The sequence below is a fragment of the Armigeres subalbatus genome, chromosome 2 (genome assembly GCF_024139115.2).
Source record: "Armigeres subalbatus isolate Guangzhou_Male chromosome 2, GZ_Asu_2, whole genome shotgun sequence".
Lineage (NCBI taxonomy): Eukaryota > Metazoa > Arthropoda > Insecta > Diptera > Culicidae > Armigeres > Armigeres subalbatus.
Genome location: NC_085140.1, coordinates 88,482,696 through 88,771,053, shown reverse-complemented (window position 1 = coordinate 88,771,053; position 288,358 = coordinate 88,482,696). Strand labels below are relative to the sequence as shown.

At 40.6% G+C, this 288,358-nt stretch overlaps 3 protein-coding genes across 5 annotated transcripts; 1 reads left to right on the top strand and 2 right to left on the bottom strand.

Annotated features, from left to right (window-relative positions):
• The first annotated feature begins 69,648 nt into the window (after positions 1 to 69,648).
• LOC134214689 (uncharacterized) lies at positions 69,649 to 70,822 on the top strand. 2 transcript variants are annotated; one of them, XM_062694009.1, is made up of 2 exons: positions 69,649 to 69,756; positions 69,818 to 70,822. In XM_062694009.1, the coding sequence occupies exon 2, from the start codon at positions 69,850 to 69,852 to the stop codon at positions 70,798 to 70,800; it is 951 nt and encodes a 316-aa protein (XP_062549993.1). In that variant the 5' UTR covers positions 69,649 to 69,756; positions 69,818 to 69,849; the 3' UTR covers positions 70,801 to 70,822. The 2 variants fall into 2 exon arrangements, with proteins under 2 accessions (XP_062549993.1, XP_062549994.1); XM_062694010.1 differs by having other exon boundaries at positions 69,659 to 70,159; positions 70,259 to 70,815.
• A 32,741-nt stretch (positions 70,823 to 103,563) lies between these two features.
• On the bottom strand, positions 103,564 to 121,811 carry LOC134209797 (zinc finger CCHC domain-containing protein 8 homolog). The gene is made up of 4 exons (XM_062685828.1): positions 121,704 to 121,811; positions 120,668 to 121,642; positions 119,757 to 120,454; positions 103,564 to 104,430 (listed from the first exon to the last, which is right to left on the bottom strand). The coding sequence occupies exons 2-4, from the start codon at positions 121,608 to 121,610 to the stop codon at positions 103,816 to 103,818; spliced, it is 2,256 nt and encodes a 751-aa protein (XP_062541812.1). The 5' UTR covers positions 121,611 to 121,642; positions 121,704 to 121,811; the 3' UTR covers positions 103,564 to 103,815.
• Positions 121,812 to 127,038: 5,227 nt separating this feature from the next.
• Positions 127,039 to 250,445, bottom strand: LOC134209794 (calcium release-activated calcium channel protein 1). 2 transcript variants are annotated; one of them, XM_062685824.1, is made up of 4 exons: positions 249,633 to 250,445; positions 179,570 to 180,011; positions 142,819 to 142,962; positions 127,039 to 127,967 (listed from the first exon to the last, which is right to left on the bottom strand). In XM_062685824.1, exons 1-4 carry the CDS (start codon positions 249,662 to 249,664, stop codon positions 127,443 to 127,445), a joined length of 1,143 nt encoding a protein of 380 aa, XP_062541808.1. In that variant the 5' UTR covers positions 249,665 to 250,445; the 3' UTR covers positions 127,039 to 127,442. The 2 variants fall into 2 exon arrangements, with proteins under 2 accessions (XP_062541808.1, XP_062541807.1); XM_062685823.1 differs by lacking the exon at positions 249,633 to 250,445 and adding an exon at positions 249,462 to 249,593.
• Positions 250,446 to 288,358: the final 37,913 nt, after the last annotated feature.

Here is a 288,358-nt window from a genome sequence, read left to right as displayed (position 1 = left end):
GGACCGAAACATGGACGAATCGCAAGCTGTTGCAGGCAGAGTCAACAGTTCTGGACGCGCGGGGTAGCGTTGCGTCGCAAGAAACTTGGACTCGACCCAATGGAACGTGACTAATCATTCCGAACAAGGAAGTGAAGCGAACCATTTATGCTTTGGCCGTTGAACGGTGTAGGACGACCCGTCGGCGATTGGTGACTGCGGATCGGTCCGTATATGGAAGGAAAACCAGTTAAGACTATTCTCCGGGAAGTGTGGACGAAAAGCTTTCAAAAGATTAGTCCATTTAAGTTAGTGATCGATCGGGAATGAACGACATTGGACCGAACAGTTGCCAAAAGTTTAGAAATCAACTGCACGCAGAGAGTACTTACAAGGAGAGGGTACGATGGAGTGCTCTTTGTCCGATTCGATGATTTGCTTTGGTCAGCAACACGTGAACCGGCAACGTAACGAAATCTAGAAACGAACTTAATCATCTGTCTTGTTTGGAATGGGTCGACTTTTGAATAGTACCGCTCTGCGATGATAGCTGCTCAGTTGAAGTGATTTGGTATTGTTGGCCAAGCAATATCTGATGGTGCGATATTTCGACTTCTGGCGAAATGCTTTTAATACATTAATCATTAATTTACGCGATGCGATTATTACCCGAATCGACCAACAATTGTGCAAAATGTAATCATGCTAGCGGTGCTTCACTGTCGGTGTTCCAAATTTGTGTTCATGGCGTCTCCAAGAGGATATTGTGTTTTTTTTAAGTTAGCATCTCTGAAAAATCCATCAAGCAAAAGTTTATTCACTTCTCTTTCTTGTCTTGATTAGAAAGTAGTATACTCTGGAAAACTGATGATTTTCGGATTTTATTTTAAAATATTGTTTGAATTATTATATTGTTGTTTATTACCATTTTTTTGCCTACTATCGGCGGACATTATAAAGGCCGCACGTAGGATCTTGAAGGAAAAAGATAATTTTCCCATAATCTTCAATGAATTTCTTGTCTTCCTACTTAGGACTTTTTGATTATGTCCAAATGAAAAATAGACACTGTTTTGAAATATAAGCCAGGTTTTCGAAAGCAAGAAATGAACATAAAAATTTGCACCGAAGAGCCATTTCCAAAGAAAAAAAAATCCTACGTACGATGACAGAATTAATTATGTTGAGCTTAAACCTTTAAACAGTGTTCAAAAAGGACGAACCGTTTTTGATTTATGATGTCCGCTAACTTTGTAAACATGGTGTCGATATACTGTGCAAAATCGTACTCCGGTAAGTATAACGTAGGTCGTCCCTTGCCTTTGAACTACATGTTTGGTATGGCTGAAAAGTGACCAGGAATCAATTCGTGAAAATGTGCGGTTTTTGATTGATTCAAACTTCGGACAGCAGCTAACATAGGTTTCATGATATAGAAATGCTAATAATATCTTCCAAAGTTAGACGTACTGTTCATGATAGAATTGGAGACAAAAGAACAGATTTGATAGTTCCGTTAGGAAACGGCAGACATGATTTTTTTATATACACTGACTCCACATTCCACAATCATGGGTCATGGGTTGCTTAATTATCGATCTACGCAGTTTAAATTCTGAACACCTTGGTCGAATTCGACCAAATTTGGAACACAAATTCCTTATCTTAAAAAGGGGACGATGGTTAACATGCGGGATTAATCATGCTCTTTGGAAAAGGGGGAGGGTGTGGGGGAGGAGTATTGCTTAGTTATCGATCAACTCCGTGTAAATTCTGAACCCCTTGACCGATTTCAACCAAATTTGGAACACAAATTCTTTATCTTAAGGAGGGGACGATAGGGGGGTTGAGCATGCTCTTTGGAAAAGGGGGAGGGTATGGGGGAGGCTTATTGCTTAGTTATCGATCAACGTAGTTTAAATTCTGAACCCCTTGGCCGATTTCGACCAAATTCGGAACACAATTACCTTATCTTAAGAAGGGAACGATAGGGGTTTAAGCATGCTCTTTAGAAAAGGAGGAGGGTGTGGGGGAGGGGTATTGCTTAGTTATCTATCAACTCAGTGTAAATTCTGAACCCCTTAGCCGATTTCAACCGAATTTGAAACACAAATTCTTTATCTTACAGAGGGAACGATAGGGGGGTTAAGCATGCTTTTTGGAAAAGGAGGAGGGTATGGGGGGAGGGGTATTGCTTAACTATCGATCAACCCAGTTTAAATTCTGAACCCCTTGGCCGATTTCGACCAAATTTGGAACACAATTTCCTTCTCTTAAGAAGGGAACGATAGGGGGTTAAGCATGCTCTTTGGAAAAAGGGGAGGGTGTGGGGGGAGGGGTATTGCTTAGTTATCGGTCAACTCAGTGTAAATTCTGAACCCCTTGGCCGATTTCGACCAAATTTGGAACACAAATTCCTTATCTTAAGAAGGGGACGATAGGGGGTTAAGCATGCTCTTTGGAAAAGGGGGAGGGGTATTGCTTAGTTATCGATCAACTCAGTGTAAATTCTAAACCCCTTGGCCGATTTCAAACAAATTCGGAACACAAATTCTTTGTCATAAGGAGACGACGATAGGAGATTAGGGATGCTCTTTACAAAAGAGGGGGGGTATGGGGCAGGGGTATTGTTTAGCAATCGATCAACTCAATGTAAATCCTGAGCCTCATGACCGATTTGAACCAAATTTGTATCAAATATTGTCTGTCCTAAGGAAGCAATTTTAGTGGATGTGGTTAAATAATTTTGAAAGGGGGAGGATGTGGGAGAGGGAGTATTGTTTAGTTATCGACCAATTCAGCATGACTTCTGAACCCATTTATCGATGTCCACCAAATTTGGAACCCATATTATCTGTCTAAGGAAGACTATATCAGATTGGGTATGAGTGCCATAGCTAAATGAGAGAGAGGGTATATTCATTAAACGAACAGTTTAGTATACCTTTTTATCGCATAGGTCAATTCAAACCAAACACGTAAACACATAATCTCTACCCAAAGGAAACTATTATAGAGAGGCTGGAAGGAACTTTTGGAATGGGAGGGGGGGTGGATATTGGGATTGGGTATTGTTGTTCATCGGAATAATGGTATGCCCAGTGAAAAGCAATGATCAATGTGTTTCCTTCTGAATGGTGCATGTGATTGCTTGATGTGATAAGGCAATGGTGGGTGGATCCCTTCTTTAAAAATATGCGTTGCCCGGAATATGGCATCGATGAATGGTTTTCCTTCTTTAGAATAGACGTTTACCCGGAATAAGACCTTTCAAACCCACGATCCCTTCTTCAAAATCAGTTCATGTTTCCAAATGCCTTCTTTTAATCAAATGATAAAGTATGAATAAGTAAACACAATTAGCCTGTTGACCAATTGGTTTTATCATTTCACGATTGTATAAAAATAAGGCAAACCAAACTGACAATTCCGAGCAAGGCCGGGTACATAAAGCTAGTTGAGAAATTATTCTACGAAAACATTGATTGTGGGGGGAGAAAATAGTAAAAGTATGTGCTGTCGTCTACTTGGTCGTGGCTGCTGCTGCGGCTGCCGTGGTTTTGTTTTTTTTCGACTGTATGGTAGGATGAATGGTACGGTAAAATAAAATGTCAACCATTCTCCACCCTGCCAACAGAAGCTTGCATAATCTTTTCTTTTTTTTTGGTTGATTTGATTAATTCGACAAACCGCAATAACCTGGGAGCTGCGGACTCGATCGATTTTAATTTTCAAGATATTTTGCTTGAAACCCGAAAATTTCCTCTCAGTATTCAATGTACACGCTACGATTTTTTCACATCGAATTATCATTATGTTTATCTTTTAAAAAATAATTTCAAAGATTTCGTCGTTTTACTGCATTGCATAAATTATTATACCGATCGTTAAATTAAATCATGCCGTTCACTTATTAAAATTCCTTGATAGGTTGGAAATGACACCAAATAATTGCGTTTTGTTAGAAATGAACTATAATTAGTATGAGTTGATTTACACGTGTACTCTCTCGGCTGCGCTCAGAATGCTCACAAACTCTCTCGATGCGATGGATACTTTTTGACAGCTTGCTTTGGAGATTTTTTGACAATCGTTTCGACTCTATCCGCAGCTCCCAGGTAATAACTATTTGAATAAATAAATCTGGCAACGATGAAATGATGATTCTTTTCTTGTATATGCATAAAGTTGTTTGCGTGTCGACTAGCATATTCGATGTATTGTTTTGATATTTCTAAGTTGCTTTGCCGAGATTTTAAGCGCACTATTTCACCTAATGCGGTAGTGAATTTGGGTGTTCCGAATTTTGCAACATTCACAATACGGCCGTCAAATTTGTCTCTCACTTCAAATTTTTTAAACCAGTTTTCGTTGGTTTTTCGACATGAAGTGCAGAAATTGGTGTTCAACATCAAAGACAAAAGTGAATGTTAGGTAGTGAATTATGTTAATTTGTGATAAAATCAAGAAAACGACGAGAAAAGAACAAGAGAAAAACTGAGTGCATGTTCAAAATAAGCGTATGGGTGTGTTTCGATCGTTCGGAGTTGGTGTGTGTACAATTAGTATACGAAAATTTGTCTAGGAAAAAAGCAGTTTTAGGCGCTTTTCGGTCAATTAATTAATAATTAATTAGCTAGGTGAGTGAAAAATTCATATGAAAATACCATGAATATACGTTGACAGAGGTAAGTTGGTGAATAGCAGTGAAATATTGAATTTTGGCTAAAATTGCATTAGTATTAGTGCGAATGAGAACAAAATCATCTTCATCATCAAATTGATTACGGTTTATAGAGCCTTAACGATTAAATTCATTTTTGACAATGATTAACGATTATGAATAATAAAAAAAAACGTTGGAGTATGATTAACGATTACCGATTACCGATCGTGAGTAAATATTGACACACTATGTGTATAATTAATGATTAACGACCGATATGATTAATGATTAATGATTATGAATGATCAAATTGAATTATTTGCATAGTGATCATTAATCGAGTAACCTTTATTCCAAATTTCAAAAGGTATAAAAATTATATGATTATGATTAAAGATTAATGAATAACAGCAAAGTATGCAATGGTCCAATGTTCCAGTATAACTTCCGATTTCAACTAAAATTTGAATCAAAAATTCTTTTTCTTATGAAGGCGAAGATGATAGGGATGATATTTAGAAAACGGGAAGGTTGTGGAGGGACTGGCATTGTTCAGCTCTCAATCACCTCAGATCCAACCAACTTCTGATCTCCCCTTAGCCGATTTCAGTCAAATTTGGAACACACATTCTTCATATTAAGGAGACAACGATAGTGGGTTAAGGATGGAAAAGGTGAGGGTGTTAGGGAGTTGTATTGTTTAGTTATCGATCAACTCAATACTTCATCGAAATCATGGTTTGCCCAGTGAAAAGCAATGATTAATGTGTTTCCTTCTGGATGGTGAATGTGATCCTTTCTTTAAAAATAGACGTTTTCTCGGAATAAGGCATCGGTGGATGTTTTTCCTTCTTTAGAAATAGACGTTTGCCCGGAATAAGGCGATTATGGGTTTGATCCCTTTTTTAAAACCAGTCAGTGTTTTCAGATGAAATCTGCCTTCTTTCAATCAAATGATAAAGTATCAATAAGAAAAACAATTATCCTTTTGACCCATTGTTTTATTCATTTTTTGATTGTGAAAAAACTGCGAATCAAATTCCTTGCAATTCCGAGCAAGGCCGGGTACATACAGCTAGTTTATAATAAATTTATCACCTTTATGTAGAAAAGAAATGATGATGATGATGATGATGATGATGGTCCCGCCACATACCCCTACAAAGGTTTGAGCTGGACGAGTTATCTTTAAGATAATTAATTAAGATCAATTTAATCAGATTTGCAAACAAATAAAAAACGATCCGATTATTTCTACAGATATAAATTTGCATGTAACTTTCCATTACTATACAGCAAAAACATAAATTTAAAAATTAACTGCTGATATCAACTTTAAACTTTTGCAAGCATCAGTAGTGATACTTCGAGCTCTACAAAGGCAATACTTGTGATACATCTCGCACAGATTTCAAAAGTTTCACCAAAATCGTATTCATGTCATTTTATAAGACCGCAATCTACAACTCGTAAGCATCATACATGTCTATGGAGTTCAAACATCACAAAGTCCAAAACTTGTGGTCCTCTCCGTCGGTATCAAAAGTTCTGAGTTCAGTCGCGAGTTAAATAATCTACCAGATGGCTAACTACCAATCTAAAGAATCCTTCAAACAGCTCGAAACTTGCACAATTGTAAATAAATGTGAAAAAATCATCTATATCTGTAATACGCGCGCGAGGCTCAAACTTTTGTAGACTACACAAAAAAGTCAAATTAAAATTACGTCAACTATATAAAAATCCATCATCATCATCGAGGCGAACTAATAGATCATTAAAGCCCCAATAATTAGGTAAATAAATTTGTTCATACAAAAATATCCGTTTAAAAACAACTTCGTCAAGATACAAAATTAGTCAATAATAAAAAGTTGATCGAGTAGCTGTTCAAAAGGCAGCTTTAACGTGTGAAATACATTGTCACTTAAACTGTGTTAGTGTCGCTGCACGTTTGATGTGCGTAGGCATTGAAATGAAAACATTTATTCCTTTGAAAAATAACGAATTTTGCGAAGCGCTATTCAAGAAATATGGTGTTCGTACATCATTCGCGGATCTAGTATTATGTCTATGGACGTCACTTCCTCTTTCAATTCGATCACACAAATATCGAGGCAGCAAACCATTAATTACTTTAAAAATAAACACCATTGTTAGATATACAATCCGTTGCTTCACTGACAACCACTGTAAGGCGTCCAACAAAAAAATTGAGGAAGTGAATCTGTTGCACCTTAAAACTAAACGCATTATTTTATTCTGCAAACGCTGTAATCTCGATATTTGTGTCGCGTTCGACAAAAATAAAATGGAAGGGCAAAAGTCTAGATGAGGAGAGATGATTGATTTATACAATTGTATCTTACTTGCAATAGTTAAGTCGTTTTTCAGCCGGCAGAGAATTCCATACTTCTTGGCTATTTTCTTGATAACATTGTCAATGTGCTTGTCAAACTTTAGCTTGTCATCAAATGGATTCGAAAGCGAACGGAGGACAATTTTTGTGACGGTATCATAACTCACGACCTTCCTTCTGCCAAGCTACCGTATGGAAGGGAAGGGAAGCACTTCTCCCTTAACACATGAGATGTAGGACAGAAATAATCAAGAATGCAGCAGAAGGAGGAATAAAGAAGAAGAGACAAGAAGGAAGAAGGGAGGAAAAGAAAGGAAAAAGATGCTGGAAGGAATGAAGACTTATTTCACAATTTTTAATTCTCACATCTCACTTCCAATTCTCACTCCTCCGTCCTCACCTCTCACTTTTATTTTCATTTCTTAATTCTCACGTCTTATTTTTCACTTTTCACCTTTCACTTCTTACTTCTCACTTCCCACTGCTCACTACTCACTTCACCTTTCACTTCTCACTTCTTACTTTTCACGTCTCACTTTTCACTTTTACTTCTCACTCCTCACTTTTCACTGTACACTTTGCACTTTTCACTTCTTAATTTTAATTTATTTTCATTTTTTACTTTTCACTTTTCACTTCTCACTTTTCATTTCTCACTTCTAACTTTTCATTTCTTATTTTTGACTTCTCGCTTATCCCTTTCCGCGTTTCATTTTTTAAATTTCTCTTCTCAGTTTTTTACATCTCACTTTAGATGTCTCACCTATAACTTCTCGTTTCTCACTTTTTATTTCTAACTTCTGACGTTTCACTTCTCACTTCCTACTTTGAATTTCTCACTTCTAACTTTTCATTCTTTTTGCCTTTCGCGTATACTAAGTATACGAAAAGGCTATAGGATCACTCCATAACCGAACTTTTGATAGAAGGCTCGGAGACCCACAGTGTTGTACAGGCCCGACTCGATTATCCGGAGTGTTGAAACAAATTTCACTGAATTTTTTTTTCGGGCAATTTGGCCGAAAATGTAATTCGGCTAATCGGATTATACGGCGAAAAACGACAACCCGTTCAGCCAACCAAACGCCATTTTCGAACAAATGAGCTCTCGAAGCAAACGTTTTTTTCGGCCAAATTATCAGTTCGGCCGTATGACCTTCACCCGTACGTCGCAAACCGTTTTCGACCTTATGTCACCTCGTCCGGCCAAGCATCATTTTCGGTCAAACGATTTTTTTTTCGTGTGGGTTTTTTGTAGATACTAGGGCTGACGTTGTGCTGACGAACCAAATGGTGGGACGAACCGGATCTATGCAGACTCCCCGACTTCAGTAGCTCCGCTTGCTGTCGTCCGGCTTTGCGGATCTCGGGGACATTCAATAAAAATCAAAGGCGTGGAGGGGGGCCAGTCAACATTTTGATACGTATTGCCAATGATATAGGTTACCATATGCCTACAATGAATCATGTATATAATGCACAAAACCGCCATATACCTACTAAAGTGGAGGCCATATACATACTGAACAATGACTTGCTTGAGTTTTCGTAAGCATTAATACGATCTGGTGAACAGTAAACATAAAAAAAATATAACAAGCCCCGTCTCGAACATTCGACCTCTGGATCTAAAGGCCGATACCCTAGCATCGGTGTTACTAAGCAACTCTTGAAAAGCAGAACTATTTTGACAATCACAATGTAGATGAAAGTTTAGTACTGACAAGAGCTTCGATATTACAAATTACGATACATATTGCATTTATACGTTTCAAGTACGTCGTTGTTACATGTATAAACGTGACTTCAATCGCATATAAAAACTGTATACAATTATTCCGATAATGTTCATGCATAACAACGATTACGCAGCATTCCAAATGATTATGCGCACATATTTACGATGTTGAAACGTCAACAACAGCAAAGTTTTATTTCACCGTGTTTACCTCCGAAATTGTTTTATTTAGTTGTATTTCAAGTTCTTGCACGCATTTTTGGCGTTGAAACAGAACGGTAATCAGCAGCGCATTAGCACTTTATGGATAGATCGGCGTTTAAGCATATCGAAAAGAATGAAGTAAGTGAAAATGAATTAATTTGTCGATAAGATTCAGTGGGCTTCGGTAGGCGTACAGGAGTAAGTAGCTATATACGTGAAACGCTCATCAATATACGATTTGTATAACAATGCGCGTCCGTATAAACGATATTACCGATTCAATCCGATCAAACCGATATTGTTTATTTTGATTTATGACTTTCTCGAAATGAATCGTAAATATTCCAAATTCAGGTATTAGATACGATAGTTATAATATATTGGCCACCTTTATTAGTGCTTATATACGATTTTGATACTAAATAGCATCATATGCGATGAAATATGTCTTTTCATATACGATCTGTGGTTGGCTGGGGGGGGTCAGATGGTCCTCGATCCCACTGGTATGATGGTTCACTGGATGCTCGCCATGACAGGTATGCTCAACACCAAAAATTACACGCGGGTACCGTTGCCGGCAATTACGTCCGTACGACGAGAGTATCACTCGTTCACTCTCGAATATTCCTCCGATCAGCAGCCAGGTTCTTCTTTATTCGGCTTTCCTCGCTTGTTGGTATCCGCCTAGCCATTGCGGATAACTTCAGGCTTGCTTTCGGCTTGGTAGCTACCATCACACAGGCCCTGCTGTTGGTGCTATCGTTCGTTCATTTAAATTGAACGTTACCGCGATTCGAATAAAAACATCCTTTTTCACGAACCATAAATCTGCTACAACGTTACCGTTTTGTTCGGTAACAAGATCGACCTCATCATCGGTGCTGAATTGTTCTTCTCTTTAGTCACGTTTGCACAGACGACCTTCTCGACAAACAACTCGAACGTTTTTGGGAAATCGACAACTTCGACGTCGGGAAAAACCTACACTTCCGACGAGAAACACTGTGAAGATCACTTTCAACAAACCATTGGACGAGACTCAGACGAGAGAAACATCGTCCGTCTTCCGCTGCGAGAGGTTCTTCTTCTTCTTCTTCTTCTTCTTCTTATTGGCATTACATCCCCACACTGGGACAGAGCCGCCTCGCAGCTTAGTGTTCATTAAGCACTTCCACAGTTATTAACTGCGAGGTTTCTAAGCCAGGTTACCATTTTTGCATTCGTATATCATGAGGCTAGCACGATGATACTTTTATGCCCAAGGAAATCGAGACAATTTCCAATCCGAAAATTGCCTAGACCGGCACCGGGAATCGAACCCAGCCACCCTCAGCATGGTCTTGCTTTGTAGCCGCGCGTCTTACCGCACGGCTAAGGAGAACCCATGACACGAAGACATTCATCAAGAGTAAACTTTTTCTCCACAGACTGGAGGTGATGAAGTGCGAGTTGGTAGGAATCGGCAGCATTACCTCTCCCGCTGCGAGAGGAAATGCGGCTGATTCCTACCAGCTCCCACTTTATCGTCTCCAGTCCATGGAGAAAAAGTTTACTCTTGATGAATGTCTTCGTGTAGCATATCACGAGCAGTTAATTCCTCTACTTGAACTGTGCACCGCTCTGCCCGGTAGCCAGTTGTACGGGTTGACACTCTTCCGAGGAAGCCGATTTCGTCGCACCACCAACGTTTTGGGTGAACTCTCTCATTGTTTTGCACTGGTTAAAATTCCAGTCGAATGTTCGGAAGGTTTTCGTATCGAATCGAATCGCAGAGATCCAGCGCCTAACCAATGACTCCAAGTGGAGCCATGTCCCGTCGGAACTGAATGCAGCATATCGTATTTCTCGAGGAATTATGGCAAGTCAGATCTCGACGGACGATTTGTAGTGACATGGACCAAGTTTTCTTAAGAACCCCGTCAATAATTGGCCCTAGTGTGTGGTAGTAGCACGGGCAGTAGAAAGGTGCTATCAATTCTTTAACAACGCTAAACTCCCTCGAAGTGATCGCATCGGTGGTTCACTGAACCCTGAAGTAGGTAAACATGCACTCAAGATCCTCGTACGACAAGGCCAACAGGAGAATTTCCTTATGGAAGTTCGCTATTACAATCGCATGCAAGGTGCACAAGCTGCTACTGTTTTGTCAACGTCGAAGTCACCACTAAAAGACCTGAAGTTGCTCATGGATCAGCTTGGATTGCTCAGGCTTTGCAGAAGACTTGTCCTCCGTTGCCTGCATAAACGCCGTCAAACGTGGCAACAACGTGACTGCTTTCATCGGAGCCGACCAAGAACTTTGCACAATGCGAGACGAGTTTCGTCGTCAATTTCGGTTCACGGACAGGGCAAACTTCTGCTTGGAAAGAGGAATCCAATTTCGCTTCACCCCGGCTCGTTCGCCACAATTTGGTGGAATCTGGGAATAAAATCCTTCAAGCACCACTTTCGACTCATCATGGGCAACCGCTCATTCCTTGTGGGCCTGCTCCAAACCGTCGTTTCCCAGATGGAATCGGTGCTCAATTTCCGTCCTCTATCTCCGCTTACAGATTCTCCTGACGATTGCTCCGCTATAACTCCTGGCCACTTCCTGATTGCTCGAAGCTCGGCCTGATCGACATCAATCCGAATCGTTCGTCTCGTCTGCAGGATTTTATCCAAAATCTCTGGCGTTGCTGGCAATTGAACTACGTCAGTCAGCTTTAGCAACTATTGAAGTGGAAACAGCCACAGTCTGATGTCCGTGCTGCTCAGCTAGTGCTTGTCAAGCAAGCGAACGTATCCCCGCTCCAATGACCATTGGGGCGGATTGTCGACACTGTAGCAGGCAAGGATGGAAGAGTTCGGGTAGTCATTGTCAAGACTGCATTCGGACAATACAAACGAGCGTCCTTTTTCCTTCCGAAGACTTTCGTTGTGATCATATCACAGACAGTGGAAAAGAATTCGTCGCGAGTGAATCACTACACGCACTGCAATCGTGAACAGAAGAAAAAAGGAAGAAGAAAGAATGGAGAAAGAAGAAGGAATGAAAAAGGAAGAAGTAAGATAGAAGAAGGAAAAATGAATACAGAAGATTTATGAAGAGATGGAAGAAGCAAGAAAGAGAAGGAAGAAGAGATAGAAGGAAGAAGGAGAAAGGGAGAAGGAAGAACGAAGAATAAATAAAGAAGAAGGAAGGAAGAAGAAAGAAGGAAGAAGGAAGCAATAGGAAGGAAGAAGGAAGAAGTGTGAAGAAAAAAGGACGAGGAAAACATAAAGAAGACAAAAGAAAGAAGAAGAAAGAAGGAAGGAAGTGGAGCGAAGAAGCAAGAAGAATCAGCAAAGAACAAAGACCGGAGAAGAAATAAGGTAGAAGTAAGAATAAATAAGGAAGAAACAAGGAAAAACTTTTCATTTCTTACGTTTTACTTCCTACTTTTCATTAGGCCTAATGGTCATTCAGTCTAATGACGAAGAAGGAAGAAGAAAGAAAAGAAGGAAGAAGGAAGACAGAAGAAGGCTGAAGGAAGAAGTAAGAAGGAAAAAAAAAGAAGAAAGAATTAAGAAGGAAGAAGGTAGAAGAAAGAAGGAACAAGAATGAAGAAAGAAGAAGGAAGCAGGAAAAAGAAAGACGAAGGAAGGAAAAAGTAAGAAGATAGAAGGAAGACGCCAAAAGGAAAAAAGTAAGAAAAAGGGAGAAGAAATAAGGAAGGAAGTGAAGCGAAGAAGAAAGAAGAATCAGCGAAAAACAATGAAGGGAGAAGAAATGAAGAAAAAGCAAGAATGAAGAAGGAAGAAAAAAGGGAAAACTTATCATTTCTTACCTTTCGCTTCTTACTCATTCGGCCTAATGGCCATTCGGTCTAATAACCGTTCGACCTAATTACCCATTACGCCAATCGAAGCGCTAATCGATTAGTAAGATATGCTGCCGTTAAATCTGAAAAGGTAACGCATGCGCCAAATTACAACATGCATGTTTTTCATTTTTTCTGTTAAAGAGCTCGATGAGTACTACCCGTTTATACCATTTTTAGAAAATGGCGTATACGTCACTTTTTTAGGTTACGGCAGTATGTAATGGTTATATTTATGTCAACCATTTACACAAAATTCAATTCGGCTTTTTTGCGTAAAAAATTTCTTTAAAGCTTAATTCAACATGCTTCGAAATTAGAAAATTTCCGCAACAATTTTGAATAATGAATTGGATTTGATTGGTTCACCCTCGAAAATATAGAAAAAAATTTTTGGTCTTATTTTCGTCGTCTTGCATCCGATTTCGGATATTGTTAGCTCAGTACAAAGAATATGAGTAGACATCGTAGGTATTTTAAACTAAAAATTTTCATTTTTTTATGTTTTAAAATATTACATTAAGATACACATTTTTCCTAAATTTATATGGTAAAAATATGTTGATTTTTCTCAAAATTGATCACACAAAATTTCGAAATGGAAAGTGGAACAGAAGCCAATTTTAATCATCTTTGAGGTAAAAAGTAAAAAAAAAAGATAATTCAATTCAATTCATCTTTGAGATGCATTGATGAAATTTTGGCGAAAAAATCTTGTTTTATTTTGTAAAATCAAAATGTTTACTCAAGTGCATGTTATGCATCGGCCAAAAGTTTGGGTTCACCCAAATATACATATAGGCTAAATATACATTAAATAAAGTGAGTTTCCAAACAAAACGTCAAGAACTGTACTTCAGACAATATTAGGCTAAAATTGAATTAAATTGCATATTCGGAGAGTAAACCCAAACTTATGACCATATAGTGGATGAACATAAACTTTTGGCCGATGCATACCATGCACTTGAGTAAAAATTTTAATTTTTAAAAATAAAACAAGATTTTTTCATTTTTTTTTTTTGTTAGATGTCTTGGCTGTGCATATGCACAGCACATGTTTTGAAAATAGACAAATTGATATGAAATTTGCAAAAAAGAATCCACGTGTCTTGGAGGGACTTGAACAACCTCCTACTCTCTAGATAGGCGTGATAACCCCTACACAACAAGACCACTTAAAAGTTCACGTTTGCGGAAAAGCCATCAGAATCCGAGTATCTTAATATAATATTTTGGCAGACAAAAAAAAAATTATTAGTTTAAAATACCTAAGATGCAAGATCTACTTATATTCTTTGTATTGAGCTAAAAATACCCGAAATCGGATGTAAAGCAGCGAAGATGCGGAAAAAAAACTTTTGCCTATATTTTTCGAGGGTGAAATTTTTGGCGGGAGTGTACATACTACAATACTATTACAATCCTCACAATCGTTACTAAATCTATTTTCGCTACTTCAACTAATGGATTTTCTTAATATATTGCCAGAAACCTCATAGTTCGTTATCTCTCCTCACTTGTGCTACATGGTCTGGAGTTCCCCACGAGTCTTAATTGCATGGCAACAACCACACCTAAGCCGTACATGAAGGTCTATCGTCTGTGATGTAACACGATGTGTGCTGATCTGCCTGCAAAGACAGTTTAGCTTACTGACTGTGAAAACATCAAATGACACGTGGATCCTAGTCAAATCAACATAACCACAAACTTTACACATTACTTCCCGTACCGCGGTGGAAGCGTACATATTTCCATGATGATACAAATGCGAATATGAGTTACATCACAGGAAGGGATTCCAACTTTCTTGTATCCATCGTTACAGCAGCGCACCACACGATTCGTAAGCTTTTCCTCGCCGGATTACCACGCTAGTGAGTGCCAATCAAGCAGCAATGGCAACAACACGACTGCCTGTGCTTATCTCGGCTCTTTGGCAAACATAGTTGGTAGAATCTGTTAACACATACCAGCGATTAAACAATCTGGAAGGTGTCAGCGTCAACTGTGCAAGTCGCTCCAGCAGCCAGCCGTTGAATTGTTTTCATTGCTCTGGGAAAATCATCCTCATGGTTGCCTTGAAATTCATTACTTGTAGGCGATGTGCTGCCAATGATGAAGACCTCTCAATAGTTGGTTGATATCAACTCACAGTGGTTTACTCTGGGACAAATGGCCAGAAAACGGATTTTGCGATTTTGTTAATTTGTGCTTTTTATAGAATTTTATCACATTACATACATCAAGTTTTTTATTTTGCCCACGCAGCCATGTTATTGCATTCACATTGTTTGTTTACAAGGAAGGTTATGATAGAATTGCATTAAAAACACTAGCCTTGTACTTGAAACTTATCATTTTTGAAGCATTCTATACTAAAGCAATCTCAATATTTTTCTTCCTAAATTGCTTTTATAAAGTAAAACCGATCAAATATCTTACAAATACACTGGAGTCGGTTTTTACGCGGGGGATACGTTTCGCGTAAATTCCAAAAACCGCGTAAAAAACGACTTCACTAGAAATCTATTTTTTGTGGTTTTCACGTGTTTCCTAACCTTTTTAAAAAACCGCGTAAAAACCTTTAGAAAAAATCTGCGTAAAAAAACGCTTAAATCCCGAAAACCGCGTAAAAAACGACTTTTAATAAAAAATCATTTTTTGGTTTTTTTGCGCGTAACCAAAGGTCTATCGACCTGTTTCAAATATGGTGCATGCTCCTTGTGCTACATAGAATAGAATATGTACAAAGCATAACTTCTCGGCCATCCACGAAATTCCTGCAGTAAGGCCCTTAGATCTACACGCGTAACCAACGGTCTGTGGACCTATTTCAAATATGGTGCATGCTCTTTGTGGTACATAGAATATAATGTGTGTGAAGAAAAACTTCTTGGCCATCCAAGGAATTTCTGATGTAAGGCTTCTTGATCTACACGCGCAATCAAAGGTCTGTCGACCTGTTTAAAATATGGTGCATGCTTCTTGTGCGACATAGAATAGAATGTATAGAAAGCACAACTTCTTGGCCATCCAAGACATTTCTTGAGTAAGGCCTTTTGATCTACACGCGTAACCAAAGGTCTGGTGACCTGTCTCAAATATGGTGTATGCTCTTTGTGGTACATAGAATAGAATGTGTATGCAGAATAACTTCTTGGCCATCCAAGAAATTCATGGTGTAATGCCTTTTTATCTACACGCATTACCAAAGGTCTGTTGCCCTATTTCAAAATGTGGTGTATGCTCCTTATAGAATGTGTACACAACATAACTTCTTGGCTTTCAAAAAAAAACCTTGAGTAAGGCTTTTAGATCTACACGCGTAAGCAAAGGTCTGTTGACCTGTTTCAAATATATTGCTTGCTCCTTGTGGTACATGGAATAAATTCCGAGATGCGCGTGATTACGTGGTTAAGATTCAACTGTGTAGCTTGCATGGCTTCTTCTTGTTTTCTTCTCCGATGGGACACGGAGGTCCACCCATAACGTGATTACATGCTTGCTTTTTGCTGGCGCAGATGGACACTTTGGTGCCTTATCGCATTCCTGCGCCTTGTGCCCTTCCACAATGACGACACAGGTTGGTACGGCCTGGGCCCTTAAAGTCGTAGGACTTATGTCCCGACTCTAAGCACCAATAGTACCTGTCCACTAAAGGTGGCTGAACTTTGCTTATTGGGCTTACTGACCAGCCGATTTCAACATCCCTCGCTCCATGAACTAGGGTAGGCTAGCTGAGTGCCAAATAGACGATCTTTGTACCGCACTGCTCTCTGACGGCAGACACGACTTCATCCGCGCTCGTGACCTCGTCCAGTTGCTTGCACTGGAAGGTCACTTCCGTCTCCAACGACCTCACCTCGGCGCCGTCACCCAAGATCTCTTCCCGAGCAGCACAAGTCAGACAAAAATAGTTGCATCAACTTGAATGTGTCTAAATCTGGTCACATATGAGTTGCAGCAACCTATGTGAAGCATGTGTGCTGCTAGCGTTGGCCAAGTCTCGGTGCGTCTGACGCTTCGCGTGTCCTGTTCCAGCGCCAAAAACTTTTCGGTTGATTTCCGCCAGGGATTTTTGGTCGCTTGTGTCGATGGCACTGGCCGGCAGGTACCCTCTTGCGGCCCGGCGACTTGCGTCTGGTTTGTGCCTTTCGCTTTTTGGGCTGAGAAGTCGCCTTCTCGGGTCAACGCCCTTCGGGCTCCGCTACAGCCCGATGTGCTCCGTAAAGACGGGTGGCTAATAAAAGCGTGTTTCAGTTCCTTACTGATGTTCTACCATCCGCTTACGAACTCGATAATGTTATCGAGTTACTCGACGACCACCCACATCCCGGGTAGTTGTCTAAATATTGTAATTGTAAGTCGAGTCAAGTACGAGACACTGAAGACGGCCTTACTGTTGAGGTCGAAATACGTATCTGTCAAGATACAATTAAGTGGTGGAATTCAATGGGATTGTATAAACTCGTCTTATGACAGGTAAATATTGTACCCAAATCGAAAAGTAGATTAGATTATAGACACTGTAGGTTCCATAGACGAGCTGAGACGAAGCTGAGTGTAGCTAAACAAACTCTCAATTAGTGTAGCCAAACGAGCATGACGTCACGATTGCAATGGAACGTGTGACGTCAAATTCGCGTGGTACACTTCTCACATCTCACATCTCCCATCTTTACCTATTTTTTTCACTTTTTACATCTCACTTCTCACTATTCACTTCTCGCCTCTCATTTCTCACTTCTCATTTCTCAATTCTTTGCTTCTCACTTTTCACATCACACACCTTACTTTTTCCTTCTAACTTCTCTCTTTTTGCATCTCGCTTCTGACATCTCACATATTGGTTTTTATTTCTCACTCCTCACTTCTTATATCTTATTTCTCACAACTCACTTCTCTCCATTCACTTCTCAGCTTTCACTTACCACTTCTCGTTTCTCACTTCTCATTTCTCACATCTTATATCTCACTTCTCGTATAAAATTTCTCTTTTCTCACTTATAGCTTCTCATTTCTCGGCTCTCACTTATCACTTCTCGTTTCTCACCTTTCACATGTAACATCTTTATCTCACTACTCATTTCTCACTATTCACTTTTCGCCTCTCACTTCTTGCTCTTCACTTCTCACTTCTTACTTTCCACTTCTCGCTTCTCACTTCTCACTTCACACTCTCCACTTCTATCTTCTAACTTCACCCTTCTTGCCTCCACTTCTCACATCTTACTACTTTTCATTTCTCACTCCTCACTTCTCACATCTCACTTCTCACAACTCAGTTCTCTCCATTCAATTCTGGCTTCTTACTTCTCACTTCTCACATCTTACATCTCACTTCTCGTATTGCATTTCTCACTTCTCATTTGTCGCTTCCAACCCACTTCTCAGCCTCCACTTATCACTTCTCGTTTCTCACTTCTTACATCTTACATCTCACTTCTCGTATTGAATTTCTCACTTCTCAATCTCACTTTGAATTTGTCGCTTCCATCCCTGTTCTCGGCTCTCACTTATCACTTCTCGTTTCTCACTTCTCGCTTCTAACATCTTACATCTCACTTCTCGTATCGAATTTCTCACTTCTAAATCTCACTTCCATTTCTCGGCTCTCACTTATCACTTCTCGTTTCTCACTTGTCATTTTTCAAATTTCACATATTTATCTCATTTCTAAATTCTCACTATTAACTTATCGCCTCTCACTTCTGACTTCCCGCTTCTTACTTCTAATTTCTTCTACCTTCTCAATTCTCCCTTCTTGTTTCTCACTTCTTACAACTCACATCTTACATATTACTTCTCACTTCTCATTTCTCGCTTTTGATTTCTCACATCTCACTTCTCACTTTTCACTTTTCAAAAATCGCTTTCCACTGCTCACCTTTTACTTCTCACTACTCGCATATTATTCCTTACTTCACACTTCCCAAATCTCACATTTCACTTCTCGCTACCGTTTTCTTACTTCTCATTTCTCCCTTCTCACTTTTCATTTCTCACTTCGCACATCTTCTCATCCACTTTTTACTTCTTCCTTCTCGGTTCTCATTTTTTGCTTCTCGTTTCACACCACTCGTTTCTCACTTCTCAGTTCTTACCTCTCACTATTCACTTCTTACTCCTTACTCCTCACTTTACACTAGTTACTTCAAACTTCTCATGTTTCTCTTTGTATTTCCTACTTCTCTCTTCTCGCTTCTCACTTCTTTCATCTTAATATCACTTATCGTATCTAATTTCTCATTTGTCACTTCTCACTTATCGCTTCTCACTTCTCACTTTTCGCTTTTCACTTAAAACTTCTCGCTTCTCACTTCTCCCTTCACACATCTCACATGTTTATCTCATTACTCACTTCTCACTAGTCACTTCTCAGCTCTCACTTGTCACTTCTCATTTCTCCCTTCCCCATTTCTACTTCACACTCCTCACTTCTCACTTCTCATAAATTACTTATCATTTCTCACTTGGGACTAACCGCCTTCGCTCTAATGACCCAGCATCGAACCTCCATTAAATACTCCAACTGTTTTCCCATGAAAAAGAATATTTTTTTAAAACCGCGTAAAATCCGAAATCCGCGTAGAAAAAGTCGCGTAAAAAGCGACCCGCGTAAAAAGCGACCCCAGTGTAAATAGTTGGACGGAAGCTTGGTACGATATCTACAACTAGTAACACATCTTGAATGGAATATTCAATTAATCTAAGAATCAAGTTTAATACCCAGTAAGATATTTTTCTAATGTTTTGTGTAAACTACTAACATGTTAGGTAATAAATAATTACCTGAAGCAATTTCGAGAGAACAACGCAGAACATTTTGTGGACAACTCATTCCCTTCAATCACAATAAACGATTCTAACCTTTATAAGGTTAAGCAAAGCATCAAGCTTAGGGCTACGCTGCCACATTTTAAGTAGTACAGTTCTTCCAGAAGACCTGAAACGAACCATTACGCTATCATGTTCCCAGATTCTCCGACACGGTTGTATCGGTGTCCTCCATCAACCTCTTCATCACCAATATGGACAGTAACATCACCCAGCCGTTGGAATACCAAAAACTCAGCTTAGACCTCTATCTGTCATTGTCTGGTAGGTAGTATCTGATAGTGACTAAAGCTAGCTCTTCTGTCAATCTGCATAAGGTACACCGGGGCAAGTTGAAATGCGGGGTAATGGAAGCCGTAATGGGGCCCTCCTTAGCCGTGCGATAAGACGCGCGGCTACAAAGCAAGACCATGCTGAGGGTGGCTGGGTTCGATTCCCGGTGCCGGTCTAGGCAATTTTCGGATTGGAAATTGTCTCGACTTCCCTGGGCATAAAAGTATTATCGTGTTAGCAACCCATCCGGGCAAATAGAAATGCGTGGAGCGGGGCAAGTTGAAACAACGATTCAAAACGTTACCCTCAAAATCTATATACATAAAAATGAATTTCTGTCTGTCTGAACCTTATAGACTCGGAAACTGCTGAACCGATCAGCATGAAAATTTGTATGCAAAGGTTTTTGGGGCCGAGGAAGGTTCTTAAGATGATTCGAGACTCCTCCCCCTTTTGGAAAGGAGGGCTCTCATACAAATAAAACAGAAATTTCTGAATAACTCGAGAACTAATCAAATAATAAATTAATTGCAGGCGAAACGAAGTTCGTCGGGTCCGCCAGTAAAAAAAAAATTCCAGGATTTCAACATAGTTTACAAAAACAAACGGAAAACATAAATTCATTGAAAGGCCCACATTTACGATTTTTTTAAATTAGACGTAATATAGTTTGTGTATCTTTATCAAGCCGACTGGGGCCGTTTCCAAAGACGACAACATCGACTACCAGCGTCATCCGGCCAGCAGGCCCGCCTGCTACTGGCGCCGCCATACATTCGAGCAAATTTATTGCACCTTCTCCCTCCGACGCGCGCTTGTGATTCTGCTTGTCGGAACCTTGCATTAAAATTTCACTTTGTGCTGCTATTATTCGACGGCCATTCGCTAATTTTTCGCTAAAAGGCTACCATTTGGAATAAATTTTCAGCATCGCAACTGGTGGCGGGGGATCGCAACAAACGCCATTTTTTTAATCAACACGTTTTTCACATAAAATGCCTGTTTTTTGAAGAACCATTTTTTTCACAATGCGCCGTCCTAATCATTAACAACAACAAAACGTTTGCTCGAACCCTGCGTTGGAATTTCTTCTTGGGTTGCTGCTGTCGGCGACAGCCACTTTATATTCTCTCATACTTATGACGCTACCAAATACTCCTGCATTCTTGTTCAGCTTCTAGCGGTTCTGTTCAGCTAACCATTAAACTGCCACACGTTGGATATTGGAACAAATCTTTAAGTATTCAGTTTATTAAATTCATAGAACCCGATTTTTCGCAACATTAAAGTAAAGATCCAACTCAATGTTCTGGCATCAGAACGACCACATGCTACATCCGAGAAATGCCGCATGTTTCCTGGAATGCTGTCACATTCTCGCTGACATTCTGTAGCGGGAATGACTTCAATATGAATGACTTTCTATCAAAACATTAATGCTATCAGAGAAATATTACCCCATGTGAATGAATCCTTAGAATATTCAGAAAATTGTTGCAAACACACTTTCAATCCAATGTGTTCCATTGTGCATGTCAAAACAGGAATTACTACGGCGCGCGATGTTCAATTCTTTCATAAGATGCATAATTTTAAGCGTGAAATTGTTTCGAAAACTGTCATAGGATCTTTTTGGTCTACTGAGCACCATTGTACACAAAGGTGATGGGAAGGCCAAACAGACTCATCAACAGGATCAGAAGCAACATCCGACAAATTAATGTGGCAGCCGTCCTGCGGTCATATGATATCAGCCTGACTAAGCTACGCCGCACGGCGGACCACAAATCATATGTTAATATTTATTAATCTAAGTTTGAAGACTAAGGTCAACTCTTTATATAACATATCAGATTGAACTGTACTTTTTTGTAGTTTTCTTCCCAGACCATTCTTTCCATTCCCGCTCATTAATGACCACCCGTTATTTAGGAGCACATCACGTGTCCGTTGAATCCATCCAGTTTCTGTGCCTTTGCCTTTATTGGTAGATAAAATCTTCGTTCAAATTGATAGCCTATCATTCAATGCCTCTAAAAATGCGCAGAATCAAGGGAAACAAAATTTGAGCCTTTTAAAATGAATTTTAATCTTGCTTTGGCTATCTTCGAACCACTGTGCAACTTCCAACTTCCAAGTGGTGACATATTTGCGAAACGGTATAATATCTGTTGCGATTCAGATCCTCCATCTCACAGTCCTCAACCCCAGTCGTGTGTGTAGGATTTGTTTGAATTAAGCATTGAAACTGTAAAGATCTGCTGAAGTAATTAAATTCAACGACAGAGGTGTTACGTTGCTTCCCGAGCAAACTGAACATCATTCGTGAAATCATAAAATGAGTTTCGATTTCAAACATTGAAGAAACCTGTGCTCTAGTTCCAGAACTCATCAATGAAATTAAATACATAATGAGTAAATTTTTATTCAAATTATACTCAGAGAGCTGTCTCGAATCTCGATCAAAAGTCCGAGAAGCGGTTTTGCATTATCGGCACAATGCATTTGTCAATTTCATTATCATATAGCCTAGTTAATCATCATAGAGCTAGATAAAACTTTATTTTTTTATCAAACCAATGCAGTTCCTCCGCTTCTGAAAATAAAATACCATTTTTTGCCAATTCAATCAATCCACCTCAAAACTTCTTTGGCAAACATTTATCTTGCTGCTTTCAGTCAACTGGTAAATGTAGGTCCCCTCCCTCCCTCCAATCGTTGCATTTTTCTACTTCCAATACTTTTAAACTATTTTTCAACCACACCGCCTGCGACGACTGTTGGATTTTCACTGCTGATGGCTGGGAGGCAATACAGCTGAGCCTGACAGCATCGATTCGATAGTTGCACCCTTGGGCGCCCTCTCTGCCTAGTGCAGAGCCTTTCGGAATTAGGTTTCCAATTTGGAGCAAACATTTGCTGCGCTGCTGACTGAACTGTAGATACATACACTGTTCCCTGTGCCAATAAATTGCTGGTGGTGCAGCCGCAGCAGCAGCAGCAGCATCAACTATAGTCCCGTAATGGTTCTTCATTTGATGTAGTTTCTTCAACGGAAAGTCCATCGCAATCGGAACGCGGTGCCGTCAATGTGCACTGTGGGCCTCAGATGAAAATTTATAGGCAACTAGCTGTACAACCAGTTTTTTTACACAGTTTGGTTTTGGTCGATTAAGATCTCAATGTTGAAATTATCATTTTTAACATAAAGACATGTTGTACATTGAATAAATCATAACATGAGTCCAACAGCTCGGTCATGAATCTTTTGGGGCGGTGGGAGTGGTCCACTCGTTATGATTTTCTCGAAGATTCCCAAAAACCGTAATCGGCCCACTGTGGAACATAACCATCCGTACAGTTGGCGTTCAATAGCAGGGCTTCATCGAGTGTGTGTGGTCAGCCAGCCATACTCCTTCATGCATTTGATGGTCAAGGCTCGTGGCTTAGCTACAGCAGCTGCTGAAACATTTCGTTGCGATTGAATGCGAACATTTCTGCTACCGTACAAGTGCTGACGCTGTATATACCCGACGAAGGGAACTATTTTTCGCTCGCTCATTATCGAATGAGTCTATTGAATTGCGATCGGGAGGAAGAAGGTGAGTATATGACGAGAAGGGTGGGTACCGAAACCGAAGGCAATAAATTAGATAGGAGCGCAGAATGTCGAAATGTTCCTTTTCCGACAAAACTATTTATCTTGTGCCTTTCAGCGATGCTGAGCTTTTGAAACCCTTAGGAGAACGAGGGAGGAAATATTTTTCAAGTGCGCATGGTGGGGTAATCGAATCATGTCGAACTATTTTTAACGATCGTGGCTTGATTGCAAAAGTATACAATCAGCGATGGTAACATTCGGCAAACCGTTGTTCTGTACACATCATAAAAACAGTTTGCCCTTTAACTGCGCAATCGTTTATTAATTCGTTTTATTTGTTAGCCATTCAAAATAAAAAGGGGTCGAAGAGTGCAAACATTGAAAAAGTATATATTCTATATTGGTCATAACATGAGACTATCACACAAGTTGTCATATACAGTTGGTAAAAAATTGTGACATTTCGAACTCAAATTTCCGTCTATTAGTTGCACTCACTAAATGAATTTAATTTAATTGTTAAAAATTGTAAAAAATTAAAGAGCAGATTTTTTGCCAACAGTGTAGGACAACTCTGCTATTACATGCCTAATTTCCATGATCTTATGAAAATATTAATAGAGAGACTATAATATAATATACCAGAACACTCATAAGACCGGTAGTCCTCTACGGACATGAAACTTGGAGCATGCTCTAGGAGGATTTGCAAGCTCTCGGAGTTTTCGAGAGAAGGATTGCGAAGGATGAACCATTAGCTCCCCCAGCTCTATGGCGAACCTAGTATCCAGAATGTAGCTAAAGCCGGAAGGGTACGATGGGCCGGGCATGTTGCATGAACGCCGGATAGCAACTCTGCAAAGATGGTGATCGCTTCCGGCCCGGCAATAACAATCATCAACCAAGCCATCTTGGGGCGAGTGATTGTTGATTTCGACTCCCATGCTCATCCCATCAACAACAAACTTTGTTGAACAAAGCAATGAAAAGAAAATTGATTTTTTTTATTTGAACTGAAAGAACCGACGAGATTGTACCCATTTTTCTTTTTCTAATTCCTTACGAGAGAGCTCCATCGACTTCCGTTGTTTTAATTCCGCGGTTGGAATTCATTAATTTCTCTGTTAACCTGAACTTTCACAGGTTTTTAAACACCCCCTGAATTTTCTTTGATTTTTTGTGATTTTTTTCGTGGGGTTAACTCGTTGTTCAATTAACGCTGAAGGTCTTAAACGACTAAAACCAAACCGTGTAAAAAAAACCTGGGTGTATCAAAGATTTTTAATGCTTACCTGATTTTGATTTCACGGCCGAATCTCTATTGTCGAAAATAAGTTATACATGTTTTGCTGATAAGAAATAAGGTCAGTTTTAGCCTACCAAAAAAAATGAGACTTCTTTCAAGATTACTCATGAGATTCTGAGAAGTTTGAGGTGCCGGGAGACTGATTTGTTCTGTAGTTTCATGTTGGCCTTTTGTACCAGAAGTTCCGAATTTCCGGAGCCTCTTCCGTAGCCATCCAATGGCCAGTTTTACCCTACCAAGAAACTAAAGCGTTTTCTAGACAACTCATTTGGTGTTTTCGGAGGAAAACAATATAAACTTTTCAAAATAAAATTCCGGTAAAAAAAAGACTGCACTTCATATGGTCCATATTACCCATACCAGAACGTGTCCGTTTAACCCCACCATGTTCCAATTCCTTAAAAAAATCTCAAAAAATCAAATTTTGAGTTAAATCATCAATTCAACCCGTACACAATCTTTAAATAGACTAAGTTTGAGATCCTCGAGGATCATGTGGATAATTTTTAACGATTTTTGTTTTGAAGGCTTAAATTCTGCATTTCAAAAAAATACATCACCTTGGCATATCAGCCATAGTTTACATTAAATCATTATTAAACAGAATAGTTTTAATTTTTTTAATTTAGTAAAACATGTCGTACTCATATTTTTAAACAAGCAATAAGATCCACTTGATAGAGTGTCGAATTTGCAACGATTTAACTTCAACGAAACCCCTGTCCGTTTTACCCCTGCCTCCCCTACATACATTTTTACTTACGATGCATTTGTTGATTTGTTATGAGTAAGGCTGATAAAAGTTTCAGTGTTTAAAGCCTACATGACTTTTTAAAGTGGAATTAAAGTGACAATTATTTAGAGTGAGTAGAATATTTTCAATGCGCATAATTATATCCCATCCCATAGATCGCATCGCTTACCGAAGTGATAACTCGATTAACTGTTCAAAAGGACCTAAATAACATTCATCAGATCAATATGAGAGCTTTCGACTGCAGTAATCAAATTAATTCATGAAAAAAATGTTACTTAGGTCCTATTGAAAAGTTAAGCGAAAGATCGATATAAAATTACTAATAAAGTATCCTAGCCCAAAACAATTGTAGAGATGCAGACGTATACTCGGTATTTAGTAATTACGAGAGTCAGACTAAAAATCCTACCTTTCTTATATGACTATGGGCGACGACGTTTTTCTTCTAGTTTTCTTCTACTTTCTTCTTCTTTTTCTCAAGCTTCCTACTAGACTTTAAGAAATTTTGGAGGCTTCCGAGCCTCTTGAAAGGAGGCTTCCGAGCCTCCTGAAAGGAGGCTTCCGAGCCTCTTGAAAGGAGGCTTCCGAGCCTCTTGAAAGGAGGCTTCCGAGCCTCTTGAAAGGAGGCTTCCGAGCCTCTTGAAAGGAGGCTTCCGAGCCTCTTGAAAGGAGGCTTCTGAGGCTCTCTTGAAAGGAGGCTCTGAGCCTCTTGAAAGGAGGCCTGAGCCTCTTGAAAGGAGGCTCTGAGCCTCTTGAAAGGAGGCTCTGAGCCTCTTGAAAGGAGGCCTGAGCCTCTTGAAAGGAGGCTCTGGAGCCTCTTGAAAGGAGGCTTGAGCCTCTTGAAAGGGAGGCTTCTGAGCCTCTTGAAAGGAGGCTTCTGAGCCTCTTGAAAGGAGGCTTCTGAGCCTCTTGAAAGGAGGCTCTGAGCCTCTCTTGAAAGGAGGCTCTGAGCCTCTTGAAAGGAGGCTTCTGAGCCTCTTGAAGGAGGCTTCCTGAGGCCTCTTGAAAGGAGGCCTGAGCCTCTTGAAAGGAGGCCTGAGCCTCTTGAAAGGAGGCTTCTGAGCTCTCTTGAAAGGAGGCTTGGAGGCCTCTTGAGAGGAGGCTTCTGAGCCTCTTGAGAGGAGGCTTCTGGAGCCTCTTGCAAGGAGGAGGCCTGAGCCTCTTGAAAGGAGGCTTCTGAGCCTCTTGAAAGGAGGGCTGAGCCTCTTGAAAGGAGGCCTGAGCCTCTTGAAAGGAGGCCTGAGCCTCTTGAAAGGAGGCTTCTGGAGTTCTTGAAAGGAGGGCCTGAGCCTCTTGAAAGGAGGCTTGAGCCTCTTGAAAGGAGGCTTGGAGGCCTCTTGAAAGGAGGCTCTGAGCTCTTGAAAGGAGGCTTCTGAGCCTCTTGAAAGGAGGCTTGAGCCTCTTGAAAGGAGGCTTCCTGAGCCTCTTGAAAGGAGGCTTGAGCCTCTTGAAAGGAGGCTTCTGAGCCTCTTGAAAGGAGGCTTCTGAGCCTCTTGAAAGGAGGCTTCTGAGCCTCTTGAAAGGAGGCTTCTGAGGCCTCTTGAAAGGAGGCTTCTGAGCCTCTTGAAAGGAGGCTTCTGAGCCTCTTGAAAGGAGGCCTGAGCCTCTTGAAAGGAGGCTCTGAGGCCTCTTGAAAGGAGGCTTCTGAGCTCTTGAAAGGGAGGCTCTGAGCCTCTTGAAAGGAGGCTTCTGAGCCTCTTGAAAGGAGGCTCTGAGCCTCTTGAAAGGAGGCTTCTGAGCCTCTTGAAAGGAGGCTTCCTGAGCCTCTTGAAAGGAGGCTTCTGGAGCCTCTTGAAAGGAGGCTCTGAGCCTCTTGAAAGGAGGCTTCTGAGCCTCTTGAAAGGAGGCTTCCGGAGGCCTCTTGAAAGGAGGCTTCTGAGCCTCTTGAAAGGAGGCTTCTGAGCCTCTTGAAAGGAGGCCTGAGCCTCTTGAAAGGAGGCTTCTGAGCCTCTTGAAAGGAGGCCGAGAGCCTCTTGAAAGGAGGCTTCTGGAGCCTTCTTGAAAGGAGGCTCTCGAGCTCTTTGAAAGGAGGCTTCCGAGCCTCTTGAAAGGAGGCTTCTGAGCCTCTTGAAAGGAGGCTCTGAGCCTCTTGAAAGGAGGCCTGAGCCTCTTGAAAGGAGGCTTCTGAGCCTCTTGAAAGGAGGCTTCTGAGCCTCTTGAAAGGAGGCTTGAGCCTCTTGAAAGGAGGCTTCTGAGGCCTCTTGAAAGGAGGCTTCCTGAGCCTCTTGAAGGAGGCTCTGAGGCCTCTTGAAAGGAGGCTTTGAGCCTCTTGAAAGGAGGCTTGAGCCTCTTGAAGGAGGCTCTGAGCCTCTTGAAAGGAGGCTTCTGAGGCCTCTTGAAAGGAGGCTTGAGCCTCTTGAAAGGAGGCTTGAGCCTCTTGAAGGAGGCTTCTGAGCCTCTGAAAGGAGGCTCTGAGCCTCTTGAAAGGAGGCTTCCTGAGCCTCTTGAAAGGAGGCTCTGAGCCTCTTGAAAGGAGGCTCTGAGCCTCTTGAAAGGAGGCTTCTGAGCCTCTTGAAAGGAGGCTCTGAGCCTCTTGAAAGGAGGCCTGAGGCCTCTTGAAAGGAGGCTTCTGAGCCTCTTGAAGGGCTTCCGAGCCTCTTGAAGGAGGCTTGAGCCTCTTGAAAGGAGGCTCTGAGCCTCTTGAAAGGAGGCCTGAGCCTCTTGAAAGGAGTCTTCTGAGCCTCTTGAAAGGAGGCTTGAGGCCTCTTGAAAGGAGGCTTGAGCCTCTTGAAAGGAGGCTTCCTGAGCCTCTTGAGAGAAGGCTTCTGAGCCTCTTGAGAGGAGGCTTCTGAGCCTCTTGAGAGGAGGCCTGAGCATCTTGAAAGGAGGCTCTGAGCCTCTTGAAAGGAGGCTTCCTGAGCCTCTTGAAAGGAGGCTCTGAGCCTCTTGAAAGGAGGCTTCTGAGCCTCTTGAAAGGAGGCTTCTGAGCCTCTTGAAAGGAGGCTCTGAGCCTCTTGAAAGGAGGCTCTGAGCCTCTTGAAAGGAGGCTTCTGAGCCTCTCTTGAAAGGAGGCTCTGAGCCTCTTGAAAGGAGGCCTGAGCCTCTTGAAAGGAGGCTCTGAGCCTCTTGAAAGGAGGCTCTGAGCCTCTTGAAAGGAGGCTTACGGAGCTTCTTGAAAGGAGGATTCTGAGCCTCTTGAAAGGAGGCTTCTGAGCCTCTTGAAGGAGGCTCTGAGCCTCTTGAAAGGAGGCTTCTGAGCCTCTGAAAGGAGGCTTCTGAGCCTCTTGAAAGGAGGCTTCTGAGCCTCTTGAAAGGAGGCTCTGAGCCTCTTGAAAGGAGGCTTCTGAGCCTCTTGAAAGGAGGCTTCTGAGCCTCTTGAAAGGAGGCTTCTGAGCCTCTTGAAAGGAGGCCTGAGCCTCTTGAAAGGAGGCTTCTGAGCCTCTTGAAAGGAGGCCTGAGGCCTGTTGGAAGGAGGCTTGAGGCCTGTTGGAAGGAGGCCTGAGCCTCTTGAAGGAGGCTTCCTGAGCCTCTTGAAAGGAGGCTTCTGAGCCTCTTGAAAGGATGCTTCTGAGCCTCTTGAAAGGAGGCTTCTGAGCCTCTTGAAAGGAGGCTTCTGAGCCTCTTGAAAGGAGGCTTCTGAGCCTCTTGAAAGGAGGCCTGAGCCTCTTGAAAGGAGGCTTGAGCCTCTTGAAAGGAGGCTTCTGAGCCTCTTGAAAGGAGGCTTCTGAGCCTCTTGAAAGGAGGCTTCTGAGCCTCTTGAAAGGAGGCCTGAGCCTCTTGAAAGGAGGCCTGAGCCTCTTGAAAGGAGGCCTGAGCCTCTCTTGAAAGGAGGCCTGAGCCTCTTGAAAGGAGGCCTGAGCCTCTTGAAAGGAGGCCTGAGCCTCTTGAAAGGAGGCTTCTGAGCCTCTTGAAAGGAGGCTTCTGAGCCTCTTGAAAGGAGGCCTGAGCCTCTTGAAAGGAGGCTTCTGAGCCTCTTGAAAGGAGGCTTCTGAGGCCCTCTGAAAGGAGGCTTCTGAGCCTCTTGAAGGAGGCCTGAGCCTCTTGAAAGGAGGCTTCTGAGCCTCTTGAAAGGAGGCTTCTGAGGCCTCTTGAAAGGAGGCTTCTGAGCCTCTTGAAAGGAGGCTTCTGAGCCTCTTGAAAGGAGGCTTCTGAGCCTCTTGAAAGGAGGCTTCTGAGCCTCTTTAAAGGAGGTTTCTGAGCCTCTTGAAATGAGGCTTCCGAGCTTCTTGAAAGGAGGCTTCCGAACCTCTTGAAAGGAGGCTTCCGAGCCTCTTGAAAGGAGGCTTCCGAGTCTCTTGAAAGGAGGCTTCCGTGCCTCTTGAAAGGACGCTTCGTAGCCTTCTCTAAGAAGGCTTCCGAGCCTCCTGTAAGAAGGCTTCCGAGCCTCCTGTAAGAAGGCTTCTGAGCCTCCTGCAAGAAGGCTTTCGAGCCTCTTGAAAGGGGGATTCTGAGCTTCTTGAAAGTCGGCTTCTATCAAAGCGAGTATCACGTCAACAATTTCCTATCTTTTCCTCAATTGACCAAGATTCGGACACGGCCGGCGTTGTTACAGTATACCCCCGCTAGTCCGACAAATGTTTTCCGAACTATCGAGATTTCTCTTGTTAATCCGACTGTCCAATCCATACAAATTTGCGTTGCGTTGCGTTGCGTTGTAACGGAGTATTTCGTAGATTGCATACTGATAGCTGTCATGTATATTCTTTAACACTTTCACCCCAATTGCTTATGGATTTCCATTTGGGATTTAATGGCAATCCAATTGGGGGTCCAAATGATAAAGCATGAAAGCTACCATTGCTGGCCACGCCCATCTTCTCCGTTACTAGGGAAGGGAAGGAAATGATGATATGACATCTACTTAACGAGAGGCCAGCGACTCACCGACGCCCTCATAGATGTCAAGGAGTTGGATGGTTGGTAGGGTTTGAGGTTTAGGAGTATCATTATAAGCAAATGATAGAACTTTGGTGAAAAAACGTTGGAAGTGTTTTTGCTAAGAAATTTATATCACTCCGTTATCCTGGCTGATGATTTCCCTCGGATGGGGCGAAGGTATTAGCCTTGCCCTGGCTAATTAGCCTAGGTTTAAGCGCCTTTGCAAGCTCTCTGGAACGATAAAGAGCAAAAATAAATTAAAACCCCTTCCCCCCTTATATATTTTTAAAATTTAAATTGACATTTAATTTTGATCAAAAATTTTATCCTATCAGGATGAAAATATGAATCATAAAATGACAATTCAGTGATTCCAATTTTGTAAATATTATTGACTGTGAAATAAGACACTTCATAGCTAAAATGTAAATTATGCGATAACTTTGAATGATTCTATAACTATCTTGAGCAGAGCAAAAAATAAATACATGTTCATAAACATCTTTGTAAACTTGTCTAACAGGTAATTGATTAATAGGTTGAGAAATACAACGTTTTGTGCAGTTTATGTAAATATCTACGGAATACAAAGTTTCCGTATCCCTGAACAATCACTATCAAGTTTATAAATCTGATTCACGATTGCAGTAAATACATTTTAACGTTTAGGGGATCTATATAATTAAACAACATTCAACCTGTTCCAATTCTACAAATCAAATCAACTCTTGAAAGACAGACTATCTGTGATGTTTCAAAAAATTCAACTATAAATTAATATAGAAACAGCATTTGACCTGTTTATAAACCTCATTATAAAAAACAATTTATTCTGTCAATTAACCGATATCAAACAAACATAGTTATCAAATTTGGAACCGTTATGATATGAGCCATCTACAAAATACTAATTAGAACGAACTAACCGGCATCCAATTCATAAATGTTTCCTTCTTGAACCGCTTCGTGAGACACCTATTTCTGCAAATGTTTATTCACCAGAGCGTAGTGGGTCCCGCAATACACCAATCTTTGGATTCCGCGATACACCAAATATGTTTTATCCGTGACTTGACCATTCACTTTTGTTTCCTACTTGCACTTATTTTTTCCTAGCCTTCACTTTATTTATTTGTTTTAAATGGTAAAACGGAGATTTTAAGAGAGAAAAAATTTGACAACGAAAAAAAAACACGTCATTTTCATACGTGACATACTTCGATCTTTCTGACTGTCCAATCCATACAAATGAACCAAAACAAAATCACAGCACAAATTTGAAAACTGGCATAATGTGTTGAAATGGGTGTTGATAGTTTTTAATCCAGAAAATTCAGAACTAGCTAAATCAGGACTAACGAGTCGTCGGATTAGTGAGGTCCGAATAAGCGGTATTGCTTATTTTTGGGTCACCAGTTCTTACACATTGAAGATGATGTAAGTCCCAAACTTCATCTGTTGGTTCTTTGATTAATTACAGCTGACCTGGCAGTAACGGAGTAGCAACCGTGGGCGGTCAATCATGCTCATGAAAATAGGTGAGCTTCTGTAACGTGTACATTGAGAAAGGATAGCTAACCTCAATCCCCATTTATTTGGTAAATGTTCCAGTCAATCACGGAGTAGCAATTACGAATTGTACGGTCATAATGCTCATGCTTTGAACCGCGTGGGATTTTTAACGAGGACGTCCCAAATTAAATTCCTGCCTACGGCTTCTTCCACATCTTTCACAACTTTTTCAAACTTAAGTGAGTCGTAAGTATTTTTCATAACTGCTAAAGTTGAGCTTCCAAACTATGTACTTTCAAAGCAAATAAGAAGCGCTGTAAAAAGAAGAAGAGCGTTCGGATATTAAGTAAATTGAGTTTTAGGAGGCAAAATGTGACACTTTTTGTTGGCATCGTGTGCCAAATGTATCAATCTGTAACTTCTTCTATGCTATTCGTCAACGGGAAAAAATCTTTTCCCTAAAATACGATTTGGTTGTTGAGATTGAAAAAAAAATAAGTTCAACATGAAGATCAAACTAGAGTCCACAGATTGAGAGACGCTGCTTCTCGGCCGTACTTGCTTATTGGGAACGGAACATGAATATGAGTTTTATCGACTGATGCGTATTGTATTTATTTATCATCAGACTAAGGCCGGAGTGGCCTGTGCTGCACATAAAAGACTTCTCCATTCAGCTCGGTTCATGGCTGCACTTCGCCAACCACGCAGTCTGCGGAGGGTCCGCAAGTCGTCCTCCACCTGATCGATCCACCTTGCCCGCTGTGCACCTCGCCTTCTTGTTCCCGTCGGATCGTTGTCGAGAACCATTTTCACCGGATTACTGTCCGACATTCTGGCTACGTGCCCGGCCCACCGCAGTCTTCCGATTTTCGCGGTGTGAACGATGGATGGTTCTCCCAACAGCTGATGCAACTCGTGGTTCATTCGCCTTCTCCACGTACCGTCCGCCATCTGCAACCCACCATAGATGGTACGCAACACTTTCCTTTCGAAAACTCCCAGTGCGCGTTGGTCCTCCACGAGCATCGTCCAGGTCTCGTGTCCGTAGAGAACTACCGGTCTTATAAGCGTTTTGTAGATAGTCAGTTTGGTACGGCGGCGAACTCTATTCGATCGGAGCGTCTTGCGGAGTCCAAAGTACGTACGATTTCCAGCCACTATGCGCCTCTGAATTTCTCTGCTGGTATCGTTATCGGCGGTCACCAGTGAGCCCAAGTACACGAATTCTTCAACCACCTCGGTTTCGTCACTACCGATAGAAACTCGTGGTGGGTGGCTCACATTGACCTCTCTTGAGCCTCTTCCTATCATGTACTTCGTCTTCGACGTGTTGGTGACTAGTCCAATCCGTTTAGCTTCGCTTTTCAGTCTGATGTAGGCTTCCTCTATCTTCTCAAAGTTACGTGCCATAATATCAATGTCGTCGGCGAAACCAAATAGCTGAACGGACTTCTTGAAGATCTTACCACTCGTCCCAATCTTTGCCCTTCGTATTACTCCCTTCAAAGTGATGTTCAAGAGCAGGCACGTAAGACTATCACCTTGCCATAGCCTTTTGCGTGTTTCGAAGGGACTCGAGAATGCCCCTGAAACTCGAACTACGCACATCACCCGATCCATCGTCGCCTTGATCAACCGTATCAGTTTATCCGGAAATCCGTATTCGTGCATTAGCTGCCATAGCTGGTCCCGATCGATTGTATCATGTGCGGCTTTGAAGTCGATAAATTGATGATGTGTGGGCAAGTTGTATTCGCGGCATTTCTGCAATACCTGACGTAAGGCGAAGACCTGGTCTGTGGTAGAGCGTTCACCCATAAATCCCGCCTGGTACTGCCCCACGAACTCCCTTGCAATTGGTGTTAGTCGACGGCATAACATTTGGGAGAGTACCTTGTAGGCGGCGTTCAGCAATGTGATTGCGCGGTAGTTGCTACAATCCAGCTTATCGCCCTTTTGTAGATGGGACACACGACACCTTCCATCGACTCCTGCGGCAGAACCTCATCCTCCCAAACCTTGGTAATCACCCAATGCAGCGCTCTAGCCAGTGCTTCACCACCGTGTTTAAACAGCTCTCCTGGTAGTTGGTCAACTCCAGGGGCTTTGTTGTTTTCAGCCGGCCGATCTCCTCCTGGATTTCCTGGAGATTCGGAGCCGGAAGTCGCATGTCCTGCGCGCGTGCTCCTAGGTTCATTACCATACCGCCACCGTTGTCTGCCATATCGCCATTCAGGTGCTCTTCGTAGTGCTGCCGCCACCTTTGGATCACCTCACGCTCGTTCGTAAGAAGGTTCCCGTTTATGTCCTTACACATATCGGGCTGTGGCACGTGGCCCTTACGTGAACGGTTCAACTTCTCATAGAACTTTCGTGCGTTATTAGCGCGGTACAGTCCCTCCGTCTCTTCACGGTCTCGATCTTCCTGCTAGCGCTTTTTCCTCCGGAAAATCGAGTTTTGTCTGTTCCGCGCCCGTTTGTATCGTGCCTCGTTCGCCCTCGTGCGGTGTTGCAGCAATCTCGCCCATGCTGCATTCTTCTCCTCAACTAACTGCCCACATTCGCCGTCATACCAGTCGTTTCTCTGATCCGGAGCCACCGTGCCTAGTGCAGCGGTTGCGGTGCTTCCAATGGCGGATCGAATATCTCTCCAGCCATCTTCAAGAGAGATGCGTATTGTAGTGTGTCATGAATATAGTTCCTGAAATCATGAATTATCTCCATGTACTGACGAATTATATGATTGCGGGAATGGATTTGCTTCTGCGTAAAAAGCATGAATTAATCATCATTTTAATGTTTTTGAATTACGAATTATTTCATTGGTATGGTTTCAAAACGAAGAAATGAAAGAAAAAATAAACATTGGAAAAAGCCATAAATTCACTCTCTTGGAAATCCATTTTTATATAATTTAAAAAGTACGCATTAGACCTCCATATTGAATAGACCTATCAAACCAAGAGAATAAATTTCCTTATGAGCATCGTGGGTTCCGGAATCCGGATTATTATTTTTAGCTGGCAATATATTAATTTAAACTGAGTGGAAACTTTCCCTACAGATCGCGTATCTGTGAGCTAATTTCAATTATATAGCGATGTAAAGCCCACCCCAAGGATCCAGGCATATTCAATTAATGTCACATGTCAGAAGCGAACCTCTCATAGAGCTTAGATTTCGCCACAAACGACGAGCTGTGCGAGTGTCATTTATTATTCAGAGATATGTGCCGCACTGGGCTTCGGAGAATCGAATACGACGAGTGAAGGATTATGATCAGTCGCTTCAAAGTTATTAATCAATTCTCCCAACAGCCAGCCTGTTTCCCAGATCAGGGCTGGCAGCAATGTCTGCGGCCCGGCATGTATCAAATTGACAACCAACAACGACAGACTCGCGATATGATTCATTTCAAACGGCCAATTTGTCAATAACCTACCGCACATGTTCGATGCCCTCAGCAAGCAAGGACCTCTGCTGCTGTTGCACCGGCACTGCGTTTGAATTGTATAAGCTGGATGGTACCACCTATACCCGTTGAACGGTAGAGAATAGAGCTATAACCGTGTCAATCTGCAATCCAATTTTCCTCAGATTTCACGGCTCAGCATCTTGCGATATATTTTGAATTGATGATCAGTATGGCGGCGGTATGCCACCCCATGGGCTGGGGGCTGGAACAGATAGTGCTCATATGAATGAATATTGGCCCTAATTCTTCATCTTCTTCTGAGCCGTTCCAACATACTACAGAAACATTTACCGTCTTCTCGTAAATTTTTTTTCCACGAGATGACATATTTGAATGTCACCCCGCGCTTATTTAAAGCATGACTGGATCCAGAATTTAATCCTACCGGACGCATCAGGATGGGCATGTCTTTGCTCACTATGTCTATCTAAGACCCCGTACGTTAAAACATCGGAACAATGTCAAACTCAAATTCATTCAACCTGGATCCCCCTGGATTTTACTCACGCGGTAAAATTGAAACAAAAACGTATCATGGTACACAAGAAAATCTCCATAGAAAATTAGGAAAACGTCATTAAAATTGGAATGAACATATTGAAAAAATTAATTTTTTCATGCACTTGCATTTTTGTAACAAAAGCTGATTTTGTTTTATTCATTCAAATTTATAGTCTACGGTAGGAAACTTTTTTTCAGTATACATATTTTGTTGGTATGTCCAAAGAAATGTTTACCTCAAAAGAAAATGTTAACCTAGAAACCTAAATTGTAAAAATTATATATTAATATGTAACTTTCATGTTCTTTAATTCAACGATTAATTTTTATTTAGGATATTTCCAGGGGAGTTTATTTCACTGCCGTACGGTGAGCTGGTCACTGCACTGGTACGGTTGGACCAAATCCCGTATCTGTTTCGTTTATTGCTAAGCTCCCACTGCTATGCATTCGAATGGAGCAAACGTGGAGCTCATATCGCTAACGCTTTTCGAAATTTATCATGTTGTCACAGTTCTATAGCAGAGCGCGCTTGAAGATGCAAATCCAGTTGACATTTTCTGGACAGTTTGTATCTATAGCACTTGCTTGATTGAAAATATGCTATGAAGTTGATCATATTTCAAAATTAATTAACTTTTCTTTCAGAAAATCGAGTGCAGAAACTAAATTCTACTTTTACGAACAAACGGCTGCATAGAAAATTGATTGGTAGATTATTAATTAAATTGAAATTCAAAATTCAAACCAAATCAATAAATTGTCACAATATAACCACTATTACAAGCAGCATTATATCCACGTTCTACAAATTCAACCTATTTTTATAATTGACTGTAAATTTGAAAAAAAAAAAAAAAACATCTTTCCTTTCTCGCATTTAGCCAAAACACAAACGTTATTTATTTATTTATTTATTCAGACTAAGGCCGAAGTGGCCTGCGCGGTATATAAGAGTCTTCTCCATTCGGCTCGGTCCATGGCTACACGTTACCAACCACGCAGTCTACGGAGGGTCCGCAGGTCATCTTCCACCTGATCGATCCACCTTGCCCGCTGCGCACCTGCGAACGTGCGCACGAATTACTTAATATATTACTTCATATATTTTGTACAAATTTGAAATTGAAATTAATTATAAATAAATACATAATCGTAAAATATGCTTGATTTTTTTATAGGCGGAATGTGATATGCATATGAGGCAACCGAAATGCTGCGATGGAAGCGCATTATATTTTACTCCACGATACCGAAACCACCGCCACCGCATGTTGTTCAACACATTACAACCCATGTTTTCAGTCCGGCAAAGCACGAAACTAATGCATGGTATTTTTCGTACAAAATATTCAACTGTGCTACTATGTTAGTCGAAATGTAATGCAAAACAGAAACATATCACGCAAATTTGTATCAACAGTAAATCACGTTTGCTTTCATCATTATAGCCGCAAACATGCTGACTACGTAATATGCCTCATTTTCTTGCAGCCGTATGCCATAAGTACACGTCTCCGTTATCAATCAATACATTCTCCTTCGTAATCCTCGCCTGTCTGGCAGCAAAATCTTAATTAGGATGCGACGATGCTTAGGCAGAGATTAGAAAGCAATTTGCAGTCTATCCTCCATCGTAGCTGTAAACCTTCATGTTTGTCAATCTCGTTTGGCAATCATAGCATTTCTCGGATGGAGTATATCGAATTGGTTGACACCGATGAAAGCTTTACACTTTCCCTCGCATACAACCCCCACCGAACAACTGTTGTGTGGGTGACGAATGCTGATGCTATCATTCCGGACGATTTATCAACACTGCCTCTCAATATACGCATCGGTTAATGCGCCATAACAGCTGCGAAGAAAGCATACTAACTGCCAACCAATATGATCTGCATAAATGACGACATTGATTTCCATAACAAATGAACCGAGCTTTAAACTCAGGCTTCATTTTTTTTTTGCTCTTCATGTGGTGACCCCATGGGCCAGGTATGAATTATCGATTCAATTGATTCAGAAACAAAAATCCAACACAATATGCCAATTTTATTGCACATTGAAATTGAAATCAGAGACAATCAACATATTTTATCTGTGGTCTTCCGTCACGCACGCAGAGTCTGTGTCCCGTTCCGTTGTTTTATTTTATTTCCCAGTCACACACTGGGTCGAAATTGCAGTTTTATTTAATTGGAGTTGCAGTTTTGTGTTCACACTACACATGTCGTTACGTTGGGATATGGATACTCGGAAGTAGTACGTAACGGTATAAGTTCGGCCATATCGTCAGACTCGGTACAACACTGAAGCTGACAATATGGCGTCCTTAACCCCGAATCCTAAGGTGTCAGGCGACCCGTATTGAGGGGATCAATGACCTTGAGGTGAAACAATTAACCAGGTCGTTAACGGAGCCTGTGGAGGTTCCACAGAGTGAGGGCTGCTTCGGCGGCAAGGGGGTGGCCCAAGTGGTGCACATGTAGTGCAAGCGAATGGGAGCTGGGGGTATTCCTGTAATACCCCCACAGAGTGAGGGACCGAAAGTATGGGTGAGCACACAAGTAAGCCTCGCATGATACGCACGGACGGTAGTGTTAGAATCCCGGATAAAAATTTACAGTAACTTGTATGACATAACCCATTGAAATACAATAGATTGTGTGGCAAACAATACAAACTATTATATGCTTATTGTAAAATGTTCACGGTTGTAAAAGATCTTTATTGTACGTAAATTAAAATAACAATATATTTAAATGTTTCCGATATATTCTATTATATTTTTATTGTTCGCTTATGTTTAGTATTGCTCATCCAAAAACTAAACAATTTCTAGAAGTATTCGGTTTGGATGATCTGGAAATCCGTCTAATGTTATTGAATTAATATAATTTTGGAATATTTCATGGATTTATTATATTGATGAAATAACAATTGAAAACAATAAAATTACAATAGCTTTGTTTGTTAAATAAATAAAAATGTTATACCGGTTCTCAAGTATATATTTTCATATTGCAGGTCTTTTTGCAGGTCTAGAAATGTTTTGCAATAAAAATTTGATTTCAAAAAAATGAAAGGGAACAAAAACTTTTGCTTATAATTTTACTCGGAGAATGGCTGGATTCATTTGAGCGTGTACAGTTTTGTTTATAATTAGTGTTCCTGTTCACAATAATGCAACTGTATGGTGCAGAAAGTGTTTTTTTTCATTGCAGTTTCTGCTGCTCTTAGGGCATCTTTAGTAGAGTTATAAATCGTATGGGAGTTAGAAAATGAAATTGAAACTGTAAAAATGCCATCTTCAACAGACGTTATAGTTATAAAAATTCGAACAGTTTCGTCGGGAAATTTATAACTGGAATACTGCTCAGTTGTATTTTTGCACGAATTTGCAACAGAATTTACTCGAGTTTTATTTCGTTCAAAACAATACAAGATGACGTCATCAGCTACAAAAAATACTATTTCATCGACATCATAACATTTTGACATTTGAATTGGCCTCGGAAGATTATTTTTTCGTTTTTCAGTATAAAACATGTGCAGTTTATAACTGCTACTGAAGATGCATTTCGTGTTTTATATCTTTGACAGTTATAAAATGTAAAACTCGGGAAATAAATGTAACTATAACTGTAACATTACTAAAGATGCCCTTAGTCACTCTTTTTCGCATCGGTTACTATTTTCGATATTTTCGGTTATCATTTCGGTGGCTGCATTCCGTATCGATGACGTTCGACGTTTGATAGTTCATCAAATAGTAGCGCTGTTATTTGGTCAATTTGGTCACCTGTCAGCTGCACTACTGTTTTAGCAGCGCGTTCAGTAGCGACCGGTAAAGTGTCAAGTAATGATACTGCGCTGACAAACGGTTTATACTCACCACCGGTAATCGTAATCTTATACTACAAAAGTTCAATGTACATAATGAACGCAGTGGTTCATCCCGAACAAAAAATAAATGAAAATTTTATCATCATAATACTTGATAACATGCCTGGTAACATGTATCCTTGTTCCTTCACAGAAATGAAGCCTATGATAAATAAAATACTGCTGCTTGCTGGTCACTGATTGAAGATCGTTCAGTGGCTACCATTGGCCAATCTCACCAACGGGATATATTATGCATCTCGAGAAAATATAGAATACTGCGGCGTCCTGCTGGCTGCTTCTCAGGTAATCGCAACAGTCGCTAAACACGACAGAGTCAATAAAAATCTTACCTACCGTATGCACTTGTCATGATAAACACTCTCCATGTACTCAGTGACTCCGGTTGCCTCTCACTAATACAATCGAGTACTGCTGTCATTTGGCGAAAAGCACGTGGTTTTGTTTTGAGAGGGAAAATTTTCCCTATCTTTTAACCCGGCGGCTATCTTGACGTCTACCTTCGCAGTCGAGCCTGCGAGAGTAAGACCGCCGCGAAAGTCTAGAAAAAGATAAGCGCGACAATAATAAGAACTGATGCAGGAAATTTTTTCTTTTCTTCTCGACGTATTTTTTTAATAAAACTGACATTCTTTTATAATTTACATTTTTCACAGGTTTATATCTATATGTATTGTCTATTCGGAACAAAGTTAGTACGCTTTTTAAATCGATGTTGGATTTTTCTCCATGGATATACAGGCAACCCACTTAACTTTGGAAGTAGAGCGCTGGATTCGTCTAAAGATAATCTAAACAACCGGAGGAAAATAAAATAATTTGTAAAACAATTAATTGTATTGTATTTTTATTGTAATATTGGAGTATAATGTATTCTAAATCCTGTTGTATTTCTATTGTAAAACAATAGAAACAGTAATTGAAAACATTTAAAACACAATGTTTTCTATTGTTTTGTCGCTCGAAATCATCCCATTGAAGAACCGTAAAATCAATTGTTTTGCTCGGAATTTTGTATGGAAAAATTTCGATTTTTTTTTTTTAAAGATAAATAACCACCCCCCTTTTTTATTGTAAAAATCCCATTTACCATTCATTTTATCGTGGAAAACCATTATTTCTCATGTGATTTTATTGTCAAAATTCCATTATATTCAATGGTAAAAATTATGTTTTAAATGGTGTTGTAACAATAAAATTTATGATATTTTAATGATATTTTTTATCCGGGATGACTGAAGTCTGGTGAGGCCTGGCAGGAGTGTCGGGGGGCAGATACCTCTGCGGCACCTTAGAATTAGAGGACACGAAAGTCTCGTTATGCCTGGAAGGAGTGTCGTTGGGTTGATGCTTCTGCGACACCTCATAAATTGGAGACGTGTAAGATAAGTGTTACAGGACGGGGTGACCACCACACTAATTGAAGGCTATCAGGGCTTCGAAATGTCAACAGGTTGGTACCTCCTGCAAGGTACCTGTCTGACCACCTGTTGGCAGTATCAAAGGCAGGGTAGGTGAGTAATAAGCACGCGTGACGTGCCGGGTGTTCCACGCCCAAAACGATGGACGGGAAGTGCACATGATGATGATGATGGTGGTCCCGCCACATACCCTTACAAAGGTTTGAGCTAGACGATTTATCTTTAAGATAATTAATAATGATCAATTTTAATCAGATTTGGCAAACAATAAACGATCCGATTATTTCCACAGATATAAATAACATTAACATATAACATCGCTCCGGGGCCCTCCTTAGCCGTGCGGTAAGACGCGCGGCTACAAAGCGAGACCATGCTGAGGGTGGCTGGGTTCGATTCCCGGTGCCGGTCTAGGCAATTTTCGGATTGGAAATTGTCTCAACTTCCCTGGGCATAAAAGTATCATCGTGTTAGCCACCTCGCAGTTAATAACTGTGGAAGTGCTTAATGAACACTAAGCTGCGAGGCGGCTCTGTCCCAGTGTGGGGATGTAATGCCAATAAGAAGAAGAAGAAGATATAACATCGCTATACAGCAAAAAAAAACATAAGTTAGTAAAAAGAAACAGTTGAATTCCACCACAGAGTTTTGCAAGCATCATCAGTGGTACAGCGAGTCCGATTAAGTTACAAAACTTGTGATACCTCTCGCATGATGCCAAAAGTTTCGTCAAGAAGCGCGTACTCAAACTATTCTCGCTAGTACCAATCAATTTAATTTACTCGAAAAAATTCAAAACTTGTGTTACCTCTCCGTAGATACCAAAAGTCTCGATAAAATCGCGTTCTATCTGAGAGGTCACTACTTTTCATAGTATCCTTCAAACAGTTCCAAATGTTTCAAGTATTGATTATAAAATCGTAAAAAGTCATTTATACCTGTATTTCGCGCGCGATTCTCAAACATTTGTAGACTACACAAAAGAATGTAAAAATACAAATCAATAAATAAAATACCATCATCATCATCGAGGCGAACAAATATAGTCTATAAGCGCCCTAATGAAATAAAAAATCATTTACATTGTTCAAGATCAAGAAAAGATATCCGTTATCACAAACTTCATCAAGGGAATGCCAAAAAGAGTGTAAATTTAAACGATATTATCGCCTAAATGTATGCAATTTCTATTGCATTATGCCACTTTTCATATGATTTATGCTATAGCAATTGACATAATGCTATAGAAATTGCATACATTTAGGGCGAACTTGTTGGAAAAGAACCATGTACGTCCAGAAAAGTGTAATTTTCCGCGTCATTATTTTTTAGGCGCTTATTAATTTTCATAATTTTTTTCTGTGTGCAATGTGCAAGAAATCAATGTTTCTGTCAGTACAACCGGACAACCTATGGACGTCAGACGGCAAAATCCATCTTCCTTCTTGTTACAATTTTTACTTTGTGAAATGATTCCAAATAACTCCCATTAGCTTCACGGCCCTATAAGAATAATAATTTTGAAATAACACTCAGATAAATTATTGGTCCACGTAGTTCAGCAGTGCTGACAGTAGAGCTACAGCAACTAGAACGCTAATGGCGCTGTTGTCATTAAAATTATTTTGCCAAATATGCTTCAACAGGTTTCAATTGGTCATAATTTAGAACCGGTGCTTTTTCTGCCAGGTCGAAGTAACATAGCTGTTAGTCACACGAACAGGAACGACATTAGCAATCTTACACTTTCGAATCAACTGTGGTGGCAGAATAAACGATTTTTTGCCTATAGTTTGAACAATCAACCTTCGAAGCTTTATAACATTTTTCACGTAACAATGTAACATAGTCGCGCAACTATTCGTAACTATGATTTTGATGTTTTTGCTTTTTTATGGGCCATACTGAAGAGGATTACGGGAGAGGATTATGTTAAACGCACACTTGAAACGTGCACTAATTGACTTACTTCCCCAACTGCACAAAGCAGAACAAAATATCTCACGACCGTTTTGCGTGCTAATCGAAACACGATCAATCGTGCACTCAACATAGAACTAAATTTTCGGATTTCGCTACAGTTTTGCGTCCTATATGATATAAGTGTAGTAGATAAGATCAGGTCTATAAAGTGTAGGAAACAATATTCACTTTACTTCATTGTCTTATTTGCATTGAGTTCTTATCCAATTAAATTATACTCATTTGTAGTATATTTTGTTTAAACGTGTAGCGAGCGACCTAAGATTGTAAGATATTTTGATTCCATCCAGCAAGAAACTTTTCGGGATGATCGTGTGCGAGCGAAATGACAATCAGTTTGCTGAGTATTGTTGCGACGAACGGTCGAGACTAGAAATCTCGGTCGGGTCACGACAATGACGCAGCCGGTAGAATTAAGATTTTTATCTGTTGGTCTTGCTAGTGCTCCCCGGAAGAAGTGATATAAGGAAAACAATCAGGTAAATATAAGCGTAAAATGGAGACAAATAAAAGAAATATGCTAGCGTCCCCGGTAAGCTCCCTGACGGAAGGGCAGTGGAGTAGGCCGGGTGACAGAAAAGTGCAAAAAAGAGAGCACAATGAAAACAAAAACAAAGATGGCTAGCGTCCCCGGTAGGCTCCCTGACGGAGCACGGAGATTTCAAAATACGCATTTTATGTATAAAAATCACCCATCTAAAGATGCCATATGAAGCTGTCAAAAAGATGGGTGATTTGCATTTATGCTAAATGTATCAAAAGCACCCATTTTGAAAAAGATCAGAGAAGAAATAAATGTGGGTATTTTTCACTCCTTCATGGATGAAAATATACTTTAAAGTTTTTCAATTCAGTTGACTGGCAGTTTTTCAACTCGTGTGACTGAGAATCCTAATTTAAAAAATATTTCTGTTAAATCTAAACTGATAAGAGAGAATCAAAAAATCATTTGCTAACTATACCCTAGGCTCTGGATAACATTTGAAGATGATATTATCTTTAAGGTAAGTAAAAATTACATTTAATCACAGTGTTTTTTTTTACCTGATATTCTTTACAAGAAAATGAAAGAATTCTTTTCTTTTTTCTCACAGATCTAAATATGTTGAGGATATTTGAAAAAAGGCAATAAGGACAAGCGTCTAGTATCGAGAAGAAAGCAAAAGCACACCAGCCTTGGCACCAGCCCATTTTTTGGCTAAGCAAGGGGAACAGACTTCACCACATTCATAATTGAAACGATGGCCTTTATTATCTATTATTATGTACCACAATACGATTTGTTTGTTATACAATAACAATTATAATTTAATGAATAAACGATGTTTGCGATCTATTTGCTGTTTTGAAGTCTAATGCAATTCATATCTGATAAATCTCTAAATTCAGCAAAATTATTTGAAATCCATATGGGTGTTTTTCACCCATCCGACGTTCTATTCGGTCTAAGAAGGTGGGTGAAAAGTGCACATCCAGTTTGACGTACAAGGCTCGTACTCACTTATGGGTACGACCAGGCTTGTAAAATGTCATCTGCATGTCATTTGACTAATTTGTTCATAACTTTCTTTAGAAGCAAAATTTCTTACATAATTTTGAATGTACTCATAACGCTTGAGTAGGGTTATATTTTTGTCCAAGGGTACATTGCTCTAAGTATAACATCAAAGGCTGGAGAGTGAAAACTCTCCAAAATGTCACGTGTCATTTGACATAATGTCATTTGAATGACATTTTGCCTCCCACGCCCCAGATTACACATTTACAGCAAAGTCTCGTTAGACAAAGTTGTAGGCCCATTTAACCGCTATAAGTTCGTCATACAACATGAATTGATAGCTACCTTCTGAAAAAAGTTCTGGGAAAATTATACAAACGAATGCAAATGACATTTTACAACACTGGGTACGACGCTTTACCCACCTTGTGGGTTAGTCCACTAATCTCGAAGGTGGGTGAAAAATCACCCATTTCTGTGTTTTCACATTTCTCCGTGTGGAGTAGGCAGGATGACAGAAAAGTGCAAAAAAGAGAGCACAATGGAAACAAAAACAAAGATGGCTAGCGTCCCCGGTAGGCTCCCTGACGGAAGGGCAGTGGAGTAGGCCGGGTGATAAAAATTTGCAAAAAGAAAAAACATTAACAAAAGATTAAATTTTAATACTGAATTAGAAAATATAGGGAGTGAGTGCTAGTAATAGACCCCTTAACGACGGAAACTTACTTCAATCGCTTCGCTAGAGTAAGACTCATGACAAATTGCCATTCTGCAGCACTAGATAACAAGTAACAGGTATCAGCATCGCGTTTCGTACATAACACATGCTAAAACATTCATGTTTACTACTAAAATATGTATTTTAAAATTATGTAGCCAGGTTGCCTATTATGGCCACCCCCGGCCCGGGTCCATAATACGCAACATCGAGTTTGTTTACATACGTATTATGGTCCCCCATTTGATTTACATGTTCCATTTCCACATGTTCCTGTTGCCTATTATGGACCCCCCTTCTGTGCTAGTAATGGACCCTTCAGGGCGTTTACATTCATAAATTAGTTAATATACCTAACTAAATTTCAGTCTCCCAGTGCAAAACAGTTGTATGGAACTACTACCCTGATAAGTGAAGCAACTTTATCCTATGGAAGTTTGCAGGAATTGGTAGATTCCAGCGTAAACTCCCGGTTTTTGTTCAAGGGGTCCATTATACGCACGGGGTCCATTACTAGCACTCATTCCCTACTCTAGCAAATCAATATTTAAAGATGGATTTTCAATTTGAATCTCGTTTTTGGAATTGACATCGGATTTAGAGATGTTCATTGGACTTGAACTGTATTGGTATTGGATTTGTATTGAATTGGGATGAGAATTCCATTGGATCTGGATTTGATTTGATATTTGGATTGTATTTGGACTGGATTTTCATTGGACTTGGATTGGATTTGCAATAGATTCAGATAAAATTCGAAAGAATATTTGAATAGGCAAGATTTGTGTTAGATTGGATTTGGACAGGATTTGTATTGAATTTAGATTATACTTGGTTTGGATTGGATTGGATTTGCAATAGAATCCGATTAAATATAGATTGGATTTAAATAAAATATGATTGAGTATTTCAGTGAATTTGGCTAGATTTAGATTGGATTTGATTATTATTTATTTATTCAGACTAAGGCCGAAGTGGCCTGTGCGGTATATAAGAGTCTTCTCCATTCGGCTCGGTCCATGGCTACACGTCGCCAACCACGCAGTCTACGGAGGGTCCGCAAGTCATCTTCCACCTGATCGATCCACCTTGCCCGCTGCGCACCTCGCCTTCTTGTGCCCGTCGGATCGTTGTCGAGAACCATTTTCACCGGGTTACTATCCGACATTCTGGCTACGTGCCCGGCCCATCGCAGTCGTCCGATTTTCGCGGTGTGAACGATGGATGGTTCTCCCAACAGCTGATGCAATTCGTGGTTCATTCGCCTCCTCCACGTACCGTCCGCCATCTGCACCCCACCATAGATGGTACGCAGCACTTTCCTTTCGAAAACTCCAAGTGCGCGTTGGTCCTCCACGAGCATCGTCCAGGTCTCGTGTCCGTAGAGGACTACCGGTCTAATTAGCGTTTTGTAGATTGTCAGTTTGGTACGGCGGCGAACTCTATTCGATCGGAGCGTCTTGCGGAGTCCAAAGTACGTACGATTTCCAGCCACTATGCGTCTCCGAATTTCTCTGCTGGTGTCATTTTCGGCAGTCACCAGTGAGCCCAAGTACACAAATTCTTCTACCACCTCGATTTCGTCACCACCGATGCAAACTCGCGGTGGGTGGCTCACATTGTCTTCTCTTCGACGTGTTGATGACTAGTCCGATCCGCTTAGCTTCCCTCTTCAGTCTGATGTAGGCTTCCTCCATCTTCTCAAAGTTACGTGCCATAATATCTATGTCGTCGGCGAAACCAAATAGCTGGACGGACTTATTGAAAATTGTACCACTCGTGTTAATCCCTGCTCTTCGTATTACCCCTTCCAAAGCGATATTGAATAGCAAACACGAAAGACCATCACCTTGCCGTAACCCTCTGCGGGTTTCGAAGGGACTCGAGAATGCCCCTGAAACTCGAACTACGCACATCACCCGATCCATCGTCGCTTTGATCAACCGTGTCAGTTTATCCGGGAAACCGTGTTCGTGCATTAGCTGCCATAGCTGGTCCCGATCGATTGTATCATATGCGGCTTTGAAGTCGATGAATAGATGATGTGTGGGCACGTTGTATTCGCGGCATTTCTGCAATACCTGACGTATGGCGAACACCTGGTCTGTGGTAGAGCGTTCACCCATAAATCCCGCCTGGTACTGCCCCACGAACTCCCTTGCAGTTGGTGCTAGTCGACGGCATAAAATTTGGGAGAGTAACTTGTAGGCGGCGTTCAGCAATGTGATTGCGCGGTAGTTGCTACAATCCAGCTTATCGCCCTTTTTGTAGATGGGACACACGACACCATCCATCCACTCCTGTGGCAAAACTTCCTCCTCGCAAGTCTTGGTAATGACCCAGTGCGGCGCTCTAGCCAGTGCCTCACCACCGTGTTTAAATAGCTCTCCTGGTAGTTGGTCAATCCCAGGGGTTTGTTGTTCTTCAGCCGGCCAATCTCCTCCTGGATTTCCTGGAGATCCGGAGCCGGTAAAATTATGTCCTGCGCGCGTTCTCCCAGGTCCATCACCATACCGCCATCTTCCTCTGCCACATCGCCATTCAGGTGTTCTTTGTAATGTTGCCGCAACCTTTGGATCACCTCACGTTCGTTCGTAAGAAGGTTCCACATATCAGGCTGTGGCACGTGGGCCTTACGTGTACGGTTCAACTTCTCATGGAACTTTCGTATGTTATTAGCGCGGTACAGTTGCTCCGTCTCTTCACGGTCTCGATCTTCCTGCTGGCGCTTTTTCCTCCGGAAAATCGAGTTTTGTCTGTTCCGCGCCTGTTTATATCGTGCCTCGTTCGCCCTCGTGCGGTGTTGCAGCAATCTCGCCCATGCTGCATTCTTCTCTTCCACTAACTGCTCACATTCGCCGTCATACCAGTCGTTTCTCTGATCCGGGGGCACCGTGCCTAGTGCAGCGGTTGCGGTGCTACCAATGGCGGATCGAATATCTCTCCAGCCATCTTCAAGAGACGCTGCGCCTAGCTGCTCTTCCGTTGGAAGTGCCACTTCCAGCTGCTGCGCGTATTCTTGGGCTAGTCTACCGTCTTGTAGCCGCCAAATGCCGCCCAAAGCCGCCCAAAGATTGGATTTGAATTGTATTTGAATTTGGATTGGATTCGATTTGGACAAAATTTGAGTTGAATTTGGATTGGATTTGATTCGAACTGGATTTCGATTAAGTTTGGTTTGGATTTGGAATGGACTCGGATTAAATTGAATTTGAACTGGATTGGATTAAATTTGGATTGGGTTATGATTAGATCTGGATGAGTATTTATTTGAATTTTGCTAGGTTTTGATTGGAATTGATTTGCATTTCATTTGGATTGGGTTTGAAATGGATTTCGATTGGATTCGGATTAAATTGGCTTTGAATTGGATTGGATTCAGATAAAATTTGGATTAGATAAAGATTATATTTAAATGAGTGATTTAATTTGACTACATTTGGTTTGGATTGGATTTGGATTAAATGTGGATTGGATTTGAATTGAATTTGGATTTTTTTTGTTTCTTTATTAAAGTGATTTTTAAGTAGGACAAAGTTTATCACTACAATTGAATTTGGATTGGATTTGTAATGAATGTAGATTGGATTTGGATTGAATTGGATTTGCCATAGATTCAGACTAAATTTAGATTGGATTAGAATTGTATTTGAATTTGGATTTGGATTGAATTTGGATTGTATCGGATTTGGATTCAGATTAAATTTGGATTGGATTAAGAGGCTTGAATGAGTTTTTATTTGGATTTGGCTATATTTTAATTGGATTTGATTCGGACCTGAGAAGTGATGAACTTTGTCAAACTTAAAAATCACTCTAATAAAGTCAAAAAAAAAATCGGACCTGATTTGGATTAAATTTGGATTGGACTTGGATAGAATTCTGATTATATTAGATTTGGATTGGATTTTGATTCAGATTGAATTTGGATTGGAATAAAAATTATATATGAATGAGTAATTGAATTTAGATTGGATTTGAATTGGATTTCCAATGGTTTCAGATTAAATTTGCATTGGATTTGCAATAGATTTCGATTAAAATTGGATTAGATTTTGGAGTATATTTCATTGGCTATGGCTAGATTTTAATTATTTCATTGGATTTGGCTAGATTTGGATTGAAATTTAATTGTTCTTGGACTATTTTTATTTGAATTTGAATTTGGATTTGGATTGAATTAGGATGAGACTTCGGTTGGACTTGGATTTAAAAAGGGATTTGGATTGACGCTGGATTGGATTTGGATTGGCTTTGCATTGGTTATGGATTGGCTTCGGACTGGATTTGGATTGATTTTGGATTGGGTTTAATTTGGTTTTGGATTCAAATTAAATTTGGATTGGATAAAGATTTAATTTAGATTAGATAAAATTAGATTTAAATGAGAAATTGGATTTTTTTTAGATTGGGATTGGATTAGATTTAGATATGACTACACATTTTATTAAATTTGGTCTGGATTTGAATGAAGTTTAAATTGGATTGGATTTGGATTCGATTGGAATTGGATTTGAATTGGTTTTCAACTTGATTTGGATTGATTGTTTGATTTGAGTTGGATTTGGATTGCATTTGAATTGGATTTGACCAATATTGAATTTGGTGATCTACAGCTTTTTCGGCTTCATTGTGTTATGTTTCAAATAATGTATGCATAAACTTTTCGTGAAATTTTGAATTATACGTACACAACAATCCTGTACAGTAGAGGAGGAGAAGAATGTAGTAGATAAGATCAGGTCTAAAAAGTGTAGGAAACAATAATCACTTTACTTCATTGTCTTATTTGCATTTAGTTCTTATCCAATTAAATTATACTCATTTGTAGTATATTTTGTTTAAACGTGTAGCGAGCGACCTAAGATTGTAAGATATTTTGATTCCATCCAGCAAGAAACTTTTCGGGATGATCGTGTGCGAGCGAAATGGCAATCAGTTTGCTGAGTATTGTTGCGACGAACGGTCGAGACTAGAAATCTCGGTCGGGTCACGACAATAAGCACTTTCCGTACAAAACAGAACTAACCACACGGAGCTAGCAAAAGTTCCGCGTTCAATATGAAACACGCGCAATCCAGATCAACTTTGTATTCTATTAGCAATTCTATGCCATAGTTATAAATTAAATGCTTTTCTATGCCGTGAATATGTATCTTACACTATGCCGAGAACATCACTGATGGACCATGAAACGAACTTATGACCTGCGGATTGGCAGTCCTACACGCTAGAGTCTAGACTAAGGCCGATACAAATATTAAATTTATTTTATGTCATGTCATTTTATGAAATAATGAGGGGGCGAAAAAAATTTTTTTTTGTGATTTTTATTATTTTTTTTTTATTTTGAGCATATTTATCCTCACTGTTTTTATCTTTGTACGAATATGTCATTTATAGACTATTCATTGGCCAGCAAGAGTATTTCAAATGAAAACAACAGCATATATAGGGGCGCTGTTCCGTTTTCATTCTCACAACAAAGAAATACAGCACCAATCTCGTCGCTTCTTTTTGCACTGGTGAAAAAAAATCCCAAAAATAAGAAACAAACCAAATTCCTTTTCATTGCTTCGTTTTTGATGGGATGGAAATAGGAGCTATGAGATGAATGGCCGAACCGTTCCCATATCTATTGGCATCCTATCAGGTTACGCATATTAGAGGACTTTTGCTTACAGATTCCGTCTAAGCTCTCTGCAACATGTGACCTTCCCATTTTAATCCATATTGTTATCGGTATTTGATGGCTTTTAAAACTAATGGCTTCTAAAACGTCGTCCGAATTATAAATTTCAAACATCATCTGCGTTATCTTTGTTTATACTCAACACGTTTCAAGATCGAGTGGTACATTCAAACCTTGGTGCGTAGATCAATCCGGTTGGGTTTCCAAATATTTCGATAACTCGCAAAGTTATCTCCAGCCTTTCTAATTCGATCCCAATTTTGTCATCTGATGATATCAGACTGTAAAGATATTGAAATCCTCCGTTCGTCCGGCTACTTCAAAGTTTCAGGGGCAGGTCCCGTTGACACTCAAAAAAGTAAACGGTCAGCTCTTTGAACCCACTCCGCATAAATGAGCGTCGCAGTACTAATATAGCGTTTCGTGATTATTAGCCAATACTTCAAATTGAATGCCTCGAATGGGTGCTTTTTGAAGAACACTGACTGAGACTGTTCGAAGTTCTCGAATTAACATTTCAGCTGTCCATTTCAAAGAGTAATTGCTGCAATAACCTCCGGTTGCTGCAGTCATCCTTTCTTCATCGGTCAGGAAGTCCACCCATGCCCGCCTGTCCTGTCTGCAGCAGCGCCCGACTCCCACTTACAGAGATACATACCGTTGACGGACTCTACTTTACTCCTCTGATTCTTCACGTTCCTCACCCTTTGCTTCTCTACGCTCCTCAATCTTCCGTCGGGTTACATCTGTAATCCATTCTTTTCGCTGAGTGAGCAGATCACCCAAGTTTTTCTCGTAGATTTTAACAAAAGCATTCTTCACTGCTCGCTGTGTTTATTACGGACTGAAGAAGGCACCGCCTTCGTTTTCAGCTGATCCATTTCTAGGAGAGCTGAATACTAATCCTGCCAACTAAAAGCGGGTCTGGGAAGTAAGTCAAACACTGCTGGCTGCAGACGTGAGAAGCGGGCGCGGGTGGACTTCCTGGCCGACGATGAGACGAAACCCGCAACAACTGGCGATATTCATCTCCTATTCTATATTTCACGACGCCTGAATGAAGCAAGGACAAATCCGTGGATGATATAAAGACACGACATGTCAGTCACAACTGATTAGCTGAAACGTTGGCTCGACCACTTACAACAACTTCATCAAGTTTTGACAAACTTTCCTAATTCTGGTATAGGAAAAGGTTGTCACTTCTCCAACGGCAGCAGGCAGGATACCACCTCGGACAATCATGTGAGAACCATGCTGTCACGCTTTGCATCACCCTGGAGCAGGTCATTGAATGTCAAGAGTCCCTCTATTTGGTACTGATTGACCACGGAAAAGCCATCGCTCGTCTGATTCACGAAAAACTGTAGGGTATTCTTGGAAGCAAGGGAGGTCTAGACAAAATCCAGAGTACTACACAATGGAATCGTGAATGAGAACAAGAGTGAGACAAGGGTGCATTTATTGCTATTTTCCATCGTAGTCGACGAAATCATGGACTTCTCTAGCAGTTCACCTCCATCGAGAAATCACACGACCTCTACCCAGATGATGATACTGCTCTACTAACGTCACAGCACTCTACCAAGTAGAGTAAACTGAATGACCTGGTCGTATGCTTCCACCTATCAACGTCATCATGTGAACAATTCCAACACCACGGTATCCGGGCAAACAGTGGAGAAGGTCGAAAACCAAAGTTGGGCGGCGGACCAAGATCAACATAGAACATGGAGATTCAATCTGTCCAGGCAATGCACCAAACCTCGGATACTCAACTCTAACGTGAAAACTGTGATGTTATACACCAGCACTGCCGTAATCTGGAAAAGTGACGTAACAGCCATTTTACAACATGCATGTTTTCCATTTTTCTGTTAAAGCTCTCAATGAGTAGTACTCGTTAACACCGTTTTTGGAAAATGGCGTATACGTCACTTTTTCAGATTACGGCAGAGCAAGACTTGGTGCGTATTAGCAGAGATCACATATTTTTGCAAGTATTCCTTAACTGTTTTACAGCTCGGGCCTGGTGGGCTCACAACTCGATCCCGAATGCTGAGCCTTGTCGACGATGCCTTCTTCTTCTTATTGGCATTACATCCCCTACAGGGACATTGCCGCCTCGCTGCTTAGTGTTCATTCAGCACTTCCACAGTTATTAACCGCGGAGTTTCTAAGACAAGTTACCATTTTTGCATTCGTATATCATGAGGCTAACACGATGATACTTGTATGCCCAGGGAAGTCGAGTCAATTTCCAAACCGAAAATTGCCTAGACCTAGAACGGAATCGAACCCAGCCACATTCAGCATGGTTATATATTTATTTATTTATATGTATATCAACAGGCATCGTATAGCTAAAATGATGTTAAATAAAGTTACAATAACTAATACTAAAGCGGTTAAACATATTACAAAAATAAAGAGAATCGTTGAACTATGCACGAGAAGCAAACAAACTGGAAAACCGACGTCTTAGGTTTAGACAACTAAAAATAAAGTCTAACGCTGAAGCGGCTCTATTAAATATCCTTTGCAGTCCAGTCATCGTAATGCAGTCCGTGCACCATACATACTGTAATTGGTACGTTGCAACGGTAAACGGAGCAAGGAGGAGCAACGTTGATGTTCACTTGCCCTGGAAGCGATGGACAATCTAAGCGACCTTGGAAAGCGTCAGCATAAACAAAGCCCTCGCCGTATTCCTACGCACATGCAGGGGCTCCAGATGAATTAGTTGACAACGATCGTGGTAACTCGGCAGTTGAAGAGGGTTTCTCCAGGGTAACTTACGTACCGTGGGGCATCGAAATCCGTACACTTAAGCACCTTAGTATATGAAAAAGTCATTAGAAAATAGGAATTGAATGTAAATGAAACGTTCATCATTCACAAAGGATCATGAAGGCTGTTACTTTTGAAGTGTTTCACATTTACTCATTAAAAATTACGAAAAACATGATAAAATAATGAATAAAATCAACTACTCCTGACTCGAAATCAGTCCACGGTGGACGGATTTCGAATCAAAGGATCAAAATCCGTACAGCTATTTTTTAACTAAATATCCAAACTGATGCAGTCTGATTGACTCCCTTCGATTTGTATTCCGCTTATCTTATGTAATGATTCGCAATTAGCAATGAAACACAATTACTTTTGGTGCAAAAATACTCTACCCGAAAACAAAATGGCGGCAAAAACTCCGCGTTTGGTGGGTGGCGATTCGTTTTGATTTTTGTTGTTTTAATTTCAAAGCCTTCTTTCAATTTCTATGTCCTAAAAGGTTACTATCAAGTATCTAACCAGGACAAGATAAATTATTTCTATATTAATTACCTTTAACCCCCTTTAATTTATTGATATCTCATGAGGTGGACGGATTTCGGTGCTGTACGGATTTCGGTCCCGCACGGTAGTTGGAAGCGCAAAAACCTGCGTTGTACCGACTCAATTCATTCATTCTGGACATTTCTTTGGGTGTACCATCATACGGTTGAGTTTGCACCAATTATTTAACAATTTTGGTATTGGTAAATAGTACATAACTTTTGATAGAAAAAAATCCAGATTAATCCACCTAGCGGTGATGGTGCCTTTCTCGTTCGTTCAAAAGGTTTGGAAAAATCTAAAATAACTCCAATATGTGGATTGGTCTTATTTTTCATATTTGTTTATATGCATAAAAAAAAATTCTTGCCAAGCGCAATTTGTTGCAAACAAATCGGATTAGCATAAGAGCAAAAAATGGCATTTTATTTTGTAGTTTTAAAATTAGTATTTTCGCCATAACTTTCGACCCAATTATACGATCCGTCCAAGTTTCTATAGGAAATAATGGGACAAGATTCTGCGTCGAATGCAATCTGTTGCGAGCGACCTGAGAAGCACACATATTGCACATAAATCACAGTAACTTATATATGACCGGATTCAGTCACTATATGGTTACTGCAACCAGATTTGTTGAACTTGTGTTGCTTGGGGAATAGATGAAGTCTAAGTGCTAAAAAAGTGAGCTAGACTTCTTTGAACTCTTTTTCACAATAAATAGTAATTTGACCAGAACATCTAAGCCCATAGTCCGATCTGGACAATTTTCAATAAGAAAATATGAGACATTCTGCGTCGAATGAAATTTAATGCGAGCAAATCGGTTGAGGAAGAGTGCCTGAAAAATAAGTGACATTTTTTAGCGATTTTTCCATAAAAAAAACCCGATTAATCCACCTAGCAGTGATGGAGCCTTTCTCGTGAGTTATAAAAATAGTATTTTGACCATAACTTTTGAGTCCATAGTCCGATATAACCAATTTTCAATAGGAAACAATGGGACAGGATTCCGCGTCGAATGCAATTTGTTGCGAGCAAATCGGTTAAGGATAAGTGCCTAAAAATGAGTGAGAAATTTTCACGCGCTTGTTTTTGATATAAAAAAATGTATTTTGGCCATAACTTCTGAGCCCATAGTCCGATCCGGCCAATTTTCAATAGGAAACAATGGGACAGCACTATGCGTCGAATGCAACTTGTTGCGAGCAAATCGGTAAAGGATAAGTGCCTGAAAAATGAGTGACATTTTTGCATAGTTTTGCGCACACACACATACATACATACACACATACACACACACACACACGCACACACAGACATCACCTCAATTCGTCGAGCTGAGTCGATCGGTATCTAACACTATGGGTCTCCGGGCCTCCTATAAAAAGTTCATTTTCGGAGCGAACATATAGCCTTTACGTATACTTTGTATACGAGAAAGGCAAAAACATACACCTGAGATTTTCGGACACAATGTACAATAGAGCATTCAAAGAGCTGATGGATTAATATTCAAAATTGGTGGTTGCGAACCTAGCGGAAAAATAGTTTTAAAAAAGAAATCTAAAATGACGGCTAAATTCAAGATGGCTGCTTATATTTTTATTATTGCAAATTGAGGATACACTCTTCCTCTTTCCAACGATATGCTGATCTCAATGATCGGTTGAGAAATGTTGGAGTTATGACAGTTTTGGTGAGTCAAGAATTGACAAAAATCGAAGGGTCCATTAAAATGATTTCGTGTATAACTAACGAGGGGTTCATCTTTCTGAAGAATGTAACTCGGATCCTCGATATACTCGCCGAAAACTTTCGAAAGAATATAAATTTAGGCATTTTTAAAAAAACCTCGTGCAAATAGTGGCCCGGTTTCAGCGAGAATTACTCACCTTGAAGTAAGGTAAACCAAAATCTGCAACCAGACACCTAATCATACATCTTAGATTAAATTGACCAGATTTTTCTTAGGCCAATCCGGGACACCTTATGAATTATATATTTTGATAGCGTATCAAATCTTCAATGAGATTTTTCTCCTATCAACCTAGTATCAATCAATCATCTAGTATGATGTTAATCGCTTGATTTCATAGAAACAAATTTCTTAAAATCTTTGGGTTTTTTTTTTCAAATATAGGGGTAATGATGGCTTTGTCAGGTTTTGTTCTTTTATTGTCAGGGGTTTTTTTATGACTGATTATGCTCAAATTTGACCCAAACATTCTTTGCATATCAAAAAATATTGTGGCCAAATTTCATAAATTTCGGTCGACAAAAACCCCCTGCTAATAATAGAACAAAACCTGCCAAAGCCGTCTATTCCCCTATTTGAAATAAGAATTGATTCACAATCAAGACCTCGTGGCTGTGCGGTGCCTATCGTCTGAGCATATTTTGTAGTTATATGATGTGTATTATGAGTTGAGAGTTCGATTCCCGTTTTAGTCGTGGAAAGTCTTCGATAAACAAAACATTCTTCATTGGGCTACTGAATGTTGTCCGATGTCCGTTGCCTTATGTAAGTGACCAATTGAACAACCGTCGTTGGTTGAAGATGGTGAAATTGTATGTTTTAATCTTTGTATGCTTCAAGCATTTTCTTGATTATGAAGATTTTTAGATCTTTGCAGATTAAAGGATACTCCTGATTCTACTCCCATTTTTTCCTAGATTCTGGAGCCGGACTTAACTTCTCAAATATCTCAAGATATTTTTATTTTTGTAGATCATAAAAATCCTTAATATTCCCACATTCTTCCTTTTAGTCCATTTAAATGATTAAGATTCCGGAGATTTCTGCGTTATCCAAAGACTGACAAATCAACTTAACTTTTGTTGATCATTTAGGATGGAATCTTTAATAGTTAAGATAGCCTGGTCATCTGGTCTGCGGATTTTGTCCCCGTGTATTTTTAATGACGAGAGTAAAGAGATTGCGACACGATGAATCAATTATCCCGCTGACCCCGTTTAACATTACGGAAATTATTTAGATTCAAACATTCAAAACTTTATTCTCCAAGTTCAGTAAACCATCTAGATTGCTTAAGTTCTTCCTTTTTCTTCTGAATAGTTCGGTCTTTAACAGAATTCTAAACATCCCATTTCCTAATGATTCCATAGATTTCCAAAACGTTACGGATGTGACATGGAATGCGGGACGTTATCCGGGACACCTAACAATGCGGGACAGCTAAGTTGAATCCGGGGCTGTCCCGCACAATCCGGGACGTCTGGTTACTTTATCTTAGATCGTGTAAGGATTGTGAAGCGCCCAGGAAGCAACCGCCGTGCATGAGCCGAAATGACCTCCTTACGACTATAAAAAAAAGCCCGCATATTTCTAGCATGAATGAGTTCAGCGTCCATTGCATCATTTCTACGGGTTTGTCCGAGAGCGTATCTATGTCGCTAAAAAGTAGCATGGCATTCCAATAGTTTAAGGAACGTGAGCATTCTGATATGACGTGCTCCACAGATTCTACTTCAGACTTCACCTATGTATTCCGTATAGTCCAAGAAGTCTGCAATTCAGATCCTTCATAAAACATCCATGTCCAGACAACACATCTCTGATTTCAAAAGCACACCTGATCATTGCCCCAGTACAATTAATTGGAGCTTCATACTTGACTTTAAAAAAAGTTAATAATTCTAGCCGTACTTTGAAAATGTTGGTGTTTTAGATTCAACAATCAGTCCATCAGCAAAAACTTTTCCAAAAAGAAAAATATTAGGTTTCTTTGTTTTCTCTGAACAGTCTTTGCTATCATTTTCCATCAAAATTACAAATTTTTCATACAATTAGGGTAAATCACTACTTGGGCCTATGGACCCCATTCCCGGCTCACTGCACAGAAAGCTAATGATTTATACTGTTTAGTAGCCGTAGGTTTATGATTGATTATTTTAAAAAAGTTTCCTATTTATCTCGCACAATACTCAATATTTTCAACCATTTATTTCACTCCTAATCGATCCAATTATAGAAAATAAAAATGTAGATTTCAAACTTTTGCTCTTCGTTGCAACACCACTAAGCCGGAGTGATTCTTTCCACTTTTACAAAACGGTATCATCAAATAAACACCTACCTGAAAATCGTCACAGTGCTCGATACAACCATTGCTTCAGGCTGTTTATCACCACACAATAATGCTAAACTCACGCACTTCAATCTTTTGTAATTGTTCGTATCACTAGATTTAACCACGTTAATTTAAATCAAATAAAAGCTTTTTCAAGCGGTGTTTAGCAAAAATAACTATTTTTGAAGCAGAGGTGAACCCCATCGCAATATTACACGGCCCACAAAATTCAGAAAAGTTGCCCCTAGTCATAAATATCAATTAAATAATGCAGTCGTGCGCATGTTAGGCCGGGAATGGGGTGAGAAACCCTATTCGCATTTTGATCTTATTTATTTTTCGTTTCCTTGTTATTTTTTTCAGCTACGGAATAACCGCAATTTTGACATGGTGTGATCCACCAGCTCGACAACTTATCTAGGTTATGCTGTTTTCATTTTTATCGAAAATAATCGGAATTGCATCGCAGCATGAGTGGAACGGAAAAATAACAGCACTCACGCACTTATTGCTTATGTTCGCATTCACACGGTTGTTGGTGAGTATTGGACAGGAAGGGCATTCACTCACTCTGTTCGTTCCCAGATGTAGGTGCGGGAAACGCCAGGCGTGTATCACCTCCGTCACACTCACCAGTCATTTGTATGAAGATTTTACGCACAATGCAAGGCTAATTGCGCTCATAAATAATATTTTATCGTTTGTTCAATTTTCGGTAAAGTGATTGCCAATTGTATGTTGCAATAAAGTGCTAAAAATTTAAGCATCTCACACGATGACATTGATTTGATGCGACATTGCATAATAATTTTTTATAGTTCTTCATTTTCGCTTAATTTAATATTTTATGAACCGTGATTTCATCCTGACGGTGATGCTTCAATTATTGGTCCGCCATATTATGATAGTTTTATGATGAGTGCCTATTTGTCGAAAAATAAGACAAGAAGTAGAAGACCAGTTCTTGGGAATATGAAATTACAATACTTTTCAATATCAATTTTGCTTACGGATTTACAGCAAAATTATGGGAATTCTCGGTATCCTCATACCACAGACAAACTCATACATTCTTCTTAAAACCAATCATAAATTATATCAAATTTCTTCGATACAGAACTAGTGAGACTTTTGCTTTATCTGCATTTCATTCAGAATCTACTAATTGTCTCAAAACCTAAGCATTGTGAGTCCTGCAAAACAGCTATTTGGTAAGCACAATACATATGTATGGCTCTGGCTCTGACAAATTGAAACTAAAAATTAAAGCATCTTTCTTCTAGTTTAAACCATCATAACATAATCGTTTGAACGTTGTAAAATCATGATGCATAGACTCATTGCACTGCATATCTATATTAGCTTTCCAAATGCCCATTTTATGTGCCTATTTAATTAATATGAAAAATACTTGTCAGTTTTCTTGACTTTTCCACCGTCAATAATAATAATTATCATAACAACATAGAAACGATTCGATAATCTCTCAATATACAGCTGATAGTAATCCTTATTGATTACGTTTACATCGATAAAGATAATTTATTACCCGAATTCAAACTATAAAAATGTATTGCAGCATGTGCTAACAAAGTCAATGTGGCGAATGGCTTGCTAAACTACGTGCCGGTGTTTCCATTCAAAAACTGAACATCCAGGTCCCAATGGCACATACTGGGTAGGCTTTACTAGTCAAATAACCGCAAGCGATTTGTCTGCCTAATTCAGTAACTCCCTCGACCTGCGCTAATAAAGCATCCTAGTTCGATCCGACAATCGGATAATGCTGCTGCATGAGCGAACAATATCTGCCCTATTGGGGCACTAGGTTTAGTGACTATCGTTTTACAGGGCGCGAACAGGATATAATAGATTTGTCACTCTCTTCAACCAAACCCCAAGCTATAAATAAGCTAAAGCTTGCACAATGTCTGGGTACCAGAGTAGTCGAAAACTGTGCCGTCAATATTTTATAAATGCCACATATGGGCTTACAGCGCCCATATACGCATAATTGTACCATATTCTCTTGAGCTACTCATCTATGTGGGACGAGTACGCGATATATACAGCTTTGAATGAGACAGCAAGTACGAATTATGTAGTCTGGGTATTAAAGCTAGGCTTGGCTTTTTCGATAGTTTACATGATAGGGTTCTCGTTATATTACAGAATGAGCCTGACAATCACAGCTAATTTGTACATTATGGCAGTAAATCACTGCCACCAGTTGGAAAAAGGCTACATATCTACTTGTGAACTTTTGGTACAAACATTTACAAAGATTCTTACCGGACCAGATGCATTGGCAGTATTTTTGCATACTACATACATTTCTTTTGAAATCCTAAACATCTCTTTCAAGTACCAAAGTTTACTTCAGCATCAACCGATCATTTTCGAAATTCACTGATTATTTTTGGAATTCAAATGCTTCACTCCGGAATTCGAGATGTCTTTGGATCTCTAAATATTTCTTGGAGTATTATAATAACCCTACCTTACCATTTAAGATTCCAAAAATGTAAGCTGATTTCTAGGTACATATACATTATACATACAGGGTTCCCGAAATTGCGGTAATTCAAAACTGAATTATTTGAGATGAAACTGTAACTTCATATCCGAATGGTGCAGCTGAGGGCGGGTATGCGCTAAATGGTGCCTCGGAAGAAGGCAAAACCACGCGACCCACATAAACAATTCGCTACTCCGTGAGTGAGTAAATCCGTTGTGTTTGTAATTAAGGCAACGTCTGTTGTTGTATCGTATAGGGACACGATCTATTTGAACTGTACCCTTATTCCAGGTTTCTACTGCTATCACTCAGCCGTATTTAGGCCAAATGGCTCACATTTTTGGTACCGTCAACTGGGGGGAAGATGATCATTGAGGTGAAGATGATCATTTGATTTGTCAGTCAAAAGTGCCAATTTTTTTTATGAAACTGTAGTCAACAATATTCTCCGTTCAAGTAATGTTACCGCTAGGTAGAAATCCGAGTTTTTCGATTATAATCATGAAAATGTATTTTGTGGAAGAAAGAGAGAGATAGTCATAAATGACGCTATTTTCGTTTCAAATATTGACTTCGTAGACTTTTTTTACGTAGTAAATTCAACATTCATACAAATAACCTAGTGTACTTTGACTACTAGGTCATACTTATTTTAGTAGAGCTGTCTTGATCAACTTCACCCCAAACCAGATTACTCAAAAAATGTGTGATAATTTAATTTATTTTAATAAATGCGAATGCATTTCAGAAAACTAAAGTTGTTGATTATTGCAACGTATAGCAGTACATGTTTTGAAAATATTTGTTTCGATTTAAAATGTAAACACACATTGTTATTGCATGTTTTGTCTTAAAAATGATCATCTACCCCCCAGTTGACGGTACATGTTTAGTATATGTAAGGTACTGACTGATGACACAAAAAGTCAAACAATTTGATATGAATTAAAATCAGAAGTGAGGTCGTTGACAGCAATAGGGCTGCTACCCCAATAAATCGCCTCACTAAATGGGAAGTGTGGGGATGTGAATATTCGGTTAAAATCGCACCATTGCAAACGGCCAGTAAGTTGTGTTGAACGTGCTGCGTGCGTGGATCGCTGTGCTCATGAACGTTCTATTAATTTTGCGTAAATTCGCTAATTACTGTCCCCGGAGGCCCTTTTAGTTGTATGGCGTGGTATTATCGTAAGCCTCAAATTAATGTTTTTCGTCGACCGATGATTTATTTAGTTTCAACTAAATGTGGTAGCTCCACGTGGTTAACAACACAGGATTAAACATCATAAACTAAAAAGCGGTTTTGTTGATTTGAATCAATCTTTTCTTTTTTTTTTTTTTTTCATTACTAGGTATATGTTCATTTTTCATTGAAAACTGACCGGCCTTTCAATAGAACACAGGGAATCGGCAAAGATGCCCTAAAATGTTGTTGCTAAAAATAAAAATGTTATCGTGGAAGCACCACATTTGATGTAGTTAACAAAGTTTTGAAAAGAATCATCATTGTAAAAATAATCGTAAAATGGATTCGCTAAATATTCTGTATAACGAGCTTTCTACAATTATTGATTATGTACAAATAATGAAATGTTTAAAAAAAAGTTTGTTTCTAATTTGACACACTAACTGCCACACACACTGCCTAATTTGACACACTAATTTTGGTATGTGCCTTATTTGACGCAGAGTTGTTCCTAGTCGTAATTATTTTTATATTTAATAACAGTGCAATAGCGCTTTGTACGGTACAAAATAACCTGTTAATTAATTTTACATAACGAAATTTAATTTGTATTTAATCAGTGGTACTGCAAGCTATATGCTGTGTAGTATATTTTCACTTTTTCATTGACGGTGGTATTTTTGTTTATTTGCCTTAGTGCCATCACAAGCAATTACTAGTGGAGTAATTCATTTTTTACTTACACACCTAAATCAATAATTTCATCTCGGTAATACTTTTTACTGATTTTACCCGGTAAACATTAATTTTAACCATGAGTTCAGTTAATTTTGAAGAATTTACTGATTTTTGTAATGAATTATACCGGCATCTCAGCAATGTACCGCAGTTTACAGAACATCGGTTAAATAAATAACCGGGATGCTCAGTTCATCAAACTCTGTTTGCAGTTGACAGACAAAAATACCGAGCATTCAGCAAAAAGAATACGGTTTGCGGAGTTTACAGTAATACGTTTACCGAAGTCAGTTCAGGACTTACAGGGGTTAGACAAAAAGGTTTAGATAGGCAAAATTTTGTCGAAGTTCAAATCACCATAACTTTGCGTAGAATGATCCGATTACGATGAAACCGGGACCTTCGGACGCGGAAACTCTTCTAGTATACTCAGATTGGACCTTGGCCACCGGAGATGTTCCGGGTTTTCCGAGGATATGTTAAAAATGCATTTTTTCTTCTGCTTGTCGTTTTATCTGACGTTTACTGCCATCATGTTTTACACTCTCCCTGGAAACTAGAACTAATATGCTGACTAGGGTGGCTCAAAAAACACTTTTTCAATTTTTTTTGATGGGCCGCCCTCTTATTTGGTTCTATTTGATGCCCTGATGCTCTGGACAAAATTTCAGCCAAATCGGTCAACGTTTGGGCGGTGCTAAATTCGTTGGAAGTTTATATGAAAAAATGTATGCAGAAACATCCAAAAACAGGGATTTGCAGTTGGACGGCACAATTTACGACCAAGAATCATGATACTCATTCAGTTCTTGTAGAATTAAATACAGAATGTTATGCTGAAAACCGCGAGAAGATTTAAGTTTATTAGGCAAAGATATTAGAATTTTACTGGAGTGTTGTAGGGGTGAATTTATTTCTTTTCAAAGGTAAAAGAAACGAAATTTGCTCAAACCCCACTTCAGAGAAATGCTAATAACTTAGCCGGGCAAACTCTAATCTTCTCGCGGTTTTCTGCATAACATTCTGTATTAAATTCTTCAAGATATGAATGAGTATCATGGTTCTTCATCGTAAGTTGTGCCGTCCAACTGCAATTCACTGTTTTTGGATGTTTCTGCATACATTTTTGCATATAAACTTCCAACGAGTTTAGCACCGCCCAAACGTTGACCGATTTGGCTGAAATTTTGTCCAGAGCATCAGGGCATCAAATAGAACCAAATAAGAGGGCGGCCCATCGAAAAAAATGAAAAAAGTTTTTCCCATACTAATTTGAGCCACCCTAATGCTGACCAATGCTGGCTGCAGATCAAAAATTCGTTTGGTATACGCAAAGATATGGCCATTTTCGTAAAATCGGTACGGGATTGGCCATACACCCTGAACAAATGTCTCTTTCGCAGAACACCCGGAACCTGTTACAAATTGGCCAGAGAGTCTTACAGTCACCATAATGTATCTTTAATAAAAATCCTATATTCATCGACTTGGGAAAACATGAATTTTGACACCCATATACGCATAGTTCCAGACGGTGCCAAAACCGGCCCCTCCTGGGAGGCACTTGGAACCTGCTATAAGGGTGGCAGTGGACACTAACATTCTGGAAATGTTTCTGTAATCATCGTCTCGCAAAGCCATGAAGATAGATACCCATATTTGCATTATTCCGATCTGTTATTATTTCATTATGTTCCCGGAACCGTTTTTAACGGAAATGGTCATGTCTCTGCGTAGTTTTGATGGATTCTCGATCTACAGCCACCATTGGCCGGCATATTAGTTCTAGTTTTTGGAGAAAGCATAAAACACGATGAAAGTAAACGTTACAAAAAATGACAAGCAGTCGAAAAAATGCATCTTGAACATACCTTCAGAAAACCCGGAACATCTACGGTGGCCAAGGACCAATCTTAGGTTTTGCAAAAGGGCAGTATACTAGAAAAGCGTCCGGTTCTGATGGTCCCGATTTTATCAAAATCGGATCATTCTACGCAAAGTTATGATGATTTAAATTTCGACATAATTTTATTGCGGATTTCACCAATTTGAAGAGTTATGTGTAGATTGTGATTTGCCCGCTTCTTTTCCTCACACCCACTCTCATTTCGGGTTGATCGATTTTTGTTACTGAATTATACCCAATTATAACCCATTACTCATTAGTCCCATGTAAGCGTGTACACTAAATCGACTCCCGCCATGATTTGACGTCTATTTATTTTCAGATTGAGCACTCACACACAAATATTCTACACGGAAAATCAAACTTTTTTGAGTGTATTGAGTGTGAGAAAAAGATGACTGTGAGAAAAAAAATCTCGCAGAACTCTTATAAAGTGCAAAAAGCGCAATACCTATCTCAACTAGCAACCCTATAACCAGAGACCGGCGGAGTGAAAAACTGTCGAAATGGCAACGTATGAAAATGCATGAAATCGCGAAAATGATACTGGCAGCACTTGAACTTTTTGCTTGCTTCTTATGGATGCAAAAAGTAAACAAGTCGAAATGGAACCGCTTTTGACGGTTCGATTGGAAACAAGATGGCGTCTTTGCCGATCTCTTATTCTAGTATTTCTAATCTCAACCTTTTTGTCTAACCCCTGTATATGACACTCTATGTGCCGCCATATTGTGTGTGAAACCGTGATTTAATAAAACCACGAAAAAAAAAACAAAATAATATTTTCTAGATGATATTTCGGTAAGTTGAAGCGATCCAATTTGTATCTGTTGAGCGTCCGTCTGCGTACCAAGAACAGAAGAAGTATGTCGCTTTGTCCAAAGTGGCGCATCATCAGTCATGCCGTCAACGGAAGTTCTGATCTTTCTTTTGATCGACTCAACTATATGGGTTAACTCTCAAATCCTGCAATCTTTTTAACCGGTTCGGTCAGTTTTCTAAAAAAAAAAAAAATCTGGAGGGTTGTGTACAAGACACGACCGCTCGACGTAAACTACGTAAAACATCTTAGTTCAATGAAAATCGTAATATCAAATGAACATTAGGTTGTATACATGACACAATAGCGAATTTCAACCAAAAATTATCTTAAACTGTTTTCAGAACAACCATTTTTCTCAATCATCACCGACGACCACACAGATGTTACTTGGACCGCTACCGACGCAGCCATCGTCTCAAGTCAATTCAAAAAGCTGCACTCACGCGTGCGTTTGCGGTTTTGCTTGAAATCATCGGTTGTCATCAGCCTCGGCAGCGTTCAATAGAATTTGTTTTTAGTAGAACAGGTTTATCGACAGCGAGTTAAAATGAGGAGAAAATTGCATTTCCACAATTCTGCTGTCACCGACGACAGCCATTCAATGATTTTCCGCTTATTTGCTACATACGTCATTTTTGTGAATAATTTTCTGCAACAACTACCCGTCGACGGCCACCAATGGCCGCAAGACACGACTATGCACAAGAAAAACACGGATACAAATTTCATCCATTTGCTTCAAAAATATACATGTTTATTTCCAAAATGGTAATATGTTTGAATCAAACATATTTATTTTTAAAACCAAATTGAATTCCTGTTTGTTTCATACATACACTAGTGGACAGCCCCGCGCTCGCTCTTGCAAAAGTAAACAAAACCTCGAGTTCGGATCGGATCCGATCGGAAGTCAGCAGAGGAGCAGGAGCAAAAATAGAAGCATATGTTTTCTTGCTTCCAAATTGAGGATAGGGATGTTTTTCAGGTACAGAAAGGTAAGTAAATGAAATATGAACGTTTGGAATTGTGAAATCTGGTAGTCAAATGCTACCAGAATATGAAAATTGGTAGAATTGATAAGAAAATATTATGAGGGGTCGAACCAAAACAATAATATCCATGTTTGCTTCAAACATTTAGCTGGTTAAAACAACTTGAAACGCACATTTGATTCAATAAAAGTTTTTGTTCGCTTCAAATGCAACAATATGTTTGTTCCAAACCGATTTATTTTTGATGCCAGAACAAACTGAATTTATGTTTGGATTTACCTAGAATATGTTTGTTTTTAACGTAGTTTATTCTGCGTGAATGAAGCGGTGGGCCAAAAGGTGCGTGCGTTACAGCAATCTGATGTCCGTGTTGGGGATGCATGAACGGAGTTGGTTAATTCTGAATCTTTTACCAGACGTGAAAGAACTATTTTCAATAGTTTTGCGTTGATAATCAATAATTTTAAAACAATAAACGAATTGGTGGAAAGTTTCCGAATCTATTGATAATAAAATCTCGAAAATTTATCGAAAGATGAAGTCGCTATTAACTTTTGAAATCTTACATGATTTCGTGATGGTCCCCAATTTGGAAATTTTCATTTGGCACCATGTATCTGAGGCTTCCCCTTAGACGTAGTTTACGTCAAAATGCTGGCAAATTAATTCTTTTGTGTAAAATGGTGATTCTGAAAAATCATACACACTCCCACGCAAACCATCACCACAGACAGATGCAGGCTCCCCTAAGACGCTCTAAAATAATTAATCACCACAGACAGGCAGGGGAAGCTTTCGGCTACCTGGTGGGGGTGTAAGGTTTGCGTGGGAGTGCCATCAGATTGGACAAATCGACGTTTGAATCTTTGTTTACAAAATCACATACGTCCTTTTGAATAAGTACCCGAGAAATATGTAATTCCTATTTCGAATCACTAAGAGCTGTCGATAGAATAAATATTAGCGACGATGGACAAGCTGTGGAGTCACCTACACTAGATGAGGTTAAAAAAGCTGTTAAAGAGCTGATAAACAATAAGGCTGCGGGGAAGGACCAGCTCCAGGCTGAACTTCTCAAACATGGCAGTGAGTAATAATAATAACCCTCCGCCGAATAACCCTCTTTAATTCGGCGTACAAAACTATGTCCCGTATTCTGTTCAACAGATTGAGACCACTTGAAGAGTCCTTGGTCGGCGAATACCAAGCAGGTTTTCGTGAGGGCCGATCAACGACAGATCAAATGTTTACCCTGAGACAAATCCTTGATAAATTCCGGGAGTACAACTTGCAGACACATCATCTGTTTATTGATTTCAAGGCGGCGTACGATTCAGTGAAACGGAATGAATTATGGCAAATTATGCTTGAACATGGTTTTCCGGCGAAACTGATACGGTTGATTCGTATAACGTTGAACGGATCGAAATCAAGTTTAAGGGTTGCGGATGAAATATCGACGTCATTTGTTACCTTAGGGTGAAATCAGGAGTGATTCAGTTTGATTCTAAATTTTCGACCAATATTCTAGTTTGCATCTGGAGCAAAATAGAACAAACTCGCTGGTTTCCCCAGCAGTGTTCTATTCATGTTTTTCAAATTTTCAATTAATTGAAATCATTATGTTACTGCCAAGAAAGGCGCCGGAATTGCAAAGTGGATTGATCCGTAGATAAAATGACGCATCCATATGTGTATACACCAAAACAATTGAAAAATATTTGAATCTCGTGATTCAATCGTGGTTCAAATCTGCAGAAAATAGAACGGAGCGTTATACCAGTTTTATTTTTTTGACAGTTGACTGGTATAAAAACTGAATCTAGAACAGCTGCTGGGAAATTCAATGTTTCAGATTCATATTCAAACTGACAGCCCCGAACGATTTGAATCACTGCTGATTTTACTCTTAGATGGATTAAAGCAGGGTGATGCACTCTCGAATCTACTGTTCAATATAGCGCTCGAGGGAGCGATTAGGAGAGCTGGTGTGCAAAGATTTGCGGACGATATCGATATTGTCGGAATTGATCGCCGTGCCGTGGAAGAGGCTCTTGTGCCTTTTAAGAGGGAGACAGCGAGGATTGGACTCACGATCAATACCAGCAAAACGAAGTACATGGTCGCTGGCAATCAACGTGGGTTCATTAGTGGTGGTGGTAGCGAAATGGTGCTGGATGGTGAAAAATTTGAAGTGGTGGAAGAATTTGTGTATCTTGAAACATTAGTGACGTGCGATAATGATGTTACCCGCGAGGTGAAAAGGCGTATTGCAGCTGCAAATAGGGCTTATTATGGACTTCGTAACCAGCTTAAGTCCCGTAGTCTGCAAACGAAAATAAAACTCGCGCTGTATACTACTCTGATTCTTCCGGTGGCTTTATACGGCCATGAGACATGGACGTTAAAGAAGGCTGATCGGAGAGCTTTCGGAGTGTTTGAGCGTAAGGTGCTGCGGACAACACTCGGCGGTAAACAGGAGAACGGTATCTGGCGGCGTCGCATGAATCACAAATTGTACCAGGTGTACAAAGGGCTGGATATTATTAAGCTTATACAACACGGCAGACTACGGTGGACTGATCACGTTGTTCGTATGCCGGAAGAACATCAAGCGAAGATAATATTTAGTAGAGAACCAGGAAGAGGCCACTGGCTTCGTGGAAGGCCGCGTACACGATGGCTTTTTCAGTTGAAGAGAACCTGAGAGCGCTCAATGTCCAGGGCGACTGTAGGCGATTGGCCCAGGATCGAGTCCAGTGGAGAAGGATACTCCATTCGGCGTAGGTTCATCGAAGAGCTGTAGCCCATCAAGTATCAAGTATCAAGAGCTGTCGACGACGACCACACCAATAGTATGTAGATTCAACCACGGACGAGAAAAAAATAGAAAACATCGACAAAATCGCTCAATATTGAACAACGCTGCACTAACACTACTGCAGTGCAGCACTGCGAACAAATTAGACGGACACGCTGTCAAAACAAAAACGCATCCAGCGACGAGCGCGTAGAAAGTGTGTTTTAGGAAATTCGATTGTGCTTAATTATATCTATTTTATAAGGTAAACTCTGTTTTCTGTGAGCTTAGCGATTGTATCAATTGCCATTACTTCGTTTCGGAAGCAATACACCCCAGGACCACCATTTGAAAAGCTATGGGGACGAAGCGCAAGGCCGAAGACGAGATCCTTGCGATTCCCAGCGATGACGACGATGGCAGCGACAGCGACGTTCAGATACAGGAAAAGCCAATCCCGATCGTCACCGTTGACGACGATGACGACTCTTCGACAACGGCTCCCTCACATTCCACTCCAGTGCGGCAGCCATCGCCTGCTTGTGGCGGGAAAGCGTTGGATAGTTCACTTGGTACGCCTCCGCCCCCACCGGACATATCCAGTAATCGCTCTATGTCAGAGGAAAAGCAAACCATGACGGAAGAAAAAATGGCTTCTGACAATTTGAGTATGAAGTTTCGGGACCAGGAACTGTTCCATATGTTTAAAGGATCCCCGTCCGAATGTCTGAGAACAACGTTCCAGCTTAAGATGGGATTCAATGTAGATTCCGGTGAGGCATACATTGACAATTCAAAATTCTACGGCGTTCCACCGCGGATGGGACATCAAAGCCGAGACGAAATGATTCGGAATCTTGAAGGAACTTTGGTGCAAGGATATCGAAGGAAAAAACTTCGACTGGATTCCGTAGCCCAAGTGGACATCGATCGCGATCCAGCGGACATGGATCTGGACAATCCGGACGAAAGTTTCATTAAAGTGGATTCGGTGGGTGATTGCGATAAATTGGAGGGCCTGGTTACTGCCAGTCAGTGCAGCTCACTACCGTCGTACAATGGAAATATTGTTGGAGCTCCGGCGATGGATGCCGATGAACCGGAAGAGGGTGAAGTGGATGAAACAGAAGAGCCACAGAACGGGTCAAATCAAAACGAGGATGAAGCAGAGGACGGAAAGAACGAAAGTACAAACGATGACAGTTTGATTCTGGTGGAAGAGGAAGCGGAAGTAATTTGTTTGGATGTAAGTAGTGACGACATGTTTTCGGATATATCTTCTTATGTCGTTTTCGTTTTTGCGGTGTAGCTACACTCGTGGTACACTTTTGCACCGAAAATGTTCGTTTTTGATTTTCGTGCTACACCAGTGTAGCATTTTTCTTGCACTGAAACAAGCAGTGTAGCACCAGAAAAAATCAGAGTGTGCCGTGTAGTGTAGTAGACTCTATCAAAGCGACTGTGTGCCGCTTCAAAAGCACAAGCCCAGGGAGTGCCAATTGGCATGGGGAGTGTCCCTACTTCGGTAGGGTAGCGCGTGAGCTGCTTCGGCAGGGAGTGAGTGATCTGTTTGTGCTGAGGCAGGAGTGTCATAGCGCGTCACCGCTATTGTCACCTCGAAGCGCAGCAGAAGTCTGAGTATGGACTGCACATGCTAAGGTAGGAGTGTCGTAGCGTAGTATCGTTGATTCGTCCCTACATACCGCTATCGACACCTCGAGGCATGGCAGTGGAGTGTTAGAGTGAGTTGGGAAGTGTCCCTACTCCGGTAGGGTAGCGCGTGAGCTGCTTCGGCAGGGAATGAGTGATCTGGTTGTGCTGAGGCAGGAGTGTCATAGCGTGTCACCGCTATTGTCACCTCGAAGCGCAGCAGAAGTCTGAGTATGGACTGCACATGCTGAGGTAGAAGTCGAGGTACCCATCGACACCTCGAGGCATTGCAGTGGAGTGTTAGAGTGAGAACCCGAAAAAGGGTCACATGGAGCGAATGGTCTTTGGAGAAGCTGCTTCGGCGGCAGGGTAGCAGTGGGTTGTACCCACACACCTACAGTTGTGCACATGTGGTGCATGGGGAGTGTCCCTGCTTCGGCAGGGTAGCGTGTGGTCTGCTTCGGCAGCGGTGTGATTGATCTGCTCGTGCTGAGGCAGGAGTGTCGTAGCGTAATATCTGTAGGCCCAGGCAGTTACCGCTATTGACACCTCGAGGCATGGCAGCGGAGCGCCTGGGAGAGCATCCAAGTAAGACTCAAATGGAGTGAATGGTGTGCGAGCACCCAAGTCAGTCTCGCATAGGACGAGTGCCTGTGTGAGCGATAATGAGCGAGTACGCTTAGTACTGCCATCCCCCCAGAAGTAGTACTGCGAGGTAGTTCCTGGGGGAACGATGGTGGAGCCCAAGGGAGTTTAGTCGGTATTACCGGTATGGTCGAGTCCGACACTCCAGTACACTTCCGTGTGGTAGTTTGGCAACTACAATGCACGTGTACTGGGTTAGTGTGTAAATGCATTCTCCCTTGTAAAAAAAAAGACTACCCTTGCCTGGAGGTTGTTGTTGCTAGTTGCTAGTTGCCCAGGCGACTAGGACTAGGACTAGGAGGCGACGAAGAGAAGTCCCCCATGGTGTGCGCATCCTGTGTGGTGTCGTGCATCGTGGTGTGTGGACTTCTCTTTTTTGCCTAACTTCTAAAATTATGTCGAGGTGTGCACTAATATTACCCATGCTTGGAGGTTGTTGTTGTAGCACTTGTTGTAGGGTGCGTAGTGCAAGGTGTGTGGTGGTAGTGCACGGTGTTTGGTGCGTAATGCAAGGTGTGTGATGGTGGTGGTCTCGCACGATAGCACGGTAGCGAGAGAGCAAAAGTCCTGCACTGTGTGTGCGGACTTCTCCTCTTCACACTGTGGCGGGTGACTGCCATGCATACGGTAGTGTTTCTATCAGAAGGTACGGTACACTTGGTATATGATGAATAAAGTGTGACTTAGTGGCTGGTGACCCTACCAAGACCCTACCCTTAGGTAGTGCATCTATCTCATAGTCGCTGTCAACACTTAACCGTACCTGACAAACGAACAACACTTATCAGTACCTAAACCTATCTGTACTAACACATATAAATACCGAGCTTCTCAGTGTTGACATTTATTCTCTTTTCACAGCCTGCAGCTTCACTAGTGATGAACACTCGTCGTTGCAAACGGAGAATGTCAACACCACCGAGAATGGATGCGAAGCTAAAGAAAAACAAAAAAGTGCGCGAGAAGGATCAGGGCGAGGGGCCCAGCAGGAACCCGGCGCGATCACCGACCCCGACGCGGAAACGGTTAAAACCGGTGCGTGACGAAGACCAAGGCGACAGGTCCAGCCGGAACCCAGTGCGATCGCCGGCCCGGAAGCGAAAGCGGTCGAAATCGGGGCGCAACGAAGACCCAGGCGAAGGGTCCAGCCGAAGCACGTTCCGATCGCCGACCCCATTGTTCCGATCGCCGCTGAACAGGCCGACGACGACACCGACACCGACACCGACCGGAACCGAACCGGAACCGACGTTCGACAACTACTTCGTCCTCAGCCGTCGCCAGCGAGAACGGGTGTTGTACGATGAGGTCGTCCGACAGCGGGAGGAATTGAACCAGCTCAAAGCTGTTGCCCAGACCTGGGTAACAGACGTTGCCAGTGTGCGGCTCGACGTCCATGCCCTCATTGAGCAGCAGGCGAAGCTCTCGCAGAGAATGTCGATCTTCGTAGAACCACCGAGGCCAACGAATGAACCCAGGGTGTTTCCATCAACCACATTTGCGCAGCACGTCGAGCTTGTCAAAGCCAAAAGCGAGCTCGGCAAGCTTAGGGAAATGCTGCCCGAAAATGTGCTGATGGATGTGTACGAGGAGTTCTTACGCACAGCTAGGCCCACCGATGGTAATATGATGATACGAGCGTGCATTCTCACGTACCTGCGCTACAAGCCGTTTAGTTGGACTCGGTTCCTCATCCACCAGAAGAACGCCGTGTATGCAATGCTGGCACATTTCGAATCCGTGGTCGGGTTCCAAGTGCCCATTAAGGACTGGGAATACCTGGATAAGCGAATTGTCAGGCAATGCAGCATTCTGAATGCTATGGAAAGAATTCCGCGCCCCCCGTTCCAAACCCCGCTTCCCGAGCAACCAGCGGAACAGCCAGAGCCACAGCCGGAGCCGGAGCCAGAGTTGGACACCATCGACCAGGTCCTATCGGATAATATGGACCTGTCGGAGCAGGTTGGCCTGATCATCGAGCGGCTAAACTCAGAGAGCACCGAGCAGCTGGAGCCAGCGGAAGCAGTGGACCACCCAGAACTATTGGCCAGCACCGAGCAGCTAGAGCCGTAGGCTAGCCCCGAGTCAAGCACTGGATAGAGCCGTCGGCCAGTAGCACGCAGCGAGATAGTGATTAGAGTAGAGTGGGGCAAAAGTGCGCGTGGGGTAAGAGTACGTTTCGATTTTTTGAAGTAATAAAAAAAGATAAACTAGCAGCACTGCATCAGTTTGACAGGTATCCTGGCCAACTATTGTAATTGTAAACGATTTGAATAAACAACAAGGGAGATATAGAGTTAGATAACTTTTTGGTCATTTTGCCAAAAATAATTGGATTTCCGCAACTAGTATTTCATTACCATATATACGTTCAATCAGGTGAACATTATACCATTTCGATAGCCTATTGTATAGAGTACTTTATGGTACAGAACACCAATCCGGTTGGTTTTCCAAGAAGTCAAAACCATTACTTGAATAATTTTTGGGACTGTGGGGTAAAAGTACGCAGGAACCGGTGGGGCAAGAGTACGCATATGAATCTTCAAGTTATGATGTCAAACCCGTATCTCCGGCCGAAATAAGACTTCTTTCAAAGCGTAAAGATCCACAACTAAGGAAAAAGGGACAGAATTCGAAATTATCACAAGTTTTTAGGATAAGTTGAAGTAATTCGGTGAAAGGACTTAGCGAACAAAGCACTGAAGCAAAATAATGAAATTGTATTAGGACTTGTTGTACACCTAAACATAGTACGAAAATATAATTTCATCCAAATGATAATTTCATTTAATCAAAAGAAACATTCATAAATTACGCAACGTTTAGCTGGGAGGGGTTGTGAGTTGTGTGACGATCCATATAATTTTTAGAGGATTCATACAAATAGTGTAAGATAGGGGGAGGGTGATGAAATAGCCAAATTTTACGTTACGTGATTGGTAGACTTTCTTTATGCCTTTGAATACGCCACGCGAAACCTGATATATATATTTTTACTTCTGTATTTTTTTGTATATATAAAAAACAATGGTTTTTCGTATGAAAGTGCACATTTTTACGACCCCCTCCCCCTTTAAGAGTTGCGTAATCTTTAAACATTCCCTAATATATGCTCATTAAACATCAATTAAATGTTATTAACTCTTATTTGTGTTAATATATACTTAAAGCAGAATAAATGCGTACTCTTACCCCACCCAATGCGCACTTTTACCCCACCGGTGGGGTAAGAGTGCGTTTTTCACTTGTCTTGCAATAAGGGTTCTACTAAAACTAGGCTGACCATACGTACCGTATTTAACGGGACAGTCCCGTTTTTAAGACCTTTTTGTGTTGTCCCGTCGTAATCTGAAAAATCCTCAATTTGTCCCGTTTTTCATTGATTATACATAGAAAGTATTTTTAGCGTCTTTATTAGAAAGATTTACAGCCCTCGGCTGGCTTGTCTCTCAACAAAGAAAGTGGACGAAAACCATAAAAAAATGTGAGATGTTATGTTATTAGTGTTGCTTTTTTGCTTTTAAAAGAATGCTATCTATGCCGTTTTGTATTTTCCATTGATCCACTTTTCTTAGCGTTTTTAACCCTTAAAGGTTATTTGAAATAATTTATAAATCAACTGAACAAAATCGAGTTTAAGGCAGTTTCAAACCAAAGGGAAAGTTTGATCGGATTAAAGGCTAGATTTAAGGTCCCCACGCACTTTAAGGCAACTTAAGGAACTTGTATACAAATTTCGCTCTCATGTGTGTGGACGAGATTTATGAGATTCCGTTATGAAAAATTAGAAATTCGGCACGATTTGAAATACAATCCGGCGGAAATCTCCGATAGTCCGAGCTATAAACCAGGCTATAAATTAGCCAGGACTTTTTACCTTTCCGCGACGAAATTGCATGAGTCCCACTTTTTGGGAGCACATGGGAACAAAATCAATTGACAAGATTCCCGAGTTGTGGGGCTACTTTCAGCGTTATTTAAATCAATGTTGATAAAAAAGGACTGTGAATTCATTAGATTGGTACTTTGACTATTTTTTTGTTATTTTCAAATGTTCAGAATTGGAAAAGTTTTTGACATTGGTCAATAAAAAAAACTTAATGCATGTACATACTTATAAGAGTAGATTAAAATAAAATTTCAAAATTCCCCTTTTTTATGTTGAAAGATGCGTAATTTTCTATTCCTTGGTGTTTTTGTTCGCGTTCCATTGAAGAGTGAAATATTTGTAGTTTAGTATTTTTCCACAACTAACTTAATACAATAGAAGGTTATGGTTGTGAATGATTCACTCTAAAATATTTCTAATTTCTTACACGGAAAATGAAAATTAAGCCCATAAATTTTCACAGCTCTTGAATTTCACAAGGTTTTTGACATGTCCCGTTTTGCAAGCACGTTTGTCCCGTTTTTTCACCGAAATGATCTGGTCAGCCTAACTAAAACGAATCTCAATAATTTCAATATTTTTTCGACTGGGTAACATAAAGGAAGAGTATATGAATCATCGACACTGATTTGATATGCAGAAGCTTGCTTAATAAGGGCCACATGATCTATTGAAAACTAAGTGCGTATTCTTGCCCCACTCTACTCTAAATGTTGTTCTGACTATGACTATGACTATAATGTTGTTCTGACTATGACTATGACTATAATGTTGTTCTGACTATGACTAGGACTAGGCTAGGGAGTATAAGCAAATCAAAACATATGAGTAAATAAAACTATATAAAACATACGCTAAACTATCTTATATTCTATGAAAGAACTGGGGTGGGATAAGTGGGATAGGGGGAATAGGGAAAGGGATGGCTCATCACTTGCAGCACTCCAGGTTAACACATAGTGGTAAGTAGAGGAAGGTCAGACCTAGCTAGGCATGCTAGTCCTGGGTCTGCAGAGGCATGGATCTAGGACTTGGGACGGGTTGCGGGTAGGGACTTGGTAAAAAAAGTCTAAGTCAAAATATATTAACTACACGCATGTTGAAGCCACGCGGCGCATGACTCAATGCTAGGTGGTCTTGCATCACTTCAGGTTGGTTGGTTGGTTGAGTATCAGAGTCGGTTGCTGGTGGTTGTTGCGGTAACGGTACTAGGTCGACTAGGAGAAGTCCCCCATGGTGTGTGCGCACTTGTGTGTGCGCGTGCACCGTGGTGTGGGACTTCTCCTTTTCGCGTAACTGCGTTTTTCCGGCCCAGTCCAGTCCAGCCCAGGACTCTACTGCTAACTGTCAGCCAGCCAGTCAGTCAGTCAGAGGCAGTGCAGAAACGAAACGAGAGATACATAAACGACCATCGTGATCACCACCACCACCTCGGTGGGTGTGGGTGTTGTGCGGTAATCGACCGAGCGAACGAAAACGAACATGAATGTCATACGGCTACCACGGCTATGCGGGAAGGCTAGCGACCGTAGCAGGTATTATGACCCCGAACGAAACACACGAGTGAATGGGAATCTTTTGGCATTGTATTACTGTCGAACATGAACGAATACGAAACAAAAGAGGTATTGACCGTTCGGTCACAGAGAGAGAGGAAAAATGTTGCGGTGAGGTTGTGAGGCGAACTAGCTGCTACCTAGCGCGTAACAGATAAAATGATAACGAGAGCGCGAGAGAGAGTCTCCGTCGCTTGTTGTGTGTTACATTTAGTTAGTTGCGTCTGCGGCGAGAATTCTGGTTGATCCTACCAGTAATATACGCTTGTCTCAAAGGTTAAGCCATGCATGTCTAAGTACAAACAGATTTAATGTGAAACCGCATAAGGCTCAGTATAACAGCTATAATTTACAAGATCATTTACCTAGTTACTTGGATAACTGTGGAAAATCTAGAGCTAATACATGCCAAATGCAGGGACACCTCGCGGAACCTGTGCAATTATTAGTCAAACCAATCGAGTTGAAATCTGGATAATTTTGTTGATCGTATGGTCTCGCACCGACGACGGATCTTTCAAATATCTGCCCTATCAACTATTGATGGTAGTATAGAGGACTACCATGGTTGCAACGGGTAACGGGGAATCTGGGTTCGATTCCGGAGAGGGAGCCTGAGAAATGGCTACCACATCCAAGGAAGGCAGCAGGCACGTAAATTACCCAATCCCGGCACGGGGAGGTAGTGACGAGAAATAAGAATATAAGACTCTTTTATGACGTCTTATAATTGGAATGAGTTGAGCATAAATCCTTCAACAAGGATCAAGTGGAGGGCAAGTCTGGTGCCTGCAGCCGCGGTAATTCCAGCTCCACTAGCGTATATTAAAATTGTTGCGGTTAAAACGTTCGAAGTTTATTCTTGTCCAACACGGGTGCTACTCCTAATGATGGCAGTAGGTCACTGGATTGTTGCGACTATAAGACTGGGTGCGTCGCCGGTTTTACCTCGCGGCGGCCGTGCGGCGTAGTGTGGCGCTGATGCCTTTCATCGGGTGCAGTGTTTTCCGCAAGCCCAGCTGCTATTACCTTGAACAAATTAGAGTGCTCTAAGCAGGCTATTCTACGGCCGAGAATAATCTTGCATGTAATAATGGAATATGACCTCGGTCTTAATATTCATTGGTTTGTAATCCAGATCAAGAGGTAATGATTAACAGAAGTAGTTGGGGGCATTAGTATTACGGCGCGAGAGGTGAAATTCGTAGACCGTCATTAGACTAACTAAAGCGAAAGCATTTGCCATGGATGCTTTCATTAATCAAGAACGAAAGTTAGAGGATCGAAGGCGATTAGATACCGCCCTAGTTCTAACCGTAAACCACAGACAAACAGACGTAACACTAGAGAAATTTCCATCGACCATGGCTTCAACGACCAATTTAAATTTGATCGATTGCGCGTTTCACAACTAGAGGCGCTAGCGTCGTAATCCTTCGAGTTTGTCATTTCACTCTAGCGCCTTCTGGTGACAATGTCATACGAAACATTGTTTCGTGCAACATGCTCGCAAGATGGTGGTAGAGGAGTTGGGCGAAGGATTTTTCTGAAAAATGTTCAAACTGTTACGTCTGTTTGTCTGTGCGTAAACTATGCCAATTAGCAATTGGGAGACGCTACATTATGGTGCTCTCAGTAGCTTCCGGGAAACCAAAATTAGGTTCCGGGGGAAGTACGGTTGCAAAGTTGAAACTTAAAGGAATTGACGGAAGGGCACCACCAGGAGTGGAGCCTGCGGCTTAATTTGACTCAACACGGGAAAACTTACCAGGTCCGAACTTATTGGGGTAAGACAGATTAATAGCTCTTTCTCAAAATTAAGGGTAGTGGTGCATGGCCGTTCTTAGTTCGTGGAATGATTTGTCTGGTTAATTCCGATAACGAACGTGACTCGATCAAATTAAATAGAACGCTATCAGCAGTCAGATGTCGATACCGCCTCCAGGCCTAGGAGACGGGGTAGTTTGACCTGATAATACGTCAACTCAATCCCGGTTGACTTCTGCTTAATAGGACAATTTGTGTTCAGCAAAATGAGATTGAGCAATAACAGGTCCGTGATGCCCTTAGATGTTCTGGGCTGCACGCGCGCTACAATATGAGCAGCAACGCGTATCCTTACCCGAAAGGGCTGGGAAATCGCTCCAAATGCTCATACACCTCATCACAAACCCCTCCCCAAACAGGTAAACTAGACTACCCAGACCACTAACAGTTATCTCTCTTCTTCACCCACAGAAGATGCATAACTACACAATTTGGAAAGCAATGGGTGGCACCCCACTCGACCCTTTCGCAGTTGACGACGCACTAACCCAAGCGGGCATAACAGAAAAAACCCAAATTTATCCACCGGTGGTGATGATGCCTTTCTCGATTCAATATGTTGAATTCGAATTAATGTTGTAAATGTAGTGCTTATTGCCTACATTTCGGCGGTAAAAAGATTTGGTGCAATTCTAGTACGTTGCTTAAAAATTACTTACCGTGAGTCACCCTGGGTTGCGCCACGGCTAAAATGATTAATGATTCAATGTGCATTTGTGTTTTTGTTGATTAAAAAATAAAAATATAATCCAAACTGCTTGATTTATTAAAAAACAAAAACAATAGTGTCCAACTAGGAAATTTGTTCCGTCGAATGAAACCAGTTGCACTCGAATCTGTCAAGCCCTTCTATATGAAACGCGTTTAACAAAAAAAATATTTATGGGCTACACACATACACACTTTTGGAGTGAAATTATAGCCTTCTGGTACAACTTTGTTGTACGAGAAAGGCAAAACCGTGAGTACAAACTACATAATCAGCACAATAAGATGGATAGGGGTCATCCACAAATTATGTAAGGGAATAGGGGGGGTTCCAAGTTTTGTTACATTTGCTTACGATGGAGCGAGGGGGGATTTGTTAAAATCTTACGTAAGATAAGAATATATATAAAAAAAAACTATATAAAATCGATTTTGCTCCACACCACTCATCCGATTCTGTCCCAAGTTCTGGATGTTTTCCGAAAATTTGAGCTGATTTGGATAAAAACTGACTTAGCACAAGCCGTTTTAGGTTTGCATGTAAATTAGTATGGAGAAATAAAATTTTCCATTGTACAGATTATAACGCTTCCACATTGAGCGCAGGCAAAAAGAAAACCCACATCCCGCATAATGAAAAACGACATGCCATGCAGTCAAAATTACATATGTGTTATAAGATATATTGTCACTATTCACTTCATTGTTAGCATACAATTTTAAGCTTGATTCACCATACCAAGCCTACATCAACACTTACTGTTAATACATAACATGCTGTCGATGTGTAATTATATAGTTCTTTAATTGTACATCTACCAACTGATGTATGGTACATCGAAAATTTTGTTCGAAAAAATGACCAAATTTAAATGTTAATTATACTTAACCGCCCATTACTCATATGGTAGTTTGGCCGTTTACCATCTGAGCTACTGTTGAAACAGTATATGAGACTGTCCATTTATAGTTGACTACTATTAGTGAGACCATCGCTACAATACCACTTATTCTCTTCAATTATAACAGATGCGGTCTACGTATGGTCCATGATTATGCGGGATAGCTAAAAGGAATACTCAAGAGCTTTCGCTCAACGAAAATCAACGAATTAGAATTGTACATACTTTACAGTTTTTACCACATCATAACATTATGCAAGAATATACTTTGATGCTCACACTAATACTATGTTGAAATTTGTATAATACATACACTAACACGGTTAACGCTGGAACTGTAATTTTAGGTTTCGCGAAAAGTTGATTTTTGCATTCATAAAATCAATTCTTATTTGCAGCAATTGTCCTTTTTTAGAGTGAATTTATATCACAGGTGACCGTTACAATACAATTAAACTAATCCCATTCAATTGGAAGTGGTTTGTACCAAGAAAGCAAATAATTCAAAGATTTTACATTTACTCCAGGTATCAAACACTGCGGGGAAAGTGGATAATGTTCTAACTACGCAATTTTTTTCCTTCCCTCCAGGGCTTATTTCAATAGCTGTGAATCTCAATATGTTCCTTCTTTGTTATCATTGTGTTTCCAGTGGTGATTGGACTAATATAAATGAGAAAATGGCTGATTAATCCACCTATCGGTATTGATGCCTTTCACATGTTTTACATATGAAAAAATGTATAAGAAAGTTAAAAATAGCACTGAAAGGTAAATATATTGTATAATTTACATTAATTTTTATTTATAACAAGTTTCATTTTTTTTGCGAACAAATTGGTTAAGGACAAGAACTTAAGAATAGCTGATAATTTTGTACGTGCTTTGCGCACACACATACATACAAATACGCACATACAGACATCATCTCAATTCGTTAAAATTAGTTGATTAGTTTATAACCCTGTAAGTCCCATTTTTCCTTTAAAAAGTTCATCTTTGGGGCGAACATATAGATTTTACCTACACTTAGTGTTCGAGAAGGCAAAACCAGCCCTCCCCTAGCTATTACGAGAATTCCTAGAGGATCTATTCCGTTAAGATGATGAAATTATTCCACAAAAGATACTCAGAGCAATTATCGTATTGATTTTAGTTATATGTAACTACTCATCACTATGGAAGGCCAAAGTAACATGGGTTTTCCAGTTACCCCATCCCACTAGGGTAAGTGGAAAAACAACTCCTAATTCAGAAAAATATATTAAGCTCTTAACTCCTAATTTTAAAATCTATTTCCATAAATTTGGTGCAAAATTGACTGTTTTTGGTAGCCCATTTTGATTGAACGCCTTTAGATCATTAGCTATTTTGTGATAAAATGTGCATCGGGATTATTAGAATTTGAATCCAAATTTATGTTCTCTTTTTTCTTACTGTTTTTATCGGAGCTATTTTGGGTAAATTTCATTCAGAATATTAACTACGATCACAGACAAACAGACATAACATATTGAAAATTCATTAATGAAATTCATCGTTGTACAAACCCTAACGACATCTGTTGTTTTCACTAAGTTGAGCAAACCACGAACCAGATGGCGGTAGTCAGCAAACGTCAAACTCGAGTCAATCCGATGCGCGCGCCACGAATGATCGCTTGGCCAACTAATGATAATTTACATTGACCAGTTAATCAGTGAACAATGAGAATTTCAAAAGTGTTATGTCTGTTTGTCTGTGCTACGATCTTCTGCGTTAATCTAATTCTATAATTCTGACGAAGTGATGCAAAATTGCCGGAATATGAATCCCCCTATATTTAAATATTTTACACAATGAGTTCTGAAGAAGTAAAACCAAAAAAATGGTGTGTTATCGCAAATTTCAGGTAAAGCTATGCAAGGCTCAAGCGGATCAACATAAACAGCATCCAGATAGTACGTTCTGCGTCTCAACAATTCGAAACATTGAATCCATTGCCTCACTGCTGGGTGGCGATCAGGTTATCTTTATCAGTCAGGACGACAAAGCTCAAGTCCCGATTGGACTCACAGCGGCACACAAACAGTCACCTCTACTTATGCACCTTGAGTGCCGAGGTAGTCTACCTGACCATGACTGGTAGCCCCAAAACACAAACTTACACCTTCCGTCTACAGTGCGATTGTAATTAAACCACATGGACAAGGCTATCCAGAAGCTGTGACTTATTCAGGGCCAACGTATATTGCTATTAGAAGCCTCAAGCATGCTGCTTCCAATGCCGCAACGCATTCGGATGATTTAGATACTTTGATGGATATTGAAGCTTTTCAAAGTTTCATGAAAACTGAAGATGGATTTGTAAAACCGGTCATGATTATCTCCGTCGATGGGGGCCCTGACGAAAATCCGAGGTTTGGCTCTCATATACGAATACTGCCGTGAATCGCATATTTGTCCCATCTTTGCTGGGTTTCCTATTCATATGGGACAAATATGCGATTCACGGCAGTATAGATGTGCATTTCAGTTAAATCCATTTTTCATTATAGAAACCCAAAATTAGTTTGTATGCTGTGTAACACTTTCTTCGGTATGACCTTGATGCAATGCTTGTGATGACCAATGCGCCTGGAAGAAGCGCGTTCAATCGCGTAGAGCGGAAAATGGCGCCACTCAGCTCCCAACTAGCTGGAGTGATCCTGCCTGCAGATTAGGGTGGCTCAAATTAGTATGGGAAAAACTTTTTTCAATTTTTTTTATGGGCCGCCACCTTTTTCGGTTCTATTTGATGCCCTGATGCTCTGGACAAAATTTCAGCCAAATCGGTCAACGTTTGCAATTTACTGTTTTTGGATGTTTCTGCATACATTTTTCCATATAAACTTCCAACGAGTTTAGCACCGCCCAAACGTTGACCGATTTGGCTGAAATTTTGTCCACAGCATCAGGGCATCAAATAGAACCGAATTAGAGGGCGGCCCATCAAAAAATTTGTTTTTTGAGCCACCCTACTGCAGATTCATATGGATCCCATCTTGATGAAAGAGGTAAAACCATAGATGGAGAACTCGAAAAGAAAAACTTCACAGCAGCGGGTGAAGCATTGGGTCAACTATGGAGTGCATTGGTCATTGATGGATTTCCAGTTGTAGCCGAATATAAAGAATCAAGGAAAGCATGTGATCCTCCTAGCTTGCCAGATCATGAGTGGTACAAGGACCATGTACGCGAATCTCAATATACCTTGCAAATTGTTAAATGTGAAAATACGGGATGCTGCAAGCCATTCCGAAGTAGCTATCTTCATGTTTTACCGAACAGGTTCCTTCCACCACCTTGCCCATTGAGACAATCTAGTGCGGGTATCATGGTACCAAGACCAGGTGATGTAAAACAGACAGATCGGTTTTTGCCTCTATTCTAGCGTCTTGCATTGGGTGTACCTATACCTGTTGATTCTGACATGGTTAATGTATCATACGACATGTACTGCCCTTCGCTTCGTAATGAAATCAAGCAAAGAACCTGTAAGACTTGTGCTTTGTATTTCGCATCGATGAAAGCTGCTGGTATACACAATACACACTAAATCGGTTCATGGATCTTCGTGCAACAAACAATCTGGTAAAGTTCGTCCCGTGCGAGTAGCAGCTCGCCGATGTAAGGAATTGCTGTGTGTGATCCGTGACGATTACACAGGAGCTGAAGACGTTGACTGGATGGATGAAGAGGATGTTGATACTGACAACGCAACTGATTTCACGCCACAATCAATGGACGATTATTTTGCTGAGGTTCAAGCCGTCGAAGCCTGGGTAACAAATGAGTTCACAGCAGCTGATTAATCATTTATGTTTGCTGAATCGTAAGAGCACATAAATTGATGGTTCTGCTGATTCGTTTGCGCCAAAATTGATTTCTTATTTTTTATTCAACTTTCTTTTGTATTCAAAGCTTCAATAAAAATATAAACTGCTTTAAAAACATTTCACAAGCAATTTTGAATAATTTTTATGAAAAAAATGAAATCTTACTAAGATGTTAGGGAGGGGAGGGGGGTCTTTGAAAATCTTATGATGCCTTACAAGGGAGGGAGGGGGGTAAAAAAATGGCAAATAAACCCTTACGTAATTTGTGGATGACCCCATAGACACTGACACCGTTCGGGGGATAACAAAACTCCCCAACGGCCAAGATGTAATTGCAGAGATCTTCGAGGACAGGAAGAAGACAAAAGGGGTAATAAACTGCCCAAACATAAAAGACATGGACCCAAAGGTCCTCAAAACTAAACTAGAGCAGCAAGACGTGACGGCCGTAGAGAACCGGGAAAAAACGATACCTTCGTTCTCACCTTTGCAACCGACGAAGCCCCTGAAACAATCAAAGTGGGAGCCATATCGACACCAGTGAGAATGTACTACCCCAGGCCACGGCAATGTACAAAATGTTATATGTTCGGTCATCTCACCGCAGTATGCCGCAACAAAGCAGTATGCCCAAGATGTGGTGCCCCCCCCCCGGGGCGAACGGTGCGACAGACCACTCAAATGCGCTAACTGCGGAGGAAAACACACTCCATCATACGACGGGTGTCCCATGTGGGCGCAGGAGGCAAAGGTATGCCGAATCGCTGCCGACCGGAACATTAAAAACCCCGAAGCACGCAAAATATACGCATCCGACAACACACTAATTGAGCCAGCCTGGCGCAATCGTAAGCGCATCAGAGAAAAGACATGCTACATCATAGATTCATCAGTAACATCAGGATCCCCAACATCCCAAACATCACGACCATCATCGAGCAAAGATCCGGGTCCGGCAGAAACAAAGGACCACCAGAAGGACGCTCCTGAACTCCCTGGAGTGAACCCACCCTCGAACAAAAAGAAATCAAAGGGCAAACAGCGCGCCCCACTATAAACTAACATACCCATGTACCCACTTAACTATAAATCAATAACAAACTAAACCTATCAATCCTAACTAACGAAACTTCTCACACAACATCCGAAAATCCCCACACAACTAAGGGAAGGTGGGAGAGAACCTGGGGCGGAGCGAGATGCTCCTGCGGACCGGGGGATCGGACGAGGTGTGGAGTACCTCGGTGGGCCCCTGGGACGCAGGACATCTGACAAGCTAACTAGCACCAGTTTCTCGACTACCTCTCTCATCCAATATGGATGGAGAAACGGCCGATGCGTGTACATTGGGTTGCTCCTCACAACACAGGCATGATACTGTGGTGGGGGAGCGTCACTAATAATGTGACACTGCGTCGGCCTTTTCTTCATTACAAACAATAAGAAAATTGAGGTACACAGTACCTACAGGACACAGAGAAGAAGACCAATGCACATCTAATATGGTAAGTACTAAACACATTGAAGTACACAGTAAAGTAAGTGGAAATTGATTGAAGTAAAGGGAAATTGATTGAAAGAACTTAACACCACTAGCCAGCACATGGCACCCAACGAAAGACAATAACCCACAATAATCAATACATAGAGCCCAATCGCTTCGGGCACTAAACGAGATCTTGCAGATAAACATCAAAAGTAAGCACTGCGTGCAGAGGGAAAACAGTACAGACCCAAGAGGTCAAGAGGGTGAGCGATAGAGGTATAAAATACGACAATATATCAACATGAAGAACAAGGTAAAGGTACATAGAGGTTGGTCGGTCGAACAGACCCTAGAGGTCGAGAGGTCGAGAGGAAAGTAAACTAGAGGTAATGGGCATAACCTAATTCTGGCGAACCAAAACCACAAGATAGAGGACATAACGATACAACCAGTCAATAAAAGGGATACAGCTCGAAGAGGGTATAGCAACACAATGGGGACGAAAGTAACCCACCCTAATGATACACACCACATAGAGGGCAAAGTGGCGGACCACCAAGGTCACAAACAAAGAGCGAGAGCACTTAACAAGAATCAAACCGAAAGGAGGCTAGCGCCGCCCAAACGATTACCCAGAACAAACAGGGTACAGGTATGAGGCCACATAGGCCACCTTAAGCAGCGTTTGCAATAACCAAGAGTAGACCTAAAAGGCGGCGGAAGCCGCCCACACTGAACATACACAGTACATAGAGGACAAAGAGATAGACCAACAAGGTCACACACAAAGAGCGAGAGCACTTAACAATAACCAAACCAAAAGGTTGGACACCTATATAAATAAAGGACATTTATACAAATAGTAGCGACACATAAACACTCGCAAATCAAAACAGACCCAATCCTAAGGTAAAGACCGCCGTGCCGAGAGGATGGATGGCAGAGGGTCTATAAAAATAGAAGTCCCGAACGGTAGCCTACTGGACACCAGGGCACATCCAGTAGTAAACAGCCCTTATCACATGAAGTAGGTGTAATGTGATGGACCACCCAATCCTACATTACCGGACCACATTCTATGGCTCTAACAACTTCAAACACGGCCGCTGGGCCAACCCCTCCAAGGGGAATCCAAACAGGGGAACCTCCACCAAAGCGAACAAAAGACAACATACGACAAAATAAAAACCTAAAAGGGACAAACAAGGTACACAAAAAGCTTAGAGATACCGCCTCTCCAAAGCAAACACAAAAGATAGCCAAACCCACTAACATCATACAGTGGAACATCTGTGGCATCAAAGGCAAGATAGCCGAACTACAATTGATATCCAATGAACTAAAACCTAAGATAATAGCTCTCCAAGAAACACTATCGAGCAACCCAAAATATGTGGACAAGATCGACCACAGAAGATTCAAATGGTACATGAAACCGGGTCCTAACCCGACAAGAAACGGAGTTGCAATAGCTATTGATAAGTCGATACCACACAAAGAGGTACACCTTAAAACAAAACTACAAGCTGTAGCTTGCAGAACTATAGGATCAAAGGCAATGACATATGCCTCGATCTACATTCCGCCTAGGAAAATGACAGCGACAGAAATGAAAAGAGAAATTATCGCACTAATTGAGGAACTACCACAACCATTCATGCTAATGGGAGACTTTAACTCACACAGCACAGAATGGGGTAGCTTCAAAACAGACAGATGGGGAAGAGCCATCCAGGAAATCATAAATGAACTAGACCTCACACTACTTAACAATGGCACTAGTACCAAATTCAGTAAGCACTACATGTGCATGTCGGCAATCGATCTCACAATAACATCAAAGTCCAACAGCCCACTAAGATGGGCAGTGGACTCAGATAACAGAGAGAGTGACCACTTCCCAATAGTGATATCAGAACCTCCTCAAACAAAAACAACACAAACCAAACCAACATGGAACCACAACAAAGCAGACTGGAACCTATTCCAATCTTTACTAACCACATTCAACCCCAGCGAAACCCCTCCTTCACTGGAATCGATCACGACAGCAATAAAAGATGCGGCGGAAGCTAGCATACCTAGGATAACCACAAGTAGGAAACAAAAAGTGGAATGGTGGAACAAAGACGTAGCAAAAGCGGTAAAGGAAAGACGGAAAGCCATTACAAACTTCAAAAGGTGTCCACCAAATAAAATGGCACCTAAAAACAAACTAGCCCACCGAATGAGAAAGGCCATATGGAAAGCAAAGAGAATAATAAAGAAATCCAAAGACGAAAGCTGGAACAACTTTATTAGCTCTATTGACAAAGAAGTCTCTGACACCAAGGAAATATGGCGAAAAATCAATGCTCTAAGTGGGAAATCAAAAGCCCAAGAAATTACAATAGTGGAAGGCACGTCGATAATCGAAGAACCAAAACTAATAGCAGAAAAACTAGCAGAACACTTCTATGACCAATCTGCCACAAGACAATATCCCCAAACATTCCAATCTGTAAAGAAGACTAGGGAAGCAACAAATCTAAACTTAAAATACGAATCAGACAAACCCTACAACAAACCCTTCACCATGGAAGAGTTCAATAAAGCACTAGCGAAGGCAGATGGCAAAGCAACAGGGGCAGACAACATTAGCTATGAAATGCTTAGACATATACCAACCGAAACCAAACTACTCCTAATGGAGGAATTCAACAGAATATGGTCAGAAGGGAAGATACCTGACATATGGAAAATGGGGATAGTAATCCCTATACCCAAAGACAACGTCAATGCCCATGATGTCCAAAATTACAGACCAATCACACTACTAAGTTGTGTGGGAAAGGTCCTAGAAAGAATGATTAACGAAAGACTAATCACCGAACTAGAAGACAAGTACATGTTGAACCCCAGACAATTCGCCTTCTCACCTGGACGGGGCACAGATGAATACTTCACTGAACTAGAGGGCATAATCGACCCAGCAATCAAAAATGGAGAACATGTTGAATGTGCACTACTAGACATATCCAAGGCATACGATAGGGCATGGCGAAGGCCAATCTTGGAACAACTAAAGAAATGGAACATAGAAGGTAACATGATTAGATACATCGAAGACTTCCTAACTAACCGCAAATTCCAAGTAGAGATAGGAAACACCCGATCCTCTACCAAAGAACAAGAAAATGGCATCCCTCAAGGTGCTGTTCTATCAGTAACATTATTCCTGATAGCGATGAACTCCATTGCCGGAATATGCATACAAAGAAGAAATATTAAGATACTAGTCTATGCAGACGACATACTTATAGTGCTTATAGGCAAAGTAAAGCTAAAGCTAAGAAGGAAACTGCAAAAGATCATCGACACCACAGATAAATGGGCAAGAGACATAGGCTTCACAATAGCCCCACACAAATCAAGAATCCTACATATATGCTCACTAAACAAACACAGCAAGGTACCAGTAATACACATAAATGGCCTCATGGTACCACAAACAAAGAGTGCAAAACTACTAGGAGTCACAATAGACAACAAATGGAACTTCAGACAACACATACTTAATATAAAGAAAAGCATCGAAGACAGATGCACCATGATAAAGATAATAGGAGGAAGATACAAAGGAGCAAACCGTGAAACGATGCTCAACGTATTTGATTCACTGGTACTATCAAAAATACTCTATGGAGCACACCTGTACTCAAGCAGCGATCAAACACTCTGGCCCCCGCATACAATCAAACGATTAGAACAATAACAGGAGCCCTGCGCACTAGTCCAGTCACATCAATTCTAGCTGAAACAGGAGCACTCCCCCTTGAAAAACATATTAAACTAGCAACCATCAACAAAGCTATCAAATGGATCGAAAAAAGGGGACAACACCACTGTTACGGATTGCCCCTAATAAACAGAGCAAATAGAACTTACAGGGGAACCAATCCCGATAGTGGCCCCATATTCAACACACAATAGGAAGAGATGGTATGAACCAAAGATTAAGATTGATTGGTCAATCAAACAACAGATCAAAGCTAAAGAGAAAAATCATAGATCAAAACTGATACACCTAGAAACGGTTAACAAATACGCAAACTACAATAAATGGTACACAGACGGCTCCGTCAAAGAGGACCAGGTAGGCTGTGGAATCAAAGGTGACAACATAGAGATTGCCATCCAAATGAACAAGATGTGCACAATATTCTCAGCAGAGAGCAGAGCAATGCTCGAAACACTAAACCAAATACAAGAGGATGGTACACCAAACATCATCTTCACGGACTCTGCGAGCTGCCTAGAAGCCCTTGAAAAAGGCGAATCCAAACATCCATGGATAGCCAATATAAGAACCAATGCAAACAAAAAGAAGGTCACATTCTGCTGGATTCCCAGCCACGTTGGCATCAAAGGAAACGAAGAGGCCGACAAACTAGCGGAAATGGGAAGAACCTCAGGAACAATAGTTACTGAAGTCCCTTCCCACGACATAATAGAATGGTATAAGACCAGAACCATAAGGGGCCCTCCTTAGCCGTGCGGTAAGACGCGCGGCTACAAAGCAAGACCATGCTGAGGGTGGCTGGGTTCGATTCCCAGTGTCGGTCTAGGCAATTTTCAGATTGGAAATTGTCTCGACTTCCCTGGGCATAAAAGTATCATCGTGTTAGCCTCATGATATACGAATGCAAAAATGGTAACCAGGCTTAGAAACCTCGCAGTTAATAACTGTGGAAGTGCTCAATGAACACTAAGCTGCGAGGCGGCTTTGTCCCAGTGTGGGGATGTAACGCCAATAAGAAGAAGAAGAAGAAGAAGAAGAAGACCAGAACCATATGGACAAACGATGCAGAATGGAGAGTCAATAGCTCATCATTCCTCAGAATGACCAAACCCACAACGCTTCGTTGGAGAGACCAACGCAATGCGAAGAACCAAAGAATACTCACAAGACTAAGAATAGGCCATACATGGCTATCACATGGACACCTCTTGAAAAAAGAGGACCCACCGAAATGCAGGGTATGCAATGACACGCTTACCGCAGATCATATCATAAGAAACTGCCCAGGCTACAGCCAACTAAGACAAAAATACAACATAACTGGAGTGAGTATATACAACAACACCTATACAAACGAAACAGCCTTATTAGAATTCCTTAGAGAGGCGCAAATAATAAACTCAATATAAAGAAGGCTGAAAAAGCCAACGAATAGACCACACAACATACTAAAACAACCAGTATACCATCAAAGGATACACTACTAGGCAAACAACAAACCAATACAACACAATCAAAGTGGGTTTTTATGTACCTCGAAAGAGGTGGCTTTTTCCCCACTACCACATATGAAACACGCGGGCACACACGAAAATAACCGGACATTTCGAACGCGCACCACTGCCCCCACAAGCAGTGAATGCAGTATCATATTAAGATGTAAACCACACTAATCAAAGTGGGTTTACGAATAACTCGAGGGAGGTGGTAGTTCCACACTACCAAATACGTAAACAGACGGGCACCCCAAACGAGCAACATTGCCTCCCACAAGCAATGAACGCAACATTATATCATGATACCACACCCTGATGGTAATCAAGACTCACAGGCACTTTGAACGCGCACCTTTGCCCCACAAGCAATGAACGCAACATCATACCATGTTGCCACTACTACAGTCATCAGTACAGCATGTGGGGTCCAGCCCAATAGCCCAGAGTGGATTGGGTGTAATGTACCTTGTATGGGAGTTATCGGAAGTATGAAGGTAGTAATGACCTCTAATGACCGGAGAGGCCATGTCCAGAAACCGACGAGCGTCTGAGTTGAAGTAAAACCGAGGGCGGCATCAGTGGTACAACAGTACCGAAGCGGGTTTGAGACGAATTAGGTGAACAGGAATGCTAACGCACCCTAGAGTCACTCCTCCAACGAGGCAGTTGGTGTGACAGCGCGCACACCCGTGGTATGTCAGAGGTGGAACATCCTTGAAAAACCACGTTAAATCTATTTTCCTCCTCCTCCAAATGCTCATTTAGTCGGGATTATGGATTGAAATGGTCCATATGAACCTGGAATTCCCAGTAAGTGCTGGTCATTAGCTAGCGTTGATTACGTCCCTGTCCTTTGTACACACCGCCCGTCGCTACTACCGATGGATTATTTAGTTAGGTCTTTGAAGGTGAACATTTGCTAGTCCCTCGGGATTACATTTGAATCGCTGAAGTTGACCGAACTTGATGATTTAGAGGAAGTAAAAGTCGTAACAAGGTTTCCGTAGGTGAACCTGCGCACAATGGTTCGAGGGCAGCCAAAACCTCGAAAATCGAAACTCGTATTTCGGTCGGAATTATATTTTTCTCATTTTATAGAATACTTATGTGACTCAAATTCAAAATTTGAAGAAGTTCTGTTGAGTTTTGACTTTGTTACATCATTTTTAATTGAACATAATTGTTGATTTCCAATTAAAAACGCTGTTTGACAAAGCGTCTAGATTAGCATCGTACGGTTTCAATTACATCGCTATCTCCAATATTATTTTAAGACTGCATTATCAGGGTCTTAAATAGTATGCCTATGTCAAATATAGGTGACAAACTTCAACTTAAGTTAACTTTATATACAAATTTAATTAAAATACTCACATTTTTTTTATTGGAGGGCTTCAAAAGTATAGGCGCCTATGAGTGCCTGCTATGATTCTATGCTCATTACAAAGCTAAAAGCAATAGCTTTCTATTAATCACTATTTTGTTTTGCGAAAAGTTGCGATAAGCTGTTTTTTTTAACGTTTTAGTTTGAAATGTGCATAGTATTTTTGGCCTGTTTCTAACTGAAACCTTACAAATGCGTATTTTTTGTTCACAAAACCATAAAAATGCCTTTTTCTAATTATTAGATTGAAGTGTCTTACTTCCAAAATCTTCTCCTGGCATCCGAGAATCTATCGATTTTAGTTTTTTTCACGTGAGTTTTATTGTTGAGATTTTGTTTATGTCTATTAATCCGAAATACGTAATCATGCTGAAAATTTTTCTAGACCATATGAAAACTCTTAGTATTGGATATTAGCATTGTTCATCACTTTGCAATCAAAATGATTTTACCTATAAAGAGTTTCAAGTTTGACTGTTTGAGCTCGAGCTAAACTGTTACACATATGAGGTGAACCGGTCAAGGGCCGAAAACCTCATTAATAAAGACAATAAAATAGTAGTTTGTGCTACTAGTTGCAAAAAGATGATTTTTTCAGCACGAGTTGTACGTTTATCCAACGAGGCTTGCCGAGTTGGATAAATACTACGAGTGCTGAAAAAATCGAGTTTTGCAACGAGTTGCACACGCTATTTTTTGCAATGACGAAAAATGGGCTTTAATATGATAAATCTATACCAAAATTGTACAATCGAATTTACTCCACATGATCATTCATGCCAATAAATTATGTTGCGGCAGAGAACAATAAGATTCCATCTTATCGTGCCAAATTGCATAGCTTGAAAAGCTATGAAACGATGGATGCAATTGCCTTTGAAAAATGTGATGTTATGTCCAACAAACCATTTCATTTATTACGAGACTCTTAGAGTACACTATTTAAACACTCACCCAAACTAATTCAGCTAAATGTAGTCAAGTAACTACTGTCCCAATGTAGGTTTTTCATTATAGCACCCAAATTAGTGCCATAATGAATATTATGCAACCCATTTGAGTTGCATAATGGTCATTAAAGCACCCATTCTGTTGGTATGGAAAAGTAGGCCGTTTTATCACTCAAATGCAAAGATGTTATCGATCATTTAGTAATTCGCGTTCGATCATTTAGTAGTTTGTCAATAACTCATTCCAGAAGCTGAATTTCAAAATGTGTTGTATGGTGGACTTCTAGTGCGAAGGTTTTTCTGCAACTCTGCCTTATGGTTCGTTGTTTGAATTCCACTAGTAACGGAGTTATAGCGCTAGTTGCGGTAACTTAAACTAAATGATTGGAATTTTGTTATCATTTAGTCTAAGTTATTGAAACTTTAGTTATAACTCCGTTACTAGTGGAATTCAAACAACGAAACATAAGGCAGAGTTGTAGAAAAACCTTCGCACTAGAAGTCCACCATACAACACATTTTGAAATTCAGCTTCTGGAATGAGTTATTGACAAACTACTAAATGATCGAACGCGAATTACTAAATGATCGATAACATCCTTGCTCAAATGACAACTGTAAACCAGGTTTTATGATCAGGAATTGCAAAAAAAAAACTATAACACATTATTCTTGCCAGCAATAGACAATGTTGGTACTGATATTTGAACTGAAAAGCAGAACCAAAACAACTATTTGAACAAGCATAACAGATGAAAAAAAAACTACCGCGATTCCATAAATCAGTTTAGTCAAATCAAAGTTTAGTCAAGAAACAGCGTTTCGCAGCACTCACAATGGTTCGAGAGCAGCCAAAACCTCAAAAATCGAAATTCGTGTTTCCGTCAGTATTATATTTTTCTCATTTTATAGAATACTTACGTGATTCAAATTCAAAATTTGAAGTAGTTCTGTTGAGTTTTGACTTTGTTACATAATTTAGAATTGAACATAAATGTAGATTTTCGAATAAAAACGCTGTTTGACAAGGCGTTTAGATCAGCATCGTACGGCTTCAATTACATCGCTAACCCCAATATTATTTCAAGCCTGCATTGTCGGGATCTTAAATAGTATGTCTATGTTAAATATTGGTGACAGAACTCAATTTTAGTTTACTTTGAATACAAAATTAGTGTAAATACTCACAATTTTTAGATTGAACTGCTCCAAAAATACAACTTTTTTCAAAAATGTTCCATAATTGTGAATGTTCCAAATAAAATTATTTGTCTTAGCACATGCACAGCCAGTATTTAGCAAGCAAGTCTTTTGATACGAACATTATTTATAGCCTTTATTCACTTTTCAAATAACGAGTTTGTACTATCCCATTTAATTCCAACACTAGTAAGGTCAAGTAAGAAAACCAATAACGGCCTTACTGTTGAAGTCGAAATACGTAACTGTGAAGTAACAATCAAGTAATGGAATTAAATGGAATAGTATTAACTAGTTTTATGGGAAGTTATATCATCTTTGTTGCGAAACAATCTGTTTTCAAAATCCGAATTTAGCAGTAAAATGAAAGTATTGACTATTCACAGAGATGCCTAAAACGGCTGTATATTGCCAAAGTAGTGCTTCCAACACTCACGTTCAAGTCTGTATGTGACAAAAACCATCAAAATACCATAATACAAACATAAAGGATATTTTTAGGAACATTTTGAGGTTTTGGCCAACCTTTGTTCTGGAGCGAACCACTGTGCAATGATGGTGCCTACGGGTGTCATATGTTTGGCTAGGCCAGGGGTTTTGAGAAAAAAGTGTTTGAATATTTGTTAATTTTCGTCCTATTTTCCACTGAAATCGTCTTTGCTCGAACTATTGAAAAGTTCAATTAACACAAAAAACACCCTCCTGGAATTCACAGAGGCAGCAAAGGACATCCCAATTTTTAGCCTACGGGTGTCATATGTTTGGCTAGGCCAGGGGTTTTGAGAAAAAAGTGTTTGAATATTTGTTAATTTTCGTCATATTTTCCACTGAAATCATCTTTGCTCGAACTATTGAAAAGTTCAATTTAAAAAAAAACCCTTCTGGAATTTACAGTGGCAGCAAAGGACACCCCAATGATGGTGCCTACGGGTGTCATATGTTTGGCTAGGCCAGGGGTTTTGAGAAAAAAGTGTTTGAATATTTGTTAATTTTCGTCCTATTTTCCACTGAAATCGTCTTTGCTCGAACTATTGAAAAGTTCAATTTAAACAAAAAAACACCCTCCTGGAATTCACAGAGGCAGCAAAGGACATCCCAATTTTTAGCCTACGGGTGTCATATGTTTGGCTAGGCCAGGGGTTTTGAGAAAAAAGTGTTTGAATATTTGTTAATTTTCGTCATATTTTCCACTGAAATCGTCTTTGCTCGAACTATTGAAAAGTTCAATTTTTGGAAAAACACCCTCCTGGAATTCACAGAGGCAGCAAAGGACACCCCAATGATGATGCCTACGGGTGTCATATGTTTGGCTAGGTTAGGGGTTTTGAGAAAAAAGTGTTTGAATATTTGTTAATTTTCGTCATATTTTCCACTGAAATCGTCTTTGCTCGAACTATTGAAAAGTTCAATTTAAACAAAAAACACCCTCCTGGAATTCACAGAGGCAGCAAATAACACTCCAATGATGGTGCCTACGGGTGTCATATGTTTGGCTAGGCCAGAGGTTTTGAGAAAAAAGTGTTTGAATATTTGCTAATTTTCCTCATATTTTCCACTGAAATCGTCTTTGCTCGAACTATTGAAAAGTTCAATTTTTGGAAAAACCCCCTTCTGGAATTCACAGAGGCAGCAAAGGACATCCCAATGATGGTGCCTACGGGTGTCATACACACTCAGTTCAGCTCGGCTTTTTTTCATTCTTTTGCCGAGATCCGCACAGCCGAGCGCTCGGTTCGAGACTTTCTGCTGATATATCAGCTGAAAAAGTAATTTGTTTACTGCGGCACTTAAGGGAGCCGCCGTAATCATACGTCTATTTAGCCGATATTTCAGCAAACGAACTTAAACCGAGATTTGCACAGCCGAGATCGGTGAAAAAATTTAAGTGTGGTTTGGCTAGGCCAGAGGTTTTGAGAAAAAAGTGTTTGAATATTTGCTAATTTTCCTCATATTTTCCACTGAAATCGTCTTTGCTCGAACTATTGAAAAGTTCAATTTTTAGAAAAACACCCTCCTGGAAATCACAGAGGCAGCAAAGGACACCCCAATGATGGTGTCTACAAGTGTCTTATGTTTGGCTAGGCCAGGAGTTTTGAGAAAGAAGTGTTTGAACGGTTGATTAATTATTGTCTTTTTTCAAAAAAATTCTCGCATTGGAGCATATGAATAATGGTCTTTTTTTCAAAGAAAATCAGCTTTAACTGTTCTTTGTCGTACTGATGATTTGTGGTTCGTGGCTCCTTTACATATATATTGAACTCGGACAGTACATTATCTGAGAATACTAACACAACATTAGCATAATGTAAACAGGAATTTTCAACTGCTAATAACCGTCAACATTACAATAATTTCCCACTAATATTGTCGGATAGTGCATTTTCCGAAATAAATATGAAAACGATATATTTGAATATGAAAACGAGCCATTGTTTCATGCTGGTGTTTGTGCATATTCGTTGGCACCGGCGGCGGGTGGATTTGTTTTTCATTCAGCGGCACATTTTGTATATGTATCAAGATGCCCTATCAGCAATGAATCGACTGCTTTGAGCGTGGTTACAGCGGCACACAAGGAGTTAACTTTCTGAAATCAGTATGGCGAAAGGCATCTAAGGTTCGATTTCTCAAAATTAAGCAGCTTGATTGAAAAAATATTTGGTAGGCGTAGTAGCGGACACCTTCCTACACTATTGGTACCAAATATTTTTTCGTGAAAAGTTCCTACTTTTGAGAAATCCCGCTTTAGATGGCTTTCGCCATACAAATTTCTGGCGGTTAACTCATGCTGGCTATTTTGCGCATATACTATAGCGCCTGGATGTGGCAGCGGCGAGTAGGAAATCAGCCACTGCCAATAATTCATTTCGCTTGCTTGGGCTTTCGAGCAATCTTGCTCGATGGATCGAGCAGCCTTGGGCCATCGAGCAACCCTGCTCGATGGATCGAACAGCCTTGCTCGCGCATTTAATGAATCGCCTGCTTTGAGCGTGCTTACAGCGGCACACTAGGAGTTAACTTTTGGAAATCAGTATGGCGAAAGGCATCTAATGTTAAATATTTCGAAATTAAGCACCTTTATCGAAAAAATATTTGGTAGGCGTAGTAGCGGACACCTTCCTACATAACCGGTACCAAATAGTTTTTCATGAAAAGTTCCTCCTGTTGAGAAAACCTGCGTTAGATGTCTTTCGCCATACAAACTTCTGGCGATTAACTCTTGCCGGCTATTTGCGCATATACGATAGCGCCTGGATGTGATAGCGGCGGGTAGAAAATCAGCCACTGCCAATAATTCATTGCGATCATAGAAACAGGGTTTTGAATAACTGTGTATTTCGTTAACGTTAAGTCATCCTAATATCTAAGTTCTAAGGAACGTCCGATGCTAAAGTTATATGAGTTAAATAAATAGTCAGTATTTTTTCAATATAATCTGTTGTTGGAGAACGTATCATAATATAAAAAAGCAATTTTGAGAATTGCGTCGTCGAGCCATATGAGTTCAACCTATTGTACACGTAAAAAAAATTTAATTATTTTGTTTATTCAATTCCATTTACGTTATCCATAAGAGACCAGACATAATTTCTTATTTTTCATTATATACTTCTCATAAGAAATGTGAATAACACTTATTTCAAGTGTGTATATCGAATATTATCGTATCGCATGAGAAGTATAAGTTTTGCCCAATGGCAAAAATGTATTGAGCAAAACTTATACTTTCGACTAGGTTGGGATATGAAAAAAACGGCATCAGTGATGTTTGTTCTGCGCAAGAGGAAAACAGCGGCAGAAAAAAAAAGTAAAACTATGGTAATGCATTATTGGCAGTGGCTGATTTTCTACTCGCCGCAGCCACATCCAGGCGCTATAGTATATGCACAAAATAGCCAGCAAGAGTTAACCGCCAGAAATTTGTATGGCGAAAGACATCTAACGCTGGTTTTCTACAAAATTAGGAACTTTTCATGAAAAACTATTTGGTATCGGTTATGAGGGATGGTGTCCGCTACTACGCCTACCAAATATTTTTTCGATTAAAGTGCTTAATTTTGAGAAATCGAACCTTAGATGCCTTTCGCCATACTGATTTCAGGAAGTTAACTCCTAGTGTGCCGCTGTAAGCACGCTCATAGCAGTCGATTCATTGATTGCGATTGTATTTTACATGTGATTATAAATATTATTATTAATACGAAGGAAATTTATATGTTTCAGTTACCCATCAGAGGCGATCTCTTGAGAGTTTGCCAGAGCTGTGGTTGCGCTGAAACATCGATACGTTATTCATAGTCAAACGGTTTAAATGGAATGAAGACTCACGGTGGCAGATTCCACCAATTCCGTCGACAGTATGAGTTGGAACATAAGAATAGCAAACCGGAGTAATAAGCAAGCTCAAGTTTTGGAAAGAATTATTATTATTTAATCAGACTAAGGCCGAAGTGGCCTGTGCGGTATATAAGAGTCTTCTCCATTCGGCTCGGTCCATGGCTACACGTCGCCAACCACGCAGTCTACGGAGGGTCCGCAAGTCATCTTCCACCTGATCGATCCACCTTGCCCGCTGCGCACCTCGCCTTCTTGTGCCCGTCGGATCGTTGTCGAGAACCATTTTCACCGGGTTACTGTCCGACATTCTGGCTACGTGCCCGGCCCATCGCAGTCGTCCGATTTTCGCGGTGTGAACGATGGATGGTTCTCCCAACAGCTGATGCAACTCGTGGTTCATTCGCCTCCTCCACGTACCGTCCGCCATCTGCACCCCACCATAGATGGTACGCAGCACTTTCCTTTCGAAAACTCCAAGTGCGCGTTGGTCCTCCACGAGCATCGTCCAGGTCTCGTGTCCGTAGAGGACTACCGGTCTAATTAGCGTTTTGTAGATTGTCAGTTTGGTACGGCGGCGAACTCTATTCGATCGGAGCGTCTTGCGGAGTCCAAAGTACGTACGATTTCCAGCCACTATGCGTCTCCGAATTTCTCTGCTGGTGTCATTTTCGGCAGTCACCAGTGAGCCCAAGTACACAAATTCTTCTACCACCTCGATTTCGTCACCACCGATGCAAACTCGCGGTGGGTGGCTCACATTGTCTTCTCTTGAACCTCTTCCTATCATGTACTTCGTCTTCGACGTGTTGATGACTAGTCCGATCCGCTTAGCTTCCCTCTTCAGTCTGATGTAGGCTTCCTCCATCTTCTCAAAGTTACGGGCCATAATATCTATGTCGTCGGCGAAACCAAATAGCTGGACGGACTTATTGAAAACTGTACCACTCGTGTTAATCCCTGCTCTTCGTATTACCCCTTCCAAAGCGATGTTGAATAGCAGACACGAAAGACCATCACCTTGCCGTAACCCTCTGTGGGACTCACCCGATCCATCGTCGCTTTGATCAACCGTTTCAGTTTATCCGGAAAACCGTGTTCGTGCATTAGCTGCCATAGCTGGTCCCGATCGATTGTATCATATGCGGCTTTGAAGTCGATGAATAGATGATGTGTGGGCACGTTGTATTCGCGGCATTTCTGCAGTACTTGGCGAATGGCGAACACCTGGTCCGTTGTGGAGCGTTCGCCCATAAAACCCGCCTGGTACTGCCCCACGAACTCCCTTGCAGTTGGTGCTAGTCGACGGCATAAAATTTGGGAGAGTACCTTGTAGGCGGCGTTCAGCAATGTGATTGCGCGGTAGTTGCTACAATCCAGCTTATCGCCCTTTTTGTAGATGGGACACACGACACCTTCCATCCACTCCTGCGGCAAAACTTCCTCCTCCCAAATCTTGGTAATGACCCAGTGCAGCGCTCTAGCCAGTGCCTCACCACCGTGTTTAAATAGCTCTCCTGGTAGTTGGTCAACCCCAGGGCTTTGTTGTTTTTCAGCCGGCCAATCTCCTCCTGGATTTCCTGGAGATCCGGAGCCGGTAGAATTATGTCCTGCGCGCGTACTCCCAGGTCCATCACCATACCGCCATCTTCGTCTGCCACATCGCCATTCAGGTGTTCTTCGTAGTGCTGCCGCCACCTTTGGATCACCTCACGCTCGTTCGTAAGAAGGTTCCCGTTTATGTCCTTACACATATCAGGCTGTGGCACGTGGCCCTTACGTGAACGGTTTAACTTTTCATAGAACTTTCGTGTGTTATTAGCGCGGTACAGTTGCTCCGTTTCTTCACGGTCTCGATCTTCCTGCTGGCGCTTTTTCCTCCGGAAAATCGAGTTTTGTCTGTTCCGCGCCTGTTTATATCGTGCCTCGTTCGCCCTCGTGCGGTGTTGCAGCAATCTCGCCCATGCTGCATTCTTCTCTTCCACTAACTGCTCACATTCGCCGTCATACCAGTCGTTTCTCTGATCCGGGGCACCGTGCCAAGTGCAGCGGTTGCGGTGCTACCAATGGCGGATCGCATATCTCTCCAGCCATCTTCAAGAGACGCTGCGCCTAGCTGCTCTTCCGTTGGAAGTGCCACTTCCAGCTGCTGCGCGTATTCTTGGGCTAGTCTACCATCTTGTAGCCGCCCAATGTTAAGCCGCGGCGTCCGACTTCGACGCGTGTTGTACACCGTCGAGAGTTTTGAGCGCAGGCATACTGCAACGAGGTAGTGGTCGGATTCAATATTCGCACTGCGGTAAGTGCGGACGTTCGTGATGTCGGAGAAGAATTTACCGTCGATTAGAACGTGGTCGATTTGGTTTTCCGTTTCTTGGTTAGGTGATCTCCATGTGGCCTTGTGGATATTTTTGCGGGGAAAGAAGGTGCTTCGGACTACCATTCCGCGGGAGGCTGCGAAGTTTATGCATCGTTGGCCGTTGTCATTCGATACGGTGTGCAGACTATCCGGTCCGATGACCGGTCTATACATTTCCTCCCTTCCTACCTGTGCGTTCATGTCACCGATGACGATTTTGACGTCCCGCAGTGGGCATCCATCGTATGTCTGCTCCAGCTGTGCGTAGAACGCTTCTTTCTCGTCGTCGGGTCTCCCTTCGTGTGGGCAGTGCACGTTGATGATGCTATAGTTGAAGAAACGGCCTTTAATCCTCAGCTTGCATATCCTTGCGTTGATTGGCTGCCACCCAATCACGCGTTGGCGCATCTTACCCAGCACTATGAAGCCGGTTCCCAGCTCGTTGGTGCCACAGCTTTGGCAGAAGGTAGCCGCTCGATGTCCGCTTTTCCACACTTTCTGTCCTGTCCAGCAAATCTCCTGTAGCGCCACGACGTCGAAGTTGCGGGGATGTAATTCATCGTAGATCATCCTGTTGCCACCTGTGAAACCTAGCGACTTGCAATTCCATGTTCCAAGCTTCCAATCGTGATCCTGTATTCGTCGCCCAGGTCTTTGCCGATTATATCGAGTCGCATTATCTCTTATATTGTTCGTAATGATTGGTTTTCTAGGCGGCTTATTGGGCCAGCGCAAACCTCCTGTCTCGTCGGAGGGCCGTCGTGTCAGGGCTGTTTAGCGTCCCACCTAACACCAGGACTTGGGCTTGTGCGCTTTGAGCGGCACACGGTCGCTTTGGTGGGGCCTACTTGCGGATACATGCAGCTTTTTATAGAGGTTTAACAGGGCCCACTGTCAAACCCCACCACATCCTAGGCAAGCCCCACAACTCGCAGATGGCCTGGGGAGGGGTCGTCAAGCCCTTGGACATAGTCCCTGCTGCCCGCATTGGAAAGAAGTGTACACGAAAAAAAATGTTCATAATGAATATATTTATCCAAACACATACACTTTTGCCATTGTAGTTTCGCAATGTAATGTATATTTATCAGCAATGCAAGCTATACGGCACTGCATAAGACAACCATAACATGAAACTTATACTTTTCATGTCCCATATTTATATGCCCGATAAGAAATTTTGAATAGTTTGTATATGGATAACGTATGACTTTCATTAGGGATTTAATAATAAATTCATTCTTGTTTCAAATGCTGTTTCCTTTCATTTTAATGAATCGCCTGCTTTGAGCATGCTTACAGCGGCACACTAGGAGTTAACTTTCTGAAATCAGTATGGCGAAAGGCATCTAAGGTTCGATTTCTTAAAATTAAGTAGCTTGATCGAAAAAATATTTGGTAGGCGTAGTAGCGGACACCTTCCTACACTACTGGTACCAAATATTTTTTCGTGAAAAGTTCCTACTTTTGAGAAATCCCGCTTTAGATGCTATTCGCCATACAAATTTCTGGCGGTTAACTCATGCTGGCTATTTTGCGCATATACTATAGCGCCTGGATGTGGCAGCGGCGAGTAGAAAATCAGCCACTGCCAATAATTCATTCTTGAAATTATTTGCAAATCACCTTAGTATACATTGGCAGCCCGTTGGCGAAATTAATCCTTCCTTCCCTACGTCACTTTGTAAGATTACACCAAGGGGTGATTGAAATACGACATCCACTACTTTTTAACATTTTCAGACTCCCCCTGTCCCCTGTCATGTTTCTTTGTACACCGAGTGTATGCACTGTCACAACATCTTAGACCACTCCCCCCCTCGAACTGTGGACGTTATTTTTAAACGGCCACCAATGTAGTGATATTCTCACGTTCCACGCAAACTGCAGAAGATTGAAAATTGAAATCCTTTACGTATTAAGTGTCGGCCCCTTATTCGGTATAATCTAAGGGATGATTATAAACATGATTTTTACTTATATGGTCTTGCAAATTGATATTATTTTCAAATATTCGGCGAGAATAAAAATAACACATTTCCCATTTTAGTCGACATAAAATTTTACATTTTATTGTTGTAGTTCTTATATTATATTATATTTCTATACTTCGTCTCTAATTTCTAAGATTGTGAAGTACAATAGAAAGTCGATTAAAATCCTATTCTAGATTTAAGGGCTTGACATTCTTTCAAACATGCTAATCTCTGTTTATTACCCCAAAAAATCCGCACTCTCTCATACACAATTACTCAATTTCACCTTCTTCACTCAGCTCGCCGCGATCCTCCTCTGGCTATCTGCTATCGTCGTCCATTTCGCCATTATGTGCCGTAATTACGTTGCGTACCTTCGACAGGAGGGATTTCATCCGTTCGTACTTACCGGTGGAGTTGGGCAGATTTTCAAAATTGATCACATCGCTAACGCCTTTCGAAAAGGCTTCTCCACAGGGCAGCGTATTGAACGGTGTGAACGGCGTCAGGATGGGCGTACCCAGGGACATCTTTTTCAGTCCCATCGAGGCGGGATCGTCGATGAACGGGACTTTGGTCATCTTGATTTCATCCAGATTGAGGAATTCGGGCTCCGGTGGACGCTCGGTGCTGGGTTCATCTGCGGGAGGTGGTGGAGCCACCGGTAGTGGCGGAGGACCCATAATACCAACCGATATCGGAAACAAGGATCGAGGTGATTCCCGCACAGCACTGTCGGCTGCTTGTGATGAGGCTTCGTTCGATGCATGCTCTTCTGCCAACTTTTCGACCTCCAATACGTCTTCCAGCAGAGAATCGTCATTTGCCGTATCCGGGGGATTTGGGATGCAAGGACTCTGAGCTTCTAATTGTTTCAAGAGCTCTGTTTGTTTTCTTCGCAAATCGTCTAGGGATGGCGAATCTGCGCGAGTATCCTAAAATTATGTGGAATGTTTAACATTGATTGTATAGAAATACATGCTAAGCTCACACTCTGAACTTTTATTTTAATGATTGAAACTTAATAGAAAAAAATATAAAACAAAATGGGACGAAATGAAATTAATAATTTTTATATAATTATTAAAAACTAAAAAATATAAATCTTTAACAAAGATAACGCTCTTTAGGTTTTTTATTATTCTATTTTTTAACTTTGGTAGCTTTTTGTTTTGTAACTTTCAGTTGAAGGCAAATATTGGCAATTTAAAATTGAGAACCTTTACCTAATTACAAAGCATCATACCAGATGAAACCCATGTTCGAGAGTTTAACGAGTCTAACTCAGTCGACGGCATTAGCATTTTCTAAGCCAAAAAAGGGGACCGCAAAATGAAATAATTCACTATACTTACCATCATATCCTTCTCATTCAAATTTTCCAGAGAAATAATATGTGCCGTTTCATTACTGTGTTTTAATATCATATATTGTTTTTGTAAAAATGCGTAAAAATACTTTGAATTCGTCATACTTCACAGGATCCGGCAACCCGAGCAAAATCGGTTAACAAAATGAGAGCAAATTGATATTAAGCTCTGCTGTTGAGATTATATTGATTTCATTTCATTGTCATTTCGAGATAAGAGCGGCCAGCGACTTCGCCGGATATAAACTCTGTGAATTTCACTGTCAGGAGTATGTTGGAGACCGCAGGGCTGCTCTAAAACATCATGTTTTTGTGCAAGTCCTGCAGTTACATCTGGTGACCTCTGGTAAAATAATACAAGAGCAGCCGAGGGACCCGTACGATGCGTTCCTCAATCCTCTGCGACGAGTTGTTCTGTTCAAGGACAAAAAAGATGAACTTTACCCATGAACTTTCAAAAAGTGATATGTTTTCTTGTAAAATCGAATGAAATTTAAATGAAATATTTCTGTTTTGATCAATTTATCTGTTTATTCTAATGAAGCACTTCAATAGCCGGACCCTGTAGATTCTTATTACGAGGAAAACAAGTTTTCCAAAAACAAACTTCATCACATCTAATATTAGTTTACTTTTTAAACATACGTTTTAAAAACCTCAATAGTACACACTAGAGGCCTGGATATTATTCAAGCCTCTAGTACACACTTAGTTTTTATTTCTGCAGCTCATCAAAAATCCGCACAGCCGTGCTCCAGGAAAATGAAAAACTGATATTCCGGCAAAAATGTCGTTTGTTAGCTGATTTTCGGCAAATTATTTGCTGATTTTCAGCAACTTTGACCGAAATCTCGACTAAAAACATGTTCGCTTGGGCACGGCTGTGTGAATCTCGGTAAAAGTTAAACATTTTGCTGAGATCCCGGTAAAAAAAATTAAATTTGTACTTTATGAGAAATATAGCAAAATAGGAGCCATTTTTGTCTTAAAGTGGAAACAAGGTTGTAATTCTTGATTTTTGATAGCAACCTGGAGAGGTATTTCAGGAGAAACATGTGAATTACAAATGCCCAATCTACGATGTATTTTGTAACTAATACTGAAGTTGATTTATCGCAAGTTAAAATAGTCGTGGAAGAACAAACTAAATGTTTAAAAAAATATGTAAGGTACAATGTTGTGCAAGTTGGTAAAGTAAATCATATATGTAGCTTAGGTCATTAGGTCATACAAATTAAATCTTCTTTTTCAACTAGTTATTTATTAACATTTCTACACTGCCGCTAACCGCAAGTCGAGCACATCTGTATATGGAGGCCCATATACAGATGTGCTCGACTTGCGGTTAGCGGCAGTACAGTTATTGGTGAAAATCAGTCCTCGAAATAACTAAAGTCAAAAAGGGTAGTCAAAGCCTGATAAAGTTGATGGTGAAAATTCATTGCAACTGACTAAAGCCTTGCAACAAAGTCCCAACAGAAAATGGGTTCTCATGAGCTGGTAGGATGGTCCCATATAGCACCAATATAAGCGCGCTGCCCGATGATTGTTCTTCTCGGAGGCATTCCTCCAACGTATAGGATAGATGGCAAGAGAACAATGCAACGAGAAATTGGATACACGATAAGGACAAAAGAACACAATGGACCCACGATGAGATAGATCCGGCAATGATAACAACAACGAATGTCTAAAAAAAATAGATTCTGTGTGGATTCTGTACAGCAGAATAGCACAGTAGATCACGGCACAGTAGCGGTTAAGAAACACAGAGTGCCAAATAAAGAAATGAATAAAAAAAATCATTTGTAGGACATTTATAAACGGATATGTATTATCATTGTTCGGGAGCAGCATTATCGACCCGCCCTAGCTACGACTCTGATGGTGGATTGTAAAAAGCAGATCTCATTATCGCCCAGCCCCAATGTGCATAAAAGAGGAGATGAATAATTTGGAGTTTTTTGTTCTAGCCAATTAGTATGACACAGATCGTGGAACATGTGGTCAGGAAAGGCCCATGTATCCTTTATTATTTGTATAGCTTTTAACTAACTTGACTGTAAATATGTGTGGAATAAATGTATGAACTCTCAATTCAGTGTTTCCAATTTCAACGTGTCGGAAGGAGTCCCCAATTATCTTGGGATCGGGAATGGCGATCTGACCAGCAGTGTCTCCCCTCCCATACCTTCCGTGGCAGACCACATAATCAAAGTCAATCGGTGTTGGGGCTTGGACGATAGGAGCTCGCCGACATCTGGTCCTTCGAGCCGGATGATCTACCGGAAAACCTCGGAACGACCAAATTCCGAAGATTTAATCAAGTGCGCCAGTGAACAATAAACTAAAATCACACAATTAAAAATCGTGCCATACTAAAGTGCCGTGAAGAGAAGAAAAATCGCCATCTCGAAGAATATTGCTTGGGCAATCCCTATTAGAATCTGCCGAATAGATTCCTTCGGCCATCCTGGAATTATTTGAAAGTGAAGTGAATTGCTACCGCAACACATCATAAACACCAATCAAGCTAATTGCCCGTGATTATCATCGCATCGAATCGCCCATCAACAGCTGATCGATCTGCTGCAGTATACCTACATACAAGAGGGAAGAAGCAATTGAACGACGACCGGCAGTGTTTATTGTTTGCTGTGCAAGCCGTCGCATCGTAGCACAGTGGGGCGTGAGGGGATAAAATTTGGAATTAATTCGGAAGATTGAGCAAGGATTGTGGAATAATCAAAGCGTTGTTCTACTACCTGTCAGGTATGTTAGAACAAGTATATGTTTAGCCGAAGCTTGTGCAATACTCTCGCTAACACCAACATTACCATTTCTGTGCGATTTGCGGCTGCTTCGACCGTTGGCATAGGAGAATATCTGTTCGCGAAGAACATTTTTGGTGCACGGACCGTGCAAGTTGCGACGGATCGACGACGATCGATTCAGAGACGAACGACACTACAGGAGCTTCTACGCTAGGGCATCACGGAAAGGCTTTTCCGGCCAGGTAAATTAATTTTAATAGTATATGCCCAGCCGAATCTGGATATTTGATGCTACACACTGAAATAAATTTAATTTCCCTTTCGATGCGAATTCGGACTGTTACGAGTCGAACAACCTTTGGACGATATTTTGAGTGATTTCCATTAATTTTTAATCGAAGCTAATTCGTTCACTGCCATCTTTAGTTCTCCAGGTGAGACTGAGTATATGTCCTGCCAAAGCAGGCAATTTATTGAAACTACATTGGTTGTTCTTTCTCCGCTGCACTGGATTGAGTAAACTGAGACGATTTCCCGCTATACTACCCACTAGTTAGAGGCGCTTGGACAAAATTTTGAACATTTTTGAACTCGGCTATTGGTACCTGCTGTTGTTTCATAGGTGAGGCGAACAGTATATGTCTAGCCGAAGTTTCAATTTTGAATACTACATTTGAGTTTCCACTCCCTCGCATCTGCTGGCTTGGATCGGAATCTGAGGCAATCGTCCGAATCAAGGAGGTGTTCTCAATCGGAGAATTTGCTGTTTTTGGCTTCGGCTGCACCGCTGTTACTTCTCATAGGTGAGCTGAACAGTATATGTCCTGCCGAAGCGGACAATATTGAGTACTACATCTATGATTTTATCAATTTTTGGATTTGGTTCTATTGGTTTGGTTCTACGATTCTGCGTTTGGTTCTACGATTCTGCGAGTGGAGTAACCCACTGAATAACGACATCGTTCGAGTTTCCGTGGAGCGAAGTTAGATGTATTGTGGGTTCAGATAAGTGAGGCAATCTGGGAAATACAAGCGCACGAGGACTTCACGGAGCCCGAAGGTTTGCAGAAGGAGCAGTTGGAGGTGGAGAACCGCTACTACGATACGAAATCGTTTCTTGCGGAGAAAGTGGGAGAGGTTCAGAATAATTCCGTCCAGAACCAGTCGACTCGTCCTGGAAATATCACTCTAGGTGGTGGTATGGATCACGTTCGCCTACCTCCAATCCAGCTGCAGAGTTTCGACGGCAACATTGACGACTGGCTCAGTTTCAGGGATCTCTACACGTCTCTGATCCACGAGGAGCAAGACCTACCCGATGTGGAAAAATTTCACTATCTCAAAGGGTGCTTAGTAGGCGAAGCTAAGGCCCTAAGGCACTAGTCGATCCGCTTAAGATCACGGGGGACAACTACCAGAGTTGCGTGGCAGTCGTTGCTGAAACGCTACAACAACAGCAAGAAGCCAAATTCTCGAAGCTCTACCAGCGAAGGTGGAGTCGAAAATCTTCGAGCAGTCGCCACAACGCAGAAAGAAGCCATTTTCACCGAAGGTCTGCAACAGTGCCGTACAGTCGTATAACGCGAAGTGTCCATCATGTGCGGAGATACATGTACTTCACACGTGTCCATCGTTTTTAAGGATGTCTCAGTCCAGCCGGGAGTCTTTCTTGCGCGAAACATCCCTTTGCCGCAATTGCCTCAAACGTGGTCACATCGCTCGGGAGTGCACCTCGATACCGTTCTCCTGTCGGTATTGTAGGGGTCGACACCATTTACTGCTGTGCTTCAAAGGAGGAGAACGAAAGAGTATCCAAGGATCAACGAGAAGATCGATTTCAGGATGTACTCCTAAACAGGGCAGCGCAAGCACAAATTTCAAGGCAGCGAATGCTTTGGCGGTCGAATCTAGTTCTTCCAACGCGGCGAAGTGTGTTTCATCACAAGTCCTTTTGGCTACAGCTGTCGTAGTGATAGAAGACGATGTGGGTCGTCGGTACCCAGCACGCGCCCTTCTGGACTCAGTGTCCGAGTGCAATTTTATTTCCGCAAATCTTTGCGAGGCGATAAATGTTTCCACCCAAAAAGCCAACATCGCGATTCAGGGCATCGGGCAGTCCGGAGTGAAGGCAACTCACAAGACGAAAGCTGTCATCAAATCTCGCGGTTTCGTCGTATGCTCGATCTATGGAATTCCTCGTCCTACCTAAGGTTATGGCAAGCCTGCCAACTTCTACAGTTCAGGCAAGTGGTCGGGACATTCCGGAGGACATCCAGCTAGCAGATCCGGAGTTTTTCCGGTCGAGGAGGATCGACTTGGTGTTGGGAATCCAAGCTTTCTTCAGCTTCTTTCCGTCGGGAAGGGAAATTCCGTTAGGCAAGGATCTACCTGTGCTGACGGAGTCCGTTTTTGGGTGGATAGTGACAGGAATAAAACTGATGAAGTAGCAACGGAAGTAGCATGCCATGATATTAATTAGTAGTTATTAATGGGGGTCTTCCACGAATGGCTGAATCACATAAGGCTGAACACTCGTAAGGCTGAACACGAAAGGCTGAAAAGTAAATATCTCACATAAGGCTGAAATAACAAAAGGCTGAAAAATCGTGAAACCAATATTAGTGGAAGAATTCACATTTGACGTTAAAAGGGGCACACACAAAAATGATCCGCAACCTTCTTGTGACTTGTTGTCTTTCAATTTTTATACGGAATTCTTATTTTGTAGTCTATACAGCTCATAAAATTTTGAGGTACTGTCGTCAGGGGTGACAATGGGTCAAATGGGGGTGAGAATGGGTCACTGAATGAATGCTTGTAGAATGCATTGAATGTATCTGAGGGCAAGAAGACTAAAATATAAAAGACCTTTTTGAACGATTTTTCTCTACGACCTCCAGACTGCCGGTGAGAGCGATGACTCATTCTCACCCCCATCCCGATGGCGGTAACATAGAAGGGAATAAGACGATTCTTTATTCTTTATTCTATTCTTTTTTATTCTTCTTTACTCATTATTCTCTATTCTTTATCAATTATTTACTATCCAACCACTCAACATAGTTAGTACAACATATCGTATGGTTGGGATTCATTTCATCCCATCAATTTCAGCCTTTCGATACGTTTCAGCCTTCTGATACTTTCAGCCTTTTGAGACTTTCAGCCTTTCAGGATTTCAGCCTTTTGAGTTCAGCCTTATGAGCATTCAGCCTTTTGTGTTTCAACCTTTCGTACGATACCCATTAATGGAGTATAATAAAATCATTCTTTGTCTAACGTTCAATCGAAGCAGACGTCTTTTACTGACTCTCATCAAAAACGAGCTGCCAACGATGGCGTGGGTCATCGACAATCGAAGAAGAGCAGGCGACGTCGAATCCACGATCGAGTTGAGGCGACAGCTCGACGCAGTGATCAACAATGGATGATTTATTATGGAAATTGGCTTCCAACCTTCCGGAAATACTCAAGGGTCTCCAATGAAGACTTGGTGCTACGGATTCGCACAAAGCGATTAGAGTTATGCTTAAGGCGAAGATTTTCTGTAGATTTGATATGTTCGAGCCAAGGATTACAACAGCAAAGGATCTCATAAAGCGGTCTAAACAACGAGAAATTTATCAATGGTATGACCCGCTATCCAAAATGGTGGGTGAGGAATGGCGACAGTTCCAATAGCAGAATCCAACGCTGAGTAGAGTACGTCGTTGAATGGATTCAATCGAGGCATCATGCTAAGAACCTGGAACGAGTTAATGAAAATGCCAATACAGAAATAGATAAGGGTTCAGATCAGTAGATTTCGTCCAGTGCACCGAGGGCTGTCGTTTCCCGGCTGTCGATCGAGCTACCAAAACAACCACACTCCCAGTGTGAGGTACTCCATGAGCGATATCAATGATGTCGCGCTCCTATTGGTTGCAGAGCTCTCGTCCGACCACTTTCCGGTGGTATTCGGCATTGATACAGGAAGACCAGTCCAACTTCAAATTCACCAATATAAAAACTATCATCGTGCAGATTGGAACCGCTTTACAAACATTGTCAAAGGAAGACTCGATCTCGGCCTGCTGAACACCACGGAAAAAAATCGACGGGGCCATTACCGTTTCGTAGCAGCACTGCTGGCAGTGCGTCAATTGCGAATGCAACTGGTTTTTTTTTTTTAAAAAAACTCAAAGGTGCAGCCCAATCGGGTTGTACGCAAAGGTGACGTAGGACTACGTAGCTATTCGAAATTGATAGTTTTTGCCATAATAATTTGTGTCGTTTTATTAACATCGAGCAAACTGCTCGGAGGCCAACTGAATCAAGAAGTCGAATAGTTGTTCCCAGTTGGATGGACTTTGAGTCTCTAACCGTGGAATTAACATGACTCATTGGCCGCTGAAGCCACTCGACTGGCTTTCAGTCGGGGATATCACAATCCTTACTTTGCCACGAACGCTTACATTGCGGGCGAAGACCAAACGTTGCATATAAATATTAGAGTGGGGCGCAGTTGTATGGAAAAACGCAAACTTCGTCCGATCAAGTGAGATCAAGGTTTTTCTGAATCGTTTTGGGACCCCAATCAACTGTGCAAAATATGGGCTCGATTGGTTGCGACCTCGCATGCCGCATCGCGTTTTAAATTTACATGAAGATTAGTATGGGAAAACGTACTTTTTTACATTTTTGCTATTAGCGGCTTCAATTTATCATCAATCACGTGACTCAATACATTAGCATATAGTCTGGAAGATGCCGAAAGACTTTGCTGAAGAAGGTACGTATCTGGAAGGTCTACAAAAAATGTTATTACGTTTAGAAAATTGATTGTTCAAACCATATGCAAGAAATCAATGTTTCTGCCAGCACTACCGGACGACCTATAGATATCGAAGGGCAAAATCCATCTTCCTTCTTGTCGGATTTTTTTCTTTGTGAAATGATTCCGGATAGCTCCCATTAGCTCTAAAGCCCTATAAGATCAATTATTTTGAAATAACACTCAGTTAAATTATTGGTCTACGTAGTTCGGCAGTGCTGGCAGAATAAACGATTTTTTGCATATGGTTTGAACACTCAATCTTCGAAGCGTTATAACTTTTTTCGTGGACGTTCCAGCAACGTGCCTCCTTCAGCAAAGTTTCTCGGCATCCTTTAGGTTATACTTTAAAGCAATGTGCCACTTGGTTTACGATGAACTGAAACCTCTAGTAGAAGAAATGCAAAAATATGCGTTCTCCCATACTAATTTCCATACAAACTTCAAACGCGATGCGGAAAGCGAGGAAGCAACCAATCGGTCCCAAATTCTGCACAGTTGTTCAGGACCCAGAATGGCTTCGAAAAACCATTGATTTGAAAAAATGACCATGACGCCCCACTCTAATAAATATATTTGTGTTTGGTTTCACGCCACTTCTGATTCTGCTTATTTCTCTTTTGTTTCGGCCATTTTTGAGTATGGTGTCCTCCTAAAAGGTCTTTATGCAGACAAAAGAAGGTTGATCCGACAATCCGATATGAAATTTCTTTAAAGTGCAAAACTCAATCGTAACTAGCAAATTTGATAGCGTGGCGGAGGGAGATGATGCAATTAATTTGAACGGGTGGAATCAGTAACAGCATCCAATCCCAATCCGTCTTTCCAATAACTAACTGCATCCAAACGCTTGACAGTACCTTGCGTTGAAATTGTCCGACCGCCTTTGTGCTGCTGTGTCCGCTCCGCTGCATCGAATGTCGAACCGAATTCCGATCAAAACGGCTCGCGCGCGCCGAATAGCAGCTTTCTTGTATTTAATAAATTAAGTCCTTTAGCCCCGCCCCTTTGTGACTAATATGGGTGTAAATAAAATGTGCACTCATAACGATTAATGAAGGGGCGGGGCTAATGGAATTACTTCAATAGATATAAGAAAGCTGCTTTTTGACGCGCGCGAGCCATTTTGATCGGGATTCCGCAGCAGACAACGGACATTTCGGAGAATGATAAATTCTAAAAATCTTATGAAATTTTCTCGCAAGATTCTGAATTTGGTTATGAGCTGTTGGTTATCTAGGATGCGTATTGTTGTGAAGAGTAACAACATAAATTTGACTCAAGACGAAGTTTCTTCATATTACCAAACATTATCGCTTGGCATCTGTCTGTCCGAGCGACGTTCACCGATGGGTGGTTGCTGTAGATAGTTTCCACAGATGCGTCATTCATTGATTTTATACAAAAGAAGGTTGATCCGACTATCCGAAATAAACTTTCTTTCAAGTACAAAACTCAATCGTAAATAGCGAATTTGATAGCGCGTCGGAGGGAGATGATGCAGTAAATTCGAATGGATGGAACCACTAACAGCAACCAAGGTACCACGCCAAACCCAATGCCACCGAAACAGTCCATTTTCGCAATTAACTCTTTTTTTCCATAAAATGTTGGTCCTGAGAAGAACCAATTTTCTTTTCCCAATGCGCCTTTTGTCCAATAACTAACTGCATCCAATCGCTTGTCGACACCTTGCGTTGCAACTGTCCGACCGCCACTCGATGATGTTTCGCTAAGCCTCCAAAAGTTAAAATATTTTTTCAGCATTGCCACCCACTCAGTGCTGCTGTGTCCGCTCCGCTGCATTAAAGGTCGAACCGCTCTCTGTGGAATCCCGATCAAAATGGCTCGCGCGCGCCGGAAAGCAGCTTTTTTGTATTTAATAAATTAAGCTCGTTAGCCCCGCCCCTTTGTGATCTGATATGGGTGTAAATATAATGTGCCCTCAACGATTAATGAAGGGGCGGGGCTAATGGAATTACTTCATTGGATATAAGAAAGCTGCTTTTCGGCGCGCGCGAGCCATTTCGATCGAGATTCTGCAGACAACGGACCGTTCGAAGAATGATAAATTCTAAGAATCCTATGAAATTTTCTCGATTCTGAATTTGGTTATGAGATGTAGTTTATTTTAGATGCGTATTGTTGCGAGGAACGACAACAGTTTCTTCAGAGTTTCTTCATATTGCAAAACATTAGCTTTCGGCATATGGCTGTCCGAGCGACGTTCACCGATGGGTGGTTGCTGTGTAAAGTTTCCACTGAGGTGGCGTCTTCATTGATTTTATACAAAAGCCACCATTTTCTACAAAAGAAGGCTGATCCGACTATCAAAAATAAACTTTCTTCAAAATGCAAAACTCAATCGTAAATAGCGAATTTGATAGCGCGTCGGAGGGAGATGATGTAGTGAATTTGAATGGATGGAATCACTAACAGCAACCAAACTACCACGCCAAACCCGATGCCACCGAAACAATCCATTTTCGCAATTAACTCTTTCTTTTCGTAAAATGTTGGTCCTGAGAAGAACCAATTTTCTTTTCCCAATGTTCCTTTCCAACTAACTGATACCACAATTTGAAATAAATTTTCAGCATCGGCACTGGCGGTGCGGGATCGCCAGTGCTATTTTTATGGTCAACCTTTTCTTCATATGAAATTCTGGTTCGTTGAGGTTGAATGATCTGCAGCAACACATCGAGCACCACCACCAATGCGATGGATTTTCTTTGAAAATGTCATTAGCGCCTCCGTGATGCTGTGTCCGCTCCGCTGCGATCGCTTTGATGCGTCTGCTCTGCGTAAAATCTTGTTCAAACTGAGGATTAGATCCAAACCCGCAAGTGATTGATTTTTTATGTCTGTGCTAGTGATGCATGTACGTGATTGGTTGGTTGACCTATTTCTAAACTTTTTATCAATTTTTGATAATAAATAGTTAAAATTCAGTATTTTCATATAAATACAAAGAAGCGTTGACTCATTCTTGATCGAATGGTCCAAAAAAAATGAAAATCCATCGAGAAACGGCTTAGATATTAAAGTTTAAAGTCTATCATATTTTCGTGACGGTCCCCGATTTTCGCAATCGTAAAGTGTACCCCAATATAGAAAACACAGACGTAGTCCTACGTCAAAAAGGAAACTTCCCCAAACAAAGATACTGATCCGACTTAGGAATGTTCGTCGGAGGCAATTCTACCGTTCTGAAGATCCTTTCCTCAAAAGAGTCGTTGACGTCCTCACCCAACAAATACAAGAATAATGTGCTGCTCACAAATATGAGAATTTCGGAAAAACTATCTGTGATTTGTCATATGGTAGTAAGAAGTTCTGGAGAATCAGTAAGAGCCTACGCAGTAGCATCAAATTTCAACCTCATTTGCGGATTGGAGACCAAGCCAGGGTTTCTGATAAAAGAGAAAGCTCAAACGCTGGCTGAAAATATTGCTTCGGCGCATCACAAAACGCATCCGAGTGATTCTAAAACAGAGGAAGAAGTGAACCAAACGATAGAGGAGCTTGCGCGACTCAACGAGTTGAACAATGAACAATCTACGCCAGTGAGATAAAGTGTATTATCCATCGGTTTAAGAACGAAGAGACATTTGGTCTGGAAAAGATAATGAACATCTTGCTTAAATGAATACTTTAAAGGTTTGGCGAAGGGTTGGTGTACTTGACAAAGGTCTATAACGCTGGCATCAACTTGATGTATTTCTTAGTGTGTGGAAACATCCGAATATAGTGGTCATCCCAAAGCCAAACAAGGATGTTACTCTCCCTTCAAGCTATCGTTTCAACAGTACGCTTTGCCTTGGTAAAATTTTGGAAAGAATCATTCTGAACCAGCTGAATCGACATTTAGAAACGTGTGACATGATTCCTACCGAATAGTTTGGCTTCAAAGCTAGCCATTCTGGTTTGTCACCTAGCTCGAATTACTAGTTAAGCTACCTAGTTAAGCAAGGTTTCTCCATAGAAAAATCTACTGACATGACAATGCTGGATGTCGAAAAAGCCTATGACTCGGTCTGACAAGAGGCAATCGTTTTCAAGCTACATAGCTAGTGAAGCTTATTCAGTAATTTTTGGCAGCAATGTCAATCCAAGTGTCAATCAATGGCTGTATGTCAGAACCTCACGGCATCCCATATGGCGTCCCACAGGGATCGGTTCTGAGCCTCACGATCTACACTATTTTTACAAGTGATGCCTAAGGTCAACGGTGTTGCATATGCGGACGACACGGCATTCCTTGCTTCGGGCGAAGATCCTAAAATTTTCATCTATAAACTGCAACATGCACATAGTAAGCTAGAAGAGATCCAGCAGAAGTGGCGCATTAATAGGAACACATCGAAAACTCAGACACACAAAAAAGGGCTCCAACACGAAGTTAAGGTCAACTGAATTGAAATTCCGTGGAAGAATGAGGTCAGATATCTGAGACTGACGATGGGCCAAAAGCTTCTGTTTGACAAATACATAAATCAAAGCATCTACACAGTCAATGGTCTGATGCGTTCCTTGTATTCCGGTATTCACTGATCAACCGAAGATCGTCTCTTCAACTGGTCAATAAGCTGCTCAGACCAATCATTACATACGGTTGTCCCGTATGACAAAACTGTGCTCTATCTCTTCTGCGACGTCTGCAAGTCAAGCAAAATAAGCTGTTAAAGATGATCTTCGACTTGGACTTGTGGTTTCCGTGGATCTACACAAACTAGCGAAAACTTAACTGCCGTCGGACGCATAAATGTCACATGTTACAAAACGAAAAAAATGAGAAAAACGCATTTGAAGTTTCAAAATATATTCATGCTATTATCGCTAAATTTCGCTTTTTTTATTCACTTTAATGCAATAAACTATAGAAGAATATTCATATTCGTTGGGCCGGACTCAAACATTTCCAAAAACAACTATTTTTTCCACGTTTTATCAATCAAAACCCGAATGTGACACTTATGCCGCGAAATTCACTGGCCAGGCGACGATTGTATTTCTTTGGTGTGATTTTTCCCTGCCGGTAGAAGTGGAACCGGAAATGGAATATTTAAACCAATACGGACAATCCAGTGGCGCGGAATCGGAAGAGAACTTCCTCGGGTTCGATTTAAAAAATGACACAGTTGATTGTTGTTCCAGAGGTTGACCAACCAGCGGCAGTGGCGTAGTTTCCTTGTCAGGGACAAGGACATGCGCTACATCTTCAACGTCCAAAGGAATCACAACTGTCTTATCGAAATGATGGTGACAAAGTGCTACCAGGTAAAGTAGTTTTTTTCTGGGGATTTTCAAAAAGTAAGTTCTCAATTATTTAAAAGTTATGAACTTATTTTCTAGGTCATACGGCTTACACGGTGGGTGGTGCTTCAAGAGCATTATTTTCTCGTAAAGGCTGCTGGTCTTTAATGAGAGCTTTGCGCCTGTTGGCCCCTACATACAAGCATTCCCATTGTCTGCGTGCATTTTGTCCGAGTCAGTTAATGGTTGCACAGCCAACGAAATCCTTAGCTGTTTTTTCAAAGTTATTATAAAGTACGCTGACCTGAAGACAATTATCTTTTGGTTGGATAATTGTTGTTCGCAAAATAAGAACTGGAATTTATTCCATCATATTACCCTACTGATAAACAGTAATGAAATTCAGGTCGAGTGCATACTGTTGGAGAACTTTGATTCGGGACATACGTTAATGGCCGATGACTCTTTCCATGCGGCGTTTGATTCCAAAATGCGCCATGATCGTGTCGTCAGTTATGAAAACTTCAAGTCTGTGGTTGGCAATGCAAAGAACAATATTGACGTACTTGATATGAAAGCAACTGATACGGTAAACCACTGAAGCCACGCTCGTACGTGGACTCCATGCGAAAAGAGGTGTTTGAAAAAGGCCGTCATGAACTTGGATACACAAACATCATCAACAGTAAACACCTTAAATACTGCAAGTTGTTTTTCAAGAAGCAATTTAAGTTGGTTGTAAAGGATTCGTCCTCTTTTGATACAAATGTACGTTGGAAAAATGCTCCTCAAGCAATGAAAGTGGTTCAACTTGTTGTTATCGAAGAGGAAACATCGTTTTTCAGTGATCTTCCGACGAAGCAAGAAGCTTCTGATTAATATTTGTACTTGCTTCATACTTAGAATAAATTTTATCGCCATGTGACATGTTACAATAATTATGAGTTTTACAAAAAAATGGGTTTGCTATGGTTCCTCTTTATCACTTTTTTACGGGCCTTGAATATTTTAATTATGTCACAGTTCATATCGCCTTCTCCCAAGAGGTCGTTCACGATATACTTGGAGAAGTTTTATACAATATAATACCTTCCCTCTTTTTTCATGAACAACCGTCCATAAAAATTCTGAAAGTAGGGAAAGACCTTGTACACTTACCAACCACCCTTCAAAAATATCCACGTGGATTGTAAATGACCCTAAAACCATGGTACATTTTTTGGACGGTCCTCAGGACACATCACGCTGTGCTAAGTGTCTTTTTGTGTGATAGTTGTATTCCTTTTTTAAGTGTGACAAATATGCGTCCACTTATCCCGGTGTGACAAGTATGCGTCCATTTGTTCGAATGTGACAAACTGACTTAAGATTTTTTTTCGAGTTTTCTAGAATAAACCCTCTGTTTTGACAAAATATTTCAAAAATACGTATCAAATTATGACGATAGACATAAAAACCTCAAAAATGTTAAAATGTAACATGTGACATTTATGCGTCCAACGGCAGTTAAAAAATCATCGACTTTGTCCAGAAGATATCAGATAAGTTCCAGCGCTCCTGTGAAGTATCAACTAATCCGCATATCGTGAATCTTTTTCCCTAAATAACAAATCTATGATGTAATCTATTCTAGTATGTCTAGTATGTAATCAATTAAAAAGTTAAATAGATTTCTAGGGTTTTTGTCATTATTTTCCCCTATCAGATAGATACAGGAAACTCTCAAATTATCCATTGGAAAATTATTAAAGAGCAGCTGCAAGTAAGACAAATCTACATATCACAGGTTGTTCAACAATGGTGCAAGGGTGAATATACAAATTCAAGAAGTCGTGTAGTTCACAGGTACCAAACCAAGGGCAGACCAGCAAAGTTATAACTACACGAACATCCGAAATAGTACAAGGTATATTTTTCCAAAATAATACATCATTACACTTTGTACATCACCTCACCTACATCAGTGTCGTAAGACAAAACAAAACGTAAAAACAAAATTAACTAATACAACTAAGAAGATATATCCGAAAACATGTCGTCACTACTTACATCCAAACAAATTACTTCCGCTTCCTCTTCCACCAGAATCAAACTGTCATCGTTTGTACTTTCGTTCTTTCCGACCTCTGCTTCATCCTCGTTTTGATTTGACCCGTTCTGTGGCTCTTCTGTTTCATCCACTTCACCCTCTTCCGGTTCATCGGCGTCCATCGCCGGAGGGCCAACAATATTTCCATTGTACGACGGTAGTGAGCTGCACTGACTGGCAGTAACCAGGCCCTCCAATTTATCGCAATCACCCACCGAATCCACGGTAATGAAACTTTCGTCCGGATTGTCCAGATCCATGTCCGCTGGATCGCGATCGATGTCCACTTGGGCTACGGAATCCAGTCGAAGTTTTTTTCTTCGATATCCTTGAACCAAAGTCCCTTCAAGATTCCGAATCATTTCGTCTCGGCTTTGATGTCCCATCCGCGGTGGAACGCCGTAGAATTTTGAATTGTCAATGTATGCCTCACCGGAATCTACATTGAATCCGGGGAAACTTATTATCTTTCGAACATCATACTTGATGGTTTTGACATTGTCCACTTCGCCGTCGCTTTCATCCGACTCCAGTACGGGATCTCCATTCGAATTGAACAGCTGCAGACCAGAGTGGGTAATTTTGGCATCCTCCAGCCAACCGGGAGGATAACCAAACAATCGCATACGGTAAATGTGCACCGGAAGATCTCGCTTTCCTGTAGTAAAAGAAAGGTAGAAATACATAGAAACTAGATTGTACCATTCAATAATCTAAATTGAAACGACAAAAAGACATCTTAAGAACTCGACACATTGTTTCAAACTAAAATCGACTGAAGAACACCCGAAGAAACCCCTCCTTTAGTAGAAGTCGATAACCAAAAATTTAGTTTTTGTCAAGATACAAATTGAGTTGAACGTTTACTTACTTAGTCCGAGGGCTTGCCGCAGCTCATGTGTCATCCGACCGGGCACTATGTGGCCGTATTTTTGCTCCAAATCCACATGATACCGGTCCTTGGTCTTCATAAATGCTTGTTTCATTTTGTCAATTTTGACAAAATTACGAGGTTGCTTACAGTCCTTCAGACTGTGGTCCCCATCGCAGTTCCAGCAGTTCTGCTTCGGTTTTGGCCTCTTGGTGGCACTGTCCGCCGATGCCGCAGCCGAAGGGGAATTGTCCAGCACTTTATGCAGGGCTTTCTTGTAGCTGGGAATGATGGGTCCGCCCTTGGCCGTTTTGGCCGGGGTCGAGTCTATGACGAACATTCCGGCGTCATCCACTGCATCACTATGTTTCACATTTGAACATTCCTTGCCCGGTAAGAGGACCTCATTGCTGTTTTGCACTGGTTCGGAATTTTCTGCTGCTGGAAGGATTGCTGCCGTAGTTATCCGACCTAGGCTTTTAGACAGCACTTGAATGGAGAACTGATCAACTTGTTGAACGACATCCACTTCCTCGCCACCCATCTTAAGCTGGAACGTTGTTCGCAGATATTCGGACAGGGATCCTTTAAACATGTGGAACAATTCCTGGTCCCGGAACTTCATACTCAGCAGCAAATTTTCAGAAGCCATTTTTTCTTCCGTCATGGTTTGCTTTTCCTCTGACATAGAGCGATTGCTGGATATGTCCGGTGGGGGCGGAGGCGTACCAAGTGAACTATCCAACGCTTTCCCGCCACAAGCAGGCGATGGCTGCCGCACTGGAGTGGAATGTGAGGGAGCCGTTGTCGAAGAGTCGTCATCGTCGTCAACGGTGACGATCGGGATTGGCTTTTCCTGTATCTGAACGTCGCTGTCGCTGCCATCGTCGTCATCGCTGGGAATCTCAAGGATCTCGTCTTCGGCCTTGCGCTTCGTCCCCATAGCTTTTCAAATGGTGGTCCTGAGGTGTATTGCTTCCGAAACGAAGTAATGGCAATTGATACAATCGCTAAGCTCACAGAAAACAGAGTTTACCTTATAAAATAGATATAATTAAGCACAATTGAATTTCCTAAAACACACTTTCTACGCGCTCGTCGCTGGATGCGTTTTTGTTTTGACAGCGTGTCCGTCTAATTTGTTCGCAGTAGTGTTAGTGCAGCGTTGTTCAATATTGAGCGATTTTGTCGATGTTTTCTATGAATCCAAACGCTCGTCCGCGGTTGAATCAGGGGAGGGGGGAGTAAAGCATGTCATCCACGAAAAATCAAGACAAAATTTTCAAAACGACTTAGGGAGCGTCCACAAATTACGTAACGCTTAGAGGGAGGAGGGGGTCAAATCGTCAAATCGTCGTTTGAAATTTTGAATCTTTGTTTACAAAAGCAGATAAGTCGTTTTGAAAAATTTGTCTTGAAATCAAGCTTCCCTATATCAAGACAAAATTTTCAAAACGACTTATCTGCTTTTGTAAACAAAGATTCACACGGCAATTTTACGAATCTGATAGCTCTCCCACGCAAACCAACACCATCAATAGGTAGGTGAAGGATTCCGCTACCTATTGATGGTGTTGGTTTGCGTGGGAGAGCTATCAGATTCGTCAAATCGTCGTTTGAAGTTTTGTTTACAAAAGCAGATAAGTCGTTTTGAAAATTTTGTCTTGATATATGATCGGACCTTGCCGCTTAGAGAAGGTGGGCCTTGGCAAGTGTAACATTATTTAAATTGAAATCTTGTAGGATATTGGTTATGTGCATTACCCCATTCGATGCTGGATTACCTTGCATGGACGCGACGTGCCCACAGTTTAAAAACCGCTACGTGGACATCGGTCCTATACATATATGTAAACATGTATTATGTATCATCTATAGATAGTAGAATCTATAGATAAGCGAAAGCATGGCTGAGTCGATTTTTTTGCCCGTGCACACGCGCATATGACGTCACAGCCCTAAACGTTTCCATTGAAATCGTGACGTCATGCTCGTTTGGAGACAGAGGATTTATCTTCGCTCATCTATATATTATCAATTCAGTGCAAATCCGAGTTATAGCCGCTAACGAAGTTGGATTTTTCTCACAATTTTAACGTATGAACCTAACTTCGGAAGTGGTGCGCTGTTTTCAATTGTTGATGTGCTATACAGCGCACCACTTCCGAAATTAGGTTTAACGTATTGATCAGGCTATTGACATCCTATTGTTTAGCCCATCGCCAGATCGTAGCCAGGATGTCCCGGGCTATAATTTTTTTTCATACTGCGTTTTAATGATGACAGCGGGCTATGTCTATTGATGATGATGACACCACGCTTGGCACCGGGTCGGTATTGATTGTGAGAAAAATCCAATTCTCGCACTTAGTTTCATAGGGGCGTAACTGTATTGATCGATTTCTCTTCGTCGATGTTTTCTTTTTATTATTTTGCCGAATTGTGCTAGATTATCGATGATGTTATGGTTTGGTGTGATAAAGGTTGATTGTATCTTGCACCAGAATCAATAATCATGGTTGTAGCTTTTGAAACAATTGAGATATTAACAAAATATAAAATTGATTAAGAGAAATCGATAAATACAGTTACGCCCCTATGAAACTAAGCGCGAGAATTTCGATCGCGGCTATACAGTGATCGTTCGCTAATTGGGGCACGACCTCACCCCAACTAGCGAATGCCGTTCGCTAATTGGGGCGTTTTGACAAGCGTCAATGTTGTTTACTTTTTGCATTGAGCAAAGGAAAATTTTACGCGCCAGAAAATATCGATCCCGCCAAACACGGAAACAAAACGTCAACTCGTTTTTGACATCACATTCTGACGTTTAGCTGCTTTTTAATTGGGTTTCGCCCCAATTAGCAAACCCCCAACTAAAAAGCGCCCCAACTAGAAAACCCCCAATTAGCGAACGTTCACTGTAAGGGACCGTTCAAAAATTACGTCCAAGGTTTGAGGGGGGTCCGAGTTTGACAGTTTGTGACAGGGGGAGGAAGGGGGGTTCGTCTTATGTGACGTCCATCCACAAGAAAAAAATACTGCAAGCATTTTAAGAACAACTTGCATTTTAAAAACATATTCAAACTGTTAGTATAAGGGACATAACTAATTATGTTATTGTAAAAATATTGTACGAAAAAGAAAAACCAAAATAATCTCCAAAATAAAAATGACACATGTACGTACAGGGGGGGGGGAGTCAATGATTTGTGACAGTTTGTGACAGGAGGGGGTTGAAAATGCCGAAAAACGATGGACGTAATTTTTGAACGATCCCTAATTCGGTTTTCTACTGAATTTATAATATTCCACTATCTATATATGTAGTATCATTTATAGATGAGTAAAAAAAAATTAGCGTGTAAGTAGAATTGAAACGCCATAATCATACAGCGCCATCTTCATCCGAACCGATCTACATATATGGAGTGAAGTTTCAAACCATTAATTTTGATCGATTATATAGGCTGTCAGTCCTTCACACTGAGCCAAATCATTCGCAAAGTGCAAATTTGATATTTGGGCCCATTCATAAATTACATAACCCTTTTTTAGAGGGTGGGAGGGTATCTGTTAGAGCGTTATGACCCATACAAATTTAAGAACAAAATTTTCAAAACGACTTATCTGCTTTCGTAAACAAAGATTCAAACGACGATTTGACGAATCTGATAGCTCTCCCACGCAAACCAACACCATCAACAGGTAGCGGAGGCCTTCATCTACCTATTGATGGTGTTAGTTTGCGTAGGAGAGCTATCAGATTCGTCAAATCGTCGTTTGAATCTTTGTTTACAAAAGCAGATATTATTATTATTTATTCAGACTAAGGCCGAAGTGGCCTGTGCGGTATATAAGAGTCTTCTCCATTCGGCTCGGTCCATGGCTACACGTCGCCAACCACGCAGTCCGCAAGTCATCTTCCACCTGATCGATCCACCTTGCCCGCTGCGCACCTCGCCTTCTTGTGCCCGTCGGATCGTTGTCGAGAACCATTTTCACCGGGTTACTGTCCGACATTCTGGCTACGTGCCCGGCCCATCGCAGTCGTCCGATTTTCGCGATGTGAACGATGGATGGTTCTCCCAACAGCTGATGCAATTCGTGGTTCATTCGCCTCCTCCACGTACCGTCCGCCATCTGCACCCCACCATAGATGGTACGCAGCACTTTCCTTTCGAAAACTCAAGTGCGCGTTGGTCCTCCACGAGCATCGTCCAGGTCTCGTGTCCGTAGAGGACTACCGGTCTAATTAGCGTTTTGTAGATTGTCAGTTTGGTACGGCGGCGAACTCTATTCGATCGGAGCGTCTTGCGGAGTCCAAAGTACGTACGATTTCCAGCCACTATGCGTCTCCGAATTTCTCTGCTGGTGTCATTTTCGGCAGTCACCAGTGAGCCCAAGTACACAAATTCTTCTACCACTTCGATTTCGTCACCACCGATGCAAACTCGCGGTGGGTGGCTCACATTGTCTTCTCTTGAACCTCTTCCTATCATGTACTTCGTCTTCGACGTGTTGATGACTAGTCCGATCCGCTTAGCTTCCCTCTTCAGTCTGATGTAGGCTTCCTCCATCTTCTCAAAGTTACGTGCCATAATATCTATGTCGTCGGCGAAACCAAATAGCTGGACGGACTTATTGAAAATTGTACCACTCGTGTTAATCCCTGCTCTTCGTATTACACCTTCCAAAGCGATGTTGAATAGCAAACACGAAAGACCATCACCTTGCCGTAACCCTCTGCGGGTTTCGAAGGGACTCGAGAATGCCCTGAAACTCGAACTACGCACATCACCCGATCCATCGTCGCTTTGATCAACCGTGTCAGTTTATCCGGAAAACCGTGTTCGTGCATTAGCTGCCATAGCTGGTCCCGATCGATTGTATCATATGCGGCTTTGAAGTCGATGAATATGATGTGTGGGCACGTTGTATTCGCGGCATTTCTGCAGTACTTGGCGAATGGCAAACACCTGGTCCGTGGTGGAGCGTTCGCCCATAAAACCCGCCTGGTACTGCCCCACAAACTCCCTTGCAGTTGGTGCTAGTCGACGGCATAAAATAAACAAAAGCAGATAAGTCGTTTTGAAAATTTTGTTTTGATTTGTCAATTAGGGTCTCGCCGACATTTCTCACCAACACGAACACAGGTTCGTGGTTGCAAACAATCCCATTTGATTTTGCCGTGACAGCTGCTCGTGGTTGCAAACAAACCGAGTAAAAGTGTGAGTGAAACGTGCGTGTACGTACACGATCGCTGAAAGCCTACGCTCAGAATCGTAGGGGCCTTTTACATGCTCAGAATCACAGGGGCCGCTCTAGGGGAAGGGTGGGTGTCAGAAATAGAGGTAATAAACTATAGAGGAAGATTGTCGCTGTCGTCACTGGCGAAACATCTTTTGCTGGCGAGGATAGGGCACTAAATGTCAACGAAGGAAAAATAAGTACGTTTTGACAGATAGGTACCCAACATGTTTGGGGACGATAACAAAAGGAACCACAGCGACAATCGTCCTCTATAGTTTATTACCTCTATTGTGTCAGACCGAGCGTTATGATTCATAATACAAAAAATAAACCTTTCAGGGGTGATTCAAATATGACGTCCACTACTTTGAGATTTCTACACCCCCCTTCCCCTTCTGTCACGCAATTTTTTGCCTAGCATATGTACTGTCACATGGTACATGGCATATGTACTGAAACATGGACAATGCTCGAGGAGGACTTGCAAGCACTCGGAGTATTCGAGAGACGGGTGCTTAGGACCATCTTTGGCGGTGTGCAAGAAGACGGTGTGTGGCGGCGAAGAATGAACCATGAGATCGCCCAGCTCTACGGCGAACCCAGTATCCAGAAGGTAGCTAAAGCTGGAAGGGTACGATGGGCAGGGCATGTTGCAAGAATGCCGGACAGCAACCCTGCAAAGATGGTGTTCGCTTCCGATCCGGCAGGGACGAGACGACGTGAAGCGCAGCGAGCGAGAAGGGCAGACCAGGTGCAGAACGACTTGGCGAGCGTGGGGCGTATTTGAGGATGGAGAGATGCGGCCTCGAACCGTGTATTACTGTCAAATTGTATGTATCTTTCCTTCATTGACATTTCCAACAATATCCAAGATGTTCCAACAACATCCCATATCCAAAAGATATTTTAGTTACTAGATAAAGAATAGGACATGTTCCTGTTATAATGTGTAGGAAGACGAAAACATTAGGGATTTTCGGATAACTGCTGAGCAAATTTGACTCTATTTCCCTAGATTATTTTTTTTTCAAATTAAATAATTTCTACGTTGTTTAATTTAAATTAGCTCAATAGGTAGCTGCGTTATAACCAAAAGCTATCAAGGAAACAAAAGGGGCTTAGATAATTTAAAGAAGGATCTATTTTAAAACTCATCAAATTATAAATGTTTGCTCTTTTATACAAAAGTAATATGACGTTGTATATAAAATCACCTTCCTTGGCTTAAACATTAGAAAGCACAAACATGATTCTCTCATTCGTTGTCTAACTAGGGGCTAATATGTCTTTCGTTTACTTCGAATAAGCACATGATCACATTATTGATTGGCTTACAATGGGAAAGGGAAACAATAGTTGGTATAATGAGGTTTACTGTAATCCGATGTGGCTAAAACTAAATTACGTTGACAAGAATAAAACAAAAACGTAAATATCCGCGCTTAATAAAGATTCAACATAAAGAAAGAGAAATCACGATCACAGATTCATGCGCGCCTTGCGTCCGAATGGGAAGGATTGATCAAACGATCTGCACGGACTGGTACGGTGGCCCGTGATGGTGATGGCTGTCCAGGTGGTCCTGTTCGATTTGCTCCTTGAGCATCTCCAGCTCCCGGATGCCGGAAACAGTTACCTCGTACTTGTGCGTCATGAGCGATCGGTAGAAGTGCAGAGCAAAGGCCACGAATATGACCAACACAGGGATGAGGACGATACATGCCGACCACGCGGCCGTTGTGTTGAGGTCGTAAAATTTGACCCAGCACAGGATGGCAATTTCGAACAGGAACAGTATCAGCCCGAGCAGGGTTGAGAAGGCCCACGCCGTCTCAATGTACCAGTGCAGTCGCTCATGGGGAGATTCGTTCACCAGTGAGATGCTGTGCAGGTTGCATACGGTTTCGATGTTCGGCAGGATGCAGGTGCTGATCATGAGGGCCAGCATATGGACCGCTACCAGGAGAGTGGTGCAGATTGCGAACGCAATCAGCATGCTGGGCGGTACGGTGGTGTGCTCGTCGAGTTGGACTTCCACCATGGCAACCTGGAAGCAGATAGTTTGGAAGGAAACTTTAGTCAAGGGAAAAAAAAGCATATTTTGAAATACGTATTCTAAGAAACTTGTTTTCATTTGTATCAATGTGCTTGTAGATAATTTCCAGGCTATTACGTAAAAAGAACGGAATACAGTAATATCCCGATTTTATCACCCCCTGGTGAATTTTGGGGTGGTAAAATAGGAAATTTGACAAAGTCGAAAAAAAAAATTATTTTTTTTTAATTTGCTTCACAAATATGGATCAGTTTATGTCTTGAGAAGGCAAATATTGTCAGATTTTCTGGATATGATACACTGCGCGGCGTTTGTAGTGTTCCCAAATGGGTACTTGCACAAAACTTCACGCGGCGAATGACTGTCGAAAGGTACGGCCGCGCCAAACGATACACCGCAATGCTATTCACCCATAAGAATCAAGTAAACGGGGTGCAAAAAACGCGGCGGTACCTTTCATGAAGGGTTCGCCGCGTGCAATTTTGAGAAAATCAGGCAATACATGATCAGAACCCATAATTCATTGTTAAGGTGAAGGTGGGTTGAGTACCAAAACAAAGCTTTGATAGTATTGGTACAGTAAAAACTTTCATATACTGTAGTAGTATTTGTGTCGAATTCATAAAAAACAAAGAATATTAGTAGGGTGGTTCAAAAAACGACCCAGCACAATCACGCTCACTCGATTCCGTCCCATGCTCCGAGTGTCCTAAAAAAACCGATTTGAACAAAAACTGGTTGAGCGCAAGCCGGTTCAAGTTTGTATGAAAACTAGAATGAGAAACTAAACCTTTTATTACACTGATTACGGCGCTTTCCCTCCAAACGCTGGCGAAAAGAGAACCCACATTGCTGAAAGCAACATTCCAGAGACTTCAGTGAACGAAAACCGCACCGCAGGAAAGATCCATTGATTACGTAACGCAAATATAGCATTTTATACTCACCCTTATGTCACACTTTTTGTATGAAGTATCTGCCCCTGGTACGATAGTGTAGACTAGACTAGACTAGAAGTATCTGCCCCTGGTGCGATAGATATCACAGACAAATTCTGGGTATTTTGTTGAATTGCACGTTTCACTAATGCCTTCTGAGAAGCCTAATTATCATGCGAAAGAATCGCAACCTCGATTAAAATCGACTCCAAACTATTAGAACGACCATTCAATATGGATTGTCTATGGAGTTGAAGCTCTTAAATATTTCATCCCGTCATATCGGGACCGCTTTGCGATTTGGGCGTAACTTATTTTGTAAACAAACATTGTTTCATGGACTCAGCAAAATGCAAGCGATTTTCCCCAAAACTAGTTCCCCTATCTGATAGAGGAAAGCCTACTCTGTCGAATGCATACCGTGGCTTTCTCGGGAAATGCCTCCTGGAGCAGGAATTCGTCTTCCAATGTTTGTTTACAAAATAAGTTACGCCCAAATCGCAAAGCGGTCCCGATATGGTCTCCCCCCTCGCCATCGCCCAATGACGGAGTGCCAGAATCAGAATAATGTTAAATTCAACCTCGCCATATCAACTGTCATACAAACCTTTTCAAACCAGCCCAAACCATTGGATGACACCCAAATTATAAATCATAATCAACTGAGCGTGGCGAAGCAAAATTATTTTTTGAGCCACCCTACTTATTAGTTTGCTGCTGCCGGTGCCGGTGCACCGCGGTGTTTACATTCGCTCCGCGATCAGTTTTTTTTCGGGCAAATCTAGCAGTTTATACTAAGTTTTCGGTTCAAATAAGTGACTGATTTCAAAAAGTGGTGTTTAATTTGCATTCTATCAACATTTCGGGCTGCTCATGTGCGGAGAAGTGAGTAAAAACTTGATTTTTCCAATGCCCTTTGAGAAGAAGTGAAGTGCAGTGATGAACCCAACAAATCGCGGACGGCTATTAAATTGGCACGAAACTGCTAATTTATGCTACCATTCCAGCCGGAATACATAGGATTCATTGAAGAAACATGTTCATTATCACGGGAAGTAAGGAAATATGCTGTGAACAGGTTAGTAATTTGAATAATTAACTTTTGTTCGATGCTGTTCGATGCATTCGAATGTTGGTGGGAGAGGAGTGCGGGAGGTGTGGGGTTGGCCCGTGGAAGGTCCGGTGCCATATTGGCTGCCATCGTGGTACTCTTCCAACTATGTCCTTAAGCTTTCAAAAATTTAAGCTTTAAAAAATCTTAACAGGTAGTCAGAAATGATTCATAATAAACTGCACTGCTTTTCTACGCATAATTGTCCCATGTTCGTTTTTTGAGAGTTCAAGTTTTTATCTCAGAGCAGTCTATTCTTATGCATATTTTACGAAAACATTAAAAAATACCGAATGTTGTTCGAAAACAACATTAAGTCTGGTTGTCCCATTGAAAAATTGTGAAGCTTATCTGTGTCGCAGGTGTCGTGATTTCTGGTTCTTTCGTTGAATCATTATGGAAGAATCTGTCATACAAACGACTGACTAGTCTTAAGGATTTTCATCCTAAGTGATAGAACTGTAATTCAACCACGTGGAGAGTAAATTTTTTTTTAAGTAAAGCATGAGACAAGATATGTCGATCATAGTACAGTAGCCATTCGATAACTGCAACATGTTTACTTTTCAGTTAACGAATGCCGTTCGATAACTGCAATGCATTCTAGACGTCAAATGGTTGTCAAACGACGTCAGATGCAATAAAAGTGCATCTAAATGTGCAGCGCAATGAAGCTGTCATTGAGTTTGACATCAGATTGAAGTTTAGCGGTCCGATAACTGCAAAACTGTTGCAACTATCGAATTGCATTTAAAAAGCATTGCAGTTAAATGACTTGCAGTTATCGAACGTCTACTGTAGTCATTAACGAAATCGCCCACTCAGCGGGACTAATATTGGTAGAAATCTGCAAGCACGGGCTGAAACTGTCCCGCTAAACTATTTCCATGATTAAAGCCGTAAATTTAATTTATGTATTCAAAACATTAATTATTTCAATAGAATGGAACTCTCCCATTAGTCTAGTGATCTAAACTCCTTAACCGTTGTGTGGCCGGCAAAAAAAACACCCTTAACAGGCCGGCAGGGTACCCGGGTACCCACGAAAATAAAATGCTTATATCTCTGGAAATTTACAACCGATTTCAACAATTTTGGGCTTATTCGATTCAGAATTTTCTCTTCTATAAAGATGTTATCAGGATGAACCGATCCGGTCAATTCGATCCCTGGAAAATCCGGGTTTCCAGGAACATGTCCTGCATAAATGATACTGATTGTGGATTTCGGTAGCTAATCAGCTATATGGGTATCAAACTTCTTGAAATTTAATCACTAGATTGATTTTTATCGATTTGGGTCCATCAGAAGTGCAGATTTTCGATTGGCCATTCCAGAACAGGTTCCTCGAGGGGTCATAGGTGGCCATGAACATTGTTCAATGGAACATCAACAATATGGGTATCAAACTTCATGAAATTAACTCTTGCGTATGTCCTTCATGATCCTAGGCTCACCAGACAAGTTGACTCCGGAGTGGCCATTCTGGAACAGGTTCCCAGGGAGCCGGGGTTGACCAAAAACATTTCTCATTGGAACCCCAACAATATGGGTGTCAAACTTCTTGAAATTGTCTCAAGCGTTTATTTCTGATCTATTAGGGTTCATCAAACAAGTTAACCCCGGATTGCCAATTCCGGAATAGGTTCCCTGAGGAGTCAGGAATGTTCATAAACATTTTCAGAGCCGCATTTTGTTTTAAATCAATTTATCTCGCAATGTGAGTGCAAAATCAAAGCAAGGACCACTCATTGACGCCGGGTGATCATCAGGAGACCCACCATAAGATTCCGGACACTCGGAGATATGATCGATTCCAGAAATTCTTCTAGACAGATGTGACTTTTCATAAACCGTTTGTTTTAACATTGTCACATCAAAACCAATACATGCACTACTCTTCGATTCTAGGTGGCCTCTATCTGATACTACGAAAGTTCATTCTAGAAATTTGCGCCTTTTTTATAAACAATCCGTTGTAAAGTAATGTCCAGGGCCATCAATTGATTCCAGGTGGACACTAAGTTATCCTTGGGAAGCTCCGAATCATCCGGAGCAGTGGTTAATTCTTGAAATTCGTCATTTGTTGTGAGAGCAAAACTATTGCAAGGGCTACCTGGTGGTCCCCAAATGGTGCTTCAGAAGTGCAGGGACATCCAGAGCAGTGGTCAATTATTGCAGTTCGTTCTAGAAACTTTCGAAAATCGTTTGTAATAGCAGTATAGAAGCAGAGTCTTTGCTCGCGCTTAGAATCATAGGGGCGTAACTGTATTGATCGATTTCTCTTCATCGATTTTATATTTACTTCAGGTAGAAGATGCAATCATCCTTCATTACAACCATGAACTCGTCGAAGATAAATCGATCAAAACAGTTACGCCCTTATGATTCTAAGCGCGAGATTGCAAATATAATTCATTGATCTCGAGTGGCCACCAAGAAGTCCTGCTGAAATAACGGAATTCCCGAAACAATCGTCAATTCTTACATTTTGTTTTCAACAGTTGCGTAATCGTGAACAATTTTTTTGTAACAAAGTAAAAAGAGAGGGAGAAGCGAGCGGGCTTGGTAGTCATAAGGCTACTGCTTCTGCCTCATACGCGAGAGGTCGTGGGTTCATTCCAAGGTCCGTTCCATTCTCCTACTTTGTATCTTTCTTTATATTTATCTCTAGCAATCGCTAGAACTGGAAATGGACTTCCATACCATTTCCATTTCTATTCCTATACCTTCAACTTGACTATTCTAGCAGTATCTGCTAGAATTGAAAATGAACTAAAGAGCTTGTTTCCTACATCCAATTAGAAATTCCATCAGTTGCTTTCTATCTATAACATTGGCAGTTCGTTAACCAAGACGGACCTCTGCCACTCGAACCTTGACCCAAAAATTCCAATAAATTCCGTACGAACTCGTGGAAAGTGCAGAGGTATATTCGGCTTGCAGTGGGCGAGTGATTGCATCATCATTTCATCCCCCTTCTCTACATTGACTTGCATTCTGAATCCGATAATCTGTGTGAAAAAAAATGTAACTAGATCCGCTCCCTCAGTAGATGAAGAAACTGGCTAGTCTTATCAATTTCTTCGTTCCAGTTTCAAAATCTACCTGTCTGGCCGTGGAGGCCGATCAACGACGGATGAGATGTTTAGCCTGAAGATGATCCCTTATGAATTTCGGGAGTACAACTTGCAGACTCACCATCTGTCTATTGATTTCAAAGCAGCGTACGATTCAGTGAAAAGAAATTATCTGTGGCAGACATTGTCTAAACATGGTTCTCCGGCGAGGCTGATTACGATGATACGTGCAACGCTTGATGACTCGAAATAAAGTATTCGGGTTGCAGACGACGTATCAACCGCGTTTGTGACCGTGGAGAGATTGAAGCATAGTGACGCGATGTAAAAAGAGGCGGACAGGAAAGCTTTTGACGTTTTCGAGCGAAAAGTGCTAGGTACAATTCTCGATGGGAAACTAGAAAAAGATGTGTAGCGCAGACGCATGAATCACGAGCTGTATCAAGAAGAAAATATTGTGAATCGTATAAAATACGGCAAACTCCAGTGGGCCGGTCACTTAGTGCGAATGTCGGAAGAAAGAATAGCAAAAACAATATTCACCAGAGATCCGGATAGAGGCCAGTGACTTCGCTGAAGGCCACGAACACGCTAGCTGCTGCACGCGGTGGAATCGGACCTGGGAACCCTAAACGTTTATGAAAACTGGAGGAACATCACCCAAGATTGACAATTGTGGAGCTCTACAATACGTCAGTCAAAGGTTGTTTAGAGCTTCTAGTGGAGTGTCTTCACTTGTCATAAGACGATTTCGTACTTCCCATTTTATTCCATCACTTGAAGTGAATAAACGATTTATTGAAAGTCGCAGAATTATTGGATGTATTGTGGCTATCCGTTTAGATTGCATCAATTATGCTCTCACATTTCTCAACAAGCGATTTCCAAAAACTCATAACTTTCTAGGACGACTTAAAAATTGGCACATCTTCGAAAGTTCCGAAGCTTCCAAAATTGATTACCTTTTCGGCTATTCCGGAGCTTCTGGAGCATCACTTAGTGACCTCCCGGGGTCAACGTTCGGTTCTGGTATTGGTATTGGTCTCATTTTGATGCATAAATCGTTTTGTGAAACAATACGGTTTACGAGGATGAATTCAAAAATTGGCCCTTCTCTCAGAATGTTGCGGAGTTCCCGGAGGACCATTTAGCGGAATTTTGCTCTCACATGTATAATAAACAACTGTATTCTAGGACAATTTTCAAGAATTTGTCTTTACTATGGGTGTTCTGGACCTTCAGTTCCAGATGACCAATGGTGGTCAATTCGTTGTTTATGCGATGATTTTACTCTCACAATGCTACAACAAGTAATAGTTTCTAGGACGGATTTCCAGAATTGGCATATCGCCAACAATAGATTTATAAAAAAAATCGCTACTTCAAAATACAGTCGCCTCTACACATCTCGATATTGGAGGGACCATCGAGATAAGGAGAGATCGAAGAATGGGAGGAAAATTGAAATAGGTACTAGATTGAAAAAAGCTCGTTGCTATGAAAAACGACAACAAAACAAATGTCATCGATTGTTGTTCATGCGTTTGTTATTGTCCAAAAATGGTCTAGTAGCCTTGAAATACGAATATATCGACATAGGGAAAGAAAATCCTGAACAAAATATGACCAGAACGCATCGAGATAGAGAGATATCGAGCTAGGGAGGTTATCGAGATGTAGAATGCCCAAATGTATGTAGATTAAAGGGACCGAGAAAACCATCAACATGAGGAGAGATATCGAGATATAGAACATCGAGATGTGGAGAGTCGACTGTATAATCTTCTACACCTGGTCATTTCTCCTGATGTTCCAGCACTTTATAAAAACCACTTAGTAGCCATCCGGGATGAATGAGTAGTCCTTGTATTGATTTTGCTCACTCATTGCTACAACACTAAAATTCTAAAAAGTCTCAGTTTTCTAGGATAAACTTTTAGAATCGGCAACTTCTCCGGATGTTTTGGAGCTTTCGGTGGTCCACTTAGTTGCCTTCTGGTGTCAAAGGGTGGTCCTTGCAATGATTTTGCTCTCAACACACGGATTACAAAAAACGGCAGCATTTTTTTTTAATTATATTTATTTATATTGACAAGTATTTATGGCCACTTAAGACCCTACGGGGAACCTGTCCTGGAATGGAAACTATAAAAGCAGCACGTCTGGTGGCTCTAGAACAATCAGAAACAAACTGCTGAGGCAATTTCAAGAAGTTTGATGCCCATATTGTTGAGGTTCCATTGAAAAATGTTTATGACCATTCTTGGCCCCACTGGGAATCTGTTCCGAAATGGCCACTCAAATTTTCGCACATCTGTTGGAACCAAGATAATAAACAAAAGTCTGCTGTAGAAGTTTCAAGAATTTTAACATCCATTTTGTTGGGGATCCAATGAGAAATGTTTTTGGCCAAGAAATCCCCCCCCCCCTCCTTCCCCACCCGGGAAACTTGTTCCAAAATGGCCACTCCGGAGTCAACTTGTCAAGAACACACCCTGGAAATAATTTCAAGAAGTTTGATACCCATATTGTTGATGTTCCCTTGAAAATTATTCATGGCCATCTATGACCCCTCGAGGAACCTGTTCTGGAATGGCCAATGGAAGATCTGCACGTCTGATGGACCCAAATCAATAAAAATCAACCTGCTGATGAAATATCAAGAAGTTTGATACCTATATTGCTGATTACCTATCGAAAATCATTTATGCAGGACATGTCCCTAGAAATCCGGATTTCCCGGTGATCTGAGGGACCGGACCGGTCCAATACTGGAACAGTATGATAAAGGACAAAATTCTGAATCGAATAAGCCCAAAACGGTTGAAAACGGTTAAAATTGCCAAAGATATAAGCATTTTAGTTTCGTGGGTACCCGGGTACCCTGCCGGCCATTTAAAGGGTAAAAAAATGTCGGAACCCCTCCCTCAACCCCTCCTTAATAAAAATTTCAGTTAACCCGTACAATCGATTTTGGCCGTCATTATTGTGGATATGACAGAGTTTCAACCTCCTACTATGACAATTCATTTAGATATCGCGAATTGAATTCCAAAAAGGTACCCGGGTACCCAGCCGGCCACACAAGGGTTAAAACTCCTACCCGCTATATCGGTGTTGAACTTAATCTAGAATTAAAAAAACACCTAAAAAAGAATTAAAAAAATCCTACCCGCTAGAAATGAAAATTGCAGTTTTATTCTACACGAGATTTTCTCAGTTGCATTTTTTGAATTTGGTACAATTATGCGTAGAACGGCAGTGCAGGCGGTGCAAGTTAATATAAATTATATGATAGTATCTCCCGGTATTAGGGGAAGGAAGTGATAATGCCTTTTCAAATGAACACATTTTTCCGGTATAAGGCAAAAACGGTAGATGGTCCCTTTTTTAAATGATCGCTATCAAATATCATGCATCGAAAGTTACATACCGCCAAATGTTATTGCGCAAAAATGAATTCGATCAAATGTTTTTCTGTGAAATATTGTAGATTCGAAACATAGAATAATAAGAGAACCATTGATCCATAATCCGGACAAACTCCTACTTCTGGAAAGTAAAACTCATTCGCCTTTGCCTTATCCAGAGCTAACGCTTATTTCTGAAGAACGGAACACATCTACCATTTCCTTACTTTGTAAAAATCCCTTCTTTCAAAAAATGGATCACATCCCTCATTATCTTATTCCAGGCAGAGCTTATTCACGATTTCTCCCAGCTCTCGCATCTTCTCAGGATCGCGGCGTACTGTTTGCGTCAGCTATTAAAGCACGACCGCAATGTGGGATCAATCACTCCCATAGAATATGATAGCACCTTGAAATCTCTGATCCGAGTAGCGCAAGGTAAGGACTTCCAGCAGGAACTGCGCTTGCTACATAAGAACAAGGAAGATCCGCTGGCACTTCGTAAGGCTGATTATGAATCACCACTGAAGGATCTCGATGTATGGGTCGACGACTCCGGTCTTCTCCGAATCAACGGATTGCTGGCGCAATCTCGTGGTTCCTTTGACAGCCGCTTTCCAATTATCCTTCCGGCTGACCATCACCTTTCGAAGCTGATAGCCAACTCCATACATCACCAAACACTACTCGCGGGGCCCACTCAATTACTTGCAACCATCAGGCAGCGTTTTTGGCCGATTCGTGGCAGAATTTTAGCTCGAAGGACAGTTCACCATTGCATGACATGTACTCGATTTCGTCCACCAGCAAGCAACCAGTTCATGGCACCACTACCGTTACAGCAACGAAAGTATTCGAAATCACGGGGTTGAATTATTGTGGGCCGTTTTTCGTTCGAACACTGGCAGGAAGAGGTGCTTCGGTCAAGGTCTGGGTCGCAGTGTACGTTTGTTTCGCCGTAAAAGCCGTAGTCCTTGATATTGTCGCCGGTTTATCAACGGCGTCGTGGGTCAATTCGTTGAGGCGCTTTGTGAGTCGTTTTGGGCGCGTCCGTACAATACACTGTGACAACAGCACCACGTTCGTTGGCGTGTCGCGCGAAGTTAAGAAGTTGCGGCAAGTTTTAGTCGATCAACTGAAGGGCACAGGCCTGGACTACAGAATGTTTGGAAAGAGGCATCGAATTTCAATTCATCCCAGCGCGTTTAAGCGGATTTTCCTGAAAATCATCGGGGTATCCCCACATCATTATGACGACATGCGTACACTGGTAGCGCACACTCGGTCCGAAATAATCCTTTTATTCGATAAAAGTGAGTCCGCAGTAGTTTATTTATTTATCATCAGACTATGGCCGGAGTGGCCTGTGCTGCACATAAAAGACTTCTCCATTCAGCTCGGTCCATGGCTGCACTTCGCCAACCACGCAGTCTGCGGAGGGTCCGCAAGTCGTCCTCCACCTGATCAATCCACCTTGCCCGCTGTGCACCTCGCCTTCTTGTTCCCGTCGGATCGTTGTCGAGAACCATTCTCACCGGATTACTGTCCGACATTCTGGCTACGTGCCCGGCCCACCGCAGTCTTCCGATTTTCGCGGTGTGAACGATGGATGGTACTCCCAACAGCTGATGCAACTCGTGGTTCATTCGCCTCCTCCACGTACCGTTCGCCATCTGCACCCCACCATAGATGGTACGCAACACTTTCCTTTCGAAAACTCCAAGTGCGCGTTGGTCCTCCACGAGCATCGTCCAGGTCTCGTGTCCGTAGAGAACTACCGGTCTTATAAGCGTTTTGTAGATAGTCAGTTTGGTACGGCGGCGAACTCTATTCGATCGGAGCGTCTTGCGGAGTCAAAGTACGTACGATTTCTAGCCACTATGCGTCTCTGAATTTCTCTGCTGGTATCGTTATCGGCGGTCACCAGTGAGCCCAAATACACGAATTCTTCAACCACCTCGATTTCGTCACCACCGATAGAAACTCGTGGTGGGTGGCTCAGATTGACCTCTCTTGAGCCTCTTCCTATCATGTACTTCGTCTTCGACGTGTTGATGACTAGTCCAATCCGTTTAGCTTCGCTTTTCAGTCTGATGTAGGCTTCCTCCATCCTCTCAAAGTTACGTGCCATGATATCAATGTCGTCGGCGAAACCAAATAACTGGACGGACTTCGTGAAAATCGTACCACTCGTGTCAATCCCTGCCCTTCGTATTACTCCCTCCAAAGCGATGTTGAGTAGCAGACACGAAAGACCATCACCTTGCCGTAACCCTCTACGGGTTTCGAAGGGACTCGAGAATGCCCCTGAAACTCGAACTACGCACATCACCCGATCCATCGTCGCCTTGATCAACCGTATCAGTTTATCCGGAAATCCGTTTTCGTGCATTAGCTGCCATAGCTGGTCCCGATCGATTGTATCATATGCGGCTTTGAAGTCGATAAATAGATAATGTGTTGGCACGTTGTATTCGCGGCATTTCTGCAATACCTGACGTATGGCGAACACCTGGTCTGTGGTAGAGCGTTCACCCATAAATCCCGCCTGGTACTGCCCCACGAACTCTCTTGCAATTGGTGTTAGTCGACGGCATAAAATTTGGGAGAGTACCTTGTAGGCGGCGTTCAGCAATGTGATTGCGCGGTAGTTGCTACAATCCAGCTTATCGCCCTTTTTGTAGATAGGACACACGACACCTTCCATCCTGCGGCAGAACCTCATCCTCCCAAACCTTGGTAATCACCCAGTGCAGCGCTCTAGCCAGTGCTTCACCACCGTGTTTAAATAGCTCTCCTGGTAGTTGGTCAACTCCAGGGGCTTTGTTGTTTTTCAGCCGGCCGATCTCTCCTGGATTTCCTGGAGATTCGGAGCCGGAAGTCGCATGTCCTGCGCGCGTGCTCCTAGGTTCATTACCATACCGCCACCGTTGTCTGCCATATCGCCATTCAGGTGCTCTTCGTAGTGCTGCCGCCACCTTTGGATCACCTCACCTCACGTTCGTAAGAAGGTATCGGGCTGTGGTAAGGGCCTTACGTGAACGGTTCAACTTCTCATAGAGCTTTCGTGCGTTATTAGCGCGGTACAGTTCCTCCGTCTCTTCACGGTCTCGATCTTCCTGCTGGCGCTTGTCTGTTCCGTTTTGTTTGTTCCGCGCCCGTTTGTATCGTGCCTCGTTCGCCCTCGTGCGGTGTTGCAGCAATCTCACCCATGCTGCATTCTTCTCCTCAACTAACTGCTCACATTCGCCGTCATACCAGTCGTTTCTCTGATCCGGAGTGACCGTGCCTAGTGCAGCGGTTGCGGTGCTTCAATGGCGGATCGAATATCTCCAGCCATCTTCAAGAGATGCTGCGCCTAGCTGCTCTTCCGTTGGGAGTGCCACTTCCAGCTGCTGCGCGTAGTATTGGGCTAGTCTACCGAGTCCGCAGTAGTACACTGCCGTGAATCGCATATCTGTCCCATCTTTGGTGGGTTTCCCTGGGTTTATCCCTGGGACAAATATGCGATTCACGGCAGTACAGTTCGCCAACGTTTACAGCATTATCATCGTCGTGTCAGCCAGATCTGGCAATATTTGCAACAGTGAGGAATAGTCAACATCAAATATCGCAAGGATTAGTTACCAGAAACAATTCCTCTAGCAATGGTGAGATCCTGATACAGCGACAAAAGCTCTTGAAAGTTCCAAGTCAGAATTATGGAAGGCTGCTATGGATGATGAATATATCTCTTTAGTTAAAAAATGGAACGTGGGATCTGGTTGAACTTCCGCCGGACTCAGGAAAGCAATTGGTTGTAAATGGTTATTCAAGTCGAAACGAGATGTGAACGGCAATGTTGTACGTCACAAGGCCAGGTTGGTGGCGCAAGGATTTACACAGAAATTAAGCGTGGATTTCGATGAAATATTTGCTCCTGTAGCTAAACAAGTAACGTTGCGAACATTCCTCACTATAGCAAGTCGATATCAAATGGTTGTCAAGCATGTAGATGTGAAAACCGCGTACCTTAATGGTAAACTCGATGAAACAATATACATGAAGCAATCGGAAATGTACCAAATAGGAGGAGCCAATATTGTTTGTCGTCTGAAGAAAAGTATTTATGGACTCAAGCAATCAGCCCGTGAGTGGAACCAAAGAATAGACAATGTATTCAAGTCAATGAATTTCATGCCATCCTAGGCTGAGCCTTGCCTGTATGTAAAAAGGAGGGTAAACGATTCAGTTATATCCTTATCTACGTAGACGACATTATCATTGCAACCCAAACTGAAGAAGAGTTTGAGAAAAAAATTGAAATATTGCTGCAACATTTTTCCATGACTAATCTTGGTGCTATCAAGCATTTTCTTGGAATCGAAATCAAAAAATATGAATCGAAACCTTCAAAAAATTCCGTTAGATCCTGCATACTTACAGCATAAGGAGGAGAAGGATCATAGATTACCAAACAACAATCAATTTCTAAGATTAATTGGTCGGGGTTCAGCCAAACCGCACCAAGCGGCTTTTCACTGACTTGTAATATTTTATTCGTTCAAGAACAACGAAAATTGTTTCATATCAATTTAAGCATACATTTGCAGTAGGATATCCTCAGTTATGGGGTTGAGGGATAACCAATACGATTTGTGATCAATTAAATCTGATCAACGAAAGTTTGAGCAGAAAAATCGGTAATTTTTCGTTGGCGCTTGGTGTGCTTTGGCTGAACCCCGACCAATTGGAGGTCTGCTGTATGTAGCTGTGAACACCCGACCCGATGTGTCAGCAAGTGTGTCCATTCTGGCACAGAAATGTCTGTCCCATACAACGTGATTGGCAAGAAGCAAAGAGGATTTTGCGGTATCTCTCCAGCACTAGTGAACATCCTTAAACCTGGGATCTACTTCAGCAGGACTAGAAATGTTTGTAGATGCCGACTGGGCCAGCAACCATCGTAATAGAAAGTCGAACTCAGGTTACATTGTGCGCTACGGAGGAGGTCTAATAAGCTGGGCATCAAGAAAACAAAATTGTGTGTCATTATCATCCACTGAAGCAGAGTTTGTTGCCTTGGCGGAAGGATGTCAGGAATTAATCTGTAAGTTAGTGAATGACATTGGTGAAGACATTTCTTGCCCGGTTACTACATTTGAAGACAATCAAGGTTGTATCAAATTAGTAGAAGGAGACAGAGTTGAGAAACGAACTAAGCACATTGATACAAAATACTTCTTTGTGCGAGAACTAAATGAAACGAAGGAGATAGAATTACAGTATTGTCCAACTGAGGAGATGTTAGCAGACATTCTTACTAAACCACTACAGAACGTGAGAATCAGGACTCTACGAGAGAAGATAGGAGTTTTGCCGGATCTTGACGAGGAGGAGTGTTGAAGATATTAGCGTCAAGAAATTAGATCGTAGTAGTCATTATTATTAACGTCATGTCATTCAGCTAACATAAATAAGGATTCCTTTCTGAACCACAGTATATATACAAGTTGTTCTTTCTACGGCTCTCAAATAATTAACCAACAGTTACAATCGTAAAGGAAATAAAATTATCTTCATCTTGTGATGCAAGCTTGAGAAACATTAAATGCAACTCTTGAATATCTAGCAATGTGTAACTTCTGTTTATTTAGATGTGTTTTTCTTGACTCCATACCAAATCTGCAGATTTGAGGAAACGATCAGAATCATAGAGGCTACTAAACAAGCTATAGGTACCTAAACTGTTGTGTCACAGAGCGCGAAATTTTGATTCAAGCGTTATAATTATTTATAAACCACGGTACCATCATCAACATCATCATCATCGCAATTCATCTACATATCTTCATCAGCACTACACTTGGCTAGCAAAGAATGTCCTGCGATAGACACTGCGCAACGAAGCGAGAGGATCACACAAAATAGAAAAAGATACTTCCGTCGTCGCACTCGCTACCAAAACACCAAGCGCCAAACCGAGGTGAAGAGGTGAATGAGCTGCCACAGCAGTGGCCTATCATGCTGCTGTGCACCTCGAATCTCTTCGAATAATCGTTCGAAACTCTCACCACAGCAACACTCATCTGACCGGCCGAGGATAAATACTGTGGGGTACCCCCACAGTGACACTGACCGTGACACCTGCTCGTTATTCGCCACCAGCATTCTACGCGTTCCGATGCGAAAACGAGGGACACGCGGGGAGCTAGAATTACGTGGTTTCATTCATGTCTATGGGCGTGTGTGGGGTAAAGGAATTCACCCGCCACTTGCGCGTGACGACGTGTGCGTCTGCGTTGAAAATGTTGCGATACTTACCATTGCGAAGCCAGATAGAAGCGCCGACGTTTTGCTGGATGCCTTCAGCTTCGCTCGACTGAGTTGCAGCTTCCGCCAGGATAGATAATTTGGGGAGTTATATTCGTCGCCGGATTGGGACATTGTACTGATGTGTGAACGTCTCTGTAATGCATAGGAAGAGAGCAATCAATTAGAAAACGGGGCAAGACTAATTAAAGCGAGATGTATTTAAATTAGAATCAATTTATTGAAATCGCTATCAAGCACCTCTTCTCCTAGTGTATGACTTCCGCCTCCAGTACCCAGCAGGCTGGTGATGCCGAACGAAGATATTCCGCTGTTGTGGTTTGCTGATCCGGCGGTCGCGGTTCCACCGGTGCTCGCCGCCGAATGTTTGCCGACCACAGCCGCTGCTGCAGCTGATTTGTTGAATTGGCGGTAGTACGGTGAGTTCAAACAGAGATTCGATTGTGAACAGCTCGGGTGTAAATGCATTGTCTCCTCATTCGGAAGGGAACGCGCGCACGTCGTTTCGCTAGTTTGCGCCGGCGCTCACCTGTCTCCTGCAGTGTGAGAGACTCCTGCATGTGCGAGTTTCTCACGAGCGGCGGCGACTAATCGGGGGGATTTTCTATTCAAATAGCCACTGGACAAACTGCTAATCGCTAATGTCTGATAACTAATTTTAAGTTATTACTGTTCAATCACTGTAACTTTACTTCTATGGGTGTGATCTAATGATATTTTTCTTTCTGATGATGCCCGTACGGAACTTATCGTCGCCCTTTCGCCACAAATTAATACGCTTTACGCTCTCTTTTTCTCTCTCTGAATGTAAAACACTTTCTTGGATACTCAATAACTAGAAAACCGCTTATGGGGATCTCTGTATCCATAATTAAAACAGTGTCTGCTGCCCCGATACTACAGATTACTTAGCAGTATGTATGTATACCGGTGTGAAGACGTTATACATGTGTATTTAAACGGCATGTACTTATCAAAATATTTCATGCGAATCGTAAACAAATTCAGTGACTCGTGAGTAAGAGAAGTTATTTGGTGGCTATTTATTTGCCAACTCTATCAAACAACATCGAATGAATGTATATTTCAAATAAATAACCCTAAAATGGGAATTAAATCTGTGGAGTAAAGGCTGAAGAATAAAATTATTTTAAATTAGCATAAAAAATTATCAGATCGAACAAGGCATCTAAAGGTGTGCCGTTTAGAATCCGCACACACCCGTGACTAACTTGCGATTGGTAAGTTAGAGCGAAAGTGCCGAACGCGAAGAAGTGTGTGAATGGTCTGCCCATGCAGAGGTAATGGCGCAGCGGGTGGCAACCGAGAGCGTCACCTCGAAGCATGGCAGAAGGGTGAATGAATAGGTGTATGTATGGACTGCACACGCCGCGCTGGGAGTAGCGCAGGAATGTTGGTTCCTACGACTACTGATACCCCGTGGCGTGGCAGAGGAGTGTGGGGAGCATCCAAGTCAGTCTCACATGGTACAGAAAGGAATGAGTTGAGTCGTGTTGAGCTAGTCTCATATGGCATGAATGAGGTGAGTCAGACTCACATGGTATGTCAGAAGTGGGAACCTAAGCGAAGAGTCCCACAAGGGATGCCAGAGGGAGTGTTAGGTCGAATGACTCGAGTAGTATGTGTCAGCGCGAACTGAATGAAAGAGGTGAGCAGTCTCACATGGTACGATAAAGGTGGGCATAGAATTAGTCCCGCACGGCATGAGAAGGGTGGGCACAAAAGTTAGTCCTGCACGGCATGAGAAGGGTGGGCACACAAGTCAGACCCATAGGAGCGTTAACGTGTGTGCAAGCATGGAGTGTATGAGCATGAATCAAGGGTTTGGGTGGGCATACAAGTTAGACCCACATGGCATGAGAAGGGTGGGCACACAAGTTAGACCCGCACGGCATGACAGAGGTGCAACAGAGTATGTAGGGTGTGTTCGAGGGTGCGATAGAGCGAGCACCCAAGTCAGTCTCGCACGGGACGGGTGCCTGTGTGAGCGAGAACGAGCGAGTACGTTTAGTACTGCCATCCCCCAGAAGTAGTACTGAGAGGTAGTTCCTGTGGGAAACGATGGTGGAGCCAAAGGGAGTTTAGTCGGTATTCCCGGTATGGTCGGGCCCGACCCCCCAGTACACTTCCTGGTGGTAGTTTGGCAACTACAATGCCCGTGTACTGGGTTCGTGTGTAAATGCATTCTCCCTTGTAAAAAAAAAAACAAAAACACACCCAAATTGCTCTATTTTTTTTACCCGTCGGTTAAAATTAATAGGAATTTTGCGTAGACATAGTTTAATCTTGATGTGTATTGTTTAATGAGTGTGCACAAATTCGTAGGTGGTACAAGCCAAGACAATTGTACGAGAGTATAGCATCACTTTCATCCGTTACCACAGATATTGATTTGGGACTAATCACTATCTCATAGATTGAAGCAAAGCACTCTTCAATAGTCGGGATCGGTCCTGGCCACGTTCTTGTGAATGCTGAGGAAGGGGAAGGATGGTTAGTTCGACACCTACTAACGTTTTCTTGGGGGCGGAGTCAATGTTGGTCAAACTGCTTGACCGTGTGTACGTTCCATAAAAAATATGCAGAGAACTCTACGACCTCTCATAGGTGCTCCGAGAGGTTTTATGATTGTGTGGGAGGTTTTAACAGTAGGAATAGTTTTGGTACAACGTGAAAGACAGAAATAACTAAGATAGAAATACAAACTAGGAAACGGACGAGCCTGGATTGAACCCAATTGAATCCACGACCTCTTGCTTATGAGGCAAAAGCGGTAGCCAGTAGACCACCGAGCTCGTCATAATGATTGTGATTTCATCAAGTGCACAACAGTTTTCAAAATGGCGACGAAAGAACATAGCGTGTCCAAAAAAATTTTGCACGAGTACTTTAAAGTATAAGAATCTGTTGCATCGTGCCATCGGAAAAAATTGGAATCGCGAAATTCCATTTTTCTGTTAAAGAGCTCGAAGAGTACTACTCGATAACACCATGTTTGGAAAATGGCGTACACGTCACTTTTTCAGATAACGGCAGTTATAATGTCGATTTCGTGCCGAAAGATAAAAACCCCCCAAACACTCCGGAACTGCGCCCTATAGAAAAATACTGGGCCATTATGAAGGAGACCTTTCAAACCGACCTGAAATGGTGGAGTATGTTGAAGAAATGAAGAAAGCACGGGTTGATAAATATGCAAAAAACTGTCTCAAAATAATTTTCATTTAGGAGCGACTTGAAAACATATGCAGATAATTTCCATGTAAGTAGTTCTGGATGTAAACGTTTTATGATTCATGATACCTCAATGGCACTCATTCTCAAATTCACTAGAAATGCAAATTAAGTTTAATTGAACTTTTGTTTGGCCATGTAGGCTAAACCAAGGAAAGCAACGTCCATTTGCTAAAACTCCATTAAAGCAGAACGTTTCTCCTGAGCTTACGAGACTATGACGAAAAGACAAAAATGCCTGCCTACATAAATTTTAGGTGAAACTTTAATAAAATCTTTTCTGTAATGTTTCTGTTAGTGATGTCCCATCTACTACCAGCTGACGGAGTCAAAAAATGGAGTAGAAAATTATTTTATCCTCGAATATTTTGTTTTACAAATTATTCTCTTAGTGCTTTTACAAAATGTTTCATTAGCAATTGTTTATAAACATACATTTTGTTCTGAGAACTCCACTCAAATATGCGTCATACATTAATTTCGAGTAGAATTCACTTGAAGAGTATTTAGATATTATTTTCTTCGTTTTCTTGTGAATTCCACTACATTAGCTTTGTTTAGGAGATTGGCCGGCTGAAGAACAACAAAGCCCCTGGGGTTGACCAACTACCAGGAGAGCTATTTAAACACGGTGGTGAGGCACTGCCCCAGTAAACCACATATCGTATAACAAACAGCAAATAAAGTCGCATTTGCGTCCATCGGAAATCTGAATCGCATTGTATATCAAACTTTGTCAGATTATTGTCGAAAGATGTTGTATTGAATGCATCGTATTCGATAATTTTTACCGTAGAGAAAATCAATCGTAATTGTGCGAATAAAAACTCGTAATGACTTATACTCCTTGCAATATCATAAATCAGTGCTAATGAATGTCTATGTGAATCGTAATACAATCGAAACCACTTCAGTCCAAACGGCTTGTAGAAGTTTCAAGCAGTTGTGAAGATATAAATTGTGTAGTTTATGTTGGACAAAAATCCGAATTATTTCAAGATGCGCAGTATGGTGTAGTGGTAGAGTATCCGCCTGCAAATCCAAAGATCGCATGTTCGAGACTTGGTGCTGGTAAGATTTATTTTATTTTTCATATTTTTATGTATAATCGTAATACTGTTCTCATGATGTCGGGAAAAAATCGTATAATAAAACTCGTATGTACCTATATCGCCTCCACTTTGGTACGTATATAGCCAATCTGTGCATAATATACGATTAAGTTGGTTCTTATATAATAACCTATATCAAAAGATATAGCACTGGGTCATTATCAAGATTTGGGAGGAGGAAGTTTTGCCGCAGGAGTGGATGGAAGGTGTCATGTGTCTCATCTACAAAAATGGCGATAAGCTGGATTGTAGCAACTACCGCGCAATCACATTGCTGAACGCCGCATACAAGGTACTATCCCAAATTTTATGCCGTCGACTAGGACCAATTGGAAGGGAGTTCGTGGGGCAGTACCAGGCGGGTTTTATGGGCGAACGCTCCACCACAGACCAGGTGTTCGCCATTCGCCAAGTACTGCAGAAATGCCGCGAATACAAGGTGCCCACACATCATCTATTCATCGACTTCAAAGCCGCATATGATACAATCGATCGGGACCAGCTATGGCAGTTTCAGGTGCATTCTCGAATCACTTCGAAACCCGCAGAGGGTTACGGCAAGGTGATGGTCTTTCGTGTCTGCTATTCAACATCGCTTTGGAAGGGGTAATACAAAGAGCAGGGATTAACACGAGTGGTACAATTTTCAATAAGTCCGTCCAGCTATTTGGCTTCGCCGGCGACATAGATATTATTGCACGTAACTTTGAGAAGATGGAGGAAGCCTACATCAGACTGAAGAGGGAAGCTAAGCGGATCGGACTAGTCATCAACACGTCGAAGTACATGATAGGAAGAGGTTCAAGAGAAGACAATGTGAGCCACTCACCTCGAGTTTGCATCGGTGGTGACGAGATCAAGGTGGTAGAAGAATTTGTGTACTTGGGCTCACTGGTGACTGCCGAAAATGATACCAACAGAGAAATTCGGAGACGCATAGTGGCTGGAAACCGTACGTACTTTGGACTCCGCAAGACGCTCCGATCGAATAGAGTTCGCCGCCGTACCAAATTGACAATCTACAAAACGCTCATTAGACCGGTAGTCCTCTACGGACACGAGACCTGGACGATGCTCGTGGAGGACCAACGCGCACTGGGAGTTTTCGAAAGGAAAGTGCTGCGTACCATTTATGGTGGGGTGCATATGGCGGACGGTACGTGGAGGAGGCGAATGAACCACGAGTTGCATGAGCTGCTGGGAGAACCATCCATCGTTCACACCGCGAAAATCGGACGACTGCGGAGGGCCGGGCACGTAGCCAGAATGTCGGACAGTAACCCGGTAAAAATGGTTCTCGACAACGATCCGACGGGCACAAGAAGGCGAGGTGCGCAGCGAGCATGGTGGATTGATCAGGTGGAGGACGATTTGCGGACCCTCCGTAGACAGCGTGGTTGGCGACGTGCAGCCATGGACCGAATGGAGAACTCTTATATACCGCACAGGCCACTTCGGCCTTGCTTAGTCTGAATAAATAATAATAATAGCTTAGTTTAGCTTAGCTTAGACTGACTGTACATATCAATGGTTGCTACTCCGTGATTGATCAGAGCTGGTGCAAATTGCACTTCGATCCAACTGAATAGTGGTTGGGGTTTACCATCTATACGAATCTACCATCTCTCGAAGTGGACGTTTCAGCAGCTCGCACATGTTAATCAATAACGGCACCGGCCAAGTCCTTACAGTCAGTTGGGAAAGGAAGCTACTAAAGACCGAGAATACCTCTGCATATTCACAATTACCACGGGAAGGAAGTTTTGTTAGTTGGGTAGGGTAATCAGAAACATAGATCGGGATGCACCATGGAAAGTGATGTGACCTATGCAACTTCTATTCTACTAATTAGCTAAGATATTTTGAATATTTGCATTTCCTAGCCTTGTTTAATTGTTCATTCTTCGCAAGGATAAACAATTAATCGCCAAAAGTGAGCGATTGTGTACCGTCGTGCGAGGCTTCTTTTGATTCCGGGGGCTACCTTGGATTTTTACTTTTTTGAAAAAAATAAATGGAAAAAATACCAAATTTGAAACAGAAAGTTACCATTCAACTATCAATAAGACAGCCGATTGGTGATAATGACAATTTTATAGTAATTTTCGTTATAATTCTTGTTTTAAAATGTCTAAAGTAGCCCCTGATTTATCAAAAGAAGCCCCGCACGACGGTATTTGAGTTTTGATTCGAGGGTCCGCAACATAATTTCTTCAACACGAAGTAAGTAGAAAAAAAACGAGCATGAAATTGAAAATGAGGAAAAAATCACTGTTGTTTAACAATGTTTATTAGAAAGTCAATCAGCAACCCTTGTTGAATCTCAACTTGAGGTTAAATAAGAATGCACAGCCAGACATATGTTGTCAATTTACCATTTTTATGTTTATCACGTTTATATGTTTTTGTATGTGGGTTATGAGCATGTTTTATCTACTTTTTTTCACATTTATACCCTTCATGAATTCCATTAATGTAATTAATTGTCCAAAACCATGAGCAACATTTTTTGCCGTTAATATAAAAGTAGAAGAGTAGGTAGTATTTGAATAAAAACAAAACAACGGCAAATAACAGAAAATAACTGTAATATACAAAAAAAAATTATTAAAAACCAAAATAATAATATTTCCAATCTCTACAGTTCCGGAGAATCATCGACGAAGCGTTTGACGAGGAACATTAACATCTAACAATAAAGGCTATCCGATTAAAACCCTCTTCATACGCATGAACCCTGTAAGATATAGTTTATCCGTCGAAACGGTAGACGGACCATTATGTTGTTACATAAGGCTCGAGGTGCATCAGTAATTTTGTGTGGTCCTGAGCTCTTGAGCAATCTATCCGATCATGTAGAACATTAGCAACAAATAATACCTCTGTCGCATTCGTTCATACGTGTAAAGGTGCTAGACGAACTAATAGTTAACGGCTTTCAAAACATGGATGTTGGAAAGGAATCTTGCATGGGAATTCACGGACTGCAAAGCGTAGCTGCATAGATTCCATCCTCTCTATACCATCGTTATAGTTCGGACTCCTGACTTAAGAGCAATATTCTGAGACTGATAGATATAACGAGCAGTACGACAATTTTAGGCATTGCGAGCTCAGTGGTCTAGTGACTACCGCTTCTACCTTACGAGCAGAAGGTCGTGGATTCAATCCCAGATTCAATCTTTATTTTAAAAAAAAAAGCCCGATCGGGTGATACGCAAAGGTGGCGAAGAACTACGTAGCTGTATGTAATGTGAGCAATGGTAAGACCCAAGCAATCGTTTTTCAAGCCTAGGATGAATCTGTTTTCGTTGTCTATTCTGTGCTCCTGAGATTGAATGAGCATTACGAACCCTGGTGATGTATATTATTCTTAGACTAACATTTGAAAAGCATGATAAAAATAAAATTTTCAATTAATTAAGGATGAACAACACTCTCAAGCAATCACATATCCAAATTATCAATTGATAAAAACTTGCTAGAGAGTAAGAATCGTTCGACAATTGTATCTCGATTCGAAGCATTGGTAAATGCTACTTTTTGATCCGATTCTTGATTTGATTCTTGATCCGATCCAGGATGTTTTCGGGTGGGAAACATTCTCGACACCCTGGGCATAGTGTATCCATTGACTTTGCCACACAAGATACATACTAATGCAAAGGGTACATAGAAAGCTTTAATTAAGTAATAACTAAAGAAATGCTAATAGATTACTAAGTTGAAAAGCAGGCAAAGTTCCAGTTGGAATGTAGTGCTGAAGAAGAAGCGATGCACTTATGAGATTGACTGATTCACCGAAACCTATTGCTAAACTGTTGGAAAGTTTTCAATAGTAAATAATCATACATAAATATTGCAGGGGCGACTTGTCCATACGTTCTACCTGTTCATGGAACAGGTAACCATTTTTAGGTCAGAAGCAAGAAATAAATGTCTTGGCAATTAATTAGGGCAAATAATTTACTCAGTAAATTTTTTAAACAAAGCTTCACGTAATATTTCCAATGATTTTAACATCTAAACATCTAAAGAAACAAAATATTTCGTAGGCAGATCAAGTTAACGCCACGTGCTTGGCGTACAGTCAAATTGCAGCTGAATGTGTGTTTCTCCGAAAAACCACACCCCATCACATATAAAGCTTTTGCCAGTCGTACGATCTATAATGAAGAACCAACAGCAGCGCTGCCAGAAGTCAAATTTTAAGTTTTGCGCCATGACAAATGATTTGAAATAATTTCCTCCTTGGTATGCACACTCGTTCTCCGCGCGCAGAGAACCAGCGTGAGCGTTGCCAGCTTTCTCCGTTTTCTCACATCATCATCCTCTTTCGCATGCGAAGCAAGCACGTTTCGATGCAAGTTCTGCTATGCGCGCAGGAGTCAAACCCGTTCGACGCGCTGCGAGAACAATCAACGATGCGCGCACCTTCGGTTAGACTCGATCGTAGTGTCGGGCTGTGCTTTGCCGAAAGGCGCACCGCGCACACTTTCGCGCCGATGATTGGAAACAGTTTGTTTTTCTTTTTTCTTGTGATGAATATGCAATGCATCTAGAACAATATTAAATTAATGTTCGTGTTTTCAAAAGAGAGATTAAATAATGCTTTTTTACGAATACTCAAAATCAATCAACATAGAGAAAAAGGTATAGTTTTCACTGAATTTGAAAAAATAAATAACTGGAACACATTTAGGCTTCTAAATGTGACTCCATTGGTCGTCACAATCTGGGGTCGCATCAAACAATAATTGTGTAATTATATACTAATTATATACTATAATTATTATACTAATAATGGTTAATAACATTTCTTTCATAGCAACAAAATATGTGAGAGTTTAAATATTAGCGACGATGGGACCCGTGTACCCTGAATGGTGGAAAGAGCCGATATGAAAGATCTTTATTCTGAGCAATATCCAATTATTTCCAACTGTTCCAAGTTAGATTTTAGACGATTTGCAAGAGTCTAAAATTTTAAGTGCATCTAAATTTAAAACATTTTTGTAACAAAAGAGAAAAATTTGTCATTTATTGTTTTGTTAATCTTTTCTATTTAAATTGTTTTTTTTTTTGCTAATATTTGGTTAAGTTGTACAAGAAAAGGTTGTAATATTAGATTAAATGTCCAACTTTCATTCGAAACCACTCAGCTTGATGAATATTTTTATCAGCATAGTAGAACAGGTGTAGCAAAAGTCCACGAGACGCCCCTGAAATATTGTAACACACTGGAGCCGGTTTTCATCCGGAGGATATGGGTCGCGTTAATCAAAACAACGTAAAAAACACGTAGGGTAAAATGCCCAATAGTGGACCCCCTAGTAGCAGAATTTTGCTCTTCCTGTCTTAAGGAGTAGACATTTTCAACATATTAATTCTGATTGATATCTAACAACAAGCTCTGCATCTCCTTTTAACAATACATGCATAAAACACCCAAATACACGACGTTATTCATTGAAATTAACATTTTAAAGTCTTACTGAATTCGCCCTATAATCGGAAATTGCTTCCCTATAACCGACACTCCATTTGATTTTCATGTCCCGTTTCGGGATGTTCTTCTTCCCTATTATGGACCCCCCAAATATTCTTATAGTGGACACTCTTGTGTTTATTTTCTAGAGAATTGTAAAAAATCATCTAACTTTACTTTCCATAGCATATCCAATGCATGTAATCAAATCATGGGACTGTAAGGTAGGTTCTCCCGATGGAATTTCATAGCAAAATGTTTACATTGTGTTGTAATAATGCAAAAATGGCTGGAGGGTCCACTATTGGTCACTTTACCCTAAATTCCAAAATATGTCTGAATAAACCGCGTAAATCCCGTAACTCAAGAGAAAAAAAAATCGCAGAAAAAGCGATTCGTGTAAAAAAATCCGATTCAAATCAACTTTAGTGTACATTGGATATAAAGCGTTGCCTCTTCCTTGATCGAATGGTCCAAGAAAATCGAAAATCCATCGAGAAACGGCTGAGATATTAACGATCAATGTCTATCATATTTTCGTGACGTTTTTCGTGCAATCTTAAAGTGTACCCCAATATAGAAAAGACGTCTAGTTCTACGTAAAAAATGTACCATAGACTATTATCACTTTCCTCGGTGAATCCTCGACCTATGTTTCAGTTTACCTGCCTTACCCAAATAACAAAACTTCCTTTCCGTGGCATTTTGCAGAGGTATTCGCGACCAAACCAAAACACAAGTCTCTGCGTTCCATAAAACGAACAATATTGTGTAAGAATCATAAAAATATGAATTATAACATGATTTCGGTTTCGTAACGCTTTACGGCAAATGAGCTTAACGAATAAATAACGAAAAAATCGATTCTAACAAAAATTTCTAATCGATTAGTAGAACAAAAAGCTTCTTTCGAATGTCATTGGTACGGAAAACCTTCGTTCCGCTACCAACGATAATGGTTTGTGACTAGTAACCTTTGCTGCTACTAGCTGCAATCAGCAGTACCTCTTGTGCACGTAAGAATATCCGCAAACGTACCTGGCAATTCCCGAGTGGTGACGCTTGCTCACAAATATAGACCACGTTCTTATCGACGGACGGAATTTCTCGGACGTTATAAATGTCAGGTCCTTCAGAAGCCTCCGATCACCAGCTCGTAGTTTTAAAAATCGGGCGCGACTATCCAGCGTCACGAATTCACGAAATAACAGTGGTCAAGACAAGGACGCTGGGCTCCTAGCCTCCCTCATCCTGGATTCCGTCGGCAGCAGGAGAACGAAACCGTCCTACCGGAAGAATCTGCTCCGCTCTACACGCTGGAACAACTAATGTCGATCTTCTCGCAGCTTGCCACTCGGCTGCGCAGATGCAACACCCGTTTCAACCTCATGGCATATTCATCATTGAAAATTGCAAAATAAAGAATAAGTTTTCAGACCGCATCGTGCTTTCGTGCTGTGCGGTTCTTTCTCTCTTTGCGGAAGGAAGTTTTTAATACTACCCGAAGCTATTTTAATTTCAACGGTGCTTCTTAGCGCTATTTCTACCCACTGATCCCGTTACGATCTTTGCAAGGACCCGTGCCTACGTTTTACGTTGGACCCGTTTGCGGAAGTAAAATTCCGACAAGCGGTGGTAATCCTGCAGGGACACCGTTCTGGGAAAAAACCTCTTAGAAGGTCACGTCTCCACGCTCAGCAATGAGCATTAATAAAAACAAGAGGAAGGGAGAGTCTCTGAATTCTCCACTTCCTTCAAAGAAACAAGGTTTCAAGACCGTCCTGCCCAAGCGCGGAAAAAATAGAAGGAAGCTGGAGACTTCAGATATTCCTTCTAAATCTAACGTTGACATTATTTCTTCTCCCATCGAACTGAGCAATCAGTTCGATTTGATTAATAACGAATTTGAGGAAATCGAATCTACCTCTAGCCCAGGTGATTCGATTCATGCGAAGAAACAACGGATTCCGCCAATTGTGGTATCTGTTGCCGAATTTTCTGGCTTTCGGAATGAAATCTTGAGTAACCTTCGGGGGATCAAGGTTTCATTTCAGATTGCTAGGAAGGGTGACTGCCGCGTTTTGCCGGGATCCTTTGACGATCGCAAACGTCTTCTTCACTATTTAACTGAAAAGCGCCATAAATTCTTCACATACGACGACAAAACTGAGCGATTGTTCAAAGTCGTCTTGAAAGGTCTGCCCAGTGATGACAAATCACTGGATGAGATTAAAATTGAAATTTCTCAATTACTTGGATTTTCACCAGTCCAAGTAATTAAGATGAAAAGAAATCCACTCTGGTACTTCCCAAAGGGGCATTTCTCAAGAATTTTATTTAGTTCATTTTAACAAAGTGAACTAAATAATATGAAAAGTTTGGAAAAGGCCTGTATTATGTCCCATGTCCGTGTTACATGGGAACATTTCCAGAGCCTGGAAATTCAAAATCCCACTCAGTGCCGTAAGTGCCAAAAGTGGGGTCACGGAACCAAACATTGCCACATGGATGCTAAATGCATGATTTGTGGTGGAACCTCTCACGCCAAGTACGCATGTCCTGTGAGAGAAGATTTCAATAAATTTAAGTGTGCAAATTGTGGGGGTAATCATAAATCCAATTTCTGGGAATGCCCTTCACGCAAAAAAGTTTTGAATTCCCGTGCAAAATTGATGACGGGAAATTCCAATCGGATCCCAGATTCGACGGGTAGAAATTTTTCAAACGCTCAAATTTCGAAACCAATTACCGGTCGAGCAATTCATACCCACCACAATTCACAAACAAATTTTGCCGCTCGTCAACGGGTAGCAAGCACTTCAGCAATTTTTCCAATGTACCTACGTATGCAAACATCGCTGCTGGTAGACAAAATTTCTCTTCTCAAAATGAGGTTTATACCCATGTCCCAACGGAAAATAACGGTCATGTTGCCGATTCAGGTAGCATGACTGCTTCCGATTTTGATTTTTTAACTGAACAATTGCATCACATGATTGATGCAATGTTCAAAGCAAATACCATTCCTGAAGCTGTCCAGGTTGGTATAAAGTACACACAAAAAATTGTTATCGGACTCCGTTTCAATGGATCCAAATAATTGTGTGAAAGTTCTAAATTGGAATGCCCGCTCTCTAAAGGGTAAGGAAGATGAATTATTCAACTTCCTAATAGTTCATAATGTGCATATTGCCATTATAACAGAAACCTATTTAAAACCAGGACTCTCCATTAAAAGAGATCCAAATTATTTTATCTACAGAAATGATCGTCTTGACAGCGCCTGTGGTGGGGTCGCCATTGTCATCAACAGACGTATTAAACATAAATTATTTTCTTCATTTGAAACCAAAGTTTTTGAAACCTTGGGAGTTTCTGTTGAAACAAATTTTGGAAAATTTTCCTTCATTGCAGCTTACTTGCCTTTTCAATGCAATGGGCAGCAAAAGAATTTGTTGAAAGCTGATCTTCAAATTCTGACTCGCAACAAATCTAAATTCTTCGTAATTGGTGACTTCAATGCCAAACACCGTTCATGGAATAATGCTCAAAGCAATTCCAATGGTAAAATTTTATTTGAAGATTGTTCTGCGGGATATTATACTATTCAATATCCCAATGGCCCTACTTGTTTTTCTTCCAGTCGAAATCCTTCCACAATTGATTTAGTTTTAACGGATTCAAGTCAACTGTGTGGCCAATTGGTAACTCATGCTGACTTTGACTCTGATCACCTTCCTGTGACATTTGAAATCTCACAAGAAGCCATTCATAATCCAATCAGCTCTACTTTCAATTATCATAGGGCTGATTGGGATTTATATAAAACGTATATCGATAGGAATTTTGATGTTGATATTCCTCTTGATACCAAAAGTGATATTGATAATGCTCTCGTATCTTTGACAAATTTAATTGTCGAAGCCAGAGGCATTGCAATTCCTAAATGTGAAATTAAATTCAACTCCATTATTATTGACGACGATCTTCAGCTACTGATCCGTCTTAAAAATGTGAGGCGAAGGCAATACCAAAGAACTCGCGATCCTGCGTTGAAAGTTATTTGGCGAGATTTGCAAAATGAAATTAAAAAACGTTTCGCTATTCTGAGAAATACCAACTTTGAGAATAATGTCTCGAAGTTGGATCCCAGTTCGAAACCCTTTTGGAAATTAACGAAAATTCTTAAAAACCTCAAAAGCCAATTCCAGCGCTTAAAGAGGGAAATAAAATTTTATTAACAAATGGCGAAAAGGCTCAAAAACTTGCTCAGCAGTTCGAGAGTGCCCATAATTTTAGTCTAGGTCTCATTAGTCCAATTGAGGATCAGGTTACACGAAGCTTCGAAGACATTCTCAACCAAGATAATGTTTTTGACCCTTCGTTGGGAACTAATTTGGATGAAGTGAGATCTATTACTAGAAAATTTAAAAATATGAAAGCCCCGGCTGATGATGGTATTTTCTACATACTTATCAAAAAACTTCCTGAGAGCTCTTTATCCTTTTTGGTTAATTTATTTAACAAATGTTTTCAATTGGCATACTTCCCAGATAAATGGAAAAACGCCAAAGTTGTTCCTATTTTGAAGCCGGACAAAAATCCAGCTGATGCTTCTAGTTATCGCCCTATCAGTTTGCTTTCTTCAATAAGCAAACTGTTTGAAAAGATTATTTTAAATAGAATGATGGTTCATATTAATGACAATTCTATTTTTGCTGATGAGCAATTTGGTTTTCGCCATGGGCATTCAACCACTCATCAGTTATTAAGAGTTACGAACTTAATTCGGCTCAACAAATCTGAAGGATATTCGACTGGAGTTGCTCTTCTTGATATAGAGAAAGCATTTGATAGTGTTTGGCATGAAGGTTTGATTGTAAAATTGATGAATTTTAATTTTCCTCTGTACATTATTAAACTGATCCAAAATTATTTATCAGATCGCTCACTGCAGGTAAACTATCAGAATTCTAAATCTGATAGATTACCTGTTAGAGCTAGTGTTCCCCAAGGCAGCATACTGGGGCCCATATTGTATAACATTTTTACTTCTGACTTACCTGATTTACCACCAGGGTGTCAAAAATCTTTGTTTGCAGATGACACAGGTCTCTCAGCCAAAGGGCGAAGCCTTCGTGTCATTTGTAGTAGATTGCAAAAAAGTTTGGATATTTTCTCCACCTACTTGCAAAAATGGAAAATTTCCCCGAATGCTTCCAAAACTCAGCTTATAATTTTCCCACATAAGCCGAGAGCTTCTTATTTGAAACCTTCTAGCAGACATATTGTCACTATGAACGGGGTTCCAATTAATTGGTCTAGCGAAGCTAAATATTTAGGACTTCTGCTAGATCAAAAATTAACTTTTAAAAATCACATTGAAGGCCTTCAAGCCAAATGTAACAAATATATTAAGTGTCTATATCCACTTATAAACAGAAAATCAAAACTTTGTCTTAAGAACAAACTTTTGATTTACAAACAAATTTTTAGACCAGCCATGTTGTATGCTGTGCCAATATGGACTAGTTGCTGCAATACCAGAAAGAAGGCACTTCAGAGGATTCAAAATAAAATTTTGAAAATGATTCTGAAGTTACCTCCGTGGTATAGTACCAATGAACTTCATAGAATTTCTAATATTGAGACATTGCAACAAATGTCCAACAAAATAATTTCAATTTTAGACAAAAATCGTTGCAATCTTCTATTGCAACGATTAGCTCCTGTACCCTTAGTATAAATTAGGTTAAGTTTAGTTTAAGTAGAAAAAATTGTAATTCCTACATGGTTTAATTCAACCAGAGGAAATATCGTAACTGCCAGAGGCAATTGAAATGTATTAATAATATCTAAAAATATGACATAGCAAATAAGGATGATAGTGTTAAGAAAACACGGAACACCTAGAAGAGATAAATGCATGTATTAGATAATTAGCAAATAAAATTAGTTAAAAAAAAAAAAAAAAAAAAAAAGAATAAGTTTTGATTTATCGTTCGTCTATTTAGTAGGTCTATGCGTTGGTGGGCGTCACGATTAATCATTAGTAGTGTCGGTGATTCAATTTCTCAACAGATAGAACAAAGTTATTTAATTGTGCAATGCTACCAATTTTCGCCAGATCGCAGATATTTAGGCAAGGAAAGATGCGGGTTTGGTAGGTTCGTCCTATTATTGTCAGATGATTTATTTAAGAGCCTCAATCCGTTTTAATTCAAATCCCGAACAGACTCATATCCCGCACACTTGTTTTTATTTCAAGATATGTCTGATATGTTTCATTTGAATATTTCATAGGGTTTTTCTTAATCATGATATGTTAATAGAGAAACCAGCGACATGCAATTTGATGCATTTGTGGTGCTGCTCGGAATTTCAATGTTTTACTGACAAAATCATTCAATGATGATAGTCGCGATCAGTAAAGTATGGCCGTAACGTAAGGCGCTCCTGTTCAATTGTTCGAATAATAAAAACGGTGTTTTGCTCAAACTTGACCAGAATACTGTTCGTTAAAAAAAATGTGCCCGGGTTTCAGAATGGTTGATGTTGGAAACCACTGGCAAGTCGCGTCTTTACTTGCATAGCAAAGAAAAATGGGGACATGCTGGAAAAGTTTGCAGATCTTGCTCTTGAGGAAGAGTAGATGCGGATACTTTACCTGCTGATGCTCATGACATGGTTAACGATTTGGAGAAGGAGTTTACGAACTGAGCAGAAATCTTTCTCTGATTTTTCAACAGCTCTTTGATCATTTGAGGACCAAGTAACAATGTTATATCAATCCCCTGAGGTCGCCAACGCTATAGTTTTAGTCATATTCCTCGATAAAACATAAACTACGATTTCGAATTAGTTTCGAAAAAAGGTTTTTTTTTCGGAATCCCGGAAAATTAAGATTTATTTACTGTTACCCGGGAAAAATGGAAGCCCTACCTCAGAGCAAACCATTCAGGAAGGATTTTCTGGAGGAGAATGAAATATACGTGGCGTTCATCACCGAAACCCACCGAAAATCGGAAGGTAGCGTCGACATCCCGGACTTTCGCATTGTGAGACTCGACCGGTCGACCAGGGTAGGAGGTGTCCATCACTCTTTGCTACAACATTTACTGTTGCCTGCTGCCAAGCTTCCAGCAGCACACGCGATCAGCACGGTGGAGGATTGGATGAGCGCTAGAGGCCTGCAGCTCGCTCAACATAAGACGGAGGTGGGTATCGTCAACAACTGCAAGTCGGTTCAACATGCAGTGATTCACGTGGGTGAAGTCGCGATCGCATCAAATTCGGAGCTTGAAGCTCCTCGGGGTCGTAATAGACGACAGGCTGACTTTCGCCAGCCATGTCGACTACGCATGCAAGAGGGCTTCGACTGCTGTTGCGGCATTATCGAGGATGATGTCCAACAGTTCCAAGGTGTGTGCCAGTAGTATGCCATGTCTTCGTTTCGACGTCGAAAGAAGAGCTATGCTAGACGGGACACAACCCCGGATACCCTTATCCAGAGAATGTGCTAAGCAGTGGAGAAGTGGAACGCAGTTTCGACTGCAACCACTCAGATTGCCTGCAGCTTGCAGAGAATCTGGCGCGCCGAGCAGCAGTCGACAAGCATGACTAACTTGTGATTGGTTAGTTAGAGCGAACACAGGCTGAGCGCGGGGAAGTGAATGAGAGGTTTGCACATGTCGAGGTAAGAGTATCGCAACCGCAGTCGCCACCACGAGGCATGGCAGAAGAGTGACCGCATAGGTGTTAGTATATACTGCATATGCCGAGGTAAGAGGGTCGTAGCGTAGAACTGTTGGTACCTATCGCTATCGACACCTCGAGGTATGGCAGAGATGAATAGAGTGAGCATCCAAGTCAGACTCGCGTGGCATGTTAGAGGTGAGCAGAGCACCCAAGTCAGACTCGCATGGCATGTCAGAAGTGAGAAACTAAGCAAGTCCCACATGGTGTGTCAGAGCATGTGTCAGGAGGAATGGCAGGGTGTGCTAGAGTGAGCACCAAAATAAGGCTCAGATTTGTGTGCTAGAACGTGAATCAGGTGGTAGGGTGAGCATCCCAGTTAGACTCACATGGTGCGTAAAGGGTGAGCACCCAAGTTAGATTCACATGGTATGTCAGTGGTGGTGAGTAAGACTCATATGGTGCGTCAGAAAAAGTGTCAGGGTGTGTCAGAGGGTGTGTTAGAGAGAGCACCCAAGGCTCATACTGGATGAGTAACTGTGTGAGTGTGAATGAGCGAGTACATTAAGTACTGCCTATCCCCCAGAAGTGATGCCTGGGAGGCAGTTCCTGGGGGAACCAGGGTATTAGTAGAGAGGGTAACTCAAATAACCTTCTGTTGCTTGGGTAGGTTTAGTGGGTCCGGCGGGCTGGCCTTCTGCCTTCCGCGCCAACCCCACTCCCTGAGTGATAATTTCAGGTGTCTGTATGCAGATTTGCCTTCATCCCTCTAAAAAAAAAGCTTCCAGCTGAGTGTCATCGGGCCCATAGGTGTCGAAGATGCTACATCTGTCAGCTCTCAATCACGATCATCGCGGCGTACTGCCCAACTAAAGTCAAAGCCGGCAATGGTTCATTGACCGCCCAGCGGATTGACCGGAGGGACGACGTCGCGCTAAAGCGGAGCCGCGGAGGCAAAGTTATTACATCATTGCCGGCGTCCTGAATAGCAAGCATCAAATCTGGGGAAACAGTCGCTGCAATCGAAATGGAATGATCGATCTTTATTGTTTATATGCAAAATTTTTTTTGCCATCCAAAACCTCAAAACTTTTGCCAGCAACGCAGAATGGGTACGTCTGCATACGATTATACTTGGCTCTTAAATCTAATTTATCAATGAATACCTTAAAAATTCTGGATAATTAGGATATTGGAAGTTTAAAATAAAGTCAACATTTGGGGATTTGCTCCATTGAAGATACTAAAACACCTTCGAAAAAAATCACGCTTGCAGTTTATAGCCTGAGCAAGAATACGTGAGTAATCCAGGATCATGCGAGTTGTGGAAGGTTCAGGGCTTTGGTCGGAGTCTGTCAATCAATGATTAGAAATGATGGAACGATGATTGCTGTGATGCAAAACAATCAATTCGCAACTCAATGACGAAAAGAACAAAATAAGCATCTCACTAAGCACCATCGCACATACCATCGTCAAACTGGCTGAGAACGTAAAAGGAGAATTGAATGCACGACTTGTTAAACATTTTAGGACATAAATTCTCCATCTATCTTTTACCAAAATTGGACGAATGCTAATGAACGAACATGCATTGTTGTGGTCGATTCGATGAAGGTTATGACCTCATAAAATTAACACTAGGCCCGTCCATACATTTTTTAAAGTTGAACATGACTATCTATTACGTGACGTATTTAATGATTCCTCCTTCAGGGGACTAAGAACTGCTGAAACACACGGCTGATATTCCCCTCTGCTGCAAAGCTCGTGTATTATCACTTGCCCCACTTGAGGTAATTAACTTTGGAACAAACACCTGCTAAATCGCTCGAAGCTGCTTGCACTTGGACTTGATACACGATTTACGCGCACTGGAACTAATACTCAACAAAACACTTGGCGATAGATACGAATCGTTCGTTCGCTGATAGGAATAATTATTCCGCTGGCTGTATTAGGCCGCATGCTACATTTTAATTAAAGTACACATTATTCTGCCCATGTGATAATACGACACACTTTCAATAGTCGTTATTATGTTTTTACTCATATGTAGTGGATCACTAATAAAAAACGATTGAATATAGTAATCTAATGAGACACTTTGGAATTGCACGCGCCAAGTACCGCCGACAACAATCGCTTCGAAAGGGCATGAAGAAAATGAACCATTCCTTTCGGTTTCACCGCGAGAAACACTAAACAACATTCGATCGATCGCGCAAAATAAACTGAAGAAAATAAAAATTATTGAACGAACGAATACAATTTCTGTGTGCATCGACGCCCGTTCCACACATTCACATCTCGATGTGTGTAGTCACAAATGAATGGGCAACGAAAATATGTCTCCTATTTTGCCACCCCTTTTTCACCCGCGAACGATCAGGGAACATTAGAAGAACACATCGGGTAGTATTTTACGTGACACGATCAGAAGAACGGCATCCATTTCGGTGAAAAATGCTCACACTTGCGACATTTTTATTTTTCAACGAAAACACTAGTGGTCCCATAAGTAGATGCAACTGCACTAATATATTTAATGAAAAAAAAATGCAACCGCGAACAGACAAAGATTTGGGGTGGAGAAAATAAAAACCGACCGACTGAAGTGATTTTGTGCATCGAGCCAGACACGCGATCGCAGACTCGACTATCAAGGAGTGACTACCGCTATGAAGCAAATGGTCTAATATGTATCAATTGAATATTTTAGGGGTTCTTTCGACTGCAAATAAACCATTAATTTATATTCAAGTTCTTTGAAATTTTTGGATATAGGGTGTTAAACCACTAATGTTCAGAATATGACTCATCATGAGTCAATTTCGCATTGGATTGAAGTTTTGAAATCGCTGCGCCAAACTTAAGTTTTCACCAGACCAAAGTGACACGTTCTACGAAAATCGTTCTAAAAATCTCCCAAAGCTCGTTAGGAAAAATAGCTGGGGTTGTAATATGCTGCAGCCATTGACATAGTTTGATTTGTTTTAGACCACTGCCACCAGTCATTCAGGTTACTAGATGTAAGCGTAAGACGCATGTTATTGCGAGTGTGGCACCGCATCGTTTCAAAGTGCGTGTTTGCCACTACTAAGAGACGCACATATGAATGGGAAAACGGTCCCACAGTCTGAGACCGGTTTACGTTAGTTTTCACTCACCGATCGCATGCATTTTTTTTTTCGAGAAAACTCTGAGAGATCGAGTGAGAAAGAGTAGACCGGAGCGCGGTGTTCAGATCGTTGATGACGTTGGTTGTTCAGAACAATGCTACAATAAATCAAAAAATCCACTTATCTATCTAGTGGCAATAGGGAATGCCTTTCCCATAACTGATCGAGTCACCGATCCCGCGATATGGTGCACTGTTCAAGGGACCACATCAGAATCATTTTTTTCATCATTGAGATTTGTCCTATCAAAAACACAATGTAAAGAGCCGATCATATTTTGAGTACCGATGCGATGGGAAACATTATTGGATTTGGTAGAGAACAGCTTTGCCTCGGTCGAATTGTGCTTTGTGGGAGGTTGATAATCCATTAAGAATACTTTTACACCTAGCCCACATTCCACTGTTTATTTGTCATATTGACAAATATTTGTCAATTTGGTGGGGTTTCGGTCACCGTAAAACTTTATATTTTCTGGTTTGTTGATTTTTATCGGTAATGAAAAATACACAATTTCCGTGTTTTAATAACGTTTCGGCTTACTCCATTCAGCCATCATCAGATATTGAAAAACGTACACTTGCCACCAGTGTGGTTTAATAACTTAATAAATTATAATTACTTAATAAGTTATTAAACCACACTGGTGGCAAGTGTACGTTTTTCAATATCTGATGATGGCTGAATGGAGTACACACTTAATTTTTTTCGCCGAGGCCGGCAAAATATATTACCGAGAATCCAACAGCTGAGATGTCGGTAAAAATCTCGGTAAAAGTTCGAATTACCGACTGGTCGTAAAATGTGTGAAAACATCCAGCTGTCAAAATTTGCCGTGCTGTTCGGCAATAGGTTGCCGAAGTGTTCGGCAAAGTGCTTTACCGAAATCTTGTAAATTATTGCTTTCTTTTGTTGGTTTTTTAATGAAACATAATAAAAAAAACCAAAGCGTAATGCAGCAGGAAATCAAAAAAATATTTATTCACGAATAATATGGACATAAAATGAATTTAAAAAAAAATTAAATATTTTTACACAAAATACGAGCTTCAACGATGGCGAGCTGGAAACCTCTTCCATGTCACGAAAATCGTTCAAAATTCGTTTTCAATCATTTTGATGGTATGTCCTAAAAAACAAATATTTAAGCCCGAATAAGTAATAGTAAATTTAGTAAATATAAATTTAGATTTTAAGACTTACTTGGAGATATTTTTAGCAGCCGTTGTTGGAATACCATTCAAGTTGTTTGTTTTTTTTTTGTTCAACACGTGCTTTTGCGGCGTTTTGACGTTTGACAAATCTATTTCTCCGAAAATCGGTAAAGTGTATGGTTTACCGACGATGATCGCAAAATATTCTGCCGAATTTCAGTAGTACATTCAACTAGCTGATTTTCGGTAATTAACTTTAAAATATTTCGGTAAAACAATATGTTTTGACGATATTCGTTAAATGATTTTACCGAAATGAAATCCTGGCTTTTAAGTGTGTAAGCCGAAACGTTATTAAAGCACGGAAATTGTGTATTTTTCGTCACCGATAAAAATCAACAAACCAGAAAATATAATATTTGTCAAGTTTACTCGGGCATCTATCAGACTGGTTAAAAATCAATATGGATTTCAGGCCACGGCCACATCTTGAAAACCACGTGACAGCACATCTTCCCCGTAAGCTAATTCCTACTTGGAACTCGTACCATCCGACAACTTCTTGTGACGTACACTCCATCTGCACGATAATGACCTCGTTGCGGTTGATCTGGTTGGAGTTGATCCTGTTGTACTTGTATAGTATCATCGTCTTCTGTTGATAAGTACTCTTCATCGGGAATAGGTACTGCTTCACATACTATTTCTCCACGGGCAACTTCTTTCTCCTCGTAATCATCATAATCGTATTTCAGAATTTGATGTGATCTTCGTACTATCGTACCCAATTCCTTAGAATAGCATTCGTATAACTTATCCCCTTTCTTCCGCACAACTTTTGCCTTGATCCATCGTTGTCGTTCAGGATCACGATAGTCTCTTGCATATACTACCTCATCAGTAGCGAAACGCACTTCCTTCTTCCGCTCATTAATTTTCCAAGTCTTCGCAAAATGGTTTACATTGGGATCTCTTCGTAGAACATCGAATCGGGTTTTCATTTCTCGTCCAAACATTAGTTTAAACGGCGTCTCGTTCGTGGTGCAATGTGGTGTAGCCCGATACATCTGAAGGTGTGCTTTCATTACTGTTGAAATTGATTTACCACGATTGCAGTTATCGAATAACATCTTCTTCACAGCATATTAGAAAGTTTTGACTGCATTTTCTGCAGCACCATTTGAGCAAGGACTATACGGTGCTGACGTTAAATGACGAATTCCTTTTTCATCGCAAAAATCTTGAAATTCTTTCGCCGTAAAGGACCTTCCATCATCAGAAACCAGGGTATCACAGTTAACAAAACATGCAAAACAATCTTCCAGCTTCTCAATTGTTTCTTTAGTAGATAGTGAACGAACCAAGTAGTATTCAACCCACTTCGAGTAACTATCAGTGACGATAAGAAAAATTTTCTCTTTCAGGAACAAGTGATCGATATGAATTCTTTCAAACGGACGAGAACATAACTTCGATGGAGAAATCGATGAGTTTTTAGCATCTGGTCTATACTGGATACAAGATTCACATCTTTTTCCCAAGGCTTCTATCTCCTTGTCGATACTTGGCCACCAGAAATAGTTTGGAGCCAACGATTTCATTTTGACAATTCCAAGATGATTTCAATGTAGTTCTTGCAGCAAAAATGACCTTAGCTTCATAGGTGCTATAATACGGTAGCCCCACATAAGAACGCCTTCTTCAGCAACGAGTTCGTCCTTACGAACAAAATATTTCTTCAATTCAGGATCGTCAACTTTACCAGGCCATCCGGTCTTAACGTGATGCACTACACGGCTTACTACAGGATCCCGCCTTGATTCAATTATAAGCTGTTTCCGTTCGACCAATGACCTCGTTTCAGATTCAATATACTGCAGAAACATAACTTCTTCATCATCTTCAACTTCATCGTCACAGCATTGAACTGGTGATCGAGACAAGAAATCAGCTACTTTGTTGGTGTGTGTGTGTGTGTGTGTGTACAAACTAACCCCCACTGTCTGGCAGTGATGTTATGGAGGAAAGCTGTTTGTTAAAACAGTCAGATTTAATCCGGGAGTTAGAAAGTGTTAGCTCTACTGCAGCTCCAGTGACCCATTTCAGAGTGTCTGGTATTTCATGTCCACTCCGAGGTTACTATCACTAACAATAAGCCCCGTCTGATTATGCTACCGTTTATCAAATGGATAAAGTTCATCAAACTCCAAATGCAAAATATATATAATATAATTTGAATCCAGCACGCATTTAGTTTAATTCATTATACATATATTTTTGAATAGAAATTTACGCTTTTACGTATTTTTACGTATATTTACGTATTTACACTTCCTGGATTTAAAATTTATATCAACGATATTCATCATAGATATATATCTTTAATCCTAGCGCGTATTTAGTAAAATCAGTTTTATATAATACTATCATGGAGCGGACTCACCAGATCCGCAGCTTGAACGATTGGCCATTCCGCGCCGTAAATGCCGTCTATCAGTAATTCCATCGTATATAAGGGTTCCAACCGCTTACAAATCCAACAGAATGCAGTGCACGCGATTTTCTTTTGATGTCACTGCAATTCTATACAATACTTGCGAAAACATCCTAGAAATTCTTGGAATCCCACGAGTCTTCAATATAATCCTGAGTTGTCACTTTCCCGAAAATCTTGTCACATTTAGATTACGGATAAATCCTTCAAATTAGCATTCTCTTAACAGAGCTTCAAACAGGCTTCAGTAATGGAAACAATTCTTCATTTTCGAATTATACACCTAACTGGAAACCGACACAATACAGTAAATTAGAACAAATTCACATAGCACCCATGCTTCATTCTTTGGTAACTTTCAAAACAATAACTCGGGGAAACTACTTAAACTACAATTATGATTTTTCTGACTGTGGCAGCCAAAATCTTAAAAATGGACGGATAATAACACAAAAATTTGAGCAGCAAAAATGTTGAACGTCATATATGCACGACATACTACGATCCTTACTTTGTTGCTGACTTCTTTAATGTACTTGATCTCATATTCGTAATTTGCCAGGAAAACAGCCCAACGTTGTAACTTTCTGAACACCATATCCGGAATTCCCTTTCGTCCAAATAACGACACAAGTGGTTGATGATCCGTCAAAATCGTGAAGCTTTTTCCAAGAAGATAACTGCTCAATCTTCGAACCGCATAATAAACAGCCAACGCTTCCATATCCAATGGAGAATAATCTTGTTCGTGAGATTTGAGAACTCTTGAAATGAACGTTATTGGCCGTTGACTACCATCAGGAAACACTTGTAAGAGTACAGCTCCGATTCCTTTGCCAGACGCATCGGTAATTAACTTAACTGGCAATTCAGGATTATACGGCACCAGCACATTATCCGAACATAATATCTGTTTTACAGTTTCAAACGCCACGTCACATTCAGAAGACCAATCATACCGTTTAGTAATTGATACAAAGGGCTCAGTATTGCTGAGATGTTCGGAATAAACTTCGAATAATACGTTACCATCCCGAGAAATTCTCTTAGTGCCTTGACATTCTCTGGTCTTGGAACATCCATTATAGCACGAACCTTTTCCGGATCCTTATGCAGTTCATCACCGTCAATAATGTGTCCCAGAAATTGCATTCTTTCCTTGAAAAACTCACATTTCTCACGATTTAGTCGAAATCCGGCTTCTAAAAGCTTACTCAACACTCTTGCTAAATTCTTGAGATGTTCGCTTACAGTTGCACCAGTTACTAAAACGTCATCCAAGAAATTGATACACCCGGGGCATTCCTGCAATAACTTTTCCAGAACTTCTTGAAATATTGCACAGGCTGGTTTAGTACCAAACGGCAAACGGTTCACATAATATATTCCTTTGTGAGTACTCCATGTCAACATTTTTCTCGATTCTTCCTCAAGCTCTAGCTGATTGTACGCCGATTTGAAATCCAGTTTCGAAAATAGCTTTCCACCTTGCAACGCGTCGAACAAATCTTCCACAACAGGCATAGGGTATCGCTTATCTTCCAGAAACGGGTTGACAGTTACTCGATAATCAGCGCACAAACGAATTGACTTGTTTTTCTTTAAAACAGGAACTAACGGGGTTCCCCATTCTGCAATCTCAGCCTTAGTAATAACAGGGTGTCGACTAAAATTTTAGAATGAAATTCCTTGACTTTCCCTTACTTTCCAGACCATTTCTCGAAAAATTCCAGGTATGAAAAAGGTTTTTTTTCCATTTCTAGAAGCACATGAAAATCTCTGCATGTTTGATTCCTATCCATATGAGTTCCTGAGTTACTGGAAGCCTTATGACTTCTAGAAGCAGAACATTAAGGATATGAAGAATTTCATAGGAAATTCTGGTCGTTCACAAAGAATCAAGTAAATGCGCAGAACTCCTGAAAGGTTTTCATTATTTACTCCAATGTTATAAACTTTCTGGTGCATTCATCCACCATTGGAAATTCCCACAGACTTTCTGGAGTCACAATAGACCTCCAAGACTACTGACACGACTCTTTTGACACGACTTCAGAACAACTTTTTGAACTATCGTGGGAGCTTCTAGATATACTTCTAATTCCGTTAAAAAAAACTTACGGGTTAGGTATTTTTGTGGACATCGAGAAACCTCCATTGGGTCTCAAGAATACTTACGAAGTAAGAATTCATATTCACTCTCTGTGGAGTTAATGGACTTCTAAAAATAGTCACGGACGCTGCAATCTTCCAGATAATCAAGAATACAATCCCTACAAGATCACATAAATCCATGCAACACTTACAGCCTAGAAAAACATTCTAACCATGCAATACTTTAAATATGTTGGTCTGAATACACTCAAGTCGTTTAATATTTGTCGATTGTGGCCTTTGCCAATGGCCCCATGGAAAAACAGGATTGTTTAATTTATAAAAAGTTCAACTACTATCAACTAGATGTCAGACAAGTACAACAAGCAATGAAACTTTATAAGAAACATCTAATGGAGTTTTTTGATGAACTTGTGGAAACATGTTTGAAGATTCCTTGGCATATTTTTTGTATGAATCCTTCCACGAAGACATTTCAATTCAAATTTGAGTAAACACCGTACAATCTAGCAAGTTTTTGGAGCGTAAACATAACATCCACATCCATCAAGGAGCTCCAGGATTAAACTATTGAGCAAGCTCTTAGAAATCCACTGGGATTTTTCTTTCTGAAGGGAATAATTATTTTCACAAGATATCCCGAAACATTTTCACTGGAGTAATTTCTGGACAAAATTCTCAATAATCAACCAGAATATTTTCTGATAAAATTGTTTTATAAACATCAAAAGCAGCGAATGTAAAACTGAAACATTTCCATTGACAACAACATTATCCTTTTCTTGCGTCCGAGTATGGTTATGGAGTATCGAAAAAACGTTAAACGTACATGAGATAGCTGATTATATGATGCTTTAATCTACTGTCGTTCTCTCTACAGGACTAGTATCTAAAGAAGTGAGGATCGACCAATGACTTTAAAAGCCCGTCATCAAATGAAAGTTTACGAAATGTTTTTAAAACAATCCCTACAGAATCTTGTTTGGGGATGATGCTGATGCTGTGGAGTGTTGTCAAAGGTCCACGAAAATAGTATTCGGCGTTTTTTCAACAAGCCTTTGAATATCTAGTTTTTGGTTGCAAGTTGAACATTATTGATGATTATTTGTGGATCGGTTCTGAACTATGGCACATTTCAGCCATTTGATTCAGTTTAGACTGCTTAGACTAGATAATTTTCAAAAAATTGGGCGCTGCATTTTCATCAAAAGGTAATATGATATATTGTTGGTTACTAATCAGCAATTTAAATTTATCAAGATAGATCGCATTTCTTCCAATATCATAAGCACATTAAGGCCGATACAAACATTTAAAAACTATTTTGTCTCCCCCCCTAAAAAATAATATTTTGAGGGGGCAACAAAATAAAATTCGGATAATTTTGAGGATTTTCAAAGCATTCTTTAACAAATCCGAGGAGTTTTTTGATTTTTTTCATTTCAATATTTATTTTTTATTATCCCCCCCCCCTTGACCTTTCGGAGACCAGTAGGACAAAATGTTATTTAAATATTTGTAACGACCTAATATAATTTTATTAAGACTCTCGCGAAGAATGATTAAGTATTTGAACGCTATATGAGGCAACTGCAAACAAAAAATCAAAACGACTCTGACACTCAAACTAAATAATCTTCAATATTGAAGAGGACTTAAAAAATCTATTTGTATCAGGCCTCAACAGTGATCATTTGAACATCATTGATTTGGAACCTGTGTTATTGCTTAGATATTAATAGAAACAAATTCGATTACCATGGGGTACATGGAATGGGCCCGGAGTAAACTCTTATTCTAGAGACTGTCAACGGTCACACAAAAAAGCTTCAAAGCTTGATAGTGAAAGTGGTTGTCGACTGTAACTGCCTCGGAGTATTGTTTTGTTTATCGGCTATGCAGTCTGATTACCAGCTAAAACGCTATATTAATTCTGATCCGAAGTTTCGGTACTTTTATTGATCCTATTTCAATGGATTAAAATGGTTCAGCGTTTCATTGTCATAAGTGTTTAGCATATTGCTCGAAATAAAAAAAATCACTATCACTATTTTCAATATTGGATTTTGTGATTTTTTCCCTGACCTCAATCGAAATTCCCTGACTTTCCCTGACTTTCCAGGTTTTTCCAGGTAGTCGACACCCTGAATAATACCAGTCTTCTCTAGTGCGTCCAGTTCTTCTTCAACCTTAGCTTGAAACGAAATCGGTATTTTTCGAGGTTTAACAAACTTTGGTACAGCATCAGGTTTCAATAGCAAGTTGATCTTTGAATGTTTATAACAACCCAATGATCCATCGAACAATTCTTGATATTCATTCAAAATAGTTTTCAGTTGAACTTCCTGACTGTCACTCGACTCCGTGTCAAGTTTGTTTAACCGCAAGTGAAGCAACTCTCCAATAAAATCACGTCCAATCAACGGATTGCGCCCTCCTTCAATTACCACAATTTGACCAACCGCTTGTCGACCTTGATAACATAAAACAGCTTCAAAAGCTCCCTTCGGTGTAGCTTCACCTTCTGTATAGAATACCAACTTCCCACGAAACGGATGAAGTGTAAATTCTCCGACATTATTGCGGTAAAACGTCTCAGAGATAATCGTTATTGGTGATCCAGCATCCATTCCAAATCTTGTCATTCGTCCATTATCCACGTAATACGGCTCAGAACAGCTAACAGAGTTTACTTCCAAGTGATTGACCGTTTGCTCCTTCTTGAAAAACCCTTTCTGTTTCTTCGGACAAACCACGGCAATATGGTAAAAAAATCGAGGTAAGAAGTATAGCGGATCTACGCTCATTTTCTAAATCCACGGCTAGGAAATATTGCTCTAAACGTTCTTGATACATCTCCCATTGATCTCCAAAAGAAAACTTGGGCGGAGCAAATCCTTCCATTTTGCTTGTAGGTTTGAAATCCTTTCGTCGCCATTGTTCTGTATAGAACAGATTAAATAAACGTTCGTCTTGTTCGATAGGAAAATACAGAATGAATGTTTTATTGAATAAGTAATGGATCCCTTAAGGACGGAAATTTACTTAAATCGCTTCGCTAGAGTCAGACTCATGACGTGTTGCAATTCTGTAGCACCAGATGACGAGTAAAGGGTCAAATACAATGGATACTTTTGTGGATGGAATGGATACGTTTGTGTGCTAGTAATAGACCCTCCAACGTATTTACTTTTACAAATTAGTTACCTAATATAACTTAATTTTAGTATTCCAAGCCAAAACAATTGCATGCAACAACTGTCCTGATTTGTGAAATGATGGAAATTTGCAGGAAATCTCTGATTCCAGTGTTAACTTTTGGTTGTTGTTCAGGGGGTCCATTATCCAGTTTTTTGCGAGCGGTAATGGCCGCCAGCTTGCCTGCGGGTTAGTTTCTGATTTGACATTTGTGGAGGTCAACTGCACCCACAGATCCAAGCATTCTGACCAATGTGACATATAAGAAGGTGCTGATTCAGTGAATTCAAGCCTGCTTATATACCACATTGATCAAAATGCCGAATGGTGGGTGCAGTTGACCTCCAGAAACGTTAAACCAGATACAAGCCCGCAGCCATGCTGGCGGCCATTACCGCTCGCGGAAAACTGGATACGCAAGGGTCCATTACTAGCACTCACTCCCTAACAAGAATGTATCGGATAGCGTGGAAAAACCGGAAAAACTGAAGGAGGCGCGCGGCTTTCTATGCGGTAACTTGTTGGATTAGTTATGGGAGAAAGGGGGAAAAGTCTTGGCACAAGGGTGCTAGGTATAAAAGGTAGATTTTGTTCACATAGCAACGTGCACAGGAGTGCTTCACTGGCAAGTTGAGATCATTCTAGTAGCAGTATGATATTAAATATTTCATATTTATATTCTTGCAGTAAATTTAGTATACTATTTCTTTAAAAAAATATCGAAATAGCTACTTGTGTAGTGAACGCAGTGCACATGAGGACGAGACGCCACTGATACAATGACAAACATAGGCGAAGCTTTCAAGGCAAAGGCAAAGGTGCTGTTTGAACGAGATGGCGCCACAACATTTAAAGTAAAATGAATTTCCTTGGATGGACAAATCATCCGTTTTCATTAACTACGCAACGCATCAATATGAAACCTAGGTCAAAAAGCAACAAATATTTTTTAGATTTTTTGTTCCCACGACTTGTTTTACAGATCTAAACAAAACCGTCTAAGACGAATTAAGTACTGTCCATTTAATTCCACTAGTTAATTTTCGTAATCTTTGCAGATACGTATTTCGACCACAACTGTGTGGTCGTCTTCAGTGTCTTGTACTTGACTCGACTTATACAAGTACAAGACACTGAAGACGACCACACAGTTGTGGTCGAAATACGTATCTGCAAAGATTACGAAAATTAACTAGTGGAATTAAATGGACAGTACTTAATTCGTCTTAGACGGTTTAATACATTCCACTAAAAGAGCTTAATATATTTTTCTGAGATCTAAACAATCAAAGAGATTTCATTGTACCTCCATACTAAATTCTAGCTGTATACTTTCAATTTCTTCAAGACTGTTCTCCACCTCGTGTGTGTGGAAGGAACATTGAAAGCTTACGATATCGAACAGCAGATGTCACTAGTGTATATGCAATATTACATTGATACAAACACACAGCAACACCACCTGTCGCCTGATAATGGAAATATTGCAATTATACCGTCAGGTGTAGTGGCTGTTGTTAAAATATTTAGGAAGGGCCTCAAGCGGAATTTTTGCTAGAACGCAACTGACGATCTCCTATAGGAGGTCGTCAGTTGCTAAATTTCCATACAGGGTTGCTATTTTGTGAAACGTCACTTTGGTATAGACGAATCCAAGTAAAAATAAGAAGAAGACACACGACGGTGTTAACTTTGACAGATCCTACAGCGCAGCATAGGGAGATCATTTTAAAATGCTTATAATAAATTCTAGACAAATTGTAATTAAAATCTGATTGATGTACGGTACGGAAAAAGTTCTGAATTACATATCTGGAAGCTTATCTCAATTTTTTTAATATTTTCCAAAAATGTATCTATCATACAGTTCGGAACTTTTTCCGTATCATACATCAATCAGATTTTAATTACAATTTGTCTAGAATTTATTATAAGCATTTTAAAATGATCTCCCTATGCTGCGCTGTAGGATCTGTCAAAGTTAACACCGTCGTGTGTCTTCTTCTTATTTTTACTTGGATTCGTCTATGATAAAAAAATTTCGGAAAATCTGTTTTTCTTTATCAGATCAGAACAATTTCGACGTAAATTAAAAAAAAACAAGGGAAATATTCATTTTATTTAACTACATAGTGCCCCGCGAAGAAATAATGGATCAGCTATAATAAGGAGCGATGCGCACCGGCACCCGCTAGAGCCCGAAATATTCATGGATTTTTCGTGAAAGAAAATTCCACTGTTTTATTTTGTTATTATTATAGTTATTCCAAGGGAAGGTCTTCCAGGAATGCCTCAGAAGGTTCCTTTAGTAATTGTTCAGTATGTTCTTCAAGTAGTTCATCCAGAAAAGCTCCCGCAAGTTTATCTTTTCTGTCGTTCTTTTAAAAATGATTTGTTTTAGAAATTCATCTTGGATCCCTCCGGGAGTTTCCCAGCAATCTTTGTGTTCTTTTAAGAATCTTTAGCAGTTGTCCCAGAATAGTTTTAGGATTTCTTCCAGATTCTCTCGGGATTTTTTTTATTGGAAATGCCCTATATTTGTTGTGGTTTCATTTGAAAACTCTCCGGATTCTTTCGGATGTTGTTACAATTTTTTTTCTCCGAGAGGATGCTTCAGAGAAAAAAACTGTGGAAGTATTCCTGCTGGATTTTGTCAAGAGATTCTTGTGGGAAAACTGGTGGGAATTTCAGGAGAAATTTCTTCGACTGCAAGTATAAATCTTCGAAAGAAATTTCCAGGAGAAAGGAAGTCCAGGAGGAATAATGGTGAAAAAATTTACTACGACGGGTCTCCAGCTAGCCTTGCTAGCGTAGAGTTCTATTCCCGATTCGGTGAAGGATGCTTTCGAGTAGGCTCCTTGGGCATAGTTATCAGTTGTCACACAAAATACAACGCATGCTATGGCGGGCGCAGAAAAGCTTTAAATTAATAACTGATGAAATACTAATAGAATACTAAGCTCAGCAGCTAGTTAAGTTCCAGTTGAAATGTAGAATCATTGAAGAAGATGATGACTACTTTTAGCAACGCCTGGTGAGAACTCAATATGTTTACGAAGTCGCTATAAGGCTATCTGACGTTTATCATCTTTCTCTTGCACGCGCACAGGTGGGATAGGATTTGTTTTCATACGGAAACGCTTCGGAAGCGTTTCCGTATGAAAACAAACCCTATCCCGCCTGTGCGCGTGCAAGAGAAAGATGATAAACGTCAGATTGCCTTATACCTAAAACAAAAACCACCGGTGGGAAGATGGGGCGCTATCCTAAAATAGCACTCGGGAGGGAGCGCTATAATGAGAATAGCGATGAGGACTCCCGTGGAGGTGCTCTTACAAGAGAACAGCGCCATAGCGTGCGGTTGGCCGGGTTGGCCTCCGCCAAGGGCGCCAGCCCTCAGGGTGGCGCCAAAATCAAGAATAACGGTATGATAAATAGAATTTTTTTTGTTAGTTACTAAATGTGTTGTTTGTTTTGTTACTAGATTATTAACTACAGGGCAAATTAATAACAAACCAACTACAGAGTTGAAATATCTATGATGAAAATATTTTGAGAAATGTAGATCAAACAAAAAATATTCCTTTCAACTATTTGAGTTTTGAATAGTTTGATCTTAGTATGGACCGCTATTTCTATGAGGCTTCCAGAACCGGTTACAAAGGGCCTTGAATAAGTCTAGAAATCTCATGATGATGATGATGATGATACGACCATTTATTGTAATAGGTCACATGCCTATAGCACTGATCATGTTTGACAAACGATTTGATGATGTTCATATTATTGTTTGTATTTCATCAAACTCCTGTATGAAGGGCCAAAAATGAATTGGGTGGTTCCATAACCAAAGACACTAATGCGAAATGGAATGGGATGAATAGAGAAGCCCTCATTTTCCAGATTGACCCAATAGATAGGGAGAAGAGTTCGCCCTCTATCCACAAAATATTAACGATAAGAAGTTGGCAATTCCACTCTTCCTATCCCAAATCGCTTCAATCGGGTTTCCTGATGGTATTTTTATACAAAAATGTATAATTGTTTCATACGCAATGTTAATGAAATATTTAAGAGATATATTGGATTTCGCTCACCAAATTAACCTTCGGGGAATTTCCTGGATATAATCAAAGAAAATGTTTCGTTTCGAGTCAATATCTTGAAATAAGAGCTCAGAATTTAGGAATTGCTCAGTTTGAAAAATATAATTCTGGATTCAAAATTCTTATCGGCGGCTTGTTCCTTGTCGGCCACTGATGTCAAGGGAAATCGCATACGATTGGCATGGATGGAACACACGCGGATCTCAGAGGTTTGAAGGAGTTCCGAAAGATGCGTGCATATATGAGCAACGAACTATCATCTTGAAGGTCTGCATCATCACCAGAATTCTGCTTATCATCGGCAATTCCCCTGTGAACACTGAATGCATTTTGGAGTTTTGGAGATACTTCCGTTGAATATTGGCAGGAAGTGATTCTGTTGGAATGCCTTCTTTTTCTTTGCCCTCGAGAATCATTTTCTCGGAAACTCGGATTTAGGTAACTTTATGAGTTCTACATTATATTCCAATACCTTCTGGATAAGTATTGATCCTTATCCCGAACGCTGATTTCGAGCAACATTATGTGAAGATCATTCTATTATTCACCAACTTGTTCAGAACGGATAGTGTTCTCGTCATCCAATGCTAAAACCACAACTTCATGATAAATTCAAAATAAAAATAGATTTCTATTTATTTTTTGAAGTTGAATTTGAATTGAAGATGAAGAGAATTTTTTAAAAACGTTGACAGAGAACATCCGACCGCTTTCAATCAAAGCCTATTCACTCTATTTGAAGCCCTTAGTGATGAACTTAATTTTAAAATTAAAAAATCACTTTGGGGGAATGACGGCTTTGGCAGGTTTTATTCTATTATTGGCAGGGGGTTTTTTATGACTGACTAGGCTCAAATTTGGCCTACACATTCTTTGCATATCAAAGAATATTGTGGCTAAATTTCACAAAATTTGGTCGACAAAAACCCCCTGCCAATAATAGAACAAAACCTGCCAAAGCCGTCTTTCCCCCTAAATAAAGGAAAAAAACTCGAAGCCCATCTAGAAAAAGTCTAAGCATCTCATATTCAAAAATTGTGGATCGAAATATTTTCATTTTTGAACACTTAATGTCACCAGTTAGTTGACCACACTCCGAAGGGTGGACTTTGATTGAAGTTACCACTGATGAGAAGAGAACGTGCAACGTAGTGTTGCAGGTTACAGCGTTGAAGGGTATGTGAAATCTTATATCGTACTTTGTAGTTCGGAAGTTTTGAGTAGATATCCTTCTCAGAGTTTTTCAAATGGACTCCCCCTGAGGTAGTCTCAACCGGGCAAATTAGACGCGTCGTGCGGTCTCCAAATAGAGTGGCCCTCCACTTCGAAGTTGGATTTTATTAGCCCAACGAAGTACAGCAGTGCCTCCAAACCACTGCACTGACAGACTCATTCTAAAGCATCAGATACAAATTTCGAACATCGACCAATGAATCACATACTGATTTCCAAAAGTTAACTCTTAGTGTGCCGCTGTAAGTACGCTCAAAGCAGGCGATTCATTGGCTTAAAAGAATCATGAGTAAAGAACTTTCAGCAACTTTAATGATCTTTCAGCAAGTTGTAGATAGTTTTACAGATTCCATACAATGATCCAGAAATGCCCACGGCAAGGTTCCTTACATATTTTGCAAATAGTAAAAATTTAACTAAATTTCAAAACTTTTCAGGGGCATATCGCCGAATTCTTCTTGCTATTTGAAGCATCTTCAATCCACTAAACTAAATCTTACTTTTGGTAGAGATTCAAAATTATATTGGAATGTAAAAATTGCACATTTTTTTCTTAGTGAGAGAAGGGCGCCCAAAACAGTGTTCGCCAAGGGCGCCGGGAACCCACGCTACGGCTCTGCAAGAGAATAATATTCACAGTTTATTACTTATTTTGTTCAATTTTTCATTGAATTATTAACTCATTAGGTACTGGCTCATGTTGAAATTTAGGCTTTACATACAAATTAGAGAAAGCTAAACAATTACAAATAAAGAATATCACCCTGTTGTCTAAATTCAGAACTATTGTACATCAGTCAAGTTCATGGCAAATTAAAATCTGCTTCACTTTTCCCTAATGTCGCAACATCGTTTAACAGTCTAGCCTGGCACCGTTCCACATTCTATCACACCTAGGTGGATCCTGCTTTCACCGACAGGAAAGCGTAAATTCTCGCCTACAAGCGGGTGTTACAAGTCCATATCGAAATTCTGTTCGCACATCACAACCAGAACGATTACGCTTGGCGTGCAACCGAGAGTTGTGAATAGGTAAGTCGGTAGGTAGGTATGTAGATGATTCAATGGTAAAAATCACATCGCAGTTCACTCTCATTCAAACGCCGAAATGATAGAGAAACGAAAATATAAACAAACTTCGGCTCACATTCTTCTGATAATGATGGCGATTTGGCGAAATACAACGCCAAGTATTGATCATAAGCAAATGTTTGTATTTATCAATGTTGTGGGCGATATGAAAGCCGTTTTTCACACATCAGTGTTTGGTATAAAATTGATTTATAACCATTGTATCATAAATTAACCAATATTTGAGTTTTGTGGGTGCATACATGATCTGTGATTATGTCACAATTCTTTTTACTACTCCACGTTTTCATGGAAAGAACTTTAATAAACATTTTGATTGTTTAGTTTGTGTTTGTTCTTTAGTTTAGCTTTGTGATACGATAGCAGAAAGTAGTAAACTTTGAATTTTGTACGGGGCTGTCCATATATCAAGTGGACTGGTTTTGGTCATTCTTACATACCATGATACCATCCTTTCCAGTGTGGACGATTGCGCAAAATAAAAAAAAAAAGCCTTAAACACCCTCACTTCCATCTTTTAAGGATAATTCCCCTTCACGGGCGATTTCAACAAACTGCTTCAAACTATTTACGATATTCATCCAACAATCTTCTTGACGCAATAAATAGGACTCTTACCTTATTGTGTGTGCTGCAAATACTGGTTCGGTTGTTCCAGCCAACGGAATTGTTGTTCGTGAACGTTCCGTGACTGGGCGGGGAATGACTGTGATTGCTGTTGCTGCTGGTGCTGTGACTGCTGAAAGGACCACCACCGCGGTCAGCCGCTACGTGCCCGCTAGGCGTCGTCAGCAGGTGGACGTGTGTGAAACCGCTCCCGTTGAGAGCACTATTACTGGCGGCGCTAACAAAGTTCAACTGATGGTGCTGCTGCTGGGGAGCGAGACCCGGATTTGTTACTACTCCGTTGCCGTTTGGGATCTGTGTCAGCACAAGGCCGGTGGAACTGGGCAAATGGTTTGTACTGAAGGTTTTCGGATTGATGGCCGCTCCTAGGGTGGTGGCAAGCACTGTGTCGATTCCCGCTGTGCTAGTGCTCCATACGGACATGGCACCGTTCCTGGAAGATGGAAGCAGACATGGTGCCCGGATCAGACGTTTGCGTACACAACACTAAAAGCACAACTTGGTGGGAGCCGCCCCGACCCAGAACCGGATGAGTAAGTAACCGCGCGGAACTTAAGGCGATGTAATTACATCCAATTGGGATGATTACAGTAAGAAAATCAAACACAAACTGATAAAGAAATTAAATAGAGGCTGCAAACGCGATAAGAAAAGTTAAGGGATGGAATGTTCTCCGACGGAGGAGGGTTTTGTTTTGTTCCGGTCTCCAGCCAAACTGAAGGCGTTGCAAACAGCTGTCATTGGTGCTGTCAGTCGCTGTCATCGAATAGGTGTCGAAATGTTCACATTTACAAACCGACGCGAGCTTCCAGTGCTGGACGGCAGAGCGAGTTTTTGTCTCCGCTAAGCCTGAAATATTTATGTATGTATGTAGTGGTAATAAAGGTTTCAAGGTAACGAATAATATATTGGACCGTTGTTAATCCCCTTTTCAACCAATAGCAAATTCTCTGAATTGAAAGTCAACTTGATTGAAAAAATTCACATTAATCTGAACCGTTGAAAAACACACGAAAAAGCTTTTCTTTAATTGGACAGCAAAACGATTAATCTTTTTTGAGCATTCTCAGTTCTCTTGGTTGGAAAATTGAATCTTCTCATACATAATTCGGTCTTTTGTAGTATTTGGCCTTTCGTCGTTCGTCCTTTTGTACAAAATGATACAGATATTATCAATTCAGTAGAAAACCGAAATTTTTTTTAATTTAATGGGCGATTAGCGAAGCTAATCGAAAACCGAAATCCAACTTCGCTGGCGGCTAATTCGGTTTTCTACTGAATCGATAATATTCATTCATTTATTTAGTTTACATCTAAACAGATAACACTGAATCAACAATTTGACGCCACAATACACGGTTCGAGGCCGCATCTCTCCATCCTCGGATACGCCCCACGCTCGCCAAGTCGTTTTGCACTTGGTCTGCCCATCTCGCTCGCTGCGCTCCACGCCGTCTCGTACCTGCCGGATCGGAAGCGAACACCATCTTTGCAGGGTTGCTGTTCGGCATTCTTGCAACATGTCCTGCCCATCGTACCCTTCCGGCTTTAGCTACCTTCTGGATACTTGGTTCGCCGTAGAGCTGGGCGAGCTCATGGTTCATTCTTCGCCGCCACACACCGTCTTCTTGCACACCGCCAAAGATGGTCCTAAGCACACGTCTCTCGAATACTCCGAGTGCTTGCAAGTCCTCCTCGAGCATTGTCCATGTTTCATGCCCGTAGAGAACAACCGGTCTTATTAACGTCTTGTACATGACACATATGGTGCGGTGGCGAATCTTTTTTGACCGTAGTTTCTTCTGGAGCCCGTAGTAGGCCCGACTTCCACAGATGATGCGCCTTCGTATTTCACGACTGACATTGTTATCAGCCGTTAGCAAGGATCCGAGGTAGACGAATTCGACCACCTCGAAGGTATCCCCGTCTATCGTAACACTGCTTCCCAGGCGGGCCCTGTCGCGCTCGGTTCCGCCCACAAGCATGTACTTTGTCTTTGACGCATTCACCTCCAGTCCAACTTTTGTTGCTTCACGTTTCAGGCGGGTGTACAGTTCTGCCACCTTTGCAAATGTTCGGCCGACAATGTCTATGTCATCCGCGAAACAAATAAATTGACTGGATCTGTTGAAAATCGTACCCCGGCTGTTGCACCCGGCTCTCCGCATGACACCTTCTAGCGCAATTTTGAACAACAGGCACGAAAGTCCATCACCTTGTCTTAGTCCCCGGCGCGATTCGAACGAACTGGAGTGTTCGCCCGAAATCTTCACACAGTTTTGCACATCATCCACCGTTGCTCTGATCAGTCTGGTAAGCTTCCCAGGGAAGCTGTTCTCGTCCATAATTTTCCATAGCTCTACACGGTCTATACTGTCGTATGCCGCCTTGAAATCAACGAACAGATGGTGCGTTGGGACCTGGTATTCACGGCATTTTTGAAGGATTTGCCGTACAGTAAAGATCTGGTCCGTTGTCGAGCGGCCGTCAAAGAAGCCGGCTTGATAACTTCCCACGAACTCATTCACTAATGGTGACAGACGACGGAAGATGATCTGGGATATCACTTTGTAGGCGGCATGAGGGATGGTGATCGCTCGAAAGTTCTCACACTCCAGCTTGTCGCCTTTCTTGTAGATGGGGCATATAACCCCTTCCTTCCACTCCTCCGGTAGCTGTTCAGTTTCCTAGATTCTGACTATCAATTTGTGCAGGCAAGTGGCTAGCTTTTCCGGGCCCATCTTGATGAGCTCAGCTCCGATACCACCCTTACCAGCTGCTTCATTGGTCTTTAGCTGTTAGATGGCATCCTTAACTTCCCTCAAGGTGGGGGCTGGTTGGCTTCCATCGTCCGCTGAACTGACGTAGTCATCTCCTCCACTGCCTTGACTTTCACTGCCTGTACTCTCAGCGCCATTCAAATGTTCCTCGTAGTGCTGCTTCCACCTTTCGATCACCACACGTTCGTCCGTCAAGATGCTCCCATCCTTATTCCGGCACATTTCGGCTCGCGGCACGAAGCCTTTGCGGGATGCGTTGAGCTTCTGATAGAACTTGCGTGTTTCTTGAGAACGGCACAGCTGTTCCATCTCCTCGCACTCCGCTTCTTCCAGGCGGCGTTTCTTCTCCTGAAAAAGGCGGGTCTGCTGTCTCCGCTTCCGTCTATAACGTTCCACGTTCTACCGGGTACCTTGCTGCAGCGCGACCGCCCGCGCTGCGTCCTTCTCCTCCAGAATCTGTCTGCACTCTTCGTCGAACCAATCGTTCCGTCGACTTCGTCCCATATACCCGATGTTGTTCTCCGCTGCGTCGTTAATGGCTGCTTTAACTGTATTCCAGCAGTCCTCAAGAGGGGCCCCATCGAGCTCACCCTCTTCCGGCAACGCTGCCTCGAGATGCTGCGCGTATGCAGTGGCGACATCAGGTTGCTTCAGTCGCTCTAGGTCGTACCGCGGCGGTCGTCGGTACCGAACATTGTTGAAGACGGATAGTTTTGGGCGCAGTTTAACCATCACCAGTGGTCAGAGTCGATGTTAGCGCCACGATATGTCCTGACGTCGATAATGTCGGAGAAGTCCCGTCCATTATCGACGTCAGGTCAGGTCGATTTGTGATTCTGTCTGCAGTGGTGATCTCCAGATGTACCGATACGGGAGGCTGTGTTGGAAGTAGGTGCTGCGAATGGCCATATTCTTGGAGGCAGCGAAATCAATTAATCGTAGGCCGTTTTCGTTCGTCAGTCGGTGAGCGCTGCACTTTCCAATAGTCGGTATACACTCCTCCTCTTGGCCAACCTGAGCGTTCAAATCTCCTATGATGATTTTGACGTCGTGGCTAGGGCAGCTGTCGTACTCACGTTCCAGCTGCGCGTAGAATGCGTCCTTATCATCATCAGCGCTTCCGGAGTGTGGGCTATGGACGTTGATTATGCTGAAGTTGAAGAACCGGCCTTTGATCCTCAACCTGCACATTCTTTCATTGATCGGCCACCACCCGATCACGCGCCTTTGCATATCGCCCATCACTATGAAAGCTGTTCCCAGCTCGTGTGTGTTGCCGCAGCTCTGGTAGATGGTATGATTACCACTAAATGTTCGCACCATTGAACCCTTCCAACAAACCTCCTGCAGCGCTACGATGCCGAATCCACGATACTTAAGCACATCGCCGAGTATGCGTGTGCTCCCGATGAAGTTGAGAGATTTGCAGTTCCACGAACCGAGTTTCCAATCGCTAGTTCCTTTTTGTCGCAGTGGTCTTCGCCGATGGTTCCGGTCCGTACTCTCTTGTTGATTATTCGTTGCGTGAGTTTTTTTTGGCTGGCTTGCATGGCCTGACACCAAACCCCCTAAATTTCCGGAGGACCATTCTTCCTTATTCCCGGTGGACCATGGTGCACAGTTTCACTTAGAGTCCCTCGCTGGCACTCGGACGGTGATCAGCCGCCCCTAACGTGGAGAACAGACGCTGTTGTGAGCCGATCCTGACATGGAGAACAGACGCTCAGTAAGATTTGCACTGTAGTGGCAAGTTCCACTCGGTTAAATCGCCGAACCCATTTGCAGGGTTCTCGAACTGTAATGAGAGCTTTGAGTGACATGCTACTGAATTGTATATTGCAAGAGGAATAAAGTTAGTTTTATATAGACTACCGATCCATTTGGACTTATCCGTAAATTCTCGCTTAACTTTTCAAAAGGACCTAAGTAACATTTTTTAAAAAATCGAGTTAAACACTGGTATTGATAGCATTTCTACTAATCTGTATGTCACACGAATACCCATGCAAATATCTTTCATTACGCAGAGCAAATCAAAAAATTGCGGATCGACCAATGTGCAAACTCAATAGTACTGAGATTGACTGTTACTTAGGACGTTTGATTATAGAAACAGGAAAAGGTCCAATGTAACTCCTAAATAACAAACATTTCGATTGTACATAGTAGGGTGGTTCAAAAAATCGATTTTGCTCCACAGTGCTCATCTGATTCTTTACCATGTTCTGAGTGTTCTCTGAAAATTTGAGCTCATTTGGATTAAAACTGATTTAGCACAAGCCGTTTCAAGTTTGCATGCAAATTAGTATGGGGAAATTTATTTTTTCATTATACTGTTAATGACGCTTCCTCATCAAGCGCATGTTAAAAGAAAACCTAAATAGCTAAAAGGAATACTCGACAGCTTTCACTCAGTGAAAACCGCATCTAAATTAATCGTTCCAATAATTAGTAATCGAATTTAATCTATACCGTGGTTTTCTGGAGCTAATTGCATAACTCCTCAACAGGCAACATTGCTGCTCGTGGCGCGAAAGATAGCACACACAAATTCAGGCTACTATGTTGCACTGCACATTTCAGTGATGCCCTCAAAGGAGTTTAACGATCATGACTAAAGATTCGCAATCTGTCTTAAAATCGATTACTAATTATTGGGACGATTAATCAACATGCGTTTTTCGTTGGGTGAAAGCTGTTGAGTATCCCTTTTAGCTATGTAGGTTTTCTTTTAATCTGCGCTTAATGGGGAAACGTCATTAACAGTATAATGAAAAAATAAATTTCCCCATACTAATTTGCATGCAAACTTGAAACGGCTTGTGCTAAATCAGTTTTAATCCAAATGAGCTCAAATTTTCAGAGGACACTCAGAACATGGTAAAGAATCAGATGAGCACTGTGGAGCAAAATCGATTTTTTGAACCACCCTAGTACATAGGTCTTTCTCGTTCTCATAATAAAATTAGCCAGCTCTCTACCATTCAAGGCTTCTCAGTAGCAAAATCGTTTTTTAACCATTACTTTCCCACTCTATTTCAAAAATCCCTATTATAAAGCGACAAATTTATACATAAATTAATGAGTTCCAGTGAATACTTTGTGAATTAACTTCACATACACTCAATGCACGAACACTGGTTTCCAAACATCACGTCGATGAAGAATGAGCATAACGAATAGAGGGTCAAGAAAAAACAATATGAGCTAGTAAAAGATATTTTAGTTACTAGATAAAGATTGTCGCTGTCGTCGCTGTCCGGAACATCTTTTGCTGGCGAGGATAGGGGAGCTAAATGTTAAAGAAGGAAAATCCATACGATTTGACAGCTTGGTACCCAACATGTTCCGGACAGCAGAACAAAGGAAACCGAAGCGACAATCTTTATCTAGTAACTAAAATATCTTTTGAGCAAGTCCCTCGAATTTGAGTCGATGATGACCAAATCGCGGTGGTTGATGAATTTATGCACTATTCGTACTTACTTACTTACTTCGATCCACATTATTGCTCATTACAACGGTAGTCTTCTATTCTACGTAACAAGCCCTATATACCTTGGCCTGGACCAGCCTGGACAATGCTTCTAGTGGTAGAAAAATTCTGCGTAAATCAGGCAACTGTGGTGGGATAAAACATTTGTTTCGAATTGTATATTTGATTATTAAATGAAAAACAATAAAACTTACCAAAATTCCTTGACCTGACAAAAGGTTCAATCATTAGATTTATGTTTTGTTATGGTAACAATTACAAATTCAATTACAAGTGAAAAATAAACAATTTTCTTAACTCGTGTAAAAAAACCTATGTACAAATTTGTATTTTTTAGATGTTTTGTCATTTCCGTCGTTCCAATATATGAGAAAAAAGCAAACGTCTTATCTACCACTGAGAAAAAATAATAATTTGGAATTGTACATTGGTCATTGTGTAATGTGCCGTCCACACTCAGAACATATCACTTGATATAGCAAATATTGATATGAGACGTCACATACAATATCTCCAGTGATAACTAGATGTACGAACATTGTTATCAAGCTCCTCTTTATTTATCAAGTGATATAGCTTATAGTTCTGGATGGCACATTACACAATGTCCGATGTACAATTCCAAATTATTTTTTTCTGAGTGTTAGATAAGACGTTTCATTTGTTTGCAAATTGGAACGACGGAAGTGACAAAACATTTATAAAAATACAAATCTGTACTTCGGTCTTTTCTACACGAGTAGGAAATAGTTTAATTTTTCGGTTGCTATTGTAATGGTACTGATTATTTATTAGCAAAACGTAATCCTGGTCATTGAACCTTTCGTCAAGTCAAGGGATTTAGGTGAGTTTTATTATTTTTCATTCAATAATCGAATAATATAATTTGAAACAAACGTTCTAGCCCATCGGAGTCATCCGAATTACGCATCAGCAATCTTCTTTGCAAATTACGAGCATAGTCCAGGCCTTGTGCCGTATAAGACTTCCGGTCTAATGGGCGTTTTGTAGAAGGCTTATTTGGTACGACGACTAACTCGATCGAAAGGTCTTGCTGAACTCAAAGTAAGTACGATTACTGTTTTGTTCCTTCATCATTGATTCTATGTTCGGAATCCCATGTTCGTGTATTGTATTTATACCCATCAGGTTGAAGGTTCATCCATACACACGCGACGCAACTGTCGCTTAGCAACTGCGATTCTGTTGCTGTTAGCATGGCAGCGTAAACGGAAAATTGCATGCAGCGTTCCAGCAGCAATCACGTAGCGTGTGTTTGGAAGAATTTTACTAACCGAGCCAGCCAATCTCCTTTCTAAAACGGTGATGTAATTTATGAGTCCTGGTGTTTTTTTCATTCATAATTCGCCTCTAGTGATAGAGATTATCATATGAATATTAAAATAATAAGGACAAATCAAAATGACCAATGTAACAAAACTGAGAAATTAACGTCTTAAGTAACATGACCAATGAACAGCCTTAAATATCAAAATGTCCTATCTGACGATTTCAATGTTATTACCTCAAATTCAATATATAGCGTCGTGTGCTTTATTGCTGTTGCAAAATGGACTACTCTTCTCGCTCATAGGTGCCAGAAAACTCGGAAATCTAGGTTCAGTTTAATACAATATTATAATATGTTTTGTCAAACTTCAGCATCGCTTTTCTCGAAACGATTGAATTGTTACTTAGGTCCTATTGAAAAGTTACGCGAGATTTCTTAAAGAAAAGGAATCCCTGTTGACTGAGTAATTTTACAGTGGCGACGAGGAAGGATTTTTATCAATTTTCGGTGCTTTTCCCGACCGCTGGTTCTTTGTACTTTTGGCGTGAATTTTATCGGCGTAAGTTGAATCTTACGTGAAAAGTGTGATAGTTAAACTCAGAATACTTTGATGTATATTTTTTTTCACGCCCTCATTCTTTTCATTATTGGCGAAGAAACGTGCAACAGTGATTCTGGCGCATTTTAATTGTGTATTGTGCGTTATTTAACGTTTTTTTTCCATTTTATGGTGTAGCAAAAAAAGTGCTTTAGATGCTATTTTTTATGACGTACTTTTGATTTTAGTACGATTGTTTTACAAAGCAATAAAAATAGGCTTTTGTTTGACCGCCATTTTTTGCCTCCTTACAATTAAGCCATTATATTTTATTTATGTATTTTTTCTTCTTTTGTTGACAGCATAAAAGGAGGACGCCGATTGTAACAATACAGTACTCATGCAGTATCAGTCAACTGTGACGACAGTTCGGTAAAATTGAGACAACCAAGCATCGACTATTTTTGCTATACTGTGGCCCGCCGGCTGGCACTTCATATGTCAGAGGAAGTGAAAAGCGCCGAAATTTCATGGTGCAAGTGCATTTTGTGTCTGCTTGGTGTTTTGGTGGTTGCTGCATAAGATTGGATCTGCAGTGTACAGAAAGTTCATCGACCTTTTGCATCTTTCGATGACTGCCGATTTTGTTCAAAGGTGAATTCGTGGTTGCATTTGGCTGTTGCTGTTGAGGTGGTTACTGTTGAGCTGCATTTGGATCTGTTGCTGTTTCGTTGTTGTGGAGCTATTGGTTGCTGTACCCAAGTGCTACGAGATTTTGGATTGGATTTTATTTCGATGCCAGACTTTTGATTGGTTTGATCTGGGTTTTTGCGGTAAATCTGCTTTCCATTGCTGTGTACAAAGGTATTTAATTTTTTTTTCTAGTTTGTTTTGTTTGCACCGAAAATTTTACCGACGAAGACATTTCAGGAAATTGATTAGCTTCGAGTTGTGCTTTTACTTCTACTTTTGTTCCTGTAGAATGTTTTTAACTACTACAACGGAACCATATGTACCGGGTAGCATCCCGTTTTCCCAGTATTTGGAGCAGTTGGAGTTTTTATTTGAACACAATAATTACTCCGCTGATGAGTACAAAATTTCCTTTTTGGCCGTTTGCGGCACCGAGGTGTATAATCAGGTGAAGCTTCTATTCCCGGGTCAGAGCGTTAGGGATTTGTCATACAAGCAAATAACCGATGAATTAAAGAGAAGATATGCCAAGAAAGATTCGGATGTGATCCATACTTACAAGTTTTGGAACCGAAGACAGGGACAGCACGAAAAATCAGAAGATTTTGTATTGGCTGTAAAGCAATTGGCTGAGTTGTGTAGTTTTGGGGATTTCAAGGATCGTGCCATCCGCGATGCACTTGTTAGTGGTACATATGACAGACAGTTGATAAGGAGATTGTCTGATGAAGATGACCTAACAGCTGCTAAGGCAGAGAAATTAATCGTGAGTCAAGAATTGTCTACTGACAGAACTAGATTTGTTAACCGTGACGATGAAAGACGGGTTAGTGTGGTAGCTAGGTTGGGTAGACGTGTAGACCGTGTTCCAAACAAACAATCTTACCGAAGCAGAAGTAGAAGTTTTAACCGTAGTCCTGCTTATAACCCCGAAGCCAGAGGTGGAGACAGAAGGAATGAACAACCTACAGTTTTTACCTGTTCGTTTTGCCATAGGACGGGGCACACTAAGAAGTTTTGTTACAGGTTAAAGAGAAGGAGTCCACGAAAGAGTCCGCGAAACAAACCATTTGTGAAATTTATAAGTTCTCCAAAACCCTTGTCTTCCCAAACGTCTGGCCTTTTCAAACGCTTGGAAAAGGATTTGGCATCCGGTTCCGAAGATGAAGAGTCTCCTTGCTTAATGATTTCTGTGACAAATAAGACGAGCTAGCCGTGTTATGTTGAGGCATCAGTTCAGAAACGTCGTCTTACCATGGAGGTAGACTGTGGATCCGCTGAAAGCGTGATTTCCGAGGCACAATTCATTAGAAATTTCAGCCAATGCCCTATTGAAGACAGTCGAAAAAAGCTTTATGTAATAGATGGCAATAAGCTTAGCATTTTAGGCAGAATCAGAGTTCTAGTGAAGTTAAATGGAATCAAAGAGGAACTTTATCTAATTGTGCTGCAGGGAGACAGAGACTTCGTACCGCTAATGGGTCGTAGCTGGTTGGATATTTTCTATGGTAAATGGAGAAACATTTTTTCCAAACCTAGACCAGTTCAGCTTGTTAATGCCGTGACTATGGACGACCAGAGAGAAGACACTATTTTAGAAATCAAAAGTAAGTTTCCAACACTGTTCGACAAAAATTTATTGAATCCGATCGTTGGTTTTGAGGGAGATCTTATTCTCAAAGATGATACACCTGTATTTAGGAAGGCGTATGAGGTGCCTTTAAGGTTGAGAGACAAGGTCTTAGAACATCTTGACGCGTTGGAGAAGGATGGTGTAATTACACCAGTAGAGGCTAGCGAATGGGCTTCTCCAGTGGTGGTGGTAATTAAAAAAGATCAGGGAATACGGTTGGTCATAGACTGTAAGGTTTCAATAAATAAATTGATTATTCCCAACAAATATCCTTTACCGCTGCCGCAAGAACTATTCGCCGCGCTTTCTGGATCTAAATACTTTTGCTCTTTGGACCTTGCTGGAGCCTATTCCCAGCTTTTGCTTTCAAAGCGGTCTAAGAAATTCATGGTGATAAATACCATTAAAGGTCTATACGTGTACAACAGACTCCCTCAAGGAGCTTCGTCGAGTGCCGCAATCTTTCAAAAAGTAATGGACCAGGTTTTGAAAGGGTTGGATAATGTATTCTATTATTTAGACGACGTTCTTATAGCCGGGAAAAGTTTCGAGGGTTGCAGGAGGAAATTGTGTTTGGTATTAGAAAGACTAGCCAAAGTGAATATAAAAGTCAACTTTGAAAAATGCAATTTTTTTGTAGATAGATTGCCTTACTTGGGTCATGTTTTGACAAACAAGGGTCTTTTACCATGCCCAGATAAAATCGAAACCATCCGTTTAGCACGTGCACCTAAAAATGTTACCGAGCTTAAAGCTTTTTTGGGTTTAACCACATACTATTCAAAATTTATCCCGAATTTGTCCTCCCGGGTTAGAGTTCTCTATGCTCTTTTAAAAGAGAACGCCCGTTTTGTTTGGAGTACTGAATGCGATTTGGTTTTTAATCAGTGCAAGCAGTTTTTATTGAATCCCAATGTGTTGGAATATTTTGACCCTGAGAAACCTATGGTAGTAGTTACTGATGCGTGCAGCTATGGTTTGGGAGGTGTAATCGCTCACCCCAAGTAACACGGTTTGTTGTATGAGTGTAAAAAATACATCTTTCGAACATATAGTATGTTACGGTTTTGGTGTGAAAAACTGCTTTGATTACTTTCACACGACCCAAACAGCGCAAAAATTATGGATATTTTCAACATCTTTCAGTTGCAGCCTTGTTTTTGATTACACATTCACAAGACTAAACTTAAGTACTAAGGATGTTTTCAGTAACCGACTTTCAACATGGTTCTGTCAAATTGAATACCAAAACAAAAATGCTGACCAACACGTTCAAAGAAATAAATTTTATACAAAAAATGAATGAAAACAAGCATGCATGAAATGATGAACACCATTTCAATAATATTAATAAACATATGCAAACTGAATAAATAAATCAAATTTGTTTCGAAGTCTCGGTCGAAACATTATATGCGGCTCATGTTTCATTGGCTAACTTTTCATTTTACTTCTCCCAAATTCATGCGCCATTGATTGAAGGAAAATATAACTATGCCAAAGCATGATTTTGAAATTGTTATGTTAACAAATTCTCGAATCTGCAAAAGAAAAACATTATGGCGAGTTGTCGATAAACTACAGGGTCGATGAAGAACGTTCATAACATTGATCTTAAAAGATGTTGAAACTACGTTAAACTTCTATTATTAGGGTATATATTCTGACGAAACAAATGTCAAAAATGAACATGTTATGACATTGTTCGTAAAATCTTCCTGTAGACATGTTTTATGTTGTGAGAATGTAAAACGAAACATCTCAAAAAACCAAACAAATGTCAAAAATCGACATGTTATCAGCAAGTTGTGAGAATGTGGTATGAAACTCCTTCTCTGATCAAATTGCTGTATGATTTGAAAAAACCTTATCATAGCTTTCCTTGAACATAACATGTTTCGTATTTCATTTTCCCTACCTTTATTCAACATCATTATTTGATCTTCGTTAATAATGATGTTTTCGGTGTTACTTGGGACATAGTTAATGGAGAGGAAAGACCAATATCATTCACTTCGTTTTCACTGAATGAAGTCTAGAAAAAGTACCCAATCCTTCATCTTGAAGCGCTGGCGGTCGTAACTACAGTGAAAAAGTATCACAAGTTCCTGTGTGGAAAAAAAATTATAATTTATACTGACCACAAACCGTTAATTGGTATTTATGAGAAGGAAGGCAGAAACTCAATATCGGTCACTAGACTGCAACGTTACATAATGGATCTTTCAATCTATGATTACGACATTATCTACAGGCCGTCAACAAGAATGGGAAACGCCGATTTTTGTTCGAGGTTTCCTATTCTCCGGGAAGTTCCAAAAGAATTGGATCGTGAATACATTAAAAGTCTAAACTTTACAGGAGAATTTCCTTTAGACTATAAAAAGGTAGCTGCTGAAACAGCAAATGACGAGTTCCTCATGAGGATCAAGGAGTATTTGAAGGATTGTGTCGGTTTTATTCACATTATCGGGACCTGGAAGAAGTTGATGGTTGCATACTTTTTCAAGATAGAGTCGTGGTTCCTGATTTGATGAAGAAGGAGGTGCTGAAATTACTGCATAGAAATCATTCTGGTATGCACAAAATCAAGCAACTTGCAAGGCGGACCGTGTACTGGTTCGGAATGAACGGAGATATTGAGGATTTCGTCAGATCCTGTCGTGTTTGCCAACAAACAACTGCTCTTACTAAACGTCCGCCCTATTCCGCTTGGATTCCTACCAAGAAACCTTTCAGTCGGCTGCATGCTGATTTTTTTTTCTTTGAGAAGAAGGTTTTTTTAGTAGAGGTGGTAGAGGTGGAGCAAATGAAGCATGGTACCGATTGTATGAAAGTCGTAAAGGTTTATCTCAGATTTTTTTCTAGGTACGGTTTTCCGGATGTGCTTGTCACGGATGGAGGACCACCATTTAATTCTGAATGCTTTGTCAACTTTCTCAGTAAACAGGGTATAGTGGTTATGAAAAGTCCTCCATATCATCCGGAGAGCAACGGTCAAGCAGAGAGAATGGTGCGTCTAGTCAAGGATGTACTTAAAAAATTCCTGCTTGATCCGGAAATGAGAAAACTTGATACGGATGAGCAAATATCATATTTCTCAATGAATTATAGAAATATTTGCTTAGGCTCGGACAACACCTTCCCCTCAGAACGCCTTCTTTCATACAGGCCAAAAACAACGTTGGATTTGATTAACCCGAAACACAGTTTTAAGTACAATTTGGTGGACGCGACTAATGATGATCAGCATGCATGCTCAACTAATTTAGATAAATCCGTAAAACTGACTAATTTACGTAATGGAGATTTAATATATTATAAGAACCCAAACAATGCTGACATTAAACAGTGGTTGCCTGCTAAATTTCTTATGCACATTTCCCCTAATGTTTTGCAGATTTCATTGAGCGGCCGTATCGTCTCAGCCCATAAGCGTCAACTCAAGATCCCAGAAGACTCTCGCCACCGGCTTCGCCGTCGTTTTGTTTTGAGCTGAGAGAGTCCGATCACGACGCAGCTTTTGACTGAGCCACCCAAGTAACACCGAAAACATCTTTTTTTGCGGAGGTTTAAAATGCTTGTTGTATGATGGTTAGAAAGCTGAATTACAAAACATAACATGTTCGATGTAAGTTGTGAAAAGGTTTTTGTTAAACATACTGCATTTAATCATAGAAGATGTTTTCTATTACATTCTCACGACTTGCTGATAACATTTCATTTTTTGACAATTGTTTGGATTTTCAAGATGTTTTGTTTTACACTCTCAAGACAGAAAACATGTCGCCAGGATGATTTTTCGAACTTACAAATAACATGTTCATTTTTTGACATTTCCTTAGTTAGAAGATATGTAGTTATGATGCGGGCTTAGCTCAAATCAGTGTTTTGAACTTTATCTCAACATCTCTTCAGATCTAAGCAATCGATATTTTTCTTCGACTCTATCGTCTGTTGGGAACTCGCCATATTGCTGTTCTGCAATTTTCAGCATTTGTTTACAAATGAATTTCTAATTTTTTTGTTTTTGATATACATAGTGCGTATTTTTCTCCAATCAATGGCGCATGAATTTAGGAGAAGTAAAATAAAAAGTTCCACGATGAGTCGTGAGTGGCATATGAAGCATCGTCATGAATTTCATATGCTATGTACCTATGTTTATTATATTTTATTTTATCAAAATGGAATTCATAGCTAAATTTATCCATTTATTCATCCAATCTTGTAAATATTATTTTGGCATGAAATATTTGTCAACAACTTTTTTGTATTCAATTTGACATATCATATTATGTTGACAGAATGTTATTGAATACTCACTTCCAACTTAACTTTAGTTTTGTGAATGTATTACGATTTCTTTCGTGCGACTGAAAGATGTTGAAAATTTCAACAATTTTTGCGCTGTTTCGGTCGTGTGAAGGTAATGAAACAAGTTTATATACCAAAACATAAACAACCTATATGTTTGAAAGATGAATTTTTTACTCTCATTCAACAAACTGTGTTACTTGGGCCAAGTACTATCACTGGTACATCAAGCAGCAACAAGCGAAGAAGAATTGAGGAAGATATGTCTGATGATTCAGATTCAGATTTTTACGGCTTTGCTGCCGATTCCTTTTTGTTTGAGGACCACTATCCAAGGATGGATGTCCAAAGTGCGCCAACTGGAGCCTCTGAATATGTGGATGCGTCATCGGGTGCTATCCGTAAGAGCAATGTAAATGAGGAGCAACCTGCGGCCGATCGGGCAATTCAGAATAATGTGCAAGTTAGGCGAAGCGTGAGAAATAGAAAAAAACGTAGAATCCAGGATTTCAAATACTATTGAATTAGAGGAATATTCGAATTGTTTTCTAGCTAAGAATTTCGATATAATTGTTAACCACAACTTCGATTTTGTAAATTGTTGATATTTGCTCTCTGAATTTCGTTTGATAAGTTTAAAATAAGAAATAAAAAAAAAAAAAAAAAACAGAGTTTAGCTTTGAGATTAGCTTTAACTAAAGAGGGAAGAAGCTGTAGTGGCAAGTTCTACTCGGTTAAATCGCCGAACCCATTTGCAGGGTTCTCGAACTGTAATGAGAGCTTTGAGTGACATGCTACTGAATTGTATATTGCAAGAGGAATAAAGTTAGTTTTATATTGACTACCGATCCATTTGGACTTATCCGTCATTTCTTAAAGAAAAGGAATCCCTGTTGACTGAGTAATTTTACATGCACCTCCGGAGAGGAGCAAACCCCCCCTTCCCTGTCAGCATACGACCATAGTTCCCACCGGGGTTGGTTACCCGATCTTCCCTAAGGTTGCTCGTATCCCGGCCAGCACCACGGGGAGATAGGGATAAGAGTTGCTGGGTAAGAGGCTAAGGACCGCAAGATGGGGTCTATTTTATTCCTTCAGGTACGCGAAGTACCAATGGTACGCTTTACCCAGCATTTGCCGTGCCAACACATGGTCTATTTATCGACTTCTAAGCCAAATGTGATACAATCGATCGGGACCAGCTAAGGCGCTAATGCACGAAAATGGATTTCCGAATAAACTGACAGAGTTGATCAAGGCGACGACGGATCGGGTGATGTACGTAGTTCGAGTTTCAGGGGCATTCTCGAGTCCCTTCGAAACGCGCAGAGGGTTATGGCAAGGTGATGGTATATCGTGTCTGCTATACAACATCGATTTGGAGGGAGTAATACGAAGGACAGAGTTTGACACTAGTGGTACGATTTTCACGAAGTCCGCCCTGTTATTTGGTTTCGCCGACGACATTGATATTATGGCACGTAACATTGAGAGGATGGATGAAACCTACATCAGACTGAAAAGCGAAGCTGAACGGATTGGACTAGTCATCAACACGTCGAAGACGAAGTACATGATAGGAAGAGGCTCAAGAGAGGTCAATGTAAGCCACCCACCACGAGTTTCTGTCGGTGGTGACGAAATCGAGGTTGAAGAATTCGTGTACTTGGGCTCACTGGTGACCGCCGATAACGATACCAGCAGAGAAATTCGAAGACGCATAGTGGCTGGAAATTGTACGTACTTTGGACTCCGCAAGATGCTCCGATCGAATAGAGTTCGCAGCCGTACCAAACTGACTATCTACAAAACGCTTATAAGACAGGTAGTTCTCTACGGACACGAGACCTGGACGATGCTCGTGGAGGACCAACGCGCACTGGGAGTTTTCGAATGGAAAGTGTTGCGTACCATCTTTGGTGGGGTGCAGATGGCGGACGGTACTTGGAGGAGGCTAATGAACCACGAGTTGCATCAGCTGTTGGGAGAACCATCCATCGTTCACACCGCGAAAATCGGAAGACTGCGGTGGTCCGGGCACGTAGCCAGAATGTCGGACAGTAATCCGGTGAAACTGGTTCTCGACAACGATCCGACGGGAACAAGAAGGCGAGGTGTACAGCGGGCAAGGTGGATCGATCAGGTGGAGGAGGATTTGCGGACCCTGCGCAGACTGCGTGGTAGGCGAAGTGCAGCCATGGACCGAGCTGAATGGAGAAGACTTTTATGTACAGCACAGGGCACTCCGGCCTTAGTCTGGTAATAAATAAATAAACGGTGCGTAAAAGCTCTTGCAGAAGATTTGAACACTAGTTACGTGAAAAAGTCGTCTACTTCAGATTCTACTCTCTCGCCATCATCTTCTAATCACAAAGGAATTGGCAGCTTTGATCCCAATGAGTGTAACCGGAAAAGACCTGTTAGGACCAGTATGAAGGAGCTTGTACGTTCCTCTAAAACTGCACATTGTAATAATCTAAGAAAGGAAAAGCAATCACAGTGGTATGGTTATATTTCCCCGCGCATTGCATTATTCACCAAGAAAATCTATGTGCGAAAATGATCAATATTCTTGAATAACTAACGCTTTTTATTAATCGAATAAATTTTATCATCGAGATCCACAACCTCCAATTCTAAATTATGTTGACGGAAGTGGAAGCAGAATACGGAAATTTGCTGTATTATTGCGAAGTTCGTTTACTAAGCCATGGTACCAGGCTTGAAAGATTTTATTCTCTTCGAAACGAAATAGCAATACAAGATAATGAAAATCCAATGCCCGAACTGAATGATGCCGAATGGGCGAGTGATCTATCTTTTATGGTAGAGGTAGACCAAAAGACGTGTTACGTAAACAAATATTTTCTTAAGGCTATTCAATCAGGGTTAGTTTTGCTCTGAAGAATTTTTTTTGGCTATTCTAGAAAAATGAGAAATAACATCGATTATTTTTTAAATATATATAAAAAAAATACTTGCCGAATATTTCCTGGCCCACCTGGCGCAGGTGTTAATTCTGAAAATTGGCCCGTGGCTTGAAAAGGTTCCCTGTCTTAAGCGGTGCTTAATCATGCGCTTAACCTGGTTTAAGGCCTAAGTGTAAGTGAAGAAATTGGCCTTTAATAAGAAAGGCGCTCTTAAAAGACTTCACAAGGGTCCTAGAAATCCGCGCCACGGCATTGCCTTTTGACAAAGTTATATACTGTTCTGATATCTGATTACATTTACACTCTGAGCTTGACGTCTTTAATATTAAGTCGGATCACTTTTGATAAAAATAGGATAGAATAGTGAAAGATACTTTTCGTTTTCTGTTAGACATTTCTAACAAAACAATGAAGACGTTTCATAGGAGAAAACTAGACCAACATTTGAAAAGGGCGTAACAGCCAAAATTTATTCCTTCTGATTATTCGTCTACATATAAAGCTCTACATATATGTAGACAAAGAATCAGAAGGAAATAATTTTGGCTGTTACGCCCTTTTCAAATGTTAATCTAGAAAACCAAGGATGTTATCGATCATTTAGTAATTCGCGTTCGATCATTTAGTAGTTTGCCAATAACTCATTCCAAAAGCTGAATTTCGAAATGTGTTGTATGGTGGACTTCTAGTTCGAAGGTTTTTCTACAACTCTGTCTAATGGTTTGTTGCTAGAATTCAACTAATAACAGAGATATAGCGCTAGTTGCAGTAGCTTAAACTAAATGATTGTAATTTTGTAATCATTTAGTTTAAGTTACTGAAACTTTAGCCATAACTCCGTTACTAGTGGTATTCAAACAACGAATCATTAGACAGAGTTGTAGAAAAACCTTCGCACTAGAAGTCCACCATACAACACATTTCGAAATTCAGCTTTTGGAATGAGTTATTGACAAACTACTAAATGATCGAACGCGAATTACTAAATGATCGATAACATCCTTGGAGAAAACTAAAAACGTATACGACTCAGAATTGGATTATGTAGGGGAACGGTTCGCCACTTCATCTCATAGCTCCTATTTCCATCCCATCAAAAACAAAGCAATGGAAATGAATTTGGTTTGTTTATTATTTTTGTGATTTTTTTCAGCAGTGAGCACGCATGTTGACAAAATGAAGCGACGAATTTGGTGCCGTATTTCTTTGTTTAGCGATGAGATTGATATATGTACAGTGAGATGAGATCGGGAACAGTTCCCCTAGTATGTAAACGTTGTTAGAAAAATTTGTATAATATTAAGTTTTGAAAACTGCTTTGTTCAGCTGCGCAGCCAAAAATGTTTGAACAATCGAACGAGACAGTATGGTTTAAGCTTAAATTTGTTTCGAAATTCCGCGGAATTCCGTTAAATTTCGTTTTGTAACAGCTTGAACCATTTTTCTGAAAAATCCATCGCTCAACTCCTCTATCAGCATCTTGCGAGCATGTTACACGAAACAATGTTTCGTATGACATTGTTCCCAGTAGGCCTGGAGTGCAGGGATGCCAGATACAATTTTTAAATGTCTGTGTTAATCTCAGTAAAATGTCTGTATTTGTCTGTATGGGGCTTCAGAGGTATACTGGAAATAGAAAATTACTCAAAACCATACATTTTTGATATCATCGAATATCAAGGCTTCAATAATCTGAAATTCGAAATAAGTTTTCGTTCCATGAAATAATTAATAATGTATAATACCAATAATTGTAATTCATTTAGTTTCCGTTAGCGATTATCCACCTGAGATTCAGCGGCCACTATCCATCTTTCAAGTCTCCCCGGATTCACAAAACGCCAATTTCAATTCTGCGTTTTCCGCCTCAGAGCTGTCTTCACCCTCTCAATGAGTAATGGAAAATCATCATGTTTCGATATGGTTGGTTATTTCATCATCAAAAACTTTCCCAACTCCCCCAAAACCTTGCTCTTGGGTTGATCAACCAAGCTTGGTCTGATCGAATTTTTCCGGATGAATGGCGAAAAAGCCTCGTTGTACCCATCCACAAAAACAACATTTCCTCTCGAGATGTTACAATGTACTGGCCTCCAAAGCCGTGGAAGATTTGCAATCCTGTAATTCCGCCCGGAATACGGCACGGGCACATACTTCGCATATCTGGAAGATGTATTGTCAGATTTTCTGGATATGATACACTGCGCGGCGTTTGTAATGTTCCCAAATGGGTACTTGCACAAAACTTCACGCGGCGAATGACTGTCGAGAGGTACGGCCGCGCCGAACGATACACCGCAATGCTCTTCACCCATAAGAATCAAGTAAACGGGGTACAGAAAGCGCGGCGGTACCTTTCATGAAGGGTTCGCCGCGTGCAATTTTGAGAAAATCAGGCAATACTGCACAACGCCTACAACGACGGCAAGCACGCGGATCAAGAACATTTCCAAGGCATTCATCAGGACTTCTAACAGTGGCAAAAATGGGGATTTTCCAGCAACCTCCTTGCTTTTGTCCGGAACTTGGTAGACTCTGACAACTAGCAAATGCGTTCGAGGACACTTCCTCATTACGCTGGTTGGGTGACTAACCCATTTCCATCAACAAGATTTTGGAAGTTCTCGAAGTCTCCATGGATCGGAGCCTCTCGTCCCTTTCGCACTTCCACGAACTCAAAATAAATTGTAGGACCAGAGACAACGTGATTCGGACCTTGTCTCATCCTCATCGAAACAACAACAGGAGGTCCTTCAATTCCAACGTTCGAGCCGCCTCAGAATTGTTACTCGCAACACCAGCCGAGTCTACCTGTGCCGAGGCTGGCATTCTGCATTTTTGTCATCGTGCGCTGGCGGCCATCTGCCACTAGCCGGCTCGTTAACCGCAGCCACTGCAGGAGAATACACCATATGGCCTGCGGTGAATATAAATAGTTTGCAATTTCCGCAGGGGTGATAATTCCGTGACTCTTAGAAGGTCGGTGGTTGAGCCACATATATTTCTACAACTATGAACACAGGTTTACGGATGGATGGAGTCGGTATTGGGGTCACTGGGACCGGTTTCACTATCTCGGACCGCCTCCCAGATATGTAGCGCATTTTTTCGGCTGAAGGCGCCGTCATCTACCCGTCCAGGGAACACATCCTCGTACTTGTAGACTCTGCCAGCGATATCTCCACATTCCAGAGTGATAAGCCTAAGCACAACTTCTTCAACCACTTCAAGAATTCCGAACGAAAAACTCCGGGGTACTCAAGAAAATTGATTCGATTTTCTTTGGTGTTGTTCTCTCAGGATTTCCTACGTAATGTTTTCAGAAGCAACATTGAGTTTTAATTTATACTGGAATCATCATCGGAGATTCTCAGGTTTTCATGATTTTTTCAGCTTTGGTTTTCCTCCAAAGATAACAAATGTCTGTAGAAGTCTGTAACATCAATCAAAAGTCTGTATAATGTCTGTAATCTGCATGATGTCTGTATGCAAGATCAAAAGTCTGTATAAATACAGACATGTCTGTATATCTGGCATCCCTGCTGGAGTGAAATGTCAAACTCGGTGGATTACAACGCTAGCACCTCTAGTTTTGTAACGCGCAATCAATCGAATTCAAATTGATCGTTGAAGTCCTAGTCGATGGTAATTTCTCTAGTGTTACCAGTTCTGTTTTGTGAAATCCATTCAGTCTTGTCCAATGTATGCACAATATCGGAAGGTGGTGATCTCGGCTCAATGGTGTTTCCAACAAATCACAATCGATACACTACTGCTACTCGCCATTTCCGAAATGGTAGACATACGACTTTACTCGCAATGCTTACTGGTACGTTTAGTGCACAAGAAAGCACCTACAATACTAGATGGATTAACCAGAGTTTTTCATGTATACAACGCCCACTGGGTAAAATTGTAGATTGCTATCTTAGCATATTGCTAAATATAAACTTTCGTTTCGTTCCAAACCATTGTTTCCATTCAGATGTGCACACCTGAATGCCACCATTCATGCACAAAGACGCAGGCAAAAGATTGAGCTTCCACCATCAATCTATCTTCTCTCTCTATACAAACAATACACAACCCGATTCCAGTAAAGATGCACCTATTATTCAAATCGAAATCCAACAAATGGAGCAGCATTTCACAGAGGAGGCAAAACATTTGCGTCCACGTGATGACTTGTTCCCGTAATCCCGATTCAGGGAACAACCACCCAGCAGCGTGCGCTTCGGAATGCCATCAAGTCTATATGTGCTCTAGCGACCGCCGGGGTGCTCTAACGGCCGGCTCATTAAGGAGATGGGATCGGTGGAATCACGCAAACAGTGGGGTTATTCCACCGGATCTGTCGGTCTTTCTCAGCAGAATTTATCACCTTTACCTGAGTAAAAATTACTTTTTAAACAATTGTTGGCATGCATGCATTCACGATTCACTTTCATGGAACGCCCTTCGGGCCTCATCAATTAGCGCTCGCGTAGATTGTTCACACCCGGGTTTGTGATGTCTTCTGGAATCCTACCGTAACCACGTGGCGGATCTTTCATTAATCTTCGATCTGGATCAGCTGTTGAATTTGATACTTTGGTAGTGTTATGATTGAATACTTCAATACAGTGCATGTGATGATTAGTTTTCACTCAGAACAGCAAGTGTGGCGTAGGTCCAGTTCAGATGTGAGATTCTGATTGTGATTGTTTAGGCGTACTATTGCCGTGTTGGAGGCGATTGCTATACCTATGTACAAACATCAAGAATATGAATAAAACATCAACCATTTAGCGATGCGGTAACAAGCGTGCGATATAACTTGGGAACTATTACTCATTGAGTAATAAGGTGATGAGCATTGAAATGGGACTTTTCTTATACATGTTTCAATTAATCAATTCTAGTCGAGAAGATACAAAAGATCAGTATGCAGCGAATTGATTTTCGAATTCACAACTGTATTGGTTTTTTAGGACAGTGTGCTTGTTTTGACCCTTCCGGAGATCTTTTATTTTCTAAGTAATGTTCGTTGCAAACACACTGGATTCGACAGTACAACACATAAAAATAAACTGTAAACTTTCAAAAACCGTTTTAAAAGAAAAAAAGTTTTTTGCTAGTAGGTTCATATGACGTGAAGATACATTGCGATCAATATGAATTTAGTTCTGGTTTCAAACCCCAAAAACTTACACATAATAGAGTAACATGAAACTACCAAACTGGTTTCAATGGAGCTGCAAAAAACAGTCTATTAAATATGTTCGGTACCAATTTTACCCCACCACTAGTACCACAGACTAATTTCTACAGATTTCAGACAAAAAGAGGTAATATGAATGGTGCCAGTTTGATGTGAAATGTGAGATTACAGCAAATGGACGCCATTTGCTCCAGTATTAACATTGAACACTTTCGCTACTACCGAGCTCCATCCGGTAGACATGCTATCAATCATTCCCTTGGGAACTGGGTACACATCAACACAATTGTCTTTGTCGTGCTTGTTGCCGCGCTTGCCATCCATGCAATCAATATTAAATATTTGCATTTTATGGCCGATTTGACCAACAAATGACGCCAATTTCCACACAATCAGCTACACCGACAATTTGTGCTGAACGTGACTAATATTTTTCTGCTCCCATTGACCAACGATCACTGGAGGTTCCTTCCGCGAACATAGCTAAGCACTAAGCAGTCACACACAGATCGCAATCAACTGCTCATTCTCGTGAGACCCGGCTCATTACTTTACTCTCCACTATACGACATTCGACTGCATGACGGTCTAAGCACTGCTGCAAATAGTTCCATTGATGATTTCGAATAAAACGATTTAACTATAATTAATGTTTCACACTCCGCATAGGCCCTCATGGCTGACACACAGCACGAAACTCATGTACTCATCTGTCTTACAAAAGGAAACTGTCGTTAAACTATGAAAATTGCCTTCGGAAGAATAGTGATACATTCCAACGCCGCAGCGCGATAGCATACGTTCGTGAAACCTGAAGAAATGGCACTTGCACGCGATCCTGAGGTGGGCGGCACGCGAGCTGCATCACACTTACTTCAACACTTCCTTTTGTTCGCCACTCCCCCATATCGGATAACCCTTATTGACGCCACAATGGCATGGAAACAATTCCATATAATCTGACGCTTCAAGAGTAGGTATATGTACCTTGCACCTTCTCCATATCCTGTGTCATTAGTGTCGTCGCGAATTAAGCATCGCCTCAAATTTATCAGCAATGCAACACTGTACGTAAGGAAGCAAGTGACGGTGGCAAGCAAGGGCGGGGCGTCGTAGATTCTTGGTCCCGTCCCGACCTATAGAGGCAGATGATGACTTTGACTTCGCCAAAGGGGTGAGGTTGACATTGATGAACGGTTCAGATTATTCGCAGCTGGGTATCTCTACAAATGATCATTCATTACGCCATGCATATGCTGGTGGTTACGTTTGTAAATTTACTGCTACACTAACGTCTTCCAAATAGCTGCACATGCAAGCGTGTTGTTTGATTTCCTCAACTGATTAAGTGAATTACGAGTTTGGTATATGGATGGGGAGGCTGTGTGAAATTATAGCGCTCTTGGATTCAATGATTTTGATAGCTCACACTTTACTTTAAATAGTTCTTGAAACTTGAACCGAGTTATCTTATCTCGTAGATGTGGCAAAAATTACCGATACATTACATTGAAGATATCGTAGTTTTGAAGGCAATATCGAGATTTCATGAAGAAATTTGTATTGCAAGGCACTATGGTCAACGAGTGTCGCTATTCGGTGGCCGTGGTTCATCGTGTGCTGTTGCAGAACCCGAACCGACAGCTTTTGAAGAAGAAAGGTTTCATTGGTCCAAGGTGGCACCAATGAAGGACTGTTCCATCAGGCAGAAACAACGCCGCCATGAAGGTCTTCCGTAGAGATTCGTGCATTCCCCGATCGCCACATCGGCGTGGGCGAAGTGGATGTTTTTGTGTATTTCGACATCAACAAGAATTCCACAAATTATTTGTAGGGCATTGGTCGAACCGAATGGCAGTGGATTGGAAAGGTGCTGATGCTGATGTTGGCCACCTAGGGCTAAGGTAATGCTTAACTTTTAGAATATTTCATTTATTTTTCATATTACATTTTCTTTATTTCATTCTATAGACGCTTCGAGATGCTTCAAATGCTTCATGAACTAAATTGGCGTCCACTCAACGATGAAACCGCCCAATATGGAGGCGATTTGTTCCGGCTTGTTCTAGCACATCGGAGCCATCACGAAAGGCTGATTCCAATTTAGCTCTTGAAAATATATTTTACCGGCTTTTTAGTAGCTGATCGAGATGATAACAAAACGGTCTACGTTTTTTTAATAATAAAACCTAAAAACCATATGAAAATAAAGTTAAAATTTTAATAGAAAAAAAAATGAATTTTAAATGTTTAGGATTGGATTCGGGAAAACTGAAAATTAAAAGGCACATATTAAATTGAAAATAACACAACTTTTGACAATTATTTTTGACAATATCACTAGTTGATTGTAAAGTTAAATTCACATTTCATCCTGAGAGGAAAATGTTATTTTGAAAAGATTTGCACTTGTCAAGGCTCTTGCTAAAGTGACAGTTTTCCTGTGATAGATTTAACAATCCTATACTTTTCTACTGAAAATCACTAACTAATTTTCTTAGCTTTACCAACGTTTCTTTTAAATTTATCATCGATTTTTTTGGTGTGCGTATGAAGGGGGAGGGAAGAATATCAGTGTGGAAGCTGATATATCTTCACTGGCAAAAGGAAGGTGGTTTGATTTATGCCATCATACGCCATCGCGTGCGGAAGGGTTTTCTATCGACGATTACTGTCTCTAAATTTCTAATATGACATCAGCATCTAGTCGAATAGGATATCCATATGATTGAAAATTGTTTAACTTCACGTAGAAGTAATACACCCAAATCATTAATGAGCTTCTGATTGATTAAATTTTGCACAACTCAACTTGAAATTTGTTTGTTTTCAATATTTTGCAATGTCATAGCATCATTATATAAACAAACATGAACACTATACAATGATAATTTGATTTTTAACATGTCCAAATTTTGACTGCCCCTGAAATTAATTTTTGGAGCTCATGAAAGAATTATTCCATTTTTTTTGGAATTCTATATTACACGTACCGTAAATACATTTTCAGCTCTAAGCCATTAATCGCTTTTTAATTATGCTGTTTCGAGGAGGATCTTTTCTTGATACATTTAATAATTAACGAGAAAGGCATCATCACCGCATGGTGGGTTAATCTGGGTTTAGGGTTTACCTTTAGTCGTGACTCGTGTGATATCTGTAGCTGAGCAGCATGACCTGAGTTGGGTTATTAATACGCATTACGCTTCTACATGGTTGTAGACCTGGCGACCAATTCTATAGAACGTATTGGAATGCCTACTATGTATTTAAATGCTGCAAGATTGGAATCACTTGGGAACAGCAGGGACTACATATATCCAAGGGATTGGTGATCAACTGTGCCGCTCAAAACGCCTAGGACAATGCTCGTGGTGGATCAAAGCACACTTGAAGTTTTTGAAAGGAAAGTGCATCGTACCAGCTATGGTGGGGTGCTGATGGCGGACGATACGGAGGCTAATAAACCACGAGTTGCAGCAGCCGATGGGAGAAACTTTCGTTAACACCACGAAAATCGGACGACTGCGGTGGGCCGGGTGCAGTCAGAATTTCGGACAGTGGTCCATCGTGTGCTGTTGCAGAACCCGAACCGACAGCTTTTGAAGAAGAAAGGTTTCATTGGTCCAAGGTGGCACCAATGAAGGACTGTTCCATCAGGCAGAAACAACGCCGCCATGAAGGTCTTCCGTAGAGATTCGTGCATTCCCCGATCGCCACATCGGCGTGGGCGAAGTGGATGTTTTTGTGTATTTCGACATCAACAAGAATTCCACAAATTATTTGTAGGGCATTGGTCGAACCGAATGGCAGTGGATTGGAAAGGTGCTGATGCTGATGTTGGCCACCTAGGGCTAAGGTAATGCAACTTTTAGAATATTTCATTTATTTTTCATATTACATTTTCTTTATTTCATTCTATAGACGCTTCGAGATGCTTCAAATGCTTCATGAACTAAATTGGCGTCCACTCAACGATGAAACCGCCCAATATGGAGGCGATTTGTTCCGGCTTGTTCTAGCACATCGGAGCCATCACGAAAGGCTGATTCAATTTAGCTCTTGAAAATATATTTTACCGGCTTTTTAGTAGCTGATCGAGATGATAACAAAACGGTCTACGTTTTTTAATAATAAAACCTAAAACCATATGAAAATAAAGTTAAAATTTTAATAGAAAAAAATGAATTTTAAATGTTTAGGATTGGATTCAGGAAAACTGAAAATTAAAAGGCACATATTAAATTGAAAATAACACAACTTTTGACAATTATTTTTGACAATATCACTAGTTGATTGTAAAGTTAAATTCACATTTCATCCTGAGAGGAAAATGTTATTTTGAAAAGATTTGCACTTGTCAAGGCTCTTGCTAAAGTGACAGTTTTCCTGTGATAGATTTAACAATCCTATACTTTTCTACTGAAAATCACTAACTAATTTTCTTAGCTTTACCAACGTTTCTTTTAAATTTATCATCGATTTTTTTGGTGTGCGTATGAAGGGGGAGGGAAGAATATCAGTGTGGAAGCTGATATATCTTCACTGGCAAAAGGAAGGTGGTTTGATTTATGCCATCATACGCCATCGCGTGCGGAAGGGTTTTCTATCGACGATTACTGTCTCTAAATTTCTAATATGACATCAGCATCTAGTCGAATAGGATATCCATATGATTGAAAATTGTTTAACTTCACGTAGAAGTAATACACCCAAATCATTAATGAGCTTCTGATTGATTAAATTTTGCACAACTCAACTTGAAATTTGTTTGTTTTTCAATATTTTGCAATGTCATAGCATCATTATATAAACAAACATGAACACTATACAATGATAATTTGATTTTAACATGTCCAAATTTTGACTGCCCCTGAAATTAATTTTTGGAGCTCATGAAAGAATTATTCCATTTTTTTGGAATTCTATATTACACGTACCGTAAATACATTTTCAGCTCTAAGCCATTAATCGCTTTTTAATTATGCTGTTTCGAGGAGGATCTTTTCTTGATACATTTAATAATTAACGAGAAAGGCATCATCACCGCATGGTGGGTTAATCTGGGTTTAGGGTTTACCTTTAGTCGTGACTCGTGTGATATCTGTAGCTGAGCAGCATGACCTGAGTTGGGTTATTAATACGCATTACGCTTCTACATGGTTGTAGACCTGGCGACCAATTCTATAGAACGTATTGGAATGCCTACTATGTATTTAAATGCTGCAAGATTGGAATCACTTGGGAACAGCAGGGACTACATATATCCAAGGGATTGGTGATCAACTGTGCCGCTCAAAACGCCTAGGACAATGCTCGTGGTGGATCAAAGCACACTTGAAGTTTTTGAAAGGAAAGTGCATCGTACCAGCTATGGTGGGGTGCTGATGGCGGACGATACGGAGGCTAATAAACCACGAGTTGCAGCAGCCGATGGGAGAAACTTTCGTTAACACCACGAAAATCGGACGACTGCGGTGGGCCGGGTGCAGTCAGAATTTCGGACAGTAATCCGGTCAAAATGGTTCTCGACAACGATCTGACGGGAAAAATAAGGCGTGGTGCCCAGCGAGAAAGGAGGATCGATCAGGTAGAAGACAATTTGCGGACCCTCTGTAGACTACGTGGTTGGCGTCGTGCAGCCATGGACCGAGTTAAATGGAGAAGACTTTTATGTACTGCACAGGCCACTCCGGACTTAGTCTCAGAAGTAAATCATGCAGCATATGCAATGCAAAAATAATGCTTTTATAGTGCTTACTTTCATGCTTTTTGGTTACCTGGGTATAATTGCACTCACGTGAAAATGGAAAGCCTATGATTTCGCGTTGTGTGAAAGATTCTTCCGAATTTCCACGGGGAAGTTTTCCAAGTTTTCACAAGGAATTCATCCGGGAAACTCCTAGAAGCAATTTTTTTTTGTGATTTCCGTTTTAGTGCTTTGCGAAATTTTCATAAATTGTTTTGAATCTCCGTGGGAAATTCTTCTGGATTTTCAAGGGAAATTCTTTTAACTTTCTATAGTGCAAAGTGGTGCAAATTTTCTAATTTCCAAGGGAAATATTTCTTAGTTCGATCTGGAAAATTGGGATTTCTGCTTGTTCCAAACTTTCCATTGATGTAAATTAATATTTTTAAGCTGCTTCTCGGTGAATCCAAATAGGTCAATTATCTTTAAAAATATACTTGCCATAAGACGATTCATAAGAAAATTCCATTTAATTCCATCGCTTGATTGTACCGACTTAAGTCGAGTCAAGTATGAGACTGTTGAGGTTGAAATACGGATCGGTCAAGGTTCAATTAAGTTGTCTCATGACAAGTAAAGACATTCCACTAAAAGCTCAAAATATTTTTTTATTACATTCCGAGCAATAATTTTAAAACATCATGCAATCTTAATTTTGATTCTGCGATGTCGTTCGAGTCAACTAATTAGCAAGCATCGCAACGCGACAGTCAGAAAATGTTAACCTATTTGCTTATTTCTCCATGACGTAAATCAATTCCACTACGGAATAATGATTTTCGACAAAACAATAATCGTTTTCTGCTAATTGGAATCACGAACGGATGATTAATATTTGCCAGAAAAATATTTATTTTGGTACACGCTAATTCGAATGATTAGCATCTCAAAAACAAAAGAATACCGGTTGAAAAATCATCGTGACTTGTGTTCGGTAGACTGCTTTCATTTGTTCGATGCGTGAAATTTAACCGCCCAAAATATGGATGTCTGAAGTAACATTTTCTTTTCTTCACTTTTGCGAACATTATGACTGAGCAAAAATTACATAAAGCAGGTGAGAGGGCGTCTATCAAAACGTCCTGATTATTACATAATAGAATAGGGGAAAATTTCCCTCGGAGGTCAATGCTTTTTGGTGTTCCTTCGTATTTATGTGTTCGATCAACAAATCTGGAAGGCTCCACCCCAGTACCCCAAATGCTAGTATCCCGAATGGTGCAGTACCCCGAAAGCCATTTCCTGAAATACATTACGCCGAATGGCCATTACCCCGAATCCATTTCGAATCTGTACTTACTTACTTAATTATGTTTAACACCCACCCCACAGGTATCGATAAATCAGAAAATGATAATCTTTGCACAAAATAAAAACCCAGATTAATCCACCTAGCGGTGATGGTGCCTTTCTCGTTTTTTTTTTTCGAGTGAGTAATTTCTACGCACTTCTGGTATGAAAAAAAATATTTAGGGCATATCTACCGAGCCCATAGTCCGATCTGGCCAATTTTCAATAGGAAACAATGGGACAGGATTCTACGTCGAATGCAACTTGTTGCGAGCTAGGACTAAGTGCCTGAAAAGTTGGCTGGACTTTTTGCGCACATACACACACATACACACACATACACACACACATACACACACACAAACATCACCCCGATTCGTCGAGCTGAGTCGATCGGTATATAACACTATGGGTCTCCGAGCCTCCTATAAATAGTTTGTTTTTGGAGCGAACATATAGCCTTTACGTATACTTTGTATACGATAAAGGCAAAAATATACTACTTAGAGGAACGCAATATATTCTATTCAATCGACTATTCTACGGAATGGAGTAAAAGAGGAGCCGGAGATGTTGCTTGCTTTCAATTATCGCATCTACCCGGCATAACAGAGGAAATAATGTATTCTTTAAATGCACATGTTTTACCGGTAGAAGGCGACTATACCTTCTTTAAATAAACGCGTTTGCCTGGTATTAGGCGATCAGAGAAAATAATGGTGAAAGTAAACTTCCACGCCTCTTGAAAAGAGATTTCCGAGCCTGTTGAGCCTGCCTTTTGAAAGGAGCCTTCCAAGCCAAGGGAGGATTCCGAAGCATTTGAAAGGAGGCTGTTGGCACCTAGCCAACTTCGGACAAACAACAAATTCCAAGTTTTGAATAACTGTAGCAGTATATTAAAAACTTCCTACAATATACAAACGGATTAGATAAATTCAACATTTTTTTCATTGCGCTCTTACGTTTAGTGTTTTTTTTTATCCTACAGTTCATTTATGCTTCTAGGAATACCTGAGGCCGTTTATTTCTTCCTGCAATTAGAGAGAGTTCTCTTAACTAGTACTATATGCAATTGATGTTTATATGTACCAGGATTATCTGCTTTCATAAGTGCTTTTTAACTGCTGTCCAGTTGTCAGACCCGTTAGCCGCTAATGCTTCCTGTATATTGCAACATATTTAAGCTTAGGCAAGAATCGAGAATTTAATATATTTTACCACAACAAATAACCGCTTTGGCTGAGTTCAATGATATGCGGTCTTCTAGTTACGCTCACGCAACGTTCTTATATATAGCAATTTTCTACAAATAAAGTTCAAAGTTCAAACTAATCAACTAATCAAATAGATCAATAGAGTTCATACTCGTAGTTTATCAATTCACAAAAAAAATTATCACACTGCATGCCAATCCGAGAATACTATTTCGATTAGCCTATTGTCTACTACCTCATAATAGCCGGTGGCAAGAGTCCACGCACCTCTGTCTGCGATGGTCAGGTCTGTTAGGATGTGTTGTACCACAGCTGACCACAACGTTGACGAATCAAATACGGTGAGATGCGCCGACCAAGGGGTCGTCACAGAGGCTTCTGAGTCTCTTGAAAGAAGGCTTCCGAGCATCTTGAAGGGAAGAGAGAAGTTTTTGAAAGGAGTTTGCTGAGTCTCCTGAAAAAAAAAACCTTTCAAGCCTCCTGAAAGGAGCCTTTCAAGTCTCTTGAAAGTAGGCTTCCGCGCCCCTTGAAAAGAAGCTTACAAGCATCTTGAAGGGGGACTTCCGAGCCACTTAGAAGTAGGCTTCCAAGCCTCTTGCAAAAAGAATTCCGAGCCTCTTGAAAGGAGGCTTCCAAGCCACGTGAAAGGAGGCTTCCGATAATTTTGAATAGAGGATTCCGAGGCTCTTGAAAGAGCCTTCCGAGCCTCTTTAGAGAGAGTTTCCAGGAAAGCAGGCTTCCACGCCTCCTGAAAAGAGGCATCCAGGCCTCTTGAAAGAATGCTTCCGAACCTCTGGAAAGGAATCCCCCAAGTTTCTTGAAAGAAGGCTTCCCATCCTCTTGACAAGTTGCTTCCAAGCCTTTCGAAAGAAGGCTTCCTAGAAGTGTAGAAGGATGCTTCCAATTCTTTTGCAACGAAGCAACTAAGCTTTTCGTATAAAGAAACTTAATGCCTAATATTTTATAACAATTTGTTCATTAGATGTTTTATCGCACAGCCCTTTATACACTGTGCTGGTTGTGGAGGGCAGGATTCAAAAGGCTTTAATGTACTGATCGCCATGCACATTGAGTAGAATACAATGTTTTGAAATAAAAGTTTTAATTTGATTTGTAATACATCTGCCTTTACGCATTGTGGTCCGAGGTACCCCCTGGAGTAAGCAAAGGTATCGCCAACCGCTAAGAACCGCTGCTGCATTGAAATGGTTCCAGTTTGAATAATGAAATCATAATAATGAGTATTTGCGAGTCTTCCAAGGTAAACCTTGTCAAATTAGTACAGATCTGTGAACAAGATTCTCTTAAAAATTGTGTAGATTACTCGACTGGAGTCTTCCTGCTATTGAATAATTTGTAAAACAATTGTTAGTCATTCATATGTGTTCTAAATAAACCTTTATTGAGCTACAACTTTTTCACTGAATTGAAGCATAAACTTTAATTAATTATTAATTCGGGGTACTGGTCCAATCGGGTTACTGTTCCATTCGGGAGGGAGGGAGCACAAGACTGATATTAATTTGAAAACTCAGCTAGAGCCATATGATTAACGGATGAATGACAAATCAACTTTGTTTTCCTTTGTCATAAGACAAGTTCAGTACCTACCCATTTAATTCCACCACAAATATTTAATTAACATTATGTCCTATTGGTCTCCGAGAAGGTCAAGGTAATAAAAAGAATTAGGGATAATGACGGCTTTGGCAGGTTTTGTTCTATTATTGGCAGGGGTTTTTTTTATGACTGATGCATATCAAAGAATATTGTGGCCAAATTTCATAAAATTCGGTCGACAAAAACCCCCTGCCAATAATAGAACAAAACCTTCCAAAGCCGTCTGTTCATTAAAATTAAAAAAAAATCTAAAAACTCCTCGGATTTGTTAAAGAATGTTTTGAAAATTTTCAAAATTTTAAAAGATTCAAACGTCGATTTGTTCAATCTAATAGCCCTCCCACGTAAACCATGCGAAAAAAATTCGAGGGGGGGGGGGAGATAAAATTGTTTTTAAATATTTGTATCAGCCTTATTGTACTTTTGACAGATTTATAGCTAGGGCCATATGAACAACTTGTAATTAATAAATCAGTTTTCTTTTGCCAAACGTTTTGGATTGGAAATCTTACACGCAAAAAAAAAGCGATCATGAATTCGTGAACTAAAGAGTTCACGGTGTATTTTTGCGGGAACAACAATCACGAAATCAGAAATACAGTCACGTTTACTCACGTTCTGGGAAACGTGACTGGTGTTCCCGAATCCATGAATTAAATCACGGTGTATTTTTGCTGGTTCACGAATTCGGGAACGCTTTTTTGCGTGTATGATTGACTCGGATAGTGTCAGTCTCGGTAAAAGTGCTGCTTAGAAAACTGCTCTAGCCGTTCAAAGGATTTCCAATCCAGAACGTTTGGCAGAAGAAAATTGATTTATTAATAACATGTTGATCATATGGCCCTAGCTATGGTTTTCAAATAAATTTCAGCATTGCGCTCCCTTGAGTCTTTGATCCTCGATTCCTAAGCAAATGAATCTTCATATCTATCTGCGACCAAAAAAATCCATTTGGTAAATCTGGAACTAGTTCAGGGGAAACAAGAATTGAAATAACAGACACAAAATTGGTAAAACAGCATTTTTTTTACATTTCCATGAAAAACTAACTCTGACCTATAAATGTATAATGCACCTCCATACGCATCAACGCATCAATTACTATCCATAATAGCAGAACGAAAGAAATTAATGCATTGCACGTCGTTCCGTAACGAGTGCTTGCTAATGATCATGTTGTCTCCATGAAATGTAAATGAACCGTTTGTTTGAGAAACTGCATATGTAACATTTTTGACCAAAATGAGATTTTTATATATTCTGAATCCTCGTCCAAAAATACGTATTCTGGCAAAAAACACGAAAAAAAATTTTTTGTTCATGAATGTATGAAATTTTTTTCGTTTGTTTGAGAAACTACATATGTCCACGTACTTTGAGGAGCAATTGTGGAGTACTGCATACATTTTTTGCACTGAAAGTGTCCCAGGGTGTTGAGTTTTGCTTAAAACTATTGATCTGTATCGAAGAAATCGAAAGATTCGGTGCAAATTTGTTCAAAAACAGTTTTTTGTTGTTTTCTCGAAATAGTGTAAAATGGAATTATGCAGTTTCTCAAACAAATGATTCAAATGTTATCAGCATTGTCGATAAATTTAAAATGGCAGTAGCTAGTTATGCGTATATTTTGCCACAAAAAGTAAAACCACTCACTGAAATCGATATAATTGAATGTTTATAGCAGATTTGCAATTAAGGCATATCTACTTGTGTCATTTATATCTAAAAGATATAATTATTAGGAGCTTGGGCGAAGTTCTGTTAAACAAACAAACAAGAATCATAAATGCCATATGAATCACGAAAATTTGACTAGTGTAGTTGGTATTTCCACCGATCAATGGTTGATGTCATCTCAGGTCTGACCTCTAGAAAGGTAAAAAGTACAGATAATGATGAATCTTGAAACACATGTAAGTCGAGGATACAAAACTGAATAGAAAGTTGCGAAACGAGGCACGTATATGGAGAAGAGACATTTCAGAAAAGTTCTAGGATAGAGTGTAAAAAATATCATTCAATGTATCGGTCGAAAACAAAATTAACCGCCTAAAAGGACAATTGACAGTATTTTGTTCAATTGCTAATCTGTTGGCAAAAACAAATATTATCATCATGATTTTACTATCGCTGGGGAACAAAACATACTAAACTGTTGAAACTCTTGCGAAACACCACACGAATTTATCAGTTGCGGGAAAATTATGCAGGAACATGACCCTCTGGAAAAGCAAAAACAGTTTGAATCTAGCGTTGTATATTAAACTGAAATTCATTTAATGCGAATATAATATTTATATACACGTAATATTTTGTATGAAGCAGCATGATACAAGTTAACCGTTAAGAAGAGCACGCGCAGCGGAAATTACAATTGCGTTATGCTTATTCGCTTGACCAAGAGAATTATTCAAAAGTGAAATCGATTTAGTAAATTTTGAAGACAAAGCAACAAAGTGGCATTTAGCAACAAAGCTTTATTTCAAACTATGAACCGTTTATCAAACATTGTTCAGCTGCTCAAGCACAAGAGTTGGTTTTATCCTGCGGACAAAGTTCAGTGCATACGTAAAGAGTAGCTCCTACCATGTGGCGCGGGGTTTCCCCGACATTGGACCCATCGCACTGCGGAAAGAACGCACTACAATTCATCCTGTCGTCATAGTGTCCCTCTTCACCTGACAGCAGCCCATGATGTGAGATATGAAGGTGGATCCGCAATGCGGCACGATGAGCCAACAAAGCACACCTTCATCTGTCTCCCTTCGGTCATCAGCCACCACGAGATGAGGTGCAATTTAGTGGAGGGAAGGATAAACTGATATGCACCTTTCTAGTTTTCGTGGTAGATTTCGTTCAGTTACATATTACATATTTCTATTTTATCGTATAGAATAGGTTTAATTCGAACATTAATAAAATATTCCGAAAATTCGTTACAAGTGCAAAATGGTCCAGAAATAAAGAAAAACGACATTTTTATTTTCAGTACATTCAAAGTTAATTGCCTATATGCCGGGTATTAAGCCACCCGGAGTGGAAATTAATTACTATGTCTGAAACTTGATTATGCATATGTACAACATGTGATAGATTTAGTTCGGAAAAGGTATTGGAGGGTAACCGCCCCTTCGGTGGGGTTTGATCCCACGACCCCAGTTTTATTTTGTTTGGAAACATTATATGATCTACCATGCTTCTCCATAATTGTGTTCGTCATTTCGGCATCAACATTTCAAATGGGCGAAACTGCTTTGGTAAACAAGAGCTTCTCACGTAGCTGGCGGGCTAATTTGAGCCCACCCACGCAATCCAACGCCACTGATGGAATCAGCGAATCCTCTTCTTTCAATCAATGTTGCTGGAAAACCTGTTTTTTATGAATCATGGGATGTACTCCCTGATTAGCGATATTTTTGGTGTGCTTCTCCTATCGACAAAATGAACTCTCTGTACCCATTCTCCCCACTAATAATGCCGGCTGTTGTCATTGCGTCGGGTGCGTCTGCCTGACGGTTGCGTACAATAGGATGCGTCGACTGGATGCGGTTACATGGACCATCGAGCTTTGCCGTGCCCAGTCCATGTCTAAGTAGAACCCACGCAAGACCCCGACGCTACCAGCCCTGAGCGGATACGTTAGCAAACTCATCCGCCCCGACAAGGAACTGTTTTTCGTGAATAATGAGTTGATAAAACTAAACGTTAACAACTGTGCACAATTACTGGACGCAGACACGAAAGTCAAGGGCGACCAAGACACGTTTGGTTGTGTGTACAGGCTGAAATTAAACTGCCATTAAAGGGCATTTGTGCTGCAGGGATTTACCTCTTTGTGGTTTGCTTATGTGTGGTGTTGTTCATCACGAGGTTATGTGTAGATGCTTTCGAGGTATTAACCAGTGTGAAAGAGTTTTTTTCCTGTCATTTACGACATAAGATCAACATTGTAACATCAGATACCGAGAAGGAGCCATGAACAGAATAACCAAACATGATATAGCTTTGATTGATATAAGAGATAAAAGAACAGGTGACAATATCAAAAATTTGCACCGAAATATCATTTGACTATCAAGATATGCTATGGATAAGAACAAACTAATGGCACATGATTTTGAGCATTTCTTACAAATCGCATAACTTGATCTCCTCATGATTTTTAGTGCAAAATATTGATATTGCTGTCTGATATTTTATCTCTTATATCAATCATCTTAACATCTCATTTTGCTTTCTTATCAACATTTGATATTAATGAGCTATTTTCGTCTACTCGGGATAGTAGATAGTGACAGGAATTTTGAGCGTGTTTACGGAATAAATCTAAGTTACCGCAAAAGATTACCGATTCTGTACTAAGTAGAAGAGTTAAATTTCAAATAGCTGTGAGCTTACATCATAACAGCAGACGGCGATAAAGTTGACTTATCGCCGTAGAACCGCAACCGCAAACCAAACACTTTACGGAATGCTACATTGAACCGTCAACAACAAACGTATCCAATATTGTATGATTTCAAACCCTATGCGATGTGATATTGCGAATAGTGATCTATTATGCACTGGACACCCTTGTCAATAGAATGTCTTGGTTTCGATCGCAAGGTCACGCTGTCTATAAATGTAAGTAATCATTCATTTCCCTTTCTCAACATGAGAATGACAATTTAAAACAAGATGCACTAACCTAACAATGTGGTTACCCTGTTCTTGCATTAGAAAGTATAAAAATAAAATTAAAAAATATTGCTCTTGAGGCTCTTAGATTGTACTGACACAAAAGTCATCACTTCTCTGAATATAATATTCCTTATAGGTATATTATAATTTATTTCTTTATCGCTCCAGGAACACAGGCGTGCTGGAGGGTTGAAGAACATTCAATTAGCTACACAGGTTTTTTTTTTGTTGCTGGTACCGATGGTCTCAGCCACCTTCCTTCTGGTTTGCAGTTCATTGCTGGGCTACATCCATGGGATTCGACATGACTGCTAGTGCCCAATTTCAGGTTCCAATACCATGTAAACAGTTTATCCGCAACCACAGGATCGTTATAACGATAACCGCTTCCGTTCCGTTAATGTCATCTATCGATCAAGAGTACACCTGCTGCTGACACTCTCTCGACCCCACAGTACAGCGTAACAGGGCTCACCTACCTCGCCCGCCGGAACCAGATGGGTAATTGTGGACACCTTTTTTTTTCTTATCAATGTTTAATGCATAGAATAAGTAGAACATAAGCATTAATTCTGTCATTGAAGAACGTCTAAGGTGCCGTTCGTGGCCCCTTTCCTCAAGCCAGACCCTATAGGACTCTTAGTCTTTATGACGGGTTAAGGACATAGTTGGAAGAGTACCACGATGGCAGTCAATATGGCACCGGACCTTCTACGGGTCAACCCCACACCTCCCGCACTCCTCTCCCACCAACCTTCCGAATTCATCGAACAGCTTCGAATAAAAGTTTAATATTCAAATTACTAACCTGTTCACAGCATATTTATTCACTTCTCGTGATAATGAACATGTTTATCCAAAGAGTCCTATGTATTTCGGCTCGAATAATATTCTAAATCAGCAGTTTCGTGCCAATTTATTAGCCGTTCGCGATTTGGTGGGTTTATCACTGCACTTCACTTCTTCTCAAAGGGCACTGAAAAATCAAGTTTTTACTCACTTCTCCACACATGAGCAGCCCGTAATGTTGATGGAATGCAAATTAAACATCACTTTTCGAAATTGATCATTTGTTTAAACCGAAAACTTAATATAAACTGCTATTTTTGCCCGAAAAAAAAACGATTAAAAACTGTTCGCGGAGCGAATGTCAACAACGGCACCGGCAGCAGCAAACTAATAACTAGGGTGGTTCAAAAAATAATTTTGCTCAGTCGAATATGATTTATAATTTGGGTGTCATCCGATGGTTTGGGCTGGTTTGAATAGAAGCTTACCGTGCACAGGTCGTTTCAGGTTTGTATGACAGTTGATATGGCGAGCTTGAATTGACCATTATTCTGATTCTGGCACTCCGTCATTGGGCGATGGCGAGGGGGGAGACTATACGACTGGAAGAAATATTCAAGAGCTTTAACTCCATAGACAATCCATATTGAATGGTCGTTTCAATATTTGGGAGTCGATTTTAATCGAGGTTGCGAATCTTTAGCATGATAATTGGGCTTCTCAGAAGGCATCAGTGAAACGTGCAATTCGACAAAATATGATATCGATCGCACCAGGGGCAGATACTTCTAGTCTAGTCTAGTCTACACTATCGCACCAGGGGCAGATGCTTCAAACAAAAAGTGTGACATGGGGTGAGTGGGGTATAAAATGCTATTTTTGCGTTACGAAATCAATGGATCTTTCCTGCGATGCGGTTTTCGTTCAGTGAAATTTCTGGAATGTTGCTTTCAGCTATGCGGTTTCTCTTTTCGACAGCGTTTGGAGGGGAGGCACTTTAGCCAACGTAATAAAAGGTTCAGTTTCCCATACTAGTTTTCATATAAACTTGAACCAGCTTGCGCTCAACCAGTTTTTGTTCAAATCTGTTTTTGGAGGACACTCGGAGCATGGGACGGAATCGAGTAAGCGTGGTGGTGCTGGGTCGTTTTTGAACCACCCTACTAATATTCTTCGTTTTTTATAAATACGACACCAATACTACTACAGTATATGACAGTTTTTATTGTATCAATACTTTCAAAGCTTTGTTTTGGTACTCAACCCACCTTCACCTTAAAAAATGATCGAAAATGCCAAAATTCACAATGACACAGACAAAAAAAAAATATTTCGGAATTTCGCAGATGTAATATTAGTTAGAAAAGGTTAATTGAGCTGTTGAGACTTCAGATAGAAATAATAAGAATGCGATATATATTTTATGGGCATTTCATAACTCAGTGGAAATATCTATGTAATTTCTTTATTTTGAGTTATTTTTGGAAAATTAAACAATTAAACAAGAATAAATGAATTCAGAATTCAGAATTCAACAACGATAAAATTGATACTTTGGTCAAACATACTTTTGCATATAAACAATAAAGAATGAACCATGCAAAAAATGAAAAACGATGTATAAATAACAGGGAACATTCATAAATTACGTATCGCTTAGAGGGGACGAGGGGTTGCCTCAATTGTGATAACACATACAACATTTCCAGATGCTTCATACAAAAAGTGTGACATGGGGGGAAGGGGGGATAAAAAAGCAAATTTTAGCGTTACGTAATTAATAGATCTTCCCACACCTGACTGATTCGTAGAAAGCTAAATCCATAGAATAGTTCGGAAACCCCTATAAAGAATAATTTTAAGATCCATAACTAAGCTAAAATTAAGCAATTAATTGGAAAATTTGTTCCGTTGGACATGATCGAGAGAAACAATATCATTCCTGCTATTTTCCCATGAACGTATGATAAATGATTCATAATTCTTTGTAAAATAAACCAAAAAAAACTATTTTTGAACCATAAAAAATCAAATAAAAAATCAACAGATCGTAGTGTGCCGCGGTCGGGAGTGTATCGGAAAATTTTTGCTCCCGTCATTTTTTTTGCGTTTTATTCAACTTGCTAATTTGAATTTCAGTGAAACAGTATTATGTAGAAGTATTTAAAACTTGCTTTATTAGTTCAGCCTGATATGTGAAGTGAAAACTGTAAATTTGTAATTTAGCTACGAATATAGTATTTCCTCTGCAAGCAATATACCTGAGGGCCAGGCTCAGATCGAACAGAAAAAATGCTCTGTTACGCTAAAGTTTTGAAGATATTTTGTGCTTTGTGTGTGAGAACTTATGTTATCAAAATTTCGGACATTTCGTGCGTCATTACGAACGGATGAATTCGTAGAATAGATGCAGTTTGAAAAAGGAGAAGAAACGGAAGATACAAACATGCATGGGCCAGAAATCATCGCCAACGGATCCCCGTGAGTTCTTTCCAATTTACTTTCTAAAATAGTTTTGATTGATCATTAATTAAAGCCAAAATCGCGTCAAAGACAATTAATGATTTATTGGTTTAATTCTATTTCTATTGGTAAAGAATAAATTTTAGTTTTTTCACATCTTTTAAAAAATTAGAATCATATGGTCTTTTCAAAATTTAATAATATGTCTTCTGGTACAGTTTATTTAAAAAAATGTCCATCATTTTGGTGGAATGGAATATTAAAAAAAATCTTGGTAGCAAAACTCGACCTTGTAGTTTTCAGCTGGACATTCAGGAAATAGTGACCCAACAGCTCTTAAAGTTAATTGCATATTATTCGGCAACTCGGCCGTACGAAAACCATTTTTTGTTAAATATCTTGGCTGTGCATATGCACAGCATATGTTTCGAAATGGACAAATTGATATGAAATTTGCGAAAAAGAATCCACGTGTCTTGGAGGGACTCGAACCCTCAACCTCCTACTCTCTAGATAGGCGTGATAACCCCTACACAACAAGACCACTTAAAGGTCACGTTTGCGGAAAAGCCATCAGAATCCGAGTACCAACCTCCACCGCGGTTAGCTCTCTTTTTTGCAAATTGAATATCATTCGGATGCTTGATTTGCCCAATCTCTACATTTGCTTTACTGTTGTATATCCACAGCCAAGCGAGTGCACATTGTTTATTAAACGAGAGGATCGCACTCCATGCCCCCCAGCAACGGACTGGGCGGGACGGTATAGAATGCGAATTCAATCGCACTCTGCTGTGCCAAAGGCTTGCTTGGCTAAAGCATTTGATGAGTGTAGGGGTTATCACGCCTATCTAGAGAGTAGGAGGTTGAGGGTTCGAGTCCCTCCAAGACACGTGGATTCTTTTTCGCAAATTTCATATCAATTTGTCCATTTCGAAACATATGCTGTGCATATGCACAGCCAAGATATTTAACAAAAAAATGGTTTTCGTACGGCCGAGTTGCCGAATAATATGCAATTAATTGTAATCAAGTGTCGGTCTTTCACCGTCATTAGTCGTCTGAGTACACGCGACCGTTTACGTAAAGGCAATCAAACTCATCAAATGCTTTAGCCAAGCAAGCCTTTGGCACAGCAGAGTGCGATTGAATTCGCATTCTATACCGTCCCGCCCAGTCCGTTGCTGGGGGCATGGAGTGCGATCCTCTCGTTTAATAAACAATGTGCACTCGCTTGGCTGTGGATATACAACAGTAAAGCAAATGTGGAGATTGGGCAAATCAAGCATCCGAAAGATATTCAATTTGCAAAAAGAGAGCTAACCGCGGTGGAGGTTGGTACTCGGATTCTGATGGCTTTTCCGCAAACGTGACCTTTAAGTGGTCTTGTTGTGTAGGGGTTATCACGCCTATCTAGAGAGTAGGAGGTTGAGGGTTCGAGTCCCTCCAAGACACGTGGATTCTTTTTCGCAAATTTCATATCAATTTGTCCATTTCGAAACATATGCTGTGCATATGCACAGCCAAGATATTTAACAAAAAAAAGCTCTTAAAGGTTAAATAGCTAATTGATTAAAAATGTGAAAAAAAAAAAATGTAATTTTCCCTAGGTAACTTTTAACGGCTTAAGCGGATAAGCGGCTTTGCTGCCCATAGTTCCATGTTGACTTGATTCCATATCTACATGGGACTGTTATCCAGCTGTCCACGCTCGCCATAATGGCGGATGCTATAAAAAGTTTGACATTAACTGCTTCCAGACACTGAACTGAAATCAACGTCTAAGCATGCATTGATGTTCTTCGTCACCAACGACTACCCAAAATTTGTTATTTTTTTGTCAGCAATGTGAGGTGAAATACATTTCGGATACCCTTGCCATCGCCAATCCACTTTGAGGGGCATCGTCAAAAAAGTCTTGGATTCGCTCTCACTATTGCATGGCAGCTTGACATTAAAGTGGAGAACCATCATTACATCTAAGGTATAGGGTCTTTGCTGGTTCGTTTTTTGAAACTACTTTTGACTCTGGGAGTTCTGCTCCGTCCCAGAAGGAGTTGTACCTAAGCCTCAAGCTGATGGTATTACGTCAACGGAGGCTCTAGGGTGGGCTCGAAAGTAATTCTCGAACAGATTGCAGCCTGCGGCGGTTTGAATTTATCGGCATCGAATCGCTGGAAATCTGCTGGTGGTTAATGGGTATTGCAGGAAAAGCCGCAGCTGGTCCTGGGCTTCGACAACTCATTCATCAGCACGCCATATTGATGGGAGGAAGGCAATTTTTGTTAGCGAGGAAGCTAGGGCTTAATTCGGCAAGTACGACGTTGTGCGGGATAAGGTTTGTTCTAAGTGACCCCACGGCAGGAAACTTTCAAAATGGGATCCTGGTCAACAAACACATTTCATTTCAGGCAACTCCGGTTTGCCTTAAAACTTCTCGCAATACGACCACTAGACTTTCCAGCAGAACACTCTGAACACAGAACACTGTCTCTAGTCGAGGGTTGTCTATTTTCTCGTTTTGCGTTTCTCGGCTTCCGTAGATGCCTCTTTAGTAGTTGTACCTGTGTTGCCCCAATAATATACTAAACTGCTTCGTTATGCACAATAATCAACATTACGATTTACAACGAACGATGGATACCTACTTCTATACAAATTTATCCAAGACCCACATAGAAATTAAATGTCACGAAATTAAATGACCCACATCAAAAAACGAATCACGATCGGCATTGGTTCTGCATGCTTTGTATGCAATTGGGTCTACTACAGCATTGTGGATTTTTTTTACGACAGGGTGTGCTGTAGCAACTTTTCGTGTTGGGATTTAGAATACACACCGGTATGGTCCAGTTCATAGAAATATTATCCAATGCACTGCTACGTATGGAATTTAAGGAAATGGAGCATAACATAATTATTAAGTGTAACTAAAACGATTGGAAGACGTTTATTACTTCATGTATATGCAGTAGGGTGGCTCAAATTAGTATGGGAAAAACTTTGTTAAATTTTTTTGATGGGCCGCCCTCTTATTCAGTTCTGTTTGATGCCCTGATGCTCTGGACAAAATTTCAGCCAAATCGGTCAACGTTTGGGCGGTGCTAAACTCGTTGGAAGTTTATATGGAAAAATGTATGCAGAAACATCCAAAAACAGTAAATTTCAGCTGGACTACACAACTTACGATGAAGAACTATGATACTCATTCAGATCTGGGAGAATTTAATACAGAATGTTATGCAGAAAACCGCGAGAAGTTTCGAGTTTTCCCGGCTAAGTTATTAGCATTTCTCTGCAGTGGGGTTTGAGCAAATTTCGTTTCTTTTACCTTTGAAAAGAAATAAATTCACCCCTACAACACTCCAGTAAAATGCCAATATCTTTGCGTAATAAACTCTAATCTTCTCGCGGTTTTCAGCATAACATTCTGTATTTTATTTTACAAGAACTGAATGAGTATCATGGTTCTTGATCGTAAATTGTGCCGTCCAACTGCAAATCACTGTTTTTGGATGTTTCTGCATACATTTTTACATATAAACTTCCAACGAGTTTAGCACTGCTCAAACGTTGACCGATTTGGCTGAAATTTTGTCCAGAGCATCAGGGCATCAAATAGAACCGAATAAGAGGGCGGCCCATCAAAAAAATTGAAAAAGTGTTTTTTGAGCCACCCTAATATGCAGCTTATCAGCACCTTACGAAAAATGAGCACAAGGATAATGTTTGAATTTGCGACCAAAAGTCCTAAAGCTTATATAAAAATTTATGTTGACATTTGTATTGACCTTATAGGTATAGTATCACCTTCTACCGAAGGCCAGATAACTTCTGAACTCTTCAACTCTAGTCATTGCATTGATGGAGCGTCACACGTTTCCGACGACAGAGAGCTCATCAAGTTTCTAGCGATTCGTTGCCGGCAAAATCAAACCGCTAATGACCCACAAAATTGCCCTATAGATGACAGGCACGGGTATCCGAAATTAATTTCAAGAATCACCTCACACAGCGATGTCTGAACAAAGATTTCTGAAATAAAGCATTAATTAAAATGTTATCTTGGAAATTGATTATATGAAATTGGTAAATAGTAAAGTTGGATACTCGAGTATAGATTGTTGACGAAAAAATAACAAATTTTGGGTTGTCGTTGACGACGAAGAACATCAATGCATGCTTAGACGATGATTTCAGTTCAGTGTTTGGAAGCAGTTAATGTCAAACTTTTTATAGCATCCGCCATTATGGCGAGAATGGAAAGCTGGATACTTTCATAGGCAGTTTAGGATTCAAAATAGAATCATGTTGAAGTAAAATTCTGCTTTTCAAGATAATGGAACGTTTTCGTGCAATATATAATCTCGATAGATCCAACAACATTTTTTTATTCATTTATTTATTTTTTTTTGCTTCTGATTAGAGGCCACACTTGCACCAGATGATATATGACTGCAGATTTAGTGCAACTCAAGTAGATTGGACTGCTTCCCATGGAACTATTACTTTCATAATGCTCTCATCTCGTTTATTTTATTAATGTTTATCTAATTTTCTTATATTCATTATATTTTATATTTGAATAAACTTACATTTGTATAAACTATTATTTCATTTGTTAAGCAGAAGTCTAATTTAAAAATCTTATAGCAATACACGCTTGATGAAATAATAAATTAACTTGATTTTAAAGCTTTTTAATGTAATCCTAACAATTATATTGTATATTATTCTACATATTCTATTGCGTCATTTATATAAATGAATATTATAACATTAACAGTTGAGAAGGAGCATCGAAGCATCATTGAAATTACAACTTGAAAACAGTGTAGCTTTAGTGACTACCATAGTCGATAAGAAACGTGTACTCTACCATCCTTGTAGATCAGTAAGTTTCTTCGTGATTGTTAAGGATTCAACGCGCCCTTTTTGAAGAAACTGTCTCTCGGAAATCCCAACAACAATTATTAATTCTTTGGATTTACAGAAATATAAGAGCAGTGTGCAGATGAGCAAATTCCATTTTAACTTTTTTTCTCATTTTCAGACGATATGTAATTGTACATATTCTAAATTTCATCATATATTTGCATTATATATTGTATTATAGTTTATATTGTATGTTATTTTATATTATATTGAATTATCATTGATACTAATATAAAAATATATTAAATATTGAGTATTGTGTGGAATCAACAGGGCACCCAAACATCATCATTATCATTATGTTTTGCATAATTCAGGATTTGTCTACGCGTTATTTATAATTTGTGATTTAATCAATTGCAATTAATTAAATGCATTAATTTCAGATGAATCTTCTTATTCATTTTTTTCTCTATTTATTTCATTTTTTTCATTCGAAGTATTCATAAATACCATAATTTCCGTGCATTCATAAAATGGTCAATTTATTATCTTCAAAATATTTGTTTCATATTCCAGGTATTCACCTACATGCATATTGAAGACAGTAGGTCAGGATATAAATAGAATACATTGTATTAATCATATTTTTTTTACAACAGCAATTTTTAATCCTGATCGCTTCGCAAAGCTATTGAATTCTAAAGATTTATGACTATTATTTTAAACTCATCACATTACTTCTTATCATTCCATTTAAATTTTCATATATTTTTATATATAAAACATATATAATCGTTTTGCCTTTCCCGTATAACAAAGTTGTACCGAAAGGCTATATGATCACTCCAAAAACTAATTTCTGATATTAAGCCCGGCGACTCAACTTTTTTTTATTTAGGGCCAATTTCTTCACCTCCGCTTAACTCTTAAGCGATGCTTACCCATACGATTAAACCTGGTTTAAGCACTAAGCGGAGGTGAAGAAATCGGCCCTTAAAGGATTAAAGACTGCTTATGTAGTCAAAGATAAACTCTCCGATAGAGGTCCAGTGATAGCGGTATTCTTCAAGCAAAACACCACCGTATTAACCTTTGTTTACAGTAGGTAGTTATTTATAGCCTAAGTTAACAATTAAATTGATGTTTCAGAGAAGGTATTGGAGCACTGTAACTTTACAGGCCGGATCACTAAATTTCATATAAGCTCCTCACCTGCTCAAATTTTCCTTACAATATTACTGAATTGACTGCAAATATATCAAATGGACAATGAAGTGGTAGCCAATCGGAGTCAAGGAAGGAAAGAATTAGTCGTTCGCGTCTATTACTTTTATCTCCAACAGTTGTTAACCAGTTGACGCGCCCTTCTTCAAACAAACCATCTCGTGGAAAGCTTGACAAGTATTGCAAATTTCATTATTCTTTTTGTTGGATCATGGAAGGAGATTCTCATTTTCCCGTGGGTTTCGTGTAAGTGTCTCTGCTTACAGGTCCACCACCCCCATTTTTGGCCCTTCATACAGCAGTATGTTGAATTCAGAATGATACTGTAATTTGACCTTACTGTTAAGTGGAACCGCATGCAGAGCAAGACTCAAGCTAGGATGGTGGCTAACTACATACGTACATACATACATAAAAAATCAAATAAAAAATCTGCTAGGAAATCAAGAAGTCTATTTTTTCAATCTGTGAACCAGAAAGATGAAGAATTTTCCCCGATTTAAACTAGGATATTTCTTGACAAACTATCTCTGAATTTCTGAAGACAGGATGGATCTAAAACTACCTGGTGTTGAAGAAAGGTTCTTCCTCGTCCAGGACATGCGAATTGAAACTTGGTGAGAGAATTCCATTATATACATATATTTGCCCAATTATATTGAAACTATATGATCACATACAAAAAAAAAACATCAGGGCACCCGATTGAAGCGATTTGGATAGGAAGAGTGGAATCGCCAACTTCCTGTTGTTAACATCTCGTGGATAAAGGCCGGGCTCTTCTCCCCATCTATTGGGTCAATCTGGGAAACGAGGGCTAGATTATATTATTGTATGTACGAACTTTCTTCTGGAAGAAGATTCTCTATTCATCCCGTGGATTCGCATAAGTGTGTCTGCTTATGGAACCACCCCACCCATTTTTGGCCCTTCATACAGGAGTTTGATGAAGTACAAACAATAGTATAATCATGATCAAATCGTTTGTCAGATATGGCCAGTGCTATCGGCAGGTGCCTGGCTACAATAGATGGTAGTATCATCATCATCATCATAAAAAATCAAATGATCCATAATTTTGGTGATTTGATCCTTCATTTTGTTCATATAATCCATAATCGATTTTTTGAAATGTTTTCAAAACTTGGATTTCAAAATATTTAAGGAAATTGGATTCCTTTCCAAAAAATGCCTGATAGCAGTAAGTTTTTTGAATGTTTTGCTTAAAAGTATGCAGTTTGCAGTGCGTATAAATGGACGTAATTTTTGTAATGAAATTCGACAGTGTGTGCAATATTAGAATTTGATACCTGACAACAAATTAATATTTGATTTGGATTTTTGCGCCAAATTTTTGTACAGGTGGTTAATGTAAGATAACGCGTCTTGATATTAACAATTTAAAATCTAAATATTATAGAATTGTTAGTACAGTACACATCATTTTATAAAGTTATGAGTTTGTATTGTGATACAATTATTGTGCTTGATCAATGTTATGAAAAATTATTTATATGGCCAATGAAAAGATCTCCAGGGGGTTCAAACACACAAAAGTTCGGTTATCAATATAAAAAAGTCAATGCAGTTACAGATATGTCGTCATAGGTAGTGCATTTATTTCATTTATGTATTCATCCCTCTAACCAACATTGATAAAAAAACGATTAGTCTTAAAGACATTGAGCCATCGCGCACTGAATGATTTACTTTCCAACAAAACAGAACTAATCACCCGGATCTCGCGAAAGTTCTCAAAATTATTCAAATTTCATGGCCACTAAAACGATCTCCAGGGGAGGTCTAAACATACAAACATACGAAAGAAAATAACCATTGCTTTTTTAAACTAAAGCGTCTAAGGAATAGAAGCCCAATGCCATCCCTGATCCATTGCATTATGTGATGGTCAATAATGAACCCTGAGCGTACTCACTCCCTGAACAAAAACTGATATTTCTAGACCAACATTTGAAAAGGGCGTAACAGCCAAAATTTATTCTTTCTGATTCTTCGTCTACATATGAAGCTATATATGTGGACAAAGAACCAGAAGGAAATAATTTTGGCTGTTACGCCCTTTTCAAATGTTGGTCTAGATTTCAGGTGCATCGCGTCTGGAAGCCATTGTTTTCAGGGCACAAAACCTCAATAGCAAGCGACAGGCAACATTGAAAACCATTTTTTTAATCTTTGCTCCGTTGTAGTATGCAAGGAAAAATAATTTTCAGATGTGGTGATTGACTATGTTTGACATTTGTGCCGTCAAAAACGCGAGGTGAGGTGGGCTTTGTCGTGTTTGTCTTTAACGCGGGAATTAACAATTTCTTGCGAACTTTTATCGGAAAAATTTGCTTCACATTCATATTAGTATCGTCGTGACGTCGGGGTCAAATGGGGGTGAGAATGGGTCACTGTTTCAACTACTTAGAATCCATGTAGTATTAGAGTGGGGCGTCATGGTCATTTTTTCAAATCAATGGTTTTTCGAAACCATTCTGGATCCTGAACGACTGTGCAGAATTTGGGACCGATTGGTTGCTTCCTCGCTTTCCGCATCGCGTTTGAAGTTTGTATGGAATTTAGTATGGGAGAACGTATATTTTTGCATTTCTACTACAGAGGATTCAGTTCATCGTAAACCAAGTGGCACATTGCGTTGAAGTATAACCCAAAGGATGCCGAAAAACTTTCCTGAAGAAGGCACGTTGCTGGAACGTCCACGAAAAAAGTTATAACGCTTCGAACATTGAGTGTTCAAACCATATGCAAAAAATCGTTTATTCTACCAGCACTGCCGTACTACGTGGACCAATAATTTAACTGAGTGTTATTTCAAAATAATTGATCTTATAGGGCTTTAGAGCTAATGGGAGCTATCCGGAATTATTTCACAAAGAAAAAAATCCGATAAGAAGGAACATGGGTTTTGCCCTTCGATAACCATAGGTTGTCCGGTAGTGCTGGCAGAAACATTGATTTCTTGCATATGGTTTAAACAATTAATTTTCAAAACGTAATAACATTTTTTGTAGACCTTCCAGCTACGTACCTTCTTCGGCAAAGTCTTTCGGCATCTTCCAGACTATATGCTAACGTATTGAGTCACGTGATTGGTGATAAATTGAAGCCGATAAGAACAAAAATGTCAAAAAGTACGTTTTCCCATACTAATCTCCATGTAAATTTAAAACGCGATGCGGCATGCGAGGTTGCAACCAATCGAGCCCATATTTTGCACAGTTTATTGGGGTCCCAAAACGATTCAGAAAAACTTTGATCTCAATTGATCGGACGAAGTTTGCGTTTTTCCATACAACTGCGCCCCACTCTAATGTAGTATAGATTGATTGTATCTGAGGGCAAGAAAACTAAAATATAAGAGACCTTTTTGAACGATTTTGTTATCCGACCCCCCCAGACCCATTGTCACCCCCGACGGCGCGGCGGTAGTTTTAAATAATTGTTGTGAACTAAAGAATTCGTATATAGGTAGGGGGAATGACGGCTTTGGCAGGTTTTGTTCTATTATTGGCAGGGAGGTTTTTTATGACTGATTAGGCTCAAATTTGGCTTGAACATTCTTTGCATATCAAAGAATATTGTGGCAAAATTTCATAAAATTTGGTCGATAAAAACCCCCCTGCCAATAATAGGACAAAACCTGCCAAAGCCGTCTTTCCCCCTACATAAATGAATGAAAAGAAGTACAGTTCAATATGATATACGTTATATAAAGAGTTGCCTTTAGTCTTTAAGCTTAGATTAATGAATAAAAGCACATGGTTCGTGGTCCGCCGTGTGGCGTAGTTTAATCTTGCAGGTATCACATGACCGTTGGACGGCGGCCATTTCAGGATGATGCTTCTGATCCTATTGATGAGTTGCTTCGTGACTTTGGCCTTCACATCACCTTTGAATGCGGTTTACTTGAAATCCTTTAACACTGTACTTTTCCCATGATCCTTCCTGTTTTGACGGCATGTTTGAAAAAACTGAACATGGTTTGAGTAAAAGTGTGTTGGCGCAAATTTTCTGAATAATTTAAGGATTTATTCTCATATGAAAATATTTCTTTTATAGCAACATCAAATCTCATAGAAAAGTATTGAAGTATTGAAACTCCGGTTTTGCCTTTCTCGTACAACAAAGTTGTACCGAAAGGCTATCATTTCACTCCAAAATCGAACTTTTTATAGAAGTCTTGGAGACCCATGATGTTATATACCAATCGACTCAGCTCGTCGAACTGAACAAATGTCTGTCTGTCCGTGTGTATGTGTGTGTGTGTGTGTGTGCACACGGAAACCGAAAAACATTAGCCACTTTTTCATACAGTAATTCATAACCGATTTTCTCGCAACAAGTTGCATTTGACAGAGGAAGAAGGCCTTGTTGATCCCTATTGAATTTGATAACGATCGACCACTACGTTTAAAAGTTATTAAGAATATGGAATCGAACTTTATAAGCGCCATATAAGGTTGGTGTCTTGGCTAAATGCGAGAAAGGCAGTATCACTACTCGGTGATTTAAGTAGGTTTTTTAGTTACCACACCGGTTATGCAGAACGTCTGCCGAGTCAACTTGTATATTATATTTATTATTCGTAATGTACACTACCCGTCAAAAGTACGGAAGCGCAAAAATAAGTATTGCAACGCCTGCTTTGAATATTGCAACACCCCAAAAAGTTTAGCATTGGTACTCTTGGTATTACTCCAGAACTCCTATATTCGTGATGATGTATCACCGGATCTTTTCCATTTTGAATGATAAAACCTTCAACAAAATTGTTCACGACGATAAGTGCATTAGGAAGGAGGACAATTTAGCTCCATGGGGTGCAAATTTTCATCATCTTTCGTAATCCCAGTATGACAGAAAAATCGATGCTAAGTGACGCTTGCTCGATTCCTGGAGGCCGCCTATTGGTAAACCGGTCAATTTTAGTAATTTGTCCCAGAAAGCTGCCACTTTTTCAAGCCCGTTTGTTGTAACAATGCCAGAGTAAAATCAATGCAAGCATCACTCTTTGACCTCTGGTGACCATCTATTGTTCCTCCGGGAGTCTCGGAACACCTAGTGAAGTGAACAAGTTCTGTAATTTGTCTCTCAAAGTTGTTACTTTTTTATAACCGTTTGTTAAAGCAATAGCATAGCAAAAACAACACAAAGACCAGAAGTTTCAGAATATATGGAAGTGGAACTCAATCAACTGGTACAAATATAAATAGTAACGTTAATTGTTCGTTCTTTAACGAAAAGTCGTTTGAATAGCTACCCGAGTAGACGAAAATAGCTCAATAATATCAAATGTTGATAAGATAGCAAAATGAGATATGGACATGATTGATATAAGAGATGAAAGATCAGACGACAATATCAATATTTTCACTAAAATATCATGAGGAGATCAAGTTATGTTATTTGTAATAAGTGATCAATATCATGTGCCATTAGTTTGTTCTTATCCATATTATATCTTGATATTTAAATGATATTTCGGTGTAAATTTTTGATATTGTTGCCTGTTCTTTTATCTCTTATGTCAATCAAGTCCATATCACGTTTTGTTATTCTGTTCATGGCCTCTGCCCGGGTACAGTGAACCATTCCTTACTCGTTATTGAAGGGACTATATATTAAGGTTGGATATCATGTAAGAGAGGTTGAATTTTGATACAGTATCGACCCGATTTGGTTACTCCCCGATTTTGTCTACCCCCGATTCTGTCTACCCCCTTTTTCAACCGTCGTTCTTTTTATTGCCTTTATTGTATACTAAGTATACTTAAAGGCTATATGATCACTCCAAAACTAAACTTTTGATAGAAGACCCGGAGACCCATAGTGTTGTATATCAGTTGTACAAAATTTTGTAGACACAGTTTTTGGAACTTAGCATTGGCCGAACCACTCGCAATAAGTTCCATTCGACGGGGAATCGTGTCCCATTGTTTGATATTGAAAATTTGCCTGATTGGACAATGGGATCAAAACTTACTATACTATTTTCTATGTGCAAAACACGCTAAAAAACACTCACTCATATTTTTAGTGTTTTTTTGCACGAGGAAGGCACCAACACCGCTAGGTTGATAAATCAGCTTTTTTTGTAAATCATACCCCAAACAACAATAATTTTCATGAAATAAATAAATTTCACCGCCTGTGATTTATTATAAATCATTTCTGAGTACCTTTCAAGGATTTTTCAAGCCTTCTCGACAAGAAAAAACGCGTACCGTTCACGCATTTGACCTTTACAAGGCATAAACTGATTCATGCTTGTGAAATGAATTAAAAAATTGAAAATAAAAAAGTTTCTGATTTTGTCCCATTTCCTATTTTATCACCCCGAAATTCACCAAGGGGGTGATAAAATCGGGATATTACTGTATTAGTATGAAGGAACCTGAACAGAGCATCTAGGATCTCCATCTAGTAAGGGAGTATATTCAGTTACAGAAACGGCAGTTAGTTTATACTCCTAAAATAGCAACTTTTTGGAATGCAAATTCAAACGTTAAATGACGAACTTGTGAGTACTCGTCGCCTGTTAATTTCCAGCTGACCGATTCTCACAGAGGTATTATTAATGTCCAGTACGAGCACTGGAACGTGCCCTACGTGATCATAGTGCAATGTACACCAGATCTGATAAATTATTGGAAAGGAACCAAATTGGGCGCAACAAGTAGTATATAAATCTAAGATAATAATGACTTCTATGAGACTCACATTTTTAAAGGCACTTATTTCAACATCGAAGCAACACATAATTGGAACCTTTCTTTTAAAGCATATTTTTGTGGGGTCTTCATTAGCCTAGCGGTAAGATATGCGAGTAAAGCAAGACCATGCCATATGTGGCGGGGTAAGAAATTTTCTCGGCTTCAGTACGGTAATAATAACTGTTGAAGTATCTAAATGGAAACTAAGCTGCTCCAGTTAGGGATGTAATTGACACAAAGAAGAACTATTTTTGTACTAAATGTTAACATAATTGTTTGGTTTGTCACATATAACTATAAAGAAACTCATTTTAAATGGATTTCATAGTTTCCAACATCTTAATAGGTATCATAGGACTTTGCATGCATGAAAACGAGGCATATATAAAGCTACATGATTAAAATACATGGCTGAAATAATAGTTCAAATATTTTGAGTCAAGATGAGAAAGATGTTTGAAACAAAATCAGGTATTTTCATTTTTATATTTTTAATAAGTTGGGAAAAAACATTCTAAAATGGTTATTTGCATCGGCTATAAAAGGTATTGAAATTTAGCTAATTTTTGATTGGTAGATAATATCTAGATATGATTAAGGAATTAAATAATAACCACAATTGATAGCTTATACTGGTCCAGTAAAGACTAATATGAAAAGATTAATACCAGCTATGATAGGCACGATTAAACAAACTAAAAATAGACAGAATCATGGATGGCCAGTACTGTCCAATCCCGTCGTGGAAAGTGTAATGGAAATGATAATTACACAATTTGAGCTTCTCGGCAATTGAAACGGGATGGGAAATTGAAACAATGTAAGACGTTAAATCTGTTCGTCAATTCAAGACACAAAGAACGATTAAACTTTATATGACTGGCATAGGTAATCGTGTGCCATACCAAGGTGCCGCTTCAACGAACAAACCGGCGCGGCGTTGTTTACGACCCGCAGCAAATTCCCCGAGTCAAAAGTGCGCGCTCGGTTTCGTATAGCATGACAACAGCTGACCAACGGCGGCAGCCAGCATGCATGCGTTTGACCATAACCTCATCAGTACATCGCGGCCGCTACTGCGCTGCCGGTCCTCGATACTCATTATGCACAAAAACATCAACAACGGTGTTTTCTCCCATGGCATGTATGACATGTTAGGGTGCACAGAAATGGATGATTTTAGATGATTCATCGTGTTATGTAATAAAAGGAATAGAAGGAAAAAATCTGTTGAGGCCAAAAAAGAACTGAACCGTTCGAAAATTAGCGATTAAAATAAGATTTGTTGGATCACCCTAACATTAGTATATTGCATAGAGAGGAACAACATCCACTGTATGACTGCTAAACAACTGGCGCTATCTGCACTGCACACAGTTCTTCTCTACTGGTTGGTTACTTGCAGCATTAATTCAAGTTTCGGTGTCAAGCGAGAGTATGTAACTAAAATAAATTTCATTAAAACCAGTGTGTTCGGGAGGCAATAATGCTGCTAGTTGGCTGTACAGTAGTCGGATGCCGTATAAAATCTTTGAACTGACTGACCTGTAACGGAAGTTCTAGTACTTCCTGAAAGTGGAAAAAATAAATAAAATTGTCGAATGACTCCATCTTCGTAAAGTAACAACATATTTATGATGAAGCTAGTTGATGAAGACATTTAGAAAAACGTTTCAAAACCTCCGACAAGTACTGACGTTAATAATCACTAAGGACATTCTAAACATCTCTATAAATCAATATGGATAAATGCTCAAAAATCGTTTTATTTTAAATATTTTACATTACTCAATCAACATTTCAAATTTCGTTTCTCATTGCTCCAAACTATTCCTCTGTGTTGTTGTCACGTCATCAACGTAGGGCCGAGCAAGGGTCAGCACTTAGAACGTGTTTCACTTTTTTGTTGTGCACTCGTTTGCACTTGGACTTGGTCATTGAGCGGTATTATGGTGCTGCAGATTAGCTACCGGTTCGTTCCGATGCTCCAGGGACTAGCTGTGCTGCATGTTGCAAGTCCGACTGGTTAGTGGCAGGCAGACGCGGTACATAAGTAGGGCGACGCAATTCAGAAAACCCGATTGGCAACCTGACTTTCGCTTTCTGGAAAATCACGATGCATCGGTTTCCGTACTCATTGGAACCATTGTAGAACCGTCATCCTGCATCAAAATATCACCGCTATCTTTCGATTAGGTTTGGGTTTAGGGTAGCTTGTTTTGCCCAGAGAGGAAACACTCGGTCATGCAGGTAACAAACTCAGCGCTGAGTTCAGCGGACGTTATGGAAAATTTATAATCGCACAGCTCTTAGCCTAGTTTGGTTGGACGTTTGCCCAGCAACGACAACACACGTCCAACAGCAATTTGAGGGAGGATGGCCTCGTATGAGGAGCAGATATACGAGTTGATAGAGTTACTGCGAAAGTTGGCAAAATTCGCTAGTTTTTATATGTTGGCAATGAACTCCCCCGGCCGCTTATGTGAATAAATTTTTGAGTGCACCAAAACACCGGCCTTCACCATGCAAAATGCAGCTCATCGAAACGGGACACGGGAGGCAAGGTAGACTCCCCTGGGAAAAGTTTTCCTCTGCCGGTGGCGGGTAGCATACAGAGCCACCACCAATGTACAATAATGAAAATTCGTTATTTTATTCATCATGGAAATTATTTTAATACGCTTAGAACGATGTTTCGACCGGATTGACCAGATGGTTCACACTCGTTATCGCACATCAGATTAGCATCCAGCTCACCTGGGGATAACAGCCGTTTGCACGTACAGCGATGAAAATCTGTGTTTTATGTGTCATGAACATTGTTACTATTTTTTAACGGCCGTGGGGTTTTCAATGGCATTGGCAGTATTGGATTTAGAGATATCATAGAAAATGAATGGCCTAGAAGATGAATTTGGCTTAAATGATTACATTCATAACTACCAAACCATTAGTATCTCGAAAGATACACGTACTTCGTCTTCAGTGTCACATACATGGCTTGATTTCTATCGATTTATTTTAAATGTCTTCTTGCACTGGATTCTATTTTAGTTTGAGAGGAAATTTAAACTTCTTGGCAATTGATAAGTTTGTTACGTTTTTTGAAGATGTTATTTCAATATGCATAATTGAAATAATATTTCAAGTTAATGTACGGTCGTCGATTCCAAATTTCAAGCAGAATTCAAAAATCACATATATGATTTGAAATGAAACTAAATATCATAAAATATACAGATATGTGAATTACTGTTACAAAACTGTTATCAATAAACTGTCTATAACAGTTCTTGGGCTTGGGCTTGCTCAGCACTTGTTTGTTACCAAGCGTCTTGAATTTCTTTTACTGTCGCATTGACGCCAGCTTCTAATGAAGCATATTTGCAGCCTTCACTTTCTAATACTCTGATTGGAGGATTGAAACCAATCACCAAGGTAGTATTCATCGAACCATATCATATTTACCATTAGAATGTTATCTCAGTGTAATAGCGACAATATGGATTATTTTGAATAAATTGCTCTACTGACGTCAGCAAATAGTTCATATTTTGCGTAGGAGTCAACAGAGGGTGGCAATAAATTACAACGTGTAATACTAACATCAAAAAGCAGCTGCCACTGCGAAGTGAAGTGAAACCTAGCGGGGCAAAAGAGGGTTCAGCTGAACTTGTTGTTGATCGGTACCTGCCGCATGCAAGCAATAGTTTTTGCAAATTAGAAGCAATCAAAACTGGATCTCTCGTGCAGTTGATTCGTTTTGATTGCGTACCGTAGAGTGAGACACTCGCAAAAGCAGAAATCGCGTATAATGCACCAACAACCATGCAAATGCAATCGATACTTGTGGAATAAATTGTGTACCACAGTGGTAAAACGAATTGGTATAAATTCTAGGAAAGCCTCGCAGAAAACTTGGTTTGATGAGGGGTTTGAAAGCAAATGTTTACCGGTCAGACGCAAACATTGCAAAGTTTGTTTTCAAGATTTTTATTGGGATGATCGTAGCATTATCAACATCACGTTTACATATTTGTTTGTAATTATTATCAAACTTGAATAAAACTACGATTTGAGCACAAATCATTTCATATATTTATGTTATCAATAACTTTATCAACTAATTTTATATATTCTTTTTTATAGTTATTTGAAAATAATATTCAAAATTGTACAAAAATTGCTTATATATCTATAGGGACTTTCATCTCATTCGTAAAAATTCACTAGCAATATTTCTTTAGTAAACACTTAACACAAAAATCACCATTTTATTACGGGGATTTTTTTATGTTGACATTTGCTTTTAAGCTCCACCCATAGTGCGTATGCTAAAAGAATGTGTAAGTACCTGATTAAATATCTTGTCAGATGTCGAGATGTTTCCCTATATGCTTGTAAAATGTGGATGTACTTGACGAACGCTGACGTCAATGAAGATCGTGGACTTTGCGCCTAAAAGGGGTTCCCGTGCAACTATATTGCAGATGTTGATAGCCAGATACTGCTCTGCGTAAGGGTCCAAAGTTTAATCTCTTAAGGTGAATGTTGTCTGCCTACATTTCTGCTTATGCAATGTATTAGTCATTAATTTCCAGTACATTCATTCGAAGAATAAAGTGCTTTTTCAACCTTGCCCTTAATGTCATACCAATTTGGGCTGGCCGAGTCACGTTTAAGAGACGAATCATGAAACTATTAACGATCGCTATCACTTATGGTTGTTTTCTCCACCTCTGTTTCAGTGTTAAACCGGGTTTCGGCGTATCGGTAAGTGAGCCCCTCTCTACAGTTGGACAAAGGTTAAGTAATTTTCTCTTAGGGTACTATAATCAATCATTTAGCATGCAATTAAGACTCCTTCGGATAACGCGGCATCATCATCGCCATCATTCTGGCTTGAATGAGAAGCCTACGAGGTATGAATGGAAACACAAAAGCAATAAAACGTTTACGCTGGCTTCTGGAATGTTTTTTTTGCTGCCCATATCGTAAGCAACGTAGTTTGACAAACTCACTGAGGCAGAAGCAAAGCAAGAAAAATAGTTGACTCTACGTACTCGTCGTCACAGTGAGATTTAATTTTGGGTCAAACCCGGGTTCAACCGTACAGTGTGAACGGAAACGTCTGCTGGTTGTAACTGGCAGCCGGGCAAAGGTCAGTCTGAGAATCAGATTTGCAGATGAGCACTCCATCAGTGAATGAATAAGAGGAAGCGGTTAGTCTTTTAGTTTCAACAAAGAGATTTTTTTTACTGCACACATATCTTTTACGTAAAGAATTCGACAACCGGCATCCTTCAGTGAGCTTGAATAGTGCTGTCGGTCGTTATCAATGTTAATCAGAAGCATCGAAGAGTAGATTGCAATGATGCAAATAAAACAAGACTCGCTTCGAACAGTGAGTGAATGGAATCTGATAACACTTTTTGCGACGCTGAACCGCTGAGCTGTTGAACTTGAGAGTACTAAGATTAATCGTAAGTTCAAAATCGTATGATTATTAAGCATAATAGTTTTGTTTAAGATGATGAAGATGTAAGTAGCTGAACTAAGTGTTCAATTTATTGGGCTAATTCATCTTTTAAGAATATGATAAAACCGGTCCTCATTCAATTAAATACAATTTCACCAAACGGTGTTTTTGGTCAAACGCTCTATTTGACTAAACGACTTTTTCGACCAAATGACCTGTTCGGTCGTATGTCCATGACCTGTTATTTCGGCTAGATGATACTTCCGACCAGATAGGTTTCGACCTAATAATTTGTTCGGCCAAATGACATATTCGATTAACCACCTTTCGGCCTTGTGCTTTCGGTCCTTCTCGTCGTTTTGCCGAAAGTCACTCGGCGAAAAGCCGTTTGTTCGAATGCCGAACAACACATTAACCCTCTAAAGCCCAAAACTGCCTTTAGACCAGGGTACTTTGATTACTTTTTTTTACAAAATTTTCAATTGTTCAGATTTCGAAATGTTTTTCATGTCGATCAATAATGTAAATTTCAATACATGTGGTTTGAAATTACTTTTTCCAAATTCTACACATTTATGAAAAATTATTGAAAGTTATTTTTGTTCCTCCGTGTTTTTTGTTCGTATAGTGAAATATTTGTAGTTTGGCATTTTCCACAATTAAGTTTATTAAATGGGAGGTCATAGAGGTTAATGATACACTCGTAAATAATTCTCCAAATTCTCACACGGAAAATAAACACCCAAAATTTATAATTTGTAATGATGCAGCATTGAATGAGAATTTTCAAACTCTTAATATGTTGAAAAATCAAAGAAGATGAATACATTCGAGAATTTTCTTCATCGAATGAAAAACTTGCAAAACAAAAATCTAAAAAATCAAAATGTGAAATTCAAGTATATACGATTTTTTTATTGTTCAAAACGTGTTCAGATCAGTTTTAGAAAGCAAAACCCAGATTAATCCACCTAGCGGTGATGACGCCTTTCTCGTTCAAAGAGACGAATGTATTTTTGCCATAACTTCTGATCCCATTGCTCTAGCTGTCCAATTTTGCAAACAATATATTTTGACCAAGGTTCCTGAGAGTCCATAGTCCAAGCTAGACAATTTTCAATAGGAAACAATCGGACAGGATTTTGCGTCAGATGCAACTTGTTGCGAGTAAATCGGTTGAATACAAGTGCCTGATAAATGAGTGAGTTTGGAATTCGATTAATTGACATAAACAATTGTATTTTGGCCACAGCTTCTGAGCCCATAGTCCGAGCTGGACAATTTTCAATAGAAAGCAATGGGACAGGATTCCGCGACGAATGCAACTTGTTGCAAGTAAATCGGTTAAAGAAGTGCCCGAAAAATGAGTGACAATTTTTGCGCACATACATACACACAGACATCACTGCAATTCGTCGAACTGAGTCGATTGGTATAAAACACTGTGGGTCTCCGAGCTTTCTATAAAAAATTAGTTTTTGGAGCGAATATACAGCCTTTACGTACTTTGTATACAAGAAAGGCAAAAGATATTTTGGCCATTACTTCTTCTCCCATTGTTCGGTCCGGCCAATTTTCAATAGGAATAAAAGGGACAGGGTTTTGCATCAAACGCAACTTGTTGCGAGCAAATCGGTTAAGGGTAAGTACCTGAAAAATGGGCGAAACTTTTCCACTCGTTGTCTAAAACAAAATATTTTGACCATAACTTCTGAACCCATAGTACGATCCGGCCAATTTTAATAGAAAACAATGGGACAGGATTCTGCGTCGAATGCAACTTGTTGCGAGCAAATCGGTTAAGGGTAAGGGCCTGAAAAATGGGCGAGATTTTTTTACTTGTATCAGGAGTAAAGAAAAGTATTTTCAATAGGAAACAATGGGACAGGATTATGCGTCGAATGCAACTTGTTGCGAGCTTAGCGATCGCGATCGGTTAAGGGTAAGTGCCTGAAAAATGAGCTAGATTTTTTGCGAACTTTTGCGCACATACACACACATACACACACACACAAACATCACCTCAATTCGTCGAGCTGAGTCGATCGGTATATAACACTATGGGTCTTCGAGCCTCCTATAAAAAGTTTGTTTTTGGAGCGAACATATAGAATTTACGTATACTTTGTATACGAGAAAGGCAAAAAGTGATTTTGAGCAAAATAAAACGTTTGGTTGATCGAGGGTTAAGCCCGAAATCTTTTAGCAAAATTCCATTTGGCCGAATTGTACGTTTGTTCGAAACGGTTATTAAATCGAAAATGGTTTGACCGAAAATGTCAAATGTCATCAAAGCAACATACAGACAAAAGAGACATTCGGTAATTTGGCATTTGAACCCAAAAAAAAGTTTGTCCTAAAAGGTAATATGCCGTTTGGTAGAAATTATGTCGCGGATCTTTTCAAAAAATTTCCCTTTTGAGGATTCCGCAAAGTATTTCCTCAGGTGTCGAAGCTCCACAGCACGCCTAAAATAAACATTGAAATAAAAACCTGATGCTTTGTAGTGTCATCTGAGAATGCCATGCGAAGCAAAATTATGAAGTGATAGCTGCGGTAGTTTATTTAGTAGAATTTAGTTGAAAATGGTCTTCTTCTAGGCAAACAGAATTTTCTGGCAAATAACCTAATCGGCTAAACGACTTTTTTTTGGCAAAATGACGACTTTTTCGCCAAACAATCATTTCGGCAAATTGAGTTATTCCAAATGATTAATTGGTTCGTTCGGTCGAACGACATATTCGGCCAAGCAGCTTTCGGCCTTGTGACCTTCGGCTAAACGGGCTTTCTGCCAAACGACCCTTCTTCATTTACAAAATCTATTTCAACGTGAAATTCTTTGAATTTTAATGGGAAATCCTTCCGAATTTTCACTTCAAAATTTTCTTAGTTTTAACGGAGACCCAACGAATAAATTTACCCGAACAAGCTAGGTTTTTTAGCTGTTGAAGGCAGATTTAGGCTATATATGCGCATTAGGCGACTCCAATGTTTTTTTTTCATTACTTTATTTTGTGAGTTTTGATACAGGGATCGGCTCTTCAATTTATTCCAATGATTGTTGGAATACCTTCCGAAAATTAAAACGAGAAATGGAATTTTCAAGGGAATCATTGATATTTCCACGATTTTTTTGTTTGCAGGATCAACGTGATCTTGTTGGTATCATTCTACGGGAATTGCACTAAATCTACGGAACTTCCACGGAATTCTGTAGACTTCTTCAAATTCAATTAGCGTGAAAAATTATATATTTCTTTCGCTTAATTTGCGACTAATTGCGATAAAATATGTTATGTTGTTGGGAGCTTCTAAAAGTGTTTCTAAAAACCCGTAAGGGCCCCTGCCATGAAGGACATTCTGCATTGATCTTCAGTTAATGCTCTACTAGTAATTTCGACAAAGCCCAGTCATTTAAAACATGTTGATTACTTTTATCTAATTCTTAAGAATCTTTGTTTTGAATTAGTTTATTTTAGAAGCAAATGAAGCGCATTACTAAAAAAACAAGAAAAATTGGTTTTGATTTCTATTAGAGATTATAATAGAGTACATTATGTAAACGGTGTAAAAAAATGAATTATTATCGAAGTTTCATGTACCTCTGATTTTTTTTCACGCAAAGTTAGGCAGGTCATTAGAAATGAGGTACGGGGTGTTTTAAAACATTTCGTCGGCGATTTTTTGAAAAAAGTGTTTTTTTATTGTTTTCTCCTCTAATATACCGTACAAAATGTCAATTGATAACCCAATAAAGGGTCTATTTTTGTAATTTACCCCTCAAAATGTACGCAACATCTTCCGCTAGAAAAATCTAAATGTATCCTAGACTGTTTTTAACGTTTCATGTCCGTAATTTCCCACCCGAAGAATTGAGGAATTATAAAAAGCGAATTTCATTTCCATCTGAATTCTTTTTCTTCATCTGTATCGTACGAGATCTAACTTAGACCTAAAACTGGTTATGTTCAAACACATCCCCTTTACTTTCTTAGCACAAACAACACTAAGCTTATCTCTGTCTCTGCATGTAACCATGTACTTCATCTTGGCAGAGCTTATGCATATGCTCCTAGGTTTTACAGATGAAATCAAGCTCCTTAGGAAACGATTGCAGAGTAGTCGTGGAGACTTTTGTCTCACTGAAGATTGAGATGATGAGAAAGGACATAATGGATATGTCCACTACCAGTAAGAAGTACATTGTTACGGATAGAAATAAGAGGATGTACAGGAAATGATTGGATGCGTTGAAGAAATAGTGCACCTTGGAATGCTTGTGAAATCGGATAATGATCCCTAGTAACATCGTTGTACTTATGTATAATGGTTTCTTAGCAACATTGTAAGACCATAATTATTACTTGGGTGCAAAAACATTTTTTTTATAGCTTACCAGCTTACTGCTCATAACAGTATGAATGACCCACACAAATATGGAATCAATCAAATCTGTATAACTCCATCTAATAGCCTATTTTGAACATAAAGCATGATAATTATAAGAAGCAGGTCAGTTTTGGGGTTTTCAAGCAAAATGTGCTGCGTACAATATTCGGTAAGGTTATTGTACAGAGTATGTGCCCCACAAATGATAAGACACTGTATCTAGAGGAAAATATGAACCCTTTAAAATATGGCAGATTGACAATGGACTGGTCTCATAGTGCGAATGTTGGGAGAAAGAAATGTGAATACAACATTCAATAGAGAACCATATTTGGACTGGAAAAAGATGATAATTGCTGAAAAAATGAAAATAAGGCAAAACAATTATAAAATCATATTTTTCACAAATTTAGATCTATTTCAAAACAGGTTTTCTACTCAAAAAAGTCTACAAATTCGTACATTTTCAATATCGAGGATTAATTATAATGATTGATCCATTGCTGGTTTATCAATTGACTTTCTGTACGGTATATTCGAGAAGAAAACAATAGAGTTCAGCGCGTGATTTCTCTTGTTTCGGACAGCAGAACGATCGCGCGATCGGCCGAAACATTGTGTTCTGCATTGCGCGGACGGTAATAAAGTTAATCAGTTCAGTGCGTGATTTCTCGTGTTTCAGGTATTGCGCTTTGATCCGGTCGAGACAAGTGCGATCTTCTATAGCTTGCAGTAGCCATCGGGAAAGTAAGTACAGTGCGTGTATCATTCGTCGCGAGCCGGAGAAAAAAATATCTTCTTGATATTCGGCGGATAATGCGTTTGTATTGCGCTTTGCTCCGGTCAAGTGAGGGCAAGTAAGTACAGAATACTGCACGTCGGATCGGTCGTAAAAAACTCGATCCTTTACAGTTTGCATATGCCATCGGGCATGGATGGTGACTATTGACCATGCTCGGTTCATATACACGTCGAACGATCTGGTATCGTTGTAGTTCGTGCGGTCGGGAAGTAAATCAATAGATATACGTTTGGTCGTGTTCCTGCTCGGTGTGCAGGTAATTAGTTTGTTCTACTTTGTGCGACTGAATCATGGTTAGGTAAAATTACTGTGTATAAAGAATGGCACTGTCGTATAGCTTATCAGAGTGAATCCAGATCCAACGATGCCTACCAACTAACTGATAATCCTTCCTGTGGTTTTTGTGGAGACGCAGAGGTAAGCACGGTCTTCAAATAGCAAAAACCACCTACTAATATTCCTTCCCTCTTCCTAACTGAGGTGTGGGGTCTGCCTAGGATGTGGTGGGGTTCGACAGTGGGCTCTGTTGAACTCCTATAAAAAGCTGCATGTGTCCCCAAGCAGGCCCTATCAAAGCGACCGTGTGCCGCTCAAAGCGCACTAGCCTAGTCCTGGTGTTCTGTGGGACTTTAAACAAATTTGACCCGACTGACCGAGCGTCTGTTCACCAAGGAGGTGCGGCTCCAACAGCGTCTGTTATGGCATCCAGCGGCTGAGTATGAAATGCTATTCCCCGGAAGCTATACCTAAGATGGCAGCCCCATCCCGGTGGATAGGGAACCCTGGGCCATGAAAGAATGTCTTTACGGCGACGGACTGTCTTTACGGCGACGACTCTTAGCGCGAAACAACGGACACGAATAGGAACATGGAACGTTTTAACTCTAGCCCAGCAGGGTAAATTGGCACAACTTGCCAATGAGGCACGCCGCATGAAGCTTGAGATCCTGGGACTGAGTGAAGTCCGTTGGCCAAACTTTGGAGAACACAGAACGCCGTCGGGACAAGTTCTGCTATACTCTGGTTTACGAGGTGAACACGCTCCCCGGCATCGCGGAGTTGGCTTCCTACTAAGCGCTCAGGCACACTCTGCGGTTATGAAGTGGGAACCTATAAGTGAAAGGATAATCGTTGCCATATTTAGAACACGGGTCCGAAACCTTACTATAATCCAATGTTATGCCGAACCGATGCTGCCGATCTGCAAGACAAAGAGAACTTCTACAATCAACTCAATGCCGTCGTAGATAGAATTCCGAAGGGTGATATCAAGATCTGTTTGGGCGACTTCAATGCGAAGATCGGATCCGACAACTCGAACCATGAGCGCATTATGGGACGCCATGGTCTCGGAGAAATGAGCGAAAACGGAGAGCTGTTCGCAGATTTTTGTGGTAATAACGACATGGTGATTGGGGGATCGCTCTTCCCTCATCGACCGGTTCACAAGGTCACGTGGGTCTCCCGTGATGGCTTTACAGAAAATCAAATCGACCACATCTGCATCAGCCGAAAATGGAAACGGAGCCTTCTTGATGTACGGAATAAACGTAGTGCCGATATCGCGTCTGATCATCACCTTCTCATCGCCGAAATACGCCTGCGCATTGCGCGGATTTGTCGACAGGACGAAAGAGTTGGGCGACGATTCAACACACGCCGACTGGAAGATGCCACGGTGAAACGGTCCTTCGTTGAAGAACTGGAGACGCGTGCTGCAGATATTCCGGAAGGTGGCAGCGTGGAAGACCAATGGACCGCCATCAAGAATGCCTTCATCACCACCAGCGAGAACAATCTGGGCGAACTACGCACCCAGAGAAAACAATGGATCACCGATGAGACCTGGAGATATATAGAGGAGCGAAGAGAAGCCAAAGCCGCGATAGAGCGATCGAAAACCAGAAGAGCCAAAGTCTTAGCCCGTCAACGATACGCGGCTCTTGAGAAGGAAGTAAAACGCTCATGTCGACGGGACAAGCGAGCGTGGGCAGACTCTCTGGCCGACGAAGGAGAGAGAGCCGCCGCAACCGGGGACATTCGCCTCCTCTACGATATCTCACGACGCTTAAGCGGGGCGAAGATAATGCAACGATGCCTGTGAAAGACGCGAATGATCAGTTATTGACCGACCCAACTGACCAGCTGAAACGCTGGTTCGAGCACTTCGAACAACTTTTTCAAGTGCCAGCCAGGCCATCACCACCTCGGCATGATCTGCCTAGGATCCGACGTATAACACGCGTCAATACCGAAGCTCCATCACTGCTAGAGATTCAAACAGCCATCCAAAGCTTGAAATCGAATAAAGCCCCAGGGGTCGATCGCATATCAGCCGAGATGCTCAAAGCGATTGACCGTGAACCAAACCGCGGGCTGTTATGGCAGCCTATAATCATGGAGCGCCTAAATGACTTCGAATTGGCGGATGATGTTGCACTCCTCGCGCAACGGCGCTCTGATATTCAGAGTAAGCTCAACGACCTTACCGAGCGCTCCTCTTCGGCAGGTTTAGTCATCAACGTCAACAAAACCAAATCGCTGGATGTAAACACGGTGACTCCTTCCAGTTTCACAGTAGCCGGGCAACCAGTGGAGAATGTTGAAAGCTTCCAATATCTTGGTAGCCAAATGGCGGCAGACGGCGGTACCAAGATCGACATAGGCGCACGGATCAAGAAAGCAAGAGCTGACTTTGCGAGTTTAAGAAATATCTGGAAAAACAGGCAGATAAGTGAACGCACCAAAATACGAATTTTCAACTCTAACGTGAAATCTGTGCGGTTATACGCTAGCGAAACATGGTGTGTATCAGTGGAGAACACTCAACGGCTGCAGGTGTTCATTAACAGATGCCTGCGGTATATATTTCGGGCCTGGTGGCCTCACAACTGGATCTCAAACAACGAGCTCCATCGTCGTTGTCACAAGAGGCCGATAGCAACAGAAATTCGAGATCGGTAGTGGGCTGGGTCGGCCACACTCTACGTAGGGGCGGAAACGAAATCTGTAAACAAGCATTAGACTGGAACCCAGTGGGACATCGCAGCAGAGGCAGACCCAGAATCTCATGGCGGCGAAGCCTCAATAAAGAAATAAAAGAAGTCGACCGAAATCTAACCTGGCAACAGGTTAAAGCGATAGCCGGGCAACGCTCAGGATGGAGATCTTTCAAGTCGGCCCTTTGCACCACCGGAGGTGTACAGGATTCATAAGTAAATAAGTCTTCCTAACTGACTACAAGGACGTGGCCGGCGCCGTTATTGATCATTTGAATATAAGATTCACTGAAACTTGCACACTGAGAATGCTTGAACAATCCCAGTCAATCATTCAGTTGATTCTTTGTGCAATTTCTCTGATTCTGGTCAATCACGGAGTGGCAACCATAGATATGTGTAGTCAGTCAAGTCAAGTCGAGAAGAAAACAATAAAAATGACTTTTTTTTTAAATCGCCGATGAAATATTTTAAAGCACCCCGTATCTAATTTCTGATTACCTTGCCTGTGACCTTTCTGTGAAAAAAAAAATCGGTACATGAAACTTCGATAATAATCCATTTTTTACACCGTGGCTCTGATCGATGTTATTTGTATAAATTACCTCCGTGTCTTTAATAATTCTTCTATTTGTTATTAAGTAATACATGATTTTGCCGCCTCCATGGGCTGGCGTCAGACGGACAGCAACATGCTACGATGCATATCTTCGATGAAAAAAAAATATTTATTTGGTTTAATTTGGCAGCCCTTACTTTGCACCGTTCAATGTGCAAAAACGATCCATAAAAAAATGAAAAACGATCCGTAAATAACATCTGAATGTTCCTTAAAACGCTACCATAAATCCACAAAATAGTTTGGGAGATTCCATATAGATTGATTTTATGATCCATAAAAACTATATTTTGATCCATAAAATTTCAAATTTGCGCAATTTTTATCCTGATGAGGATCCATAATTTTGGTCATATGATCCATAATTTTGTTTATATGATCCAAAATTTTAATGTCGTGATCCATAATGCATGAAATGAAGGCCTATTACTTACTTACTTATGGATCATTTGTCATACGTTCATATCATAGCAAGAATTGTATTGTTTCTCTTGACCATGTTAATGGAACATATTTTCCTATTAATTGCTAAATTGTAGCTTTATGGAATCTCCTGAACTATGTTATGGATTTATGGTAGCGTTTTATGGAACATTCAGATGTTATTTACGGATTGTTTTTCATTTTTTATGGATCCGTCTTTATTGAATATATGCAAAAGTATGTTTTGCCGTTTAATTTAGTATCTCACACAGGAAGATTTAGTACCTTTCCATACAATAACATTGATGGCACTTCACGCGACTTTACTTGGCGACATCAATTCTGTCGCTGTCGGTAGTGAAGCGTAGCTATAGAACATTGCATGCAGCGACTCAGCGATAAAGTCGTGGCAGCTAGTTGTCACCGTCGCGGCGCTGAAATCGCTTATGTTTTGGGGAAGCCTTAATTGTAACTTCACAGATACATACATCGATTTTAACCGAAAAACGTCTTGAGTCTTATTGAGTACGATACCCTGGAGATGGTTTAACTGTTGAGGTCAAAATACGTATCTTGGAAACTACGATTTTTTGGTGGAATTAAATGGATAAGTCCCAACTTATCTTCCGACAGTTAATTTTCAATAATTTAGAAAACATACTGCCATTTCACATTCAGGAAGATTCTGGAATAAATATTCTGTTTCCTAGAACTACTGAAAGATGGCTAATAAGCGCTAATTAAAAATAACGGACACCAACAGCGTGAAAAAATATCATGACTAAAGTTCTCTGCGGAACTTACAGATTAGTTCGAAGTTGACGTTATTCTAGTTAGCGATACGTAGCTAATCATAAGGAACTTATTTCATATTTGATTGATAATTTGCATATTTCCCCTATAGAAAGAAAACAATTATCATGAACTTGCCCGGATAGAATCCTGTGTCTATGTTTTCTATTGAAAGTGCAACCGATTATCCGATGCGTTCAATAGTTGTGCTCAAATGATGTCAAAATGCAACAACTGCTCTAGGTGGAGATAACTATTTCGATTTTTTTTATATAAAATATGTTTACGAGTGAAGTTTACACTAGCTGGAAGATATTGCTTGTATTACTTGTAAGGTGCCTTCTGCCTTATAAAATTCGGTCTGTGTAGCTTTTAGCTGCTTTTCATTTACCGAATCCATGCTGGTTCCTGTGGTGGGTAAGTAAACAGGCGCTCTGTACGATTTATTAATAACACACAAACCAGGTTTCTGTCATTTTTATAATTGCAAGCAAAAATAGAAGAGTGATTATATAAATTTATATATTTCCAAAATAATGTAAAATTTTAAAACAACTTAATATTTTTATATCACTCTGACGTAAACATTTCCATTTTTTTCCAGCGCAAGGAAATCAATTGCTTTATATACTTAAAAAACACTCCTTTTAGTTATGAATTACGTAATTTCAATCATAAGTCATACCATGTTGCTATTGAACCGGAAATCACTCATTAAAGTTTGTAATTTTAAAATTGGATTCCTCAAAAACAGTGTTTAATTTTTAAATTTTATCGATGCACCTCAAAAACAGTTTTAGTTAAATTATTGGTAACTGAATTGGTAATTTCTCATGTTACTTTTTCATTTACCATCTGCAGCATTTCACTAAGTACTTTATCACTCTAAACAACACTCTCTTTGCATGACCTCCAAAACGGTGTCCATTCAGCAGCTCTGGTGTTGGCATTTTCACTTCAACAACAAACAGAAAATAAAGGGCAGTTGCCTCCTTCACAAACGAAAAGTACCCAATGTCTCACCTCTTTTTCCTACCGGTGGTGGTGTCCAACATTTTCCTGTTGGCCGCAGTGGCGTAGTAATTCGTCGTTGGCTCTATGGTTGATGACGTTCCGTTGAATTGTGGGTAATGTTGCACTGCGCCGAGATTAATTTTAACAAGCTGCTGACTGCACGGTTTTTGAGTAATTTTAACGATGTTATTGCAACATTCATATCGTTTCGTACACAAATACACACGATTTGGTGACTCTTAAGCCTTGTTTTGGCAGCCACACTCAAACACTGGGAGGAGCACTTTCTTTGTTTAGAGAGAGCATCTAGACTTAAGGTGTTGACTCACTTGGCAGATAGCCGTATCAGCCCTTGTTTGCTCTAGTTGTTTAGTTGAATTGAATTAAGATAAGTACACTTACACCAAATACAAGTTTCCTTGCTATTGAACTTCACGCGTGATATGTTTCGCACATGTCGTCCTCGATTTACCGCTGCACTCGAGTTATGAGCCCGCGTTGCACCTGGTTGTGAGCAAATGCGCTTCACGACGCTATGAGCACTTCTATACTAACCAAGGTTCACATTAATTATGAACCGTTTGATCACCATTTATCCGGAAAGTAATTCCCGGCTCTCTAGCAGTGATGTCACTGATGAAAGGGATTCCCCTTTTCCATAGATCTTACTGTCGAATTCAACGATCCTTGGCGTTGGAAAACAAATTGAAGCGCTAGCACACGAAAAAAAAAAACTCGTTACTCGCCCAGAAGTCCCGCACGTGCCTACTCGTTCGATCAAACAGCGACGACGCCAAAAGACTGTCTGACGCGGAACTCAACCGAGGTAGCGATCATTACCGGCGGCGTGCGATTCTCAACGCCCATGCTGCTGTTGCTGTTAGGCCGGGCGCGCGCGATCAGCTGTCTTGTAGCGTGCACTGCTAGGGAGGGCTCTCACCAACACCGCCGCGCTGCTGCGCAACCAACGATCGATTAGCGGACAACCGCTAGGCTAGACCGGCCGCGGTGCGCGTATTTTATCTGCCCGGAACGACTGGTGTTGGACCTGGCAGTCTGAATTATGAGGTTTTAATTTGCTGCTTCTAGTTGCACGCGGGGAGCACATATGAAAGTACATGTTTGCTTTTTTTTTTCAATGTTTGCAGTGCGCGTGTGCAAATTATTTCGCGTAGCTGGTGAATTTGTGTGTATGAGCGGGAAGAGAATTTTGAGTGATCAGTCTAGGAAGGCGGGATCAGGTAGTGATTTGGACTAGGGATGACAAAGAATATAATGTTTCAGGTGTTTTTAGATTACCTGTAGGTTCATGGAAAACCAGAAAAACCCGATCTCATCACAGAAAGAATCGTGTCCTTGATGGATTACTGTACATGATTTTAATAGTAAAAACAATAAATGGTACTTCGAATAATCATGGCCTTTTTTTGAAGTGATACAATTTTTCACAAATGGGTGAAATGTTGCACATAAAAGTTATTCATTTATAAATTGGAACTAAGTTCGTATCATCCTGGAGCGAGTCAACGAATTCCATGAGTCCCTCTATCTGTTATTCATTGACTACGGAAAACCTTTCGATCGTCTCAACCACAAAAACCTTAGGCGCAAAGAAGTTCCGGACAAAATCGTCGGTCTCATCATCGACCTGTCCAAATGCTCATTGTTACCGTCCCGATTACAATCAACAACCATCCATTTGTATGAGCTAATATTTGATATTAAATGTGAATCTTTTCATGTAGAACCCTTCAATGTAATGACTATACAAACTAAAAAGAAAAATATTGGCTCCGGACTTTAACGAGGGCAAAACTTTTGAAACGAAGAAAAGAGGGGGATGGACGGAGCAGAGGGATTATTAGAAGTTGGATCGTGTAGGAAGAAGGTTGTGCAACCGTAAACGTACAACAAAAATCTCAAATTTTCGGGAAGTGAGTGCACTTTTTTTGTGCTATACAAGGAAAGCAGGATTATTTGGTTCGGCTTCTTCTTCTTCTTGGCATTACTTCCCCACACTGGGACAGAGCCGCCTCGCAGCTTAGTTTTCATTAAGCACTTCCACAGTTATTAACTGTGAGGTTTCTTAGCCAGGTTACCATTTTTGCATTCGTATATCATGAGGCTAGCACGATGATACTTTTATGCCCAGGGAAGTCGAGACAATTTCCAATCCGAAAATAGCCTAGACCGGCACCGGGAATCGAACCCAGCCACCCTCAGCATGGTCTTGCTTTGTAGCCGCGCGTCTCACCGCACGGCTAAGGAGGGCCCTAGTGAAAACGTCGGCCAGCTTGGCCGGTTCTAGAAAGCGCCAAAGTTTCGGTGTACCCAATCCTACCAGCTCGATAAATCCTCGATTAGCACGTGCAAAAAACCCAATTTGACCAGGCCCTAGCTTTGCCGAAGTCGTCACTCTACAAGGTCCCGATATTACGCCCCACACGGAGTTTAGTTCAAGCGAGTCAAACCGTGCGCACTTTTCGCAGTCAGTTAACGTGTCCATGAACACAGCATGGGGTGGTAGGCCCGCTTCCTCGGAGTTCCGCTTGCCCCCCCGCCAAAAAGTTGATAGCGCTGCAGCAATCCCACGAATACTGCGGCACCAAACCCACTTGCGATAGAATTATTGCTCCCTTGGGTCAATCCAGACCAGGACGAACCCGAGATTCGCTAAGAAACCGACCGGTCGACTACCATCGACTTCAAGAACCAATCGAGATCATCCAAGGTATGTACGGACATCCCGTGGCATAAGTTATGCACTATGAGCCACTATGAGCCCCAACCTATTGATTGGCCGCAGCTACTCAATTAACCTAAACTAACCATAATAAATAAGAACAAAAACGAACTCTAAAATTAACATGAACTTCGAATAATAAACCAAAAATGTAAGGTATCCCGGGGCAAGTGAAAATACGGGGTAAATGGGTACTATGGCTGCCGAGTGCCGATGAATCGATGAACGTTTTTGATTGTAACAATATTCTAGAAAGATGAAACAGAAAATGAAGATGAACATGAAAATAATTGGAATCAAAACCATTTGAGGCACCATATTAAAGCTATTGCTTGATTATGACTTCAAACTACCGGGAAAAGCTATTACTTTTATTTTAATTCAATGGATTTCCAACAACATAGTTGTTTCTAAATTAATTATTCATGTGGAATGTGAATTTTTTGAGCAATTAAATAATTGTGTGAAATCAAGACGAGCTCGGTGGTCTAGTGGCTACCGCTTCTGTCTTATAAGCAGGAGGTCGTGCACGACCCATGGGTTCAATTCCAGGCTCGTCCCTTTCCTACTTTGTATTTCTTAGTTCTTTCTGTGTTTCACGTTCTACCAAAACGATTCCTACTGTTATAACCTTCCATACAATCTCAAAAGCTCCCGTGGCACCTATGAGAGGTCGTAGAGTTCTCTGTCCAACTCTGTCCAACTAACCATCCTTCCCCTCCCTCGGCATTCGCAAGGACGTGGCCAGGACAGATCTCGACTATTGGAGAGTGCATTGCTTCCATCTAAGAGATAGTGATTAGTCCCAAATCAATATCTGTGGTAACGGATGAAAGTGATGCTATTCTCGTACAATAGCCTTGGCTTGTACCAATTTGTGCGAATTGCTCAATGCTAATGCTAATGCTTAAATAATTGTGTGAAATAAAAAACGTTTGAAAAGTATGAATTAAAGTCAAAATCTGCAATTTTCACTTGCGCTTGAGTTTTGACATACATGGGGCAAGTGGGACGAATTTGAACAATATTTTTGATAGAGTAATTTTAACTGTTTTTAGATTGTTTTCTAGTGAAATATAACTTCGACTCTCATATATCATATGGAATATGGATCTGAATCAGATGCAGTTTGATATCGTTGGGTTCGATGTTAAAAAGCATTGTACAGTTAATCGCCAAATGTGTATTTAAAATTCTGAAAATAATCTCCTGCATGAAAAAGGGCAATGGTTATAACCATGCAATATTTTTCCGTTATCAGTGCAAATTGTTTTGTCTTGTGTTTTATTATTTGCAGATTTACAGATAAATAAACTGCCGCTAACCGCAAGTCGAGCACATCTGTATATGGGCCTCCATCCTCCTCCTGCTGCCTCCTCCTGAGCATAGCCTGAATAAAAACGTGGCTTTTGAAGTACTGATCTATGTAATAATTTGTGTTTTAAACAGAGAAATATTCATTCGAAAAGCGAATAAAGATATGCTTATCCTTTCCTCCTAAACCATAAGCCACCACGAAGGCCTGTCCGAAACGCGCGGAGATCTGCGAAATCCGCAAGAAAGCTTCCACAAAAAATCGTCCAGCCCGAATCTCGCCACCATTGCTCGACGAACGAAACTTCCTGACAATCCCGCTTCCGCGTCTGATGCTGGTCCTTCCGCCGCTGCAAGAAGAAGACGCGCAGCTGCTGCTGCCTCGGTCCCACCAGAAGTCAAGCAAAGCAACATCCAGCCCGTTCACCACCGCCGCTCCCTCTCCCAGGATTCCGCCAGCAGCAAGAAAAGTACCCTCTTCCCCCGGAGTAGCTGACTTCGATATTCAGCCAACTTGCGGCTCGGCTTCGAAGCTGAAAATTCCGGTTCAAGCAGATTTACACTCTGGGATTGAAATTACTTTTTGTAATTGAAAATGGCTATTAGGTTGGGTCTGTTAAATTGGAATGCTTGCTTGTTCAAGAGCAAATCGTCGAGCTCAGCGATTTATTTCAGGAGAAGGAGATTGACGCGGCTTTCATCACCAAAACCCGCCTGAAGCCCGAGGTAAGCGCAACAATTCCGGGCTTTAGGCTCGTGAGGTTCGATCGAGTAAGCGGAGGAGGGGGAATCGCCTTGCGGTGCAACATCGCCTGCCGCCTGCTGCCGAATTTCAAGCTCAAAATCATTGAAGCCATTGGAGTGGAAGTCACCACATCCGTCGGAGTCGTCACGTTCATCGTGGCTTACTGTCCCACACATGCTCAAGTCGACGACGACATGTCGGCCGAATTACGAAGGGATGTAGTGAAGCTCACACGGCGGCAGGGGCAGCTCATCATCGCTGGAGATCTGAACGCAAAGCACCAATCGTGGGGAAACACCGTCTCAAACTGGAACGGAGTCGTATGGTCCTACAACGAGCTGGATAGCCACTACACCATCCTGAGTCCTGACTGCCCTACCCGGTTGACACGTTCCGGGGCCCATGCAACACTCGACATCTTCATCACGAACATGAACGGTCACGTCTCCCAGCTGGTCGTCTTCCAGGAACTCAGCTCGGACCACTATCCGGTGGTGGCGGAAGTTGGAACTTCAGTGAATCGGCACGAGCCAACTCGGCGAAACTACCACCAAGTCGATTGGGGTCGGTATCAACGGTGCGTGGACGAGAACATCGATTACCAGCGGCATCCGGTGTCATCCGAAGACGTCGACGAGCAGCTGCACGTCATCTAGGAGGCGCTCTCCCTAGCCCGCGAGTAGAATGTACCAAAGGTCCAGCAGGCACGCAACCCCCTGACCATTGATACACTCACCAAAGATTTGATCCGTCTGTGAAATGTCACTCGCAGGCAGTACCAACGAACTGGGCTGGCCAAGCCAGAATGGTGGACCTCAGAAATAGTGGATTTTCCAATAAGATCCGCGCTCTTCCAGACTGTGCAAGGCCGTTCTGGAAGTTGACCAACATTCTAAAATCCAAGCCTCGGCTCATTCCACCTTTGATCCCACTAGACAATAATGACTCTAAGGATCGCTTGATAACTCCTGCAGAGAAGACAGCCGAAATAGGTCGTTATTTCGTCAGTTCAAGCAATTTACCACCGTCTACTCGAGTCTGCCGAACAACATAACATCTTGCGCGATGAGCAATTTGGTTTCCGACGTGGTCGATCAACCGTACACCAACTGACCCGAGTTACCAACGTCTTCGGACGGAACAAGCATGTCTCTCATACATCTGCCATCCTCACTCGATGTCGAGAAGGCATTCGACAATGTATGGCATGATGGTCTGGTGTACAAACTACATCGCTACAATCTTCCCAGCTACCTAATGAAAATCATCCGTAACTATCTGTCGACAAGGACATTTCGGGTCATAGTCAGCGGAGCGAGTTGCAATGCGCACAACATCGTCGCAGCCGACTCGGAAGGTAGTATCCTCGGGCTTCTGCTGTTCAACCTATTCACCTCCGATATGCCAGAACCTCAAGAAGGTGGCACTTTGTCACTGTTCGCAGATGACACCTCTATCGTCTACAGGGGACGATTCATACGAACGAGGCCTGGATGTCCTGACAGATTATTTCACCAGCTGGAAGATCTGTATCAACGCGGCGAAGACCCAGACCATCTTCTTCCCCCACTCGAAATCCCCCAGGCTTGTTTCGGCTGAGGACTGTAAAATCATCCTCAATGGCACGACAGTGGAATGGGCCAACGAGGCTGATTACCATGGATTTTTCGGTAACTCTATAATAAGGGCCCAAGTATCCAGAACAACTTTGTAGAACAAATTTTGTTTCTTAAAAGTATGCTTCTGACCGAAAATGCATCTTTTCTCGTAAATCTTGCAATACGATGATAATGATAAAATTTATAAAAAGTGTATAAGCTGTAGTTTTTTTATTTTCATCTTCTGAAGACTTTTGGGGCTTTTCAAAACGCGTGTTTTGCTATAAAAATATCGTCTGTATCTTCTTCCGTTGTCGAGTTATATTAATTTATTTGAAAAAACATGATTTTAGTAACATTGATAAAACTTGAGATAAAAAAATAACATATCCCCGATTTTTTGACATAATGAAGAATATTAATTTCTCTTTCAAATGCCGTGTAAATATATTTTTTTGGTTCGCCCTAACCGGAGATATCAACTTATGAAAAAAATGTAATTTTGACAGGAAAACGATTATAACTTTTGATCGGAAAAAGATATTGAGCATATTTACTTATCAAAAGTTGCATTTTTTTGAGCTGTAAAAGTCACCTGAAGACGACTTTTTCGAAAAATCTAAAACAAAAAAAAGTAGATCAAAAATACTGTTTTTTTAGGTACACCCTAATCCAATTAGGTAAAATTGCTCTAAATCAGCCAACTTAAGAGCTACAGAAAAAGTTTTTTTAGCAAAATTGATTGGAATAAGCTACGCTACAACTTTGTAGAACATAACATGTCAATATTCTGAGAAATAAAAAAAATATTTTCTATTTTTTTTTTATATGATGGGCCACCCTATTTTTTGGTAGAACCATAATGATGGCCTTACTATTTCGAACAATTTTGTAGAACAACAGTTTTTTCTAAAAAATATAGTTTTGGCGTAAAATTCATCTTTCTGCGTAAATCTGTATCCTGGACCGCACTATGGTCCTATGGTGACGAAATCAAGGTGGTAGAAGAATTTGTGTACTTGGGCTCACTGGTGACTGCCGAAAATGATACCAGCAGAGACCATCTATGGTGGGGTGCAGATGGCGGACGGTACGTGGAGGAGGCGAATGAACCACGAGTTGCATCAGCTGTTGGGAGAACCATTCATCGTTCACACCGCGAAAATCGGACGACTGCGGTTGGCCGGGCACGTGGCCAGAATGTCGGACAATAACCCGGTGAAAATGGTTCTCGACAACGATCCGACGGGCACAAGAAGGCAAGGTGCGCAGCGGGCTAGGTGGATCGATCAGGTGGAAGATGACTTGCGGACCCTCCGTAGACTGCGGGGCTGGCGACGTGTAACCATGGACCGAGCCGAATGGAGAAGACTCTTATATACCGCACAGGCCACTTCGGCCTTAGTCTGAATAAATAATAATAATGGAATACAGTCAAAGCAACCATTAACGACCCAGCGGAGAACAACGTCGGGTATATGGGACGAAGTCGACGGAACGATTGGTTCGACGAAGAGTGCAGACAGATTCTGGAGGAGAAGGACGCAGCGCGGGCGGTCGCGCTGCTGCAAAGTACCCGACAGAACGTGGAACGTTATAGATGGAAGCGGAGACAGCAGACCCGCGTTTTTCAGAAGAAGAAACGCCGCCTGGAAGAAGCGAAGTGCGAGGAGATGGAACAGCTGTGCCGTCCTCAAGAAACATGCAAATTCTATCAGAAGCTCAACGCATTCCACAAAGGCTTCATGCCGCGAGCCGAAATGTGCAGGGATCTTGACAGACGAAGGTGTGGTGATCAAGGTGGAAGCAGCACTACGAGGAACATTTGAATGGCGCTGAGAGTACAGGCAGTGAAAGTCAAGGTAGCGGAGGAGATGACTACGTCAGTTCAGCGGACGATGGAAGCCAACCAGCTCCTACCTTGAGGGATGTTGGGGATGCCATTCTACAGCTAAAGACCAATAAAGCCGCCGGTAAGGATGGTATCGCTGACGCTGATAAGACCGGTAGCCTTCTACGGACATGAAACATGGACAATGCTCGAGGAGGACTTGCAAGCACTCGGTATATACGAGAGGCAAAGATGGTGTCCGCTTCCGATCCGGCAGGTACTAGACGGCGTGGGGGCAGCAGGGACAGCAGGGACAGCATGGACCATGTCCAAGGGCTTGACGACCCCTCCCCAGCTGTCTGTGAGTCAGGGAGAACTGCCTAGGGCGTGGTGGGATTTAGCAGTGGGCTCTGCTAAAATCCCTCCCAAAAAACCACAAGTGCCCGTAATCAGACTCTATCAAAGCGAAAAGCCGCTTCAAAAGCACAAGCCCAGGGAGTGCCAATTGGCATGGGGAGTGTCCCTACTTCGGTAGGGTAGCGCGTGAGCTGCTTCGGCAGGTAGTGTGTGATCTGTTTGTGCTGATGCAGGAGTGTCATAGCGCGTCGCCGCTATTGTCACCTCGAAGCGCAGCAGAAGTCTGAGTATGGACTGCACATGCTGAGGTAGGAGTGTCGTAGCGTAGTATCGTTGATTGGTCCCTACATACCGCTATCGACACCTCGAGGCATGGCAGTGGAGTGTTAGAGTGAGCACCCGAATAAGGGTCACATGGAGCGAATGGTCTTTGGAGAAGCTGCTTCGGTGGGAGGGTAGCAGTGGGTTGTACCCACACACCTACAGTTGTGCACATGTGGTTCATGGGGAGTGTCCCTTCGGAAGGGTAGCGTGTGGTCTGCTTCGGCAGTGGTGTGATTGATCTGCTCGTGCGGAGGCAGGAGTGTCGTAGCGTAATATCTGTAGGCCCAGGCAGTTATCGCTATTGACACCTCGAGGCATGGCAGCTGAGCGCCCGGGAGAGCATCCAAGTAAGACTCAAATGGTGTGAATGGTGTGCGAGCACCCAAGTCAGTCTCGCATGGGACGGGTGCCTGTGTGAGCGATAATGAGCGAGTACGTTTAGTACTGCCATCCCCCAGAAGTAGTACTGGGAGGTAGTTCCTGGGGGAAACGATGGTGGAGCCCAAGGGAGTTTAGTTGGTATTACCGGTATGGTCGAGTCCGACACTCCAGTACACTTCCGTACTTCCGTGTGGTAGTTTGGCAACTACAATGCACGTGTACTGGGTTAGTGTGTAAATGCATTCTCCCTAGAAAAAAAAAGGTACTAGACGGCGTGGAACACAATGAGCGAGATGGGCAGACTAGGTGCACTTGGCGAGCGTGGGGCTCATTCGAGGATGGAGAGATGCGGCCTCGAACCGTGTATTGTGGCGTCAAATTGTTGATTCAGTGTTATCTTTGTAGATGTAAACGAAATAAATAATATATACAACAACATTATAAAGTATAGTATTCAATGCCTTTGACCGAATTTCCAAGTTAAACTGTTTTCTGTTAATGATATGGAAATGCTAATGATCTAAAAGTATCCTTTCGCCACCGTGCTGTAAAACTTTGGAACGATTTACCCAGAAATTGCAGGAGCGAACGAGATCTTATTTGCTTTAAGAGAAAAATTGGATGCGTTTTGAATTAGTAGTGCATAGTAGTTAGGTGTACATAAGAGCATATACTCTGAAAACCATTAGGCGGTTATTTATGTAATTATGTTGTATTAAATAAATAAATAAATAAATAAATAAATAATATCATCTTCCAAACTTGGACGTACATGTTCATGATAGCATTCGAGGCGAAAGTATAGAATTGATAGTTCCGTTAGGATACGGCAGGCATGAAGAATGTTTTTATAGAAGTCGATTTGAAAGCGAGCGGAGGGCAATATTTGTGATGGCACATATCACACGACCTTCCTTCTGCCAAGCTCCCGTATGAAGGGGGAGGGAAGAATATCAGTGTGGAAGCTGATATATCTCCACTGGCAAAAGGAAGGTGGTTTGACTTGCTCATATGCCATCGCGTGCGGAAGGATTTGCTATCGACGAGTACTGTCTCCAAATTTCTAATATGACATCAGCATTTAGTCGAATAGGATTTTTATTGCACAGTTCTGTTTTCTCATTGCGTCCGTCTCGTCGCAACCAACTTGGCTGCCTCGGAGAGAACAGAGCAGAGAAAGGCACTGCTGCTGTACCGTCGACCAATAACAGCTGAATTGATGGATGCCCCCACCAAGGGTAGTACACTAAATTAATGATTTCGTGTGTGTTACTTCTACGTGAAGTTGAACGATTTACAATGATATGGAAATGCTAATATCATCTTCCAAACTTGGACGTACATGTTCATGATAGCATTAGAGGCGAAAGTATAGAATTGATAGTTCCGTTAGGAAACGGCAGGCATGAAGAATGTTTTTATAGAAGTCGATTTGAAAGCGAGCGGAGGGCTCCAACCGGTCTCAATATTAGAAGCATTGTTACGTACTTACCAGACGATTCCTTTAAATACACCCAATGAATTTCATGCTTGTGTAGATTTTAAATAAACAGGAATTTTTTGAGTGGTTGCGTTTTCTTGCAAAAATTTGCCATCTCGCCGACCTAGCATCGACGAGATTTTAAAACAAGAGAGATGCCCGAGGAATCCGTGGACGATCGTTGATGGAATATTTTGGCACGCAATTAACGGAAGTCTTTCAAGTAGATTTGGAAAAGGTCCGATTCCAGTACCTTAATCAAAATATTGAACGGTGGTTGACATTTTCAATTAGTTCTTGTAACGGACGTCCATTCCAGGAAACACCGGAGCCATAACTTGAAGTACAACAACAGTTTTTATTTGTTGGTTTTCATTAAAATTATCTTCTTCAATGAATTTAGAAATATTCACTCTGAAAAGGGAGAAAATCTGTCAAGCGGTCCAGTAACCCTACACTAAGGTGAATGTAAAAAATCAAAAAGCATTACTCGACGCATCATCATGCACCAAATGTTGTGTTTCGCAATTCTCATGGACGTATCTACTACTTCTATTACAACGAAAAGTCGATATCAGCGCCAGCTTAAAGCGGTGCGTTATTAGTGAAGAATGTATCCAAAGAATTCTACTATTTGGTTATTTCGCACTTTTTTTCCCGCGGTCTTCGTTTCGATTGTTGGAGATGTTCATTCAAATTTTAACAAATTACGCAGCACGCACCACGCACTGACATTGATCACCCTTCAAGTTTTATTCGTATTTGCAGCTTGGTGATTATTGATTTTTTTTGGCCTCAGTCATTTTCTAATAATTGGGTTTCTCCTGCACGTGGGCTAGTAACCGGCTGGGGGAGAATTTCATTGATAGGTTTTGCGATGAATTGTTATATGCGATAATACCGGATTCGTGAGATAGCAAATTTTACTAAAAATAGAATGCTCCACAAACTCAAATCACACCGCATGAGATCTTGAACTGTTTGTGATTAATTTGAGCACATACTTTGCATATATACCTAATTGGTTGTTGAAACAAGAAGGCAGATCGTCGATATCTAGTGGAAGCTATAATCCCAACGCTGCGCAATGATACCAATATAATTTGAAAAAGTGAAAACGAAAAACCAACACTGATCCTATGCTACGATGGACAATTATACTTTACAACCGGCTCGATAGAATTGTAATTGAGTTATTAACTACGACACAAAAAAAACAAAACTCATATCTCATTCCCCAGCCGGTCGGAAATCATCAACAACAACGAAGCCGGTGAAGATAGTTTCGCCGCGGGACCTACATCGTCATTCTTTTATTAGATTATTTATCACCTCAAAGGTTTCTCATCGATGTCACTTTATGACCCTTTGGGGTGGCATTTATCAAATCAATTGCTTTCATCGAGTGGGATTCTTCTTTTGCGTCGAACGAGTCCTTTTCGTTCGCGCGTCCACATTCTAACGTCTCTTGGATTTGGCTTCAGATTTTAGGCTCTTTTCCAGTTTGTAGGTGTTGATGTAACTGGAAAAACCACAAAGTGACTGTTATTTTTGAACCACGGTTGAATCACAACGACGCGGGATTCGTGCTTAGTGGTGAATAATCCATATAGGTACTTCATGACTTCTCAAGGGTGCTCTGCCCGGCTGGCGCTGTTGCATCCGTTGATGTTTGATTATCTGTTGAGACAGAACTCTCCGAACAAGGCATCGCCGGCTCCAATTTACGGGAAGTCACCGAAGTTCAATTCAATTTCAGCTCTGCATGACATGGCGTGTAGGTAATTGCAAAAACATTGCGCTGTGAGGACTGAGGGTGATAAAATAAATAAAATCATTTAAGTTTTAATTGAATATTCACTTGTGGCGACCGGTGAGGCATGAGAAATGATTTTTCTGGTGAGGCTTGTCACTGATGTTGTAGGCTTGTCACATCAACTATGTTGATAACATATTGGATATATGTATAAAAGTATGAAGTTTTTACGAGATTGAATAAACATAGGAATAGAATACAGAAGACACGAACATTCAGAACACAAATAAAATTCAGGGGACAGGAACTTTCAGTCTCTGTTTTTCATTATTTTTATAGAAATTTAACGGTTTGCATTAGATTTCCATTCAATCTAAGGAGGACAAACAACCATGCGTTCCTCATTCATTCTTCATGCAATTGAGTCATTTTGCACCACCATTTGCATCCAATTAAATTGTCTTGCTGTGCAGGTGCCTGGGCATCTTGATATAATTTAGAAAATACAAATTTCATATCATAAAATTTAATACATATTATAGACTTGTGGGATTTAAGTGAAAATAATGCCCAATTATTATGTTACCTTGTAGAAGTTTCCCCTTTTGCTCAACGGAAAACCTCATTCATACAAGCTAAAAAAAATTCTTTGCCGTAATTGTTTCAACGACAGACTATTCTATGCTTCGATTCCTATTGTATTACTTCGTAGTCTATTGAAAATGCATCCTCCGGGGAGATGAAAATTATAAACCACAGTACCGTTAATGAGTAACCATCCAAGTAATTGCAGTCAAACAACTCACTTAAAAAGCAGCCAAGTGGCTGCTGCATGTGGGTTCCTATCTATCATGTAACGATACAAGTTGTCGGGGTCTACCGCGCCCAAGATAACTATAATTACTCGTAGTGGTTAACCTAATTGAACGTTGGCTTTGCTGTGGGGGTAGGGAGCTGCTTGCGGGGGGTGACCCTGGGCGGAAGCAGATGCCCCAATGCAAGGTACTCAGAACGAATAAAGTACCGTGTAAAGTACTCAATCGCGACACGACTTTTATCAGCTGTAATAGTATATTATATGCATGTGAAATATGCCTGCCACATAATCGGTCATTGAATGGTGGGTTCCTAATCACTGTGGGGATGATTCGCGCTAGTGACGTTGATTGGTGTCAGTCTTGTATCACATCCATTAGAATAATCGCTTCGATTGTGTGGTCAGGCTTTTAGCTCGCTAACGACCTCAAATTGCTACAACTCTCAATAAGTAATTAACACGCCGACAGGCCTAACACCTGCAATTTGCCATTATTGTTCTGAATTGAAAGCAATTAGTGATAGAATTTCTCGGCCGTAACCTAATAATAGTAATGCTGATGCGTGCGAACTTGATAGGAACGAAATTGCGCAATCTAGGGTTAACTTGATTAGTTCGATAAGAAATGAGATAAGAATTGACGATGATCATGATTGCCGAAAGGAACACGCCACTTACAAATGTTTCGTACTCATGTGTGTAGATGATACATATATGATTGATATTAATTCCTCAAAAGATGGCTGACTTACATGTTCAAATTACACAACGCACATTGGAAGTTACACATTTTAATTGTTTCCAATTCAGCATTTTGCATTTAGAATAAGTACTTATGTACAATTGTTGTTTAATAACAAAGAAATCCGTATCTCATAAAGATAGAGATCTACAATTGAAAGCTCAAATATGCCTCAACGAAACTGAAGTTCCTACGCACTCTGTGCCTCAGGTCTCACGTGGTAGCTATAGGAATCGAGTTACAAATACTAGACGAAGGAAAGGAGATTTCCTCCCGAGCAATACGTATACAAGCAGTCCCGAGCAAGGCCTGGAAAAATAACTAGTTGAAATTAAAAGAGCAAACCATACTTGTGTAATCGCAAAATATGCCTCTTGGAAAACCCCTTTGGCAATTTTTAGCAGCTCAGCTATTGACCGCACAAACATCAACCACATCATGCTAAAAGTGTGTACACTATTTGTTCAGGGCTGTGTAACATGTACGACAAAAAGGTCAACATATTTCATCGATGATTCGCACCGTTCAAAAAGTACAAATACCGAAGAAATGTACATTAGTTGTCATAGGCGTAATTAGAGTCCCGGTCTTGGGGGGGCATGGCCCCAGCTGGTGAGAGACAGTATTCTTAGGCGATATAGAGCACTGCATGCACGGGCTGAAAATGGTTTTTATGCCTTTGCTGCTCATTTTTCTTGTTGTTAACATCACTTAATATGCGAAGAATTAAATTGATTGGTGTGATTTAGTCAATACGTGTCTATTTTTCATATTCATTGTACTAATTATAGATAAATGTGTGGTGAGGATTCTGAATCGCGATGTCCTTTAATCGTATTTTCATTAATTATGCACAAGGTTTTCTTAATCAGCTTTGCAGTTTTTTGACCTCTTTATTTACATTTGTATGATATGAGAAAGCTTCGAAAACGTTTAAATAAAGGGGTCGTACTTTCTTCCCAGCTTAATGATAATTATTGGATATTGAAAGTAAGGGCTAATGGGGAAAGGAAGAGGACGGTTATTTTCTCACGCTCCATATAAATAAAAAACGCTGTGAGACGGTGAGTTTGAAAGCCTAGGAAAATCCCTCACTTAATAAAAGTAGAAACGAAGATGATTTGTTGATATTTAATAAAATTTCAATACAATCTCTATCATTGTGAGAGTTTAATAATTCTAATATTTTCATACTAAAGAGTTGCGGCTCCGCAAAGCGTCATACACAACTGAGCGCCTATCAAATAAAAAAAAAAGTTTAAATACTTGCACTAATTTTTGAGATATTGTTTGATTTTCGTTAATTTTTTGTTTGTTCTGGAAATATTTTAAGGATTTTTGAAATCCGGAAAATGTTATTTAAGTACTGAATGAAAAACACTTCAAAACCGTGTTTCGAGATTCCGTGAATGAACTTGATACTGAGGGCAAAAATACGACTGTCGCCCGAGCTCCCTTAGAGTGATTTTTTATTGTTGTATAAGTTTGTTTCTATTAAATCCAGTCTATAAAAGAATTATTTTTTCTTATTCTACAACTTTATATCCGTTTAGATCTACGTTCTCCTATCTCAACAATAAGACTAGAAAAGGCATATCTGCTAAGCTACAAGAGACCGAGTTTTGTTAAACAGTGGAATCATCTGGACTTGTAAGGACATTTTACTAAAAATAATTTGATCAATTGTTTTGCGGCATCTTCTTCTTCTATCTTCTATCTTCTTCTTTCTTTCTTTCTTCTTCTTCTTATATATAAAAACCAATCTATGTATGTATGTTCGCTAACTACTTCTGAACCACTTGGCCGATTTCAACCAAATTTGGTACAGACATTCTCTATCCTCAGAGGAAGTTAACAAAGGGGTGGGATGGTCATGTAGAAAAGGGGGAGGGGTGGTGGGAGGGGTTTTGTTCAGAAAACGAACAATTCTGAGTAACTTTCAACCCCCAGGGCCGATTTCAACCAAATTTGGTACAGACATTCTCTATCCTCAGAGGAAGTTAACAAAGGGGTGGGATGGTCATGTAGAAAAGGGGGAGGGGTGGTGGGAGGGTTTTGTTCAGAAAACGAACAATTCTGTGTAACTTTCAACTCCCAGGACCGATTTCAACCAAATTTGGTACAGACATTCTCTATCCTCAGAGGAAGTTAACAAAGGGGTGGGATGGTCATGTAGAAAAGGGGAGGGGTGGTGGGAGGGTTTTGTTCAGAAAACGAACAATTCTGTGTAACTTTCAACTCCCAGGACCGATTTCAACCAAATTTTGTACACATATTCACTACGAGGAGGTAATCATATGGGAGGGATTTGGGAAAGGGGGAGGGGTCTGGAGGGAGGGGTTTTGTTTAGAAAACGGGCAATTCAAAGTAAATCATGAACCCCTGTACCGATTTCAACCAAATTTGGTACACACATTCTACATCATAAGGAAAAGATAACAAAGGGGATGGGATGGTCATTGGAAAAAGGGAGGGTATAGGGGAGGTGTTGTCTTTGGAAAACGAGCAACTCAGTGTAACTCCCAACCCCAGGACCGATTTCAATCAAATTTTGTACACATATTCACTATGAGGAGCCGATCGTACGGGAGGGAAATTTGGATAAAGGGGTAGGGGTCTGAAGGGAGGGTATTGTTCAGAAAACGGGCAATTTAGTGTAACTTCTGAACCCCTGTACCGATTTCAACCAAATTTGGTACACACATTTTCTATCCCTAGGAGAAGATAACAAAGGGGTGAAATGGCCGTTGAGAAAAGAGGAAGGGTAAAGGGAAAGCGGTTGTCTTTAGAAAACGGGCAATTCAGTGTAACTCCTGACCCCAGGACCAATTCTAAGCAGATTAAATGATTAAATCATTCAACTCTATGATTAAAGATTATGATTAATGAATTATAATTTTTTGAAAATGATGACTGATAATGATTAATGATTAAATTCATTTTGACAATAATTAACGATTATGAATAATAGATGAAAAAACCGTTGGATTATGATTAACGATTACCGATCGTGATTAAATGTTGACACACTATGTGTATGGTTAATGATTAACGATCGATATGATTAATGATTGATGATTATGAATGATCAAATTGCATAGTGATCCATAATCGAGTAACCTTTATTCCAAATTTTAAAAGGTATGATAATTATATGATAATGATTCAAGATTAATAAATAAAAGCAAGGTATGCAATGATCCAATGTTCCAGCATAACTTCTGTACCCCTTGCCCGATTTCAACCAAATTTGGAACAAACATTCTTTTTCTTAAGAAGGCGAAGATGACAGGGATCGATCAACTCAACACTTCATCGAAATCATGGTTTGCCCAGAGAAAAGCAATGATTAAAGTGTTTCCTTCTGGACGGTAAATGTGATCATTTCTTTAAAAATAGACGTTTTTCCGGAATAAGGCATCGGTGTATGTTTTTCCTTCTTTAGAAATAGACGTTTGCCCGGAATAAAGCGATTTTGGGTTTGATCCCATTTTCAAAATCAGTCAATGTTTTCAAATGTAATCTACCTTCTTTTAATCAAATGATGAAATATCAATAAGAAAACACAATTATCCTTTTGACCTATTCCAATTCCGATGGTGAAAAAAACTGCGAATTAAACTGGCAACTCCGAGCAAGGCCGGGTACATAAAGCTAGTACTTGAATAATATCGAATTTCTGTTTTGGAATTTAGGAACATAAAACTTTGGTCGAATAATGTTCCAACTTCGTTTAAATCTAACCGTAGTTGAATGTCAGAACAGCAATGTATATTTTTTCAAACAATCTTGTTTTTTTTCTTGGTATAATCAATAAATTTGCAAACACTTAATTAGTTAATGGCAATGGAAGTGATTGACATTAAAAATCTGAAAAATCTATATTACTTGTACTTGACATTTTGCAATGACAAGTTTGATTCCTTGCCGAACAATATTTTTGTGGTACATAAAAATTTACTGCTTGGAATTAGATTTTCAAATTTTCTGAGGAGGGCTACAAGTGGGTTTGGGGGAATCTATGACAAAAGGGCGAAAGACATAAGGTCGAAAGGACAGAAGGTCGAAAGACAAAAGGTCGAAAGACAAAAGGTCGAAAAGACAAAAGGTCGAAAAGACAAAACGTCGAAAGGGACAGAAAGTCGAAAGGACAAAAAGTCGAAAGAGACAGAAGGTCGAAAAGGACAAAAGGTCGAAAAAGACAAAAGGTCGAAAGGAACAAAAGGTCGAAAGGAACAAAAGGTCGAAAAGGATAAAACGTCGAAAGGGACAAAATTTCGATCAAGAACAAGTTGATAACAAATTGGATGTTTGTGCTATACATTTTTCTTTATGCAGAAATAATAACTCACTCATCTCATTATTCAAATTTGAAGAATGACCCATTTTCAAAGAAGGAGAAATTACTATGAAACAATATTATGAATGTCTAGATAATTTTGTTAGAGATAAATCAGATTGTTGATTTTGGAAATGAATAAAACTTGTATTGGTTGCAAAAGGAACAGTTGGCAAAAAAAATTGCCCTTCTATTTTTCACTATTTTCAACAATTGAAGAAAATGCATTTAATGAGTGCAAATAATAGATGAATATCAAGGTTTTCTTAATGTCATTTCGATCTGTTAAAATAGGGCACACCGCAGTCGCGCGCATTGATGTATTTGATGTGTGGCGTGCTCCATTTTGATAGATCGATATGATATTTAGAAAACCCAAACATCCATCTTTAGTTGTACTCACTGAATGAATTTTAATTAATTGTTAAAAAATGTGTAATTTTGAATTTGATTGATCTTTTGTTTCTTTCGACTTTTTTCCTTTCGACCTTTTGTCCCTTTCGACCTTTTGTCCTTTCAACTTTTTGTCTCGTTCGACCTTTTGACCCTTTCGACTTTTTGTCCTTTTCGACCATTTGTTCCTTCGACCTTTTGTCTTTCAACGTTTTGTCTTTCGACTTTTTGTCCTTTCGACCTTATGTCTTTCGACTTTTTGTCCCTAACCCGGTTTGGGGAGGGCCAGGCTCTTCTGCCTCCCCCTTATTTACGCCAACGTTAGTTGTTTATTGGTGGCGAGATTACGGGTCTAAATTGGCATCGTGTGGTTACTAGAAGTATAAGAGAAAGTCCCATAACTCATTTGCGTTGCGTTGCGTTGCGTTGTAACGGAGTATTTCGTAGATTGCATACTAATAGCTGTCATGTATATTCTTTAAATTTCTTACTCCAACTGCTTATAGATTACTATTTGAGATTTAATAGCAACCCAATTGGAGGTCCAAAATAATAAAGCATGAAAGCTACCATTGCCGGCCACGCCCGGAAGGAAATGATGATATGATATCTACTTAACGAGAGGCTAGCGACTCACCGACGCCCTCATAGATGTCAAGGAGTTGGATGGTTGTTAGGGTTTATAGTTAAGGAGTATCATCATAAGCAAATGATATAATAAGTTTGAATAGACGTTGGGAGTGACCATGCTAAGAAATTTATGTCACTCCATTGTTGATTTGTTTGGGATGGGACAAAGCTATTAAACTTGCCCTGGCTAATTAGCCTAGGTTCAAGCGCCATTGTTCGCTCTCTGAAACGAAAACAAAAATATGTTAAATGTCCCTTCCCCCAATTTGTTTCCAATTGAGATAATGAAGATATTAATATATACCCTTAACAATAACGGAGATGAAACATGTAACCTGAAGGAATTATTTTTTTCTTAAAATAGGAGAAAAAACTAAACCATTGATTCGCATGTATACAACGAGAAATATTGTTTAAAGATTTGTCAGACGATTAAGTCTGTATGAGCAACACAACTAAAATTCAAGCTGATTCAACCTAGAGAAGAATTGATTCACACATATTTTGCAAGTTGAATTTTGAAAGCACTTAACAATAAAAGCATGTGTGGATGGAACAAAACGGGGGAAGGTTGGTTTGTAAATGCATGTGAAGACTGAGCACTATATAAGGGAACATCCATAAAGTACGTCACGCAAAAATTAGCGATTTTCAACCCCCCCTCCCCCCTTTGTCACACTTTTTGTATTAAACCTCTAAAATTTTTGTATGAGTCGTCACGCTGTTCGGAACCCCCCCTTCCCCTAGGAGCGTGACGTACTTTGTGGATGGCCCCATACATGTATCAAACTTTGCAATTCAACACAATGAATAGTTTTAGTTGTACATTAAAAATAGCATGAAATGAGCTCACCGGATAATAAAATGTTGCTCCACGCATCCAGTAAAAACCTTGCTGATCTCAGGGTCCTATAGGATGGTCAATAGGATGTTCGAGTGGCTTAAACGCGAACATCATACTCCAAAAACAGTTGTCCAACTCGATATTTTCCGATACAATTGTTAAGATTGTTAAGAACCGCCGCACGCAAATTAGGAGAGAAACTGGATTGAACCGGTCAACTCTGAGCAGAACTTGTTTTACAGCATCATATGTTTTGTTTTATTTGAAAAAAAAAATTGCTTCAACGCTAAAACCTAAGATGATTGAATCTTCTATTACGGAACAAACTCTCCGGATATTAGCTTTCGACTCTGCCAAACAACACAATTTGGACGACACATCCTTGATAATGGCCCGGCACAAACATCACTTTTTCCTGCTCCCTCGCAAGAAAATCTAACTCGCGATTTGACACGAAAAAAAAAATCTGATCCAGAACGAAACATTCGCGCACTCCGCGGAAGTAATCTATGCGACAAGTTCTTAAAAGAAAAATGCCCGGTGGCGTAAAACCAGTCAAATTAGAAAATACGAGAGCAGAAAAATTGCTGTCATTGAATCAGAAAGTCCCATAACTCATTTGTATTAAAAACATTTTTTACAATTATTGTATAAAATCTGGAAATATATAATTCTGTATGTTTGTATTACAAAAAATGTAAGCTTTTTATACAAATACTGTATTGAAATAATACAAAATTGTAATACCAATTTGATTTGCCAAAATTTTATACCTTTTTTCAGTAAGGCCCATATGCAGAACTGTATTAAAATCGACCTTCCATCATACATTCATATTTATTGTCGAATTTTCTACTAATTTATTTTAAATACCTCTTTGTGGAGGCGATTCCAGAACGCAATGACATCATCGGACATTTTTTTATCAGAAGAAACTCCCACAACGCCAATTCAGTACACCTTAGTGCTCGAGAAAAGGACGAAATGAAAAAAAAACCCAATCATATATACCGTATTCCGGGGGAACATTGATCATTTTTGTATTGTTTTGTAAATATTTCCTCCGGATAGATAGTTGGAAACTTACTCGACACCCTGGGCATTGTGTCCATTTTACTTGCCGTACAGGATGCATACTCATGCAGTGGCGAAAATTGAAAGGCTTTCAATTAATAACAGATGAAAGTGGTAACGGAATGCTGGGTTGGAAGGCGGCTGCGTTCCAGTTGGAATTGAGCCATTGAAGAAGAAGACGAATAAAATCTAAGCCTTGAAAATTATAAAAATTATAAAAAGAACATAAATAATTATTGCAGAAACTAAACTTCATTCAAAACTTCCTTTTTCCTTCTTCTTTCTTCCATCTTCTTTCTTTCTCTTTCTTCTTCCCTCTTCATTCTATCTTCTTTTTTTCCTTCTTCCATCTTCTTTCATCTTCTTCCTTCTTCCTTCTTCATTCTTCCTTCTTCCTTCTTGCTTCTTCCTTATTCCTTCTACCTTATTCCTCCGTCTTCCTTCTTCCTTTTTCCTTCTTCCTTCTTTCTTCTTTCTTCTTCTCGCTTCCTTCTATCTTCTTCTATTCTCTTCTTTTTCCTTCTTTCTTATTCCATTTTTCTTCTTCCTTCTTCCTTGTTCTTTCATTCTTTTTTTTCTTCCCTCCTCCTCCTATCTTCTTTCTTCTTCCTTCTTCCTTCTTTCTTTGTTCTTCTTTCTTCCTTCTTCCTTTCTTTCTTCCTTATTCCTTCTCCTTCTTCCTTCTTGCTTCTTCCTTCTTACTTCTTTCTTCTTGCTTCTTCCTTCTTATTTCTTCCTCCTTTTTCATTTCTTCTTCTTCCGTTCTACTTCTTTTTTACTTCGCACTACTCACTTCTCACTCCACAGTTCTCATTCGGCCTAATGGCCATAAGGCCATTCGACCTAAAAGCCTTCGGCCTAATGACCCAGCATCAGCCCATAGGTATTCTGAAAAGAATTTTGATAAACATAGTTAATAATTGAAATTTTGTAACAAAAAATTAGTGCCATCATAATTTTTATGAATTGCCTATAACACAGAGGATTTTGATCTTCAGGAGCGTAACAAGTCCATGAGAAGGAGTTACGACAATCATTTGTTAAGCAGAGTATGATAACGAGATTCCGGATTCTCCGAAGTACCTCCGGTGCCCACTCAGGTCCATCAAAAGAAGTTTGATAATGTTTCGGATTTTTCAGAAGGACACGGGATAACCAGGAAATGTGATAAGCCATGGAAATAGACAATGATTACATTTTATTGGAATCATTGTTACAGAATATTGTGAGCATTCCCAGAAAACGCAAGAAAATAACGCCAAAATAGCCCTTGAAATATTCCTTCAAAACCGATTTCTGGGAACCAGCATGGCCAAACGGCAATCCGGAACAACATCCGCGGAACCCATTCCTTCGCTTTGATTACAAAAGATTGAAATTGATTCAAAAATGAGTTTTTGGAAGCGAATTGAAGTCATTTTCGACTTGGTAATGCACTTTCTCATGCGTACAAAAATGTGCTATGAGACTTACCATTTAGCTCATAGCAAAGAAAAGAATCGAAGTGTCATTCCGCGCCCATAGCTTAAACTAGCCAAACGTGTGTGCTGTGTCTCATCGCTGGTTTTGTTCCCTTGTTCGGTATCGCAAAAGTGAGTGTATCCAGTTTTCCGCGAACGGTAATGGCCACCAGCTTGCCTGCGGGTTAGTCTCTGATTTGACGTTTGTGGAGGTGAACTGCACCCACCGTTCGAGAATTTTGATCAATGTGGTACATAAGAATGCTCGGTGGATGCAGTTCACCTCCACAAATGTCAAATCAGAAACTAACCCGCAGGCAAGCTGGCGGCCATTACTGCTCGCGGAAAACTGGATAGTGCGTTACTCTACCTACCTATTGTGGACGGATCCAAGGCGATCGCATCGGTGAAGTGAAGCAGGCTGTCGTATGCATGCAGCAGCAAGCGCTGAAACAAAGCAGCTAAGTAGCAAACAGTTTTTGTTGTTCTTGGGTTTTATTGAAATTGGGTTGGCACCTCTCTGATACAGAGTAGGTTAACAAAAAAGTGAAAAAGGCAAAACGCACTAATAGTTAAGTTAGATAATAATATCTACCCTTCCACCTCTCGGGGTGAGAATGGAGCCGGAGACTTCAGAAGGCAGTGGGCCTCAACAAGGTAATGTTCGCACACGGTTCTACCAGGCATCTTCTCCTGGGCCTTAGTTTGTTTACTTTCAGCAGAAAGCAAAAAGCCTAGATTTTCTCGGCATTAAACGAGATTTGACGCGTCCTTTTTCGAAGCTTGATTTTAATCTGATCAACAGGAACAAACTACCCATAACCGCACCCACATACCAGGTTGCGAATGAAATTGCCAAAGACAGGGCATTCAATGTGGAGTATTTGGTTTATTTCCCCTCGCGGGAGGTCGAAATAGAAGGTGTGATCAAAGCAGCGAGCCTGACTTGCAAGGATGTACTTGCAGGAAAAGGCCGCCTAAAGAATGCGATGGAATCTACCGTAGACATTCTGGACTGCATTCAGGTAGATGGCAAAAAAGTATAATCCAAGTCAGGTTCGCTTCGGGTGACGTTCGCCGGTTCGATGCTCCCAAAATATGTTGATATTGAGAACATTCTATTTCCGGTGCGTCTTTTTGTGCCAAGGGTATTTAATTGTACCAACTGCAAACCACTTGGTCTTACTGCCGAGTTTTGTTACAACAAACCACGTTGTGGCAAATGTTCTGAAAGGCATCGAGAAGAGTCCTGCCAGCAATAAGCAACAAATTGTGCTTATTGTGGTTTGAATCCTCCCAATGGTTTACAAGAATGCCCGGTATACAAGAAGCGCACCCAAAAAGTGAAGCGCTCGTTGGTGCAGCGCTCAAAGCAGTTTTATGCGGAAATGGTTGAACCGCAAGATACATCCGCCACTGCCACCGCAACGACTGCTTTTTCAGCTGCCGTGTACCTTTGTAAAAAAATAATTACACTTGACACATAGATTCACATATCGTTACTGCAACAGCTTTAATTTAAAAAATATAGATAGGTACCTGATGTTTGAGTGACAACATCTTGCATTTTGTGGTATCGACACTATTCTCGAGATCTATTCTTGAGTTTTGTTTTTAAAGAACCGCACGATATGTTACATATTATTGATAGTTTTAAGGAATCAGCTACTTCTCTTACAGCTTTAAAGATTTTATACTGATTTTGTAAAAATTTAATTTAGGTAGATATCATAACGTTGCTTGGATGCAGAGGTCACATTTTAATGGATGGTGTTTAAAATTTAACATTTTTAATAATTACTGTATATAACTGTATATAACAAATCATAAAGCTATATACTATATATTAGGGTGGTTCAAAAAATTGATTTTGCTCCACAACGCTCATCTGATTCTTTACCATGTTCTGAGTGTCCTCTGCAAATTTGAGCTCATTTGGATTGAAACTGATTTAGCACAAGCCGTTTCAAGTTTGCATGCAAATTAGTATGGGGAAATTTATGTTTTCATTATACTGCTAATGACGCTTCCCCATCAAGCGCAGGGTAAAAGAAAACCTATATAGCTAAAACGAATGCTCAACCTCTTTCACTAAGTGAAAACCGCATCTCAATTAATTGTTCCAATAATTAGTAATCGAATTTAATCTATACCGTGGTTTTCTGGAACTAATTGCGTAACTCCTCAACAGGCAACATTGCTGTTCGTGGCGCGAAAGATAGCACACACAAATTCAGGCTACTATGTTGCACTGCACATTTCAGTGATGCCCTCAAAGAAGTTTAACGATCATGACCAGTGCTGTAAAATGTCATTTGCATTCGTTTGTATAATTTTCCCAGAACTTTTTTCAGAAGGTAGCTATTAATTCATGATGTATGACAAACTTATAGCGCTTTAATGGACCTACAACTTTGTCAAACAAGACTTTGCTGAAAATATGTAATCTGGGGCGTGGGAGGCAAAATGACATTATGTCAAATGACACGTGACATTTTGTAGAGTTTTCACTCTCCAGCCTCAGATGTTATACTTAGAGCAATGTACCCTTGGACAAAAATATAGCCCTACTCAAGCGCTATGAATACATTCAAAATTATGGAATAAATTTGGCTTCTAAAGAAAGTTATGAACAAATTAGTCAAACGACATGCAGATGACATTTTACAAGCCTGATCATGACTAAAGATTCGCAACCTGTCTTAAAATCTATTATTAATTATTGGGGCAGTTAATCCACATGCGGTTTCCGTTGGGTGAAAGCTGTTGAGTATTCCTTTTAGCTATAGAGGTTTTCTTTCAGTTTGCGGATCATGGTGAAGCGTCATTAACAGTATAATGAAAAAATAAATTTCCCCATACTAATTTGCATGCAAACTTGAAACGGCTTGTGCTAAATCAGTTTTAATCCAAATGTGCTCAAATTTTCAGAGGACACTCACAAGATGGTAAAGAATCAGATAAGCACTGTGGAGCAAAATCGATTTTTTGAACCACCCTACTATATATACAAATAAAGAATATTATACCAAAGTAACCGAAAAAACGCAGCTTTTATTAATTTAATAAAAAAAATTGTATTAGTCCATGATAAACGAGTTTAAAAACTTCATCAGCAAATTCCTCGACATTGGTTTTTTTCTTTCTTTTCTTCATGTAAAACGAGTTTGAAAAGTGCAGTATACTTCAAGAAGCGTCGCGTATTTTGCTGTAGTAACGTTAAAGTTATTAATAATTTTGTTTCCATATTGTTTCCAAAGATGCATGCTACAACACCACATAACGTATCTAGCTGTGTAGAAATATGTTCATTCGTGATACAATACTCTGGAGCTCAAATATTCTTTACTCGAACATCAACATCCCAATCCAAAGCGATACAAATTGGCATTTAACCCATGGCAGATCTGGATCTGAAGATATTCCATCACAACAGTGCTGTAATTACGTTCCTGATCGCTTCTAGCTTTTCTAACATCACATCTCTGAAATGCAACTAATTAATCAAGCTTAGCAGCTGCTTGTACATGTGCATAACTGAAGGCGAGACTAAAGCCCAACCGACCACGCTAGATACAGTGCTGAGGATATGAGCTTAAAGTGCCAGCCAGCGTGCACTATGTAGGTATAATATGATTGCTAGTCAGGGATGGTTCCAAAACTAATCGGATACATACTTAATTATTGTAATGTATTATCATTTAATATCTTACTGTTAACATTTCCATCTAACTGAACATACATATGTTCACCTTATCGAAAAAGAAAAAAAAATACAGCACCAGCTTCTTTTTGCCATCATGCGTGCTCAATGTTGAAAAAAAAGAAACAAATCAAATTCCTTCAATGGTTTTGTTTTTGATGGGATGAACATGGGAGCTATGAAATGAAGTCCAGGAACAGTACCCCTATATTGAATCTTGAGCAATGTACTATTTATTAGACTAATATGTAGAAAAACTTCGCGTTCAAAGCCTACCGAAAATCACTGAATGATTGAAACCATCCCTGGCAAGAGAAACTCACAGCATTTAAGCTCCCTACCGCCATCGCAGTCGATCGCCACTCGCAAGTATGTAGGAACAATAAACAGGTTGCCAGTTAGTGTGTACCGGAACAGAACTGTGACATTAACAAAACTACGGGTGTTGATGTTAGAGCTTACGGAGGCTGCCCTTCTTCTGCATTCTGCCTTGTTCGATTGTCTGTAGCTATTTATATCTGTCTGTGCCAAGTGGAATGTACATATTTGCACGGCAAATGGCAACAAGAAAATCCTTCCGGTTCGACCGCATAATGCACACCCTGAAGCATGATGTCGTACGCTGCTGCTTAGGGGAAACCTGTGGGACTCGCTAGTCGCTATCATCATGAAGAAATTCTTGGTATGTGAGACAAAGGGTCACACATCACTGAGGGAGGAACTTAGAAGTCGGTGATGTGAAATAGCAGCACAGATTTTAGAAGCTGAATCTGAAATACCATGTTCTCAAAGTGACCGAAAAGAATCTACGAGGATGTGTAAGGCCAATTAAAAAAATATCATTTCGAAGCGGTGGGGCTTTGATCATTCTCAAAGCTTCAATTTTTGGAGAATCGCCGCCACAAAAAGAATCCATGAGAAAACTCGAATCCGTTGAATTTTAGACTGCAAAAAAATTATCTGTTGCGTCTGCAACTGGCAAAGCAAACAATATGCCAGTACTGGTAGCACTCAATGTAAGAGTAAAATGGTTGCTCCGTGGAAGATGGGGTGAATGAGGGGGAAAATCCGGAACAAAGCATAAATAGTGGAAACACTGTAAAATGTATGCAAAAGCAAACGGAGCAAAAAAAAGTTTAAAGCAGATGTCTTGGTTTTCATAAATATTAAATCGCAGCAATCAGGCCAGTTCGTGGGTGTAAAACAAAGTTTTTTGCTACATCTCATCCGGCTTATGAAAAATGACGGTCGTAGCGAAATTGCACCGTAGCGCACATAAAAAATCATAATTGAAGATAAATATATCTCTTATTTTTCTCGCAGTATGTGAAGGCAATAAAATATAAATTTAGAATAAGATTGAAAAAAAGAAAAAAAAAAGTTTTATGATTACCTGGAATGGAAAATAATATAATTCTAGCGCTTATTTTCATAGGGGCGTAACTGTATTGATCGATTTCTCTTCGTCGATGTTTTCTTTTTATTATTGTACCGAATTTCGCTCGATATTTTAACCGAATATTTGTACCGAATTTTTTCGATAATTTAATGATTTGGTGTGATAAAGGATGATTATATCTTGCACCCGAATCAATAATCACGTTTGTAGCTTTTGAAACATTTGAGTTAATTAATTATTAAATTATTATTAAATTATTATTATTATTATTAATTATTATTATTATTAGTTAATATTAAAGTTAATTAAAATATAAAATCGATTAAGAGAAATCGATCAATACAGTTACACCCCTATGAAACTAAGCGCGAGAATTGGTCCAAAAACTTGTCGATTTCATCTGTTCATACGACTGAATTATATCTCACGAATTCATCGTTTCTCTGTAGATCAGTGTATCTTAACTGCACAAACTACTGTGTGCACCATCTCCACGGTGCACACTGGGACAAACCGGATTTTTTTGTTGGTACGTTCTAGAGATTCGGTTCATCAGTTAACAAACTCTTGTAAGATTAGGCCACAAAACTAGATAGGATGAAACGCATTTAGACTATAGAAGTAAAATTAGAAACAAACGAAAAAACGTAAGGAAAACCATCGCATCACTATTTTTTTTAAAGAAAATAATGTACAGCGCATTTTAGAAAGATTGTAGACTGTAGCGTATGGGCATCCTCGGAGGATATGATCATGTGCATTATGACAGTACAATTCGTATCTGCTACATTCTTAATGTATACGTTTAGGAAGCTCAAATATGTTCAGTCAATAAAGGCGCCAGCCACGTCCGTAAGGTCATATGGGAAGAAAAGGAGTGTTAGTCCGACTCTCCTTGCTTCTGGAAACCGAGTATACCTCTGCATCTCCACGATTGTCTTCACTAATTGACCGCACAAAGCACAAGCATAAACTTGGATTTCGCTAATGTTCTGAATACTACCTGAAACACGCCCGATCGCGCACAATTTAATTTACTTACTCTATGGGTATCCTCCGAGGATATAACTAAAGTGTCGAAACCACAGACTTTGTAGAAAAAAGTCTTTGGTCTAAGTGAGGTGACAGTGCAATTTGACAGCCTGTTGATAATGATTGTTATTCTATTACGTGAATCGCATCGCATCGCTCGTCGCGTTTACTCTGGTTTGCCCCTAAGGGACTTAAAAGATATAAATAAAAAATAAAAATAAAATGAGATTATGCCTAGTCTAACCCGAGATACTTTGTTGAAGACCAGTGTGCGGCGCACAATTTGCCTCTTCCGCTGGAAGCTGTTTACTTATTCTAGTGGACGGTTGATTATGCTACTGGATATAGGTACGACTACATACACAACAGTACCGGATTGTCTCCATCCCACGGCATATCAGCGTGGAAGGTGTGTAGTGGGTGCAATTTTCTCGTTTCTGGTCGGTGACCAGATTTTCCTAATTTCCTTCTGCATTATACTGGTGACGGTGAATGCAAAAATGCATTCAACAGCTTCGGGACAAACGTTTTTTATACTTATCTTGATTGGATGTAGGAAAGTGCATGCCAATAAAATATCGATTAAGTTATGGAATGTGACTTTCTTTCGTTTGTTCAACACCTACATTTTTGGATGATTCAGAAAATTTTCTTCTACAAGTTACTACTACAAACAATAAAACACTATTTACAATCCGAGCTGTAAGCAGGCACCGAATTTTTCGACTTCTTTGGTAAGGTTCAATAGTTAAAAAACCATACCCAAGCAGCACATATTGTTTCACTACTGAACATTTCACTGTGTTGCAACTATTCGGATAGAAACAATCTTTGCGTATGTGCCATCAAATATAACTCTCTTGCAATCTAAAAAGCGCAAGAGGTGGAGCCTAAGGAAACATCCTTCCATTGCAGTAAAATTGCAATAATGTTGCAAAATACTACAGTGGAAAAAATAGAATAAAAATATAAAACTAGATTAAATTTATGGATCTTGTGATTGATAGTCCTTCACTCTACCACAGCACCATTCAACACTTCGAAGGGACTGCATGCAAAAATCATAGATTATGAAGTTTTGTACTCGGGTTTCCTGTTAATTGATTGCACAATCACAGGAAAAAAATGTGAGTTGTCAAAACGTTGAACGATGCTAAATTAAATATGAAGACACATTCAACTTATCTGCAACTAAATTTAAACAAACAATTGAATTTTGAAAGACACATTGAAGTTACATCGTAAAAAATATGCAACTTAATGATTTTGTTTCGTGTTTGCAACATAAACTGCAGTATTTTTTGTTTCTTTATTTCTAAATGTCAAAAACGTACTGCAATGCAATTTCAACGAAACATTGATCACAATTCAAACGTTTTTGACATCTTGTGCAACTTTTTCGTGCTTTGACCAATGCCTTTAATGAAACTGAATAGAAACAAGGTACTTTCAGGAAGCTGTTGCGTGTGCTACTTGGGATATTTTTCGACCGATATGCGTATTTTTCCACTCCGACTCGTACCTGCCGGATCGGAAGCGAACACCATTTTTGCAGGGTTGCTGTCCGACATTCTTGCAACATGCCCTGCCCCTCGTACCCTTCCGGCTTTAGCTACGTTTTGGATACTGGATTCGCCGTAGAGCTGGGTGAGCTTGTGGTTCATTCTTCGCCGCCACACACCGTCTTCTTGCACACCGCCAAAGATGGTCCTAAGCACCCGTCCCTTGAATACTCCGAGTGCTTGCAAGTCCTCCTCGAGCATTGTCCATGTTTCATGTCCGTAGAAGACAACCGGCCTTACCAGCGTCTTGTACATGACACATTTGGTGCGGTGGTGAATCTATTTTGACCGCAGTTTCTTCTGGAGCCACTAGTAGGCCCGACTTCCACAGATGATGCACCTTCGTATTTCATCACTAACATTGTTATCAGCCGTTAGCAAGGATCCAAGGTAAACGAATTCCTCGACCACTTCGAAGGTATCCCCGTCTATCGTAACACTGCTTCCCAGGCGGGCCCTGTCGCGCTTGGTTCCGCCCACAAGCATGTACTTTGTCTTCGATGCATTCACCACCAGTCCAACTTTTGTTGCTTCACGTTTCAGGCAGGTGTACAGTTCTGCCATCTCTGCAAATATTTGGCCGATAATGTCCATGCTATCCGCAAAACTAATAAATTGACTGGATCTGTTGAAAATCGTACCCCAGCTGTTACACCCGACTCTCCGCATGACACCTTCTAGCGCAATGTTGAACAACAGGCACAAAAGTCCATCCACTTGTCTCAGACAAACTGGAGTGTTCGCCCAAAATCTTCACATATTTTTGCACACCATCCACCGTTGCTTTGATTAGTCTGGTAAGGGTCTGTTCACAAATTATGTAACGCAAAAATCCGAGTTTTTGACCCTCCCCCTCGTAACAAAAAGTAACATTTTTGATACCCCTCCCTCCCCCATGTAACGCGTAACTGTGAAAATTTAAAAGGCAGATTTTTTTTCTTTCTCTGAAGCATTTGGGTTTTGGTACTTTTTGAACACTTTTAGAATAGGGACGGCACATGATCAAAAATCAAGGATATCAAGTATGCAGCTAGTAGAAACGAAAATAGAATTTGCGATCATAACCATTTACATAGTTTAGCGGAACTGTGGTGTTGATAAATACAATATTCGCTTGGTATTTTACGCATATCAGTCCCGCTATGTCAGAATGCTTGATTTCGATAATGACTAAACAGCAATTACTTCAATCAGTGATGAAAAAAAAGACATTCAAATAAATTTTTATTCGCGTTATGCGTAACATTTGGTTGTACCCACCCCCTCCCCCGCCTTTTAGTGTAACAAAGTATAACGCAAGTTGGACTTCCCCCCTCCCCTAAAAGCGTTACGTAATTTGTGAACAGACCCTAAAATTCCCAGGAAACTGTTCTCGTCCATAATTTTCCATAGCTCACCGCGGTCTATTATTTTGTATGCCGCCTTGAATTCAATGAACAGATGGTGCGTTGGGACCTGGTATTCACGGCATTTTTAAAGGATTTTCCGTACAGTAAAGATCTGGTCCGTTGTCGAGCGGCCGTCAACGAAGCTGGCTTGATAATTTCCCACGAACTCAGGTGACAGACGACGGAAGATGATCTGGGATATCACTTTGTAGGCGGCATTAAGGATGGTGATCGCTCGAAAGTTCTCACACTCCAGCTTGTCGCCTTTCTTGTAGATGGGGCACATAACCCCTTCCTTCCACTCCTGCGGTAGCTGTTCAGTTTCCCAGATTCTGACTATCAGTTTGTGCAGGCAAGAGGCCGGCATTTCCGGGCCCATCTTGATGAGCTCAGCTCCGATACCATCCTTACCAGCTGCTTTATTGGTTATTAGCAGTTAGATGGCATCCTAAACTTTCCTCAAGGGGGGCTGGCTGGCTTCCATCGTCCGCTGAACTAACGTAGTCATCTCCTCCACTACCTTGACTTTCACTGCCTGTACTCTCAGCGCTATTCAAATGTTCCTCCTAGTGCTGCTTCAACCTTTCGATCACCACACGTTCGTCCATCAAGATGCTCCCATCCTTATCCCTGCACACTTTGTCTCGCGGCACGAAGCCTTTGCCGGATGGGTTGAGCTTCTGATAGAACTTGCGTTACAATGTTATGAAAACTCATATGTGAACATTTACATTATGTGGAAGATAATGATTTGAAAAATGTATTGTAGGTAACCACTTTCCCTTCGATAACCAACTAAGCTACGAAGGACCTCCGTCAGCCTTCTCAACCTAACAGCTACTGAATGAGCTCGAGATTTCCAAATTGGACGCATAGTCAAATCACTCGCAATCCATTTTTCAAGCCAACACTTCCACATGTGTATTACATTAGAGGAGCATAACTATTTAGGCTTTGGTCCGATTCGTGAATGAAAATCGAATTAAACTTAAAAGTGACAATTCGGAAATTATGAAATCCCCCACTCATAAAAATGGCTGGTGCTACCCAGCAAGACCAACAACATCTATCAAAAATGATTCAATATCTGTCAAAAGTAATCTTGCTCTACGAGCAGGGTTATTTGGAAATTTTTGATCTGTCACTTTTAAGTTTAATTCGATTTTGATTCACGAATCGGACCAAAGCCTTAGAATGCCTGGCGGCTACACGATCAAAGCAGGCGATTCATTATATTGCAGTTTGCCTTGAAACATGGATTATCGATGCACTTCGATAGTCACAGTTTTTTGTTGCGTGTGCACAGTTGCCGAATTATTTTTTCTCGAATCCTACTAAATAATATTATTTTCTTAAGGAAATAATTATGAAAACTGCACAACTGGCAAGTAATTGCAAAATGCGAAAAAATCAGAAGAAAATGTTCAAAAAAAAAAAAACACGTGGTTCTCACACCGTTTGCTTTCGTCTGGCATTTATCGATGTCAAAATCCATTGTAATCGACACCGTCACACTTTTAGTCACAGTTTGGAACCGTCACACTTTCAAACTGTGTTGTTCGATTTAGTGTGAACAGCGCAATAATAAACCGATTTTTGAGTACTTGTCATTGTGAATGGAAAAGCTCGTAGATCGTCAGTCTGTCGAGTACTATGTGTTTGTATATCCGTAAAATATTTAGGCAAGACATCGAATTTTAATTTATAATTCATTGTCAGTATGTTAAACATAATTCGCTCTTTGATCGGAAGCCACTGTAAGGCGTCTAGCATGCACAAAACAGGAGTGCATTTAACACAGCTTTGAATGTGCCGCATGAACATATTTTGTAATCTCCGTAATCTGTTTTAGATGAGTATCACTGGCAATGAATAATATGGATTAACTAGGGATCCTATAGAGAGAGATATACGAAAGCGGCCATTGTGAGCCAATTGAGCATTTTTTTTCTTCCTAAGCAATGGTGGGGGAATCTGCTCAACAGACATCCTGGGTTGTCCAGGAAGTGCGGGGTTAGGGACCACCTCCAACAGCAAACGAGGGAGGCAGGACTACATCCCCGACCCGCTAAACCGTTTCCATTGCCGCCAAGCCCATAGTCCCTTCGGTACAACCAGAAAGTAATGCTTCAAAGGGGGGCCAGTGCACAACGCACCCTCAAGGTTAGCTGCGTGTCCTTGCAGTACCGAACATCGTAACTCGCTTTTTAAGAAGAACACCGTGGTATCGTGCCAGCGCATTGCCGGCTTTCCAGGTGGCCTTACCACGCCCTATGGCCTCGGAAGGTGGAAGGGTCGACTTCGCGCCTGCTTCCCTCTGCACGACTGGTATCAAGAATGATGATGCTGCGTGCACCCCCAATTGACCTCTCTGCGACAGGATCTATTCGCCAACACACAGAGGGACTTACCGACGCGGTGCCTACGCCTGCCCCAGCCTTGACGAAGACCCCTTTCCGTCCTCGGGCTCGGAACCCGCCCGGTTGACCGACGCAGCGAAAGCCACGATACCATGTTGTTCTTCGCGCGGCCATGTTGTTCGATAAAAGGATCGAGTTCGACCACAGAGCATGACCACCGGTATGACCCATGAAGCCGACTCCGATCCCTTGGACCACCTCTTATTTGCGCCTGAACTAGCCATCCTTGAGTCCACACGCCAACTTCTGTGTAGCTCCAAGACGATTTGGACGATAGCCAATAAAACGGCGTTCCAGCCAACTTCATCTTTACACATCCTCCGAACTAGGTTGTCCGGGGTAGTGTCCAGACCACATGTGGCAAGCATGTGGCCACGCATTGCGCGAAAACGTGGGCACACGAACAACACGTGTTCCGCCGTTTCCTCTAAACCTGCGCACACCAAACACTCGGACGAGGCCGAGCAAGCCAGCTGCGTTATCTGCACTGTGAATTTGCAGTACGCTTAAACGTCGGGCACTTCGAACCCCCCATGGGGTGCTTGCTGTTCACAGCTTTGCTGGAACAAATCAAACAATTGGGAGGGTTCGTGCAGCATTGTGCCTTATGTCCCTCCAATCCGCAGCGTCGGCAGAGATTGCTTCTGTCAGGACCTTTGCAGTCCCATTGCTTGTGCCCCGATTCCAGGCACGTGGAGCAAACTTCGGGTTGCTCGTATATGTCCACAGGGCACACCGACCATCCCACCTTGACGCTCCCTAACTTGACTACCTTGGAGGCGTCCGCTGCAGAGAGCCGAACCAATGCTACCTGCGTCCCTGCCGGACCTTTCGGTAGCCGAACGGCTGCGGTGGGCGTCTCCACTTCACACTGTCGCCGCAGTGCCGTGACGAGCTCTTCGACTTCGGTGATCTCGTCCAGGTCTTTAACCCTTAGATTCACCTCCGTCGTGAGTGCCCTCACCTTGACCGTCTCGCCTAGGACTTCCTCCGCCAACTTCTTATAGGCGGCGCCCTTTTGCGAGACGCCCCGCTTCAGCTAGAGGATCATCCCAGTCAACAATTCTATACTTATTGCTATTGATATAGGTCATCATATACACATAAGATATTATGTATATAATGCACCGAATCGCTATATACCTACTAAAGTGGAGGCCATATACGTGCTAAATAAGGACTTTCTCGAGTTGTGAATATTTGTGAATATTTGAAAACAGTAAATGGTAACAACCTTGTCTCGAAGATTTGACCTCTGGAACTAAAGGCTGGTGCTCTATCCTTGCTCTACTCAGCAACTCTTGAAAAGCAGCAAAATTTTGACAATCATAATCTAGATTGAGATTTATTATTGACAAGAGCTTCAGTGTACGATATGAACTACATTGATACGATTCGGATGCCTTGTTGTTGTACCTACAAATGTGGCTTGAATCGTATATGATAACAACTTATGATTATCCTGATAATGTTCCTACATAACAACGATTGCGCATCATTCCAAACGATTCAACCCACGTATAAGCGATTCTGAAATGTCAACATCAATAATGTCTTCCACCGTGTTAACTTTCGAGCTGTGTTTACAGCTCAATTACATTTTAGTTGTTCACAGATGTTGAGCGATAATGGTTGGCAGCACAAAATTACACCGGCAATAATCGGAATTTTGGCAGATCGGATGGAGTAAAGTAAGTAATTTTGAAATTAATTTAATATGTAAGGTTCAGTGGTTGAGTGCTCAACACGCAGAAAGTGGAAGCTATATACGTACAACACACATCGGTATATGATTTGCATGACAATATTTGTATACATTAACGATATTTCCGATTTGATCCGATAAAACTGATATTGTTTATATAGGTTTATGACTTTCATAAACGCAATCGTAAATATTGCATACGCAGGTATCATATACAATATTATTCATATTTTAGCCATTTTTATAAGCAGTCATATACGAATGTGAAAGAAAATAGCAATATATGCGATACAATTTATCATTCCATATACGATATGTGTTTACTGGGATCTCGCCCATCCGGGTACGTCTTATTCGACGTACGTCGGCGCCGAGTTCACCGACCTTGACGTCACTCCTCATCGCTTTCAAGACGTCTGAGTACTTAGCCTCGTCCGTCTTGATGACTAGGGCATCGACCCTGGGGCGATTGGCGCCTACCCTAGACTTCTTGCTACCCTCGTTCGCCTTTGCCTTCGTTTCGGCCCTTGACGTCTTCGGTTTCCTCTTGTTCTTGACCAGGGTTCAGGAGGCGTCATCCCCCACTATTTCCCTGGTTTGGGGCTGCTGGGAGCTCTCAGCCTGCCGTAACCCCATACCACCGTCTTTCCTGAGTGGACGGACCTTTCCAGGTCCTTCCTCCCCCGGTTTTGGAGGTACCTGGCCGGGGTTCAGCATCCTAGCCCCACTACCCTTGTTCGGAGTAGTAATCCTCCGCGTTTTGGAGCGGCCCCCAGGGAGCTCATCCCCTGGAGACTGTCTCCCCCGTTTTTGTGTCTGCTCCGTTGGAGCAGTCACCCCCGACGTGCCCGCGAATACTTGAGCCTCAGTATGGGTAGACTTTGGTACCACCGTCTTCGCTGGCACGCCCTTGGTCGATTCGACCTTGCCCGAGTCCGCGAATCCTTGGGTCTCAGTCTGGGTAAACCTCGACTCCACGGATTTCACGGGTTTAGACTTGGCCGTCCCGACCGCCCTCTCCAGCTTGGCATCCAACATCGACTTTCGAAATTTCAGCAAGCTCCCCTTGAGGTCCTTACTGATGTTATGCTTCGATGACGCAAAGTCGGTGATGGCGTCCAGCGGTTCCGTCGCCACCTCGAAGGCCGAAAGCCCATTGCGTTTGCGGTTCATCGCCCTCACAAGCCATGGGCCATCCATAGCCGCTACCGGCGTAGCCTGGGAGAAGGTTAAGTGACCCACGCTGGCGCTGCGCACCGAGCTGCCGACTATCGCCCCTGACCTCCTAGGCGGAGACCAACCCACCTCTTGCGAAGGGGTTGTCGCCTACACTACTACCACTAATTGAAGAATTGACTTGGTTTTCCATTTTGGTCCCACGAGTTACTCCGGAAAAGAGGTCCACCACGCCAGAGCCCAGCATGACGCGATAAGGGACAATTACTGTGGAGAGTGCCCAGGTACCCCACAGGTTCCGTTAGAGGCCTAGCTAATTATTTCACCCCCCCTGGCCATACATGCTCTCAGCACGGGTCGCTTAACGCCTTGGGATTGGGGGTTTGGGACGACAGTCCCCTTTGGTCGCATCCCCTCACTCTAGCTGATGTCAGAAGGACAACAGTGCCCAGGCTGCACTACCAGCTAAGTACAAAACACTACCAGCTAAGTACAAAAAAAAAAGAAAAAAAAAGACGCCGACTCACCATTTCGCAGTCCTTAGATCGTCAGTCTGTCGAGTACTATGTGTATGTATATTCGTAAAATATTCAGGCAAGACATTGAATTTTAATTTATAAATCATTGTCAGTACGTTAAACATTATTCGCTCTTTGATCAGAAGCCACTGTAAGGCTTCTAGCATGCACAAAACAGAAGTGTATTTATCACAGTTCAGAATGTGCCGCATGAACATATTTTGTAATCTCCGTAATCTGTTTTAGATAAGTATCACTGGCAATGAATAATACGGATTAACTAGGAATCCTATAGTGAAAGATATGCGAAAGCGGTCATTGTGAGCCAATCGAGCATTGAGAACTCTCAAAATGTGAGCTAAGTGTACATTGTTATTATTGCAGATTGAGAGGTATTGCGATTGTCATGAAATAGATTTTGAGAAGTATTTCATCGAATAAGCAATTTGTTTTATTTTCGCGAGTCGAAGTAATTTAGTTTATGCATCGTATTTGTTTCATTTGCATTGCACTTTTATTTTAGTGTCAATAATGCTCATTTAAACCCTGTTAATGGATAGACAAACATATTCCAAATTGTCATCAAATGCAAAGTCACTTCAAGCTTCAACATTTTGCGCTGTGCCAAGTGCTGGCAGCGTATGCTACCAATCGCCTGGAAAAGTATTTGCATATCTCTCATTATATGATCCCTATAGGATGAGTCAATATGTGGTGCCACCAGAGTCAAGAAGTATCTTTCCAAAATGTCAACTGGCTTTTCCCACGGATACATTCTACTTTTTTAATTATTTGGTCAATGAGTTTTTTTTTATATTAATTTGCGGTCAATGTAAACTCCTAGGTATTTAAAAACTTCAACTCGTTCAATTTCTGCTCCGTCAATGTCAAATTTCCATTCTCAATAGTTCAATTGTTTTCTGTTAATTATAATTATCACTTTTGTTTAATATCTGCTATTTTTTTTAATTATTGCCACCGTCTAATCTTTATCTCCAATGAAT

Excerpts from the sequence above, each read along its gene's own strand:
- LOC134214689 (XM_062694009.1), top strand. The coding sequence starts at position 69,850 with ATGGGGACGAAGCGCAAGGCCGAAGACGAGATCCTTGCGATTCCCAGC.
- LOC134209797 (XM_062685828.1), bottom strand. The coding sequence starts at position 121,610 with ATGGGGACGAAGCGCAAGGCCGAAGACGAGATCCTTGAGATTCCCAGC. Across the intron at positions 120,455-120,667 it reads GCGGCAAGCCCTCGGACTAA|GAAAGCGAGATCTTCCGGTG; the intron begins GTAAGTAAACGT and ends CTTTTACTACAG. Across the intron at positions 104,431-119,756 it reads CGGAAGTAATTTGTTTGGAT|GATACTCGCGCAGATTCGCC; the intron begins GTAAGTAGTGAC and ends ACATAATTTTAG.
- LOC134209794 (XM_062685823.1), bottom strand. The coding sequence starts at position 249,559 with ATGCCAACACCAGAGCTGCTGAATGGACACCGTTTTGGAGGTCATGCA. Across the intron at positions 180,012-249,461 it reads TTAGTGAAATGCTGCAGATG|GAACGGTGCCATGTCCGTAT; the intron begins GTAAATGAAAAA and ends TCCATCTTCCAG. Across the intron at positions 127,968-142,818 it reads TTCTATCTGGCTTCGCAATG|GTTGCCATGGTGGAAGTCCA; the intron begins GTAAGTATCGCA and ends ATCTGCTTCCAG.